Consider the following 211,815-nt stretch of genomic DNA (forward strand, 5'->3'; position numbering starts at 1 on the left):
TCTATATATAAAAGGGTTGGAAGTCAAAATTGGGTAGTAAATTAGCATGCTTTTAATGGAATAACAAAGCCCACTGAATCATCTGTTCTGGTTTGTTTGGTTTTTTTAGCTTCAATATTGTTGGGATGAGTTGGAGTTTGGAGTCATTAAATGGGCAGTTTTTACTTTATTACTTTGGGGGAGAAATATAATTTGGAACTAGAAAAGTCTGTTTCTTCTGCATGTTTCAACTATATAATGAAGGATACTGGCAATTGATAACAGTATAAATAATTTTCCTAAAATGTTTTTTGACCAAATGAGTTTAGAGTATAACGTAAGATGCATATGGCTGTGTTCAATAGGATACGAAACATAGATGGAAAAACAGATATTTTCCAAGCAGGAGGTATGAAGCTGCTAAAATCTACAGCCTCCATCATAGTATTAATTTGTGTGTCTAACTAAGACTTTAAGATTTGTAAATGAAATTCTAGAAGGGGCATCAAGTAAGAACAGGATATGGAAGCCAAATGGAAAACATGAATCAATAAAAATGACCAAACTAGCTAGAAGTGTAAGTTCAGTCTTTGAAGTCAATTCAAGTACTGCATGTTTTAATTCTGGTGTAATCTTATGATGGTGGGTACAAACAAGAACTCAGAAACAGCTTTTGTAACTTTTGAACTAATCGTACATGAATCGGGTTTGTTGATGGTTACAATGGCCACACAGCCATCCAGCGGTCTTTGCTGAATTACATTTGAATTAAAACCTTCATTCTCCAGCTGAAATGTAACAATGAAGACGTCAACAAAATATCCTTCAAAATATGTTTAACAGTTAGAACTTATAGGAGCTTTTGTGCAGCATATTCATTTTTTATTGGTACATCTATGGCAATTTCATTGTCTCAATGGCAATAATGCATAAAATACTGCAACTGGTACATTTCTTTTGCATGATAACATTTGTTCTCTGTTGGCACAATCATTGTTTCATCTCACATTCTTGTTAATAAAATGATTGCTTTTCTGTCTGCAAGGATAACTTTTCTGGGAAGAGATCATTTTCTTATTTAAAAAAACATTTTCTTGCCAAGAAAAGAACTTCAAACACATATGGCACAAAAGGATCTTGCCCATAATAGTTTTAGTGGATAAAAAAAAATTCTCCAATTAAAATCATAAATCCATTAAGTGCATTCTTCTTTTCTGCTGACAGTCTTAAAAATGAATAGTTCACAAAATGAAAAACAAATCATATTTCTTGCTTACAGACACATTTAACAAGATTCATGGATGAAATAATTTTATAAATTGGCATTTGAGACAAATTATTATTTGAAAATCTACTTTTCATATTTTTCTGTTGGCAACAAAAACTAAAGTATCCCCCAGAAAAGATTAATCAAATTCAAAATAACAGATCCTATTAACATATAAATATATATGTATTTATACATACGTACATACATATATATATGTGATAGTACTGTGTTCCTTAGGTAAAATGGTGATAGGTGTCATCAAAATGCACAGGGAGTAGAATTATTTTGGGTAGCCCTATAAAAGAGAACGTGAAAGGAAAAATTAACTGTGTGGACCAAAAAACCCAAGGGATAAACTGTCCAACTAACCTTTTATTTTTTGCTGCATTGACACATCCTAAATGTTTGGAAAGTAAAGATACATGAAAGATTATTTTTGTATGTTTTTTGATTTGCAGTTCATGATATACAACATCTACACACACACACACACACACACACACACACACACACACACACCCATATATGTAATGTTAGATATATATATTAATCACAATATATCAAGCAAATAGAACAAATTCTATGGTTATTTGACTGACAAAATTTTTTTCCAATATTACCATATCAAAAGAATCATATAATTTTAGAAGTAGAAGTAATCACCAATTCTAACCATCTTATTGTATAGAAGAAGGAATAAAAATCCACTCTGGTTGAACAAATTGCTCCAGGTCACAGAATTAGTTAGGCTAGAACTAGATCAGTGTAATTAGAATTTCCTAACACACAGTCTTAGTCTGCTACATTTCAGAAAAGTGTTTTCAAATCAGAAAATTGCCATCATAATAATAAAAATTAAAAATAAATAAAAAGAACATTTTTTACAGATTATGAAAAATTAAAATAATTTTGATAGCAATTTACAGAGATGGTCATATAAAGTTTATACAATTGATTAATTAGCCAAACATGTTATTTGTTTAGAAATCTACCACCTTCAGAATAATATAAAAGATTTTAAAGTCAAGTAGGACAGCAATCCCATCAGACTTTGAATAGATTTGCATACTATTCTTGCAGTTGTGATATGTTTATATAATATTTCTGTCCACATAAAATCCCTCAGAAGTGACAAGAGACTACAGAGTATGTCTAAAAAGCAAAAGTAATAACAGATGCAGAGTGACATGTGCATTTCAAAAGTTATGAAATATTTTAAAAGCCATTTCCTTTATTCATACAGTTTTTATTAAGGCACTATGTTGAAATTATTTTTTAAAAAAAGCAACATGAAAGGAAATGAAATCTGGATTATTATTCATATAGCAAATGATGCACCCATGAATTGGATAGCAACAAATTAGAACTTAAAGGTTCAGTTCTGATATGAGACTTGTTTAAGTAAACAGAAATATGCAAAGATCCAAAGTGACAAAATGATTACTTTTTATACCAAAGTCTTATTCTTGTTGCTAGGCATTATGGATTATTATGGATTAACATGATAATTGTCATGTAAAAAAGACATGATTAGACCCAAATAATACATTTTAGACTTGACAAAAATCACCAATTTATTTTTATTCATAATTACAAAAACAATGCATCTATATCAATAACACTTTCATGTTAATGTTTTCCATAAATTTATTGAGTAGAACATTTTGTATGAACTTTCTCAGACTGAGTAATGAATTAAGTTTCCCGTAATTTTATACATCTTTCAGCTCAGAAACAAGTAACAATACAAGATAGAAGACAAACATATTGTGTGACAGATTTGGTCTGCTGACCACAAGTGTTTGTCCATGTGGGTGAGAGTGAGAGTCTCATAGTGTTACTCTTGAGCTGCTTGCAAACCACACTACTCAAAATCCACACTACTAATTAGGGTCACAATTTTTATTGTTATAGTACTTTTCTTGATTCCTTGGCTTAAAATAATTATGTGACAGGAGAAGGCAGAAGTAATTAAAAAGAAGCAAACTTTTAAGTTTCCAAAATATTCCAAATCCTGTACTGGCCACTAGAGGCCACAGGATACATGAAATGACAAGTGAAATAGAAGCATTCTGTTAGAAGATACTTTTCCAAATTCATTAAAAAAAAATTGCTGTTGAAGGGCCAGGGGGTACTGGGACAAGACCATTCTGTAGTGTGTGATTTTCTGAGAAGAGGTCATAGGTACATGGGAAGGATTTTATTTATTTATCATGTAGAAACAATTGTCAATGGTGCAGACATTATAAATATCAACAAAAAATGACTTTTCTTAATTTTAAGAATACAAACTGATAATATAATTTTAGTGAGATCAAAAGACTTTACAACATGGAAACTGTCTCTTTATAAAAAATGCTATTTGAAACAGACATTTTACAAACTTAGAAACAATCTTAAATTGAAACCCAGTTGATGATGGGGTTTTTATTTTGTCCAAAAGTTTCATAAATGCTATTTTCCAAGATGACCAATAAAGATTTAAAAAGATCTCTTTAAATGAGGTAAATTCATCAGTCTGAATCTTTAAACCCTCCCTACCCTAGCTCTTGCCTAGGGCTGTTGACAAAAAGATACAATATAAACTTAGTAAATATTTGTTGTTTAAAGGTAGTGTCATTTTACTATGTTACTAATAGCAAAATATTTTAATTCTACTAAGCAAATTAGAAGGCTAATCTACAGTCATTTATCTTATGACTCACCTGTAACATTTATGAATACCTATAATTTGAAAAGCATTAAAGTAAAAGAAATCAAATTTTATTTATAATGTTGACTTGTCTTAGATCATTCAAAGTCATTCAGGCTCCTCATTTCATAGACTAGTTGTATTTCAAGTCTCCCTATAAAAAAGAAAATACTTTATTTTACAATATGATAAAGGGTTGGGGGAAAGAGTTAATTCAAATTAAATTCAACTTATAAGGTGGTTTTTTTTTTTTACTTTTAAAAGAAATGAAATTATGTAAGAAAATTATTTTTAAAAAGTCCTAGACTTCCCAAACATATAGAAAGTGATTAGAAAATTATTTACAAAATGATAGCTCACTATACAAATATCTTTTACAATTTTTTAAAATAGTAGAGCTTCTATTGGAGTAAATACTTTGATGGGTTTGTAATTCCATTGCTATGGGCATTCCTTTCAGCAATATAAATTATAATCTTTGCATTTCTTCCCATTCTGGATAATTATTTTTCATTTTTTCCAATAAATTCTCCAAAGAGGATCTCTCTACTGTGATGGAGATTTTCTTCTTGTTGTTTTAACACCTTTTTAAGGTCCACTGTATCATTCAAACAGTCTATCTTTCTGGGGAGAGGGAACTTTTATTTTGTTTTTTCCATTAACAATATTTTCTTTTCTATCCTTTCTTCCCATCATGGAAAAAAAAATCCTCATAGTTAAAAAAAAAATAAGCAGTCAAGCAAAACAAATATATGTGTGGGTATATATACACACGCACATGCATGTGTGTATGTATGGATATATATCTTCCTTGCAAAAGAAAGTGTGTATCTTATTCTGCATCTCTAGTCCATTACCTCTCTGTTAGATGGTGGGCAATATGTTTCATCAATGGTCCTTTGAATTAATGTTGGTAAGTACAATGATCAGAGTTCTTAACTTTTTCAAAGTTGTTTGTTTTTTATAATGTAATTATTATTTTGGATGTTCCTAACTGGATTATCCAGTAGATTTCTTAAAAATATATCTAAAACAGAATTCATTATTTTCACTTCTAAACCATCTCCCCTTCCCATCCCTAATTTATTCAAGCCTTTGCTATTACTGCATAGAGCAATATCATCTTCCCATTCCTCAGGTCCAAAGCCTGGGAGTTTGGATTCCTCATTATATTTCGTTCCTCATTCCCCATATTCAAACTGTTCCCAAGGCCTATTGACTTCACCAATCAAAATGACCAGCATTTGTGAATGAGTCTTCATTGGCAATGTGGTCCATCTTACTCATGCCCAACGATCATTTCCCTGTTATCCATTGAGTGATTTATAATTCTTCGGAGACTGTGGTATTCCATGTTTTTTCAGCTTTATAGTATCACTTGTAGAATATGTTTAGACGATGGGTCTCTATTCCTGGGAGAAACTTGCAAGTCATTAAAATCCCTGTACAATTTTCCAAATACAAGCCCAAACCCAGAAGATGAGGGAAACTCTGTAAGTACAAGTGAAGCTTCCAAAAAAGAATGTATTGGTTACAAGGACTCCAAGAGTACATGGAAGAAATGAAATTATTTTTTAAAATGGTATTAGAACTTTTGAAGGAAAAAAATGGAAGAAAAAATAAAACAGCTTAGAGCAAAAGTAGAAAACTTTAACCAAGGGATGGATAACCTGAAAAATATAACAATGTTTAGAGTAGAGTTCAATGAAACAAGACATATTAGAACAACTCAAAAGACTGAAAAATCAGACAGCAATTAAGATTAGCAATAGTAACTTTGAAGAGAGAAGTTTCAGTTGGGCGATAAGCTAATTGAGACGTGAATAAGAGCAGAAGTGGAAGCGGTAAGTATACACAGCTTTTTCTAGGAGTTTGGTCAGGAAGGGAGATAAGACACAGAATGATAGCTGCTAGGGATGCTAGGATCTGGTGAGAATTTCAGAAAGATGGGGTGGGTGGATTATTTTATAGGCAGTGAGAAAGGAAGAACAGTGGGTGCAGTCTGCTAGAGAAGATGGAATGGGGATCAGAGTGAAAGTACTTATAGAAAGTTGGTCATCTCATTGAGGAAAAATCTATGCATTAGAGGCTAAAGTAAAAGGCAATAGAGGGGACTGATAAGGAGTGGTGAGATAAAGACAAAGGGAGGGGGACAGCTAGGTGGCCCAGTGGATAGAACACCAGCCCTAAAGTCAGGAGGACCTGGGTTAAAATTTGGCCTCAGACACTTATTTCTTCCTAACTACGTGACCCTGGGCAAGTCACTTAATCCCAATTGCCTTAGCAAAAAAAAAAAAAAGGAAGGGAGAAAAAAACTCAACTTTCTCAGTTAATTATGAGACAAGAGTTTTAGCTGAGAAAAAGGCAAATGGAGGTGCTGTTGGTAGAAAAAAGGAATTTTGGAAATACATTGTAAAGAGGTGGATAGAGATTACTGGATAGGAATAAGAATACTGCCTTGCCATAGTGAAGACTTACTATCAAGAGGGCGTTGTGTTTTGGGGGCTTTATGCAGGATATCTTTCCTGACACACTAGTAAACAGCTTTGATGCCCATGTTCAATACCTCATTTGATGCTAAAATTCAGTGGATTATTTAACATGTCCATCATGGCATCTTGTATGATTTTGCTGTCAATTGGGGAAATATTTTGAGCACCTTCAACACTGTATTTTACTGTACTGTCAGGCTCTTTCATAGGCTGCTGAAAGTTCATTTCGATCACCTACAAGCCAAATTGATTCTTTGCTTAAATGGTTCTTAGCAGAGATCTGTCTGTTGCCTTCAGATGAAGCCCATGGCCACTTATTACAACATCAATAAGAGCCCTGAATTGAATCTGAGCAACAACAAAGTATTATCACAGATAATAAGTATAGATATAAAGCATTCAGGACTAACTTGAATAGAATTACCAAGTTTTTACATGAATAATCAAAGAAAACAATACTATTTTTATAATATTACTAATGAAGAGTATAATGAATAATAATAAAATTTATTTTTATTATTAGTGAAGAAGAGAAGTTTTCCTCAACTAGCAAACTATCAATTGGATGCTAAAAATCTGAATCAATTTCTTTTCTTTTTTTCATGTGAAAAACACATTAACCTAATATAGACTTCTTCAGAATAAGGGTATTAAATTATTGACATGAGTATAAAGAAAAGTACCAGTTACATAAAACATGTCTTCTTGATAATGATAAATTTAAGCAATTTAAGTAATTTAGAAGTTCATATCAATCAAGAGGAATAAGAAACTGTGTTTTTCCCCCTTTGATCTGATTTTTCTTGCACCATATGATAATATATGTTTAAAATGATTGTACATGCATAACCTATAGATTGCTTGCTGTCTTGGGTAGAGGGGATATAAGAGAGGGAGAAAGAAAAAAATTGGAACTCAAAATCTTACAAAAATGAATGCTGAAGACTATTTTTTAACACATATATTTGGAAAAATAAAATACTATTGAGAAAAAAAATAGTAAATGAGTAATTCTAAGGAGAATGCCAAAACATAATGAAAACAGAAGAATAAGGGACAAGGTTAGTGTCAAGACACTCACCCTTGCTGGTCTTCTAATACCTTGCATTTCGTTACATTCATATGCAAAGATGAAGAAACAAAAGCCTTATTAGTTGATGAGGGGCCTGAATAAAAATAAGGAAATAGGAAGAAAGCAATAAATGTTATTAAAATATCAAATTATTAATTTCTACTATGCAACTGTATAGAGGTTTTAGCTATAGTAAAAGTTTATGAACAAAAATGACAAAAAGAGACCTGCTGAGTTGTTTGTTGTTATCTTTTTTTCCAGATCTTCTTGAATTTTAAGCAGAGTTCTCTCCTGCTCCAGAGCTTCTATGTATTTTGAGTAGCACCAGGAAGGCTATAAACACAATTTCCAATGTTAAATATTTATTTTTTTAAAAAAGAAAGAAGAAAGCTAAATGTATAGCTATTTACTCCCCCCCATCAATGAAAAAGATGTGCTGTTTTGCTCCTGATGTCAAGATTAACTTATCAGTCTATTTTTGCCTATGTAGGTACGTTTGTGTCAAAATAAAGTAACTATCTTTGGTTTCTGTTTCTGTGCCATTAACTTCAATTCCTTGGTAAAGAATGAGCTAATCAAAATTATCAAGATGGTCATGTTTATATATTTGCTTTGATTTATAATTAATTCAAATGTTTAGGAAAATCCAGATGGCTTAGGTTGATTAAGCACATTTCTTGGAATAATCAGATGTAAATTCAGAATATCCACATTAAAGAAAAAAACAACTCAGAGACTTTTTCCCTTTTGCTCAATTCTTGATGTCTTCCCTATGCATGTGTAAATAAAACTTATCCTCAAATATTTTTAAATTGTTCTATTCTATCCGAAACATGTTGTTGTAAAATGTCAAAACTGATGAACTTGGCTCTGAAATGATCTATAAGACACTGATGATGCTAATGTTTGATTTCCCCACAACCAATAATTTTTTTTTCTCTTGCTAACAATTGATTTCCATATCATTAGTTAAACTGACTAGATAGTTGGAACAAATGGCTTAAGACACTTGGGAATATAAAAAATTGCCTTTTTTAGAGATCTCATAAACTTTATTTGAAGGAAAGAATGAAAAAGTATTTACTAAGCACTTAACTATGTGTCAAGCACAGTTCTAAGGACTCAGAATATAAATACAAAAGTAGATAGTCTCTTTCCTCAAGGAGATTATATTTTGTAATAAGGAGAGAAAACATCAGTGAAAGTTGAAGGCTTGGTTTGAACCAATTGGTTTGAACCAAAGCTGATGAATTTTGATCAGGTTCTACAAAGAGTAAGTCAGTTGAGAACAGTCTCAGAGATGCAAAGACTAACCTGATTAGAAAAAATCTAACTTTAATCAGTTCCAAAATATTTTTCTGTGTATATGCTATAGAGACAAGGCAAGAGACCATCACTGATAATTCAACTTTAAAGACAAAAGTTTATAGAAGAATCTTCCTCTAGGAGTAGCCCCACCTATCTCAGTTCCTCAAAGTCTTAAGTGTAATGGGCTGAGGTTTGAGTTGAGGCACTGAGGTCCCAAGTACGTGAGGCTAAATAGTAATTGGGCTATACTCTATTAATATACATGATTGGATAAAGAATGGTCCCTGCCCACTCTCCATGCAAGTCCTGATGTGTTGTATAGGAAATGACGATCTTGGTGGGTGGAGGCAGAGAGAGGAACAGGAAGAAGCTGGGAGGGTGGGCCTGGGTTCCATTCTCCTAGCTGCTGGTCGTGTGGCTGCTGGTCTAGCTAGCTTCTTGACTCAGCTGCACACATTGCTATCACCGATTCCCTTCCACCTCCGATCCTTCTTCACCGAGAATAAAGACTGACGATTTTCCCCTAACCTGAACTCCTGACTCCTGCTGATTTAAAATACGTGCTCTTCACATTTGGCGCCCAACGGTGGGAACCAAGGACACTTAAAACCTTCTCTAAGTCCTTGGAATTCCCCAGTGTTTGTTGTGAAAAAGAAATCTGGAAAATGGAGGATGTTAACGGATTTAAGAAAAGTGAATGAACAGATGGAAACTATGGGAACTCTTCAGCCTGGACTTCCATCTCCTACTCAGTTGCCTAGAGAATGGCCTCTTTGGGTCATAGATATTAAGGATTGTTTCTATTCTATCCCTCTGGATAAGGAGGATATGAAAAGATTTGCCTTTTCAGTGCCCAGCGTTAACTTAGCTGAGCCTTATAAAAGATATGAATGGACAGTTTGCCACAGGGAATGAAAAACAGCCCTACTATGTGTCAAATGTATGTTGCTGCTGCTCTTGCTCCAGTAAGAAAAGCATTCCCAAAAGTTATGCTATTACATTACATGGATGACATTCTGGGATGTGCACCTGAGGAACAAATGTTAGAAGCATGTCTACAAAAGACCATAGAAACACTAAGGAATTACAAATTATACATAGCACCAGAAAAAATTCAAAGACATGCTCCTTTCAATATTTAGGATATGAAGTATACCTAAAATACTTACAGTACAAAAACTGTCCTTAAGAACAGAAAAGCTAAACACATTGAATGATTTTTCAGAAATTGATAGGAGATATCCAATGGATGTGACCAGTGTTAGGTTTGACTACCTATCAGTTACAACCATTATATGACATTTTAAGGGGAGACAGTGCTTTAATTTCACCACGTCAGCTTACAAAAGAAGCTCTAGAGGCTTTGAGAGAAGTTGAACTGGCTTTATCCAATGTGGTTGAAAGAGTCACTCAAAAACCCTTGGAGATATCAGTTTTTGCCACACAGAGGCACCCACAGCAGTCCTTCATCAAGGGAGACAGTGTGATAGAGTGGGTGAACCTCCCGGCACAACCAGAACAAAGCCTCACACCCTACCCAGTGCTTGTGGCTAGAATTTTATTAAAGGCCACTAAGTGAGCAGTACAATTATCTGGGACAAGACCTAACAAGATATATACCTTTTATACCAATACACAAATTAATGTGTGTTGTGAGACCATCCCAGAGTGGCAAATTTTATTAGCCATGGCTCCAAATTTTATACATGGGTCTCCATTAAAGATAACTAGACTATTACATAATTGGCGATGGATTCTTGAAGAAAAAGTTTCTAAAGTTTCTCTTAAAGGACCAACTATCTTCACGGATGCATCCAAACATAATATTTGTGCTGTGTACTCTCATGATCTAACTATAAAGAGAGTAGTCAGAATTCCTTTTCAGTCCACTCAGCAGAATGAATTGTACATGATCACTCTAGCTCTTACTTATTATCCAGGAAACATAAATATAATATCTGATTCGGCCTATTCAGTAGGTGTGGTACAAAGAATTGCCACAGCCCAAATAAAATTTGTAGCCTCTAATATATATCAGCTCTTTAAGAAACTTGAAGAGCAAGTGAGAAAGCATCCAGGTAAGATCTATATATTACATGTCCATTCTCATAGTGGACTTCCAGGTCCCATATTTGATAGTAATTCAAATGCAGATAGCCTTCTAACTATGTTGGTCAATACCCCTTTATTCCAGGAAGCCCAGGCATCTCATTCTAAATATCATCAGGCTGCTCGAGCTTTACGTTTACAATTTGGAGTAACAAGAGCGGAAGCTAGGAGCATAGTAAAAGCCTGTAAACTTGCCTTCCTTTCCACGCCTACACTGCCTCCAGGGTAGAACCCTGAGTTTGAGACCCAATGAAATCTGGCAAATGGATGTGACCCATTATAAATCTTTTGGTCGTCTTGTCTTTCATCCACGTTGTGGTAGACACCTTTCGGATTCACTTTTGCAATACCAGCAGCAAAGAGAGCAGCCCAGTGGTCACTAATTCTCATACAAGCATTTGCCATTATGGGTTGCCCAAAGCAATAAAAACAGACAATGGTCCTGCTTATACTTCAAAACATTTTACACACTTTTGTGCACAGTATAAGATTTTACACACCACAGGCATACCTTTCAATCCTCAAGGACAGGCAATAGTGGAGAGGAGAAACAGAGATATTAAAACACTCCTCCAAAAACAAAAGAAAGGGGGAGCCACAGGTAACCCTAGAGAACTTCTAAATCTAGCTCTTTGGTGAATGGAAAGGACCAGATAGGCTAACTGCTTTGGGGAGAGGGTTTGCTTGTATCTCTACAGGTGGAGAAGGAATCAGATGGGTCAAGCGAGCCATTTGCCTTGTCCATCGCAGAGAGAAGGAGCAGACCCTTGAAACAAAGGAGACGACCCAAGAAATATCGGGTGGTTCTGTTGCTGATTGTGCTCATCATTGAAAGAGCATGGCAGTTATGGCGTTTGACTCATGGACATCAAAGATTGTTGGACTTCAAAATCCTCAGGAATCATTGGATTCTCTGAGACATGATAAGATTGTTGTAGGACTTGAAAACCCTCAGGAATCATTGGATTCTCTGAGACAGGACAGAAAACCCTCAGGAATCATTGGATTCTCTGAGAAATGATAAAGACTGTTACGGGACTTCAAAATCTGCTGGAATCATTGGATTCCCTAACACATAAAAAGACTTTGCAGGACTTCAAAACTCAGGGATCATTGGATTCCCTGACATGTGAAACAAATGGACAATAGACTGGTTTTGGACTATTCTTGGCTGCTGAAGGAGGTGTATGTGTGACTGTTGTTTACATACCCTCCTTCTAGGACTTCTGGTGATCTTTTCCAACACCATGTTGATTTATATTGTTTGCTATGCCGCTACTTGCATGTACAAGTCATGTTTGTTACACCACATTGAGCCTCCACTGACTGAGGGGAGGGTCATCCCTAATAGCCTCTGCGTTATTGCTATGTGCTTGTGTAATACCTCCCATGCTGATGGTTTGTATATAACCCTTCAGCCCAAAACCCACTAGCAACCCCACTTCCCTTTGGTGCTTTTCATCTCCCCTTCCTGAGATGTCAGGGAGGGCGTGATCATCTCCTTTTAGTGCTTTCACCACCTTTCCTGAGAAGTCAGGGGAGGCTGTGATAACCTCCTTTTGGTGCTTTCACCTCCTTCCCTGAGAAGTTAGGGAGGCTGTGATCACCTCCCTTGGGGCTCTGACCTCCTGAGGGAGTCAGGGATGGCATGATCACCTGTATTCTAAAATAAAAGCGGGAGATGTAATGGGCTGGGGTTTGGAGTTGATGCACTGAGGTCCCAAAATCGTGAGGCTAAATAGTAATTGGGCTATACTCTATTAATATACATGATTGGATAAAGAATGGTCCCTGCCCACTCTCCATGCAAGTCCTGATGTTGTTGTATAGGAAATAACGATTTGGGTGGGTGGAGGCAGAGAGAGAGACAGGAAGAGAAGCTGGGAGAAATTGGGCCTGGGTTCCATTCTCCTAGCTTCTGGTTGTGTGGCTGCTGGTCTAGCTAGCTTCTTGACTCAGCTTCACACATTGCTATCGCCGATTCTCTTCCACCTCCGATCCTTCTTCATTGAGAATAAAGACTGACGATTTTCCCCTAACCTGAACTCCTGACTCCTGCTGATTTAAAATACGTGATCTTCACACTTAAGCATTATGGCCTCATCTCCAAAGCAGGAAAATTTCAACTTTGACTACAAATATCTTTTGAACAAATAGTTGTGTCCTCCCTAGGCCAACACCAACCAGCTAAGTGATACAGTGGATAGAGTACTAGACTTGGAATTAGGAAGACAGTTTCCTGAGTTCAAATCTGGCCTCAGACACTCACCAGCTGTGTGACGTTGGGCAAGTCACTTAACCCTGCTTGCCTCAGTTTCCTCACTTGGAAATTAAATTGGAGAAGGAAATGGCAAATCACTCCAGTATTATTGCCAAGAAAAATCAAATTGGGGTCATAGAGAGTTGGGCATGATTGAAAAACAACCAAATAAATTTTTAAAAATCTAATCCAATTAAACCATATATCCAATTAGGAACTAGAATAGCAATGCCTTCAGCACCACATTAGTCTGGAAAGGAAGAGTACTGGGTGAAACTAGCTTTTGGGAGTAACTCTAGGAATGGGTCATGATTGACCAACCTATTATTAATATTCCCAGTTAAGACCAGGTGGGAATTTGTTTATTTATTCTCTCTATTCTTATAGTTATCTTTTCCATTATAATATAAAAATATATATTTTATAGTTCTTCATTAGAATATAACTTCTTTGCAAGTAGATGTATTTCTTTCTTTGTATTTTTATCCTCAGTGCCTAGAACAGTGTCTGGTACATAGTAGGAACTTAACAAATGCTTCACTGATTGATTGGTAACTGTGTGATTGACAGGTATCTATTAAAAGGACCCAGATATACAGCTATTACATTTAAAATAAAGAAAATACAAGATTGAGAAAATCAAACTATTGTTTGTGAATATTTCATCAAAGTACATGTTTATCAAAAGAGATGGAAACTTTTAAAATATTGAACAAGTCAACAAAAATATTTTTCAATTAAATATAAGGAAATGAATAAAAAAGAACTTATTAATTACTTACTATGCATAACTCTATGTGCCAAGCACTGAGGATACAAATTACAAAAATCAAGAAAGTTTACGCCTCAGAGGAACATCCATTTTAATGAGATAAACATAACACATATCGGAGAATGGTATCCAAGGTAGGAATATTTAGGTTTGGAAAATTAGAAGAAGGGTAAGTGGAGCTATAGGAAAGTAGATTGACAACCCCTTTCCAGGGCCGATGGTAGTATTAATTTGATTATGGGTCCAGAACTGGAAAGGAGGAATGGAGCTAGGGGAACAGAGAAAAAGGTATATAAATGCTGTTGAGATTATCCATCGATCAGTACAGTGAGGAAGAAATAGACTCAAAATAAGTGTTTCAGAACTGAATGGGTTAAGACTTCTGGGACATTACCTCTGATCTGAATGGCAAGATGGTTAGCAAGAAAATGGCTCGGGGAGTAGGAGGTAAAGTGAAGGTGAACCATGTCTGGAGTCTGCCTGAGATAATGGTCAAATAAGTCACTCTGCAATGAGGGTGGGGTAGCAAAAAGGGGATCTTTAGAGTTGGGATGGTTAAAATCTCTAATGTATGGTCTCTGATGAGGGGTTGGCAGAAGGTGACTGGCTAGGTGACTGGACAATAAAATAATATGAATTATTTAACTGAACTGGTGCTGGTGCCGCATGAAATTTTAAGTATGCTGAAGAATAAATCAATCTCCACATGAAACATACTATAGAAAGATGATAATAGCCTCTGCAATACACCTGACTGCTTACCTGGCGGTTATATGCCTGCATATTTAAACCTGTGGTGCTGCTTATTCGCCCTGAACCTGAAACTGAACCACTTGCTGTTCTTGATGCATCCTGTAACTTAAAAGTATAAATGTTATAGCTTACTGGGGACAAAATATGTTTTTCAAGATGACTCCATGTTTCTAAAATATTAAAAAAACATTATTCAAAAACCACTTAATTTTTTAGTAAAGTAACATTATAGTTAATGTTGTAGCAAGTCCTATCAAATGCGGTATAGCCTGTGACAATTTATTTTGAATGATCCTCTCCTGGTTCATTTACATTTTTCTCATTAAATCCACAGTCATTTGATTTTCATGAAACTACCTTCCCTTATTCTTCCTTTTTCTAGATTCCTAGTTCAATTCTGTTTTTGTCAGTACTAGATTTTCACAAGACTGAATTGAGGATAATTAGGTTTGATCTTTGTAGGAGATATGAATACCAGTACCAAAATGTTCAACTTTTTCAGAATATAAATTTCGACTATGTCCAAATTTTAGGTTCCACATACTGGTTATCCTCGTATTTCAATGGTTATCTTAATTTTGACAGTCAAGTGAAGTAGGTGGTATGACAGTGGACAGAATATTGGAGTAAGACTCAAGAAGGCCTAAGTCAAATCCCAGTAGTACCCTTGTGGTACTGGCTGGGAACTCTAGGCAAGTCACTTAAAACTTCCTAGATCCTTACTTTCTCATCTATAAAGTCAGGGAGTTGGACCAGATGGACTCCAAAGTCCTCTATGATTATGGCAAAATATTCTTGAAGCCAGGGTTTTAGCTACATCAGAGAAATCATTTCCTTGTGAACACTATAAGCTTCAAATTAAAATTCAACCAATGTTTGTGGGCAAGGCATTTCCTTCCCCAGCTGCCAAATCTTTTAAATTCTTCCTCTAGGATGTCTCACACCTTCCTCTTCTCTCTGCTCACAGGATGACTCCCCCAGGCTCTGGCCCTGATCACTTCAAATCTGCCCAGATTCTGGACAGAGTAAAAAGCAAAACAGTTGTTGTCCTCAGGGAGTTCCCCCACACAAGCAACATGAGGACAGAAACAAGTCTCCTCCAGGCTAAGGAGGGAAGCTGGCCAACAGTGACAAGAAGAGCAGCAGAGGGGTTAGGAAGGTCAAGGGGGGACTTGGAGAAGAGATGGCACCAGAGCTGAGACTTGAAGGATTCTTGGGCTGTCTCCTCAATTGCCTTTGCTCCATCAGAGAACATGAACACCTTCGGCTCCCATTATTTTCACCTTGACTCCACCCAAAGACACACTAGACAACACTAAGACTTTACTAGTCTTAATCTCATTATCACCCATAATTCATCTGCAGTCTTGCTCTCTTTTGGTCCTCCTCCTGTCTGCGAAATATGCTCCCCCAAATATATGAGTACCCCAATACACTATCCTGGGCCCTTCTTTCTGAGTGATCCCATCAGCTGAGAATATCTGAGAATAATCTGAGAATAAATGTGTGTATACACATATATGTAAACATTTGTACATAAATATACATATGTAAGCACACTTATTTTTTGGGGGGTATATGTGTGTTGTTTATACCTGGTATACCTTATTTACTTTTTTTAAATAAGGAATTTATATTTCTCCCTTTATTTTATTCAATTTAATCCAATATTCTAATTTAATGTAAAGGTTTTTTTTCTTCTTCTTTTTTTTAATCCTGATTCTGTCATCCAAAGTGTTAGTTTTAAGGTCATCTGTCTATTTGATAAGCCTGCCTTTTTTTTGTTTTTATCTAAAGCTTTGAAGAAGATGTTAAATAGCTAAGGTCTAAAACACAAGCCTCAGGCACACCACTGAAGACTTATTTCCTCTAAGCTCAAATGTGGCTATGGGAATCCAGAAAGTTCATTGCTTGTGCTCTCCTTAAGCAGAGAGAAAGACTGCTTGCTGAGCACACAAATTAGAGCCCAAAGCATCCAACTTCTGAACTACGAGCAGACAAATACATTATATCTTTCTGCTTGGTCCTAAAAATAATTTTTTTTTTTTTTTTTTACTTAAACCTTTTCTTTCTTTTTCTTTTCCTACTTCTGGCATTTGTTTACTAAATTTCAGTTTCATTCCATCATTGCCTAATCTCTCAGTTTCTGCCAGTTTCTAACCATGAAGCCTTTCACTTTAGTTCAGCACCTCATTACCTTTCACCTGCACCACTGCAATCTTCTCCCATTGATTTAAGTCTGCCTTAAGTCTTTTCCTACTTTTAACCATCCTTGACACAACCACCAAAGGGACTTGATTAAAATATGGATCTGGTTATGTCATTTTGGCCCCTACTCAACAAGCTCTAATGGTACCTCCAGCATCAATATAGACTTCTTCTGTGAGGGATTTGTCTCACTCTTTTACTGCACTAAACCTTCCCATCTTTACTACTCATCACTTGCATCTACATGATCTGGCCTTCCTGGCCTTCCTTCTGTTCCTTGTACAACTTTCTATCTCTTAACCTTTTCCTTTTGCCTCTTCTTGCCTGGAACGCACTCCCTCCTCACCTCTCTCTCTCTTAGAATTCTTGATTTCCTTTAAGACTGAGCTCAAATACCCCCTTCTAGTTCAAGGTTGGGGAACCTTTTTCCTGACAAGCATCATTTGGATATTTCTAACATCATTCACAGGCCACATAAAATTCTCAACTTATCGAACTCAAGTTTTAGAAGGTTGTACTTTGGGAGCTTTAAACTCATCATTGCCTTCAGTTGCTTCAGTAAATAAGATCTGTGGGCTGGACATAGTGCAGCATTGTTCTAGACTATAAGATTCTTAAGGGGAGGGATTATTTTCTGCTTTATCTTGGTACCCAAAGCATCTAGCAGGACTTGGTTAGTTAAGTGTTTATAGGAATCTTTGTATTCTTTTCTCTCTTTTAACCTCTTACATATGTGTGTGAGAGTATGTAGGTGTAATAATATTTTTTAAAACTTCAAACGCACGCAAAAATGTGCTTCTTACCTTTGTTTTGCTGTCTTCAATGGAAGTGGCCTGTTTTTTCTTAAATTCTTTTCTTCTCTCTAAAGTACTCATAACTTTCTCATCAGTTAAATTGCTTTGAAACTGACAAAACTCTGGCCAGTATTTAAAAAGAACCCCAAAAATTGTCATCTGGACAGAAGCAAAAAGGTACTAAGGTTATAATTTTATACAAATGTCCTGATTTAAAATATAATTCACCATTGTAGTGATATAACTATTCTTTACTAAGTATCCAGCATGTTTCCTGCAATTTATTGTCTCTAGGCAAGCTTCATATAAACTATATACATGCTGATCATCAACTTTTTTTTTTTTATTGCCAATGAGAACTCTTTTGTTTAAAAAAAAAATGTAGTCGAGAATTTGCTTCTTTATGTCTCATACCAATTGACTGAATTAATAAAAACATTCATTAGGTTTTGGGAGGTTTTACTTTTTAACAAGGAATTTATAGTTTCTTTTAAAAATTTCTATACACACTGCTATTTTATCCAAATATTCTAAACATTTAGTTCATCAAAGAAAAGAAACTCACTTTTTTCTTTCAGAGAAAGGAAATACCATTTTGCCTCTGGAAAAACTCTTAAACAACATTGCAGATGTAAGAATAAATCTTGGACAACTTTTAAATGATAGAATCTTTCTTTTTATGTGAAAGCAAGAAAAACAACATTTAAAAAGCAGAATGGTACCCTTAACTAATGCCCTCCAGTAGGATACTCCACATTAAATGATCATGATATTTATATAGATAAGAATTATGCTAAAAAATCTGTACCAAATTCTTTCATTAGTTCTGCAATGCACACGTGCTATTTCTTGCAAAAACTTAGTACTTGCCACATCAGATCAGACTGTCATCCTAAGAAATCCTACATTTTGTTGCTTATTAACTATGGCTTTTACCTAATGCTTAAAAAAAAATTCATTAGTTTTAAGCTGACTATTAGGAAAGGGAATAAGCATTTGTTGAACATATACCATATTCCAGTCACTATGCTAAGCACTTCTCATTTGATAATTATTAGTTTGATAATTATAAGGGAAAAGGAAAAAAAAAAAAAACATTCTCTTATAAATGCTTCAATGATCAGTTTATGACCTAAAGTAAGACATCTGATTTTCCCTCTTTTCCCAATTTTTCTATCCAGACTTGCAATTTTATGTTATTTAATTTTATCTATATGCATCTAAGTGCATCTAAGTATCTTTTATCTAGATCTGTTGGTAGGAGGAGGAAATTCCTGGAGACGAAATAAATACTCTCCAACTATTCCTTCTTATACACTAAATTATCCTTTTTTTTCAGTAAACTCTTCACAGATCCCTGTGCTTCCTAGCACTTAAATGGCATGCATGTGTGTGCGTCTGTGTATGTGAACTTCAGCTGCGTTAATCCAGAAAAACATTATCCAAAAAGTACTCCAGTGGAAAGCATTGTAGTCAAGTATCAGGATGCTATCAAAGGAACAGCAAAGCTGTCATATAAATATTCTGTGGTACTGTTATCTGTTTGAATCTAATTCTCTTCCATTAGACTCAATGGAAATTTTAAGAGATTAGACACTTAAACTCCATGTCTGTCTCCATATCTAACATTTTGCTCTGTAGATTGAAAAAGATTAATTTTTAAAACACCTTTTCAGTGAATCTAATGAAAGGTCAATCAAATCTGGTGCCGCTAGACTTTTCCAGATTTCTCTCGGTACTCCATCCTATCTCTTCTTTTGCTAATTCACACTCTATACAGCTGCCAGAATTAAAATCCCTAAAACACAGGTGTGACATGGCTATGCTCCTGTTCAAGAAGCTTCAGAACTCTTTCTTTGCTTCTGGAGAGGGGAGAAAGTCCCCCGTCTGGCCGGACAGCTCCTTACCATCTAGCCACGGCTTCTCTCTGTATCCTATCCTATCACTCCACATCAGCATTCAGCATTGCAGCCAGCGTCACTGATCTGCTGTTCCCCAGCTCTCCCTATGCCTCTTAGATGACTCTCTTCCTTCAAAAGATTCCAAATGCTACTCGCTATACGAGGACATCTTTCCCAGAACCTCCCAGACATTAGGGTTCTATCCCTTTATGATTTTTTTTGTATGTTTCCCTCCCAGGGAAGTGCCCTTAAGACATTCACATCTAAAGAGGGAGACAAAGAAATAACCATGAACATATTGATGAGGTCCTGAATGGTGGGTGTGGTTGGCAGAAAGAAACTGGAGCACTGATGGGATTGTTCCCTGGGACAGGCAGGGAGAAGGCTCTGATAAGAGATCAGTTTAGCTCCATAGTCCCATCCTCTGTAGTCATTCAGTCAGAAATCCAAGTTATGTCAACTCCCTGAAATCCACTTTCCGTGGGGGCCATGGGCAGCTTTGCCTTGTCATGTCCTGTCAGAAATCCCAGTCATGTTCCTGGGGTTAAACAGGAACAATTCCATATTTCTCTGAGGTTAAATTTTCCCTAAAATATCTGCTTATGGCACATACCATCTTGGCTGCTCCTTTGGATCAGCCTGCCATGACATTGCCCTGTGGTGTTTTTCTCCTTACAGGGGTATGTCTCCTAGCCCCACTCTAGTTGTCTCTCCTCTTAGACCCCACTTTTCCTCATGGAGATTCTTTTAGAGTGCCAAATAAATCCCTTTCAGGACTTACTTTGCCAGTTAAGGGCATACTCCAACTCTGTGGGGTGGTTCCTTTTTCCTGGCTAATTGCAAATTCCACTAGGGAACTTGTCTTTTTCATCATTAATTATTAAAATCTCTCCCACTCTATTTCATATTTACCATTCCTGGTGTCTTTTGTATCCCTTCATTTTGTCTATAACCTCTTCTTCTAAATAAACCTGTCTTTTGCCAAAGAGAAAGGCTACTGTGAATTCTTCACAAGACCGAACCCCAACATTTGGTGCTTCTAAAGTGTATCCCCACATCATTGGCTCTATCAACCACATCAATATGAGGCATATTCAGGATAAACTGATGGAGGATTTTAGAAGGAAGGATGTGTCCTGCCTCTTTTCCTTTCAGTTTTCATGGGTTTGATTATATCTCCTCATCCTGGAGATGATTTCCAGATTTCTAAACTTAGATCTAGTCTGCAGGGGTACAGTCTCACATTGAGAATTATATGGTTGTATATTAGATATTACTAGATATAACTTTGTTGTATATTAGACACTTCAAATTGGATGTCACATAGACATTTCAAACTTAACATGTCCAAAAAAGAATTCATCATCTTTTCCCCCAAACCTTTCCCTTCTTTTAAACCTCCCTATTACTACCAAGGACACAAAAGCATCTGCTCTACCACAAGGGCTTGCAAACTTAAGTGTTGCCTTCAACTTTTCTCGGTCACTCCAACACCCAGAATAGGGTCAAACCCTATAATTTCTGACTTCAAAATAGCTTTTCTAGCCATCTCCTCTCCATTCACACCTGAGGCCATCATCACCTCTCCTGTAGCTCATTACAACATTCTAATTGGTCTTCTTGCCTCAAGACTCTCCCACTTCCAGTCCATTAGCTGCCAGAGTGATTTTCCTAAAGGGTTAGGTATTACCCTACTATCTATCCTCCCACTCAGCAAACTGAAGTGGCTTCTTATTACCTCCAGTATCAAATACAAACTCCTCTGGTATTTGAAATCCTTTGTAAACAAGTGCCTTTCACATTTTTAGTCTTCATACACTTTACTACCCTACCACCCTTCATGTGGCTGCACTAGATGATTTGCTGTTCCTCACACATAGCACTCTATATCTCATTTTCATGCTTTTGCACCGATTAGTCTACATGTCTGGAATTCTCTCCCTCCTCAATTTTCCTCTCTCTCTACTTCTCAATTTCCTTGGCTTCTTTCAAGACTCGGGGCAAATCCTACCTTCTGCAGAAGTTCTGCCACTCCCTAGATGCTAGGTACTTTCCTTTCTGACATTTCATTCTACCAATTCAATGTATTTTGTACATGTGCGTGCATACACACATAGTTTTTAATCTATCTACATATTGTACATTGTACAATGAGTAACATTGAATTGTGTTATGTATTGTATTATACAAAATGTATTGTATAATGTATAATATATAATCTATTGTAAGCTTTTGAAGGCCGGGAGGTTTTGCCTTCCTTTAAATGGCCAGTGTTTACCACAATAAGGGCTTAATGAAGTCTTTCAGACTGACTTTTTCACTATTGATATCTATGCAATTGTTATTTTAATTAAAACTTTTAAGTTTACTTTATTAATATTGTATACCAATATGTATATAAACACATATAAGGTTTTAAGTTTTATCTACAGATCTTTTCTCTGCCATTTGTGTCCTATAAATTACTGTCACTCTTCTATTCCTTTAATGACATGCCTGTTCCAGATTTACAGTAACCAATTTTATAATTTTATCTAAGGATTTATCTTTATCCTCCTCAATTTTCAATCACTTTGTTTCTTGCCAAACACATTCTTTCCAATCCGCCTGAGATGTATTCTCTTCATTATCCAGAGCCTATCATTAGGATATCATAAATTTTCATCCAGAAAATGGGAAGTCTCTTCTTTACTACTATTTGTGTAACCAGCTGTTTTCAATTCCCATATTCTTTCTTTTTTAAAATAAAAACTCTCCAATGGAATAATGAAAATGCCTTTTTTTTTTTTTTTTTTTTTTTGCTCTTAAGTCCCTAAATATCCAAGTTGTGACTTTAAAATCACTAAAACAATGATAGATTTTTTTCTGGAGAACAAGGCAGAGGTTGAGAACTTGATAAAAGATCTCTAACTTGGATATATATCCCAATAAACTAAGACATAGCTACATTAATTCTATAAATTCTATGAATGACCTGGGTAGGCCCAGGTCATTATCAGGTAACAATAATAAATAACAAATAATAATGCTGAATCATAGAGCAATATTCTATTATTTATTCTGTCCCTCCCTATGTTGCTACTCCTGTTTTTTTTTTCTACTGAATATTTTCCTAAGTTCTCCTATACTGAAGAGCTGATGGTGTCTCCCAAAATAGGTATCCTCCAAATTAGGTACACCTGCGCTTCATGCTTGAAGCATTTTAGCTAACAGTGCTGGAAAGGAGTCAGCTAGGTGGCTCAGCGAATAGAGTACTGGGCCTACTCAGGAAGAAATCTAGCCTCAGACATTTATTAGCTGTGTGATCCTGGACAGGTCACTTAACCCTGTTTGCCTTAATTCCACTGGAGAAGGAAATGGTAAACCACTCCAATATCTTTGCCAACAAAAACTCATGGCCAATGTGGTCAATGGAGTCATGAAGAGTTGGGGTGGACTAAATGATGAACACAAACTGGAAAGAATATACTACTCAGGTTCCACAAATAAGGAATGACTTATAACATACCAGATCTTTGGCAAAAAATTCAAGCTATTTAAGACATCTCATGGTATGTTCTTTAAAAGGCAAAGACTAATTATTTTTCTGTATATTTCTAGCTTTTAATGTACTGCTTGACTTTCACTTCCGCTTTGTCTCAGTCCTATATTAGTCTCTCAGATAAGTCATTCTAGACTTCAGTTTCCTAATTTTCTTTTCTAGCCATTTGCATCCAGAGAGAGGACTATGGGACTGAATGTGGATCATAATATAGTATTTTCATTTTTTTGCTGTTGTTTGCTTGCTTGTTTATTTTTTCTCTCATTTGTTTCTTTTTAATCTGATTTATCTTGTGGATATATATGAATAATGTAGAATATGTTTAAAAGAATCGCATATGTTTAACCTATATTGGATTACTTGCTGTCTAGGAGAGTGGGGAGGTAAAGAGGGAGGGAGAAAAATATGGAACATAAGGTTTTTCAAGGATGAATGTTGAAAACTATCTTTGCATGTATTTTGAAAAATAAAAAGCTATTATTAAAAAAAGGAATATCATATTAAAAAAAAGAAAGAAACTAACTGTAACAGGTTAGACAGGAAGAGTTCTCTTTACCATACTTATATACTTTATATAAAGTAAGTATTTGAATTTCATCTCAATTATTTTGTGGACAGGTAAATTTTCCTATCTTTCAAGATATGTATCTTTTCCAAACCACATGTTTTACAAGTCTTTGTGATAGCTGATGTTTTATTTTATTTACATTTTCTGATGTTTTTACTTATTTATTTATATTTATCATATTTCTATTGATGTCTTTTTTTCTTGTAATTATTCAGTCATTTCCTGATCTATACCTGTTCCTTCTTGAACTCTTCCTTTTACAAAGAAGAACTGACTCCAAAGGTGAATGCAACAGTAACAGATATTTGAAAAAAAAAAAAAATGAGAGAAGAGAAGAGGCAAGGAAGAGGAAGTAGAGAAGGGTTTATAAAATAGAAACTAAAATTATAAAAATTCAAATATTAATTTGTTGTTTAAGGATTAATCATACTAATCCTGCATCTCAGTGATATAGAAATATTTTACATTTAAATAAAATGATCCTGGAACTGGGAAAGCAATTTTTTTAAAACTTATCAGATAAATCTATGTTTGTCCATATGAACAATAAAAATGAATAAAAACATCTTGACTTTGGTTGGTTTTAAAAGCTGTTTACCCATAGTTAGTACAGGTTTCTCACCTGAGCCTCTCTAAAGACATAGGGTCCTAATTCTTTCCTGTGCTCTATAATCTTCTGAGCTTGATCAAATGGAAGGTCAATTTGCAGAGCTGGTGGAACACTGGAATTAATAAAGCAGTTGATGATAGTTGTGATCTTATTCTGGATAACAGCATCCTCACAATGAGAATGGCACAAGTCCTACACAATGTGAAAAGAAAGAATAAATAGTCAAATTTTCATTTGATCCCTAATAATTATTGACTAAACCTGCATAAGGTTTTGCAAATCATTCAATTTATCTGGAGCTCAGTTTCCTTATTTTATAAAATTAGGCATTTGGGATAAATAGCTCTAAGCTCTCTAAACTAAATTTCTTTATTTCAAGACCTAATACAAGTTATACCTCTTTTAGTTAGTTAATCAAATAAGCATGTATGAGGCACTTACAATGTGTCAAGCATTATTTAACTATTTAACAACTATTTAACATAGTTGTTAAAAGGTATAATAAATTAAAAAAAAATCCCTTCCTCAAGAAATTTACACTACAGAGAGACAAAGTAAATATAAGATACATAGTTGTAATAATAGTCCTTTAAGACTAAAAAGTACTTTATAAATCTTTCGTAACTCCCAATAATCCAATTCCCAACCTCATCATTGCACTTCTTCAAAAAGTGGAGAAAGAAAAGTAATCTCCCTTAAAAAAAAAAAAAAAGAAAGAAAATGCCAGGGGCCCTATTCTCAGCTCCCTAACTTGTGCACATGGGCTGTGTTCCAAAGGTTCTGAATGCTAAAAGCTCCAAAGGAAAGTATGGAACTAACTGGAGGAACTGTGAAGAAGGAGCTACAATAACCAGTCATAACAACACTTTCTTTTCAAAAACAAACCAGCAGCTAATTGTGAATGTGATGTTAGTGTGTATGAGTGATGAAGGAAAGCAGTAAGCAAGAAAAATCCTAATGTGACCAAATACTATTAAACAAAAGAATCTTGGAAAAAATTTCAAAGGAAGATGAAAATTTTTGAAGTAACTATAAGTAAAATCTCAGAAAAGAGTTCAACTAAGAGTAGTTAAAAAGCCTCATTTAAAAATAAAAACAAGAGGGATAAGGGATGAGACTGACAGCTTATAAATTATGAATTCTTTGCAAAGAAGTATAAGCCCAAAATTTTAGTAGTTAAATTAAAAGTGAAGGGGTCAAGTAGTCATCTCCTCATCCCTAGAAGAGGTTCAGTCAGAGGCCTGACTGTTGAACAAATGTATTGAACTGGTTGGAGATAATTGTGAAGTTTATCCTTGGAATTGTAAAGGTTTTATTCATTCCAATTTAACATCTGAAAATAAAATGACTTTAATCACTCATTCTTTGGAAAGGAGAAAATTAGCAAAGGTCTCAGACTTTGGAAATCTGAATTCAAATTCCAACTCTGCTACTTTCAAAACTGGGTGCAACCATGGAAAAATCTCCTTGGTTGTAAAATACAATAATGTTCATATAACCTATGAGCATTATATAATTACATTTACATAAAAATGCTCAAAATATGATAATGCTCATATTACCTACTTCACAAAACCATTTGAAGAAAATGTATTGTAAACCTCCAAATGCATTTAAATGTTATTTTTTTTCTTTATTGATTTATTTGTAAGCCATGATCTTTGTTATAGCTCCTACAAGTATGACTTGAAGAAACCTTTAATTTTCTTGGCTACAATAACAAAGAAATATGATAGAGAAGGATGTATGTAATATATTTATAAATTATGTGCAGAAATAATATTTCAAGTATTTTAAGTACAATTATAATTAATATAATGGCATATTATTATAGGTCAAATTTTAATTCACCTTATAAGGAATAATTTTCCTTCAGAGTTCACTACTATTTCATACCATGTTTAAGCATAAAGGATCTCAAATATTAACATTTTTGTTAATGTCCAACAGTTGAAAAATATGCATTTTAATTTTTATACATATCAGTAGAGAAAGGAATAATATTTCAAAATTAAATTCATGAAAAACATCTCTATTGTCTTCATATTCTCTACTCAGTTAAAGATCTGAAATTTCAATGCATTTTCCTCCTTAACATAAACAAATGACTTATTTCAGTTTTTACAGTACCTTATATTTTTGAACCTCTTGCCAGAAGAGTACTCCATTCCCCAATAACTCTCCTTTTAGTGATACAAATTGTTGAAACAATTTTGCTAATAGAGGGTTCAATAATGCTTTACGGAAAGCAATAATGTCAGTAGATGAAGATATCCATTTACTCTCCTCAGGCTGTCCATAAGAGAGAATACAACAAATGAGCTTTGTTTTTGTGTCTGTGTGGGTTTTTTTTAAATCTCCCCAAACTTTCCAATAAAAAAAGCATTACTTCAGTTAAATTTTCCAAGTCCTATTTCCTAACCCTTATTTTTTCAAACTTATGCCATAAATACAATAGATTTTGGCATTTCTCTCCCTCAGTTCCACTGTCTAATGTCTTGTCTCTTTTGGACTAAGGAAGCAGAAGAGGCAACATTTTTTTTTTAAGAGGTGGGGTACAGAGAAACTAAATGTGTTATTTAGAATAAAAGACCATGTTGTATAGTAATGAAAACTGTCATAAGTTATAACTGTGATCACAAACTACTTCTTATTGAACAATATGAGTTTTGTGCCAAAAGGGAACATACAAATCATTTAACAAATGCACCAGTTTTTAATTTAAAGATTAATTCATCCAATCTACAGCTTAAACTATGTCCCCATTATGAAGAAACAGAAGTCAATAACCTCTCTTACTCTAGAAAAAGGAACCAGTAGAGATATGCAGTGTGGTATTGTTCACTGTATCACCCTTATATTGCCCTATCCATTAAAGTCTTACTCTGACAGCTTTGATACCTGGATTTGGGAGTTACTCAGAGTTCTTTAAAGGTATTGTCAGTGTAGTGTATATTGTGGCAATCCTATGCCAAGTTAGAAAAGTTTTGAAAATAGGTTTGGTGACACACTATGTTTGCTTATAGAAGTTCAAGAGAATTTCATTATCACATTGGCTGAAGAATAATGAATTTTTTGCTCACAGAAATTCTCAAAAATCATCTGCTAAATTAGAAAGGATTCTTTGAAACAGTGAAATATATTGACAGTAAGAAAATTAAAAAAGGACAAAGTTGAAGAGAGAAATCCACTACAATTCTAATGTAAAATATACTATCATTTAAAAGGGAACTTCATATAAATAGAAATTTCATTATCTTAGAATTAGAAGGGACTCACCTAGGCATGAATTGCCTTTGTAATATTCAGTTGAACAGATTTTATTAAATGCCCAGCTGAGATCTGTATGGCAAAAGAATATTCTAGGTCTTATGCAAGATATATGTTTATTTTTTATTATAGCTTTTTATTTACAAAGTATATGCATGGATAATTTTTTAACACTGACCCTTGCAAAAACTTCTGTTTCATCTTTTCCTCTCCTTTCCTCTCCTAGATGGAAGGTAATCCCATACATGTTAAATATGTTAAAGTATATGTTAAATACAATATATGTATACATATTTATACAGTTATCTTGTTGTACAAGAAAGATCAGATTTAGAAAGAAGGTAAAAATAACCTGAGAAAAAACAAAAATGCAAGCAAACAACAACAGAAAGAGTGGAAATGTTATGTTGTGGTCCATATTCATTTACCATAGTTCTTTCTCTGGGTGTAGAATCAGTTCTGTTCATTACAGATCAATTGGAACTGATTTGGATCCTCTCATTGTCGAAGAGAGCCACAGCCATCAGAACTGATCATCATGGAGTATTGTTGTTGAAATGTATAATGATTTCCTGGTTCTGCTCATTTCACTTAGCAAGATATGTTTAGAAGAGACAGGTTTTCTACCTTCAAGGATCTTATAATCTAATGAAGTTCTTGAGGGAATGGTCAATCTGCCTTTGCTTTTAGATCTTCCATGAGAATAAACTTATTACTTCATCAAGCAAGCAAGCATTTAATAAACTATTTATGTCAGACACCATATTAAGGAACACAAAGATAAAAATAAAAGTTTTTGCTCTCAGGGAGCTTATATTCTAAGGGGAAAGCCACAAATACAAATACATATGTATGTAAAAAATATATATATAAAATAAATACCAAGTGATTTTGGGGGAGACCAGCAGTTAGATGGATCATGAAAGTCTTCTTAGAAGGGGTTGATTTAGCTGAGTCTTAAAGAAGAGAAAGGATATGGAGGAAGCACATTCCAGGATAGAGAGCAGCGCTAGCAAAGGCACAGACAAGGAGCAGAAAGAAGGCTAGGAGGAGTTAGTAATGTGCAGTAAAGCTGGAAAAGTAGGTTGGAGCCACGTTGCTAAGGGCTTTAAGTGGCAGAGTTTATATTTTGTCCTAGAGGAAATATGACACCACAGGAGACTCAGAGCTGTGATTTAAGAAAATTACTTTAATGGCTTTGTAGAGGATGGACTATGGTGGAGAGCAGACTGAAACAAAGGGAGCAATAAGAGACCACCAAAATAATTTCAGTCCAGGCAAGAAAAAGGCAATGAGAGCCTCAACTAAAATGTGAGTGGACAGAAAAGGATAGATGACAGAAAGAAAGAGATGTTAAGGCTACACAACTAATTGGAGAGATAGAACAAGTGAGACTGAAGAGTAAAAGATAACACTGAGATTCTGAGGCTGGGTAACTGGAAGGAGGATGGTGACCTTGATAGTAACAGGGAAGTCTGGATGAACAGTGATTTGGGGGGGGGGGAGAGGAGAGAATAACAAGAAGTTCTGTTTTAAGCAAGATGAGCCTAAGACGTCTATAGAATAATGAGTGGGACACATCCAATGGGTAGTTGTTGATGTGGGACTAGAGCTCAGGAGAGCCATAGGACTGGAAACACTCAATTCAATTAAATTCAATATGCATTAAGTGCCTTCTAGGTGCTAGACATTGTGCCAAGGGCTAGGGATACAATTAAGAAAAGAAAAGTTAATTTCTGCCCTCAAGGACCTTACCTCCCTATGAGGTCATAATGAAGACAATATACAAAAGGAAGAAGAAAAGGGAGAGGACTATCAAGGAATCCCTGGTGTGTGGATGTGATGTTCTTGGAGTCAAATCCAAGCAGAACCATTGATGGAAAATGAAATACATAGAGCAGGGAATCATTTGTGGAGAGAAGATTGAACCCATAGAAACTGATGAGACCACCACTTGAGAGAGTGCAAATAGTGAATAATAGGGAAGTTTAAGACAGGAGTAACATCAAATTTGCCAAGGACACAAAGCTAGGAGGAATCACTAACATGTTCAATGGCAGATTTAAGATCCCAAAAGATCCTGAAAGGCTAGACTATTAGATATATTCAATTAGTTGAAATTTACTAAGGATCAAAGGAAAATCTCATTCAAATCTCACTTTATACATAAATGATTAGACAATCATAGATTTAAAAACAGAAGGGACCTTGGAGCTCATCTTTTCTAACTTCTTAATTTAAGAGATGAAGAAACTGAGTCATGGAAATAAGTGGCTTACTCCAAAACAGGTTTTAAAGTAGAAGAGTCAGATTATTTTGAACCCAGGACACCTGCCTTTTATTTATCACTCTCTTCACTAAAGTAAAAGACAAGAAAGAGCAACAGCAGCTTTTCTGAAAGATATTTGTTATTTTAGGGACAGAATGAAGGGTGTACTATGGTGGTTAACAAAGCTACAGGTCTTCAGAGATGTTGAAAGGCAGTGGAGTCAGTTTTTATTCTGTCCTGATCATACAACATCTGGCTGGCACATTAGGTTCAGGTCCAGAAACTGTTCCTTCCACTTTATTTATGTATTTATTGCTGGGGCAATTGGGGTTAAGCGACTTGCCCAGGATCACACAGTTAGGAAGTGTTAAGTATCTGAGACCAGATTTGAACTCGGGTCCTCCTGACTTCAGGGCTGGTGCTCTATCCATTGCACCACTTAGCTGCCCCTGCTCCTTCCACTTTAGAAGGAAAGTAGGGGCACTAAAGAAAATCTAGGTTTTCAAGTTTTGTGTATTGGGTGTATGATTATGGACAAGTGCCTTCAACTCTAGCATCAAACCACTCTCTAAGGCTATATATTGAAGAGAAGTTGCCAATCTACATCATTAGAGAAAATTCCTCACGTGGCAAGGTTCATCATAAGTCTGGTTAAACAAATAAAATTGAGATAAACTGAAGGATCTCTAGAGGAGAATGACTAGTATGATCACATTAAATTTGGTTGAAAGAAATGAGTTTGATTATTTGAGAGATGATAAAAAAAAATTGGGGCAGGGACATGAAAGCTGCAGGTATTTGAGGGGCTAGCTTGGAGAAGAGGCATTAGATTTGTTCTCTTAGGTTGGAGAGAGAGAAAAATTAGGAAGAAATGGGTGAATAATTTCCAAGAGGAAGATTTGGGCCTGAAACAAGTGAAAAACTTCCCAACAATTAGAGTCACCTAGAAAAAGACTTGCCTGCTGCATGACCAATCTTAGGGGATGTTGTCAAGGGAAACCTTGTTCAGATATAGGCTGGCCTAAAAAGTTCCAACACCTGTCAACTCTGAGACTGTGAATTTCTTCAAGACCAGTTGTAAGGAATTATTGCATAATGCAGGGAACCCATATAAGAAGCATGTTATGTAGTGAGGTGAAATGACCTAGCCACAAGCAAGAATGTCTAAAGCAACACTTTTAAGTTTTTTCTGATGGAAATCAAGTTGATAAAACCCTTTTAATTTGTGGGAAATGACAATAATAAAGAATCTAAGATAATGGAGAGAACTGGTTCTGATCCGCTTGACAAAACATATGAAGTTTGGGAGCAGAGTTAAGGCAGAGTTTAGGGAAGATTGAAATGAAATATAGGAATCAAACATAAGAAAGTACTGGAAACAGAGAATTGCTAAAAGCTGATAGTTTAGATGTTGTTGGACCTTTAGAAATTAGCTGAGGGAATATGCACATGTATAAAGATCAAGACCAGGTAAGTAGTCAAGAGCCAGGAAATACATAGGGTTTAATTAGATCAAAGTACACTAGAAAAAGTTAGAAATCTGGCAAGCAATCAGAATAGCAGAAATGAGGCACCATCCATGAGGAAACCGTGAACTCCTACCTCCGACCGAATGCCTGTTGCAAACTTCTTGCTGGAACGGGAGCCAATCCCAAGAGATGGCCTACGTGAGGCCTGCAAAGGTGGAGCAAGTAAATTGTGTTAGGGATATTGGTTCAAGTGATTGGCCTGTGGGTGGGGATAAAGGCAGATCTTGCACATTAGTACATCCCCTGAAATAAATTCTGCTATGCTCCATTAAAAAAAAAAAGAAAAGAAAAGAAAAAGAAGAAATGGTTAGAAATAGCATACTTGAGTGCAATTATATAATAAAAAAGTGTTACTGCCTTCTCATAACTATTCCAGAAAAAATTGTCAAGTTGTCACTGCTGTTGTCATATTGTCACATAAATTAAATGTATATGAAAGGCAAACACATGCACACATAATGGGGATTAGCTGTTATGACATTAAGGACAGAAGGAAAAAAATATTGCTACAATAGCATGATGGTTAAGAAAGTATTCCTGATGATTAGAATTCATTAATCTTTGATAGATATTACTAGGGGATATTAAGAAACAGCTTTGGTTGGAAACTTTTTTTTTTTAAAGATACTTAGAGGGCCAAGATGGCAGATTACATGTTGGACCCTGATGAACTCTCCTAACAGTTCTTTCTAAACAACTTAAAAACAATGCCTCAAGTCAAATATTGGAGCAGGAGAGCCAACAAAAAGTCAGAGGGAGACATTTTTCTAGCCTACAACAACTTAAGAGGGTCCACAAGAAGGAGTCTGTAACATGGATGGGTACAATCTCTGAACATTGCAAGAACACTAGTGGTGGGCCTTAAAGGCAGTCTTCATAGTACTAGCAGCAGCTTCAGGAGCTCCCATCTCTTGCCAGAGATGTTAAGGGGGATTCAGACAAATTGTCAGAAAGATTATAGAGTACCCTTTGATGACAATTGATGCTAATTGTCAACTCTATTGCCATATAAGCAGTTCCAGGGCAGAGAGAAGAGCCTGTGGTCAGTCAACAAGGGAGCAGAAGTCTTGGTCACACTGCTCCAGAGTCAAAAGTATGAGAGCAAGAGACCTGGTCATAGTTCAGGGGCAAGGAGGAGCAACAGTTTTTGTGGCTCCAGGAGAACAAGGGACATCCCTGGGTAAAAACCCGAGTGCAGACCAAAAGAGCATTTTTTACATCTCTCTTAGAATTATGTTATCTTGGAAGCACCAGAACTAGCTCTGAAAACTGCCACACAAAAATGCCTGATGTTTGGCATGGTGCCTCCCCACCCCCAGCAATCAAAGCCAAATGTTAGCATAAAATTCAAAATCAGGAATTAGGCTGGGAAAATGATAAACAACTCAAAAAGATCTTGACCATAAAAAGCTACTATGCTGGAAGAGAAGACCAAGACACAAATGTAGAAGACAACAATGTGAAATCATTTACAAGCACAGCCTCAGAAAAAAATGCTAATTGGATCCAAGACCAGCAAGAACTCTTAGAAGATAAGAGATAAAAGTGGTAGAGAAAAAATGGGGAAAGAAATGAGAATGATACAAGAAAACAATGAAAAGATAATCAACAACTTGGTAAAAGAGGCACAAAAAATACTGGGAAAGAATTACCTTAAAAACAGAAAAGATAAAATGGTAAGAATTTCAAAAAGTCACTTAATAAAAGAGTGCTTTTTAAAGCAGTCTTGGCCAAATTGAAAAAAAAAAAAGTATAGAATCTCCTCAAAGAAAATAATTCCTTAAAAATTAGAATTGGGTAAGGGGAAGCTAATGATTCCATGAAATTTCAAGAGACAATAAAAGTCAAAAGAATGAAAAAAAAGAAGAAAATATGAAGTATTTCATCAGTAGAAAAAAAAATCTGTCTTGGAGAGGAGATAGTTTAAGAATTATTGAACTGCTTGAAAGCCATGACCAAAAAAGAGCCTAGATATCATATTTTAAAAAATTATAAAGGAAAATTGACTTAACATTTTAGATCTAGGGAATAAAACAATGAAAGAATCCACTAATCAGCCTTCTGAAAGACAGCCCAAAATGAAAACTCTCAGGAATATTATAGCCAAATTCTAGAGCTCTCAGGTCAAGGAGGAAATATTGAAGTCAGAAAGAAACAATTCAAATATCCTGGGGCCACAGTCAAGATTACACAAAATTTAGAAGCTTCCATATTAAAGAAGCATAGAGGCTTGGAATATGATATTCTAGAGGGCAAAGGTGCTCAGATTGCAACCAAGAATAATCTACCCAGTAAAACTGAGTATAATCCTTCATGGGGAAAAATGAATATTTAATGAAATTAAGGATTTCCAAGTATTCTTGATAAAAAGACCAAAGATGCTTCTCAGCAATACAATGATCCAAGACAATTCCCACACATATACACACACACAAAAACAAATAAACAAAAAAACTCAAAATATAAAATGCTATCCACATTCAGAGAAAGAACTAGTGGAGTCTAAATGCAGATTGAATCATGGTATTTTCACTTTACTTTTTTCTGTAGTTTTTTTTTTCCTTTTGTTCTCTTTCTTCTTTTACAACATCACTGATATGGTAATATGTTTTACATGATTACACATATACAACCGATATCAAATTGCTTACTATCTTAAAGAGGAGAGAGTAAAGGAGATAAAAAATTTGGAACTGAAAATTTTGTTTTATAAATTAATGTTAAAAATTGTCTTTATATATAACTGGAAAAAAATAAAATAGTATATTTTTAAAAAGAGTAATAAAGATAGAATAAGCAAGGGAAAAAAAAGCCAGAGCTGACTAGAAAAATTTTACATTTAAACAGAAGCATAATAACTTAAACATGAAAGAGTAAACATAAGGAATTCAATAGCATTTTACTATTTACATTCCTATGTGGTAAAAGGATACATGTAATTTCTAAGAGTTTTATCATTATTGGAGCAATTAGGAGTCTACATACATAGAAGACATGGGTGTGAGTCAATTATGTTGGGATGATCTCCAAGAAAAAGAATGTAAGTAAGAGAAAGAAGAATGCACTAGGGAAAATGGGGGAGGTTAAATGGAACAAATTTTCTTACATACAGGAGAAATGTAAGGAAGAGTTGTTTTTTTATAGTGGAAGGGAAAATGTTAGCAAGAGAGGTGATGGTAGCAAACAATGCTTGAATCTCACTTTCATCCAAATTTGTTCAAAGATCTCTCTCTCTCTCTCTCTCTCTCTCTCTCTCTCTCTCTCTCTCTCTCTCTTTCTTCCCTGTTTCTCTCTCTCTTCCCTCCCTCTCTTTCTCTTCCTGCTTCTTTCACTTTCTGTCTCTCTCTCTTTTTGCCTCTCTCTCTCCTTATTCTCCCTCCCCTACTCTGTCTCTGCATACATACGCGCACACACACACACGCACACACACATATACACTGTCACTTAGGAATAGAAATCTTACTCAAGATGGGATATAGGAGGAGAAGGGGATAAGATGTATTGGAGAAGGGGGAGATGTAGAGTGGGAGGATTTTTAGGGGAGGTAGTGGTAGGAAGCAAAATATTTTGAGGAGGCACAGAACAAAAAGAAAAAGAATAAGCAGAAGAAAGTAATATGGAGAGTGATAGCAATTAGAGTTAGTAATTATAACTATGAATGTGGATGAAATGCACTCATAAAACCAAAGCAGATAGCAGAATGGATTAGAAACCTGAATTTAACAATATGTTATTTACAAGAGATACACTTGAAACAGACAGAATTCAAGTGCAAAGCTTGAGTAGAATCTATTATGATTCAGCTGAACAGGACAGGTATAGCAATCATGATCTCAATCAAAGCAAAAGCAAAAATAAAACCTAACTGAAAAATATAATCAGGAATACTACATGCATTTTGCTAAAAGGTACCATAGACAATGAAGTAATATAAAAAAATTTTACAGCAAGTTTCTCTAATATGTCTTAAATATATAGGGAATTGAATCAAATTCAAGAGCCATTATCCAGTTAATAAATGATCAAAGGATATGAACAAGCAGTTTTCAGAAAAGAAATCAAAGCTATCTATAATTACATGAAAAAATGCTCTAAATCACTCATGATTAGAAAAAACAAAAATAAAACAGTTCTAAAATACCACATCATATCTATCAGAACTGACAAATGTTAGAGGGGATGAGGGAAAATAAGTATATTATATACCTATTACTGAACTGTTGTTGGACCAGTTCACTAGTCCAACCATTCTGGAGAACACCTGGAACTATCCCCAAAGTGCTATAAAACAGTGGTCCAGGTCTTTTTGTGATGACAAAGAATTGGAAACTGAGGGGATGTTCATCAATTGGGGAATGGCTGAATACTGGAGCATATAACTATGGAGTACTATTTTGCTATAAGAAATGATGTTAAGAAGGGTGATTTGAGGGGGAAAAAAAAGAACATGGCAAGATCTATATGAAATGATGCAAAATGAAGTGAGGACTGAGAGAATATTATGCACAGTAGCCATAATGTTGTAATGATGATCAACTGTAAAAGACTTGGTTATTCTGATTAATATAGTGATCCAAGACAATACCAAAGGACTCAATAAAAAAGTGCTATCCACCCCTAGAGAGATAACTGATGAACTTTAAGTGCAAATAAAAGTATAATTTTCTCACTTTTTCCCCTGACTTTTCCTCCCCTACAATATGTCTTTGAATTCAAACTCTATAAATCTGACTAATTTGACTCATTACTAAACAATTAATATCTATACATAGTAAATTAGGCCAAACATGCTAATGCTAATATCACTAATTTGTTGCCTCTACCAATCTCTTAGTTACCCTTCCTTAGTTACCCTTCCTGCGAATAGCAACAACATAGGTTCTTTACACACAATACAGAGGTATGTCTTCTAATTTGTCTATAAGCTTTTGTACTTAAACTAAACTTGAAAAATATTTTCCAGTTTATTTTTTCCCACTAATTTCTTCCCTGCTCATTCTTTCATTGAAATCAAAGATTCAATACACACACACACAGATTTAGCTTGTTATATATTTTTTTCAACCTCTTAATAGATGTCATTTTCTTCATCCTCTAAAACAGATATTAATGCTTCAACTGAATTATTTTCATAATGGTCTTTTTATATATGTTCACCATGAAAACTTCAAGATAAAAATAAGGTTCCTGTGAAATGTTTCCTTTTGTTCCTTGGTGATAGATGAAGCTAACTTCAACAAAGTCTTTATCTCCCTAAGAACCAGCTAACCATTGCTCTAATTTCAATTTCCTTTTGGCCTTTTTCATTTATTGCAAAAATGCCAGAATTCATGTGGTTGCTTTTTCCAATAAAATATCAAGTCCTTGGCCAATAGACAATTTTAATTAACTCATTATTTAAATTAAAAGTCTTTTAAAAAATTTTAAAAGCTATTTTGTTAAAGGAATCTTAAAATTTTAATAGAATATCTACACTGGAGCTTCAGAATGATTCTCTTTTGAAGGTTTATATCACTTTATCATACTATAGAGAGAATCTATTTGAAGTCTTTCTTTTCACCTTTACCTCAATGAATGAAATTACAAGGTGTCAAGAGTGATAATAGTTACACTGTTAGGTTTTAAATGTGTGAACAAGATGGTTTATACCCTGTGATTGCCTTGTGAGATAAACATTTCTTTGATAAGATCAAAAAGATATTAACTACTTGGTAACCAGGTAGAAATGTTCCCGGACCTAAGGGCTTTAAAATAGTGAAGGATTTTTCCATCAGTGAGTCACTTGGTTCTAGTTTGAATTGGTGTAGTGAAACCACTAGAAGTCAGAATGTATTAAAGTCCCATCACTTTTGGCATAAGCACACCTATGTACAAAAAAGGATTCAGAATGTGTTGTCAAGGATGCAGCTACTGCTGACCTTGTGATACAGAGTTATCATAGGGTCTAAGCCTTTCATGTACTTCATACTACCTTGAATCTCAGGTAGCTTGCTGAACAATGTCACATACAATATTTTCCAGGTACAATAATCTCACACACTCTGACACACATAATAGGGGAAAACCGGAAACACAAGAAATGTCACAGTTGTTCAGAATTAAGTGGCTCTACTACAACAAAGTTCCCTCTTACTCTTTTCTTTCAACGTAGAGAGTTCAACAATCACATTGTAAGGTTGCAATATCAACCTAGATACTTGATTTCTCTCTTAGAAGCAGTCTCTCAGTGGCAGAGAAAATAATGTCTTCATATGCCATCTAATAGAGGAAGTTGCTGCTTTTCTTCATGTCCTGTCCTACTATTTTACTTGATTTTAGTAAGAAAATGGATAATTGCATAAATTTACATTCTGGCAAGAAGAATGATTTTTTTCATGCTCTTTAAGATGTAAAATTGGCACATCTCGAATGAAGTATCACATTATGATTTTAATAATTATCATAATGATACTTAACCTCCTCTGATAAAGCTAAAATGTAATCTTAAATCAAAGTGATTTTGTGAGACAATTTAACCTGTTGATTTAATTATATATTCTACTTTCTCTTTTATGTTTGAAAGGAAACAGCTTTTAACAAATCATTATTATAACATATATATATATATATCATATGCTCAATAACAGGCTGGGATGAATAACTTACTATTGTGCCAATGCTCCTTAGATTCCTTTAATGAGTTAAGAATAGATGTTGACAATTTTGGTCTTTGTGGCTAAGAAAGTCATTTTCAGTCACATCTTCAAAGCATGAGGGTACAGAAAAATAATACTGTGACAAAAAGCATGGATCTTCTTCTTCTTTTTTTTTCCCCTGAGGAAATTCGTGTTAAGTGATTTGCCCAAGGTCATATAGCTAAGACATGCTAAGTGTCCAAGACCAGATTTGAATTCAGGTCCTCCTAACTTCAGGGCTGTGCTCTATCCACTACCCCACTTAGCTGCCCCAAAAAGGATAAATTCTAAAAATTTTTTAGATCTTCTTTCTTCTGAGAAAATAAAGTACAATACTTGCCTTCCAGACCCCAATTTTCTCTCCACGTTTCTTGAGTATAAATTCTTCAGCTATATCCTCCATCTGCAACTAAACATAAATTAAACGTAGAATCAATTCATCAATTATGTATATTGGTGTCATGGGATGCAACAGACTTCCTCTGTATCTTATCGCCACATGATTTCTCATTCACCTACCAAGATGTATCTCAGCCTACTGGTACCTCTTCAGATTTCAAGATACTATTGCTTATCTAGATCCTCAAATCCGGGCTCCCTTTAGGGAGAAGACTCAGCAATCTTTTTTTCTATGATCCTTCCTAACCCTGATGGCAAAATATCATCTTTTTAGATATTTAAAAGGGAATTTGCATGAAAATTACAAAGGAACATAAAATAGAGAGTAGAATAATATCAAAGAAACATACAATAATAGCTAACATTTATTTAAATGTTCTTTAAAACATTATCTCATTTGAATCTCCCAACAACCCTAGAAAGAGTGACAAGGCTAATATTTAGTTCAGATAAGAATATTGAGGCTAAGAGAGAGTATGACTACTGACATCTAAACCCAAGTATTTTTGATGAAATCCAGCCCCTTTATCCACACTGCCTATATTAGATCTGTGGTGTGGAAACAGTCTTTCTGTTGAAGATTCTCATCCTATGATTCTTGTCCACAACTTTCCTTCACAGAAAATTTATCAAATGAGCTAGAGATTTTTTTCCATGTTTCACTATTTTGTGGACATCATGCAGCCTTTGTATAGTGGAACCATCATCTCTCACTAATTATATAACCAGAAGCTTCTACTGATATAGTAATTAAAATGCATTGTGATATTTTGATACCATTTCTAACATGCAAATCATAAGATCATCAATTTAGAGTTAGAAAAAATATTAGATGTTATTGAATCCAATCCTCTCATTTTACAAAGAGGAAAACTGAGATACAATTGTCTGAAGTGAGATTTGAGCTAAAGTCTTCCTGAGGCTGTCTCTCATAAGAAACAGAGTGTTTTACTTCTTTCTTACTTATATTTTCATGCATCTTTCCCTTGAATCTCTTGCAGTTTGATCTTCTGAAACTGTCATATTCTATGAGGCAAAACCACACAATATCACCAGGAAGATGTTTTTGTTTTGTTATTTGAATGGAAAATAGTATTAAATGTATGTGCTTTAGCATCAACAAGAAGCTGGATATTAATGAAAACACTGTGTAAATTTACTCAATTTACTATCTGATCTTCTCTTAGTCAATTCTGGGCCTAGTTCACCAACTATCTACAGTGTCTGTCCAAGATAGACATAGAACTGAATCAACTCAAGACTTCCCATTCAAGTACATTCCGTAATCTTTGTAATATGCATTCTTCTTCACAATTTTTTTTTCTGATGTAGTTCTGGATTTTAAAATCATAGGAACATGTAGAGAATCTCATAGTTGACAAGGAATCCCTCTTTGGAATTTTATGCAGCTTATTTTCTAATGATAATTGCAGACACCCATGCTAAACATGAAATTCCCACTTAATACCTCTCTTGATGTTACTACTTAATAGATTATTGAATTTAATCTTCTTTGGGTACAAGTGTCATAGGATCTTGTGTGCATTTAGCATAGTGCCTGGCACACAGTAGTTACTTTAACTTGTAGATTTAACACTTCTTGTGTATTACCAATACCCTGTGTCTATTGAAGCCAATGAAGTCCAAAGTGGTTCTTCCACTAAAAACAGCAGCAGCAGCAGTTAACATTTACATAGTGCTTATTATGTTTTGAAACAGTATCCTAAAAGCTTTATAATTATTATCTCATTTGATCCTCACAATCCTGGGAGATGGGTGTTATCCCTATTTTAGAGATGAGGAAATTGAGGCAAACAGAGGTGAAATGACTTGCCTATAGCTAGGCATGTGATGATGGATTTGAACTTCAGATTTCCTACCTCCAGGCCCAATGCTCTATCCACTGGGATAACCTAGCTGCCTCTTATCATCCCTTATTAAAATGGAGAATCTATTAAAAAATTTTTGCAGACCTGTTTGATTTCATATCAATTTTTTGTACTCCTTTCAGTTAAGGTACAAATGCTCTTGAGAAATTTTGATTTTCAGGTTCTACAAGGTCTCATTTTTTCTCAATTGCTATTTACTTGTAACCCAAAATTGCTTTTGCTCTTTCATTTTCCTCCTCCATAATGTTTTGCAAATGTTTGTATTCTAAATGAATCTTTTCTTGTCTACCATTTCTCTCTTGGAAAGATCATCAAATGTTACCTGGCAGGGATGGTATTGGGTTCTTTACAGATCTTTAATCATGGTGACTGCCTTCTCTAAAAACTGACAAGTATGGTGATTTTATTTTTTATCATTTTTCAATTTAAGGAGTTTGTTAAACAGGTTGGTTGGAATGGCTATAACTGCATATCATTTCTTCTTCTTTTTGTTTTCTTTTTAATTAGTAATGATTGTGACATTTGATCTACCTAGTCAATGATTCAGTCATACACAGACAACTGAATCTGAAGTAATTCAGTAAAGTCATTTTCTATTTTGTAAAGATATTGTCTATTTCATCTCTTGTGATATTCCTTGGTGCTTGCCACATCTAATGCTTTCCTTTCACTTATTTTTTCTTAAAAAGCCTGTATTATGAAGCTTCTTAGTAGTCTACAAGCCTTTGGTCTTTTTTTCATTTCTTGAGTCCAAATCATAATTTTCAGTTTCCTTCCCTATACCCAGATTTTCATTGTCACCAAATGTGAAAGCATTTTTGATGATTTTTATTTAGAGACTCTACTTAACTTACCATTAGAATTTCTCTACTTCTTATATTCTTCAAGATAATAACAACAATCAACATTTATATAATATTTTACTATTTATAAAGAGCTTTACATATATTACTCATTTGATTCTCTCAGACAAGTCTTTGAGGTAGTTGTTACTATTATGTCCATTTCACAGATGAGGAAACTAAGAGGTTAGGTTACTTGCTAAGGTCACACAGATATTAAATGCCTACTACAGGATTTAAACTCAGGTCTTCCTGACTCCATGTTCAGTACCATATCTGCTACTTGAACCCACTGCCTCAAATGTAAGCATTTTGTAAACTATTAAATACTATGTAAATGTGGGTTATCATCATCACTATGTTGCAGTTATTTTTACTTTCATTTCTTTTTTTATACTTCCAAGTGAAAGGGAAAGACAATCAAGTGTTAAAGTTCATTTCTGGGACTAAAAGAATTTCACAGAAAAATTAGATGAGTCAGTCCTCACTGAAAGCAAAAACCTATTTTATTTAGTTTGTTTTAATGAAAGTTACAAAGGAAAGGCATGTAGTTTAACTGGAGACAATCCAAAGGACTAGTGGACAAAGACAATGAGGGAAGGACACCAGGGTGAATCACTAGCCTCATTTTTATACTGGGGCCAGGACCAACATCTCCAAAGAAAGAGAGCCCATTATCATTATATACCTCAACAATGATACTGTATGAGGATGTATTCTGATGGAAGTGGATTTCTTCGACAAAGAGAAGATCTAATTCAGTTTCAATTGATCAAGGATGGACAGAAGCAGCTACACCCAAAGAAAGAACACTGGGAAATGAGTGTAAACTGCATTTTTGTTTTTCCTCCCAGGTTATTTATACCTTCTAAATCCAATTCTCCCTGAGCAACAAGAGAACTGTTTGGTTCTGCACACATATACTGTATCCAAGATCTACTGTAATCTATTTAACATGTATAGGACTGCTTGCCATCTGGGGGAGGGGGTGAAGGGAGTGAGGGGAAAAATCGGAACAGAAGTGAATGCAAGGGATAATGTTGTAAAAAATTACCCTGGCATGGGTTCTGGCAATAAAAAGTTTAAAAAAAAGAAAGAAAGAAAGAAAGAGAGCCCATTGAACTTTCTCACATTGAAGGAATGAAAAAAAAAATTATTGCGTGCTTGCTGAAGGAGAAGGAAAGGGATACAACCAAGGATATCATTAGGGAACAGTGGGCATGGCAGTCTCTAGAACATTGTAGGAAGAGTCTTATGATGATTTAGTCCATGTTTCAGTACATTTCAGATAGCTTCAGGATCAGAGCAACTCTCCTTGATTAGAGATAGACTGATGATTAATCCTGGATAAGAACATTTTGGTGTTTTTATAGGGAGGCTTCCTGCTTTGGGAGGCTGAATTTGGCTGCTCTCCCTGAAGTCACAGGCAATTAACCAACAAACAGAGTTGCATGCCTAGAATCTTCCAAGTCTAGAAGTTTCCAGATTTTGGTATGTGGAGGGGTTAGAGGGTTGTTGTCCCAGAGAAACAGCAGAGAACAGAGGGTACCGGGCAGGCATCGGAGATATTGAGACCAAAACTTTTTTTTACAGCACAACACCAAGTATGCTGTAAAAGTATGTTCTCTGTGGCCTTCGGGCACATGATGAAACTAACTTTATATAGCTTCTTGATGAAGCCATCCTTCTAGTTAGCTATAATTTGTTTATGTCTTTTTTCATTATATTAAGTATGTCAGTATAGATTTAGTTCCAGAGAAACAGCAAAGAATCACAAAGTGGGGTACGAGGGAGGTAGAAGAGATATTGTTAAGGAACAGAAAGCCTGAGAGACCAAGACTTTTCAGCAACATACCACCAACTGGGCCATAAAATGATGTTTCTTGTATTCTTTGGGCACGTGATGATAACCGACTTAATATATCTTTTTGTTTCCTCATTACCTACTCTTAATTCCTTCCATTTCTTTTTCTTCTCTTATTGCTAAAGCTAACATTTCTAACACACTATTGAATAGTAATGATAATAGTAGACAACCTCGTTTCACCCCTGATCTTATTGGAAATACTTCTAGTTTATCCCTATTACATATAATGCTTGCTAATGGTTTTAAATAGATGCTACTTATCATTCTAAGGGAAAATTACATTTATTCCAATGCTTTATAGTGTGTTTAATAGGAATGGATGTTGTATTTTGTCAGATGCTTTTTCTGCACCTATGATATATAATTTTTGTTAGTTTGGTTATTGAGATAGTTAATTATATTAAATGATATTAAAACAGTCCTGTATTCCTAGCATAAATCCTAATTGGCCATAGTGTATTATCCTGATGATAAGTTATTGTGATCTCTTTGCTAATATTTTATTTAAGATTTTTGCATCAATATTCATTAAGAAAATCAGTCTATAATTTTCTTTCTCTGTTTAGGTATCTGCAGGAGAGCCATCTTTCCAGTTTGCTGAAACTTGTTTATATCTTCTTTAATTATGTTGAAAACTGTCAATATGGATACATTTCAGTTCCTTTAATAATTAATTCATTTTGCCTCTATTTCAAAGACAATTCAGTAAGTGTATCAACAATTAATGTTTATAAACAGTTTAAGAAAAACGTGATTCTTATTCATTGTCCATTATTTTCACTATGGAAATAGGTATGTGATTTCATGATCTTTTTGTATTTTGGTCCATTTCATAGGTTGCTGTGGCCAAAAATTCAACATACAGGGATTCTTCTTTCTCCATGCTGAACTGCTCTCTGAATAGTAGTAGGCTCTTTGAACAGTAGCAGGCAAAGTCTGTTACTATGATCATATTTGAAACTTGCTACAACCTATCAGTCTAAATAGCTTTCAAGAATTCAGAGTTTTATTAATGCCAGAATGAGACAGTTGAGAAAAATTTTTATGGAAAACAAAGTAGATCACACAGTAACAGTTGAAGAAAGATTAGACTTACAATTTCCAGTGTTTCTTAGAGTTTAAACATAATTTTTCACTACCACTCAGACATCTGCCCATCTATTTCCTGTTGAAAATTCTTTAGTGTTGTTTAGACCCTGACATTGTATCAGCTAGTTCCATAATTATGGAACTGCTTGTCCAGAGTTGTTTTTATATTCTTTCTGAATCCATATCTAGTTCCTCAGCTGGGAGTCTTGCCAAAGATAGGAACTTCTTTCCCAACTGCCTCCTAACTTGATCATTTTAGGTCATTTCATTCCTTAACCCACTCACTGGTAAAAACTCAGGAAAGCCTATACAGTGTTCTTCCCAAACTGTCTTGTTTGGATCCCAAAGATACTTCTCTCTAGATTTCAGGATTCACCCTATTGAGGAAGTCTGTATGTTCTAGTTGTGGCTACATGATAATAAAGCAAAGAGTCAAAGCATAAGATTGGTCAGTCCTAAAAAAAACCTATTCAAACTGATAATTTGCCATCAGGAATACACACAGAAAGTTGAGAATTTTTCAATCTTCAATTAGTCATTCTGATACAGCTGAGCACTGGTTTAACTAGAATTATCCAGAAGACAGACAGAAGCCTATAATTCAAACTTGATAGATTTCTTCACCATATTTTTGAGCTATGTGTTAATCAAAAGATTCCAATCCTTGTATGTTTTGGCTGATCCAAAAATTATTATTTTTATTTATGTAATAAATGTTATATTAATAAAAATATTTAATGGCTGACATTAATATAGTCAATGCTCTTTGATGTTTATTATTATTAATAATATTATTTATGTCCATTATTTCATTTGATCCTCTCAACAACCTTGTAAGATCGATATGTAATGATATTATTATTTTCATTTTACAATAAGGAAACTGAACCTTAAAGAGGTAAAATTACTCCATAGTAAAATGCCTAATAAGTGGTAAAGCTGGGATTCAAACCCATGTCTTCTGATTGCTACACTGGCAGTTTCCAAATAACTTTCACATAACTAGCAAATCACATCAAATGTGCAAACCGTTTGTCATTAGAGTAAAAACGGAGATTGCTGAAATGGTAAGTCTGTTTCTAGACCATCATTGCTATGTATGTAATAAATCACTACAGTAAAAATTGTGTAGAAATTAAGTAAATTGTATTGGAAATTATTTAAAGCAGTTGTGTCAAAAATCAAATAGAATAAGGACAACTAATCCATACATAAATATGCCTGAGGGCTGCATACTGACATAGTTTTTAAAATATTTTAATATAAATATAAAATATTTAAATATAATTTAATATAATTTGTTTTGTGAAATATTTCCCAATTATATTTTAATCTGGTTCAGTCTGCGTTCAGGAGGGCTGATGGAGGGAGTTGTGCTTAATACCTTTGGCTTAGAGGCATTAAGAAAAGCTAGGTAGGTGGAGGAATAAATCCAAATTTGGATGGTATGAAATGAAACAGTTGGAAAGAGATAACATCCTACCTCAACTGTTCAACACAAATTCCCTTTTTAACATGAGGCAGGTTTATAGCTCCATAATTCCAAATTCTAATTTCCTTTCTCTACCTTAATTGATTTCCTTATTAACTCAGAGGATCAGCAGCATTTTCTGGTGATTTGGCCCAAAATGTTTGGTCACCTCAGTGAAGGGGATGGTACTTTGAAGTTCCTACCAGTTAATTTTGAGAATGAAGTAGCTAAATGGCAAAGTGCATTTTTTGCAGGTCTGGAGTCAGGAAGGCCCGAGTTCTAAAACACCCTCATGCCTATTGTGTGACTCTGGGCAAGTCATTTAACATCGTTTGCCTCTGTTTCCTCATCTGTAAAATGGCAAGCCATTCCAAGAATGGCTGAGAAAACCCAAAATGGAATTATGAAGAGTTGGACATGACCGAACAACCACAATAAAAAAGGTGATATGTACCATCTAAAAATCATCAATGTATCAAAGATCAAAATGACAGGTTTGTGACCCTTCTTGTACCTTTATTTTTTGACGTGCTGCAAACTGTTCACATGATAGGAACAAGGGCAACCACATGTTTTCTAGCCTCCTTTGGACACATTTTTGAATTTCCAGCAGAACAGGTGATGCCAGCTGATCATGAAGAATCATTCCCCAGCCACCACCTAATTGCATTATCTTCAAAAAAAAAAAAAAAAAGGAAATGTCAAAAAGGAAATATTTATGGTAGTTAAAGGGTATTTCTCATAGTCTGTGAATAAAAATTTGTCTCAGAGTTGAAACCTTTTTTTTTTTCTCCTTCATGTAAAATTTAGTGAATGTGAATATATATTCACACTCATCTACTTTTCCAACATTGGATAGAGAAAAGAATTTATTCAGTATGTATATACTGACCTTTTATAGGTACCTCATTAACATTTATGAAATATGACGTATTTGCTAGCTATCTTCAGTATGAGTTTTAAAAAGTCTTTAAAACAATATAGAATAGGACAAACATTACTGGAACATTACAAAACTGTTCCAATGTTACAGCATTAAAAAGGTAGGCATTTCTTTTTTTTTGCAAGGGGTGGGAGAAAGGAGAGAAAGACACAATCTCCTATCACCTGTTAATGTGTACACTTATATTTTTGAAAGTAAATATGGAAGGAAACAAAATAATTGATCTCATTGTTAATTTTCAGGCTCTGTGCCATGATTGTAATCGATTGGTAAATTCATTTTCTTGATTATACCAATATATCAGAACTCTCAATTTGAAGGAGTTTCATTTCCATCTCAAAAAGTAGATCATAATGGCATCTTCTGTCCTGTGGCTAATGAAGGAGGAGATATATTTTAAATAATTAGCAATGGTGCTGAGATAGTTTCAGCAAGGACTAGAACTTGACAACTAATTATCAAATCCAAAGGTGGCTAAAAGCAAACATTTATATTTTTGAAAACTAGGGATTATTGAGGGACAATGTCACATGATCCAATCAGCAGATCTTTTTGGAAAATAAGAAAAGCATACTTTGGAACTTTCCTAACTTTACTCCACATATTACCACCCTAGGTGTGGATGAGAAATAGGAATGGGGAAAAATTGTTACAAAAATTAAAAATGAAATAACTTCATAGTGTCAGTTCCCCCAAAAGCAATTCCCTAAAGAGATATTAATTAAAATAATCCTATAATCATATTTATATAACCTTTATTATTAAGATCTATAATACACTTTCTTGGTTTCACTTCTATCTACCATTCTAAAGAATGGCTACTGTTCCATTATTTCCTATACCTAGCAGTAAAGACTTTTACATTTATGTTTTATTAAGTAATCTGAAAGGATGCTGACAATTTTTCCTTTCTGTACTCTTCAGGTGTAGAATGTTATCTAAGTGATGTTCTTGATTCTTGTAAGATCTTGAAGAAACCGACTCCCTCATTTTAAAAAAAATCCCTTCAGCAATTCAACATTAACGAGGTTAAATAATAATGTGGTTTATTTAATCTTGTTATTGTGAAGTTAACTACATAGGACTTGTAAACATAGCTATAAGATAAGTAGGAAAGTGAAATAAACATTGGGGCAGGAATGTGCTAATAAATATTTAACAGCCATCTCAAAAAAAATTTTTTTTGATACACTTTTAAGCTTAATCTGAATCACTGATATTTTCTTGAGTCTAGATAATCAACAAAACAATAAACTAAGCCCTAATTTGCATCTTGATTATTTCCAAGATGTAAATGCTCACATAAAAATTTAATAAGCAGCAGCTGGTTGGAGCTGGCTCTGGAGCATTCCTATATAGGAGTGACAGCCTCAGAAAGTACTCAGGCATGGAAGGACTAGAGGTTGAAATGAAAAGTATAGAAAAAAATTATCTTTGTCAAAGCAATTGCACAGCAGAAATAGCATGAAAGATGGATTTCTATCACTTTCTCTATTAAATGTTTGGTCCACTGGTATTCACACAGTGTTGGGAGATCTATAAGAAGTGCCTCCTGATGTTGGGAGGACCCCTTATGAAAGATTTATGGGATGCACAGAGCAAAAAAAGAGCACAAGATGAGAAGGCTTAGATGGTTTCAAAGAGCATTGGAACCAGCAGAGGAAAAACCAACAATTTAATCACAGATCTATCACATACAGGTACATCAGATGTACCATTTGATCATTTATCAATTGGGGCATGGCTCTTATTTTTTACAAATTTGATTCACAGTTCCCTCTATGTTTTCTCAATTACATTTTAATCTACTTCAGGCTCCAATTGGGAATTCTGCAGCCAGGGACCATGAGCTGCCAAACTAACACCTCTAATCTAACTTACATGTCTCTTTTCCAATTAAATTCAACAAGCATTCTACTTACTTATCCATTTTTATGTCCAAAAGCAAAGTAAGATATTTTGTTAAATGTTTTGCTGAAATCCAAGTGAATATTAGGTACCCCCAAATGCCCCCAATCATAGTCAATCTTGTATGAAATTTTACTTTGACTATGCTTCTTTGACCAATGCTTCTTTAAACAAGACCTCTAAAAAAAATAAAAAGTAATGGAAGGCACTTATTTTACCAAGATAAATAGCCATAAAAAATAAACTATTTTAGAATGTCTATCATGCAAATGAAATAAGTAAGCAGAAAATCTCAGTCTTTATGTACAAGTGTGAATAAAAATTTAGCTTGGAAGCTTCTATTTTGAAATACTGATACCTCATCTTGTTGCTCTTTTGTAGCTGGGCTGTTGGGTCCGAAAAAGTATTTCTTGTTAAGGTATTTGTTTTTAATCTCTATTGATTTTGCTTCTCTTTGCTTTTTATCTTGATGAAGTATTCTTCTGAACTGCTCAATGTCGGTCCAGCACATGAGATCCATACTATAAAAAGACATATTCCATTTCTGCTAAACAAATCATTATTTTTAAAAGTATTTAGAAGGCACATGTCCAAGACTAATTAACATAATGTATAACAATAACAGGGTTGAAATTGTTGAATCTGATCACTAGCTGGAAGGTAAGCCTTGATAACTATACACTATACTCTAATTTTATACTTTACTTTAAAATAGTTACCTAAGTAACTATTTTGTAAATATATGATAGGACAAAGAGAACTGGAAGCTATAATATCATTATATTCAAAGCACTTCTTCAACAAAGTTCAAGAATTACATCTTCATTTATGATATTATGATTCATTTCAATCCAATATAAAAATAAGTGTTAACTCATTAAGATGTTATTACCTTATTGACATTATATTAATAGTACTACTGATATTATTGATTTAATAATTATATAATAATTAATTTAATATTATATTAATAATGTTATCAATATTAACTTATTAGTAAAAATCCAATTTTCACTAAAAAAAAGGAGAAAACTCTGCTACAACAAAAGAACAGTTTGATCAAGTATATACATGAGAATGAGCTTCAGGAACTGTCACTGACTGCTAGAGTCAAATTCTACACTGAGAAGTCATCTTTTGCTAAACATGAAGGAGCTCCTCAGCAAGAGATGATGGCTGAGTCTATATTAAACAAATATATTGAAAATTCTCAGTTCTTGTGCAAAACTTTTAACATTTGTTTTTGTTTATATTCAGTTGTACACACAAACACTGCATTATCACATATATGAGACATGTCTCATTCTGTGAAATATTAAAATAACTTCAATTCTTTTTTTATTATAGCTTTTTATTTACAAGATATATGGATGAGTAATTTTTCAGCATTGACAATTGTAGAACCTTTTGTTCCAATTTTTCCCCTCCTTCCCCCTACCACCTCCCCCAGATGTCAGGTAGACTAATACATGCTAAATATGTTAAAGTATATGTTAAATACAATATATGTATACATATCCATACAGAATAACTTCAATTCTTTAAGAAAAAAATGTAGTATTATTGAAATGTTATAATAAGTATACTCTTGTGACCAGATTAACTTTATTTTCCCCAAAACATCAATATCATACCTAAACAAAAGATTATAATAGAAGGAAAACACAGAAGACAGTCATTATTTTAAAAGCAGTCAGTGCTAAAATAATTTAATTGTTGTATTTTTACTTAAATTTGAAGATTTTAAACAATTGATCTTCTTTTTAAAAGATGTTAAACCTAAATCTGAAAACAAAAATATATAAAGCCATACCAAATAAATATATTCAGCAATTCTTGGGAATTTAGCATAATACTTTTAGGTTTGGAAAAAAGCAAATTTCAGAATCAAAGGATTATGGAAATATATTCAATTGAAAGCAGATTGGAAAAGAATGCTTAATCATTATGTCTAACAAGTTAAATAAATTTATAAATGGTAAACATTACATACCTAGCAGAATGAGAAGCAAGAAACTGACGAAAATGTTCAAACTCCAGCTTGTTGGTAAGCAGATAATTAAAGTTGAGATGTCTAAATTCCTTAGGAACTTTATTCCAAAGTTGTGTTTCTTTAGGAATATAAGGGAGTGGTAAATCCAATACGGGCTCCTAATGTAATACAAAGAAGTTGTGAACATACATAGGAACATCTACTAAATTGTCAAGCACTTTTACAAATATCTATCTCAGAGCATAGATTTTTCCCATTTTCATTATCAATCAATATGTCAGTTAACAAACAATTATTTATTGCTTATGATGTGTCAGACTTGGTGACAGGAATTATGGATACAACAAATACAAAAAATGAAACAATCTCTATTTTGAAAAATGGGGGACAAGAGTCAAAAGTTAATTATTAGCTCAGAACAAGTCAGTAGAAGAACTGAGCAGTCCATCCAGCTAACTGATTTAACAGCTAGACAAATTATGAGTACTATCTTTTGAGAGTACTTTTTAATTTTGACAAGATTAGAGCAGAGAATTTTGAATAATTTGTAGTTGAATATACAAGAGAATGAGAACAGGTAAGTTTTCTGGAAGTCTGCTATCTCTTGAATTCCTCCCATTACTTCACCTAAAGAAATGTAACACTATGGTTAAAAAAAAAAAAAAAGTCCACAGACTGTTTTAAACCTAGCTTTCCCTTAGTAGAGAGAGTAATTTTGAAATACTTTAAATTTATGTTGTTGATTTGAAGATTGACACATGAATTTATGATGATGTTGTTACATCATATTATATTATCATAATATTATCTAACACATTAATAATAGAGATTATACTTATGTTTCATATAATTACATATTTATTATATATTATATTCTATATAATTATAGAAACAACAAGGTGGAACAATGGATAGAGTACTGGTCTCAAGTTACAAAAACCGATTTCAAATCTTTCTCAGCCTCAGGCTCCTTGTCTCTAAAATGGAGATTATAAAAGCACCTACAACTCACAGGGCTGTTGTGAAGATCAAACAAGATAACCCATGTAAAGCACTTCACCAACCTGAAGTGCTATATGAATGTTGGCTATTATGTAATGTTTTAAATCCAGAGCTTATGTATTAAGATACAATTTTGTAACATACATTAATAAATAAAATACATTAACAAAATACTAAACAAATAAAAATACGCAATCTAATAATTTTTCCTTTAAACAGTCAATTCCTTTTCACTTTTAAATTACTTATTACTTTTGTCAATTAAACACCTCCCTTCCCATATGGGAGAGATCTGTCCTGAATTTATAATAGGTGGAAAAATGTGGCTGCTCTGAAAATTGACCAACAGCATTAAAACAAAACCATTTCTGGTTTTGTTTTAATATAATAATTAAAATATAATAGTTAAAATAAAAATCTTAACTGTCCCACCTGGGGAAGATGAGCTGTGGAGAGAATCTAAAACAAATCATCTATTTAATTTTCCTGCTATGGGGTTAAATAAGTCTACAAGATGTTAATGGCAGTCAATAGTCTTGACTAGTAAATCAAAATCCATTGCTCCAATTTAAGCAAAGCTTGTTTTCATTTTCTATTATTGATAAGTAAAGTACCAATTCTTCAAGAGAAAGTCTTTGTATAAGGATGAATTTTAGTCTTACCTCTTCAGTCTTGGGAGTAGATTCTCTGTGCATAGCCTGCAGCTTTCTTAAATACCAGGAGTCCAGCTGTCGATTTTGTTGCAACAGCTCCACCTAATAAAAATAATGTTGTATCTTAAATCATCAATACATTATCCAGGGTGTTCCAAAAGTCATTATTTCAAAGATCAAAGTAATATCTATGAAATAGCATTATCACTTAAATCAACTTCTGTTTCAAACTCTCACTTCCCAATGACCTATGCCAGCTCCAATAGAACTTTACTCAGTAACAAAGAAATAGAGTTACTAGAAAAAGAAACCAACACATTGATTGATCACTTCTATCAAGTCTCATCCCATTCCTCTGCTCCATCATCTCTTTGTTAAGAGGTGCAGCTATATTTCACCATCAATTGTTTGGAGCCATGATTAGTGACTATATGATCGGAGTTCAGAACTTGTTATTAATCCCTTCAACCCCACTCTTCTTCTGAACTTCTCTGATGCTGTCACAGGTACCATTTGTACAGCTACTTACACGTGCAACCTCAGCATTTGCCTTCAAAACTTGTTCTGACTGTACATTAAACAAGATACCCCCTTTAGATTATGAGCTCCTTGAGGACAGAGACTGTCCTCTACCCTTCTTTGGATCCCCAGTGCTTAATACGTGCTTACTGACTGATTGACAAGTTTATAGCTCCACTCATAGTGCAATAATGTGCCCGTTTGGTTTTTCCTTTTTTTGTCAACTTTTAACAGTCTGATGAGAGGTGGAACCTTTGAGTTGATTTAATATGCATTTCTAAAATTAGAAAGCAACTAGATTATACAGTGGATAAAATGATGGTCCTGGAGTCAGGAAGACATCTTCATGAGTTCAAATCTGGCCTCAGACATTTAATAGCTGTGTGACCCTGGCAAGTCACTTAACCTTGTTTGTCTCAGGTTACTTATTTATAGAATTAGCTGGCAAAGGAAATGGCAAGCCACTGTAGTATCTTGGCCAAGGAAATTCCAAAATGGGGTCATGAAAAATCAGAGATGATTTGAACCATTCAAAACAATAACAAAAGTTAGGAACAATTTCAAGAATTTCTATATGACTTTTGAAGGCTTATATTTCCTCTTTCAAAATTGCCTATTCATATTTTAAAATTACTTATTAACAGGATAATTGCTATTATTCTTATGAATCAATTTCATATATATATATGATCTTTGAGATAAAATCTTTATCAGAAAAACTTCTGTAAAGATTTTCCCCAGTTAACTATCTCCTTCTTAATTTTATCTGCATTGGTTTGGTCTGTGAAAAACCTTTTTATGTAATCAATATTATCCATTTTATCTTCTATGATCTTTATCTATCACCTGGCCATAAACTCTTTATCTATAGACCTGAAACTTCATCTCTGTTCCCTGTTTATGATCTGACCCTTTAACTCCATTTAGAGTTAATTTTGTTATATGGTCTGAGGTATTTGTTTAAATCTAATTCAAGTAAGACTGCCTTCAAATTTTCCCAGAAAAATTTCTCAATTCATGGGTCTTTACATAACAACTAAAGATTTCAGCTTATCAAATAGTATGCTAATGTTTTCATTGCTTTTCTATGTGGTATATCTGATCTTTTCATCAGTAAAAAATTATTTCATGTTGCATTATAGTTTTGAGATCTCCCACTGCTTAACAACTCTCTTCTTTCTTCCTACTTTTTTTTTTCCTTATTTCTCTTAATGCTCTTGATCTTTTTTTCCTGCATCTGAATTTCCTTATTTTTCTAGCTCTTTAAAGTAATCCTTTGGTAGTTTAATTGTTATGATACCGAACAAATAAATCAATTTAGTTAGTATTGTCACTTTTATTATATTGATTCATCCTATTCATGAGCAATTAATATTTCTACAATTATTAAGGTCTGTTTTTATTTCCATAAAATATTTTATAATTATATTAATATAATTTTTGTGTGTGTGTCTTGGCAGGTAGACTGTCAAATACTTTATATATTCTGTTATTTTTAAATGAAATTTCTCTTTTCTCTTGGGTTTTGTTAATAATATGCAGAAATATGGGAGGTTTTAAAAAGATGAATGTTGAAAACTATCTTTGCATGTATTTTGAAAAATAAAAAGCTGTTAGTATAAAAGATGTTGGTTATTTATGTGGATTAAAAAATATATATCTTATTCATTTGCTGAAGCTAATGTTTCAATCAATTTTTTGTTGACTGCTTTGGAGTCTCTAAGTAAACCCAGCATATCATGTACAAAAATTGACTTCTCTTCATTCCTGATATTTCTATTTCTTGTGTTACTGCTATAGTTAGCATTTCTAGCACTGTATCAAATAGTATGGGAAAAAATGGATATTTGGTTTTACTCCTGACATTACTAGAAAGACCTTTAGTTTACCCCTCTTACATATAATGCAGGCTATTAAGTTTTAGATAAATGCTATTTGTCACATTAAGAAAAAAAGTCTACTTACTCCTGTCCTTTAGTGTTTTATTTTGTCAAAAACCTTTTCTCCATTTATTGATATAATGATATGATTTTTGATATTACTGCAATTAACATGGTCTCCTATGTTTACAGTTTTCTTAATCTTGAAACAACCTGAATTTTCAGCATAAATCTAATCTGGTCATAGTATACTGATATTTTTGATATGTTTCTGTAGCCTCCTTTTGCTAATGTTTTATTTTCAAATGTTGCACTGATATTGGTAGGGATTTTGACCTATAGTTGCTTCTATTTTGACTTTCCCTAATTTGGGTATCAAAACCATATTTAATTATAGAAAGAATTCTTTCATAGAATTCCTATTTTTCATTTTTTCCCAAACATTTTTATAATATTAGAATTATTCTTTGAATGTTTGATAGAATCACTTGGCAATATATATGGAGAGTATTTTTATTTTGAGAGTTCATTTCTTTTTTTTCAAGTTGAGTTGTTTGATTTCTCTACTTCTTGTTCCTGAGGCAATTCTTTTTTCATTGTATTATGTACCATGTTCCATGTGCCATTGTACCATGATGCCTCAACAACCCATCACTATATGAGGAATTTCTAAGTATACATGGGGAAAAAATGGAAAAATGAAGCATCCTATCAGATGTAAAATCATGACACTTTCTTTTACCTCCTAAAATAACACAATGTGGATACTAAAAAGTACTGATTCCATCCATCAATAAGAAAAACAAATTTAAATATTGACTCAAAATAACCTTTTTATGATAAAAGAGGTCAGTCAATTAATTAACTAGCATGTATTGAATTCTCAGGCACTGTAGTAAGGACTGGAGATACAAAGAAAAAGAACAGTTCTTGACTCAAGGAGTTCACAGTGTAAGGTGAGAGGCAACATGCAGTCACATACAAAGATCTATGCAAGGTAAACTGGAAATGATCTCAGAAGGACAGCAATATGTTTAAGAGATAAAACTTGCATCAAATAAAACATTCTGACTTAATAAGCATGAAGCTATGCTTTAAATTGATAGTGTGGCAATTATAGGCTCTACTTTATGGGTATAATATCATAATTCATGTAACATTAAAAAAAAAACTTAAATGGGATTAATCAATTAATGCAAACAGAATGTTGCTTTGAAACAGTGAGAAGGGCCAAGTTCAGTATATAACAGCTTATTTCTTTATAGGAAACCAAAACTCAGATCTCTGTCTTCTTATGGTATTTATAAAAAAACCAGAAAATATCCCAGAATTAGATATTTTGTTGTGATATAAGTTATATAATAACAAATGTAGAAACAAAATTTGAGGGGGAGATAATTTGAGAAATATTTTCCTCTGATATCACCAATATTCTTCCCATGCCAATTTTGGTTAATGGCCAAATCTTGATTTGAAGTCACATGTATAAAAGTCACATGTATAAAATGAAGTCACATGTATAAAACAAATGTACTGCTCTAAGAGACATGTTTCTTTTATTTCTCTACTGAGATGCTGACCATATTGAAGAGGTAACCCAAAAACTCTAAAAATCCTTAAAGGAGAAAATCTTCTTCGACTCTGCCTCAGTGAGGGGACTCCACCCCAAGCACAAACAGTTTCATCTTTGTTATCTGGGTGGGGTTGGCTCAGTCCTGAAACCCATTGAATTCAATTCAAATTCTAACTCTAGCTGAAACCTATCGAAGAGCCAACCTGGGACTCTACCCACAAGCCCCCTTCAACTTGCAGCCAAAGCCCCCTATTATAAAAGAGCCAAACTAAAACCCTCTCTTTGCAGAGTTCCAAACATGCCAGCCCTACGCTTGGCACACCAAGGGTCTCTGCCCACTGGAATACTGTTTCCAGTGCCATCTTCTCTTTACCCTCACCTATTTCCTTAACCAGAACCTTACTTCCAATGCCCATAATAAATCTCTTTTATTAATCTAGGTTTTCGGGTCTGTAAATTCCTTTACAGGGGATCTCTGCACCACCAGAAAGGGAATCCTCAGAACTCCCTATCCTTGCGCTGCCATTAGACCTTATTTAACTCCCTGACCACCAATAACCCTAATTTCATTTTGGTTCCCCAAATCTAAACCCCATCAATATTGCTGATTAATTTTGTATTAAACAAGTAAAAAGGAAATCTTTGAGACAGCCCAAACAAAAGTAAAGTATGTCACAATACCTGTCCATAATTAATTTGATCTGATTTCACCATCTCTTTGAAGGGTTCAAGAAGGAGGAGTAGGATGTATTCTTCTGCTGCATCAAAAAGATCTTCAAATGGTGGGTCTATTTTCATATAAATCTCTTTTTTCTTTTTCTTCTCTAATCCAATATCAAGGGTAGCTGAAGGAGCTACATACATAGCATAAAGATACTAAAGCAAGAGAGAAAAAAACCATATTGGTAAACATCAGATGGTAAACATCAGAAAAAATATGTTTTTCTAGACATTCTCCCTTCGAACAAAAAAATTAGTTGGTAAGATCTAGAAATATTTCTTGAAAACAATTTTATAAAACTGTTTCGGAAAATTTTCCCATATATTCATTCATAAATATTTGATTTTATTTCTCTTCTTATTTCTGCCTTTGCTACCAGTCACTAGCCCTTGTACAATTTATTTAGTGCTAGAAAAGATTTGGATATTATTTGATTTAGATACTAAGTTTTCTAAAATTGAAAAATTTTCTCAAAATTTTCTTATGCGGCAAGTTGATTAAGAAGTCTTTTATTTTTACATCTTTGTGTAATTGTTTTAACATGTGTAATATGACCACTGATTTGAAATAATACATTGGAAGTAAAGGAAAGGGATTCATGAAAAGCAAGGTACATTAGAGTAGGCCTTTATTCTTTTAATCCAGAGGGAGGACTTAATAGTTACTTGCTGCCTCACCTGCAAAAGTTCATGCATACTAATGCTCAGTAGAGTTCTTTAAGACTACTACTATAAAATCTCTCTTGGCTTCTGATTTCTGTATCTGATGACCAATGCTATGGAAGGGAACTTCTGTCTTGGTGTATTTGCTTTTAGAATATGATTGTTTCTCTTGATCTATGTTGTTGTTTGTCCTTCATTCTGGAAGAGGACCATGACATGCAAGTGATTGGATGTAAGCAAGGGAGGGCTGTGCAAGATTACCTCTTTCACTTTCCTCTCCAGAGCCACCTGGGTATGGTGGCAAAATACAGATCAGGACAACTTGGATGAAATGGGAGAACTTGGCCTTTTTAAGCTAACGTCTTCATAAGGTCTGTTTGACTAAGGCGGCACCCATTCAGTGAGTAAGACTAGGGAACAATTGCAGCAAAGAATCTCCTTTTTCAACTAGTCCAAAAAAACCTTTTCTTTTGGATCTCTGAACCCTCCCCCAAGATATTTTGGGGTCTACTGGCTAGATGTCTTTCTTAAGAACCAGACCTTAAACCAATCTGATTCTCATTGGCCACCATTAGGCCCTAGGTTAAGTCCCATTTGGTCATTGTTTGGATCCTGATTGACTCAGATTGAATGTAAATAACAATGGTTTCTGCTTTGGCCAGAAATCCCTGAGAGTCTCTCCTTCCTAAATTTATGTTGTAATTAGCAAATATGGTCTTTAAATATGTGGTATAGTACAGTGGCTGTCAAAGTGTGGTCCAGAGAATTGGGGTTCTCTGAAATCCTTTCAGAAGGTCTAAAAATTCAAAGTTAGTTTTCATTTCTAATATCATAAGTATCTATAAATATAATCCATATAAATAAAAATTCTTTGGGCAGATCCTCAATAATTTTTAATAGTAAAAAGATACTGAGAACAAAAGTTTGAGAACCAGTGATATAGTATAGTTCTCATTATCTGAATGTCAAGTTTTAATATATAGTATATTATACTAGTTATTTTTTTAATTTATAGATTTAGAACCTGTTAGTCTCTATTACTAAATCTAATCTAAGTAATATAATTTATGCCAGAAAACGTGCAAATTCAAGAAGTCTGAACGCATATATTTCATTTTATTGGAATTAAAGTATCAATCACTACCAAGAGTTAACTTACTTTTCCATATTGCTAAAAACCTAATATACATCAATTGTTGTTGTTTTTTTCCTAGATACTGGAAAACAATGCATTTTAGTGATAGAAATATGTCAGTTACTCTGAAAAGAAGAAATAATTAATGAAATTTATTTCAAAGGGAATAAAATAGTTCTATTGTGTTCAGTTTTCAAAAGAAGGGAAACTATACAAGCAGCTAAAGATGTGATACAATATTAAAATATGTTAGGGACACCTTAATTCTTAAAGAATCAGGAAAAAAAATCAGCAAAAACATTTTAACAAATCATAATGGGATAATTTCATTCTTTTAAATATATTTTCCAAATATGTGAAATTCTATGATACAGATTTTACTAAAGTAGGCTTCAAGCAATCAAACAAATATTAAGCATCTACTTTGGATCATGCTAGATAATGGGAATGAAATACTCCCTGTAACAAACATCATATATTCTATTAGAGGAAACTATATGTAGAAATATAAAGGAAGCCTATAACAAAGTAAACACAAGGTAATTTGTCTTCCTACCTAACCCTCAACCTTGCTATTACTATCCTGTACCACCATCCTCCCAGTCACTTAGGCTTCCAAACTTGGTATCATCCTTGACTTCTCACTCTTTCTTACTACCCATTTTTCAATCTGTTGCCAAGTCTTGTTATTTTATCTTTGTAACATTTCAAGTATGACCCCTTCTCTCCTCTGATACAGTTATCACCTGTACCTAAGCCTTCATAATCTTCAAAGCCCAGTCTCCCCTGCTCCCATACACCTCTCCAGTCTTCTTATATCTTAGACCCCAACTTGTACTCTTCCATCTAGTGACTCTCCCTTCCTTTACATTTCTCAAACAAGATACTATAGCTCACTTTGGGCATTTTCTCTAGCTGTCCCTCATGACTGAAACATTTTCCCTGCTCATTTCTAGCTTCTGACTTTCTTCAAGTGGCAGTTAAAACTATCACTTTTTATAGGAAGCCATTCATTCCCAATTTCTCTTAATTCCAGTGTGTTCCCTCTGTTGATCATTATTTATTGTCTATAGCTTGTTTGTATATCACTATATGTTGTTTCCCTCATTAGACTGTGAGTTCCCTGAGGGCAGGGACTGACTCTTGCCATTCTCTGCATCCTCCAGGATTAGCAGTGTGCTTAGTACACAGCAGACACATAATATTTGTTGACTGACATCATTCTATTATTTTTCTATCTAAGCCTTGATGCTGGAGTGTGGGCCAAGGGTAACACATAATAAAGCTCTCTAATCCTATCTTATTTCATGCTACACTCTTTCAAAAATTCAGTGTTCTAGGCAAACCCCAAATGCAATACTCCATCTTGCCTCTGAGTATTTTCATAAACGGTTTTCTATGCTTGGAATACAATCCCTCTTTATCTCTACCACTCAGGAATCATATGTTATTTCAAGGTTCAATTGCAAATACTACCTTCTCTATTAAGTCTTCTTTGATATCAATATTAGTGCTTCCTCTTCAATTATCCTTAGCCAACATTTCCTCAGAAACTTTCCCAATCCTGTCAGCTTCTAGGGCCCTTCATTCTAATGCTTCATTCCATTTACTCTGAACTTATCTTGGACATCTTAATTTAGACATATGCATTCTTCTTCATTAGAATGTAAACTCATTTAGTACAGGGACTTTTTCTGTCCTGTATGCTTGCTTGCTTGCTTGATGTTGACTATTCCCCAATAAAATGTAAATTGCTTGATCAAAGATACTTTTTTTTTGCTTTCATTGTTTTTTGCCCCCCGTGGAATGATATACATCCATGGAAATGTGTTTTGCAAGCTACATCAATTTGCTTGCTTTCTCCTTGAGAGGAAGAGGAGAAGGAGGAACAAAGTGAAGGAATTTGGAAGTAAAATTTGAAAAAAAGAATGCTGAAATTATTTTTAGATGTAATTGGGGGAAAGATCAATAAAAAATTACCAAGGATTGTTTCATTGTTGGGTTTTTTTATATATATAGCATAATACCTTATATATTATAAGTGCTTAATACATATTTTTGAATAGAATTCAAATGTAGTAAAACTATTGTATAGTAATTTTGGATAGACCAGATTTATGATTTCTAATTACATTCAGTGAAAAGAAACCTTTTTATACAGATCAATATTTCTCAGTAAATATGCCATCTTTATCCATATAGTTTTAAAAGAAGTGCTTTCATATAAATGATCATTCATTAGAATTATTTTCTTTTTAAAATATTTTATTCTTCTCTCAATTACGTGTTAAAACCAAACTTTTAATAATTTAAAAAAAGTTTTAAGTTCCAAATTCTTTATCTCCTTTCCTTCCTTTATTTCCTTTCCCTCTGCCCTCCTAGATAGTAAGCAATCAGATATAGATTATACATATGCAATCATGTAAAACACTTCCATATTAGTCATTATGCTCAAGACTCAAAAGAAAAAAAAAAGAAAGAAATTAAAAATAGCATTCTTCAGTTTATATTCAAACGATATCAGTTATTTCTCTGAAGATGGATAATATGCTTCATCATTAGTTCTTTGGGATTTTCTTGGATCATTGTATTGCAGAGAATAGCTAAGTTATTCACAGTTCTTCAAGCAATACTGCTGTTACTGTATACAACAATCTCCTGGATCAGTTCACTTTACTTTGCATCAATTCTTATGAGCCTTTTCAAATTTTTCTGAAATCATCCTACTTGTCATTTCTTATAGTATAATAATATTCCATTACAATCATGTACTACAGCTTGTTTAGCCATTCCTTAATTGATAGGCATCCCTTCAATTTCCAATTCTTAGCCACCATAAAAAGAATTGCTATAAATGTTTTTGTACAAATATGTTCTTGCCCCTCCTTTTTGTTAGTGTCTTTGGGATATAAACCTAGCAGTGGTATTGCTGGACCAAAGGATATGTACAATTTTATAGCCCTTTGGGTCTAGTTCCAAATTGTTCTCCAAAATGGTTGATTCAGTTCACAACTCCACCAACACTGCATTCATATCCCAGTTTTCCCACATCCCAACATCTGTAATTTTCCTTTTTTGTCATATTAGCCAATCCGATAGGAGTGAGGTGGAACCTTAAGAGTTGTTTTAATTTGCATCCCTTCACATGACTATAGGTAGCTTTGATTTCTCTGTCTGAATACTGCTTGTTCATATTGAATACTGCTTGTTCATATCTTTTGACCATTTATCAACTGGGAATGAATGACATACAGTTTTATAAATTTGATTCAATTCTCTATATATTTGAGAAATAAGACCTTTATCAGAGATACTTATTACAAGTTTTTCCCATTTTTAATTTTGATTGCATTGGTTTTATTTGTACAGAATCTTTTAAATTTTATTTAATTAAAATTATATATTTTACATTTTGCAATGCTCTAGATCTCTTGTTTGGTCATAAATTTTTTCCTTCTCCATAGATCTGACAGATAAACTATTCTATGCTCGCTTAACTTGCTTATGGTCTCAACCTTTATGTTAAATTATAAACCCATTTTGACCCTGTCTTGGTATATGATGCAAAATGTTGCTTTTTTTTTTTTTATCAAATATTGAGTTTTTGTTCCAAAAGCTTGAATCTTTATATTTATCATATACTGGTTACTATGATTATTTGCTAAGATATAATTTGAAATTAATCTATTCCACTAACCTATCAATCTATTTCCTAGGTAGTACCAAATTGTTTTATAATACTGTTTAAGATCTGGTAGATCACCTTCCTTCACATTTTTTTCATTGATTCCCTTGACATTTTTGACCTTCCAGATGAATTTTGTTATTATTTTTTTCTAGCTTTATGTTGACAGTGAATAAATAGATTAATTTAGATAGAATTGTCACTTTTATTACACTGGCTCAGCAATGAACATTTTCCCAATTGTTTAGATCTGACCTTATTTGTGTGAAAAGATTAAAATTATTTTCAAGTAAATATTAAAGTGTACACATGTGAGTAATGCTATGCAAAGTTAGTGGGAGAATTCTGATCCTCAGGAGTTTAACAGTGTAGGCGTAAACTAAAAATACAGGAAGATTCTAGGATATTAATAAATATATGAAGCAAATACTGTATTCACATTATCTAAAAGCTGTAATAAGAAATTTAGGATGGCTATATATTGTTTGATTACAACAATACTTGTCCTATTCCAATGCTTTTTTTTTCCAATGCTCTTTTATTCAAAGATTTCAAAGTGCTTTATTAAGGAAAATAGCAAAATAGAAGTTTCTTCCAGCTCTTACATTCTGTGGTTGTGTGGCATAAATCTGAAACAACCATTGTTTCTAGTTACTTCATAGAGCTATTTATAAGTAGGATTTGTACAGAAAACAGAATATGGTGGCTATGAGGGGTAACACTACAATTTGGAAAGAATCCAAAAGTAATGGAATAGTGATAAAAAAACAACAACAGATGTTACACAGTATAAATAGAGTAGAAAAAAAAATTATAACTTGACTTGGTCTTGTGCAATGACAAAGGAATCTGCCTAAAAGTGACAAACACTGGTTAGTTGAGTTAATTGCTTTCTAGTTGATTTTTAATTGGGATCTAGGAAATGTTTTCTCTCTTAAGTGACAACAGCTAAAAAATTCTCCACATGGTACCAATCTATCTTTGTGTGGGAGGAAGTTTTATCTACTGGCAAGAGAACTGGGCTTTCAAGCAGGAACATGATGTTCTTGAGCCATCCCTTAAATCACTCTGCAAACTTTGTCAAAGTATTTCATTACTATAAACCTCAGTTTCCTTGACTGCAAAAAAAAAAAAGGCAGTGTTGTTAACTTATTGAGGTTCTATGACTAGTGATGTTGAAGTGTAGGAACTAATAAAGTCCAGTAGCAAATACGGAGTTTTATCTCTCATCTAGCTCCATGTTATCACAGTTTGGCTATAAACAAGACCTAAAAGAGAAAGTCATTGTGAAGCACTATCCCCAACTTGATGGAGAGAAAATTTCTTCCTTTCCTTATGTTCAAAAGGCTCCTATGATTTTACTCCTTGTGACAGAACATAGTGATTGATTTTCTTATGACAGAAGTGTCAATCAAATAGATAAAACTGAAATTAAATTTAAATTCTTGTCAGTCCTTTAAACTTAAATGAAAAAATGCTAACTCTAATAAAGACCATGTTATATTACCAAGTTAAATTTATTTATTATTTATTGTTTTAATATTATATGTTACATTATAGTTATATTTTCATATATTTATTGTTATTACATAAATTATACACTTATTATTTATTATAAAAGTATTATCTATAGAAAAGTTAGGAATGTAAATTAGAAAAAATTAGGTACCCTCTCTTTATTGAGGACTACCCATGTGCTAATTTAATGGAGGAAAATACAGAATTTATTTAAGTCCCAATCTGTACATTTATGAAGTTACATTCTGGAAGGAGAATAATACAGATACTTATACTACACAATATTATATGATGAATTCATAAGCAAGAAGCAAACCAAAATACTACACAAAGTTCAGGGGGAAACTGTTGCCTAGTGGAGATAAAACATCCAAATAGCAGCCCTGAAGTATGATTCTGATCATCTGGTAGGATAAGATACCAGACACTGAAGTCTTTTCTTGAACTAAACTGCCAAGCATTCCAATTCTACTGCAGAGAGAACTTCTCACTTAGGTTGGCCACACTGTTCGAACACCAAAGGTACACTATTTTATGGAGAACTCACACAGGGCAAGCTCTTTAAGGTGGTCAGAAAAAGTGATCCAAGGATACTCTCAAGTATCTCTTAAGATTAATAATTGACTGTATGATCTGGGAGACACTGGCACAACACTGCCCAGAATGTTGTGCCCTCATCAGAGAAAGTGGTTGTGCTTTATGGGCAAAGCAGAATTGAATTAGCAGGAGAAATACAGGATACACAAAGTTAGGGAAATGACCCCAAATGTTCACAGGGACAATTTGTATTTGACTTGTGGCCGAGCATTCCAAGCTCATATTGATCTGATCAGCCACTCATCACTGTAACTAGACTCTGGAATCAAGTGTTAATAGCAATTGTTTCCATAGGCTAAGACATCAAGGAGTTTAATGAAATTACAACCCTATGAATACAAACATACAGCATATAAGGCTGATAACTATTCCTTAATGATTCACTCGGCACTCCTTCCCCACAAGGTTCTCCCCGATCCCCACCAACTCTGACAGGGACCCACATCAGGATTCAGCCTGTGCTCTGAGACCTATTCAACAATTCCCTAGTTGCTATGTCTCTGCCACAATATCTCTGACTGAATATATCAAGACAAGAAAAATAAATCAACACCTGATAAGGCAAAGTATCCTGTGGATTCCCAAGAAAACAAGAAACCAGAGCAGGAAAGTTAGGAATAGTTCAAGAGAAAAATAATAATTAAAAAAGTAGAATTTACAGTTTACATAGGCAGAAATAATTGGTGAAAGAGAAAAACTTGAATCTCTAATGGTGTCTCCCAAGAAACAAAAGACAGAACTGATTGGGAAAATAAATACAGAGATAAAGACAAACTAGAAAAGAAAAGCAAAAAGCAATAGTGTTAAAAGAAAATATGATCTTTACATAAGCAGAACCTATTGTACACAAGATGCAGAAAGGCAATTTAACTTCCACCTCCCAGAAGAAAACACTAAGACAAATAACAACAAAAAAAGTGCCCAGAACTTATGAACACAGAAAATAAAGTGCCAATCGAAATTATCCATATAATACCTCCAGGAAAAAAACTCTGGGCTACAAACTTCAAAACAAAATAGTGGTTAAATTGAACTAATCTAATGATAAATGACAAATTCTGTGACTAGGAAAAAGATAAAACAAAGTGCCATGCCATAGATCATCCTTAGCACTTTGCATTTTTCTTGAATATTTATGATTTTTAAGAAGGTATCAAAGAAACAAGTATACTCCTTTCTATTCCCACTCAGTAGTCACCAGAGGTCAATCATATCCAAATTCTATTTTTTTCTAAAATTCTATTCAGGTCTATGATTCACTGTTTAATTTTTGTTAACTATATTTGACATTTTTTTTTGTCCTGTTTCCCTTTTTATGAGTTTGATCTGCTTTAGACTAGTTGCTCCCTTATTCTATACTCTTTTTATTCTTCCCCTTCCTCATTTCCCTGTTGAATGAAATGTATTTCTATAACCAACATTGTATTTCTATATATATTTTTTCCTCCTTTGATCAGTTCAGATGAGTGTTACCAGCTCTCTTTCAACTTTTCCTCTTTGTAAAGACTTGTGGGTGCATATACCAATTATGAGATAATGTTCTCCCCTCCTTTCTCTCCCATCTCTGCCTCAATATGTTCCTCTTTCCTTCTCTTTCCATTCTTCTTTTAAGATCATCAGAATATAATAGAATATGTTCAGCTAATTTGGGCATTTAAAATTTTTAAAAGTATGCATCCATTTCATTTAGGTTGTCAGTTTTATTGGTTATATAATTGATTAAAACAGTTCTTAAAATTTTCTATAAACAGTTTTTTACAAGTTTCTAAATATTTATTTTATTTCTTCTTTATTGCTTCTGAATCCAGCTTTTCATTATTGATACTGATTATTATAAATTAATGATTCTTTTTAAAAATATTTTTTCAATTACATTCATTTTTAATAAGATTTTGCATTCCAAATTTTCCTCCCTCCCATGTTCCCCTCCCCAGTCCCTAAGTAAGCAATTAGAAACAGTTTATGCATGTGCAATCATGTTAAACATATTTATACATTAGTCATGTTGTGAAAGAAGAAACAGAAAAGGGAAAAACACACCAAACCTTTCCCAAACCTACAGATCCTCCCCAAAGTGAAAATAGTAGGCTCCAATTGAGCATTTAGACTCCATAGTTCTTTCTCTCCATCCTAAATCTTGGAATTATCTTGGATTATTGCATTGCTGAAAAGAGCCAACTTTGTTAATATTTGACCATCATGGAATGTTGCTGTTACTGTTTACAATATTCTCTTGATTCTGCTCACTTCACTCCGCATCAATTCATGTAAGTCTTTCCAGGTTTTTCTGAAATCTGCCTACTCATCATTTCTTATAGAACAATAGTATGCCATTAAATTCTTATGCTACAACTTATTCAGTCATTTCCCAATTGATGGAAATACCCTCAATTTTCATTTCTTTGCCACCACAAAAAGAGCTGCTATAAAGATTTTTGTACAGGTAAGTCCTGCCCTTTCCCCCACCCCCCTTTTTGTAATGATTTCTTTGGGATACAGAATTAATAGTGGTATCGGATCAAAGGGCATACAAAATTTGCCTTTTGGGCATAGTTCCAAATTGCTCTCTGAAGAATGATTTTCTTTTTGAAAAACCAGGTTAGTTCGTGGTTTTATCTATTTTTTAAACACTAGTTTTATTTAATTTTTTGTTTTCAGTTTTCTTAATTTTTTCATTGATTTTCAGAGTTCCTATTTTGTGTTTAACTGGGGGGGGGGTCTTAAAATATGTTTCCTAGTTTGTTTGTTTTTTTAGTTGAACACCTAAATGAATGCTCTGCTTTTTTTTATTGATAAGTGTTTAGAGATATAAAAATTCCTCCTAAAATTTGCTCCTAAAATTTCCTACTGCTTTGATCACATCTCAAAAATGTTGATATGTTGTCTTTTTTGTTGTAATATTTAATGAAATTATGATTATTTCAATGATTTTATTCCTTTGACACACCCATTTGTTAAGATTAAATTATATAGTCTCCAATTAATTTTTTTAAAAAAAAGATAAATATGCTTTATTTGATGAAGAAAAGCACAAAGTATTTCTTAATGGTTCTCCCTTAATTTTGATGCAATCTCAAACTGCTGACTTGTACTATGAAGTTTTTTCTTCAGAAAAGGAACTTTTAATTATGTCATAAAATTCCTAGTACTGAAATGATTATTAATAACCAATTATTCAGATTGGGGGAGGGAGATCCATTTTTTTCCCCCTTTATACTTCCTCATTCTAAACTCAATCTTTGTGAAGGACAGGGCTGATAATGAGACATTCTTCTAAATCTTATGGCAGGATCCTACCTGAGTTTAATCCTGATTAAAGGGTAAAGAGAATCTAATTTAAGTGAATTCTGGTTCATTTTTCTACCCAGTTAAGACTGGGTGAAGATGGATGCCTATGTCTAGAGTGACTGGGCTTGAAATGAATCTCTTTATACATGAGTGATATGATTAGTCATGGTTCTTCAGCTCTTCATTGGAATAAGATCAACTTTCATTATAATATTCATTTTGGTAACCAATTAGTACTGATTTTCACTGTCAAGGACAAATCATTTTCCAAAAGTATTTAACCAAGGTTCATCTTTGGTTTCTGAGAGAACCACTGACCTGAGTTTATTGAATATTTGCTAGTCATAATTAATGTATTATTAATTATCCAGAAACTCTGTCTCTTAGACTTTTCATTCATTTCAGTACTTAGCACAGTTCCTTACACATTATATCTTAATAAATTCTTGTTGATTTGACTGTGTTAAAAAAAATTTGAACAGATTACAAGAAACAAGTTCCCTTCTGGACATGGTTTCTTTCAAAAGTCAGAAAAGATAGCTTTGTGGTTATAGTCTAGATAAATGTGTCAATCATTGGATGTTTGATGAATTCACTTTCTCATTTTCTGGTTTCAATGTAGGAATACCTTCCAAATGATTTTAAATATTTGCTTCAAAAGCCCTTTGTTGAATACTTTTTATTGAATTACAATCTAAGTCTTTCTTCTTTTGTGAGATTTTATGCTTATGTTTTTAAAATGCCATATATATAAAACTGATAACATGTAGATTCCTTTTTACTCCATTCAGTAGTCTCTAATAGCTCTCAAATCTAACTTTTCTAAAATTCTACTTAGGTTCTTCATTTTTTTCTTTTTTCTTTTTTTTTTGGAGGGGAGAATAAATGGAGCCATCCTTCCCTTATTCCCTACTATGAAAGTTTTATTATCTATTTCTCCCTATAGCTCATTTTCTTTGAGAATTTAGATGCTATCCCATTTGGTACATATTTTTTTTATTTATTCATTGTCTCTTGAATTTATTAGCAAAATAGTTTCTCTTTATATTTCTTTTGATTAGATCTATTTTTGATGGAGATCATAATTACTACCCTTGCCTTTTTTTCCCACCTAAAATTTAATAGATACTGCTTCAGTCTCAACTTTTTGTCTATCTTTTTTTGTTTGTTTCAGGTATGTTTCTTATAAACAACAAATTGTTTAAAATGTAGTTTCTAGTTCATTTTGCTACCCTTTTCCATTTTGTGGGTGAGTTTATTTCATTGACATTCACAGCTATGATTAATGTATATTTCCCTCCAACCTATTTTCTATTTTTTTTTAATTTTCAAAAATCATTTTTATTTATGATTCAGATAAAGTAGAGAATTGGATGTTTAAAACTAAACAAACATATGTCCTATCACACCACCACCGTTTTAATGAATGATTTTGATTTTTCCAATGTTAAAAGGTGACTATTATTTTTATCTATAAAACTTATTTGGAGTGGCTACTTAGAGAAAACAAACAAACATTTTTACAGTGATCAAAACTGTAGCATGTTTGAAACATCTTGATAAATTGTGTATTTTAGCAAAAGCTAACAAAGTTTTTTCTTTTTTTTTTACTTCTGGATCCTTCTTTAAGAATTTGTTTTTTTTCTTAAGACTATTCCCCTGTATTAAACTGTTCTCCTTTTTATCTTCCCCTTTCCCTCTTGCCTGTTAAGTGTGTGTGTATGTATGTGTGTGTGTGCATCCTTTCTTTTTAAACTGGTTCAGATGAGAGTAAAATTCAAGTATCACCTGTGCTATATGATTCCTTCTTTTCGTATAGGATTCTGCTTGCACCCTCCAAATAAGACAGAATTTTCCCCATCCTTCCTCTTCCTCTACCATCTCAGAATATTTCTCTTCTCTTCCTTTCTTTTTTAAAAAAATCATTAAAACATAACAGAAGCAGAGTTTATCTATGAAAGAGAGGAAAGATATAGAGTGATAGTAAGGTGGAATGAAGTAAAGTTTTTTTTTTTTTTATGATGGGGAGATATGGCAACAAAGGAAGCAGATATGAAAGAGAGGGAGAAAGAGAAGGAGGAGGAGGGGTGGGGTGTGGAAATCAAGATGGAAAGGGAGAGGAAGAGGGAAAAGGAGAGAGAGAAGGAAAGGAAGAGAAAGAATAGAGGAAAAAGCCAAGACTAAACTGCTTATTCTTTCAATTATTTTCTTTAGCACTCTCATTTCATTTGTAATATCTTTTTTATTTCTTCCAGGAATTATAACAGGCTTTATGGTCAAGAAAGTCTTAAGTGAGGCTCTACCCATAGTTCCTGTTAATCTCTTCCTCTAAACTTTTGTTTTGGACGTCTCTGGACCCATAAAATTTCTTTTTTGTTGATGTCATCTTCTGTTATGCTTATTTCAGACTTTACTTTCTGAATTGTGACTTTTTGTCAAAATCAATTATCAATACTCCTGAACTCTTAGAAAGGATATTAGGCACCTATTTTTTCCCTATCTATTTTAATAGGGTCTTGCCTCTGGCCTTCTTTCTCATTTGTGTCTATCATGTATATAGTGCTGCCAGATGTATCCTTGGTTATAGATTGCTAAGCTACTTAAGGCTTAAGAGGTGGCTAAATGTCTACTTGATGAACTTTCAGGAACTCAAGGGTGTAAAGGCCAATTGTTACCCTCTTGGTTAGATACTTTGATGATTCCAGTTCAGGACTAGAGCTTATAGCAGCTGCTTCTTGACTCCAGAGGGCAAAGCAAAGCAATAGATAAAAATTGCAAAGTAGCAAATCTAGACTTGATATTGGAGGACAGAGAATCTGTTAACAATACATTAGAGCTCTCTTAAAAGGGAATGTTTCTTTTTTTTTTTTTCAAAAAAATTTTTATTCAATATGAGACATATCTCAACAGTTTTTATTAAGGAGATTGATCATGTTTATGATCAAATTCACCTCTGAAATGGAATTTTGTTGCTGATCCACCAGGGTCTTGTCAGCACCAGGGGAGCAGCACTTTGTAAGTGTCTCTGTCAGGTTCACCCTGAGTAAGCCAGGAAGAATGCCCACCCTCCAGGCCAGGACTTTGCTCCCTCCTGTCTCAGGACTTCTGTATAGGGTGGCAAACACAATCTTAGGAGGAGGTGAAGGTAATCCCTGAAGCATGAATAGCTTCATTGGTTAGGTACCAAGAGAAATGCCTCCATGCAAACTGCTCCGTAACATAGCCAGGAGACATTACAAGAATGCCTGGCTTTCATGACATGGAGTCTGGACACATTCTTGTCTGCCAGCTCAGGGCGCTTTGGCACATGGACATCCTTCTTGTCTACCATTACTCTCTCCTTCAAAAGGAGTTCATAGATGACAACTTAGTTCTTCTTGGCATCAGCATCTCGGAAGTAAAGACAGATGCTGCTCTAGATGAAGCCCAGGACAGAAAGCAACATGGCTGTTTCAAGAGCTGTAGGCTCTCCCACTTTGGAGATCCTCAAACCAGATGACCATTTGTCAGATATGAAAATGAGAATTCTTTTGATTGAATGTTGATTGAATTAGACAACTGATCTCAAATTCTGTGACACTTTAGAGGAATGTATTGAAAAATGATGAGGAACTTCAGCAGTTGTCTCTGCTCAATCCACACAAGACTCTTCAGGGCTTCCTAAACCAATGCCTTCCATCATTTCTTAAAGCACAGTAGTATTCCATTACATTCATATACCATAACATATTCATCCATTCTTCAAATGATGGGCTTATCTCCAGTTTTTGTTACTACAAAAATAATTGCTACAAATAATTTCATGCTTGTGAGTCCCTTTCCTCTTTCCCTAATCACTTTTGAGGTTATAGGTGCAGTAGTAGTATTGCTGGTCAAAGAATTTGCACAGTTTAGGGACTCTGGGGAATGGTTTCAAATTGCTTTCCAGAATAGTGGACCAACAGTGCATCAATGTGTCCATTTTCCTGCAGCCCCTCCAACATCTGTCATTACCCTTTTTTCGGTCATATTTCTCCATCCATTTGGCATAAGGTGGAACTTTGAGCATTGTTTTAATTTGCATTTCTGATTATTAGTTAAGTTGAAGCATTTTTTTCATGTTTCTCAAAAACCTGGGTTGCTTCCTTTTAAAACTGCCTTTTCATATCTTTTGACCATTTATCTACTGGGAATGACTCTTGTTCTAATAAATTTGGATGAGTTTCTTATGTATCTTGGCCATGAGCCCTTTAATGGAGAAAGTTACTGCAAAACAGTAACAGTAACCATTTCTCTTCTAAATTTTAAGTACATTAGTTCTGTTTGTGCTAAAAAAAAATTCAAAATTTTCTGTAAGCAAAATTGGTGAATTTGTCATCTCTGATCCTCTCTTATTTCTTGTTTGATCTAGAACTCTTTCCTATCCATAGTTCAAAAGACAAAGTCTTCCTTGCTCCTTTAATTTATCATGTCACCCTTTATTTCTAGGTCATGCATCTATTTGGTGCTAATTACTTAGTATATGATGTGACTATTGATCTTTAAACCTGATTTCTGTCAGGCTAATATACAGGTTTTGTCAAACAGGGAATTCTCATCTTAGTAGCCAGAATATCTCAGTATATCAACAACCTTGCTATTACCATTTGATTCTGATAGTCTTTTTGTGTAATTCTATATTGGAAAGAAGAGATTATAGATAATTCTCTTTGATTTTCTTTGTAATTCTGCCTTTTTATGAATTTTTACCAGGCTACTTATGAGGGATTTGAGCTCCTTTAAACCCTAACCCCACCACCACCTTCCCACACAAACTCAACCATCTTTTTTTTCCATCTATCCTACTGCTATTCCTCTTTCAATTTTTTTATATAAAGATATCTATTTTTTAATTGCACATTATTTTAGTATGTTTGGGACTGTAGAAATAAATTCAAAATGGCAAAGTTTCCAATTATTACCTTTCAAGAAAATCTTCAAGATGCTCTACAAATGACTATTTCTAGGACTTTGGGCATAAAAACGTATTTTTCCCATCACATTTAAAAGTTTTCCCAGTCTATAAGTACAATGTTTCACTTGAGATTTTAGAATGTTATTTGATTTTCTTTTAAAATTTATTTTATATCATATCATTTGTTTATAGTGAAAAAATAGAAATTTTTCAATGTACCTGACAACCACCTTCTTTCGAATGCAATACAATTCATTCTAAGACTAGCTTTTTTCACATTACATATACTGTTATGTGTCCTGGCACATATAAAATTTTTTTTTAGTACATCATAAAATCTATACAAACAAACCAAAGTAGTTAGGAAGATGGGTTACTGAATTTTTTCTTCTTTTTGACAGAAGCAAGGAAAGAAAATAAAGGAAACAGTTTCAACAATTTCCCTTTTGGATTTCTCTCAGTCCTAAAGAGCAAAGGATGACATATATGCCATTAGATTATTTTTATACACTTTTTTATTAGTAGTATTTTTAATTTATTTATGTAACAAATTACTCATTTCCTAATAATTCCTTGCCATTAAATTTTAATTGTCATTGCATTACAAATACTGTATTAAGCCCAATACTTTCATTGTGCCAAAGATAAACATAGAATTAGGAAATGCATCTTTTACATAAGTAAGAGTTCATTTCATTAGATACAGCTTGACACTCAACAGTATTCCAATGAAAACAAGAATAAATTTTTTACAGACTTAAAAGGCAAAACCAAGACCAATAACAAATGTTGCAGCATGCATGTTGATCTGTTATGTTACATTTCAGCTGTTAGTTATGTTAATGGAACAGCTTTACATATTTTTTGATATATTTATTTTAACGATCATGTGTATGTATCTTTTTATGATTGCCAAGTAACACAAATTGTATGATGTTTTGCTGTCACCATCTGGTCAGGGTTGGAAGTGAGAAAATTAAAATTAAAATACTAAATTGTATGACTTAAAGTACATACTTTAAGAAACAAGTGCTGTCAAAACATAATAAATTGTGAGATGTTAACATTAAATTTTCATGTAACAGGCTACAAGAAAAGTATATGACAGAGTTCCATCACCAACTTATTGGTAAAAACTAATCTGCACATGAGCCAGATATGGAGCAAAGGGAATGTGTGATAATTCAAGAACTCAAATAGACACAATGATCAACCATGATTACAGAGGACTGATGATAAAGCACACTACTTACCCTTCTGAAAAAAAAAAAGTAATAATGAACTAAATATACAAACAGATACATTTTGGGACGTGACCAATTTTGCCCGACTATGCTTATTATAAAAATTTCTTTTTCTTTTTTTTCCCCCCCTCATTGTGTGTGTGTGTGTGTGTGTGTGTGTGTGTGTGTGTGTGTGTGTGTAAGTGGGAAGGAAAAGAAAATACTTGATTTTTAAGAAATTACTCTTTTAAAGGTGACTAAGAGACTAAGGTGCTTAGACTTGAGAGAGCTCTAAACAGCACTGTTCTTCCCTTAAAGCAGTGTTTTTTATCTTTTATCAAAAGTTAAAATTCTTATCATTTCCTATCAGAACAACATGATCACTCTAGGGAAAGCTGACAAGGAAAAAGAATAGGTTATAACAATTACAATATGTGATGGAGCAAAGCCATACTCATGGTACACCAATTTTTAATACAAAATTCATGATAAACTTATATGTTCTGGCAATTTGACTTGAAACTCAACTTTTCTGTAGTCTGTGATAAAAATCACTGTTCCGAGAAAAATTACACTATGCAAAAAGGGAAAAGGGATGAAGGAAAGCTGCTTTGAAATGATATAATTTACATTTGGAATAATGTTAAAAATTACATTCTGAAGTGTGAATTTATGAGTTTAATTTTATGTTAAGTTTAAATATAGTACAGTTAAGCAAACAAATCAATTGCACTATTTTAGGGAAAAGAAATTTGCTAATTTGTTTTTCTGGAAAAATGGAAGGAGCAAAAATTACAGAATAATAAACTTTGCTTTGAATACATAAATTAGAATTAATTGATCTAGACTCAGTGGCAGAGGCAAAGTATACCAAAAAATATTTCATAAATAAATTCAAACACTGCAGAAGAAATATCCATAAACTGAATAACATTTATTTTTTTTTATTTTTTTATTTTATTTTATTTTTTATTTAATAGCCTTTTATTTACAGGATATATGCATGGGTAACTTTACAGCATTAAGAATTGCCAAACCTCTTGTTCCAATTTTTCACCTCTTACCCCCCCACCCCCTCCCCTAGATGGCAGGATGACCAGTAGATGTTAAATATATTAAAATATAAATTAGATACACAATAAGTATACATGACCAAAATGTTATTTTGCTGTACTAAAAGAATCAGACTCTGAAATATTGTTCAATTAGCTTGGAAAGGAAATCAAAAATGCAGGTGTGCATAAATATAGGGATTGGGAATTCAATGTAATGGTTTTTAGTCATCTCCCAGAGTTCTTTTTCTGGGCATAGCTGTTTCAGTAACTGAATAACATTTATTGATGAACTTGAAAGAAAGTGAACTGTGATTTTCTTAATTGAGACTGATAACTCTTCTAGATCAGGGGTTATTATACTTTTTTGATGTCACCTTTCAAGCACTGCAGAAGGAATATCCATAAAACTGAATAAAATTTATTGATAAAACTTGAAAGAAAGTGACTTGTGATTTTCTTAACTGAGACTGATAGCTCTCTTCTAGATCAGGAGTTATTATACTTTTTTGGTGTCACTTTTCTCAATCTGTGAAGTCTATGACTCCCCCTCAGAATGAAGTCCTTAAATGCATAAGATAAAGAAACCAATTCTATTGAAATACAGTTGTCAAAATATTTTTTTTTAAAATAAGTTCACGGAGTCTGAATTTAAAACCCCACTTTAAAGGTAAAACTAGGCACAAATTGGTCATCAAAATGGAGAGTATGAGTCTCCAGAAGGAGTGAGATATCCAGAGATGACAAAATATGGAGAAAAAAAGAGAGGAAAAAAAGTCCGTATATATCCAAATTTTATAGGTCCTAACAAAATCACATTATATTAGGGTGCATAAAGCATTAAAAGAAAATAACAAGAATAGTTAAACAATCCAATGTTTTTTTCCCTACAAAAGAGGAAAAAATGATGATTTTTAATGACCTCTCATCTCCCTCTAAGAACTCAAAGACATGACTAAGGAACGATGCCGAAAGGGAATAAATTACAGATGGTTCTTTCCACTTGCAAATTTTCATGAAAAAGTCCTCCAATTTTCCAATTAATAATCTAAAAAATGGAATCTAAGAATTGCAACATCTTGATATGGGGGAGGGGGTGGAGGGAACTACTGCACAGGATCAGTAAAAGAATTGTATTTTTAAAAAAAGGCAAAGTGATGATAATTAAACCAGATGCCTAGGAAAGACAGAACAGAGTACAAAAGAGAATCCAAAAGAACTTCAATAAAATGGAAAGAGAAATTAAACTTGAATCATATTGGAGAGAATTAAATGTAAAACTCAATAAATTCTATGAATATAGAGTTGGGGGATCAGAGGAAAGAGATTACATGAAGTTCAGGCCAAAACAAAAAGAAAATTCAAAAGATAAATTAGACTAAATAGGTAAGGTATATACACACATAGATATACATATACATATATATATATATTTATATTGTTTCTAATTGAAGATAGTAGATAGTAAGTAGCATGAAAGTAGAGAAGGAAAATCAATACAGAATTATTGACAAATTATTTGGCAAAAGCAAATTTATGAAGAATATTTCCATTTTAAGAAAACCTTAAAGGAAAAAGGAAAGATAAACATTTAAATAATTGTGAAATATTGAATGCCAATAGATCAGCACAACTCATTAAAGCAAAGGTTATTAACTATTCATGGTTTTTGGAAAGATTTCGGGGGAAGATGACAGAATAAGAGGAAACATTTTTACCTGGTTCATCTAGCATATTTCCTACACAACAACCTAAAAACGTGCCCAGTCAAATTCTGACCAGGAAAACCAAGAATAAGTCATACTAAGTAATTTTTCTAGCCCAGGGTGGCTTAGAGAGATAGACAAACAAGTGTGCTGGCTAGGAGTTTGTGGGTGGTGATGGCAGCAGCAGCACTGAAGGAAGCATTCTAGCATCCAGGTAGCCAAAGGTAGCCACATCCCAGGCACAAGAGTGGCAACCCTGGGGTATAAATATCTTTCAGGAGATCCCTAAACTAGTTATGTATAAATGGGTGCAAGAATGGGTGCCATCTGGCAGCTCTGTCTTTTAGGATTAAGACAACGAAGAATGTTACAAGCCAGGCTCTAATCGCGCTTAACAAGGAACAAGTTTTAGAAATAGTTGTCTGTATGTCTCGGAGCCCAGGTGCAGAGCAACAATTCTAATTTTCAGCCCCACATACAAGCCCAGAGAGGAACAACTAGGGCAGAAGTCTCAGAACAAAAAAAGCTACTCCCTCAATCACGCTGCGCCTGTAGAACCTCCCAGTGACCAACAGAGACTGAATCTAGCAGTAGTCTATGTAAACTCTATCACACAGAAGCCAATAGACACATATTTGGGTCAGGAACTTGCAGAACTCAAATGAGTTCTCTCCCCAGATCACCACTTTGTTGCCACTAAAACTCATGGGCCCTCAGAATGGATTTTGAAAGCATCAGACTTTAAAATGACAAAAATCATTTCTGTCATCACCCTGAGAAATACTCAAGAGTCTAGCATTTACATGAAACCCATAATCAAGAAGTAGGTGAGAAAAATGAGAAAATAAAATAAGAATCTATAAAGACTTAGTATTTCCATAAAGGAAATACAAGTCACAAACTCAAAAGATGACAATGACTTGAAAACATTCATAAGCAAAATCTCAAAAGAAAAAAAGGCAAATTGGAGACAATCCCAATAAAAATTCCTAAGAAAGTTAAATCATTAAAAAAAAAAAGATTAAAAATGATTTTTAAAAGAGTGTAAAGAGAAAAAATGGAAGGCTATGTAAGAAAGTTATGAAAAGAGAATGATAGCTTGGCAAAAATACAAAACCTTATTAAAAAAATAACTCCTTGAGAATTAGAACTGATCAAATAGAAGCTAATGATTGCATCAGACATTAAGAAATATACATATATTTTTAATTCAAAAAACTAAAAAAAGGAGAAGAAAATATGAACTATCTTACAGGAAAAATAACTGTCCTAGAAAAGAGAGCAAGGTGGGGCAGTTAGATGGGGCAGTAGATAGAGCACCAATCCTGAAGTAAGAAGAACTGAACAACCTTGTGTGTTAAGTGCTGATCTCAGACACTTAACACTTTCTAGCTGTGTGATCCTGGACATGTCACTTAGCCCCAATTGCCTCAGCAAAAAGAAAAAAAAGAAAAAGAAAATAGAGAAAGGAGAGAAAATTTAAGAATCATTGAACTATCTGAAAACCATGTCCAAAAAGAAAAGATATTAGAGATCAAATTTCAAGAAGTCATAAAAAAAAAACTATCAGAATATCTTAAAACTAGAGGGCAAAGTAGAAATTGAAAAAAAAAAATCCATTGGTTACCTCCTGAAACAAAATCCCAAATAAAAATTCCCAGAATATGACAGCAAAAGCATTAAGGTCAAGTAAAAATTATTGTAAACAGCCAGAAAGAAAGAATTCAAGTATTATGGAATCTTGGGCAAGATCACACATGATTTAACAACCATAATTATAAAGGAATTTAGAACTTGGTATGTGATATTCTGGAAAGCAAAGGATCTAGAATCAAAACCAAGAATAACCTAACCCTGCACCACTGAGTACAATCCTATTGGGGGAAAGGGATGGATCTTTAATGAAACAGAAGACTTTCAAGAATTCTTGATGAAAATATCAAACTTTGGCTGTGTGACCCTGAACAAGTCATTTAATTCCAACTGCTTTAGCCAAAAAAAAAAAAAAAAAAAAAAAAAAAAAAAAAAAAAAAAAACAGAAAGAAAGAAAAGAAAAAAAGAAATCACCAAATCTTGGTAGAGAATATGACTTTCAAACATAGACTCAAGAGATTAAAAAAAAAAAATAGCAAATGAGTGAGAAATCATAAAGGACTTTAAAAAATAAATTCAACTATATATGTTATAATACGGAGAGATGATAAATGTAACTTCCCAGAACTTTGACATCACCAGGGGTGTTATAGGGAGTCTAATTAGATAGAAAACCTAGGCATTATTCCATTACATTTGGATGATGCCAAAAGAAGAATGTAAGAAGTGGGGAGCGAAGGAGTGGAGAAAAATGCACTGGAAAAGTGGAGAAGGGAGAGGAAGAACAGGGAGAATTATCTCACACAAATGGAGCACATGAAGAAGAGTTTATAGACCAGATAAAGGAAATGACAGGGAGTTAGTAACACTTGAGAGTTTATAGACCAGATAAAGGAAATGACAGGGAGTTAGTAACACTTGAATCACACATTCAGCTGAAAGGATAAAAGTAGAAAGATATATATGCACTCACTTTGAAACAAAAATTCAAAATTCTTACCCAAAAGAGAACTAGGAAAGCAAGGGGTTAAGAAAAAAAGTGGGAGTGAAGGGGAGTAAGAAAGAAGGTAAATCAAGGGAGACAGTGGTCTGGAGCAAAACAAGTTTTTAAAGACAAGATGGGGAAAAGGAGAAGGAACAATTTAAGAGAATAGGACAGAAGGAAATCAGTTAGAAATCATAATTGTGAATGTGAATGAGATAAACTCACCCAGATAATGGAAGAGGAGAAGAGAGAGCAGAATAGAAAAAATACCAGAATTCAACATTATGTTGTTATAAGAAACAAAACTAAAACAAAATAATACCATTAAAGTAAAGGCCTGGAAAAGAATCTGTAATGCTGTAAAGCTGTAATATACACAAAAGATATGATCTTAGAAAAATGTGTAAAAGCAAAACCAGACTAATTAAAAGAAATAAATGAGGAAACTATATTTTGTTAAAAGGGATTATATAAAATTAATTAATATCAACACCAAACATATACAATAAAGTAGGAGGAAATAGTAAAACTAAAATAGTAGGGGGAGATTTCAATTTACTCTTCTCAGATCTATTATTATCTCATTATAAAATAAACAAATTAAGAAAATGAATAAAATTTTAGAAAAGTTACAAATAACTTCTGGAAAACACTGAATAGAAACAGAAAGAAGCATACTTATTTTCAGCTATTTACAGCACCTTCACAAAAATTGACCATATATTAGGGAATTAAAAAAAAACTTATGAACAAATGCAGGAGAATACATACTTTCCTGACCATAAAACAATATAAATTACATTCAATAAAGGGAGTCTGAACCAATTAATTGGGGGCGGGGGGAGGGAGAAAGGGGAAACAGTCCTAAAGAATGGATGAGTCAAAGAATAAATCATAGAAATAATCAACAATTTCATGAAAAAAAAATGAAAAAAATGAGAAAACATACCAAAATATGTGAAATATAGTCAAAGTAGTATTTAGGGAGAAATCTTTATCTCTAAAAATTTATATAAATAAGAAAAAAGCCAGATTAAGAAATTGTGCATATAACAAAACAATCTAGAAAACCCACAAATTCAAACTCTTGAATCAAACATCAAAATAGTATTTCTAAAAATCAAAGGAGAGATGAACAGTACTGAAAACAAAAACAAAAACAATGAACTAATAAACAAAAGTAAGAGGTGGGATCTTTTTAAATAGCTAAATCAGTGGTTAATTTGATTTTTTTTTAAAGAAAAAAATCAATATTCAAAATGGAAAAGGTGAATTAAAACTAATTAAGAATAAAAGCAACCATTAGAAACTATTTTGCCCAACTATGTGTCAAAAAAAAAAAATGACACTGTGAATGAATTTGATGAATAGTTAACAAAAAATAAGTTGTCTAGATTAATAGAACAGGAAATAAAATACTTTTAAAAAACTACCTTAGAAAAAGAAAATGAATGTCATAAATAAACTCCCAAAGGAAAAAAAGAAACACAGGACCAGTTATAGCAGTAAGACAAGAAAAAGAAATAGAAGAAATAAGCATAGGAAAGAAGAAACAAAACTTTTTGCAAATGAGAGGAGAATTTACTTAGAAAACATTTGACAACTAAAAAAACAACAACAAAATACTAACTAAAACAATGAACAACTTCAGCAAAGCTACAGAATATAAAATGAATCTAAACAAACTCAGTAGAAATAGAAACAGAAATTCCATTTAAAATAACTATAGACCATATAAAATACTTGTAGTCTACCTGACAAACATACTCAGAAGCTATATGAGCACAATTATAAAGCACTTCACACAAATAAAGACAGAAAAATATTAATTGCTCATGAATAAACCATATCAATCAAACTATAAAATAATTATTTTATGCAATAGAAAAGATAATAAAATTTATCTAGAAGAACAAAAGGACAAGAATATTAAGAGAATCCGTAAAAAAAAAAAAATGGGAAGAGAGTTTGCTAGTACCAAATCTCAAACTATATTATAAAACTGTAACCATCAAAACAATCTGGTACTGAATAAGAAATAGAGATGTTGAACAATGAAACAGATTAGATACACGATATACAAAAGAAAATAAGCAATGCATGATAAATTCAAGATCTCAGTTATGGGAGCAAGAACTCACTATCTGACAAGAACTGCTGGGAAACTGGAAAGCAGTTGCAGAAAGGAGCCATAGGAGAAGATTTGGGGAAGATGATGAACTAGGTCAGAAAATTCTAAGCTCTCCAGATTTCTCCCATAAATAAAACAAAATTGTACCTCAGGAGAAACATAGAACTGTTATAAACAAATAAGAGTTCAGGCATTCTGCCTGAACAGTCCTTCTGGGACATTCAGAGACGATCCAAAGAAAGATAGCAGGACAGAGGTTTGACCCTATGAAGTGTAAACACCTCCAGGCTCATTACACTGAAACAGCAAGCAATGAACCCTGGAATTAGCTGGGTTGTAAGGTAGCCTCAGTCTCAATCACAGGATTCTCTATGTGATTTCATTTGGGATTTCTTTGATAAAAATATTAATTTATATAACTTATAACCAAAATTTGGTGGCTATCTACTTTTGAATGGCCCACAAAATAAGACTGGCTTTTATATTTTTTCACAAGCAGTTTCAATGCAGTGAAGATCAGAATAATGATGGTTGACTTGGAAAGCTTCTATGGAAAAGATTAATTTCTAAAATGAAGGAAAAGATTCAAATTTATAAGCTACTCCCAAACAGAAAAATAGTAAAAGACATGAATAGGTAGTTCTCATAGAAAGAATTCAAGCCATCTATAGCCCAATGGAAAAAAAAAAAGTTCCAAATAACTAATTAGAGAAATGGACATTAAAGCAGTTCTGTAGTTCTACCTCTTACTTAACAGATTAGCAAGGTTGCCAAAAAAGAAAATTATGAATTAGTACAGTTCTTCTGGAAAGCAATTTGAAGCTATGCACAAAATATTATTAAATGGATCATTCCCTTTGACCCAGAGATGTTTATACTAGGACTTTGCCTCAAGTAAATTTTTTTAAAAAGTATAAATATGCAAAAAAATCTATATAAATTCTTTTCATAGTTGCAAAAATCTGGAAACTAATGGCGTACCCATCAAGTGGAAAATGGCTGAACAAATTATGGTATATGAATGTAATGGAATAATAGTCTATAAGAAATGATGAAGTGGATGATTTCAGAGAAACTTGGGAAGATTTGTATGAATTTACACAAAGTGAACTAAGCAGAACTATTACAACAATGTTGTAAAAACATACAATTTTGAGAGACTGAAGAATTCTGAATACCACAACAGTCAACTATGATTATTGAGAACCCATGTGAAAAATGGTACCTGCTTCCTCAGAGACAAAGAGCTTAATATACAGATTCAGACATACATTTTTGACATGGACATCATGGGAAATTGTTTGGCTTGATTATGCATATGTTATAAGGATTTTGCTCTTTTTTTTCCTAGCAGGAGTAGGGAAGGTGGGCAATAGAGCAAAAATTCAACTGAAAACCCCCCACAAAATGTTTGCCCTGAGCAAAGGCAAAGGTGAAGGAGAATAAAAATATTTTAGCATGACCAAAAAATGGGGGAAGAGGAATGATGAATGTAAAGTATTATACTTGGGTTTAAAAAAATTAACTTCACAAGTGCAAGAGATGTAGGATATTTAATTAAATAACAGTTCTTAAAAACAAAACAAAACAAAAAACTATATGGATTCAGAAGACTTCTATACCTTTCTAAATGTACATGTTATTTCCTCTTCAATGAATGAGAGTAAGATTTCAACAATATTCCCCAACTCCATCCCCCAACTGCTTCCTCTATATTAGTCTTTCCTTTCATGTTCTATTTTTATAATATAATTGTTTCCTTTATCTTTTCCTACCCAATTTTTTTTTAGAATCACCCTATCATATACAACTCAGCTCCAATCTTTCTTTCAACCAGAGTATTGATGACAGTTTTAAGAATTCTGATAAAATTTTCATATATATATATATATATATATATATATATATATATATGGAGAGAGAGAGAGAGAGAGTTTAACCTTAGTTAAGTGCCTTATAATTAGACTTTAACATTTTCTTTATATTTCTTCTGGATCTCTTATGTTTAATTTTCCATTGAGTTCTGGTCTTTCTGAACAAATACATGAATGTCTTTCAGTTTGTCAAATGTACCATTTTTTTTTCATTTGGAATTATATTCAGCTTTGCTCAGTAAGTTATTTTTGGATGCAACCCCAGCTCTTTTGTTTTTTTTTTTCCTTTTGTTTATTGAAATATAATGTTCCATTGATGCTAAGTGAAGTAAACAGCACCAGGAGAACACTGTACACAGTAACAGCAAGATTATATAATGATTAACTATGACAGACTTAGCTCTTCTCAGCCATATAGTGAACCAAGACAATTCCAATAGACTTGAGATGGAAAATGCCATCAGCATCCAGAAAGAGAATTATGGGGACCGAATACAGATAGAAGCACACTATTTTCACCTTTTCTTTTGTTTGTGTGCTTTTTATTTCTCATGGGTTTTTTCCATTTTGGTCTGAATTTTCTTTCACAACATGACAAATATGGAAAAATGTTCTAAATAATTGTACATGTGTAACCTAACCTATATCAGATTCCTTCTTGTCTTGGGAAGGGGAGAGATAAGGCAAGGAGGGAAAAAAAATTAGAACTCAAAAATCTTACAAAAATGAATGTTGAAAACTATCTTTTACATATAATTGAAAAAATAAAATACTATTGAGGGGGAAAAAAAGAGAGACATAATGCACCAGTCTAAATCTTTTAGACTAGAAGCTGCCGGGATGTGAAATCCTGAGTTTCTATAACATACAGAAAGGTGAGAAAACTGGGGGACAAGAGAGGAGAGGAACTTTTAGAGGGTTTGTGGATTGGGAACTGGGAGGACAGGAGGAGAGAATGAGGGGCTTTTTGAGGGGTGTGAATTGAAATTGGAGGAGTGGAATGAGAGGATGGAGAGATTCTGAAATGTTGGGAAGTGGAAGGAGAAGATAAGGAAACAGAGTTAGGGAAAAGAGAAGCTGAGAAGTAATATAGTGAGTAAAAATAAGATGAAGGGAAATTCACAAATAGTAATTATAACCATGAATGTGAATGGGATGTTTGTAGCAGTTCTCTTTATGGTGGCAAAGGACAGGAAATTGTAGGGATCCCTATCAATTAAGAATGAACAAACAAGTTGTAGTGTATGGTGGTGATAGAACACTAATGTGCTACTTTAGAATGACATGGAATGACTTGCACAAAATAATGAGAGTGAAATCATTAGAAACAAGAAAACATTGTAAACAATAACAGTAATATTATTTTAAGAATGACTTTGAGTCAGGGCAGCAAGGTAGTGCAGTGAATAGAGCACCAGCCCTGAAGTCAGGAGGACCTGAGTTCAAATCTGGTCTCAGACACTTAACACTTCCTAACTATGTGACCCTGGGCAAGTCACTTAACCCCCATTGCCTCAGCCAAAAAAAAAAAAAAAAAGATTTTCAGTGATTATGCCACTCTATTATAAATACCCAAATTAAAAATAAAGGACGTGTGAAAAAAGATTATCTGCATCCAGAGAAAGAATTGATCAATAGAAATATGTATAAAATAATTTTACATACATATATCTATTTGTGTCTAGTGTAGCCATTTCATCTTTTTTTTTTTTAAAAGCATGCTGTGTTATGAAAATGCTTGTTTTGTTCCATCAGATGAAAATAAAATAAAAATTTTTAAAAACTATATGGAGATTTCAGATTTGCAGTAAGCAGTGCAATGTAGTTGTCAAAAAAAGCTTTGAGGAAATATATGTAATAGCTCCATAGTCTTCTGCTCTCCTTAGTTCTCACTTAAGAGTATTGTGTTCAGTCTGGAGCACCACAGTTTAAGAACTATGATGGAAGTGGACATTCATAGCTTGGAAAAGAGAGGACTCAAGGAAATGATCACTGTCTTTTCTTCAAATACTTGAAGCATGTCACATGGAAGAGGAATTAGACTGGTTCTGTTTGGCACTAGGAAACAGAATCCAGAGAAGTGCATAGAAGTGAGAAAGAAACAGAATTAGAGTCTAGAATAGGATCAGGAAAAACTTCCTAAGAATGAGATGATTACAGCTGCATTCCCTCTCCTTGGAGAATTTAAACAGAGGCTGAATATTCATTTGCTTTGTTGTGGTTGTTCAGTTGTGTCTGACTTTTTACAATTCCACTTGGGACTTTTTTGGAAAAGGTATAGAAGTGGTTTGCTATTTCCTTTTTCCAATTCATTTTACAGATGAAGAAACTGAAGTAAACAGGATTAAATGACTTGACCAGGGTCACATAGCTAGGAAGTGTCTAAGGCCAGATTTGAAGTCAGGTATTCCTGTTTACAGACCCAACAATCCATTCACTATACTACCTAGCAGCTTCATTCATTTGCTAGATTTGTTAAAATGGGAATTCCTTTCTAATTCTCAAGTTGTCTAAATTCCTTTCTAATTCTCAAGTTTTATAATTCTATGACCTTTTAAAAAAATTTGGTTTTGAATTTGACCTTTGTTATAAATAATTGGTGGTATGACTGCATACAATTGATTCAGAAATCACTTCTACTTTAAAAGTCAGTCATATCATATCTATTAAAATAGTTTCACTATTTCACTGTATGGACATGCATACATATATTGCATTTAACTTATACCTTAACATATTTAACTTATACCTTAATGTATTTAACATGTATTGGCCAACCTGCTATCTGGGGAAGGGGGTGAGGGGAAGGAGGGGAAAAATCGGAACAAAAGGTTTTGCAATTGTCGATGCTGAAAAATTACCCATGCATATATCTTATAAATAAAAAGCTATAATAAATTTTTTTAAATAGTGTCTATTTCCATTTTTGTATTGTTCAGTGCTCATCATGCACAGTACCTTGAACATTTAATAATACTCAGTACAAATACTATCAACAACAGCCTATGAGGTAGGTAACACAGATATTATACTCTCTGTGTTATAGATGGGAAACCAGGGACACTGAGATAAAATAAATTGTCCAAGTCACACAGGTTGTTAATGCCCAAACTGGGTTTCAAACCAAGCTCTTCTGCCTTAAAATCTAAATTTTAGATTTCTACTACACTTTATCTACATCCAATATATACAAAACAAAAAGTGCATGGTGGATATGTATTGGCTAACTTTTAGGATCCAAAGAAAATTTTAGAATAAGGAATTTCAGCTTTTGTGACTATGAGGGTTAGTTAAAAAGGCATCTCATAATAACAATAGCTAACATTTATTTATGTGTCAGGCACTGTGCTAAGGTTTTTACAATAATTATCTCATTTGATCCTCACAACAAATTTGGGAGGTAGGTGCCAGGAAAACAGAGATGAAATGACTTGTCCAGGCTCCAGAACTAGCAAATGTCTGAGGCTCGATTTGAACTCAGTTTTTCCTGATTTCAGGCCGGTCTCTGTACATTGTATCACCGAGGTATACAGTAGCTCTTAAGCAACAATGACAGATCTTTCTTTCTGATGTTCTTTTCTCAGTCTTCATGCTTCTCAACCTCACTGCGGCATTTGACACTGGTGAACAGCATCTCTTCCTGGATATTTTCTCCACTCTGAGATATAATTCCTTTCCAATTGCACCTTAAGTTTTCTCCATGGTTCTATTCAGAGGATACCTCCCATAAAAATCTTTACATAGTAAACCTGAATTTTGGGGCTCTATTTATCTCCTTAAATTACAGTGTATTTACTTATCTGTTTAAATGTATCTCCGGAAGATTAGTCAAGCTAGCAAGTGCCTACTATGTGAACAATGTGCTAAGTGCTGGGAACTTTGTCTTTATAGTCCTAATTATTAGCACAGTGACATGCAAATTGTTATTGCTTTATAAACTAAAACAAGGTGATGGTTTGAAAAACTGAATTAAATCTGCCATCTAGGGGAGGGGGTGGGAGGAAGGAGGGGAAAAATTGGAACAAAAAGTTTGGCAATTGTCAATGCTGTAAAATTACCCATGCCTATAACTTGTAAATAAAAAGCAATTAAAAATTTTTTTAAAACTGAATTAAATGAACCAGACATAAAAGGCTGCCTTACAAATATAATAAAGTAGGATAGTTAAAAAGGATAGTGTTAATTTTGTGAACACCTGAATAATTAGTAGTGATTGATCATCCAAGGTTGACTATTTCTTAAGCTCCTACATCTGTAGCTCCAAAAAAATAGCTTTACACCAAGTCTAGATAAAAATTGACTAGCCACTTGAGGAATGAGATAATTGTAAAAGTAGACCAAAATGTAATACTTAATCACAATCCTAATTTTACCTACCTCTCACAATCATATTTATTCATCTCTTAGGAAACAGTTTCTTTCTTAAAACTGATGGTCTACTAGACAATTATGAGCTCTGCTTATGCACCTGAACATACAAGGCCAATCCAGTGAAAAACACTTAGCTCACACTACTTGGATAAAAATGTCAGGACCACCCTGGAATATTTAGTTGGTGTGTGTGTGTGTGTGTGTGTGTGTGTGTGGTGTATGAAGTAGAAGTGGCAAACTATAAGAGTAATGTATGATTGTGATAAGCCAAATTGAGAATTAACAAATGAATTTTAACACTAGTCATTATATGCCATGAAAACTTTTCAAGTATAATTAGTGATAAGCTTTAAATAAGTAGTTATTTAAAGACAGCTTAGACCTCATTATGAAGCGCTTTCAGAATAATACATAACTGGTAATGTGTATATGTAGCCTGGTCATTTCATTTTTGATTCCAAAACTTCTGGTTCTCTGAGAAAATACAAAAAGGAATAACCCATCTTTGTTCCCTGAAAGAACAGGTGACAAACCACTAAGTGCTTAAGTCAAAGAAAAAGAATATACTTGATTTCCTGCTACTCCTGATTTCTTTTTTCTATGGTGTTAAATATAAGCAAGAGCTGGAGAAACATAGAAAGACAACTGTTTTGTGCAATTTTATCCTACATTTGCAAAGTTTGTTCCACTAACAGAATAAAACAAAATTGCTCCTGTTGAGCTCAAGTGTTTCTCAAACACACAGATGGATCTGTAATATCAATTCAGGAGTTCCTTCCAATGATGCAGTATTTTGTGATGAGTAAAACTCATCACCACCTGCCTATCTTATCCACATTCTCCTTAAAGTTCATCCATTGTGCTAGAGGCTATTTTTCACTTTCTCTCAACATTATCAACCACCTAATCTCTGTCTGCTTTAAGTTTTCTCATTGTAAAGTGAGGATCATAATAACATAAATAACATACCTCCCAACATTGTTGTAAGGATCAACTGAAATAATATGTATAAAACTTTGCAGATCTTAAAGCATCACACACACACACACAATTATTATTACTGTTCCCACAAACTATCATCTATTCTTTCTTTTTCTCAAACTTCTAGAAAAAGAGAAATGGGAGGGAACAAACATTTAAATATCTATTATATGCTAGGCCCTGTACTAAGTGCTTTACAAATATTACCTCATTTGATCCTCACAATCCTTCCCATTTTACAGATTAAGAAACTGAGGCAATAGGATTAAGTAATTTACCCAGGGTCACAGAGTTAGTGGCTGAGGTCAACTTTGAATTTAAGTCCTCCTGGCTCTAGGTTCAGCACTCTAATCACTGTATCCCCAACAGCTGTCTGTAACCATTGCTCCCACTTCCTCTCCTTTCATTTACTTCTTAACTCATTGAAATCTGATTTTGGACCTCATTATTTAACTGCAGCTATTATTTAAAATTACCAATGATTTGTTCTCCCTGGCTCAAGTGATTCTTCAGTTCAATCCATCTTACCTGTAACTACCAAAGTAGTTTTTCTAAAACTACTAAAACCAAGTCACTCTCCTTCTTAATAATCTCCAGCGACTCCTTAACTGCCATTGGGTTAAAGCATAGTTTGTAAGGAAAATAGAAAGAAAGAGATTCAACAGTATTCTTGTTGCCTACATCACCTTGAGGCTATGGGAGCAACAGAAAAATAAACTGTAATTCTTAAGAATAAGATACTTAAGCCATAATAATCAAACTACCAGAAATTATTTTATAAACTTAAAAAATAATAACAAAATTCATCTGGAAGAATGAAAGGTCAAGGATATCAAGGGAATCAATTAAAAAAAATGTGAAGGAAGGTGGTCTAGCCATACTGGATCTTAAACTGTATTATAAAATAGTAATTATCAAAACAATCTGGTATTGGCTAAGAAATAGAGTGGGGGACTAATGGAATAGATTAATTACACATTACATTAGAATGACCATAGTAATCTAGTATATGACAAAACCAAAGATTCAAGCTTTTGGAACAAAATATTATTTAATTTAAAAAATTCCTGGGAAAACTGGAAAACAGTATGGCAGAAACTAGGTATAGACTAATATTTTACATCATATACCAAGATAAGTTTAAAATGGGTATGTGATTTACATAAAGGGTGATATAATACGCAAGTTCAAAGAGCATGGAATAGTTTATCTGTCAGATCCAAGAAGAAGGGAAAAAATATGACTAAACAAGAGTGAGCATTACAGAATATAAAATCGATCATTTTGATTATATAAGATTTAAAAGTTTTGCACAAAACAAAATTAGAAGGGAAGCAACAAACTGGGAAAACATTTTTACAGTTAAAGGTTCTGATAAAGGCCTCATTTCCAAAATATATAGAGAATTGACTCCAATTTATAAAAATCGTTTTTCCCCAATTGATAAATGGTCAAAGGATTAAAAGGAATTTCAGAGATGAAATTGAAACATTTCCACTGGGATCGAGAAATGCAAATTAAGACAAATTGAGATAAAACACACCTGTCAGAGTGGCTAAGATGACAGGAAAAAATAATGATGAATGTTGAGGGATGGGAAAGCTGGGACATGATGGACATTGTTGGTGGAGTTGTGAAGGAATCCAACCATTCTGAGAGCAATCTGAATTATGCCCAAAAGATAAACTTGATACCCTTTGATCCAAAGAGGCATACTCCTTACTCCCAAAGATATATAAAGAAGGAAAGGGACCTGTATGTCCAAATGTTTGTGGAGCCCTGTTTGTGTGGTTAGAAACTAGAAAATGAATGGAGCCCATCAATTGAGAATGGTTGAGTAAACTGTGGTATAGAATGTTTGGAATATTATTGTTCTGTAAGAAAATAAGCAGGATGAATACAAGAGGATTTGGACTTACATGAACTAGCGAGGAAATGAGAGAACAGAGATTTTATACCCCAACAACATATTGATGAGGATGTTTCTGATGGAAGGGATTTTTTGACAAAGAGAAGACTAATTCAGTTTCAATTGATAAATGGATGGAAGAGTTACACCCAAAGAAAGAACACTGGGAAATTGGGTAAACTGTTTATTTTTTTTTTTCCTTTTTTACCTTCTAACCAATTCTTCCTGTGCAACAAGATAACTGTTCGTTCTACACATATATTGTTTCCCTAGGATATACATTAAATTTAAATGTATAAGACTGCTTCCATCTGGGGAGGATTGAGGGAGGGAAGGGAAAAGTTGGAACAGAAGTGAGTGCAAGGGATAATGTTGTAAAAAAAAAAAATTACCCAGGCATATGTTCTGTTAATAAAAAGTTACAATTTAAAAAAAAAACAAATTCTTTATGACAAATATTCATAGTTTTAAAAAGATACTTAAATATAAAATTAAACCAAAAAAAATTTTAAAAAAAGTTTTGCAGAAATAAAACCAATGCAACCAAAATTAAAAACTGGCAAAAAATTTTTGCAACAAATATCTCTGATAAAGGATTCATTTCTTAAATATATAAAGAACTGAGTCAAATCCACAAAACTACAAGTCATTTCCCAATTGATAAATGGTCAAAGACTTCTTTTCCTCCTTGCCCTTGCTGCTGCACTTTCCAGATCAAAAGCCTGGAGCTCTTAACCCTTTCAGCTCTGGAATCCCTATTTTGAGGTTCTGATTGGTCATTTCATCACTTATCCTATCAAATCTAGATTGGATCCAACCATACCTCACAGTATTCTCTACACTTCATACTTATGTTAGTCTTGTCTTCTTAATGATATCCTGTACTCTTTTTGAAAACAATAAAATCAATAGTACCATCACAAATGGAGTAGATGTATTATTAATCTCTTCTCCCTAGGATGATTTACAATCCCTGTGTCTTTCCAAACTAAAATATCCTCCCTGGACATCATTCTCCTGTATGTGATGGCTTTTCTATTACAATGTTCAGTGACTGTATTGCTTTTATAGTTGTTTCTCTGGTGCTTACACAGTATAGAATGAATATTTTTCACTCATTCAGTTGCTTTCTTGTACTAATGCATTGGGATTAGGAAAAAGAATGAAAACATATCACCCTGATTCTATCCTGTTCAGGACATTTTACTTAAACACACACACACACACACACACACAGCCTATTAGCAACCAAAGATGTGAGCTGGCTCTTGTTCTGCTGACTCAAGATATCTCATCCTTAATCACCATCCTCATTCAAGTTTTCTCACTGCTCTTGAGGTCTTTCCTGGTCCTATCCAAGTAGATGGTGGATCCTGTGCTTTCTGTCATATAAGGGCTAGGCCCCTATCCAGTTCATCTTCTTACCTCATGTTCTAAGAACCTGGAGAGATAATTCTGAGATGTTGTTGCTAGATACTATTAAGTAAAGCTCTGAGAGCTTCAGACAAGTCCAATCTAACTGGTCTTCTTGCTGTTCCTTACATACAGTATTCTCTGTCCTGCCTAGTTGCATTTGTGCTGGCTGCCCCTCATCCCTCAAATGAGCTTTCTTCTTCCCCTCTATTTCTGAGAATCCTGACCTCTCTTCAAGGGTCAGCTCAAGTGCTCCTCTTTTCATGTGGCCTTGACTGATCATCCCAGACTTAATGTTTTGCCCTCTCAAAAAGGGGGAAAAAATATCTTTCTTGAATATTCTATATTATATGATTCTTGAGGGTAGAGGCAGTTTTTGCTTTTTCTGTGTATATCCCCAGTATCTAGAATTACACTTGGGAAAGAATAATTGCTTAATAAATGTTTATTTATTGTGGAATAAAAGAAAGATGGCCCTTCCATATTTTTTCAAACGTGACAAGAATGAGTCCTTTAAACTAGCCTTCAGTTCAGTGTAAAATGAGCAGGTACATCTAACCCTCTTATTGATGTTTCTGCTATTTCCCTGCTCTGCTGGCCACAAAGAAAAAACAAGTCACCTTGCTCTATTTCTGCTGAAGCTAATGACAAATTAGTGAATAATTTGTCCACTGTCAGTTACAGACCTGAACTTACTATATTCTTATTTGTTATTATTGATACCCTACACTATACAGAAGTAGATAATTTTGTTCTGAGCTTACTTGATTTACAGGAATGTTGTCAATCAACTGATCTCTCCCTTCCATTACTTTCATAAGAATAAAAACTTCTACACCTGATCTTTACTCAAATGATATATGAATGGTATGTTTACTTTAACAACCCTGAAGAAAAGATGCTATGGAAATGAAACATAAGGTATATACTATCACACTCAGGAGACAGGTTGGTTAGTTTTACAAAACTAGGTTTTTTCCCTTTATTATTATTATTTTTTTAAACAAAGGAGAGGATAGTGATGGAATATTTAAAAATGAACATGATATAAAAGCAAAAGATATCAATAAAATTTTTAAATCAAAAAAAGAAAAGAGATCAGTAAGTAGCAAATTATACCATGGCAGAAAGGATTACAGGTCTAAGGGATCTATTTTATCAAATGAAAGATTCCATTTTATGATTAAAACTATTGTCCCAGTTCTTAGATATCTAGAAGCTAAGGCCCTTAGTCTCATGATGGAAAATAAAAAAGCTATACCCTGTCAGCTATTTACAAAGTATAGTTATTTAAGGTTAGCATTAAGGTGGTGAAAATATCTGTAAACATTTAGAAAAACCCCAGTAAAATTATGACAAATGCTATCTCTTTCCTTTAGCTCAATTTCCATAGAGACCTTCTTGTGAATGGAGCTCCACAGGCAACCAAATGGTATAATATTTTCTAAGTTTAATCCCCCTCCCCTCGTTCCCCTTTTAAAGAACATAAAACAACATAAAGACAAGGAGATTTTACTCTACTAATATTTTTTTTCCCCTTTCTAGAGAGAGATCTGTTTCTCTATTCTCCTCTTGGTAAGCAGATCTTTTCTTCATCCCATCTCCCTCCATATCTCTGAATTGTCATAACACATTTTCTTTTTTAGAAAAAATCTCTGATACTATAATATATCAACGACAGCTTCACATGATTCAGAACATAAAAGCTAGCTATAGGCAAATTATTAATATATCAGGAATTCATCATTAACTTCCTCTTTAAGGCAAACCAAAATGACCCAGCAATTAGTTTCCTCTATAAGTTCAATAAAGATCATCTCAGATATTATCATTACATACACTTCTAGATACTCTAGCAATTCCTTAAAAGAAGCCTGTTTTGGTCTGCATCCTGGCCACCTAGTTAAAAAAAGGTGTAATTTGGAGAAAAGGGAATGAAGTGGAGGGGGAGAATAAATGGGAGAAGACAAAATATTTGGCATCAGAGAAGAAATATAAAACGTATCAAATAAAAAAAGATAAAATTAAAAAATAACATATCCAATTATAGACTAATAGACTGTTATTTAAGTAATCTCACAGCAATAACTTAACTATTGACTTTATGCCTGCACTCCTAGATTTCCCCTGTAGAGTTGGACAAAGTTTTCCATTTCCTGGACCTGAACAGATAGTATTTTCTACTTACTTGTGCCTGTTTGCATACTTTAAACGGCTGAAGTGTTTCTTGGTAGAATAGTTGATGATAAGCCTGCAGGTCAAACCAAAAATATGCACTGTTCTTCCAAAGCTACAGATGGAAAAAGTATATAAATTATTACCACCCAATTATTAGGTCTCTAAAAAAATTCTAATTTCTAATGCAAATAATTATTTAGTTCCTTGGGGTCATCCTAAATCAGGTTCAATTTAAGATGGTTTTAATCTTCTATCATGTACTGGCAACAGTACAAACTATTTAATGGAAGTGTCACTGGAACGTTATATTCCTAAAATGTATCCTTCTCCTATAATTGGCCATTAAAATAGTAAGAATCCTAATTAACATTTGAAGACTAACCACATTTTTGTGGAATAAAGCCAAAAACTGAATGTATTTTAATACTTTATGTGCAAAGTTGTACCATGTTGAAATCAAATTCTATTCTTAACATTTGAGGCAGTTAAATGCTTTTGATTTTTCACTTAGGCAAAATTATAGTTTATGAAAACACTTACAGCAAAAAATAAACTCGGGGGGAAAACCTTGTAAATTTTTTATTAATTTTGGTTAATATTTAAAAGAATTTATTATAATTATAAAACATGTAAAATTCAACAATTTGAATTTAAATTGTACTACTGATACTACTCACAATCCTGAAAAGATACAACACTGTAAAAAGCCATTGTTTATGGTAAAAACCTGAGAAAATTTAGTGCAATATTCTAAATATTCCAGCTACTAAAAAGCTTCTGTTTGTAATCAGTAACACAATCACAAATCAGTCTTTACCTAATACATTTTAGCTATTCATTATGTCTCTAAAGTAAGAATAGACCATGGAAAATTAATAATATATATATATATATATATATATATATTTGAATTTTAGCCAAGTAACATGACAGAGTATCTGACAATAGGGAGAAGTTTTGACACTAAAGATAACTTTCCTGATAAGGAGATTTCTTTTTTATTTTTCCCTTTCCCTCTAACTTTACATGGAGATGAATTATGATTCAGTCTTCAGAGGTTAAATATATGGTCACTTTCTACCTTGTTCTCTGAACGTTCACAGAACTTAGTGAAGAAGTATCCAGCTCTATTTTCCACAAACAAAGATTGCAGCAAATTTTCCATTTCAGATCCAAATAAGGCAGCATCAGCTGGAGCTTTTTTAACCTAGGCAACAAAGCATAAATCTATCATGCACCTAATAATAATTAGCTACATGGCCATATAAGGTTTGCAAAAAGCTATATGCTACCTCATTTGCTCTTACAATAGCCCTAAGGGTAGGTGCTATTATATCCCTCTTTACAGTTAAATTTCCTCACCTTAGTACAAATGTGAGTTCAGATTCAAACTCAGGTTTTTTTTTTTTTTAACTCCATGTTCAGTACTCTATCCTTTACATAACTTAGACAGATGCCTCTGAAAATATTACTTTCATTTTTCTTAGAAGGAAGGTATAGAGAATGGGATTTCGTCTAATCTACTAAACTGTCATTTTATTTTTGTATCACTTATGTAACTGATGTATCATAGCCATATCTGACAGTCAGAAGTGGTCCATGAAGCTAACAATGGCAGCAGCCTTTGTTCTATATGAAAGAATATGATTTTAAACTTCCTGTTGAATCTCAAATACTAGCATTCAGCTACAATGATGTTATTTTTTTCCCCTAGGAAGTCTTCCAAGTTTCCGTCGGTGGCCTACAGAATTACTATTCTTTTTGCCTTTAGGTGCTGCTATTATAGCCATGAGAAGGTAATAAAGACCCCATGTTCAGAACTATTACTTGGCCTGAGGGAATTCTCTTAAGAGTTCCACACTAAGCTGTGGCCTGAAGCCACATGGTCATGTAAGTCCTCATAAAAACTTTGCTTATGCATTTCTCTGCCAACAAAACTGGCAATCCTTATGTCACCCTAGAAACATGAGGGCTGGCTCTATTTCCTTTCTTCTCTGAGGTGATATGAATGTCCAGCTCTCACAATAAAGGGACCCAAGAATAATATGAACTTCTTTGTTTCATAAAACCTCAAAATCTTCTTTGGCATCAGGGATACAATACATGATTTAAATAAGGCTCTTGTTATCTCACTCTATTTTGGAAAATCCTGACTTTCAGAATTATAAGCCAAACAATAATGGACTCAATAAAAGAAAGCAGGATTATGGTCCTAATGAGAAGAAATGTCCAAAAATAATAAGTGCACAAAATTTTATCTACACTTTTATTCTATACCCAAAGATTGAAGCTTCTATAAAAGAGCATGACATATGGACATAGGGAGTATGAAAATTACTACAGAATGAGGAGATTATATTTCATTAAATTAGATAGTATTAATCTGGAAATAAAGTGTCATTAACTTTTGGAAACTCTAAGTTCTGAAAGGATGTTATCAAGTTTACTCTACTTTTGTAGAGTACTGATACTTTTGTGTCACATTGAAAAATAGAAAACATGGATAATTTTAGAAATAATAACTGTTGATATCCAAAACGATTATCTTTGTTAGTATCTTGGTACTCTATGCTGATTTGGTACTATCATCTTTGGTCCTAATGAACAAAATGTGCTATTTTCATCTCAAAAAGAAAGCAAAGAGAAAACATCTTACAAAAGGAAAAGTATATATTTGTAACACATTCTAAAAAAAAAACAACATAGTTATGTTATTAAACTAAAGAATCACAACATCATAAAATCATATACTAGGTTGGCCACTGTTCAGAATACTTACAGTAGTTTCTTCAGTATAGCTGAATTTTCTATCTAACTGAGGCTTCAGACACTCAGAAATGTCAGTAAAAGATGTTAAACGAATAACTTTGCTGCTTATAGTCATGCACTTAGAACTAGAATAAAAAAGAAATAAGGAACCAACAAGTCAAGTCAAATAAATGTTTTTGATGAAGATATTAAAGATATAATTAGAATTGTAAAGGATATCATGATAGTGCAGTACCACTAATCTAATTGAGGAAAAAACACACACAAGGACAAAAAAAGAAAAACATATGAGTTGAATTGATAAGTGCCTAATAGGTGATAGAAACAATAAATTTATGGCTGTTTTAAAGTGAGAGTCTTTGGGAGCTCAGGACACAGCAATGGAATTTAAGAAGAATTTAGATCAGCAGAAAGGGGAAAACAGTCCAAATCAGGGGCCACAGTAGAATCAAAGTTAAGGATAGTGGGAAATACAAGGTTTATTTTATGGATAATTGTTCAATTTGGCAAAAGTAAAAGAGAATTAATAAATAAAGTTAAAAAGGTTTCTAATTTTCTGGGCTCAGATTATAGAGGCATTAAGCCAGGCTAAGAAATGTGCACTTTATTCTCACTTCTCCCTTTCCATCACTCCCCTGCCACCTCACTCACTCCCAAGACCACAACAGTTACCTTCCCTGCATTGCTAGTCCATGACTTGACCAGTGCACATTACATATTTCTCTTGATTCTCCTCTACTCCTTTCATGCACCCTTCTATTTTGTAATTTAGTCCTACAAAAACCTGGTAAGTAAAGTGTCATGTGGTTCGGTCCATAATTCTACAGGCCCAGCTAACTACGATCAGCTCTACTTGATTTCCACCTTCATCCTTGTCTCCTTTTGTATATTTAGAAACAAGTCTTTTCATGATCTTTCTGTGATGTCACTATTGCTGCTGCTATCTTTGGCTGCTCTATTAATTTACCTCTCTTGAATTTCTGTTGTCAAGGGTAATCTGAAAAGCATATTATTTCTTCAGAATTAGTTTTCTTTCAAAGGATATTTCGAATTCTTTGTTATTACTAAGATGTTCTTTTTTCAATTATGATTATGCTCAGATTTGCAGAGTAGGTTACCTTGAGCTGCATCTTGATTTCCATAGTTTTTCAGAACACATTATCCCATTTTCTCCTGAATTTTCATGAGGATGCAAAATAGTCTTGTAATATTTGAATTTCCTTTCCTTTGAATTTGAAGATCTTTTCCTGATCATTCACAGAATTTGTTGTTTCTCAAAGGAACTGTTAAAATTAAATGCTATGTTTTTGAGTTTGCTGAGGTGTTTGTTCATTGGTTTTCTCTTCTGGAGATGATTGATGGATCTTTTAAATTGGAGTTTTATTTTATGTGTTCAGATGTTCCATACAGTTTTTTCTTATAATATTCCTTAAATTATAGTATTCAGTTTTTTTAGGTTATGTTCTTCTGGGAGACTCATGATTTTTAAATTATCTCTATGCATGTTATTTTTGAGATTGACATGTTTTGTGTATATGGATACCATTCTCTCTTTCCAGACTGTTTTTCAATTCTGTGTATTTGTATTTCCTATTATTTATCCCCTCTTTTATGAGACTTCCCAATGTTTATTAAATCTGTAGCCAATATTTCTTTCTGATGTTAATATCTTCCCTGTTGGTTTATCAGCTTATACTTGAGGGGATCTTTGGATTTTCTTCTTCCTGAAATCTTTGGTAATTTCAATCTTCCCCAACCTCCCTCCTTATTTTCCCTTATTGTTCACTTTCTGATCCTTTCTCAATGCTATAATTCTCTCTTACCCTCCCTAACTACTACCACCCATGATCTGGTCATCTCACAGGTGGACAGACCTCAAAATATCTCGGTCTCCTCCCAAAATGGACAATTCATGATTTACTAGTCTACATATCTGTCCTAAGTGACTTTTGGGGAGGTACAATTGGCCCCAGCTGAATACTAAACTCTTTTTTCAAGGCTTGGTGGAATGTCACAACACCTCCACATACATGGTGTCCTATCCCCTCTGTTCATCAATTCTCTAGCCCAATGGTACAGAACATTGTCATGCTGCTGCTATTACAACTACCATTTGGCATCTGTTAACATTGTGGATCTGAGAGAAAGAGGGTAAGGGGTTGAGGTCTATTTTAAACCCTGAAAGGTATCCTGCCCTATCTCTGCCTCTGCTCTTGGAGTTTGGATTTTTGAGGCACTACTGAAAAGGGATGAGGGATATAGCATCGAGAAATCAGGTACAGTGTGACATTCTTTTGCAAACCTATAGGTTGGATTGGCTAGTGACCATGGTGGATGGTGGGAGAAAAGATGCTGAAAGAGCATGAGTAAGGCTCATGAGGTTTTTACCTTCTTTGCTTCTTGAGAGTCCTAGACCATGGGTACACCTGAAATTGCTTTATCTCTGATGTGTCATTTCTATTTTGGAAGTTTTGAGAGGTCATGAGGATCTGAAAACAGGACTATATGACTTCTTGTTAGTCAGGGACTGATACTGATTTCTGAGTGAACCCTGTCAGGTTCCCAGGCAATTTGTATTCTGCAACACCACCTTTAGGTACAGGTCACCTCATTGGTCTACTCAGGCCCTAAATCCTAAAACTGGGTAGCGAATGACAAAGCTTCCAATGAAATACCTGAATCCTATACATGGACAGGCCTTTCTGTGTGAGTCAATAATCTCTTCTTGTCCTGAGGCATAGTCTTGGATCTCACATCAAAAAACCGTATCAGGCAAGGTTCCATGAAGCTCTTCTAGGATAGATCCAATCTCCAATATCCATGGACATTTCTTGTCTGTTTCCCTATGCTCAGCTGGACTAGAAAAATGGCACTGTAATTTCTTCTTAAATTTCCCAGTCAGGTCTCTATCTAGTATATTTTCTAGATCTTTGTGGAGAAACTGTGGGGGAAAGGGAGGAAATTCAGCTATACTTTTTCCTGCTACCCCACAATTTTGGATTTGTTTTCTATCATAATATTTCATTTAGAAGCAGCAAAAGTAGATAAGACAGTCTTTGAGTACAGAAGCCAACTCTAGTGCTGTCTCTGATACATATTATTAGTTGTATAACCAAGGACAACTCACTAAAAATCTCAGTGACTCTAGCAATTCTATATTACTATAAGTTATTAGCTGTAAATTTCTATCAGTGGAGGGAGTTGTTTGTAATAGTCTAAATGTGAGATGATAAAGGCTTGAACTAAGCTTATGATAACAGAAAAGAAAAAAAAGGCTGGCTTTCATAAAATTTGTGAAAGAAAAATTAGATATATGGAGAGAAGAAATTATTAAAATTTAAAATTTAATTGAAATAAAAAAATCCTAAGGTTTTATACTTTGATGAATAAAAAACAGGAAATTGGGAGGGAAGCTAGTTTTTTGGGAAAAGATGAGTTGCTTTAGATAATGTAACCTATTGGTAATTTTGTGGTTATGAGAACTTCATTCACTTACTCATATCACAAATTATTTACAACTTATATCTTAATAAATTTCCTGAAGATCATGGAAGTTAGGAGGTTACATACCTAGAAGTATAATATAAACCCAAATCTTTCTGGCACCAAGTAAAGCATTATATAACATTTACTATTTAACCATGTCTTTTCTGTAACAGTAAAATTGAAATTAAAACTGTATTTCATTTTTGCAGTAATAGATAAAATCTAAGTCTTAGAAATTATAATTAATAATCAGTTTTGGTCTTAGAGAATAAAAAATACAGTAACTCTTGTTCCCCTCAGCAAAAGTGGAGGGGAAAGGCCTATAAGTACAGGATATTACATAGGTTATCCAAAAAGGATCACTCTATCATTTGGTTTTGTTTAGTTGTTTTTTATTCAAAGTGAAAGTTCTATACTGAAGGGAGAGATTAGACTTGGAAATGACTTCAATATAAAATAAAAAGTCATCAATAAAACTCATTTACTCTATCAATAATATAATTTATCAAGTCTTAATTATCACCAATATAAATTTTTTTCAAGTTAGGTCAATTGTTTTTAAAATTTCTCAATTTAATAAAAACTCTTGCCTATATTGTTACTTATTAGATTATCCATATTAACAAGCACAAAAATTATAAACATAGGAAATTATTCATTTCTAGCAGTTGGAACTGATCTAAGAATCATAAGCTTTGAGTTTCATTCTTTTTCATTTGCCTAGTCATCTTAATTGAAAATAATAATTCTTAGAAATAATATTCATTGATGATGGATAGAGAAAAAGCAAAGTTTTAAAAAAGTTAAATGACAATAAATAAAATGAAATTACATCATTAGTATTTTCTTCTTAATAGCAAGATTTTCTGAGAGTTCTTCGGATTTTAGTATGATATAGAACTCTAGAATTCAAAAAGACTCTACCTTTGACATTAATGATCTTTGGATCTACCCCTCAGTAGTGTACACTTATGTGCAGAAGTAACAATTAGGAATATTTACTCTTGAAATGTAAGAATGCACATCAAATTATCACTCAACTAATTCTCAGTTTCTATTGAACATGAAAATTCTTCAAACAAGTGAGACTTGTGGATAATGGAAACACACCTGTTTCCACTCCAATAGTGTGTTAAAACAGAACAGTAACTTCCTTTGTAACTGTACCCACCTCTTCCCAGTGAGCTCCTGCTCAGCTATTTCATCAGGAGCCTCACTCTTCCCTGATGATTTTCTGAAAGTTGCTGAGCCTGCTCTTTCAGATTTCTTGAGAGATTTCCTGGCAGATTTCAAAGACCGTAGTTGGATGAAGTCCTCTTTCTAAGAAGTGATAGGACAATGGAGAATGTGAAAGAATATATGCAAGAAAATATCTCAACTTTAAGAATCATAATGCTCAGATTTATATTAGATTACTTGAGGATCTGCATATTATTTCCTATTCTACATCTTGTCCCAATATAGTTAAAGGCTTTTCTCTATCCAGAATTACTAGAAATTTAATGCACAAAAACCCATCAGTATTGGAGCTGGGGTAGAGGAAAGTCAAAAAGTGAGTTGTACATTTCTCATACCAAAATATTCAACATTACAGAGAAGTACTCTTCTTCTCTTATTATTATGTAGGCTAAAAAATTGCCTTAGACTTGAGCTGAAAGAGAAAACCTGAATCTCTTCAGGCTACTGTGAAATTGTTTCTTTACTCTTTGGATACCATAACTTCATTACTGTTTTATTAAAAGGTTTATAACATTTATAAGAATGTTAGCTCCTCTTATAATATAAGCAGCTAGAGAACAAAAAAAGTTTCTCTGTGTTTTATAAACAATATGATACACTACATAATAGGCATCCTTAATAACTGCTTACTAATAAGCTTTACTTAATAAGTAATACTTATTAAGTAAATAATAATTTACTTAATTAATAAGTTACTTAATAACTTATTATTAATAATAATACTTAATAATATTTATTTATTAAGTATTAATAACTAACCCTTAATAAGCTACTAGGGCTTAAAATTACATAAAGAAAATATTTATTTAAGGATATTTTAGTGTAAGCTCCTGAAGATCAAAGACTACAAATATTTTAACAACCATAATCATTGTAGTCACTAAGTCACATAAATACTATTTTATGACTATGGAATAAAAAGTTGTATGCATCTAGTACAGTCATATCTTAGTTATCTAGTACTGTTGGAAAATGAACTATCTCACACTGTTAAATTTTTTAGATAACATAAAATTAAAAGAAAAAAATGCAACCCTCAGTTAATGTTGAACTTAATTTGAAAAGTTGAGACTTGAGATTTTGATTCATTCCTAAAAATATAAAGGGAAAACATATTTAACTCTATAATAATAGTAATAATAATAATAATAATAATAATATCATTTATAAAGACATTTAGGTTTATAAAGAGCTTTGTAAATATTATCTCATTTTATCCTCACAATAATCTTGGAAGGTAGGTTCTATCATTATAACCATTTATAAGATGAGCAAATTGAGGCAAACAGAAGTTAAGTGATTCAGATTTTAAGGGTCACAAATTGATAAATGTGATACCAGATATGAACTCAGTTCTTCTTGACTCCAGGCTCAGTAATCAGAATTAGTTTAAGAAACAAGAAGAAATAATAACAACAATAATAATGATAAAAGGAGATAGTACACAATTAAAAAAAGATTTAGCCCTAGATTATTTAAACAAGTTGTTGAACATCAAAAACAGAACACATTCTACAGAAATAACATCTACATCAACTATTAGCTTATCCAAAAGTTAAATAAATACAAATTTATTGCCTTAAAGAAGGAAGCCAAAAGAACCTATGAAACACCTTAATCAGCAAGTTATTTGCCAAATGAGAAGTGATAGTTAACAGAAGTTAGAATATAAACTTAACTGTAAAATCTTTTTCCCCTCAATAGTATTTTATTTTTCCAATTGCATGCAAAGATAATTTTTAACATTCATTTTGTAAGATTTTGAGTTCCAGATTTTTTCTCCTTCTCTCCCTACTCCCTTCCCTCCCCAAGACATCAAGCAATTTGACATAGGTTATGCATGTTTAATCATTTTAAACATATTTCCAAATTAGTCATGTTGTAAAAGAAAAATCAGGACAAAAGGAAAAAAACACGAGAAATAAAAAGTAAACAAACAAACAAAAAAGAGATGGAAATGATATGTTTCAATATGCATTCATTCTCCATAATTCATTCTCTGGATATGGATTGCATTTTTCATCCCAAGTCTATTGGAATTGTCTTGGATCACCATGTTGCTAAGAAGAACTAAGAACTAAGTATTTGGTCAACACATAATTTTGCTGTTACTATGTACAATGTTGTTCTGGTTCTGCTCACTTCTCTCAGCCTCAGTTCATGTAAAGCTTTCCAGGCTTTACTATTCTTATAGAATAATAATATTACATCATGTTCATACATCATAACTTATCCAGTCATTCCCCAATTGATGGGCATCCACTTAATTTCCAATTCTTTGCCACAACAAAAAGATTAGCTGTAAAAGCTTAAGAAGGATGATGATGGATGCAAAAGCATCATCTCATAAAACAGAGAGAAGCAACAGAGGATAAAACCTGCTTAAAGAAACTATAGAAAGATATCCCAAGGACTTTCATTGATGACACTGGAAGTAATACTACAAAAGAGAAGAAAAATGGAAAAGATTAGCAAAAAAATTTCAAAAAACTTTTCACTATCAAAGATAATGGAACAACTATGTTTTGATGCCAGTATTATAGGCTCTGAAGTGCTTAAAGAGGAAACAACACTAAAAAGAAAAAAGACAGTCAGAAGTCTGCGAGCAAGTAGTTGATTGATCTTCAACAAAGCCATCACAGGCCAACAAGTCCAGTCTTCCAGTGCTACTAAAGAGCAGCTACAGATAAGTGTGATCAGTAAGGATCTAGAGATACCAAGAGTGGAGAATCCCCTTGAGAAAGAGTGGCAATAGGCAGAGACAACATGGCATACTCATGCCAGGACACACGAGACCCAGAGGTTTCAAGATCTCTAGCACTCTGTTTTGTGAAGGTCTAGAAGGCCCATAAAGATGTAGTAATTTGAACTTCAAAGTTACAGGAAATAAGATTTAATCCCAGGAGAGCATGGCACTCATGGAGAGACCAAGCAAGAGCTACCACCCTACCTTGGTTCCAAAGCACAGAAGGGTCAAAACCTGGCCAGGGGCCAGGGAATAGGGGGAGTTAGAGTGTCGATTCAGAAACTAAAACTAAAGATAATGAATAAATAAAAGAAAATATTAACCAAGATAAAAATTCTATTCCTAAAGAAACCCCAAAAGAAGATATAAGTAATTCTAACAATTGCAAGAGACACTCTGGAAGAATTTGAAAAATAATAAACAGCTTAGAAGAAAAAATGGTAAACCTTATCCAAGTAAAAAAGTTACTGAGAACTATAAAGAGGAAAACCCCCAAACCAAGAGAAATCAATGACTCCATATTAAAACAAAAAAATGAAAAAAAAAATATAAGTATAAAAAAATTAACATTGAAAATAGCTCAAGGAGAATTTGAATACTACCTAAAATCTATGATTTTTTAAATATGATTGCACACTATAATGAAATATATAAATCATAAACAAAAATTGCTCAGTCTTATTAGAACCAGAGAACAAAGTGAAAATAGAAAGAATCCACTAATCATCTCCCTGAAAGGAACACAAAAGGAAAAATCCTAGCTAAAATCCAGTTATTCCCATATTAGAGAAAGAATATTTAAAACACTGAGAAAGAAGCAATTCAAATACCAAAGAATTACACTTGTAATGTTCTCTTTTCTAAAATATGTTCTGGGAGCAGGTTTCTTGGGGAACTTCTAGAGGCAGCCTTAGTTTCAGTTCAGATCAATAATCACCTCAAATGCAGCCAGCTATTAAAAGTTCAGTCCTTTATTGTCCCTTCCAAAATAGCCCAGTTAGCTTTCTTAGAGGCCTATCTCTCTCCTTGGTTCCAAGAGCTCCTGTTGCTAGTCTTTTGCCTCTGCCAACTTCAGCCCCTCTTCTTCCGAATCCTTCATTCTGCCCAAATGAATCCTGCTTTTTCAGTCTCTCCAAATGACTGACTCCTGAGTGAGGCTCGCCCTTTTGTATGCTCTTTTAGAGTTGTGAACTCAAAAGTTGATTCCTCCTCCAAGAGAGTGGGATTGTGGGTTCCTGACTTGTGACTCTCGAAAGCTAATGTGTGAACTGTTAAAGGTGTGAAAGGTGTGAACTCTGAACTAGAGAACTGCTAAGCATGATGCTAAAATTAGACAACTGACTTATCAATTTGTAAGAATCTTAACAGACACTTAAAGCTTGTATTGAAGTTTGTGCTTTATGGAAGCTTATACTAAAAACCAGATGAGATTTTAGAATATAACATTACACAAGGCAAAAGGGATAAATGGGATTGGTTGAGGAAACAAGAATAAGAGAACAGTCAATGGAGGCTAAGAACAGGATTTGAACAATGACAGCTGGGTGTACAGAATTACAGGGCTGGGGACAGAATGATAGGATGGGAGCATACTAATTATTGGGGAATAAATTCAAGCAGACTATTGTTTTCCATGGACAGTATTTCAGTCCATGAGATAAGAATATCAGGCAACTGCAGAAAGGGGAGGAAAAAGGAATAATCCATAATATCCAAATATCCATAATCCATATAAAAGGCAAGGCATAGCAGCCAGGATAAAATTCAAGGCAGGAGGATATGGATTAACACTGGAAGCAAGTTTCCAAATACATTTGAAATTAAAGAAAAGATAGGGGCCTAATTTTATACTCACAAATAATTGTAAACACATACAAAAAGAGATTCCATTTAAAAACATTGCATTGCATTTCAATTTTTTGTTTGAGTTATTTCAAGCTGCACATTATTTTTTTAAAATAGCTTTTTATTTACAAGTTATATGCATGGGTAATTTTATAGCATTGACAACTGCCAAACCTTTTGTTCCAATTTTTCTGCTCTTTCCCCCCAACCCCTCCCCTAGATGACAGGATGACCAATACATGTTAAATATGCAAGCTGAACATTATTAAAAGATTTTAATGCTTAAACTTAATGAAGGCATATATATAAATCAAATATTGATTTTTATCACAAACTTTACAATAATGAGTTCAACAATCCAACTTACCTTTAATGTAGAAATCTGTGGCATGCAAGATTTAGGTCTTAGTGGTAAAAGCGTCACCATTTGTGGGAAAGGATCGATATCTTTCCTTGGTTGCTCTTGGCGGGAATGCCAGAATTTCAGTTCAGCACTGGCATTTTTTATTTCATATTTATGTGTTACACAGAATCTAGGTCCCCTGTTGGAAGAAATATAACTTTAAGGAGGTTTTGATTAAAAACGATTCCTTATATCTCTGGTCATAAAAACATTTACAATATACCATTTTGGCCCCAACTACCATAATTTCTAACCTATTATTTTCTAAAGGGTAGCATGTAGGATAGTATAGTAGAAAATGCAGAAGATTGGAGCCAGAGGTCCTGAGTGCAGATCCCACCTCTGTCACCTAGGTACCTGTACAGTCTTACAAGTCATTTTTCCTCTTTAGTCCTCAGTTTACTCATCTTTAAAATGAAAGGGAGTGGTGTTTAGAATTGATGACTTCTAAAGTTTTTTTTTTACAGTCCTATGAATCTATGATCCATTTTTAGTCATCCTCATTTTTTTTAATTGTTCACCATTATAAAGAGAATAGAAAATTTGAGAATCTCATAGAGTAGAATTTAATATAAGGCAAATTTGCCTTTATTGTGTAAATAAATCAATGATCATGTGCCACCTGGCTGCTCTCCTGTATTCCATCATTGTCTACAGGAATTCATCTTTCTGCAAAATCCTATCAGCACTGAAATCATGCTTCCTTTGCCTCAGGTGGCGTCCCTCCCTCTCTCTGATCAGAGTAGATAGAGGGTGGACATTAAAGAGCCATTCCCAGATTCCCCATTTAAGGAAAAACCAGAGTAGACATCTCAGAATTTCCCACTGCAAGATTCCAGAATGCCCCATCCATTCAGGGTAAACCACCTGTCAGCTTTTTACATGTGATCTTTCCCTATTAGATTGTGAGCTCCTTGAGAACAAAGACTCTGCTTTTCTTAGCAACTTCAGCACTTAGCACAATGCCTGCCACAGAGTAGGTTCTTAATAAATGTTTGCTGGCTCACGGACTGAAATTAATAAATAAATGAAAAAGCATTTATTAAGTGCTATATGCAAAATTGAAGAGTCCTACCCTGAAGGAACTTACATTCTAACAGAGGAAGTCAAGACACATAGGAGAATAGTAGTCAGGGGAGAGTATTTCAGTTTGTAAAGTTACAAGTCATGAATACTGCCATAAAAGAGATTTATGCAGCTATTCTAATACTGCTTATAACTCAGTTACAGTACTAGAATTTAAAAATACAGTGGGGTGATGGAGCTAGAGAAAAATCAGCAATCTGAATATCTGTAATTAGTATAAACTTATGAGCATCTTATTATAAAAACAGAAGAGGTCAATACTCTGGGATCTTTTGTCACTAAGCCCAAAAGGTGGCAATGCATGTATACTCACATATTTGGGTATATTTAATATATTTGATATAAAATCAGATCATTGTATGTGAGAAGTGAGTTAGTACACAATTCACATAAAGAGTTCAGAGTCTTTAGCCTGCCATTTAAACTGCTCTATAATCTGATATCACATTGTATTTCCAGCCCAACCTTACACTACTGCCTTATGCTTTCCCATCTCAGTCTCTGTTCACATTGTTCCCTATAGTACCTGTTGAATTCACAGAATCAAAGACTTTCAGATTTAGTTAAGTAATATCTCAGAGACCATGAAGTCCAACCTAAGCCTGAATAAGAATCCCCTCAGAACAGATGCTCATTTGATCTTTCCTTAAAGTTTTCAGGTAACTCCTAAAGCAGCCCATTCCACTCTTGAATAGTTCTAATTCTTTGGAAATTTTTTCTTAACAAGTCTAAATTAGCCATTCTGCAGCTTTTATTCACTAGTGCTAGTTTTGCCTTCTGGATTCTGGGAGAATAAGTCCAACCCCTAAGGAGAGTATTTTAAATACTTAAAAGAATATCATCATATCTTTGTATGACAGTCCTATATCATGTACATTCTCCTAATGCTCCTCTTTTTAATTAAACAAGCAAACTAAAGGCCAGGCACTGTGCTAAGAACTGGAGACACAAAAACAAAAACAAAAAATTAAAGGTCTCTTCTCAATGGTTTTATAGTTTATTGGGGAGAGAATACACACACACACACACACACACACACACACACACACACAGTAAGTACAGAATAAAAAGACTTAAGAGAAAGTGTGTTAAATGGTCAAAGATTTATATATATATTTTTTAAATCCCTGTAAAAGATGTAGAAATTAATGTTTGAACTGTTATCTTGAAGGGGGCAAGGACTTTATGAAGTGTAAGTGAAAAAAGAGTGTATTCTAGCCAAAGAAATAGAAAAAGAAGATGGAGTAATAGATAGAAATAGGAATAGAGGAATAAATAGAAAGATGCTGGATCCTAGTGTGTGATTAAAAGAGAAAGAGTGTATAATGATGCTAAAAAAGAAAGATGGGAGCCAAGTTGAACAGCTTTAAAACATAAAACAGAAGAATTTCTATCTTATCTTTAGCAGCAATAGGGAGCATTTTGAACAGGCAAGTGACATGATTAAATCGATACTTAAGGAAATCTATATGGAAGATAGGAGAAGAGAAAGTCTTGTTATGTATGACTTGGTTTGTAAGGAGCTAAAACAATTGAAAGGCTATTTTAGGAGCAGGTTGGGCAGGAAGATATATTGGGATCATAGCAGTTGAAGGGGGTAAGAGAGAGTAAATAGCTAAGATTTGAAGAGAAAAAAATATCTGAGTTAAGGAGGATATTGCATGATTTCTGGTCTACTCTATGATCTCTAGCATTGTAAAAACCCAAGATATCTAAGGAAGCTTCTCAATGGACTTTTAAAAAGTTTTTGAAATTGGAGCCTTTGGGGGAAACTATGGTATTCAGGAAAAAGTCTAAATGATGACTTTGTCATTTCAAATTTCTATTAATTCTTATGTCTGTAAAAAACAACAACAACAACAACAACAAACAATTTTCCTACACAGTCTAAAAAAGAGAAATTAAATAACTATCATTCAAGCTTCAGTTTTTCCTACCAATACTGAAGTAAGGGTTTCACAACGTCAGCCTGAATGCATCTCAAATGTGGCTCATTCCAAAAAGATCCATCTATTAAATTAAGTTTTATTAAGACTTCTGGAGTGAGATAGCACTCTCCAGTACTCACTAGATAGCATTTTCTCATCTTCTCAAGGTGTCTAGAATAAAAGGAAACACAGAACATACTATTAATATCAAGATTAGTGAAAAACCAATAATTTCCAAATCTTCACATAATCTAGAAATAATATAATCAAAATTTTATTTCAGGAACTCCAAACTTTTGGATTTTGGAAATCTTAACATCATAAGATTGAGGAAAGCGCTAACAATCAAGTTCCTAAGCAATTAAGACTGAAAAAACTTTAAAGAGCACTTCTAGAAAAATCTCTTTCATGTCAGAAATGCTTAGAGACCCAGAGTAGTAGCTTTTCATAATTCACAAGTGAGCACTTTGGAATCACTGTTTATTCAGTGTAAAAATTAGCTCTGTAACCTATATACTAAAAATAAAAAAAAATTATGTAGAACATAGTAAATGTTTATGCTCAGGTTAGATAGATATCCTAGTAGGAGTAATAGTCTATCTTCAAACTCTAAAGGGTCTAGCTCAGTTATTAGAAAGCTGGCTAAGACAAGGACTTCTTTAATTAGATGCAATCTACCAAGATGTTTCATATCTCCTAAGTTCTAATTAGTTCAATATCATAGAACTAACTTATTGAAGACTTTAAGTTCATTTAAAACTGGACCAAGATTTATATGGCTCTCTCTCTACTACAAGAATTAGACAAATATATAGGCACTTGTTGAGATATCACAACTTTTATTCCCAGTTACCATAGAAATCTTTGACAGCACATAAAAAATATCATCCTAGAGTGAACAGTAGTATGCTCAAGACTACTATAAAAACTATCAGAGAGAGAAATTCTCATGTTGGCCAAAACAAACTGTCAACTTGAACAAGACATTTACCTCTCTGAATGTGTTTCCTCTCTTATAAAAGAAGAAAAACAAAATCTTGGCCATAGTAGTTTTCAAAGGATAAAAATAATAAATGTGAAAGTATTTTGAACTCTCAAGGGAAAATACTTTATTAAGTGAATCTTTTCGGTTATCTGTTAACTATGAAAATCAGAAGCCTAGAGAAAGTTAGTATTAATAACAATCATGATTTCAATTTTTAATAATAATCATTTCCCTCCAGAGCATTAATTTTTTTAGGGTCAAGAAGATTTATTGAACTAGTAGTAAAACATTCAAATAAATTTTTTTTATTTAAAAATATAATTTAATAAAAGGAAAAATACCTTTGACGTCTTCCAGCATCCCTAAGAACCTTTAATCTTTCAATATCCATCCAGAGCCACCGATATCTCTCCCCTAATGTCCCTTTTATAAACTTCTTAAATCTTTCAAACTCTTTCCTGGTGCCAATGTCATAAGTTTTATGAGAAAGACACCAATCGGCTCTGGCATCTACTCCGATGCTTTCAGTTCTTGAACATAAACTCACGAGCTCTACATTCTCATCAAACTCATTCTTTTTGATGTCAACAGAAAAATGTGAAATTTTCCTTTCAACATTCTCCTTCGGAGCTTGTATCACCACTTGTGAAACATTATTGAAGTTTATAACTTCTTCTTTAAGTGGCCGTTGAACAAGTTTTGCTAGTGCTGATTTCATAATAAAGTTTATATAAGCAGTTATAAATTCTTCAAATGTTGTGAAAAATAATTCCAAATCCTGACTGACCTCTTGTCTTTCTAAATAAATTCTCAAAAGAGCATGAGAAGGAGAGTCTTTAACAGATAGAAAACCTTTTTCATTCAAAGTTTCTGATGATGATCCAGGATCAATGCTTGAATCTTTCTTCATAGGTTCATCAAAAATGTTATCACCTTTTGGATTAAATCATTAATCATTAAAAAGACCATTAAATCAAACTGTGTTTCACTATGTGATTGATATAAAGAGGCTTTATAAAATTCCTTAAGAATTGTTAAATTCATGTAGCATAGGTTGTTGTAGACATGACAGAAATACCATATTAACATGTTAACATATAATATTAATTGTTTATGACAATTATATTAAACAACTATGCTCAATACTTTATTTCATATCCTAATGACAAGTGAAAAGTACCTCACACATAAAACAAAGAAATTGTATCCAATGGTTGTCAGAATTTAAGTCTATATATGACCATTTCTTAATTTGAAGGACAGCATACTATAGTGGGGAAAAGCATTGGCTCTGCATGTAGAAAAATTGGGTTCAAAATCTTCATTTTTTCTTTATTACTTACTACTTATGTGATACTGGACAAGTAACTTAACCTCTCTAGATGTCAATTTGCTCATCTGTAAAATAAGATGAGCTCTATGGTTATTTCCTATGACAAACTAAGAGAAGAAAATTTAACCACCTATACCAGAAAGATGAGATTTCTCTTTATAATCTTTATAATATAAGTTATTAAAGTTAAAAGTTTTTGAATAGTACAAGTCTGTTCACCAAATTCTCTACATAGGTCAACAGATTTGTGAACTCATCAATGTGGGTTCTCCTTTCAAAAATGCAATCACATCTAAATATTTACATCTTGTGCACCAGCTCTTGTCTATATCTTCCAAAATAGTCCACATCAGACTGTGAGAGACCTTCCTTGAGATGTCTTCATGGATACTATGGATACCAATAAAGCAAGCAAGCTATCCATTAGTTATTCCACATTCTCACTTCATGTAGTCCCTCTCTATAGATAGGCCTATAAATATACAAGCATACTATTTTCCATCAAACTCCTTCAAAGTAAACAATCCTATATTTGTGACTAGAAATACCCTTCTATATATCGTTTCTTCATCTCCTGAAGCTATAAAAGATATATTGTTTATATTATTCCATATAATACATTCATCTGGTTTCAAAAGTACCCAAACAAGGTAAGGTATCATTCATGTCCTGATCAGTCATACTTTATCATTCAATACATTTTTGACAAAATGAATTGGAAATTTTTCATTTTTATTTTTACTGAACATCAGTGAGTTTAATCCCCAATCCCATGGTAGAAGAATGATCTCTTATAAACCCAATAAAGGTGTACCTTCCTCATCTTAACAATAAGAGGAGAATATTTTTTCAAGTTCTGTTATTACTATTACTAAACTACTAAAGCCAAGTGCAAACTTTAGAATCATAGCATTGAAGAAAGTTATAGTAAGGAGTAACACTGATATTTCTACTTTCTTTTTACCTTTTCAACAAACATTAAGTGCTTACTTACTACATGCAAGTCCCAGAAATAAATAAGTACACACAGTCCTTGAATGCCACTCATTAGTTTCCCTACCCATCACCTCCTCATATTTCCAAATTAAGGATGTTAAGCAATAGAAAAAGGCCTTGTTTACCTAAGAATCATAGGACTTGGAAGAATCAATTGATAGAATCATATCTCTCATGAGCTGGGAGAATCAATTTTTCCTTAAACTGGGTATAGGTCAGTTGTAGCGCAAAGAATACATAAGAGAATAAATAGTATTGGACAACTGTGGGTACTGAGAACATTTTTTCAAGGGAATCAAGATAAAAATAGTAGGGTCAATGGCTAAGCTCTACCTCTATTCCTATTTCCTTTCTCCATGACACTTGTCTCACTCTCAAGACTAGGGCTCTTAATCTTTTTTTCTTCCATGGATCCCCCCCTTTTGGCAGCCTGATGAAGTCTATGGATTCTTCTTCAGAATGCTTTTTATGTATAAAAACCCAATTATTTTGAAATAATTCTTTTTAAAGTTCATGGGTCCCCGATTAGTGACTTCTTGCTCTAGAAGCTTTCCCCAGTGGCAAATTGTCCTGCTTCCTGAATGTCTCACCTTAAAAGCAGGGGTTGATTGATTTAGAAGATAAAGAAATATGTTATAATGATATGGAGAGAAGGAAAGCTTTCCCTTTTTAGCTCCACCAACAAAATCACAAAATGCCATACTGTAACAATAGAACAAGAAACAGTTAAGACTGAAGAATGGCATAAACTTCAGTATTTTCATTGTTTTAAAATTTGCCCCTTCTGCTTACCCTCAAAGGCTTTCTCTTGAATCCTAGAACTGATAATACTAGTAGGTGATGAGAAGGTTGTCACTGTGGCCTGGCTTTGTTTTGCCATTGTAAACCAATCTTGTGTCTGAGTAAATGTAGCCTAGAAAGTAAAAAGCACACAGGTTTAATATATCATTTTTTTTTTCACATAGAGGCCAGTGTTGCTACCAAAGAAAGAACAATTAAGAGTTGGAAAGGACCTTAAGAGACCCCCACACCCAACCTGGACAAGCAACATCTTACCTTTATTTGAAGGCTGTGTGTGTGTGTGTGTGTGTGTGTGTGTGTGTAAAACAAGTATAAAATGAATAAAAATAAATGTGTACAAAATAATTAAATATAAGTTTTGGGGAGAAGAGTAAGGGAGGATCAGGAAACGCTAAATACAGAAAATAGTGCTCCAGCAGCATCTTCAATGTAGAAACTTGAGGCAGATGGGAGAGCAATAAAAAAGGCATGACACAAATAAGAGATGCAGTGTTTTGGGTGAAGATCAGAAAGGATGCCAGTTTAGCCAAAATATAGTGAGTATTATCCAAAAAGAGAGTAATATACAATAAGGCAGAAAAAAATAGATTGAGGAGATATTGTATAAGACTTTAAAAGTTAAGCAAAAAAGTTGTATGCTAGCTTAAAGACAATAGAAAGTCATTATAGATGATTGAGTAGGGAAGGCACATAGTCAATACTGGGTTTAAAGGAAAGTATTTAGGTAGTAAAAAGATTTAAGGGGAAAAGACTAGAGACAGGGAAATCAATGAGGAGGCTGTTACAATATGTGAAAGATGATGAGGCCCTCAACTGAAGACAGCTGTGTGAGTGAGAGCATCAGGTGTCAAGACCATTCCTCCCTTTTCTTATATTAGGAGACATTTTGTTTTCCAGAACTAAGGCCCAGCAAGGAGGTTGTACTCTGAACTTGACATACAACAGTCCTTTGTGCTTATCCTCTGGATGAACTTTGTTGCAATTAAATCACTGAATTGGCTCAAAGCAGCCCTAGGTGATCCCTGAGCCTGGACAAGCACTCATAGGAACCACATTGCCATCATGAGGTCTTGCTATGAGTCACTAGACACACTTATTTCCTGGTTGCTGTTACACCTCACTGCTTGGTTTAGCCATAATTATATATATATATTAAGGTTTGCTCATGCTGCCTTGAGTCCCTTTGGTCGTAGAGAAGACCTTGATATGCATGTCTAGTTTCCTTCCTCCAACAAAATCAAGATGGCTTTTGTCTATAATCTCTGTGAGCAATTTGACATTTTATTTAATTTTATTTTTCAGAGTTGACTGTAGGCATAAAGCTTTTGCTATGACATCTGTGCTTCTTTGGCCAGTTATCAGTTGGTGTAATAACCTCTGTGGCTCTCTTGGTTTATTTTATTTTTCAGAGTGACAGTTGGTATATAACCTCTGTGAATTCTTTGGTATTTTTAAGGTTAATAGAGAGATGTTGTTGAAGTTAAAAATGGAAATATTCAGCAACTGAACAGATATTGGAGGTGAAGAAGAATGATGAATCCAGAGAAATGTTGAGATTACTAACCTAGGAGATTAGAAGGATGATGAGATTTTTATAAGTTAATTTTGGACATGTCAGTCCCACTTGAAATATTCAACAGACAATTTGTATTGTAGGATTAAGGTTGAAGAGGTTCTAGGGATGGATCTGGGAGTCATCTGCCCCAAAATATTTAAATCCATGGGAGCTGAAAAAGAACAGCTGAAAGGGTTACCTGTAGAATCAAACTAGGGGAAGTATGTGAAGTCAGAGCAGGGATGATGGAATGGCCTGAGTCCTGAGTAGTGGGGAGGGATATGAGTCATGGTGAAGATGAATAGGTTTAGGGTGGAGAAAGGCAAGAGTAAAATGGAATTATTGCTTTTGATAAGGTTAAAGGATTTCTAAGTTTTTAGTGAAGGAAGCAGAAGACTTGCAAATAATGAGATCAAGAGTACAACCTTCTCCATAAGTGACTAAGATAGAGGTCATGGGATTTGAGGAGACTGCTGAAGAACCAGGATATCAGCATATTTGAGAAAACATCAACACACATGTTGAAGACCCTAAACAACAGTTGTGGAGGAAAGAAAGACTGAATCTTTCTTTAAAAATGACCTGTGCACTTTGTAGAAGTCACCATTATCTTTAATGAGTAATTACTTTATACGCAGCTGGGACAGTACAGTGGATAGAGCGTTGGGCCTGGAGTCAGGAAAGTCTGAGTTCAAATGCAACCTCAGCAGTGTGAACCAGCTAACTTCACTTCGGCTTAGTTCCTGGGGCTTTTGTGAGGATCAGCTGAGATAATACTAATAACAATAATACTGAGATAATTCTGTGTCCCAGCACAGTGCCTGGCACATAGCAGGTGTTACAGAAATATTACCTAGTATTGTTATTAACTATTATGAACAGAGTGAACCTCAAAAAAAGGGAGATTACTGAGTGGAGGCAACAAAGGAATAGACTATAAATTTAAGTGGGAAATAGGAATATTCTTATTCTCTGAAGCTCCTCCTCCCAAACCAGTGTGAGAGGACATGATATTAAAGGAAGTGCATCTAGTAATAAATATTGAATAATAGGGAAGCAGTGTTACTTTGGTTAATAAAAAATCAATAAACATTTATTAAATGCCTACTTATTGCCAAACACTATGCTAAGTGAGAATACAAAGAATGGCAAAAGATGGTCTTTTGCCTTCAAGGAGTTCACAATCTAAAGGGGGAAACAACATGTAAACAACACTATGCAAACAAGCTATATGCAAGATAAATAGATTATAATCAGCAGAGGGAAGGTCCCAAGCATTAAGGGGTAATGGAAAAGGATTCCTGTATGAGGTGGGACTTGAAGAAGCCAGGGAAGCCAGAAGACTGAGATGAGGAAGGAGAGTATTTCAACCTGGAGCCAAAAAAGAAGTGTCTTCCCTAATTCAGTTTCAATTGATCAATGATGGACAGAAGCTGCTACACCCAAAGAAAGAACACTGGGAAATGAATGTAAACTGTTTGCATTTTTGTTTTTCTTTCCGGGTTATTTATACCTTCTGAATCCAATTCTCCCTGTGCAACAAGAGAACTGTTCGGTTCTGCACACATATATTGTATCTAGGATATACTGCGACATATTCAACATATATAGGACTGCTTGTTATCTGGGGGAGGGTGGAAGGAGAGGGGGGAAAAATTGGAACAGAAGTGAGTGCAAGGGATAATGTTGTAAAAAAAAAATTACCCTGGCATGGGTTCTGTCAATAAAAAGTTATTATAATAAATAAAAATAAAATAAAATAAAAAAACATTAAAAAAAAAAAAAAGAAGTGTCTTCTATAAGAAACAGCAAGGGAGACAGTGTCATTGGACCATGGAGTAAGGAGGATTGAGAGTAGGGATGGGGAATGTAAACTGAGAAGAGAATGGAGAAGTATGGAGGAATGTAAGTTATGAAGGACTTTAAACACCAAAGTATTTATATTTAATCCAAGAAGTAATGGGAAGCCAATGTAGTTTATTGAGAAGGGAGATGATATGGTCAGATCTGTGCTTTAAGAAAATATATTTAATGGCTAAATAGAGGGTGGACTGAATTGGGGAAGGAACTTGTGTTAGGCAAACCAACTTCTAGGCTATTAAAAATCTCTATGTGAGGTGATGAAGACTCGAACCAGAGTAGATTTGAGAAATATACAAAGATAGAATTGACAGGCATTGATAACAGTGGTAATAGGAGAAATAGGGAGAAAGAGTGAGGAGTTGACAATGATATACAACTTATAGGCATATGAAACTGGGAGGATAGTAGTGCCTTCAACAGCAATATAAAAAAAAAGTTTCAAAGAAGGGAAGAATTGAGGAAAAAATAATGAATTTGTTTTGGACGTGTTGAGATGTCTCCTGGACATCCAGATCAAGATGAATAATAGGCAATTGTTTTTGTGAGACTAGATATCAGCAGGGAAGTTAGGGGGTACATAAGATGATTTGAAAATCATCAGCATAGAGATGATAATGGAATCCAGGAAGGTGATGAAATCACTAAGTGAAATAATATATAGAAGAAATAGAAGAGAGTCCAAAACAGAGCCCTATGTGACCCCCCTATTTATTGAGCATGATCTGGATGAAAATTTGGTAAAAGGAGACTGAGAAGTAGCAGTCAGAGAGAAGGGTCAGGAGAGGAGAGTAGATAGAAGAGAGTATCAAAGAAAGGGAGGTGATTTACAGGGTTTAAGGCTGAAAAGAGGTCAAGAAGGATAAGAGTGAGAAAAGGCCATTAGATGAGCAATTAAGATATGCTGGTAATTTTGGAGAAAGCAATTTTAGCTGAATGATGCTATCAGAAGCCAGACTGTAGAGAGTTAGGAATAGAGTTGAAACAGAGGAAGTGGTGGGCACCTATTGTAGACAACCCTTCCAAGGAGTTTGACTCCAAAAGAGAGGAAAGCTATAGAAGGGTAACGAGTGGGGATGGATAGATCAAATAGAGGATTCTGAGGATAGGACTGCATCAGCATATTTGTAAGAAGTAGGGAAGCAGTCAATAAAGGGAGAGATTGAAGATAAGTGAGAGAGGGGGAGTGACAGAAGGGACAATCTGCTAGAGAAGATGGCAGAACAGGATTCACTTTTGCAGATAAAAGGATTGGCTGTCACACATATGTTTGATGTAAGATAAGGAGAAGAGGGAATTGGTGAATTCTCTTTTTTTCTGTAAAATATGAGGCAATGTTCTCAGCTAAGAGGGTGGGGAGGCAAAGAAGATTAGAGAAAGAATGGAAAAATTTAGAAGAACTGCTGTGATAAGTGGGATAGTGAGTTAAATAGAAAGGTTTAAAAGGATTGCCAGTTGAGGTAATGTAACAAATTTGTGATGGACCCAGCATGGCTGGCAGTAAGATTTGCATGCTTTTCTCCACCTTCTTTTGGCAGCACATACACAGGAGCAAGTGGATGGTAAAAGTGAGCCAAGTATGAGGCTTGGCAGAATATAATAAGGAACATGATGAAGAAGCAAGGGACAGTGTAGAATTCAACTAGTTCACCAAAGGTTCAAAATAGGGAAAGGATGGCAGTGTAGCTAGGGCAGGGGTGGTGGCCTGGGAGAGAACTGAGGGGTCAAGGTGGTTATGGTGTAGATGAAGAACAGAGACTGAAGCTGTAAGACAGAGGAAAAGGTGGAATAACAGATGACTCTGATCCAAAAAGGGAATTTCAGAGTTCGCAAACATGGAAGTAAAGTATTTGTGGATGGCGGCAAGATCAAGGATTGACTGTCTCTAGTATATAACTGAGATGGGGTAGAGGAGTATATGATGGGAAGTAAGTAAATGGTGGAACTGGGAGGTTCAGCTATTTGAGGGAGAGTCTATATGTATGTTAAAGTCCCCTAGCATGAGGACTTGGGAAGGAAAGATTGTGCTCTTGCTTTACAACTCTTCATGGCTTTGTTATTTCCTGGTGGGCCTAATACACTTTTAATAACAGAGATTATACATGTTTTATATCTGTGTCTTATTAATTTAATCTGATTTGTGACACCAGTTTGGCTGCATTTTAAAAATCATGGCTATTAGAGATGAGAGACAGTATTTTAGAAAATAAAAATTTATATGTGTGAAAGATTTGTGAATTCATCATTATATGTGACCCACTATACAAATTTCAACTCTTTTAGAGCTTAATAAATCATTTTATTACATTGCCATGAATTTCATTATTTTCTGGAGCCGCAAGAACTGATAACCTGGTGATTAGTCATCTAGAACTTCTCATCTCAGAGAGGTTTTATCCTTCTGCAATAAGCACAAAAATCTATCAATGGATCCAAAAGAGCTAACAGATAAATGGCATTGTTAAGGTTTTTCAATTGTTTTATGTACATTTTCTCATTTGATCCTCACAAAAATGCTGAGAAATTGATGTTCTTATCTCCATATTTAACAGATGAGGAAAACTGCAGCTCAGAGAGGGTGACTTCTTCAGCATCACACAGTTAATAAGTCTCTGAAGCAAGATTTGAAACCAATTTTTGTGACTCCAAACCTAGCCTGATATCTGCTTTTGTGCTATGCTGCCATCTGCTTAAAGAAAACCCCATATATCCTTTATATGTACAATGGGAATAAAATAATTAGCCATGCTTTACATAAAAGACAAAAAAGCGATATCTGAGAATAAACTCAAAAGTATTAAGAATGTAGTATTATATATTATGTAGATATTATATATTGTACATATATTATTCTATGTTATAAACATATTACTTTTAGAAGTTTTATATCTACTTTTCCTGGTCAATAATAGAATGTAAGCTATAAATAAATCTCAATAAATGAAAAGCATGCTTTTTCTTTTTTTACCTCGCCAAGCGAAATGTAGTATTTTTTCATAAGTAGCTCATTTTCATCTTCAGCAATCGAAGGGGGTGGAGCTTCTAGCTTTTTAGTAACCCAGGGCCTATAAAGAGAATCTATGTGCATTTTCATGCCTGATCTGCTCCATCTCACTTGTGATATGAGTTTAGCTAACCTGCATTTTAGAAATAAGAGCTATTAGAAGTGAGACACAAAATATGTCTTAGGAAAAGATCAAGAATTCAATTTTATATAAACAAATCCATTATCCCATCTATAGAATACCCTGATCTTGATGTAGCTAGAACTTTGGCCAAAGCTGGAAGCCAGCCTTCCCTGATGGTTCTGATACATTCTTTTCAGTATCTAGTAAGACAAGAATTTTTAATTTTCTTTTTTTATTATTGTTATTTAATAAGACTTTGTAAACACACACAACACACCTACGTGGTTACATATTCAAAAATGGCCAAATGCTCAATAAGTTTATTGCTAACTCATCTCAAAAATCACATTTATATATGCAAATTTCAAAATTTCAGAGATATTTGCTTAATTAGTACCCAAATTAAAACTATTTCCCCAGTATTTCTAATGATCTTTTGGTTTTTGATTCTCTAAGAAAAATCCAAAGTTTCCAACATAAAGAATCTCATTCTTTGTGACATGTTAGAACTGAGAGAAAGCAAAATTCCAGAATAATTCAACCCCATCAGAGTCATTTTGTGGCTTTGATAGGTATTTCATGTACTTTTTTTATTAGTGGGGAAAAAAAGCTTATTCAGAGCAGAGGTCAATATTAAGTAGCACAAAAAAAATTCTGAACATATTAAGATAAAAATATCTTGATGCATTTTTAAGGCCAAGGTAAAAAGAAGTATGTGATGTTCTAATATGGCTTGGTATCCTTTTTCTTCCACCTTAATCCATACACATAATCATTAATCTGATAAACCATTCCAACTTTCTTAATTATATGAAATTCAGTTTATTTCTGTGAGTTTCACAGAAAATAGTATTCAGAATTATAATAAGAAGCATATTTCTTAGACTTGGCTTACTTAAGATCTTTTTTTTGGAAAGAGTAAAGACTCTCAAGAATAAATAAAAACATAATGTTGATGTTCTAATGAGAAAATAGCTAACAAAGCTTATCTATAGAATCACTAAAATGTATATGGGTTAAAGAAGAGTTCCAATCTATGAGCCTTTTATTGGAATAATGTTTTTAAATGAATAAAATACAAAGCATTACAAAGGAAACCAATCATACTGAAAAAATTATCTAAATTGTTTTTTCAAAAATTACTTCACATATGATTAAAGGTTGGACACATAAGTATCTTGAAAAAGTAGGGCAAAAATTAAGTTAAAAAAAATTTTAGATTTATTTTAAGCATTTATTAAGCATAATAATACCTGTATTCAAAGTAACAATCACTTTCCAGAAATGCTGGAAGTCTCTCTTTCTTAATCCACTGGATACTTTGTTCACGGTTGAGAGACTATTAAAGAGATAGAAACAGAGAGAATAAAAGTAATTAAAAAAAAATTTACTATGGGTCTTGACACTAACAAGTTACTGATTGACTATATCAATTTACTAACCATTACTGTTTGGGCAGGAGTAGACATGAATTGGGTCATCCATTTAAGCCCGTTGGTACGATTAGGAGTCTTGATACCCTGGAGCCTATATATATTAGTTAAATTTCTAAATCTTATTCTTCCACATTCAATTCAACTCAGTAAACATATATTAACTAGCTACTAGTGGTATATAACATATTAGATGCATAGTATACAAAGACAAAAACAAAATAGTCTGAACTCAAGAAGAACATCAAGAAGATTAACTACTTGTAGTAGTTAAGACAGTCATCTCTCCTCAAGATCTTCTAGGCAGAATAATAAGTGTTTCTAGAATTCTTCCTCCTACCACCAATTCATCACAATCCACACAGATGCCAAAGTAATTATTTTTGAGCCCATACATTAGGCTATCTAGTGGAGCAGTAGATGGTATATTGGATAGATTACTCAGAAAGACCTGAGTTCAAATTCAGCCTCAGACACTTACAAATTATATGACCCCAGGCATGTCACTTAGCCTGTTTACCTCAGTTTCCTCACCAGTAAAATGGGGATAATAACATCACTTCCTGGGTTGTTGTAAGGATCAAGTGAATAAAAACTGTAAGGTCTTCAGTACAGTGCCTGGCACATTGTAAGCATTATATAAAAGTTAGCTATTATTTAGCTACCAAACTGGATCCATACCACTTAAGAGACATAGGTCTAGAGCCTCTTTTCATCCTCAACACCATCTCTAGGAGAAAAAATCAGACCTTTGCTCAGGCCTTGACCAGTCTACAATGCTATATGGTTAGCAAAGAGATTATTAATTCCTCCTCTCTGAATCCCTGTAATTCAAGAGTTGTAGACTTCCTTTCCCTACTGCCATCCTGGCTTACTACTTCTTGTTTTAAATTAAAGCTTTTTATTTTCAAAACATAGGCAGAGATAATTTCCAATATTCACCCTTGCAAAACCTTGTGTGTAATGGGCTAGAACGCTGGAGAAATATACTCAAGGCTCAGTATGATTGATTTAATCCTACAACAAGGTGTTAACTCAGTGGAATCGATGAGACAATGGTTCTCTAATTTACATATACTTAGTACTTAGCATGGTGATGTAATAGTTCTACAATTGATGTAATTGTAATAGGGTATTTAAACTGAGGACAAAATCAGCCACAGACATTCCATCTTTGATCAGCTTCCTAGTGATTTGAGCCTGCCTCCTGCACTTTGAGAGAGAAGACTTGACCACCATCCTGGTGGCTCTCTTGACTCCTGCATTCCTCCACTGAAACCAAGACCCATTTTGGAGGGCCTTCGACCAGCCTTGGTTTCAGAAGAATAATCACCATAAGAATAGTCAGGAATAAAGTCCAAAGTCTTTGTTTTCACCTTCCTGCCTTCACAGTCTGTCTTCTTCACCTGGGGTTGGGCTAGTTTTCTGGAGGAATGGATCTTGGTTTCAGTAGACGAATGCAGGAGGCAGGAGAGCCACCAGGATAGTGGTCAAGTCTTCTCTGTGTCTGGCTGAGTTTGTCCTCAGTTTATATATTCTATTATATCATTATAGTATACTGAGTATAAATCAATCATTATATCACTAGGGAACCATTATTTGTTGTAAGATTAAGTCAATTATACTGAACTAAAGAACTATTAATCACCATACTAAACTAGATAACCATTGTCTTATCAATTCTACTGAACTAACACCTTTCTCCAGAGTTCTGGCCCATTGTACTTATGCTCCAATTTTTTTTTCTCCTTCCTTTTCTCCCAACCCCTTCCCCAGACAGGAAGTAACATTCTCCTTTCAGGAGATAGGCAGCATGATTTATCATCAATCTTCTGCAATTCTAATAGAGAAGAAAGGAAACAGAAGGACCTATGGGAAGTCTTCTCAGGGATGTTAGTCAGAAAAAGGGGGAGAAATATAGGAAAATAGTGAGAATAAATGAATCAAGTGAGATTGTTGTTGTTTTTGAAGAGAGAGACATGAGCACTTTGTAGGCAGTAAGCAGTAATGGAAAAGGACCCCTCAAGATCTATAACTTAATTCCAATTAATGCTTTATTTAGGTAATTTTAATTTAAATGTAGTTTCTTACCATAATATTATAGTTGATCTTTACAGTGCTTTGTTTAGTAGGGCTAATTGGTTTATTAGGTATTATATCACATTTTTCTTTCCTTATAACATCATAAATGGGATTTCGAGGTTTTTGTTCACGTAGAATTCTTTTCAGTTGCTTTTCTAGAATATTTGGGGCATCATTAAGTACTTCAAAAACTCCATAGTCCACATTGAATCTAATTGCTTCTGAAAAAGTCTGAAAAAGAAATGTTTTAAAAATTATATTTTTAAAAAATAATACATATACATATGAAAAGAAATTTAAAAGGATTTAAAAAATTTTCCAGCACATCAAATTCCTATTTAGAAAGCATGTAAAAAGATTAGAAAGTTATTGGCCTGAGACTAGGGTACCACTTTAGTTTCATAAATTCAATTAAGCCATTGGATAGAATTAGGGAATACCATAACAGTAATTTTCCCATCTGGCCACCTCACCTAAGCTATCTGCATCTCATAAACTTGCAGAATTTGGTTTCAATGATACAGTCTTGTTGGAAGGATGAATCACTAGGAAAGAATGAGAGAGGAAAGAAGACTTTTACACCATTACATTCTCCTCTTATCCAAAAGGAAATCTAGATTTACTAGTACAATATCTGATTTATTTAGAATCATAACTTTTGTTGAAAGAATTTCATCTTCTAAGTCATCTGATAACTTCCTTGCATGTACACTTAAATTACATGAACATAATGTTCAATATGAAAATCAGACATAAATTGAAAGATCTCAGGGTTGATGGTCAAGTTCAACAAATAATAGATAACAGCTTCACAAATATAATTAATAATAAATATAAACAAAAATTAGCCTAAAGAAAATAAACTGAGTAATTTCATAATAGTGAAGACCTAAGTTCAAATCTAGCTTCAGCCACTTGATAACTATGTGGTTTCAGGTTAACCCTTTGTCTGCTCTGGTTTCCTCAGCGGTAAAATAGAGATAATAATAGCACCTCCTAGGATTGTTATGAGGATCAAATGATGTTAAAGTTGTAAAATGCTTAGTACAATGTCTTGATTAGTTAGCATTTTATAAATGTTAATTATCATCATCAACACATTTCATTAGTTTCCTTCTTCACTTTTGAGAGTAGGGGTTGTTTTATTCTTTGTATATTTATCATAACTGTTTAGCATGGTGACTATTACACAGTAGTTACTTGAATGTTTGTTGATTAACTTCTGCTTTTAAACTTTACATTCAAATAGTTATCTTTATCTCAGGTACTTCTAAGATACCTAATAGCATAAACTTTTGTCAATAAATTGTATTAATACTGTCCTAAAACCCCCAAACTTCACTGAGTTTGATCATTAAGTCAAAAACACGTATTAAGTGTTTCCTATGTGCCAGATAGGAGGCTAAGAGCTGGAAATGCAATGACAGGCAGAACCATGGTCTTAGCCCTCAAGGAGCTTCACATTCTAATGAAAGTGAAATAAGGAGGCCAGTATAACTGCATAGTAGAGTATATAAAGGGTGATATGTGAAAAGATTAGAAACGTAGGAGAGGGCCACTCTTTAATGGGCTTGAAATGCCAATAGAGCTTTTGATTGAGTTTACTGAGTAGAGGAGTGATATGATCAGACTTGCACTTTAGGATGGTCACTTTCCCATGGAATCAAGGATGATTTGGAAGAGATACTTGGGGCAGAGAGACCAATCTGCAGTCTGTTACAATAGATCAGATATCATGAAGTAGAGACCCTACCCTGCAGTGGCAGTTGTGTGAGCAGAAAGAAGAATGGGAGAAATGTTATAAAGGTCAACAGGAGGTGAATGTGAGCAAGGAGTTGAAGATGACATTAAGATTACACTTGGATGACCAGAAGTGTTGATGGTACACTCAATATCAGTAGTAGTGATAAGATCAAACGAATTAATACTTGTAAAAATACCTAGGACAAAGTGTAGAGAGCGGAGAACTCCGGACAAGTAAACTTGAAACAAGGTGTTAACTCAGTGGAACTGATGAGATCATGGTTCTCTAGTTCACACATATACTTAGTACTTAGTATGATGATGTAATGGTTCTCTAGTTCACACATACTCAGTATACTGTAATGATGTAATTGTAATAGGATATTTAAACTGGGGACAAAGACAGACTCAGACTGAGACTGGTTGAGACTGACAGACTGCTGGAAGAGACTGGGTCAGACTGAGATGGATCAGACTATGAGAGACACAGACTGCGTAAGAGACAATAAAGACTTTGGATTCTATCCTTGTCCATTCTTGCGGTGTCTATCCTGCTGAGACCAAGGCCCTTCTGGGGGACTTTCAGAAGGCTAGCCCGAACATTACAACAGAGTCCAGCATATACTTGATGTTTAATATATGCTTCTTTGATTTCGTTCCATGCAAGGGAGAGGGGATTTGAAGGCACAGACAATGTGTTCTGTTTGGAGCATGTTGAGTTTGAGAAGTCTATTTGACAACCAAGCCAAAAGGCAATTTAATTAGTCATACATAAAAATGTTAAACAGAACAGAGCAGTATCCTAAGATGCATTAACCACAGACCTTTCAAACTGACCTCAACCCACTCTAATAGCATGTTATAGCATACAGAATAATGACAATTATATCAATATTACTTTTTTCCCACAATTATAACTAAAATCCAGATTTCTTGACTCAAGTTCAATGCTTTCTCTTCGATATTCCATTTCCCTGCAACCCCCACAGTACTGACATCTAAAACTCAATATGGCTGGGTCAAATTTCATGTTGTTGCTTCTCTCTGTCATCAATGTTTTGTATGTGTCCATGAGTAAACATCAAATATTGAGTCAGAGGCATGAAAAACAGTACAGTAAAACATAGCAAGGTAGGAATGAAAGAAATTATTTTTTTATCTATACACCAAAGGAGGATCTCATATTCCTGCATATTCAAGAAGAAATTATTTCTATAAGCATACCTTTTATTTTTGCCTTTCTTTTCCATTTCTCATTTCTTTCTCAAGGTTTTGTAAGGGTGAATGTTAATTATCCATGTTTTGAAAATGAAAAGCTTTAATAAAAAAAATTTTCAAAAAAAAGAAAAAGGAAAAAAAGAAATATTCCAGGAATCTGTTCAGTACTATTCTACATTTCCTCCCTTGTGGACACAGTCATAAATAGCATGCTTATTACATATGCAAATGACACAAAGCAGTAAGAAATAGTTATTATATTGTCTAGATCTAAAGAAGATTTCAATAGGCTGGAATGTCAAGCCAAATGTACTAAAATGAAATATAATAAGGATGAATGTAGTCTTATATTTGGTTCAAAAAATCAATTATCACAAGTAACAAAATGAAGGAAATATGGCTAAATAACTGTTCACCTTGGAGAAATCTGTGAATTTCTTAGAATGCAAGCTTGATGTGAATCATCAGTGCCATCTGGCAGCCCAAGGGGATCAAAGGCTACCTTGAGAATCATAATATCTAGGACAAACAAGGTAATAACCCGTCTATCCATATTGATCCAGTCAGACCATTTGTGAAGTGCTTGCTGTGTTCAATATCTGGCACCCATTTTTGGAAGGATAATTATAAAATGGAGATCTTAGTGAGGAGAGATGGCCAAGTTCCTTAAGATCATGCCATATGAAAATCACTTGAGGTCACTAAAGAAAACTTAGGAGGTTCATGTTTACATTTAAGAACTTGAAAGCACATCAGATGGATAATAGCTTTGTTCTAGGTGATATTAAAAGCAATGGAAGGTGTAAAGTCTGGGCTAGCTTCCTGGAGGCCTCAGGAACAGCTGGAGTCAGGATAAGCAAAAGTCCTTGGTTTTTAGGGGGAGAAGTGAAGAAGACAGATAAACTGCCATGAGGCTATCACCAACCTCCCTTCTCCTGGTCCTGCTGCAAAGTGAAGTTCTCTCAACTCTCTCACCCCACCCCTTAATCCTTACCTACAATTCTCTGTACCCACCAAACATGGAGCCAGGGCAACAGTGAGAAGGGACATTTTTCCAAACATATGCTAATAGTCATTGTCTCATATCAAATAGGTAATTAGCTTTAAGTACTCAGTTGTCTGATTCAAGCACACCTTTTAAGAGTTTCAGCTCTTTACAGAGGGAAATTGAAGGCAGATTTTGACTCAACATTAGAAAACTTCAAAAAAAATTCCATAGCCAAGTAAACAAGTAAAGCCCAAGATACTCCCAAGTGTACAGGGATCCTTATACATGGATTAGTGCTTCTGATTTCTGAGTTTAATATCTCTGAAATAACCTGATGACTTGGCAAATTATTAATGTTGAAAAGGCACTAATATCTCCATATCATAAAACTATTATTTAATATTCACCTGAAGAATAAATGATAAATCACAATTCCAAAGGAACAATGATAAAGCATGTTACTTGGCCTCCTGATAGGTAATAGCCTCAAGATAAAGAATGAGACATACATGTCTTGGACATGGTCAACGAAGGAATATGCTTTTGCTTGGTCAGTGGCAATCAGTGGAACACAAGATCTATCAGATTTTATCCAAGTGATAAAGGTTTTGACTATTATGGACAGGCTGTGTATATTAAACTCAATTTAATAAACATTTATAAAGTATCATATATATACAAATGGCAGGCACTCAGGATTAAAACAAAAATAAAACAAAACAAACTTAACAACCATTCCCTGTTTTCAAGGAAATTACATTCTATCATACAAGGATTATACTGGCAAAACAGTTTTATCACTGTTTATTATTGTCAGTAACCCATGAAAAAGATTAAAATACAAAATGGGCTTCAGTTTTGTGTTACGCCATCATCATCATCATCATCATCATCAAGCATTTATAAGTCCTTGCTAATGCACTCACTGTGTTCAATATTAGAAATACAAAGAAGGGGAAAAAACCTTGGTTCTCAGCCTCAAGTAGTTTACATTCTAATAGGAAAGTAAACACACAAACAACTGCTGAATACAAACTATCAAGCATAAGTGTAAGGTAATCTCAGAGTACACTGAATAGTGTGCTATTTAGTAGAGGGGATCAGGAGAGGCTTTTTGGAGAAGGGGGATTTGAGGAGAGTTTTGAAGGATGCCAGGGAAGGCAGGAGGTGGGTTTGAGGAGGGAAACAATTCCAGGCATTGAGGACAACTAGGGAAAAAGCATAGGATAGTGTTCTATGTACCAGAAACCAATGAAGTTTATCATATAGTTCATGGAAGGTAATAAAGTATAGGAAGACGAGCAAAGGTAAAAAGGGGACAGATTGTGAAAGATTTACTTTAAAAGCCAAATAGAGTATTTACTATTTGATTCTGGATTAAATACAATATAATAATGATGCAATATAATGTAATAGAGAGCCAATGGATTTAATGAGCTGGGGTTAGACTGGAATGGGAGGGGGTAACATGGTCAGATCAGCACTTAAAGATCACTGTCAGGTGGAGTGGTGGGTGAAGGAGAGACACAATGCAGGAATATCAACATGTGGTTGCTTCTGCAGTGACTATATCAGAATTATGAAAAGAAGATAGAAAATTGTATGAATTGAATTATTATTAGACTATCTACAAACATCTTGGCTGCTGGTACTCTAAATATTTGATCTTTGAATGATACTGACCAACAAGTTAAAAAAAAAACCAAAACTATTCTCTCAGAGAAACTAAATTACAATGATGTTGAAATTTTTGCTATGAATGAAATTAAAAGATACAGAGTGGTAGCCAAATGGAAGAACAATTCAGAGGTTCTCCTTAGGGAGATGAGTAAAGGAGCTGGAGTCATTGGCTTCAATATGCATCCAAGAGCAACAAGAAAAATCATTTCATAGGATACTCTTGTCACTTCACCTGTTCCTGGCTCATAACTTATCATAAGCCAACAGACCAGCATAAAGCTTTAGCGTATATACTCAACATGTGTTACAAAATTGATGAGAGGAAATAGAAGAAATGAAAAATTATGAAAAACCTGAAAGATATCCCAAACTAAATCAGCACATATGTAGAAATAAATGTGTATGAATACACACACACACACACACACACACACACACACACACACATACAAATATACAGATATTTAATGACTTCAAGGTGAAGGGAACAAAGTGAGAAGCAAAAAGTATAGTGGAAAATTCAGCATCAAAATTATGAAAGAGGTCAATTGTTTGAGAAGAGTCCAAAAAAAAATGGTAGATATAGCAATCATCAAATATCATAACAAAAAATAAGAGAGACCCTATCTTAACAACAATAAATGACTGATTACTAATGTGAAACTCATTTCAGAATTAGATGCCAGAACACCTTAGTTGGGACCTAAAATGTGTGAAGAACATTAGGTTATAAAAAAAGATTGGACCTCTTCCTTTGAGTCATCCTAGGTAATCATTTAAAATAGTGAGGGATTCATTATATACTTCAACAACAATATTATATGATGATCAATTCTGATGGACCTGACCATCTTCAGCAATGAGATGAATCAAATCAGTTCCAATGGAGCAGTAATGAACTGAACCAGCTACTCCCAATGAAAGAACTCTGGGAGAAGACTAAGAACCATTACATTGAATTTCCAATCCCTATATTTTGTTGCCAGAATGTTGAATGGCTGAAGCAAAGGTAAAAAAAAATCAACACCAAAACTATTTTAAAAGATTAAAGATGAAAAACTGACATTGAATACAATTATAACATGTTCATCTAGACCTATATTGTATATGTTCTTTTACATTTTATTCATAGGAATAGAGTATGACCCAGTGGAAAGAAAAACAGATTAGGTCATCACTTGAGTTCAAATTTCAGCTCTGTCCCCATGCTCCTTCTGGGACCAAGCCAATTACTTTTCTGGGTATCATTTTCCTCATCTGTGAAATGAGGGTATTGGGATGTACAATCCCTTTCTTTTTAAAATCTATGCTTTTATGCAACTATCTATATCCACTTAATTGCTTTAAAAAAATTGGAGATACTCTAGCTCAGTGGTGCCAAATTCAAATTCCTACATGGCTATATATAATCTTAGAAAATTACAGATTAGAGACAGTTAGATGGTACAGTGAATAAAGCACCAGCCCTGAAGTCAGGAGGACCCAAGTTCAAATCTGGCCTCAGACACTTAATACTTCTGGCTGTGTGACCGTGGGCAAGTCACTTAACCTCAATTGCCTCAGTGAAAGAAAGAAAAAGAAAACTACAGATTATCCATATCTATGTCCTACTGTATTTCTATTTGTTACTTGTTTTATTTGTTAAAAATAATGTCCCCTTATACTGTAATCTGGTTCTAATCATACTTGGGAGTTTTGCAAACAAGTTTGATACCTCTGTTCTAGATTATCATTATTACTTAGAGAAGTTTATTGATGTGAAGTCACCACAATGAGACCAAAAATAGAACCAGCAAATATTTGAACTTATTGACAAGTAGTGAGACATGGAAGCCAAGGGCAATACCATTTTGTATTACAATTTCATTTGCAAAACACTATGGAGGAGGATGGCAGATTAAAAATGAACTTAATCATGTTGACTGGATATTGCCATTACTGCTTTGACTTTCCTCTACCAACTTAAAATAGAATATATAAGTAATAAAAATTCCTCACAAAGATGAGTGCCATAAAGAATCTATATTATCGGTGTCATGACACTAGAATGAGAAAATCACCTAAATGACTCAAACCCTTTACAAAGGCACAAGTGCACAGGATCATGTTTCTTTTACATTGGGCTACAGTGATGACCGTGTATTTTAAAATCAGTCGGAGTCAGGAATTCAGGTTAAGGGAAAATCTTCAGTCTTTATTCTCAGTAGAGGTAAAGAAAGATTGGAGGTGAAGGGGGGATCACGCAATGTATGCAGCTGCAACAGGAAGCCAGGCAGACAAGAAGCCAGGTAGCCGTCTCTCCCACCTCTCCCTGCCTCTCTTCCTGCCCCTCTGCCTCCACCCACCAAAATCGTCATTTCCTATAAAACACATCAGGCCTTGCACAAAGAGTGGGTGGGGGCCATTCTTTTTCCAAGCATATATATTAATAGAGTATGGTCCAATTACTATTTAGCCTCACATGCTTGGGACCTCAGTACATCAACTCGAGCTTTAGCCCATTACAGGCTACTATGAAATAAGCCAAAAAAAAAAAAAAAAAAGACAGACAGGCTATATTAAAATAGGTAAAATATGAAAAAGCTGAAGGCTATACTTTCTATTATAGTCTGAATTAATCAGATCTTTATTAGAGAATCCTCTATAATCTTGGTCACAAACTCAAAAAGAATGTGGAGAGACTTGATTCATAGAAAATAAAGAAAAGTGATCAAAGGGTTGAAGTTATTCGGGGACATTTTTAACTTAGGGAAGAACTAGCTAAGAGATCAAAGTTAATAATCAATAAGTATTAATTAATTACCCGCTCTATATCAGGAACTATACTGAATGCTAGAATAAAAAACACAAATAAATGTTAAGTCTCTGCCTTCAAAGAGCTTACATTTAATAGAGATAGACAGCATATATATAATATAATGTTATGTAGAAGTTGATATTGAACTGTGTTTTGAAACAAGTAAGGGATTTTGTGAAGCAGGAGAATAAAGAAGTTTATTCTAGGCAGTGGAGGTGGGAAGAGCAAAGGAAGAGAGAAGAGAAAGGGAGATGGGAAAGGCCAGAAGAGGGGGGAGAGAGAGAGAAAGAGAGAGAGAGAGAAGTCCATTTTGGCTGGATTACAAAGTGCAGCACACTAAAATGAGGAATAAGTTAAGAGTTTGAAAAGATAAATTGGGGCCAAGTTGGGAAGGGCTTTAAAAAAGAAAAAAAAACAGCTTTTTGTTTTTCAAAATACATGCAAAGATAGTTTTCAGCATTCACCCTTGCAAAATCTTGTATTCCATATTTTTCTCCTTCCCTCCTTACCTCTCCCATACCCTAGAAAGCAAGCAATCCAATATAAGTTAAACATATGTAATTCATGAAGGGTTTTTTAAAAAGCTTTCAAATAGAGTTTATAGTTTATTCTAAAGACAATAAGGAACTACTGTAGTTTATTGATTGAGAGAATGACATGGTTAAATTCTCATGTAAGAAAAATTATTTTGATAGCTATATGGGGGGACTAAAGAAAGACCTGAACCAGGGAGAACAATCAAGAGGCTATTGTACTAGTCTAAATCAATGGTTCTCAAACTTTTGGGCCTCAGAATCCCTTTACATTCTTAAAAATCATTGAGGATCCAAAAAGCTTTTATTTATTTATGTGGGTCATATGTATCAATACTTACCATATTAGAAATTCAAACTGATAAATTTAATATTTATTCATTTAAAAATAATAAACTCATTACATATTAATATAACATTTTTTGAAAAACATTTTCTAAAACAAGAAAAATTTAGTGAGAACAGTGGCATTGTTCTACATATTTTTGCAAATCTCTTTTATATCATGCTTAATAGAAGACAGATGGATTCTCATATCTGATTTCTGCATTTAATCTGTTGTGATGTTGTATATGAAAACAATCTGGCCTCACACAGATATGTAGTTGGAAAAATTATGTCGTGGTATTATTATGAGACTAGGTTTGACCTTGTGGACCCAATGAAAAAGTCCTGAAGACCCCAGGAGTCTGCCAAATACTATTTGAAAACCACTAGTTTAGGTAATAGATAACAAGGAGAAAGGGCTAAATGTAAGAGCTATTATAGAAGTAGACATGACGAGAATTGGTAAGATTAGGGATGTGGCATGAAGAGTCAAAGTTTATACCAAGGCCATGAACACAGTTGTTTAGAAGAATGGTGATGACTTCAACCAAAAAAACTAACTTCAGAAGCAGGGGGGAAGGTTTAGAGAGAGAGAGGGGAAAGGTGATGAAGTTTCCTGAACTAATGTAGTTTTGTCAGTAAAGAAGTAAAATACAAGGAACATAAAGACAAAAACAGTATGACTTGGCAACAGATTGTATATGTGAGTTGGGGAAGAATGAGGAATCATGAAACTATATAGCAGGAAACCTGATCTGGATATGGAGATCTCTGAGTCAGGCATAGAGAGGATAATTAAACCCATAAGAAATGATGAGGTTAATACAAATTTAAGTACATAGAGAGAAGTGGCCCCAAGGAATAGCCCTGCTACATCCACAGTTAGATAACATCATATGGATGATTAGCCAGCAAAGGAGACAGAAAAAGCAGGTAGGCAGCAGAAAAAAATAAGAGAAAGAAATAATCACTAGTTCCTAGAGAGAAAAAGAGAAGGTCCAATAAGAATGGGTGTTTACCAGTGTCCAATACAGAAATGGTATCAAAAATGTTAAGAATTGGGAGGGAAAAAACTGAAAACATTACTTGGTAATTAAGATATCATTGGCAGTTTTCGAAAGAATTTTCAGTTGATTGATGATCAACTCCAAGTCAAAACCAAACTGCCTAAGATGGAAGAGTGAGAAGAGAGGAAAAGAAGACAATATATTTATATTGTCCAGGCCAGGAAAAAGGAGGGCCAGAGGACAATAGCTTGAGAACAATAGCTTGGTCTAGTCATAGGTTTATTTTTTTTTTTTTTAATGGAAGAGATGAGCAAGTTTGAAATTACTAGATAAGGAATTCTGTAGATAGACTCTAGTTAAAGGTTAGAGGAGGAAAGAAATTAGGATGCAATTTGTTGATAGCCTTGGAAGAAGGACCAAACTCCTAATTAAATGCTGGAGAAAATGAAAAGTGGGGCAGAAATAGTGCCAAACATTTTGAAATAGAGAGAAATATAAAATAAGGAGCTCAAAGTGAACATTCTCAGGAATTATTCAAGAATATGAAATATTTAAAAATATTTTTATTTTACCTAGTTACATGCAAATAAATTTTTTACATTTAAAAAAGAAAAATTGAGTATCAAATTCTCCCCCCTTCTTCTCCACATCACTCTCTTCCACTGAGAAGGCCCATGTGAAATTGTGCAAAACATTTCTATACAAGGCATGTTGCAAAAGAAAACATCTCCCCCAAAAAACCCTCAAGAAAAAAAAAAGTTAGTTTAAAAAAAGTATGTTTCAGTCTATATTCAGACACAATCAGTTCTTTCTCTGGATATAGATAGCATTTTTCATAAGAAGTTTTTCAGAGTAGTCCTGATCATTGTATTGCTGAGAATAGCAGTTATTCACAGCTAATCAATCAATCCCATAAAACTGCTATTACTTTGTACACTTTGAATTCATTTCACTTTGAGTTCACAGAAGACTTCCCAAGTTTTTTTGATGGCATCCTGCTCATCATTTCCATAAAACAATAATACTCCTTCATAATCCCATACCACAATTTATTCAGTCATTCCCCAATTAATTGATGGCCATCTCCTCAATAATATGAAGTATTTTAAGAAAGTATGATGAAGAGTTGGTCTCCATTTCTATAGATAATTAAACAGAAAGATGAGTTTAAATTAAAACTAGTGATAATCAGCCATTCCTACTGGACTTTTTGGTAGCCATCAAAAGACACTGTAGCATCTCTAATCCTAAGGGTCTTCAAGAAGAAAACAAGCATGCATATCTGTCCTGAATTACTTAAGACATTCATCTATCTTAAAAGCTGAAAGCTAGAACAAGTGATTCTTGAAATATTTTTTTATCTAATTTTCTAAGATTTACTAACCTTCAATTCATATCATTTCTAGAATTTAAGAGGTAAAGATCAAAAAAAGGATTGAGGTTTAGAGATCATGTTGAATACTATCAGAGGCTACACAGCATACATATACAGGGCTTTTTAATCTTTTTGATGTCATGAACTCCTTTGATAATCTGGTGAAACCTATGGATTCCTTTTCAGAATGTTTTTAAATACATAAAATAAAATACATAGAATTACAAGGAAAACCAATTATGTTGAAACACTTATGAAATTTTAAATATAAATTTTACAAATCATAGATTCAGACTTCTTAACATAAAAGATCTGGCTGGGGGACTTGGGCAAGTCCTCTCAATTCTCAGTCTGTTTCCATCTTTGGAAAATAAGAGTGTAAGACTACAGAGCCACAGAAATCCCTTTTCAGTTCTAAATCAGTGATACCTCCCACTCCCACTTTATTTTACAAAGAAACTAAGGAATAAAAAGGTAAAGTAATTTACCTTAATTCACACAGTTATACAATCTATAGTCCAACCTGCCACAAAGTAAATATCTCTCTTATAGCCTTATTGATGGTGGATCTTCCAGCCTCTTCTTTAAATACCTTCAGTGAAAAGGACCTTATTATCTATTCTTCTAAGTATGAGTAGCCATTTAGAAGACAGGCCTGTGCCTTAGAAAATCCCTCCGATGGGTCCTGATTAGCTAGATGGGTATCAATAGAAAGAGCCTGAATTATAAAATACAATCTGGAAGCCTAGCTATTCCTTGAGGAAAACAATGAGAGCACTGATAGGATCATCTGAACCTTAAGAGAGCCTTTTGTTTTTAAGTAAGCCTTTTGTTCCTTGTATAGACAAAATCATGATAACCCCACAGTTGCTGTATCCCAATCAGAAAGTCAAGCTGTGATGTCAACCCCCAAGATAATCATTCCCCCTATAATAGAACCTACTTGTACCTCAAGAACTCCGCTAAACAAATGGCTGGGTCCTATTATGACCTTAACTCTTTTATCCCACCTGCCATACCTTAATGACATCTTACTCCTTAATGGAATTTTAGGCCCCTTTTTAATTGCTAAAGCCCCTTTCAGTGTTTAAAAACAACAACAACCACAACAATTTATTTAAAGATTTAGCCCAGCATAATAAAACCTTTGTGCCTGGATTTAGAGAAGGTCTAATCTTACAAATTCTTTTGAAACAACACACAACACCAGAAGTAACCCCAATATATTTTTGAAGTCACACCTCTTCTCCCCATTACTTCCTTATTTTGAGTCTAAATCTGCCTCTATAAATTTCACTCACTGGTTCCACTTGGACTTTTTAAGGAACACTGAAAAACATGTTATTTTTCTACATGACAGTCCCGCAAATGTTTATAGACAGATAACCTATTTGTTCTTGCTCTTTTCTCCTTCAGGTTAAACAAATCTAGGTCAGTCCTCCAAAACTTTCCAATCTACCTTTTGGGCACCCTCATGTAACTGACCTGCTAGGATCTTTGCAAATACATACACTTCCCAAGGTTCCTTCCCAGAAACCTTGCCATAGGGCTTAAAACACATAACATACATACTCAACTAAATCTTACAATGCAGGAGAGGCAGAAGAATTATTATCCTTTGTCTTTACCCTAAATTTCAACCCTCCCTTCTCTTTAGCCAGGCTTGTCTCTTACTTTGACAAATCTCCTTTCCATATGTCTTTATCCCTCTATCTATTGATCTGGGAGCCTTCTAAATTTTTTGAGAATTATTATTCCCAAAGTCAGCGTAGGGCTGTGAGAAAGAATAAAACTTGACATATCAGGAAACTTCATCAAAAAACTGAGTAGATGAGATTCTTGATTAACCAACAGCAAAATCTTCAATTTAGTATTGATTTCATTCCAAATGTTCTAAAAATGAACTGACCTGAAGGTGATGAAAGTTAACTTTGTCGTACTAGTCATCCATGTGTGAAAAATATTTTCACAAAAAAATCAAGTGCATAAAAATATATTTGTCATAAATTGCTGTTTCCAAATTTCTTTTTAAAAGGAGGCAAAATAACAATAAAACCTGGGAGTAATTACTGATGTGCTTAAAACAGCTAACCAGTGAAAATTTCTGGATGCCAAATTATTAAGCTGAACAGTGTTTAAATTAAAAACTAATGACTAGATTAATTTAGTACATATTCATCTCTGTTCCAATACTATCTCCAGAGCTCCAGGACTGTACTTTTTAAATGTACACAAATCAGTGAATAAAAAACAGCTGACTAAATGTGACAAGCTAATTGCAAATGACAATTTCTTTTCATTTAAATTTAAATTTTATCATAGAGAATGCCTAATCATAACCTATTAAGCCAATTGAATAAAGAAATGTACTTAATCACCATTTTATCTTTTAGCCCAGCCAGAGCTATTTAAACAAAGCTCTTAGTGTCCTACTTCCAAAGGTAATGAAAACTGGTAAAAGAACACGCTGGTTTGCCACAAACCTAAATAGTTCTATATCTAGAATGCTGCCAATATCTGAAGAAGTTAAGTTAACCTTAGAACCTTTAAATTTTGGTAAGTAAAAAACACACTACTATGGATACTTATACCCTTATCCTCCTACTCTTTTTCTTCATCTTAACTCCCTTAACAAAAATGAAAAAATTACCAAAATCATTCTTCCTGTTCCCAAACAATCCACATAACTCTTTAGAAAAGCTGTAATAAATTATAATAGTTTATAGCTCAAAAATATGCTTAAGATCAGTCAAAAAAAAGTTATGGTAAAATTCCAAAGGCGCATAGCTGAGCATGGTCTGGCAGACATATGACATACCTATCCTTGAAGGGGTATAGAGCAGGCCACCCCTCCAGCTTCTGCAAACCATAAGTGTCACAAACATTCAAAACCACCCACAAAGGACCAACCTAAATCTCCATGTGGGCCCACCTACTCAACTCCACAACACTCACTACACATAAAATACACAAAACAAAAAGAAATGTTTCGCACTCCAATATAGAAGAAATCTTAATAAGCAAACACTTGTACATAAAGAGTTGACAGCAAAGAAACCTCCCAGACACCAAATGAAAACAATATCTGAATGTAAGCTTGGAATATGAACAAAAAGAATGAAGTTATGAAAGCTAGAATTTGCAAAGTGCCATAATCATTTATAATAGTGGCAACTGTCCTTGATTCCCCTCATCAAAAAATAACTTGGGGGTGGTTACTAGCCATCAATTCTTAGATCATACAACTTATCCCAAGGGAAGCAATACAGTGGAAATGATGGAAAAAACACTTAACTGGGAATTGGAAGATCTGAGTCCTAGTTCCAAACTCTGCCATTAACAGCTATATAAATTTGAGCAAGTAGCTTAATTTTTCTGAGACCAAATTTCCTTGTCAGTAAAATGAGAAAATAATGTGAATTCTAAAGTCCTTTTTTCCCCCAGCTTATTTTATGGCTTGTCTTCCTCCATTAGAATATAAACTTCTTGAAAGCAGGGACTATCTTTCTGCTTCCATTTGTAACCCCAGTACTTAGCTCAGTGCCTGGTACAAAGAATCCTAGAGATGGAAGAGCCCTCAGAGCTGAGGTTCTTAACCAAAATTACAGAATCCTTTGAGAGGCCGATAAAGCCTGTGGGCCTTTTCTCAGAATCATTCATGTATTTATTTATTTTTACTGAGGCAATAGGGTTAAGTGACTTGCCCAGGGTCACCTAGCTAGGATGTGTTAAGTGTCTGAGGCCAGATTTGAACTCAGGTCAGAGTTGGTGCTCTCTCCACTGTGCCACCTAGCTGTCCCTACAATACCCCCAAGCCTAGCTCCTTCCCTTCTCCCCCTTCCCTTCCCTCAGAACGTGTGAGCCATTATTTTTATGCAAGTGACTCAGATCTATAATAACCTAACTAGTTTTTCTCTTGAGCTCTATTTCTACATCAGTAACTGTGTTTTGGACATTTCAAATTTGATGTCCCATAGGCATCACAAACAATATGTCCAAAATGGAATTTTCCCTTCAAAACCACTCCTTCCTCTTCTGAAGTCGCTAATTCGTGCAATCGCTCAGGTTTGCAAGTTATTCTTAGTGTTATTCTTGACTCCTGATGTCACGCACCCAATCAATGACCAAATCTTGTTATTTCTTCCTTTGCAGCATTTCTCGCATCAAATTCTTCTCTCTGCTCACACAGTCATCACCGTGGTTCAGGCCCTCATCAGGTTTCACCGGAGCTTCCTAACTGATCCTGACTCTTGTGTTTTTCCTCTCCAATCCCTCTTCTGGGCCAGTGATTTTCCTAGAGGACAGGTCATGCCACAGTCCCATTCAGTAAGCCCCAATGGTTCTCTACGGACCATAGGACCAAATACGGTCCCAACATTAGCTCATACTTTAAATTTTCTCATTTGTGTCTGCTTTCTAATTATTAGAGTAGTTGAAGTTATGAGCTGATCCGACCGTCCTGAAGAACTTTCTGGACTACGCCCAAAGGGCTATAAACCTATGCAGACCTTTGGAGCCAATAAATGCATAGCTAAATCTAAGACCCAAAGAGACCATAAAAAAGAGGAAAGCACGTTTGCTTAGACATATTCACAAGCGGCTCTTTTTGTAGCGGCTCCGAGCTGGAGATCCGGGAACGGCTGAATAAGCTGCCATAGGTGATTGTGAGCAAACCCTATTGGGCTCCGTATAATAAGGCAGGACAATTTCATGGAGGACTAGGACAGACTTACATGAACTGACACAAAGCAAGCAGAACTCAGAGTGTGGTACCAGTGAGTGGGACTGATGGGTTGAAGTTTTCTCAGTCTATGAGACTAGGCCTAAATCCCATGATCCCCGTCCCAGAGCCAGAGCATCATCAGCCTTGGACCTCAGGCTGCAGGAAGTCACATGATCTCTGGGCCTAGAGGTCTCTAAAAGATTAAGCCCTTAGGTCAGTTACGGGAAGTGACCCACAGGAAGCAGACAACCTTGGTGACCATTGGCCAAGGACGGTTACTTCCTGTTAGTCTATCCGATGACAAGGCTGGGGTCTTTTGCTATTTAACGCCCCCCACCCTCCAGGTGGGGCACATGTTGGGAGCTGAGCTGTCTCCCCCTTGTGCCTGGGCCTCTCCCTGCAGGGACTGAATAAGTGCTTTCTCTCTGTACCTGGAGATGTCTCTGATTAGCTAATTTGGGGAAGGGGCTCTAGCCCCCGTCCCACACAACAGCCAACAGCGATACTGTGCAATAAAGAACCGTGAATGACTTGGCTATTCTTAGCAATACAATGAATCAAGACAGGGCCAAAGAACTCATGATGAAAGATGCGTGTACCTCCAGAGAAAGAACTAAAGCATCTCTGAATATGGCCTGAAGCGCACTGTTTTTCACTTTTTCTTTTTTTTTATTCTCGTCTTCTTGTACTAGATGAATAATGATGCCACATGTATAACCTATATTGAATTGCTTACCATCTCAGGGAGGGGGGAGCACAAGGAATGGGAGAGGGCAGGAACAAAGAGATGGGATTTGGAACTCAAAATATTAGAAAAATCCCAAATGTTAAAAAATGTTTTTCATATACATTGGAAAATATATGAAAGTATAATATATGAAAATATAATTGGGAAAAATGAAACTATTATTTAAAATGATTAGTAGAGTCGTATATACATATAATTTGCAAATGTATATACATTTACCTAATTAGGGCATTAATGCTCAAATACTTTTTACTGATAAAGAATATGATCAGAAAAGTTGAGAACACTGATCCTGACAAATTCCCACTCAAAGTGGTAATCACCTCTACAACAGCCCTGACATAGTATTATAGATTGTATACTTCTAAATGTAAGGAGCTTACTAGCTTATAAGCAGTTCTTTCTATTGTTAGCTCTAATTACTAGTAGGTGGTTCAAAATCTTGCTGTCCAGTCATTTGCAGTCATGTCCAACTCTTTGTCATCCCATTTGAGACTTTCTTGGCAGGAATACTAGAGCAGTTTGCCATTTCTTTCTCTAGTTCACTTTACTGATGAGGAATTGAGATAAATAAGTGAGTTGTCACCTAATAATACTAATAAGTATTTGAGGTCGGATTAGAACATATGATGCTATATTTCTACCATATTTAACGTATTAGATTATTTGCTGTCTAGGAAAGGGGATAAGAGAAGGGGAGGGAAAATTGGAACATAAGGTTTTGCAAGGGATAATGTTGAAAAATTATCCATCCATATGTTTTGAAAATAAAAAGCTTTAAAAAAAAAAAAAAAAAAAGAAGCATATGATGAGTCTTTCTGATTCCAAGCCCAGTGTGCATCTGGCAACCCCCAGTCAAAATAGGTCTCCTATAATAATTTCCATACCTTTTGGTCCTTATTTTTTCCTCTTCATTTATACAAGTCAACTAACACTTTGACATAACACATCTCAAAGTACTTAAGAGTACTATTAGATTTCACTTAACCTTTTTTAGGTTTAAATGTTCCAAATTCTTTCAAACATTTTTCATATGGCAAGGTTTCAAAGACCTCTTACTATCCCAATTATCCTCTTCTGCATATTTTAGTTTCATTCATTCATTCATCATTCGTGCATTCCAATAATAAACATTTGTAAATAGCTAGGGGCATATGCCTAGAACTATGCTAGTATTTATTAAGAATATTTAACTTTGAGAAGGACTTTACAATCCATCTAGTCTAACCTTTTTCATTTGACAGATTAGGAAATCAAGATATAAAAAATGGACACAAATCATATGGTAGTTATTTATGGGCTATGTCATGACTAGGAATCCAGTCTCTTGGTTTCCTGTCTAATACGTTATCTGCACTAAAATATCAGAGTTCCTTGTAAGGTATAGTGTACAAAATTGAAAATAATACCCAAGACAGAATATGAATGGCACAGAATACAACAGGACCACTATTAGTCCTATTGTCCTGCAGCATAATGTTGTATACATTTTTTTTTACCAGTTATATTACATTGCTGGCTCATAATAAGCCTATGATCCACTAAGAATTACCACTTCTTTATTAAGTTAACCTCCATTAAACAAACTGCCATCCTCATTTTGTACTTATAGAAGCTTCATGTTTGCTTTTACCCTAAGTGCAGGACTTTAGATTTTTTCCCATTAAACTTTATCTTTTTGTCTTCAATTCATCACTTCAGGCCTGTTGTAATCATCTGAATCCTGATTCTGCCCTTAAATTCTGCCACAAATTTCATAATTATGCCTAGTAAGTCTTTATCCTAATAGCCAATTTGACAAGTTGTACAGAAGAGGACCAAAGACAGAACTCTATGGCATATCACTCCAAGGTTACTTTAGGTTGCCAGCAATCAGTTGAGATTCTGGATATAGTTGTTCAACAATCTTTTAAGACATCTCATTACTAATATCCAATTTCCATTTGTTCATATTTTCTAGAAGAATACTATGAGGAGTTGTCAAATGCCTATATGAACTCTACATACAAAATGTCTATGTTTTTCCTCTGGTCTACTAGTTCTCTCCAAAAAAAAAAAAAAAAAGGAAATAGTTGGTTTGACATTTATAATTACTTCATAAAGAACTAATTCATTCTTTCTATTATAAGTGAATGACTACCTTTGTCTAAGTGACAATCCAAACAATCAAAATTTGCAGAGAAACATAAGAATGTGTTTTCAAATATTAGGAACACAATGATAACTTTCTAAGACAAGATGATGTATTTTTGAAAGTAAGGGCTAAAGGGGCAGCTAGATGGCACAGTGTATCCAGATGGCACTGGCCTTCAAGTCAAGAGGACCTGAATTCAAATCCGGCTTCAGACACTTAACACTTCCTAGCTGTGTGACCCTGGGCAAGTCACTTAACCTCAATTGCCTCAGCAAAAATAATAATAATAATAATAATGGCTAAAAAGACAAGACAGACAGGGTAAAATCAACTATTCAATAATTATTTTTAAAAATCTCCTAAATACCAGGCACTTTTTTTTAGGTACTGAAAATAAAAGTACAAAGAATCAACAACTCTATTTACCAAAAAACATATTCTTACAATGTACAGTGGGGGAGACAAATATATTGTGTATATGTTTGTGTGTGTGTAGGCAAGTAGGTAAATGTGTGTGTGTGTGTATATACATATATATACAGAGAGAGAGAGAGAGAGAGAGAGAGGAAGAGGGATATATATATATATATATATATATATTTATGTTACTCAAATAGAAAATGAAAGGATATAAATATACCATACACTAGAATTCACTAGAAGGTAGTCTGAGAGGAAGGACAATAGCAGCTGGGGGACAGAATGGACTTCATGCAGAAGATGGTGCATGAGCTGTATCTTAAAGAAGGAGAAAGGCTGATGAGACAGAAGAATGGCATGGAGGTATGCATGGAAAAGGGAGATGGAGTATCATCAGGAAGGAACAATGTCCGATTTGCCTGTAATGCAGAATGAGAAAGAGCAGTGTCCAAAGAATGAGACTAGAAAGGTAGGTTAAGGCTTGGTGACTATGAGCTTTAAAAGCCAAAGAGAGGCTTCCTGCCAAGGTGGTTGCCTGAAGCAGTTGGAGAAGCAGGAAAAGGTTCATGCAGAAGATGATAATGGAGCTACTATTATAATAATAGAGGGATGCTATCAAGTAGGGATAAGGAGGAACTTCAGAGATCCAGAGATGAGGGAGAAAGAGACCATGAATAAAAATGGAAGGCCAAAAAAGAAAAAAAAAATACTTAAGAGTGCAGGAGTGAAAGGGTATACAATGAGGCTGAAAAGAAAAGTTGGAATCAGATTGTAAAGTTTTAAAAGTGGGAGCCAAGATGGAAGAGAGAGAGGACATTGCCCGAGATGTTCCTGGCTTCCTTCAGAATCAATACTAGATCATGAACAAATTTAGAAGTTTCAGAACCCATAAACATTTGGAGTGTAATAATGTTCCAACTTAAGATATCTTAGGATGACTTCAGGAAAGGTCTGTCTCAATTGGACAGGGAGGAACCCAGCCCAGAACAGGCAAGCCTGATACAGAGGGGCCCAGTGCAGGCAAACCTGATACAGAGGGGCCCAGCGCAGAGAATCTAGCAGGAAGTTCTTAGCCCAAATATAGCAGCATTGGTTATTCTGTCCTGTTCAGAAGCCCAGATCAGCTGTGAGACCCCCAACACAACTACAGAAGGCAAATTGTGAGCTCCTGAACCCCAGCATAACAGGTGGAACTTAGCCAGGCCATTCAGCACAGTGAGGAAAGCCTGCAGCCCCAGTCCCTGCACAGTCAGTGAGGAACTCCTGTTGCCCTGCAGAAAAGGTTCAGGACAGTCTCCTCTGTGCTCTAAGAATGGGTCTCAACCTTTAAAAATGAGCAAAAAAACCGAAAAGAGTTCTCATCATAGAGTTACTATGGAGACAGGGAAGACTAGACCATAAACCCAGAAAAGGAAAGAGCATATTGAAGGAGAGTAATTGGTAGCAAAACACTTTTTAAGGAGAGACTGGATGAAAGGAGAAAAAAAAAATAAATAGGGAGATATAATTAGCAATAGTAATTGTAAAAAGAATTTTGAAGCAATTTTCTCTGATAAGGTTTCATTTTGCAAACATAGGTGGAACTGAGTCAAATTTATAAAAAAAATAAGATCCATTCACTAATTGATAAATGATCAAAAGATATGATCTATGCCTAAAAGGCTATAAATTCATGCATATCCTTTGACCTAACACCACCACCAGTAGGCATGAATACCAAAAGAGATTAAAAAAAAGAAAAAAGAAAAATTACCTATACGTACAAAAAATATTCATAGCAGCTCTCTTCTTAGGGAAGAAAAAAAATGAAATTTAGGGGATGCCCATCCATTGGGAGATGGCTCAATAAAGTATATGTGTTTGTGATGGCATATTATTGTTCTGTGCGAAATGATGAACAGGATGCTCTCAGAAAAAAACAAACAAACAAACTGGAAAGTCCTCTAAGAACTCAAGCAAAGTGAAATGTGCTGTATACAAACTAATAGCAATGTTCTGAGATGATCAGCTATAAATAACTTTGCTATTCTTGGCAGTACAATGATCCACAACTACTCTGAAGGATTTATGATGAAAAATCCTATCCACACCCACAGAAGGAATTGTGTTTGAATACAGACTGAAGCATTCTCTCTTTTTAAAAAATTTTACTTATCTTGAGGGGTTTTATTTATATTAGAGTAGGAGATCTAGCTTTTCTTTCATATGACTTTTATGAAAATTGAAAAATTTCATATGTGATTTCTTAACTGTGGGTGGAAATAAGGGAGAGAACCTAGAACTCTAAAATTTTAGAAACAAATGTAAAAAAAAATTGTTTTAAATGTAACGGGGGGAAATATTAAATAAAGTAAAAATAAAAAAATTAGAATTGGGGAAATGGGAAAAAAAAGTCCACTGAATAAAATAACTCCTTCAAGAAAGAGCAATTGGCCAAATACAAAAGGAAGTAAAAAAAAAACTAACTGAAGAAAATAATTCACTAAAAATTTGAATTGGACAAATGGAAGTGAATGACTCAATGAAAAATCAAGAATCCATCAAACAAAATTTTAAAATAATTTTAAAAACAGAAGAAAATTTAACATACCTCATTAGAAAAACAACTGACCTGGAAAACAGATACAGGAAAAAGAATCTAAGAATCATTGGGCTACCTGAAATCCATGATGGAAAAAAAAAAAAAGAGCCTAAACAACATTTTTCAAAAAATCATCAAGGAAAATCATCAAGAACCAGAGAGTAAAATAGTCATTGAAAGAATCCACTAATTAGCTCCTGAAAGAGATACCAAAATGAAAATTCCAAGGAATATTGTAGCAAAATCCCAGAATTATCAGATCAAGGAGAAAATACTCCAAGAAGCCATAAAGAAACAATTCAAATATCAAGGACTCACAATAAGAATTACCCAAGACCCAGCAGCTTCCACATTAATGGATTAGAAGGCCTAGAATATGATATTCCAGGAGGTAGAGGAGTTTGGACTACAAGAATCAACTACCCAGCAAAATTAAACATTTTCTTTCAAAGAAAAAGATGGACATTCAATGAAATAGGGAATTTTCAATAATTTCTAATGAAAAGGCAAGAGCGAAACAGAAAATATGGTCACTTAATATAAAACTGAAATGAAGTATAAAAAGGTAAATGGAAGAAAAAACAATCTGTTTTTTAAAGGTTAAAATGTTTACATCCCTATATGGGAAGAAGATTATGTATAACTCTTGAGAACTGTATCTTTGTCAAGGCAGTTAGAAGGAGTACACTTAAGAGTGTATTGTTATAAATTGACTTTAATATGATAATATAAAAAAGAAATTAGAAGTAGAAAAGGGATTATACTAAGAGAAAAGGAAAGGGGAGGTAAAATGAGGTAAATTATGCCACATGACAAGGCACAAAAGACTTGTTATGGTTGAGGAAAAGCAGCATGGGATGAGCAGTATTTGAAACTCATTATCAGATTTGGCTCAAAAAGAGTATAACACATGCATTTAGTTTGGTATAGAAATCTGTCGTCTCACCCTACAAGGTAGTAGGAGGAGAAAGGGGAAAGGAAATGAGGAGGCTAATAGAAGGGAGGTCAGAAATAAAAGGAGAAAAGTATTAGAAAGGGGCAGGGACTGAAAAAAAAGTAAAACATTGAGGGAGGAGGTGGCACTACACTGGTGAGGAGAAAAAGGGTAAAAGGAGGGGAAAAAAAAGTATAACATGGGGAAAGTAGGATAGCAGGAAATACAGAATTAATAATTTTAATTGTGAATATCAATAGGATGAACTCTTCCATAAAAAGGAAGCACATAGCAGACTGGATTAAAAGCCAGAATCCTGAATTATGTTTTTTTATAATTAACACATCTGAAGTAGAGAGACACATACAGAGTAAAGGTAAAAGGCTGGAGCACTATCTATTATGCTTCAGCTGAAGTAAAAAAAAGCAAGGATAGCAATCCTGATCTCAGATCAAGCAAAAGCAAAAATAGATCTAAAAGAGATAAAGAAGAAAACTACATCTTGCTAAAGGATACCATAGATAATAAAGTAATATTAATACTAAACATATATGCACCAAGTGATATAGTATCCAGATTCTTAAAGGAGAAGTTAAGTGAGTTGCAAGAAGAAATAGACAGCAAATCTATACTAGTGGGGGAATCTCAGCCTCCTCCTTTTGTTAATAATTTCATCCAAGAGAATGACAATAATGAGGCAATATACCAAAACTTAGGGGAAGCAGCCAAAGCAGCTCTTAGAGAAAATTTTATGTTACTAGATGCTTAAATGAATAAAACAGATAAAGAGAAAAGCAATGAATTGGGAATGCAACTAAAAAAAGAACAAATTAACTCCCCCATTAAATACCAAATTTGAAATCTGAAAATCAAAGAATTAACAAAATTGTAAGTAATAAAACAATTGAACTAATAAACAAAACTAAGAATTGATTTTGTAAAAAAAAAAAAAAAAATCAACAAAACAGATAAACCTTTGGTTAATTTGATTTAAAAAAGGAAAGAAGAAATCCAAATTACCAATATCAAAAATGAAAATGGTAAACATCACCAATAAAGAGGAAATTAAAGCAATAATTAGGAGCTCTTTTGACAAACTGTATGTCAATAAATCTGATAATCTAAGTGAAATGGATACAAATTTAGAAGAATATAGATTACCCAGATTAATAGATGAGGAAATAAATTACTTAAATAATCCCATTTTAGAAAAATTAATTGAACAAGCCATTAATGAATTCCCTAAAAAAAAAAAAAAAATCTCCAGAGCCAGATGGATTTTCAAATGAATTCTATCAAATATTTAAAGAATAATTAATTCCAATAGTGTAAAAAATATTCAGAAAAATAGGGGGAGAGGCAGTTAGGTGGTATAGTGGGGCAGCTAGGTGATGCAGTGGATAGAGCACCAGCCCTGAAGTCAAGAGGACCTGAGTTCAAATCTGGTTTCAGACACTTAACACTTCCTAGCTGTGTGACCCTGGGCAAGATACTTAAAACCAACTGCAGAAAGAAAGAGAGAAAGAAAGAGAAAAAGAAAGGAAGGAAGGAAGGAAGGAAGGAAGGAAGGAAGGAAGGAAGGAAGGAAGGAAGGAAGGAAGGGAGGGAGAAAGAAAGAAAGAAAGAAAGAAAGAAAGAAAGAAAGAAAGAAAGAAAGAAAGAAAGAAAGAAAGAAAGAAGAAAGAAAGAGAGAGAGAGAGAGAGAGAGAAAGAAAGAGAGAGAGAGAAAGAAAGAAAGAGAAAAAGGGAGGAAAAATAGGGGAAGGAGTTCTATCAAATTCCTTTTATAACAAGTTATGGTGATGATAACTAAACCAGGAAGAGCCAAAACAGAAAAAGAAAATTATAACCCAATTTCCCTAATGAATATTGACACAAAAATCCTAAATAAAATATTAGCAAAGAAATTACAGCAACTTCTCTCCAAGATAACACTATGACCAAGTAAGATTTATCCCAGGAATGCAGGGCTAGTTCAGTTTCTGGAAAACTATCAGCATAATTGACCATATCAATAACCAAAATAACAGGAATCATGATTATCTGAACTGATATAGAAAAAGCATGTGACAAAATACAACACCCATTCCTATTAAAAATATTGGAGAGCACAGGAATAAATGGAGTTTTCCTTAAAATGACAAGTAGCACTATCTAAAACCATGAGCAAGTGCTATATGTAACAGGGATAAACTAGAAGCATTTCTGTAATAAGATCGGGTGAAAACAAGGTTGCCCATTATCACCACTACTATTCAATTTTGTACTAGAAAGGTTAGCTTTAGCAAAAAGAGAAGAAAAAGAAATAGAAGGAATTAAGGTAGATAACAAGGAAACAAAATTATCACTTTTTTTCAGATGATATGACAGTATTAGAGAATCAGAGAATCAATTGAAAAACTATTGGAAACAATTAACTTTAACAAGTTGCAGAATATAAAATAAACCAACATAAATTGTTGGCATTTCTATGTTACCAACAAAATCCAGCAGCAAGAGATAAAAAGAAAAATCCCACTGAATACACTATTTCTGTAGATAATAATAAAATATCTGGGAGCATACTTTCCAAGAGAAAGTGAGGAACTAAACAAATACAATTACAAAACACTTTTCACACAAATAAAGTTAGATCTAAACAACTAGAAGAATAGCAAATGCTCATGGATAGGCCAAGCTAATGTAATAAAAATGACAATTCTACTTAAATTAGTCTACTTAATCAGTGCCAAGACAATTAAGCAGCCAAGAAATTACTTTTGTAGAGTTACAAAAAATAACAACAAAATTCATCTGGAAGAACAAAAAGTCAAGAATTTAAGGGAAAGTAATGAAAAAAAAATGCAAAGGAAAGTGGCCTAGTTGTACTAGATCTAAAACTATATTATAAAGTGGGGGTCATCAAAACCATTTGGTACTGGCTAAGAAATAGAATAGTAGATCAGTGAAATAGATTAAGTTCACAAGACAATAATCAATGACTATAGTAACCTAGTGTTTCATAACCTCAAAGATTCCAGCTTCTGGGATGACAACTCACTATTTGACAAACATTTCTGGGAAAATTAGAATGATAGAAACTAGGCATTGACCAACATCTAACACCCTATACCAAGATAAGGTCAAAATGGGTTCATGATTTAGACATAAAGGGTGATACTAGAAGCAAACTAGAAGAACAAGGGATAGTTTACCTTTCAGATCTATGGAGAAGGAAGAAATTTATGGTCAGAGAACTAGAGAATATTATGAAATGCAAAATGGATAATTCTGATTACATTAAATTAAAAAGGTTTTATACAAACAAAACCTATGCAGCCAAGATTAGAAGGAATGGTATATGAATACAATGGAATATTATTGTTCTATAAGAAATGATGTACAGGCTGATTTTAGAAAAACCTGGAAAGACTTGCATGAATTGATGAGATGCTAAATGAAGTAGAACCAAGAGAACATTGTACACAGTAATAATAAGATTATGTGATGGTCAAATGTTTTCAACAATGAGGTGATTCAAGGCAATTCCAATAGACTTGGAATGGAAAGTGGCATCCACATCCAGTGAGAGAACTATGGAGACTGAATGTGGATCAAAGAATAGTATTTTCACTTTCTATTGTTGTTTTTGTTTGCTAGATTTTTTTCTTTCATCTTTTGATCTGATTTTTCTTGTGCAGCAGGACAAAAATGGAAATATGTTTATAAGAAGTGTACATGTTTTAATTTATATTGGATTGCTTGCTGTCTATGGGAAGGGGTGGTAGGAAAGGGGGGAGAAAAAAGTTGGAACACAAAGTTTTGCAAAGGTGAATGTAGAAAACTATCTTTGCATGTATTAGGAAAAATAAAAAAGTCATTTTTAAGAGTTTTAAAAGCTAAACAAAAAAGTTTTTATTCTGAAGGTGATGGGAAGCCCCTAGAGTTGGTTCAGTAAGAAAGGCATATGGTTAGATTTATGTTTAAGGGAAATTCTTTTGGCAGCAGCATGGAGGATGGACTAGAATAGAGAGAGACTAGGGACAAGGAGCCCACTTAGGTGGTCAGAGGGATAACGTTCAAAAGAGATGATAAGGACCTGAACTAAGTAAGATAGTAGCTCTGTATGTAAAAAGCTCAGCAGTGAAAGACCTTGTGAAGTCAGAGAGCATAATGATCAGACATCCAGAATGAGAGAAAACAGGAATTCAAAGATAAAGCCAAGATTACAAATCTGAGACTCTGGAAAGATGGTGATATTTGAAAGAAACTGGTAGTTTAAAAGTTAGAGATTATATTCTTAACAATTCAACAAGAATTTCATACTATTAAACACCTACTATGTACCAGGCATTGTGTTAGATATTGGAATTCAAAAACAAAAATTAAGCAATTCCTATTGCACAGTTTACAATTTTGTTAACCAGTATAATGAGCAATAAATACAAAGCATATATAAAATAAATACTATTTCATCATCAGAAGAAAAACACAAATAACTATGGGATCTAGGAAAGGCTATTAAGGAAGCTTGGGATTCTAAGAGGTGGGACTAAGGTACAGGAGAATTCGAGGCATGGGAAAACAGCCTATGCAAAGACATGGGTGATGGAGTCTTGTGCAGGAGATGCTTGGTAGGCTTATGTGACAAGAACACAGTGTACAAAGGGGAGTAATATGACAGGCTGAAATGACAAACTGGAGAACAATTAAGAACGATTTTTTTTCTTCTTTTTTTTTTAATTATAGTAACTTTTTATTGACAGAATCCATGCCAGGGTAATTTTTTTACATTATCCCTTGCACTCACTTCTGTTCCAATTTTTCCCTTCCACCCTCCACCCCCTCCCCTAGATGACAAGCAAAGTACGATTTTCAATGCCAAACAAAAGTTTGCATTTTCTCCTAAATTTTAATTCTAAAAGTAACCAGGAAACATTAAGCTTCTTGAGGAAGGGAAAAGCATGGTCAAATGCACAGATAAATTTGGCTTCTTTGTGAAAGAGGGACTAGAGAAGAGAGGATGCAAGGTAATGAGGGTAGTACCACGATCATTTGAAAGCAAAGAAAGGGCTGGATGCAAAAGATGCTTTGGAAGTAGAATCCATAAAACCTGGCAACTGTTTAGAGAAAGGGAATGATGCGAATAGGAGGCAAACTGCTTTGTACTAACATACCCACTCCAGTAAAAAGCTGACATTCATACCATATTATATAATGATCAAGAAATATAATAAGAAACCATTATTAAGTGACTTGTTCTATCCCACAAACATATAAGAGGTCAGCTATAAGCCTGAGCAGGCAATAGAAAAGAGGATACTAATAAAATCAGCTCTAGCACAGGGCAACCTCCCAGTGTGAGCAGACACAGCCTGTGAAGCTCTCTGTCCAGAAGCAGCAAGAGCAAAGGGCTCCGAGAAAAACCCAGGATTGTCAGAATGCTCCATGGTCATCAAAAAGTCTCAAGGGATATGGAAGTTAGACACCCCAAGGAGAAGTAATAGATAATAGCCAGCATGGTACACTTGGACCAGAATCCAAAGCCCTGGGAATCTTAAGTCCTAACACAATGATATAAAATGCCAGAGAAGGCCCTGAAATCTAGTATCCTAAAGCTCTAAGATCCAGGGGACTCTAAGCCTGAGGTAGAGGTCAGCATAGGAATTCAGGGGTTTCAGGAGACACCAAGCTGGATTGGCCACCCCTCTCAAAATATAGCAGGGGATGGATCCTGGCTCTGGAACAAAATTTGGCAACTAAAGCCAGAGAGATGAGTAATTAAAACACTACATTCAAAATTATTATGCATCTAGAGATCTCTATAGAGAAGGCAGAAATAATTCTGTAACAACTACTTGTTGAGACTTAAAAGAAAAAGTGAATTTCTCCATAAAACTACATGAATGACTAGAAGAGATTTAAAAGGAACTAAAAGCTTTGTAGTTAAGAAATGGAAAGTAAACAGGTAAGAATAAAAATTGGCAGAACTTACCCAAGTAATAGACACCTTGAAAACCAGAATAAGCCAAGCAGAAATAAATTATTTTATGAGGCAGCAAAAAAATATTAGGACAAAATCACAAAGTGCAAAAAAGAAAAAAAAAGATATTAAAAACTGTCTTGGAAAACAGGCTAAGGAGAAATAATTTAATAAGCTTTGGAATTCTTGAAATATATGATATAAAAAAACCAACAACAACCTAGGATTCTTGCTGAGGTAAAACCAAGATGACAGACTACAGGTTGGGACACAGCTGAACTCGCTCAATACTTTAAAATAACTCCTGAAATCAAATTCTGGAGGAACAGAGTCAACAAAAGGTCAGAGCTTTCTCTGACAACTTAGGATATCCATAGGAGAAGTCTATAACAATGAGACTCAGAGCAAGGCAGGAGTAGCAGTGATAGGTCTAAGGAGTGGCTTATCAAGCTAGCAATAATTCCTGGAAAAATTTAAAGGAAAGAATCGTAGAGGAAAAACTAGGAAAAGAAATGAAAGTGATGTAAGAAACTTTTGAGAAGAGAATCAACAGCTTGGTAAGAAAGGTGTGCGCACACACATGCACGCACGCACACACACACACACACACACACACACACAAATACCAACTTAAAAAACAGAATCGACCCAATGATTTAAAAAAAAAAAAGGCAAAAAAGTTCACTGAAGAAAAGAACTCCTTAAAAAACAGAACTGGTCAAATGAGAAAAAATACAAAAGCTTACTGAAGAAAATAATTCCTTCAAAATCAGAAATACGCAAAGGGAAGTCAAAGACTTCATGAGACTTCAAGAAACAATAAAAAAAGTCAAAAGAATAAAAAAAATTTTAAGTCTGGAAACTATGCTTTTAGAAGTCATAAATGAAAACTGACTGAATCTAACAGAACCAGATAACAAACAGAAGGTGAAATCAACCCAATACTTTTTGAAAGGAATTCCAAAAGAAAAAATCCAAGGAATATCATAGCCAAAATCCAGAGCCCCCAAATGTCAAAGAAAAATCCTGTAAGCACATAGAAAAAAGTGTAAATATTAAGGAATCACTCAGTCAAAATTACATAAGACCTAATAGCTTCTATTATAAGTAAGAGGAGATTTTAAAATACAATATTCCACCAGGCAAAGATAAAAAGCTTACACCCAAAATATAAGGATAGGGGAGTTGATGGAAAATGAAGAATCAAATATGACTCATAATTTGCAAATCTAAATGACTAGAAGTGTGGGGTCCTTGAAAGAAAGGAAAAGTCTGAAACAAGGAAAAGCTTGAGTATATGGAGAAAAGTGATGACATCTATTTTGGATATGTTAATGCCTTTGAGACATCAAGATAAAAATATATAGGAAATTGTTATGTAAAATTGGAATTCAAAAGAATCCTGAAGGACAGATGTCTACAGACTTGGTTGTCATCTGGCCACCAATGAAAGTTTAGCATATAAGAGCTAAAGAGATAACAAGAGGAAAAATGTAAGAGCAAGAAAGACCTTCAATTCAAAGCCTGTTTTATATTAATACTGTGGAATGTATATGATGATCCTACAAAGGAGACTAAGAAGGAGTAGTCACTGAGGTAGGAGAACCAAGAGACAGAGACTTTGGGGATTCATGATAGTCAAATGCTGCTGGACTCAAGAATTATAGATTTAGAATTAGAAGTTAAATTTAAAGTCATCTGGTCCAATCCCTTTATTGTATAGATAAGGAAAAATTGAGGCCCTGAGAAAAGTAACTTGCCCTAGAATATTACTCTGCTGTTAGAAATGATAACTTCAATGATTTAGAAAATCATGGAGAGATGTCCCCGAAATAATGAAGAGCAAAATGAGCAGAACCAAGAGAACATTGTATACAGTAACAGCAGTATTGTTTTAAAAATTGTTTTCACCATCCAAGTCATTTTGACCATTAGAAATACTCAAATTAATCTCAAAGATTCTATGAAGATAAATATCATTTGAATCCAGAAAGGAATGTTGCTCTGGTGTAGGAAAAGATGAGCAGGTTGATTAAGAAAAATAAGGTAAGACTTGGACTTGGGAAGACACTATTCACTTATAGCAAAAACAGATGATAGGAGGCCATAAGTATAGTATGGTTTTATATGTGTGTTTATGAATGTATATGTATCTATTTATAGATATCTATATCTATATATATATACACATATCCACACTTAATTATAGCCTTCTACAAGGAGGGAAGGAGAAAGAAAAAAATAAAGTAAAAAGTACACAGCAAAGAACAAAAGAAAATCAACAAGGAAGCAAAGAAAAGCTAGTAAGCTTTGAAAAATGTGTAGTGTTTATAATAGATTTTCTTGAAATGAAAATGTATTGTTATAAGTTGAATCCTCTCATATGATCTGCTGAGGCAATTGGGGTTAAGTGACTTGCCCAAGGTCACACAGCTAGGAAGTATTAAGTGTCTGAGACCACATTTGAACTCAGGTCCTCCTGACTTCCCTCCTGACTTCAGGGCTCTCTACTTTTTTCTGCCTTACTTTTTTTCTGCCTCACTCAGGACCTGCCTCACTTTTTTCTTTTCTCATTTTGTATTTAATATAGGGGTTGAATGTATTTAAGTGTATTTTGTATATTGAAGTGTAATTTTTTTTAATAACTAAAAAAAAAAGAAAAAAAAGAAAGAAGGAAGGAAAGATAAAAGAAGAAAGGAAGGAAAGGAGGAAGAAGAGGAAGGGAGGAAGGGAGAAAAGAAGGGAGGAAGGGAGGGAAGGAAAGAAGAAAAGAAAGAAGGAATGAGAAAAATCCTTGAATCCCAGGTTCTCTAAATCCAGCACTATTCCACCACACCATGGAATTTCCCTCCTCTCCTACATAAGGGTTGAGAAAAAGCTCTTGACTTTATCTATAAGAGAGGATGTGAGTAGAAATTGAGAAAGTAATGATAATTATTGTCTTTTTCTACAATTTTGAAGAGCATGAAATATATAGAATAAAAACTTTATGGTTGAAATTTGAACTCAAGAAAATGTATCTTTTGCCTTCATATTGGAGGCATTATGGAGCTCTAACTTCAGCCAACTGCATTTCTTGGTCAACTTCCCTTTGAGTGACCAAACATTTAACAGTTAATAGGTTCTCCCTAAGTGCCAGATACCCAAAACATACAGACAAAATGCCCTTCACTCACTTATCTTTCCAAGTTGACTTATTTGTCCTCAGAACTGGGGGATGTTTATAGGAAGTAAAGAAAGAACCAGTAGGTAAGAAAAGATGGAAAATTAGGGGAAAAGAAGGCATGATAGCAAAGGGTAAATATGAAGAAATGGAAGTAAAAGCACAAATATAGGGATTGATTTGGGCACAGAGAAGGGAAATCTCTTCTTCTGAAACTAGAACAAAGGAAGAGAGAATGGAGCATGATGTTGAAAGAATGTGAAGGATAAGATGGAAAGAAAAGGGTTTCCATACAACAATGAGATAAAAATTCTATCAAAGATTTTAAAGGCATTGAAATGAAAGGCGTTTAAATCCAAGAACTTATTCAATATTGTGACACAAAGAACAACATATCTTCTTCATTCATTAGAATACTTAAGAATATGATATTATGATCTTTTCTATATGTTTTTTATGCTACTCTCCTTGTACTTTTAGAAATAGTTCACCAATTCAAAAAAGTTTCATCCACCTTATCCACATTAATCACTGCTATTTCTCATATATTCTTGGATACATCTTTTCCTATTACTGTTCTGCTTATCACTAAAACTAAATTAAAAACACTAGTTTATAAATAAAATACAAATGTACTCTTTAAAAGGCTCTTATCAACCCCCCCCCCCCACACACACACACACACAAGTTTAAGGGGAAAATCTAAGAGAGAGAATGAGAACTTAAAAACAAAAAAATATAGCATTATAGCATTTGGCATTCTAATTTAAACTCTTATTTTCATTGAGTACACATTTATATTTTCACAAGGAACAAAAATCACAAGAGTTTTACATTTTATATTTTCTGTATGAAGCTTAACATAATGGATATCAAATTCAAAACAAACATTGAACATATACTTTTTTTAAAGACTGATTAAGGAAAAAATGGGGAGGGGGAAAATTCTAAAAACTTCACTAAAAACCATATGAAAGTAAAATTCAAATTAATGATTAACTCTGTGAAGACATAAAAATTTTATCTAAACACCCTAAATTCCTTTCTTTTGATTACTATTTCAAACATTATCCCTAAATATATTTATTTTACATCAGAATTTAGTCATCATTGCTTTGCTTTGATGGGTAAAGATAACCATAATATAGTACTTACTGGAAGACTTAAAAATTCATTGAAGTAGTCTACAAGCAAACCATCAGTTGCTAAAGAATTTTCCTGTAATGAAAAAACAAAGATTTATACTATTAAGTAGGGAAAACTGTGACTTTATCATTGTCTATGTTGCCTAGGATATAAATCTACAAATCCTTTTCAGTCATTAAGTAATTATTAAGTTAATGTCTGAAAGGAAGAAACAAGGAAACCAAGAGTTTCTCTTAAAGAACTTAAAATTTAATTAGGAAGAATGCAAGTGAAAAAACTCAACTTTCTTTTTATAACTTTTGTTCTGTTGTCAAATAATATCACCTCTACTATGAAGGTGCTGAAGTATTCTATACTGATTTCTTGGAGTATATATCAGATTATTTAGAAAGAAATCTTATTACAGAAGAAAAAAAGAGGGAAAAGTTTTAAAGAAGGTGGTATAACAAGAGACTCAATGAAAGGGAGAGGAGGAGGAGAGAAATTGCTTTTTTTTCTCTCCAGAGAAGATGCATTTAGGGGATCCGATTCCCATTTTGCTTTAATGTTTCAGTACATATAGAAACTAGATGCAAAGAAAATTTTGTGCATTTGCCATGCACATTTTGTTTACCAATATAGCCAATTCTCTTTTTTAAACTGAAAAAAAAAATTGAAAAACAATTGGCAAGAACATAGTATCTTATGTAAATAATAAAATAACTTATTTCATTAGTAACTGTTTCTAATATATCAAAAAAAAAGAATTATGGGTATGCTATGTATGTAGTTAGTATTATTTTATAAATGAAAATTGTATTTCAATCTCATAAACACCAATTCAATTATTTCTACATTGCAGATTACTTTTTCTTGTGTTGGCCAATTTTTTAAACTATAAAAAGCATAATTTGTATTCATATTTTAAGAAAATGCAAAATTAATAAGCATAAGTAAAGAATCAAACATCAATTTTGTGTTGCCCATTTTTTTTAAATATAGAAAGAATATAATCTGTGTTTATACTTTAAATAAATGCAGAATTAATATGCATCTATAGCTAAAGAAGCATGCTTTATGACAGAAAGACTACAAAAACTTTGAGTGATTACCAAAAAATAAAAACTTTCAGTGGGCTTGCTTAAATTAATAATATTCAAATGGGCAAAGAACTAGAAAATTGCATTAACCTTTTAAGGAAAATTAATTTGGTAAAATTGTGTTTTAATGCATTGCAGGGAGAAGAGGATTAATAATATAAAACATGCTTCCTAAACTGGAAGAACAAACAATCCAGTTAGGGTAACAAAACATACATAAATGATAATACAAAAATAACCATAATACAATAATAAATGACAATAAAAGACTTTATAAACCCAAGTATTAACCATAACCTACAATGATATGGCTTGAGGAGAGAGAATGAGTTCAGTTTTATATATGCTGAACTTAAGGTATCAGGATAAATAAAAAAATCAAATTAAAAATGTTCTGTAGACAACTGGAGAGGCTTGAGATATAGTCATTCTCAAAAAGCTAATAATAATGGAAGATACATATGTGAGGGTCGATGAGATCCCAAAGAAGAGAACATAGAGAAGCATAAAAAGTTAGAGACTGAATTTTAGTCAAGATATCAGTTAGAGGACAGATGGAGAAAGAAAAGACAGTGACTGAGATAGAAAAGAAATATATCAGAGAGAAAACAGGAAAGCAAAAATATTTTAGTATCATAGAACCCAAAGAAGAATAGGGCTTCAAGAAATGATTAGCTAATAGTGTGTCAATATTATAGAGATATCAAAGAAAAAAAGGACTAGAAATTTTGTATTTAAATGTAAACTTAAGAGTATATAAACATTTCCACCCACAAAAATTTATTTTGGTCAACTCTCAAACCAGCTACTCAAACAAGAAAGCATCAATTTCTATTATTAGGTGAAATGGAAAAAAGTGAAAAATTAGTTAATAAGTGTTAAAAGGTTAGAAACAAATAAGAGTCCTCTGTTTTTTAATTAGAAGTTCAAATTGTGAAGAAAAATAAAACGAAAATAAAATATAAATTAACAAATATTTCCTAAATTAGTGCTTTATCTAATTAATATTTCCAACATTCATATAATATAGAAGGCACTCTACAATAGTAAAATACTCCTTTTTGAAAACTTACATTAACCATTCCATTTTACTTTTGCAAGCCTCAATCAAAAACAGCAGCAAAAAAATGTAAATCACAAGTACTATACCCAATTGTAGCCATTATTAACTGAAGAGAACATACTTAGGAAAACATAGTATCTTTTTTTCTATGTCTCATACTATTTCACACCAAAAACAAACCAAAAGGAACATTTCAATTCCTTTAATATATACTTACAAATCCTTCTGCTGTTATAACTGGTGGCTCTGAAATGAAATGAAAAAATGAATTTCATCACTCAATCAGATTCATCTTTATAACTATCAAATGTTGCCATAAGAAACAGTGTTCTACCAAGGATAAAAAGAGAGAAGTTAATTCACTTGACTGGGCAGGAATTCTGGTTTTGTCATAATGTATAAGTAATTATAATCTCCATATATAAGGAAAGAGGCTGGGCATTTCATTAGTATAGGAAACTTTCAGGTAAGCACAGGCTGGCCTCTTACTGTAATTTAAAGTCTCTGGGGCCTATTTAGAGCTCTGAGAATCGCAGTGAATGAACTGACTTGGTCAGGATCACATGAAGATTGTATCATATTAGGGATCTGAATTCATGTTCTTGACTATATGGCTGGTTCTCCACTCCACCAAGTTTTCCTTTCTCATTAACCCATATCCATAATGGCCTTTAAAGTTGACAAAGAGGCTTTTATAAGTATCATCTATTTATTATCTTTACAGTCACTTTGGATTTAACCTTCATATTTCTGGGTTTCAATTGCTCTATACAAGTAGTCACCAAGATAAAAGGAATATATATGCATGACTAATAGATTGGACAGGTCCATGTTACACATATGAACTTATAATGTAAAATGTCAGCAAGAGATTTCTATAAAATCTAGCTTGGTTAATTAAAGAGGAAGGGGTTTCCCTTAGGAAAAACAGTGAATAGAGTAGTTTGGTTAGAAGTGAGGAAGACTTTTGTATCTGTTACAATAATAACTAGTTATATATATATATATATATATGTATCTCTAAACAAATGGTGCATATATAAACATATACAGAGTATATGTATGTATGTTTTAAGGTTTGCAGGAGGCTTTACAAATATCTCACTTGATTTGTATATGCAAAATATATACATATATGTGTATATATATATACACATATAGTGAGTGAGGAAGACCTTGAGTCTTCAAATTATGTGTGAATGTATGTGTGTGACAAAATATTTGTAAAGTACATTTGCAAACCCTAAAGCACTAAATATATGCATATATACACTATATGTGTATTGTGCATATAAGCTATCTTGCTTTAAGATTTGCAAAATAGTTTACAAATATCTCATTTGATTCATATAAGCATAGAGTTAGTGAGGAAGACATTGGTCTTCGAAATGGTTAGCTAATATAGCTCTAGAGACATAAACATATAAATCAAGTGATATTTGCAAAGTAATTTACAAACCTTAAAGCACTGTAATGTATCTATATACAGATATGCTACATATGTACACTATGTGTGTGAAGACACACATTTTGCTTTGAGGTTTGCAAAATGTTTCACAAATATTATGCCGATGCTCATTAAATTTGCAGGTGTCACCCAGCTGGGCGGAACAACTACGGCACTGGGTAACAGTCTCCCGGCCTCAGAAATGACTTTGCAAAAGTTCTCAGAGTTGTGAGCTCCTTTTCCCCTCCCACCGGCTTCAGTCTCCCCATTTTTAAAACAGGGAGGGATAACTATAAGCATTATAGCCGCTGTCTCACCGGGTTACCGGGAGGGCAATGAAACACATCCCTGCTTTATGGGCGGGCACACCCCTACTTTGTGCGCAGCCTTATATCCGGTGGAAGGGGAGGGGCACAGGGCGGGGCTCGCAGGTTTGCAAAAGTTCCAGGTTTCCTTCCGCCAAGGGAGGGAAGGAAAAAGGTTTAGGACTTGGTACAGAAGCCCTCGAAACGGTGCGGAGCCTATGGGGGCGGGTCATGGGCGGGGCCTTTAAGAGCTAACCAATGGCGGCGAAGCCGACGGCTCCTCCCCCTCGTCTTCTAGCGCTCCCCTGCCCCCTCTACCTACCGGTGGTGAGCCGTTTCTCCCGCATAGCCGTGTTGCGGACTCTTCCCCTCCTCCTTGGGGGAGGCTCCTTCCTCCCTCCCGGCTGCGGTGGTTAGTGCTCTATTAGCCCGAGGCACGTTGGTTTGCTGCTGCTGTTGGTGGGGCGGGGGACAGGACAGGGAGAGGGGGAGGGGGGGAAGGGGAAAGGGAAAAGGGAACGGGGGGAGGGACTTGTGGTGAGAGCTTCCAGGGACCTTGTCGCGAGCCCGCCCGGGGTGGGTTGAGCGCGCGTTGCGGGGCCGGCCTCGCCCTCAGGCACCGGGGTCCGGTGGAGGTGCGGTTGCTGCTGCTGCTGACACACTTCCCACGCCGGGGAAGCCACCAGCCTCTCTGATCAGATGGAGTGGTCACCACCCTGGGAGGGAGCCAGGGGTCTCCGGCCTCTGCAGATCCTTCCTTTGCAGCCTCCAAGCTTTCCGGCTTGTGTCGAGCCCGGCTCCTGGATTCCCTAACCCAGCTTAGCAACCTCGATTCAAATGCAAAGCGTGAAAAAGACGCTGTAGCTCCTTGGGAACGAACGCCCTAGCCAAAGGGGAAGCGGGGTGGAGAGTTTGCGGATTAGGAAAATTTGAGAGCCTTCCAGAGCCCTGAAGTTGCCCGGCTTCAGGAATTCTGACCTCGTCACTGTCCTTCACACTTCCATGCTACTGTTACTCAAGTCTCCCGTTAGCTGGAGAAGGAAAGGGGTCTTGTCCACCTCCCCCCAACGATCACCAGGTACTAGACCTGGCTGGGGAGCAGATAGGGCCAAAGGTAAAGGTTCACCCTGTTCCAATGGCACCTAAAGGTTGGCTGGACATGTTCCACCAAAGTGCTCAATTGTGACGAGACTGAGGATGCTGAAGCTTCTTGTGACGGCTTGAGTTTTCATCAATTACTCACATCCCTGGAATGCTCTCAGAATCACATAATTCAGGAGTTGGGGCTCTCGAGCTGTAGATACTAATTCATCCATGAAAGGAGTCCCCGCTATAACAAAGACAAGTACTCATCTAGCCTCTATTTAAAGACCAGTAGGAGTGGTGAACGTTGCAACTCCTTCTCAGGAAGAACCTGTTCCACTTTTGGATAACTCTTAACTTTTTATTTTTATTTCTAATCTATGGAGTAAAACAAGCATTTCCATAACATGGTACAATAAAAAGATAATTGTACATGAAATTACAAACCTACTATACACAACTTGCTATTCCTTTCAAATATGCAACAAAATTATCATATAAATTTTTTTCCCTTTTCTCCCCACTTCCCTGTCCTAGGGATGGCTACTACTAGACACAGATAGACCACACACACACATACATATATGGTAAATTATTCTATACATCTAATTTTTTGATACATATGGCATCTTCATATGTTCTTTATAGTTATGGATATTTATAATAGACAAAATATATTTACTCGAAGTTCTTCAAACAATAATCCTGCTAATATATACAACATATAACTTTTTCAGCCATTCCCCAATTAATGGACATCCTTGCAATTTCAGTTCTTTGCCACCAGAAAAAGAGCTGCTTTATTTTTCCTTTTCGGCTAATCATCTTTGGAAACAGACCAAGCAGTGGTATTGCTGAGTCAAAGTGTATAGGTAGTTTAATAACTCTTTGGGCATAATTCCAGATTGTTCTCCAAAATTCTTATGTGACATGGGACTCAAAGCTTTTTTACCATACTGGTTTTCCTCTTCTTGACACTTTTCATGATGTCCTTTTTAAACCATGGCACCCAAAATTCAATATAAAGCTCCAGGTGAGGATTAGCCAAGTCTCAGTATAATGAGACTATCAATAATCTTTCCTATTTCTTGGAAGACATATTAATGCAGCACAATGTTTTATTAGCCTCTTCCCACATTCCACTACTGACTCAAGACATATTGAACTTACAGTCCATTAAACAACCAGATCTTTTTCAGAACAGCTGCTGTTTAACCATACCTCCCCATATTGATTTTGGGGATTCCCAAGTGTAAAACTTCATATTTTTTTCCTATTAAATTTCATCTTATTACATTCAACTCAAAGCTCTAGCCTGTTAAGCTTTATTTGGATCTTAACTCTTGTTTTCCAGTATTAGTTACTCTTTTCCACTTTTGTGTCATCTACAAGCTTAATGAGCATGTCATTCACCATTAAAAAGTCACACAGCAAAGAACTGAGAACCATTGGAGACTCCCACACAAGCGTTGAACCATTAATGACTACATCATGAGCCCAGTTACCCAACCTGTCCTGAATCTATGTAATTGTATTCTTGTCTATTTCACAATTCCTTCTACACAAGATTATTAAAGACTATTAAAAAGCTTTGCCAATAAAATGATAGGAAAAATATAAAGTCTGGGCTTGCTCACTGAAGGGCCTCAGGATCAAAGTCCTTGGTCTTTAGGAGAAGTGAAGGAAGCAGGCAAGCTGCAGCTCAGTTTATTAAAGATGAATCCTGGACTCTCAAATTTAGAGCCTGATGTCTTATCTCCTCAGCGTGCAGCAGCAGAAAGACTCTGATCTCTTTCCCTCAGCCCTCTAATCCTTGCCTATGATTATCTCACCACCATATATTCAGCAAGGGCCAATCGTGAGGAGAGCCATTATATTACCATATCATCTAAGTATATAGATGCTTATAGAAAGTATATAGAAGCTTTTAGAATCATTATCTCACACTGAGTAGGTACTTAGCCTTAAATGCTCTGCTGTCTTAGATTCAAGTGCACCTTTTCAGAGTTCCAGCCCTTTACAGAAAAGATAAGTTATGATGTTATAGAATATTATTGCTCTATAAGAAAGGATCAGCAGGATGATTTCAGAAAGATCTGGAGGGACTTGCATGACCTTATGCTAAGTGAAGTGAGTAGAACAAGAGAACATTGTACATAAGATTATATGATGATCAATTCTGATGGATGTGGCTCTTTTCAACAGTGAGGTGATTCAAGCCAATTCCAATAGACTTGAGATGCAGAGAGCCATCTGTAGCCAGAGAGAGGACTGTGGGGAGTGAATATGAATCACAAGATAGCATTTTCACCTTTTTTGTTTACTTGTCTTTTGTTTTTCTCATTCTTTTTTGATCTGATTTTTCTTGTGCAGCATGATAATTGTGGAAATATAGAAGAATTGCACATGTTTAACATATATTGAATTACTTGTCTAAGGGAGGGAGAAAAAATTTGGAACACAAGGTTTTGCAAAGATGTTGAAAACTATCTTTGCATAAATTTTGAAAATAAGCTATTTTTAAAAAAAGCTTTGCCAAAATCCAAGTTAAGTAGCATTCCCCTCATCCCCTCCAACATTTAGCTTTTCTATCATCTTATTGGCAAAGCTTTTTAATAGTCTTTCAAATAGTCTTGTGTAGAAGATGGAGTTGTGAAATAGACAAGAATTACATAGATTCATTACTGGTTGGGTAACTGGGCTCATGTTGTAGTCATTAATGGTTCAATGTTTAATAATCCTGTCCAAAAAAATAAAATGAGGTTAGTCTGGCATGACTTCTTGTTCCTGTGGAAGCCATTCTGGCTCTTTGTAATCATGGTTTCCTCTTGTGATTTTCACCAATCATGTCTTTAATGATCCATTTTAGATTTCCCTAGAAACTGAAGTCATGCACATTTGACTGCCTATATTTTGCAGATAATTCTCCACCCAACCCCCTCTTTGTGTGTGTGTGTGTGTGTGTGTGTTTTGTTTTTTTTGTTTTTTGTTTTTTTTGAGAAACAGGACATTTGAGTGCTTTAACTTTATGATTGTGGATTATTTCCATGATCTTTATATCACTGGTTTCAGTAATCGCATCTGCCAGTTTCTGCAGTATCTAAGGATATAATGCATTTGGGTCAGTTAGTTTGAATTCCTCAAGGGCAACTAAGTACTCTCTTACTTTCCTCTTCTTTATCTTAGGTATCAATTCCTCTTAGCCATTCCTGTTTTGTCATTTCTAGTGCAAAGTTAATTCTTGACAGAGGAAAAAAAAACTTTGATCAGCTTGGTCTCTTATTGTGAGTTACCACCCCACTACCCCAATTAAAAGTCTTGTTACTAATTTGTCTTTCCTTCATCCTCTTAATATAACTAAAAACCAAACCTCTTTTGTCTTTAGCTTCCTTGGCCATCATCAGCTTATTCTCACCTAAAGCTTTCCCAGCTCTATTTGTCTTTTTCCTAGGCTTTCTTATATATCTTGAGTACATTAAAAAAAAAAAAAAAAAATCTAAATTGATCACCAAGTTCTTTTCATTGGAATAATTTTTTCCCTACCTCTTTATCTCAGAAATCCCTGTCAATATGCTTGGCTCCTGTATTATGGCTTATCTGAAGCATTTCCCAATCCCCCACAGTTCTCTTTTCTCCACCCTCTCCAAGGATTTTGTATTTTTTGTGTGTGTTTTGCTGAGGCAATCGGGGGTTAAGTGACTTGCCCAAGGTCATAACAGCTAGAAAGTAGTTAAGTGTCTGAGGTCATATTTGAACTCAGGTCCTTCTGACTTCAGGGCTGGTGCGACACCTAGCTGCCCCTTTGTATTTTGAATATGTCTTAGATTTACTCAGGAAAAATGCATGTTTCATGGAGCAAGGAATGTCTTTTATCTATTGTAACTCCAGCTTCTGGTATAGATGCTTAATACCTGTTGAATTACACTCCTTGAAGAGTGAAGATAGGAAATGATCTCTTCAGGTTATCCCTTTCTTGAGTCAGCTCATCTCTTACAAATGTGTTCTCTCTCATACCAAGCTTTTCAAATAGGATTCAGTCCTTACTTGCAGTCCTTACTTCCTATCTCTCAAAAGCAGCAGCAGAACTTGGAAGCCTTAAGAAGACACTGAAGACTTTGTTTTACGTTTGAAACTCCCTCACCTGCAAATGAAGCAGTTATCAACAGTGGACAAAGCACTGGGCTCGGGGCTAGCTGTGTGACACCGGACAAGTAATTTCACCTTTGGCCTCACTTTTCTCAGCTGTGAAATAAGGACTGTGATAGCCCCGCCCTCAAAGGGTCGCTAAGGATCAAATGGGATCACATAGGGCCATTAGAACAGTACTTGGCACACAGGAGGTGCTTAACAGATGCCTCTTCCCTTCCCTTCCTTCATAGATAACAGAGGAATGTGGAGCAAATACAGGAGTCATTTTTCTCCGCTCCTTAGTTCTTTTTATTAAACTAAAAACAATCTAGGGTCAAAACCTGCCTCTCACTCCCTGTGTGACCTCGAGTAGGCTACTTGATTTCCCTGGATGTATTTCTTCATATGTAAAAAGAGACTGTATTCCTTCACTTCTGACATACTTTCCAATTTGAGTTCTGTAAATCTGGATATATTTGTAAGGAGTTTAGCATCTATTGTCTACCAGTAAACTACAGGTTTAGATAGAATGGCCTACCTGTAAATTACTTGTCACAAAAGACATGTAATGTCCATTTGTTGAGAATGTTGTGGGGATTCATGAAGCAGTGAAAAATACTGGACATCTAAGGAGGTCAGCAGGTTTGCAAATTACCCATTCTCAACTCTAGAATCAGTCATAGGCTTGTAGATAGCTCAAGTTATGTAGTCAAACCCCTTTATTTTGTTTGAGGGACTGGGGACCAAAGAGATTTACCAAGGTTACAGAGATAAGCAGCACAGAAACAATTTGAACCCAGAATCTCAATTCCAGACTCAGTGAGCTTTCTGCTATTCCATAAAAGTAATGTGGGTAGCACAAAAAATGCCCAACCAGGATTCAGGAGAACTGGAATCAAATTCCAACCATTAATTAGCTAAATGACCTTGTCACTTCTTTTTGGAAGCTGATTTTCCTCATGTCTAAAATTGAAGGACAACGAATTAAGACTAGATAAGCTCTAAGATCCTTAATTCAATTTTAGAATTTTCTAATTCTGAAACTAATTTGGGCTATTCTCAAAGTGGTAAGGATTAGTGCATTCTAGATATGGGGTAGAGCTAGGGCAAAAGCATGGAGTTAGAGTACTATGTGTAAAGAATGGAGAAGTCAATTTGGCTAGGCCATGAAGTATATAGGAAAAGCAATAATATACTAAGGTTATAAAGACTGGATCCAAGTGGTGAAGGATTGATAGCATCTACCTCTCCTAAACTAAGAACATTTTTCTTTATGCAGTAGTATGTCCAGAAAGAATTTAAGCTCAGCACATGGATTTTTAGATTACCAAACCCCTGGTTTTTTTCTGGCTGGTTGTGACTGACCTAGGACTTCAGCATTTCCATGCCCTTTATTGTCCATTGGGCAAAAGAAGTTGACTCAGTTAATCTTTAAAGGGAATGACTTGTCCAACGCTGTGTTCTTCACATCTGTAGACTGATTCAGGATTATATGAGTCATATGATGACCAGTTCTGATGGACCTGGCCATCCTCAGCAACGAGATCAACCAAATCATTTCCAATGGAGCAGTAATGAACTGAACCAACTACGCCCAGAGAAAGAACTTTGGGAGATGACTAAAAACCATTACATTGAATTCCCAATCCCTATATTTATGCCCACCTGCATTTTTTATTTCCTTCACAAGCTAATTGTACAATATTTCAGAGTCTGATTCTTTTTATACAGCAAAATAATGTTTTGGTCATGTATACTTATTGTGTATCTAATTTATATTTTAATGTATTTAACATCTACTGGTCATCCTGCCATCTAGGGAGGGGTGGGGGTAAGAGGTGAAAATTGGAAACAAGAGGTTTGGCAATTGTTAACGCTGTAAAGTTATCCATGCATATAACCTGTAAATAAAAGGCTATTAAAAAAAAAAAAAAAAAAACAATTAAATTCCCTCACTGGTCAAACCAAAAAAAAAAAAAAAAAAAAAAAAAGGATTATATGAGTCTATCTCCGGAGGGTAGGGGAAGAAAGCTTGCTATATTATTCTCCCCTCTCCCACCCTACTGCTATAGCATGGGAAGTGCTCCCACATGGCAACTACCTGTGGAAAGCAGGAAGGATTCAAATATGCACACTTAACTAGGCCTTCCTGGGGCCTCTTCAGGATGAGGATAGTGTCACCTGATGCCTGAACAATAACCTATGTCCTTAGATGGACAACCAGCAACCTTAGACAACCATTTGTAAATTACAACATCTTTAGATGGTCACATCTAGTCTTAGTTGTCATAATTCAAAAGGTGGTCCTAGGACTATTAATCAGAGGTCCCTGACCTCCACGGGAGTGATAGCAAGGACCTCCTGCTGGGAGAAGACAGTGTTCCCATGTTATTTGTCCTATGTTTTGGAAGAGGACCAATGACACAAGGTGACTGGCGCATAAATTGGATTTAAAGGAAGCAAAGCTACACAAAGTTGTTAGCCTCATTCTCTTTTCCAGAGTCATCAAAGTCTAATGGCAAGACAAAGTCCGAATGACCAGTAATGCTATAAATAACTGACCCGGCTCCAACCACTCTAGCACATCTTCATGGCTATTAGAATGAATTGTTCTCATCTTCCCATTCTGCAAGAGAATAGTCTTTACATGCTTGGGGTAAATACCCTTCCAACTCAGGGATGGGCTTCTGGTCTATCAGTTATTCTCCATCTGGTTTAGGCTGACTGCCAAGACTACTGGAATGTGGTCACTGCACATGCAATAGTTTCTTGGAGCCACAGGTGAGCGCTGACTGCTAGCCAAGTAGACACCAAAAATAGGTGAACATCCCTGACAAGGCCTTGGCAAGCCTTTATACCACAAGTGATAATTCTCCCTGAAGACCCCATATACTCGAAACTACTCCACCTATTTAGGTGGAAGCCTCCTCTTTTCACTGATTCCAAAGTTGAACAGATTACCTTTAAAACTACTAGACTGGGTCAAGTTCTCTGTGTGCCTGTCTCTGTCTCTCCAGTTGCATCTAAGAGGTGAAGTGGCCATCATAAAAAATAAACTGAGTTGGGAGGAAAGGTTTACTTTCCACCTTTTCACTTTAGGTCTTATGGCCTAAAAAATGAGTTTGGGATTTGATGGTATAAGAAATGAATTTGGTGGAAACTGAGTGGATGCCCATCAGATGGAGAATGGCTAAGTTATGGTATATGAATGTAATGGAATATTATTGTTCTATAAGAAACTATCAGCAGGATAATTTCACAGAGGCCTGAAGAGACTTAAATGAACCAATGCTAAATGAAATGAGTACCAAGAGAACATTGAACACAGCAACATGATTATGTGATGATCAACTGTAATGGTTGTGTCTTTTTTTAAACAATGAGGTGGTTCAGGCCAATTCTAGTAGATTTGTGATGGAGAGTGCATCTGCATCCAAAGAGAGGACTATGGGGAGTGAAATGTGGATCACCACATAGTATTTTCACCTTTGTTGCTTTTTTTTTTCTCATTTTCCTTTTTGATCTGATTTTTCTTGTGCAGAATGATAAATATGAAAATATGTTTAGAAGAATTGCATATGGTTAGCCTATATTGGGTCATTTGCTGTCTAGGGAAGGGGGGTGGAGAGAAAGAAAAATTTTGAACACAAAGTTTTGCAAGGTTGAATGTTGAAAATTATCTTTGCATATCTTTGCATTTTTTTTTAAATAAAAAGCTATTTTTAAAAAAGATTTTTAAAAAGTTTGGGATTTGACTAATTTTTTCTTTTCAGTTCTAAGCATGAGCAAAGGAGTCCTGGAAAAGGAAGCTGGAGCTCCTTAGAGCTCAAAGAATCCTGAATCAAGGAATCTTGGAGCCAAGATTCTAGGCCAAATGTTTTTTTCCTAGCCCAGCAGGGAAGTCTTTTAAGAAGCCAGTGTGCTGGCATGTGAGCCCAAGAGACTTTAGACTCAGAATTTGGTGCGGCTATGGTATAATTGAACTTTGATCCATCATACCTCCCCATATATAGTCAGGGAAGGGATTATACTTTACTCCTGTAAGATATATTTAGAGTGAATATAGTGTAAAAACTAATCAGGCTAAGTGCTTAAATGGTGCTGGGGATCCCTTAAAAGTGAGAGAACATAATCAGTGGACAGTTGAGCCAGTGAACATTGGGGTTAGGGTGAAATGTAACATGGCTTTTAGGCCATGGGGGCCAGAGTAGTCAACTCAGTATTAAAATGCAGTTATCCCTTATTCCTACCATTTCCATCCCTGAAACTAATTATTCCTCACTGATAAGAATTGGATCTGGAATAGAAGCTCCTTTTCATCAGTTTATCTACTTTTTGAAGGATGAAATTACCATTAAAAGCAAATCAAGAAGTTAGCTTCTGTGTTTTGCTTGAGGGAACAATTTGTTGGTAAATATTGAGGAAATAGAATAGTTCTTCTATTGACACTTCATCATGCCTTTCTAAAATAAGCTTGTTCAATTTCTTGAACTCCTTATTTTCCTCTTTCTGACTAGATGGACAGTAGTGCACTGTAATGGCAGTATTTCTTCCATTTTTGCCTCCCATCGATTTTTATCCAAATGCTTCCCCAACCCCAACTGTATTTCCTCATAAAACTTATCTTCCTCACAAGCAAAGCTCCATCTTCTACCTGGACTCTTTGTTCTTGTGTCTAACCTGTTCTTTTCAAATAAAGTATAAGCTATTTTCTAGAACCAAAGCTGAAATCATGGAACTTATCAAGTCTCAGGGATACCTAAAAGGCCAAATTTGCCTTTTAGGATTTGTAGTTTTATTACCTATACCTTGTACATTTGTATATGGGTATGAACCATGCGGGCAGCTGGTGGTGCTGAGGATAAAGTGCTAGGCCTGGAATCAGAAAGATCTAAATTCAGATCTGGCTTCAGCCACTGGTTGTGTGACCCCAGGGAACATTACTTAACCTGTTTGCCTCAGTTTTCCCAGTTGTAAAATGGGAATATTAATAGCATTTAACCTTGTGAGGAAGTTGTAAGGATCAAATAAGATATTTGTAAAAATCACTTGGCACAGTAACCTGCCATGCGGTATATTATATAAATGCTTTTTCCCTTCCTGTGGTTATACTGCTGTGTCATTTCTTGGATTTTTCTCTTGTGAATTTCTGGACATCTTCTGTTCTTCCTATTTACTAGCTCCTCTTTTGGGTTTTTAGTTTGGTGGATATCCATGAATAGATTTTACTTCTTTTCCATTTAAGGCTTTTTTGTTTGTTTCCAAGACTCAAAGCAAATAAACTCCTAACATTTATCAGACATACTTCTTCCCCAGCTAGAAGTTTATCATTCCTATATTTTAAACCAAGGTCCAAAAATCCACAACTCATTCTCAGATAACATGTTCTAGCCCATTTCCAAAATAGATGACTTGGGAGCAGCTAGTTGGTACAATAGATAGAACACAGGCCCTGGAACCAGGAAGACCTGAGTTCAGATTTCACCTCAGAAGCTTAACTAGCTGTGATGCTTCTGGAAAAGTCAATTAACCCTGATTATCTCCAAAAAAAAAAAAAAAAAAAAAATTCTTTCATTCAGGAGCCAGGTGAGACAATGTGGTACCACTAGTAATAGGTCATGAAGGAAACTAGGCAAATTTTTTTGTTGTTCTTTTTTTTTGCATTAAGTCATATGACTCAATAGAAGGGAAATCTAGCCAAAATTAGAATAGGTTGTTTTGTGAAGTAATCAAAGGGAAGAGATGTCTTCAAGCTGGGCTGCTGAGATTTCTCCAGGGCACCTTCTGAGCTATCTTGAATTAAAGTACTGCAGGTCAGGGATCAGTCAACCAATGGCAACTCATGAGGAAGAGTATTATAAAAGGGATTCTTTTTTCAGGTATGGATTTACCTCTGGTGAGTCCCTTCTGACTTTTGAGGTTCTGTGATTATTTCAGAGAAAAGTGATAAATTATATTTCAACTGGCTTTTGATTTCATCAATGTATTATACTTAACTGTTCCATGTCTTAGTAGAATATTGTAAAAACAAATGAAAATAGCTGAATAGATAATTAAACTGAGAAGCAGATAAACAAATGAACCAACATATGGATGACTAGATACATGATACATTTCCAAATTCTACTTCTCTCATCAGACTTAATACTCAAAAACCTTTTTTTTTTAATTTTTTGTTTAGTATGACCTGCAAGACTTTCTTGAGTAATGCAGTAGCCTCTAAGAATTCCCCACCACAATGAGATGATGGAGTAGGTCCTTGGACAAGTCACTAGCTATTAGAGGGCTTTAATTTATTTGCTCTTTTCCTGTAAATGACAGGACTAGTGTATTGATTTATTTCTCTAAAAATGATGATTCTTCTATCACATGACATAAGACACTGGAGAATTGTTATGAAATTCAATATGAGCCCTGTGGGACAAACATCAACACTTCATCAACCCTAGAACAAGAGGCTTGTAATAAGATGGCATCACCCAACTTTCAATGAAGGATTTTAGTGTTCCTAGGGGGGCACAAATCTTGTCCAGCATTTTTCATTCTCAACTAAAAGTTACAGAACCATCTGATGTGGATTTGCCTGCACCCAATTAGGTTTACTCTAAACTAAAAGAAACCAATACCTCCAATACCTAAGCCAGACTTAGGACCACCCCCGGGGATGTGACTTTGGCAATGACTAATAGTAATAATATTACTGATCCTCTCTTTAATATATGCTTTAAGGTTTGCTGAGCACTTTATGAACATTTATCTCACTTGATCATCAGGAGAGCCCACAGAGTTGGGTATTGTTATTACCCACATTTTCCCCTATGAGAAATAACACTTAAAAAGATTAAGTGACTCACCTTTATGTGGTTTTGTGTTGTAAAGACCACTTCTGTGTCATAGCATGCCTATAAATCTTATAACACAAAGAAGACAAGGAGGCAATATACACAAAGCAAACTGTGTAAGGGATAAATAGGAAAAAAAAAAAAGAGAGAGCCCTTGTGGACATGAGATGAACTAGCCACACCCCTTTTCATCAACAAACATATATTAAGCATCTTATCACATGCCAAGCACTCTGCTCAGTGTTAGAGAAACAACCAAAAAATAGTCCCTGCCTTCAAAGAATTTGGAATTTTGGAATTGGAGGGGAGCAACATGCAAACAAAAATGTATACAAAGCAATCTATATACAAGATAAGTAGGCAATAACAGAGGGAAAGCACTGGAATTAAGAAGGGTTAAGGAAAGAAAGCTTCCTGTATAAGTAGGATTTTTGCTAAAATTTTAAAAAGTCAAGGAGGTCAAGTCACAATACAGGAAGTAAGGAGAGGGTTCTAGGAATGAGGGACAGCCAGAGAAAAGACCCAGAGCTAAGATATGGTGTATTTCATCTGTGGAACAGCCACAAGGCCAGTGTCACTATATTGAAGAGTCCATATTGGGAGTAAGGAGTAAAAACCTAATAAGGCAGGAGAGACTAGGGTTACCTTTTTTAGGGCTTAAAGAAGCATTTATATCTTTAAGGAACATTAGCTAGCTTTTAAGTAGATGTCTTGTTGCAGAATTTTATCACTGTCAAGGATTGTTATATTATCCTAATAGCAAGGACAAGAATGGAAAGGATACATGGGGAGATTTCTCATGTTGGAAGAAATGGAAGATAGTTTCCTTGATAACTTTTCATGTTACTCATGACAAAAGTCAAATACAAGGCCCTTCTATTTCCACAGGTAAAAGGTCCCAAAATTGAATTCAAACTCAGGTTTTCCATACTCCAAGGCCAGCACTTTATCTACTATGTTTTTGTGGAGTAATACCATTTTATTCTAAGTTCATATCATAGGCTATAGTCTATGATACTAATTTAGATTACCATCCAAGGACAAATTAAATGTAATGGGGAAAACATGAATGGGTCTTACATTCTCAAATCTCCCATTTTACAAATAAACAAAGATGACAAAAGACCTATGGGACTTTAATCATATTTATATAGTGCTTTACAGCAAGTTATCTTATTTGATCCTCACAATACTGTCAATTAGGTGCTATTCCTATTTTAGGCAAACAGAGGTTAAATGACTTGCCAAAGTACACACAGCTAGTAAATGTTTGAACTTTTATGCAAGTCCAGCATTCTATTTACTACCCTATCCACGTACAAGTATGTATTTATTAAGAGCAAAGAAAAATTTTCTGTAACAAGTGAATTTTTTTTTGTCTTTGGATTCTATTCTAGTGAGGTATATGAAAAAAAAGGATGGAAAAATGCCTTTAGAGGGATTAAAGGAAATAAAATGTTAGGAGACAGAAGGCAATTCTTGTGTCAAAAAAAGTCAACAGATGATATCCAGAAAACATTTTAGAGAGTGATAAAGGACTTCAACTATCCAGACCATTTGCTGGCATACTCTATTGATAGCAGAAAAGTTGCTAAATCTACAAGTTGCTTTGATGATTATTTTATCTTTCAAGTTAGAAGTTAGAAAGGGAACTGTTCTTGAACCTGATTCTGACCAGCAACAGAAATTGGGCTACCTAAGTAGATGTGATGGGAACCTTGGAGACAAGTGACCATGATAGAGTTCAAGATAAATGAAAAGAAATATATAATGTGTATACTAGAAGGGAAGAGCAGATTACAAAGGGTAGAAAGAAGGCATACAGAATGAATGGTTGGATAATACTGTTCTTTGTTGGGCAAAGATACTGGAGTGATTTGCCATTTCCTTCTAAAAGTAATTAAGTAGAATAGAAGTTAATTAACTTGTTCAGGATCACAAGGGTATTTGAACTCAAGTCCTCCTGGTTCCACACCCAGCACTCTAAGATATCTAGCTGTCCCAATCTAAAAAGTAGTAGTCCAATTACATATAGAATGTAATGATCTAATGTTTTGTTGGGAAGGTTGACCCAATAAGGATAGAAAACTCTCAAGAGAGAAATTCTGAAGACACAAACGTTAGTGATTCCAGTGAGGAAAAAAATGGGGTAAGAACCTAAACTTAAGAGGTAATCTTTATCTCTTTGGTTCCATGAACTCACACCTTTGGCAATACAGTAACATCTATAAATTTCCTTCTGAGAATAATGTTTTTAAATGCACACACAAAAAAAAAAGAAGAAAAGAAAGAAAGAGAAGGAAAGAAAGAAGGAAAGGAAGGAAGGAAGGAAGGAAGGAAGGAAGGAAGGAAGGAAGGAAGGAAGGAAGGAAGGAAGGAAGGAAGGAAGGAGAAAGGAAGGAAGGAGAAAGGAAGGAAGGAAGGAAGGAAGGAAGGAAGGAAGGAAAGAAACAGAAAAACAACCATTCTAAAATATAGTTGGGAAATTTTTTCAAAAAATTCCTAGATCCTAAATTAACAATACTTGGCATAAATGTTATTTAAAACATATAAGTTTGTCTCTTTAAAGAAACTGATTGATGTGGCCAAAAAGAGATCTCAATGACAGATTTTTTAAAAAATAGAATATGGAGAGGGAAGGAGAGTAAGCCTATATTAAGAGCCTATTCTGTGCTAAGCACTTCACAAATATCTCATTTGAACCTCATGATAGTCCTGAGAGGAAGGTACTATTATAATTCCATTTTATAATTAAGGGAATTCTTGGTCAGGTTTGATTAGACTACAAAGCTTCTGAGGTCCGTTTTAACTCTTAAGGTTCTGTTAAGAGAATCAGTTCTCTATGTTATGTGTTAATGAGAATGATTTAAAAATAATTTTTAGAATTATATAGATCATGCTATTTATTATTATTCATTGTCATCTTGGTATTTTCTTCCTTAATGTTTGCTGAATTATCAATATTACTTAGACTACGATGTTCAATAGCTTTCTATAATCTCCATTATATCTTCAACTGGAAAAAAAATACAACCCTTTTTTCTGTTAACATAGCCAGCTCATTTTAAAAAAATAATTGCTTCATTATATTCATTAGACAATTTCTCTTAAAACACTCAAGAAAACCACCATCTGGACCTGCTGGTTTAAATTTATTCAAACTGTCAATTTATTCCATTACAGTACTTCTTGCACAAACTGATGAGATAATTCTTTTAAAAAAAAATTCCTGCTGCAGTTTTTTTTTTTTTTTGCTTTTTTCTCCCAAATGGATAATTCAGATTAAGAAAGCTGTATCTTATAGAAAATTTCAATTTTATACAACTCAAATAAGGGTAATATTTCAACTTCAAATAAAAGAAAATATTTCCATATAAAAGGTATTATTCAAAACAAACAGCTTCCTAAGATACTTTTTCAGGCATTAGCAGAGAGCAGGGAAGAAAAAAACCTTGAATTTGAATTTTCTTTCTTTACCCTTTTGAATCAAACTAAGAGAGCAGCAAAAGAAGTTAAAACCATTACAAATTAATAGGTAAAAAGCAAAGAGTTGCTAGGTCAAAGGTTTAATTGATATAGTTAGGCAGAAACAAGACAAACTTCATAAGAGAAATCAGCATCTCCAGGTATTCACCCTGTTAATCAACAATTTTTATTGTATCTTTTTAGGCATAAAATTCTATAGACCCTGGAGGAAAATACAAATTTCAGTTCCTTCAAAAAGTTCATTTAGTTGGGGAACAAAACAAAAATGGCAAATAGTACATTAAGTAAAGAAAGTACAAAGTATCTAAGTATAGCAGCTGTGACTGGTTCTGCTAGATATCCTGCACTTGCTTGTAAGGTGGATGAGGATGGGAAAACAAGATGAAAAAAATTGTGTGGTTCTAGCATCCATTACAAATATCTGATTTTTAGTGATAGAAGTGGAGAGTAGATAGATGTCAAGAACAACAACAACAACAACAAAAACAAAACAAAACAAAACAAAAACTTCTCCCTCTCCAAAAGCTAGCTACTTGTGAATGGCCTCAAATCTTGGTCCAGCCTTAAAGTCAGGCAAAGCAGGAATGGTGTCAAGGTTGCTGAGAGAGGTCAATTTCCATTCTTTACTACTATTGCCTGCTTTATAGAATCAACGAGTAGATGGTATTTGGTCCTGGAATAAGGAAATCTTGAATTCAAACATGATCTTAGACATTTACTAAGTGTGCTGACCTGGGCAAGTCACAATTTTTGCCTTGGTTTTCCTCATCTGTAAAATGTTGATATATTTTCCAGGGTTATTTTGAGGATAAAATGAGAAAATTGTAAAGTGCTTTGCAAATTTTAAAGCACTATATAAATGCTAGCTATTATTATTTATGCATGTATCTTATTCTGTAATTATTCCTGATTATTATCAATACAATTTTTTAGGGAACAGTACTGGGAAATTTAACAAAACAGAATTTTATCACTGGTTACTGATAAGTTTATAGACAATCTAGTGATGAAAAAAATTTTTTTCAAATTGAACCAGATATGAATATTGATATATCAATAATTAAATTATTATCGTAATTTAATCACTATTTACTGCGATAGCCCATCTTTCAAATAGCTACTGACCCAATTAATATTCACAAGTTGATCATAATAGAAAGGGTCTTTAAATATAGTATAAAATTCTTTTTACTTGAAAACTAGTACAGATTCATCGATGAAACAGTTTTAGATTGGATCTCCCATGCATACACTAGCTATTTTACTCCATATTAGAATGAAATTATGATTTCATCAGTGCGGCTATTTCTTCAGTCGAAACCTATCCTGGGTGACTTCTAATTCCTCTCATAAATTTGACCATGAAGTTCCACTTAACATAGCCTTTCTCAAATCTTTTTTACATTGCATGGATACTGATGAAATATAAGAGCTAATGAGTTATTTCTGAATGTTATTTTTTTCTGATCATTAAACCATCATATTGGCAATAATGTTTTTTTTTCCCTGAGAAATTAGCAATGAGAGGAAGCATAGTATGCTGAATAAAGAACTGACCTTTGAGTTAATTTAAAATCCTTCCTCTGATAGCTCATATTGCCTGTATGAAACTGAATACATCCTCTAACTTCTCTTTAAGCCTCTCTTAAAGATCATAGAAGATACCAATTTGCATTGGTAAAGAGCATTCCCTCATTTCGGAGTTCTTATAAGGATGAAATAGTACTCTGATTCTGTTAGTCCTCTCTCCAAGTTAACTATGCATAAAACCATAAATGTATGACATTAATAAATAGCAGGTCATTCCCAAAATGTACATTCCTCAAGGGAATTCTTTATATATCATTCTTTATATTTTTATCCTAAGCATCTAGCTTAATAGGTACTTAATACTTGACTGTCTTATCACAAGATTTAATGATTTCATGTCCAAATTATAATTTGCCATCTCCTGTCCTTTAGTCTGAAATATCTACTAAATATTATCTTAATATATAATTCATTCTTCTTGACATTGCTATGTAAAAATTTAATTGGTTATATATTTTGCTTTTTGTACTGACAGAAAAAAATTCAATGTTGATATTGACAAATAGTTCACTCTGAACATACTAACATACTACTCAATCACCAATTAAATGATTAATATTTCACCTTAAAAGCTATTGTATTTTGCTTTTCAATCATAAATTCTTGAGGATCAAGGCTAAGAAAGAGAAGTTGGAGAGATAACGATATGAAAAATAATTCACAGTTGGCTTTTGAGTATTTTTCACCACTTCACAGTGAAACACTAGCAATTATTCCTCTGAGTTTGGACTAGATTTACTTCCAGTTGGTGATGTGGCTCTGCAAGGGGGGGAGGGAGGGAAAAAGGCTTCCAATTGCTGTGGATAATTAGAATTTATTGTAATCCTTAACACAAATCTATGACAATGCCATTTTGGCTAAAGCAAAATAGAGTAACTAATTTGAACAATCGGTTTTTTTTCCCTTGGAGAATTAAATTAATTGCTGCCACACAAATACTTTAAATAGTGTATTTAAATAAGTCACAAATTTCAGAGATATTAACAATATTTCACTATATTTGAAACTTCCTGGCTTCTGCTGTAAAACAGAAATAATAAAAAATAAGAAAAATGAATTTGCTGTTCTATTGCAGGAATCAAGGACTCCTGAATACTGACTGAGCTGAATTTCAGAGTATACTTATAAACACAATAAAATGTTCTTAGATGTTTATTGCAGTAACTAACTGTTCCATTTCACTCAATTAGGGATCAACAAATTATTTTAAATGGTATTTTCCTTGAGCTTTGTAACTAGTCATTTTTATAATTTAACTAAAGTTTTAAACTATTTAGGAAAAACAGAGCTTGAATGATGACTAAACATTATCACCAAGGCTACTGCTGGGTAGGAAGGTCAGAAGGAAACAAGTGGCGAGTCCCCTCTCTTACTTCCCCAGTCTCCCAGGAACCCTTTTCACCAGTCACATTGCTGTTGCTATTGCCATAATCTTTGCTCTTAGAAACCAGGATCTAGGAGACCAAAACCCATGCTATGCGGGCACATAACTACCACCAAAACAGCAAACTAGGACCCGGTGCTCACTTAATAACTCAGTCTAGTTCACTTTTTTCTCATCAACCAAAAATATGGTGATCACCCTACTGATAACACCCACTGATAATCCAGCTTGCTTTAAAAAAAAAAAAAAAAAATTCAGCTTTAAAATTCACTCAACAAATTTATTCCATTTTCCATGCCAAATAAACAATTCAATATACAAGTCAAATCTTTTGAAATAAACAGATTAGACTGCCATACAAGTATAATTCTATCATCTATGAATCTCTACTACCCCCTTGTGGTATCATTAGTAATAATTTAAATGTTCAAAAGAAATGAGACATTTCTCATGTTCCATATATTTTAACATGTTTTCAAGAGAAATTTTAAAATCACAGAATTAATTATTTCTCTTCCTAACTTAAATTCTATGATAAAGAATGCATTGTATAGAGATTTGAGGAAAAGTTAAAATTTTTATGACAAGAAGAATGTATTTTCAACAAGATATTTTCTAAACTGCTGAAGTCAGATACCAATTTTATGTTTTCAAATAACTTCAAATACCTTTAAAAATATTCCCTAAAGATCCTATTTAAATTAATTTCAAAGTGCAAATAATTGAGAATAGGACAAAATTTTAAAACTTCTTTGCTCAAAAGTACTAAACCCTAATTCCAAGAATTCTCATCGTTTGCTGTTTTTCTTTTTAATTTTTTTTTTACATTGCTCTGGCAATTCCTTCAGATTCTCCAAATTCACATTTTTCCAACTGTGGAAGTCACAGTCAGGGGTCAGCGAGATGCAAAATCTATGCTCTCCTGGGATCCAAAGGAGCTGAAGGAGGAAGAATATTCTTTGCCTATTAGAGTGTAGTATTGTTAATGTGAGGAGAGGCAAAGTTTGTTTTAAAGAATATAGTACTCATCATTGGGGAGAAGATGAAAAATTCATTGACTTTCTCTAGATCTAAGACTTGTTCTTTTTCTTATGTCTTTTTTTTTCTTTTGTCGAACTGTGATGTCACTGGTATAACCAAGTGTGACAATTCCCTCCATCAATGCAAAAGTGCAAATGGACAATATTTGCTGATAGTCTTAGTTGCCTGGGGCACTGAAAATAAATCAGTGTTTACATAGTTAATATGCTCTAAAAGACCAGACTGAACCCAGCTCCTCTTGGTTTCAAGGCCAGACTCTGTTTCCTTTTATGTTCCCCCTTTGAAGTAAACAAAAAAAAAAAGCTTACTTTTAATCATGTTTTTACAATTCCATCCTTCTTCCTTTCACTTTTAAGTAATAACCAAAAATTAATGTAGGAGAGAAAATAGCAAAAATAAAGGATTTTTATCATTATTATTATTTTAAACATTTGACAAAATGTTCAATGTTCCCTTGTTTGTCTACCCTATCAATGAGATTGTATAGTCCTCAAGGACAGGAACAATTAGTTAATCATCATGTCCAAATTTTAGTACTCATTTACTTTTTTTTAAACTGTACCTTTTGTATACTTTACCTCAAGAGATAAATTGATATTTTATTGTGATTATCTTATAATTTCCCCTTTGCCAAATGTACTAAGAATTTTTTCTTCTAAAATAGCAGCATGTTCTTTTATTTTTGAAATGTGGTCACATTGTACAAAACTAGTGTCCAACAGACCCAGGTCAAGGCATATGTGTGCCCTATGCAAGATTTAAAAGTTATATCTCCTTTGTATTAATAACTATCAAATAGGCTTTGAATTTTCACTGCAATCTGTATGACTTGGTTTATTACAAAGCAAACCTTTCTGGAGAGTAGAATGAATTTGTAAGCATTAAAAATGTGTGCACTTAAGAAATAGTGTCCCCTCTAGATCTTGTATCAACCTTGCCTTAACTTAAATCCCAGATTTTTTCTGACACAAATATATTGTGCAAAGTTTTTGATCATATAAGGAATACCTTAAGAATATACAATTATTGGAAGGAGGTATTTGAAGAAGGGAGAATTTTTTTTTTAAGTTCAATTGTTTAAGTCTGTTGTGTTAATGAGTCATCCTCATATATTTTACTTTGCTTCATTTTGTTACAAGGTATATGTCTTATTTCCCAAATGTACAATTAGTTCCATGGTTCCAAACTCACAAACTCAAAAGTACTTTCTGGTCCTCTTCACACTATTCTGCTCCAATTTGAACCACCATATCTACCTCCTATTCCCCTGTAACCTGGACTGTGTCCATGGGTACCTGGCTTTTATGGGTTAGTGCTAGCCTTATATTTTAGGGGCAAAGCCCAACCATTTTGCTCTTGCTTTCTAGTTTCCCTTTATGTGTCTTTACATATCCTTGAAAGGCAGACACTGTGTTCCTTGCTAAAATATGTTTCCCCAGTATTTAGATCAGTGCCTGGAACATAGTAAGCACTTAATAAATGCTTATATTTCTTTTAATAAATTTCTTATCTGTCTGTCTCTATTTGTCAGTAACATTCTTTTTTGTTTGCGAATGGCAGTACAATCATATGGTAACTATTCAACTTATTATATAGCATACTTGAGTGCTATTTAAGGTAAATTTTCATATAACATTTAGTTCCATAATTTGGGAAATTATCATAATTGAATAGGAAACTAGATTAATAGATATGGGTAAAATTTCACTAAATATACTGGGGTTTTAGTTTTTAAACTCATTTGAATGAACCTTTTGGGGTGTGTGTGTGTGTTATGTGTGTGTGTAAAAATTACTAATACACAGAGCTGCTTTTGTTTGGCAATGCTGCAACAGCCATCAATTATCTGCTTAATTCTGACTGGTGTGGTTACAGCCCTATGTTAATTAACATAACTAACGAACATTTCTTTGTTAAACACACCCTTTCAATCACATATTCCAACATCAAACTCTTAAAACATAAATAAGGACAATTATCTTTTGAATCCCTACTTAGAACTTGATTGCTCCATTAATTTTAGTATTTAAAGTAGGGTTTTGTTTTTGGTTTCTTTGGATTGATGAAATTTTAGTGAACCTCTGAGTAGAGTTCTGAGCCTGGAGTCAGGAAGACCTAAATTCAAGTTCAGTCCTGGACACTAGCTATCTAATGCTGGGTGAGTCACTTAACCTTTCTCTGCTTTCAGTTTTATTATCTATAAAGTGGTAATGATAGCACCTACCTAGCAGCACAGTTGTGAGGATCAAATAAGATAACATTAAAAAAAAAAAAAAAAAAAACTTAGCAAAGTGCCTGGCATATAGTAGATATTTTATAATTGCTTATTATTCCTTCTCCTTTTCTCTTCCCCTAATGATTACCTTTAAAAGATGGTTATTTGTTGTTTCTTTTGTGATCCAAAAAACTGTTTTACTTATTCTCGGTAGATATTCCCATCCTTGATCTCAATTTTGGCAGGAAGGGGAGAGGAAGGACAAGTAACAGCATGATTCTGTGATTTCATAGGTCTATAAAATTTCTGGCATGGAAATTCCCTTCAACAATGTACATCAGCAAATTGCCTATAACTTAAAAAGTCTTGAGAAGGTGCCTGAGCAGCCCAGAGGCGAGTCCAGGTCTTGCCTCTAAGAGTTTCTCGCTATTACCCTGTGCTGAGTTAATGATGCATCATGATATCATTAAATCTGAAATTTAAAGCCAAAGCTTTTGAAGAAAATCAACTCACTCTCTTCTGGGGAAGCAGTGTGACGTCTTGGAGAAGATACTGCAATGAGAATAACCTCAGCTTCCTTATTAGCTGTGGGATCCTGGACAACCATTTTACTTTTCTGTGTCTCTCTGCTTCCCCTTTAGTAAAAGAATAGGGGTTGGAATAAAGGATCTTTAACGCCCCTTCCAAATCTAAAGCTATGATGCTGTGGTCTTACTGTAGTTCACCTACTCTTCCACTGGTTTCAGGCCTCTGACAAATGCTGACTGGAAGACTCTGAGCAAGTCAGAATGTCTCAAGGTTCTAGGCAACTCTCTCAAATTAGAAATTGCTGAAAAAGTACTAATCTGCTGTGATAGGAAGTTTGATTCAAAGTTCCTAACCAGGAATTCATTCCCTAAAAAATTACAGGCCCATCCACATCTTACTGTTCTACCATTCCTTCTAGATGACAAGGAGAAATTCACAACACATAATATATAGTAGGAGAAAAGCAAGCATCAGACAAAAACAAGTAACTTATTGCTAGAATAAACTAAGATATGACATATTGATGAAACTAAATACATTATTTTTAGCCACCAGATGGCAATTGTGACAGTGCTACCTTGAAAGAGTACTAGGTAGTAGCAGAAAACAGAACTTCTCAATAAACTAGAAAGAAAATTCCACATTAACTCTATTGTACCCATTTGGATTTCCAGAAAACTTCCTATAGAAAAAAAAAAAAGGAAATTAATAAAGCTTATTTGCCTATTCACAATTCTACAACTAAGTAACCTTTATCAAATAATAAAATACTATAGAAAAATAATTTAGGAATGTAGCTATGTTTTTAAACAAGACAGTGATATACAATCTTTGATAGTGTATTTTTTAAAAAAGATAATGTAGCAATGTGATACATTTATATTGAATCACTTGTGGGAAAAACCTAATGTCTGCTGCATTAGACAAGAGACTTAAAAAGAGATAAAAGATTTGATGGGAAGGGTGAAAATTTAAAAAAGCAATTAACTTGGCTTTATAAATTAAGGGAATCAAGTTTGGGAATGTTTTCCATGAATAAATAAATTATTTATTAAGAAACAACAGAATTTGATGAACAAAGGTAAATTGACTGGAACCTTGAAGTATGATTTAAAACATAATATAGAGCATTTTAAGCTACATTTAAATTTTTAACTACTAAATATGAATATAAAGTTGATCAAAATTTCATAGGAATTTCTTAATGCTACAAGTTAAAATGTAAAGGACAAAATGTATTCCATAATTTATACAACTTTTGTTTCACACTATAAATCTATTTTCGTTTACTAGTCAGTCAACTAATATTTATTAAGCATCTATTATGTGCCTGGCACTATGCTAAACACAAACTGCTACATTTTGAATTGTTGAAGATAAAAATCAGCATGTTTTTAAAAAATTCATTGTAGTTGGTTGTTTCAATTATCAAAAAATTCTAAAATTACATTCAGAGTATTTTCCTACTTTTTAATTATTTTTGCTCTGGAATAAAATGTAACATTCCTGACAGAAGTTTTATACATGAAACCCTTCATATTTTTCAAACCAATAAGGGTATTCGGGCTATTAATCAAATCATATCATACAGGTAAGATTTCTAATAATGTGTTTTTTTCCTCAAACATTTAAAATTCACAACATATGAGATTTTTTTTTGTTAAAATAAGATTTCTCCCCAACTACCATTCCAGATAAAATTGGTTGATTAAAAAAAAACTAAATCACTAAATAGCATCAATAATAATACAAATTTTTCTTCAATAAAAATTAAAGATTAAAGTTATAATATGCAGAAAATTCAAAATATCTTAAAACATTTTATTAATACTTCATTTTATTTACAGGTTCACTACCCAAATTTATAGAGCTAATCCTTGCAAGATCAAAATTCAATTATCATTTGGGAAAAAGTTTTTAAAATATGATTTTAAGAAGCCTTTTAATGTATAAGATTTCATTTTCAACATTAAAATACATATATATGAAAGACAGCATTAAAATGCTTTATTATTAAAAACACTGAGTTGTTAACACAAATGGATAAAAGATGTACAAATAAAATATTCTTTCATAGTATTTACAATTGTACTAAAATCATATAAAGACAAAAAATGAGATTATGTGTACATAATAGGGAAATCACTAACTGTCATCAAGGGAAGATCTGGGTACTTCCAAAAAGTTCATAATTAAAAATTGGACAAAGCAATAAATACCAAAATGGGGTTTGGGGACCAAAGGAAAGGGAAGAGTACTTCTTTTAAAGTCTTTTTAAGTTGCGCTTGCTCTGAGCACTTCCTGGAAGAGCATCTTTTTTATTTCGTGGCTTTGCAGATCTACTACTACATTCTTCTGCCCCATGGTATGTACACAGACACAACACACAAAAGTCAAAACCACAGGCTTCTCGACTGCACAGTCCCCGTTTCTTAATTGGTTGATACTTAGCAGGGGACTGGCACCTTGGACAAGGTTTTAATGCTTCATCAATAAAAAGTGTTTTGGCCACCTGTGGTAGAAGCAAACACACTGAATCCTACAGTTCTGAGTCAAAAATCACTATCTCCAGTTCTATAAGTATTTCCTTTTAATAATGGGTTATAGATACTCACCTTAACATACTCTTCCTGTTTGCTAGGTAACTGAGTAACAGAGCAGCATTCTTTGGGCGTTAAAATTTGTCCCCAAGGAGATGGTGTTGAAATCTCTTCTTTTTGAGAACCAGGTGTTCTAGCTTGAGCTTGCACAGATCTCAGAGCTGATCTGTTTAAAAGATTGAGCCTTGTTGCAGCATCCTCGACACATAATATATTCCCCTGTTGGAAGAGGATAAGATGGGCTCTTACAACAGTTAATACCTAGGGAGGCCCAGGAGAGTAGCTCTTTGCTACAAAGCATATTTGTCTTGTTTCAGTGTTATTTTCTTGGCATTAAGTGTTTCCTTTGTATGCCTACCCCCAAGCTAATGCTTTTGTAAGTTGTATATTTTTGCAACTAACATTTTAGTTTTTAAAACTAAGGCACAAATAATTTTTTTCTAAATTTTAAACCCAAAATATTGTTAAATGAGAACTCTAAAGTTAGCATAATTTGCAATCTTCTATTGAACTGAGAGCCTAAGAACTAATAAATCTTCAGGAAGCTTGCTACCAAATACTTTGGAATTCTTTGAAGACATCTCATTTAGCAACAAGTCATGAGAATAATAGGCCTAGTGAGACCATAAAACTCAATAGCTTAGATTGGCCTTTGCCAATACCTGGTGCTAGTTCATTTTTATAGTTCCTGTCAAGTTTTTAAAAGCTTTGATAAAGTAAAAGAAAAAAAAACCAACTTCCATTTGAGCTGAAAATCCTTTCATGAGTTAAATATACTGATGAAAAAAACTCTGAAGGAGTAATTTTTATGAACCTAAAGAACTATCAATTGTACTGGGGAAATGTTAGCAAAACTTTTTACAAATTAATCCATCCTTTTAACAAACTGATCTATCAATTATCTTAAAAAATTAATAGCCAACCTAAATAAATTTTATCTACTTCATTGCCAAGAATGTAATGGAAAAACCATGTGAGACAGCAACATGTGTGTGTACATGCATGTATGTGTGCACACACAAACAAAACCCATGATTTAACACATCATGCCATTACACAAATATTATTTAGTGAATCATGAAAGGAGAAACTTTTTTTTTTATTTAATAGCCTTTTATTTACAGGTTATACATATGGATAACTTTACAGCATTGACAATTGCCAAACCTCTTGTTTCAATTTTTCCCTTCTTTCCCCCCACCCCCTGCCCCAGATGGCAGGATGATCAGCAGATGTTAAATATATTAAAATATAAATTAGATACACAATAAGTATACATGACCAAACCGTTATTTTGCTGTACAAAAAAGAATCAGACTCTGAAATATTGTACAATTTAGCCTGTGAAGGAAATCAAAAATGCAGGTGGGCAAAAATATAGGGATTGGGAATTCAATGTAATGATTTTTAGTTATCTCCCAGAGTTCTTTCGCTAATTTGGTTGATCTCATTGCTGAGGATGGCCAGGTCCATCAGAACTGGTCATCATATAGTATTGTTGCTGAAGTATATAATGATCTCTTGGCCCTGCTCGTTTCACTCAGCATCAGTTCGTGTAAGTCTCTCCAGGCCTTTCTGAAATCATCCTGTTGGTCATTTCTTACCAAACAATAATATTCCATAATATTCATATACCACAATTTATTCAGCCATTCTCCAACTGATGGGTCCACTCAAGTTTCCAGTTTCTAGCCACTACAAAGAGGACTGCCACAAATATTCGTGCACATACAGGTCCCTTTCCGAAAGGAGAAACTTTTAATTTTAATTCATAGTCTATATTTCTAAGAATCACACAAGTTTTTAGGCAATAAACTGTTTAGACAGTAACAACTGTTAAAACTCCAAGTATCACATCTTTAACCAAGGACTGAGTAAGCATACTATTAGATCTGAATCTCAGAAAAAAATTAAATTCTAACTATAAATAAAACCTAAATCCCAAAGGGTAGTAATTGGAAGGATAAATGACAAGTTCTCCTTGGAGTGACAGGGGAGTTGGTCTCATTATATAGAGAGAAGAAAGAAGAAAATATCATTAGATACTAGATCGTCTTATATTGAAGTACTTTCAAAAATCTTTGAAAAAAAAATATCTCTGTAGTGGCTAGAAACTGGAAATTAAAGGAATGCCCACCAATTGGAGAATGGCTGAATAAATTGTGGTATATGAATGTCATGGAATATTATTATTCTATAAGAAATGACCAGCAAGATGAATACAGAGAGGCTTGGAGAGACATACATGAACTGATGCTAAGTGAAATGAGCAGAACCAAGAGATCATTACACAAATACTACATGATGATCAGTTCTGATGGATGTGGCCCTCTTCAACAATGAGAGGATCCAAATCAGTTCCAATTAATCTGTAATGAAGAGAACCAGCTATACCCAGAGAAAGAACACTAGGAAATTAATATGGACCACAACATAAAATTTCTACTCTTTCTGTTACTGTTTGCTTGCATTTTTGTTTTTTTCTTCTGTTTTTACCTTCTTTCTAAATCCAATCTTTCCTGTGCAACAAGATAACTGTATAAATATGTATACATATATTGTATTTAACATATTTAACATGTATGGGACTACCTGCCATCTAGGGGAGGAGGTGGGAGGAAGGAGGGGAAAAGTTGGAACAAAAGGTTTTGCAAGGGTCAATGTTGAAAAATTACCCATGCATATGTTTTGTATATAAAAAGCCATAATAAAAAAGAAAATTAAAAAAAAGAAAAAAAAAGATCCTTGTGAAGATAATTTCAGCTCACCAACATCTGTTGCAGTTGATGAGGGGATGGAGATTTTCAATGAAGAATTTAGTAAGACCCTTCAAATTAAATAAAAATGCCAATATTCAGTGACTCTAAGGTACTTGATAACCATGGAGAGAAGACAAGGCAATGAAAACACATTTTGGAAAATACAACTAAGAATGAAACTAGAAGGAAGGCAACGGAAGGAAAATGGAATAGTACATGAAGGAAGAATAAGGAAGTAGAAATTGCACTTTAAAAAAAAGAATATCTGAACTATGGGGTCACTAAATAGTGTAGTAAATAAATAAGTTCTGGGCCTAGAGTAAGGAAAACATGAGTTCAAATCTTGCCTCAGACTAGCTTGCTAGCTGTGTGACACTGGGCAAGTCACTTAACCCTGTTTGCCCCATTTTTCTTATCTGCAAAATAACCTGCAGAAGGAAGTGGCAAAATCACTCCAGTATCTTTGCCAAGAAAACCCCAAGTGAGGTTATAAAGAGTTAAGCATGACTCAAATGACTAACAACATCTGGACTATGAATGAAATCCATGTGGATCCTGATAAAATTTTGAGGGCATTTAAGGATCTGTTCTGAAGGATCTGAAAGAAAAAAATTAAGAACAACAAATGTTTGGAAAAAATCACAAATTTTCTAACTACCCTTCCCCAAAAGAGAGCGAATTGAGAAAATAATCACTGATACAAATGTTTATGTTTTGTTTAACATGTATTGAGTACCTGCCATCTAGAGGAGGGGTGGGGGGAAGAAGGGAAAAAGTTGGAACAGAAGATTTTGCAAGGATCAATGTTGAAAAATTACCCATGCATATGTTTTGTAAATAAAAAGCTATAATAATAAAAAACCAAATTATTTGTTTTCATCTCTATAAAATATTTTTGAGCTCAATTATACATATATTGAAGTTATTCTTCATATTATATTCTCCATATAAGAAGAGAACAAGCAGACTTTTACAAATAATCTTCTATCCAGACCACATCTTTACACATCCAATTGACCAGGAGCCAAAGAAAATGTCAAAATGCCATTGTATTTTGTCTGTTGATTCAATGGAGTAAATACATCCTTAAAAGGCCCTTCTTCCAAAAAGGTATCTCCCTTGCTTATGCTAATATATAAGATTCCTTCAAATATCTAACAGTTAACATAATGTTCAATAATTCTAACAAATGAGATAAACATTTTCTCATCAAAGGTGTTTTCTAGTGTTTTCAAGGATGTCTAGTACTAAGTTCAAGTGAAAGAAGGCTTCTCTATATAAAGTCATCTATCTACTCCTGCTTGGGAATGAAATTATGTTCTGATTGCACAGAGACCCGGAAAATTACAGTCTCTTAAAATGAAATCCACAATTACTCAAAAGCATTTGGCCTAATTGTAGTTGTTATTCAATTTGTTTCCATGGTGTCTGACTCTTAGCAATCCCATTTGGAGTTTTCTTGGTAAAGATACTGCAATGATTTTGTCATTTCCTTCTTCAGTTCATTTTACATATGTGAAAACTGAGGCAAAGTAGAATAAAGTAACTTGCCCAGGGTCACACATTTGAGCTCAGATTTGAACTCAGAACGGTGAGTCTTCCTGATTCAGGCACAGACACTTTATCCATTACCACCTAGCTGCCCTTGGTCTAATTATCCACACAGGGAAAAAAAGTGGATGACATGTCTAGACTATAATATGCAATTAGAGACAACCCATAAACCTGGGCCATCAGTACATAGATCTTAAAACAGACACTGTAGAAGTACAATCAACAAAGTCTGGAATTAAATAGGAGGAAGAAAGCTGGCCAGATTTTATTTGAAAATATGCAAAGTGCTTTTAATAATCCCCAACTTCTGTTTGAAATAAAGGTCCACTTTTTTAATCCCAATACTTTCACAGGATTCCATGACCTCCACAGAAAAACAAATCTAAATGTCATCAAGAATTATAAGATAGAAAAAAAGATGCACTAATAATATAGTGAAAGCTAGGGATGACAGGTGGATGATCAGAATGTTCCACTGGTAGCTTCATTATATTGGGAGAGATTGAGATTCATTATATTGGGAGGGATTGAGAAAGTTCCTTTGGGGCAAAATTTTGGAAGAACTTGGCTGAAAGCTGCACAGGACAGGTAGGCACAAATGAGTTTCAATCTGTGCCATTAAAGGGAACTTCCAAATCAGTGAAATCATAGATCTACTTGAGTGATTTCGTAAGGCCCTCACTTAAGCAGGAAAATCTTTTTAATTTTTCCTAATTATTTATCTAGTCTACCATTTACAATGCTCTCCCAAATTTTCGTCTTCTCAGGACACCCATATCACCCCTGCTCTTATCCTCAGAGCTGGGCACTTCACTTCATACTTTATGAAAATAAAAGTCATCTACTTTGAGTTCTCTCTTTGCAACTCCACCATATCTCACAACCCCTTGATACCCTTTTCCCAATTTTCTTCTCTAGTCCCTGAAGAACAGGTGGCTCTTCTCATCACTAAATTCAACTCCTTTACTTTTAACCTCTGATTCCATACCCTTTTATCCTCTTTAACAGATTGTTTCCAATATCATCTCTCCTTTCTTCCTGTAGTTCAATTAACTTTTCCTTTAAGTACTTGTTCTAATTGGCAAATCACTCCAGTATCTTTGCCATTTAATGTGAGAGCATGTATATTTAATACTAATATAATTTCATTACTTGCTATACATTTAAGCATAACATGATTTCATTGCTTTTATATTTTTAAACAATATCTGTTTTTACCATTTTCTTGTCTGTAATAAAAAAATTAATATCTGGCTTTTTTTTATTCACCTAATACAGAATAGATTTAACTCCAGTACCATTTTCCATTCTGTGCAAATCTACATTCACAGTTTCAGTATGGTTTTGTATGTGACTTCTTGTTACTTGAATGCTTATTGGTCATTTTAATACATTTTTTTCTTTGACATGGCAGTTCTGGACTTTGGGTATGACATTTCATATCCAAAATATTTTCAATCAAGTGTTTCTTTCTAGAATTGGCCTCTGTATTTTTTTAAAACTTCATTATGTCAACTGCTTCTAAAAAAAACTCCTTGATGATATATCCTGAATCTTGCCTTCTGACCTGTGACTGCTCTCTAAAGTCCAATGAGTCTTTCCATTCATTTGATAGCCAGACTTTTTGGTATGCATTGTCTCCCCTTTTTAAATATGAGTTCCTTGAGAGCAGGGATTGCCTCCCTTTTCTACTTGTATTCTGAGTTTTTGTAACAATGCTGATCACATAATAAAGACTTATATGTCTTCTAAACTCTAGTTGCCCATCTCCAATTGTCTATTGGATATTTTGAACTTGACATTAGTATCTCAAGACAATTGTGTCTTAGAGCTCTTTACCTCCCTTCCCTCCCCCAAGTTCATCTGCATTCCAAACTTCCCTATTTATCTCTAGTTTTCCAGTCACTCTGGCTCACAATCTTGGTGTCCTACTCAATGCTTCACTTTTCCTTAACTCACATATTCAATGAACTTGTCTTGTCATTTCCACCTTTACAACATCTGGCTTTCTCATCATTGCTTATCATAGAGCACTCCATCTGTCATTTCCATAGCTTTCAGTGGTTGTTCTCTAAAACTGCAATGCACTATTTCCTCACCTCTGCCTCTCAAAATCTGTACCCTCTTCAAGACTCATCTCTAATGCCACTTTCTACATGATTCCTGATATCCCTAGTTGGTAGTGCCTCTGTTCCAAAATTATCTTGCATCAATTACATATGTTTGTGTTTTTTCTCCCAAGTAGATTGCTAACTCCTTTAGATCAGGGACTACTTATTTATTTTTGTTTTCTATAAATGCATGTTGATGGATTCATTGTTTGGTTCACTCAATGGAAAAACATCCAACTAGCATTTCATAGGTACAAAATGCTAATAATTATAAAAGTATACACAAATGCTTTTTTGGAAACAAAAATATTTATTGGGTAGCTAGATGGTGCAGTGGATAGAGGGCCAAGCCTGGAATCAGGAAGGCTTGAGTTCAAATCTCACTTCAGACTTAATTAGCTATGTGTCCCTGGGCAAATCATTTATTCCTGTTTGCCTCATTTTCCTCATCTACAAAATGAGCTGGAGAAGGAAATATGGGGTCATGAAAAGTTGAACATGATTGAAGCAACTGTACAAAAATTAATATTATACTCTTGGGGGCAGGTAGGTAGTGTAGCGGATAGGGCACCAGCCCTAAAGTCAGGAGGACCTGGGTTCAAATCTGGGCTCAGACACTTAACACTTAACATTTCCTATCTCTGTGTGATCCTGGGCAAGTCACTTAACCTCAACTGCCTCAGCAAAAAATAAATTTATATATATATATATATATCTCTATATATATATATATATATATATATATATATTATACTAGTGTCTTTTTGTGGATCTGGTAGAAGTACTGTTAGGCAAAATAAATATAAAAGGCAATCCTGGATATATTACAAAGATTAAAGTTATCAAGGAAAAAACTGATATATATTATTGTAAAACCTGCATGCTGTATATAATTTAAAAATTGATGGGCTAAATTATTTAAAAGCCACTTTAAAAAAAGCAAAAAAAAAAAAAAAATTCCATTACCTTGGAATCTGTCTTCAATCGTTGCATATAAACTTTCCTCCTTTGATTTGCTTTTTTATCTTGCATAACAATTTCACGCCAATTTTTGCTTACTTTCCAAACACTGTAACAAAAAGAGAAATCCTTAAATTTTAAGAAATTCACAGGATTAAAATTATTAAAGTATTCTAGAATAAATATTTTAGCCATTTGTAGTCTCCTACAGTACATATTATAAATTTTGTATGAAAAAAAGAAAATATTCTTTCATAACCACCATAACCAACAGCAATTTTATGTAACTTTTATGGTTTGCAAAGTTCTTTCTAATAAGTACTATATTATTTGATCCTCCCAATCCTATGAAGTAATTGAAATTTTTATATCCATTTTACAAAGGAAAAAATTGACTCGCAGAGAAGCTAAGTGACGGACTTGCCCAGGGTTACCCAATGAGTGTCAGGGTTGGGACTTGAACCCAAGTTTCTCATCAAATGTCCTCACTCTTTTTCACTATGTCATTGCTATATGAAGGCCTGTCTACTGGGGAAAAAAGCATAGCAATACCATATATACAAGACAGTATAATTCATGGTTACTATTTATAATCTTGACACTTTATTTAAAATGATTATTAACAATGGTATAGCATTGTTATTAGCTATTATATGCTCCAAGAAGAGGTACTTTTTTGCTCTCTTGATTGTATCTGCACTGCTTAGTGCTTCATAAAAGCATTTTCATTCATTCATCCATTCTGTGAGGAGCTAATGAAGCTTATTGTTTGGACAATGAAAAGGTGCTAATATTTAGCTGGCTGGTATGGTCTTCTTAGTTGGACCTCAAAGGTATATTTGCTTTAATGATGGCAATCGCCAGGGACCAAGATTGCAAGCTCTGAAATCCTTTATAAAATTTACCCTGGTATTAGTTATCATGATCTAGAAATTTAGTTCATATTGGCCTAACTACCAAAAGAATGATTGACAAAAGAGAATTTCAATTTATTAAATGACTTTAATAAATCTGCCAAGTAGAAAACACTGATGCCTGGTCAATAAATTTTCTTCCTTATAATAAATAGCATTCATATAACTATTTACATACATTATTTCATTGGATCTTCACAATGGCAATGGAAGGTGGATGTTATTATGATTCCTGTTTTATAAATGAGGTAACAGATTGGCTAAGTTTAAGTAACTTGTCTAGTTTCATACAGCTAATAAGTACTAAGTAGGATTTGAACAATGATCCTCCTCCTGATGTTAAACCCAGACTTCTATTCTTTCTGTTGCCTAATTTTAAAAAAATGCTGTTCTTCAGTTGGAAATTCTCCAATTGGCAGAGCTATTTATCAAGGCAAACTAATAAATTCTGTTTTATAAATTAGTCTCTTGGGAGTTTGGATAGTATAAAAAGAAACAACATAGCACAGTCAGGAAGGCCTGGGTTTAAGGTCTCTGATGCAAACTAGTTGTAGAACTATGGAAAAATCACTTAACATAAAAGCACTTTTTAGTGTTCCAGGTACCTTTCTAAAATGATAAAATTATGCCACTAATCAAGAGTTTTCATAAAGGGAGTTTTTTCACCAATGAAATCACCGGTCCAGACCAAAAGAAAAAAAAAGAAAGAAATCTACTTGGAAACTTTCATGATCATCAAATATCACCAAAGTAACACCACAAAGTTTTCAGAATATCTGATGCTGATTTTTTTCAAAGATTTAAATTTATCCATTTTAAACATTTAAACACACATTCACTTTTTAGAAAGCAAAGTTGTTAATGATGCCTATGTTTCATAAAAATGAATATGAAACATCTTTTGCTTACTTTCCAAAGATTAGGAGAAGGGGTCACAATTTATTGATTATATATATATATATATATATATATATATATATATATATATATATATATATTTATTCATCCTCTCTCTCTCTCTCTCTCTCTCTCTATATATATATATATATATATATATATAAAATTCTCTTCATTATATATATATATATATATATAATGAAGAGAATTTTAAGTTCACATAAGTAACAAATTAATGAGCACACATTTGTATACTCAAAAGAAAATGAGACATAGCTTGTAAATTCAGTAAGCTGAGAATATCATGAACCAAAACATCTGGTATACCAGTATTAGTTTTACAAAAAATCTATAAGGACTAAATATTAAGGGGAAAAAATTTTAGAATAGTAATTGCTTTCTTATTAATAATTTAGATTGTTACTTGTCAGAGAGAAAATCAGAATCATACCAATAATTGTGACATTAGTCCACACTGGAAGCACTCTGATCTTTGGCTCTTTTTTCTCCTTCCAAATTGAGAGATCATTTTCTACTTAAGAAGGAATGAGGAATACAGGAAAGAGTTGACCAATGAAAGCCTTTTCTGTTTGCATGGTCTCCTTGTGATATTTGAATTGGCAGTATTACTTAAATTTTAGTTGCTGTATTTTTTCAGTTATTGTAATAAGAGGTGATTTATGTTCAAATCTCAACTCTTCTACTTACTATCTGTATGACCTTGGAAAAGTCACTTAACCACTCTGTAATTCAGTTTTCTTAGTTGTAAAATGAAAGGGTTGAAGTATATGATTTTTAAGACCCATTCCAACTCTGTGTCTATGAATCTAACATTATATATTATACTTCAGCAGAGAAAATAAATACTTCATAATGAACAGAAGTGGTCTCTCTGAAGAAAGTAGCCCATTAATAGGTAAGGGTCAAAATGAGTGTCACCACTGATATTGCAATTGTATCAACTCTTTTATTTTAGCACACCAAATTCTTTTTTTTCTCAATAGTGTTTTATTTTTCCAAATATATGTAAAGAAAGGTTTCAACATTCATTTTGTAAGACTTTGTGTTCCAATTTTTTTCTCCCTTCCTTACTTCTAACCCTCCCCAAGAAAGCAAGCAATCATAAGTTGTTAAATATGTAGCATGCCAAGTTCTAAGTATCAGAGGAACATATTTCCAAATCATGTTCCAGAGTGAAGACAATACATCTATGTCACAGACTGAGAATCACATCATTAGAAAAGGAATGAATAGAAACTGGTCAGAAAAGTAGATACCAGACTCCTTTCTAGCTCTTACCTAAATATCTTGGCATAGAAAAATAGGAATTTTTTCTTCAATCACTCCATTAATTATCGTTATAAGTAGTTTAGTTTCTCCATGTTTTCTGGTTTAAAAAAAAATAGGCAACTAAGGTAGGGTGGTGCTTAATTTTACAATGTTGTTCAGTTGTGTCTTGACTCTTTGAAATGCCATTTGGGAGTTTTCTGGGCAAAGATATTGGAATGGTTTGCCATTTCCTTCTCTAGGTCATATTACTAGGTCATATTACACATGAGGAAACTGAGGCAAATAGGATTATTAGTATTATTAGTCTCATTTTATAGATGAACCGAAAGCTGAGGGAGGGGAGGTAATAATTGCATAGATGCTCAGTGTTAGTGGGAAGATTTGAAATCTTCCTGAAGATAGTTTAACCCTGGTTAAGGTTAACCATACAGTACTATGTACATGATCTATTATGCATATGCAAATGTCCATTCTATTTAGAATGTGTTAAATTCATTAAAAAAAGTCAATGAGACTGAAAAGAAAGTATAAGAGAAAGAACACTAGTCTAGGAATTATAAGGAGGTCTATATTCTAGCAGAAGTTAAAGTCAAGTCATCATTTAACTTCTCTGATCTCACTGGTAAAATACAGATAATCCATTCATGAGCTACCATGCTGACTGTTGTGAAACTCAAATAAGAAAGCACTATATAATTGTCAACTACTGTTGCTATTTCACTATAAAAATAAATGAGTATCATCTTTGCCTAGGAATCCTCTGGTCAAGGTTAAGTAGGAGAAACCCAAGGTTGTAGGGAAGCAAAATATGACATAGTTTACTCTTTAGTGGCAATTCTTTGAGAAATGAGGGGATGGTAATAATGACTATTTGAAAAACAGACTCAACCTCTGAGAATGAGGTTGGAGAATTACCCTAGAAGTTTTGTAAGGCAGAAATTAGGAGACATAAGTCATTGAGCCCTCTTATTTATCAAGAAAAAAATTCAAAAAAATTTCCCCAGAAATATTACTTTTGTTTCTATAGTCCTTCTCCATGACAGAAATGATAATATGCAATGATAGGAGGAAATCCAGAGTTCCTCCCTTTTATAAAGTCCTCATTTCAATGCTCTGGCTCTGAAGTAAAGGACAGATGATAGTAGAGAGGATAACATTCTCTTCAATCTAGGTTTTGTTATTCCACGCCTTACAAAAAATCCAAACTTAAGTGAATTCTCTCTCCATTATGTTCTACTCAGACAAGTGGGGAGTTTTTCTCTAGATTTCCCCAAGTCTGCGGGTGATGTGGAAATAAATGATGTGATCAAAGTCATATCCTTTAACCCCTTATTAGAATAAGTCTACTTGTCCTAATATTCATTATCTTACTATTTAATAGAATTGATTGCCACCCTCAAGAACTCCTACTCTTCTAAGGGCATGTAAACTGAATTCACCACCATGGTTCATTTTTGATCCAAGAGAACTGGCCAAATGACCATTTCCTTTATTAATAATATGCTAGCATTGTTAATAAATTATTCAGAAAACTATGTCTCTCAAACTTTTAAACATCACATCCCACTATCCTTTAATTTTTTGAGATTCTAAGGTGCTGATTAAATAACACTATTACTAAGTGAACAGCAGAAAAAAATTCTTTTTACTGTTAGTGAATATTTAATTTAAAAAACACTTTTTCTTAAATACAAAAATAAGGTAATCCTAAGACAACAAATTCAAAATTGAAAGGGACCTTAAAAAATCATACCAGTTCAACCTCTATATTTCATCAATAAGTTTTTAGATAACCTATTTTCTATCACATCCTTCACATGTTATCTTTTCTATATGATCATAACCCTGACTTGCAGTATTTGATAGTGATCAAATATGATCATATTTGTTGGATGTTGGAAAAAGACAATTTGATAATAGTACATGCATTGTAAAGGATGATAAATCAATAGCTTTGTTAGAACAAAATTTACTAGTTGGAAATCCCAAATTTAAATTCTAGGAACTCTCTTTCTACCTGATGATACTAGTGAAATTGATATACTTACCATATCTGGATAAAATCTCTTTTGTTCTTCTTCAAAAGTAGGAAATCTCAAAAGTTGAGATGATACAAAATATCTAAACAGAAACTCTCTTCTCATCTATCCAAATATACTAATTACAAATAACAATGAAAGAGCAGTTTTATGTTATAATTTATTTCATTTCTTACCTGCATAGATTTTCCACTGTCAAGGCATCTAATACCATGGCAAGAATGTGTTTTAAATTTCTAAATTTTAATTCTGTTAAGATGTCCAGTTTTTCCAGGCCCATCTTCTTGCCAATAAGTCCTGCAAGCACATAATTCAATAAAGATGATTCTTCCCCATCATTCTCTTTTAGACGGCTCCGTATTCCTGTTTGCTGAAACCTTTTCCTTTTGCTTTTCATGATAATCTCATGGACAAGTTGTAAAGCGGGTGTCTTTGATAAATCCTTAAGACCTAAAATTGAATCTCCACTATTATCAATCTGTTCATTTGGAGAAATGCCAGAAGCTATTTTTGCTTTAAAGCCAGAATTCACAAAAGGCTTATCTTCTTCTGTTTCAGATTGTGAACTACGCTCCCGAAGCGTGGATAGTCTTCTCACTCTTCCGACATTTCTTGGTTTTCTCTTTGCACCCAAAGTCCTCCCAGTCTCCAGGGGTTTCTGAAATAATTCTTGAAAAGAACCCTCATGGTCAGAGAAGGAATCTTGTGACTTATCCAGACCCAGTGAATTAAAACCACTGTCTTTGGGTGTGGAAATATTGTCTATCACCTCAGCTGGGCTATAACCACAAAACTTAATATTTGCTACCAAGTTACTAATTGGGGTTATGTATAGGTCATCATTCGTTTCACAGAGCACTTCACAAGATGATCCCAGCAGCTCAGGACCTGTAGTCTCTCCATTAATACTTAAAATACTATCCCCAAAGTCATTGGTGAGAGCATCTGTACTGTTGCTTCCCTGAATTGGAGAAATACACTCAACTTCAAATAGGCTACAGTCACTTTTGGAATCATCAATGGTGGATGTTTTATGCTGAGAAAAAGAAAGTCTCAATTTTTGACTGTTGGAAGTAGCTTCATCTGCTTTTAAAGTACTAGTGGCTACAGGAGTGAAAATGGTTTGCCTTGGAGACTCTTTCAAAGCCTTTTTTGAAACTCTTTCTTCAAAACAGAGGAATTGGCTCATGGGTAGTGTTTCTGCACAGCTTCCTAAAGAATAGTTTTGCTTGTCAAAATGTTCTGGGTCCCCTCTTGAAACAATATTTGTTATATTCAACCGTCTACGGAAAAAGGTTTTCTTCTTAGTTACTTTTGGAGTTTCACAAAGCTCTGGGAAATCATTTGCCTCTTTCCTGAAAAAAGAGCTAGAGATTTTATTTTCAGTCTGAGAATCCACACAACAGTTCAAACCCAGACTAGAATTTTCAGAGTATTCCCGTGTGGATGGTAATCCTTTTGTAATTTTTTCTATGTTTTCCATATCAGTATAGTCAAAGCTGGAAGCCTTCATAGAGTCACTGTAGCCACTATCTTGAAATGATGATGTGGATGAGAAGCCTCCAAAGCTGGAGAACTTAAAACTGACATTAGGAGATTCTGCCCCATTTCTTAAAGTCACACTAGCTTCAACTGAGGGACTGTTTGCCATCTTCAGAGTCTGGATTTCTGTAAATTCAAGATAAATTTTACCTCCAAAATGACTGGCCAAATGCTTCCTATAGCATGTGGATACTAATTCAAAGTCATGTAAGATTACTCCAAAATTATGATAAAGCAACCACATTAAATGTAATTAACACATATGATAAAATACACATAGTGGTGGAATAAAGTTTTCAGTAGCAACAGCAAGTATTTATATAATGCTCTAAAGTTTATAAAGCACTTTATATAAATATGATCTCATTTTATCCCCACAACAACCCTGAAAGATAAGATAAATGCTATTATCCTCATTTTGTAAACAAGGAAACTTATAGATGAGGAAATTGAGACAAGAGTGACTTGCCCAGGCACACATAGTAAGCATCTGATAGAAATCTTCCTGACTCCAAGTCCAGAGCTCTATTCACTGTACCTCCTATCTACCACACCTAATCACAAAATATACATGTTAACCAACAACAGCATCAAGCATTACTTTCAAAATGTCAATGACAGCCTAAGGACTAATATTTCTAAGGACTATACTCCTATAATCGGGCTGAAAAAACTAATCTAATATTTTTTTGAAAATATTTGTACAATGAAAATAAAATTTGATAGTATTTTTAAACAAAAGGGTAAAGTTGATTTTCTTTTCTTACGATAATGATACTGAAATATCCTTCTGATTTACCACTGTCTCATTTGTCCTGGAGCAACTAGTGATTTCTACCCATTGAATTCTTTACTTAACACTTTTGGAGTGTAAGAGACATTGCTTTTGGAGTGTAAGAGAAATTGCTTTTGGACAAAATGCTACTCTATACCTATAAGATGAGTCTTGTTTTTTAGGAAAATTGCAAAAGAATCAAGCTGTCATTGGGATGATAATTTTTGGTGACTTCATAAATAGGGTGTCCCCAGAATCTTAGTGCAGTCTGAAGTTTTGATGATGTTGTTGCTAAATGATGTTGAATAAACAAATTAAGTCCAGGAAGACTTATGTTGTAGACATCCTGAGCTTTCTTACCTTTGTGCCTTTACTCCTTTCCACATTTGACTTTTTGAAGCTGTACACAATTTTCATGATATTTTTATGTGTCATATCCTCCACAAAGTCTTGTGATTTCCTTCCATTTCTTGTTTCTTCTCACCCCACTCACCTGACTTCCCCTTCAGTTCATCATTTCCTGATCCACTTATGTAACTTACATAGTTATCAGTATTTAAATCTCTTTTCCCTACTAGAGTGCAACTTCCAGAGTGCAAAGATATCTTAAACTTCAGCACCTAATACAGAACCCTATACACAGTATCTGTTGTTTTTCTAGAGGACCACCAAAGGTATTATAGGGATGATGCCTTGACTTGCTCATGAATTAGATTTGAGTGAGGCAATCTGCAGTCATCCCAACTCTCTCCTCCAGAGTCAATGATGTCCACTGGCAAGAAAAAGTCAAGCCCAGGATCACATGGCATCTAAGAAATAAAGGAAACCTTTTCCCAACCTTTTTAAACTCTAGTGCCTTCTCTCTTTCAATTACTTTCTATTCATCCTGTATATAGTTTGTGCATATGTATTTATTTTCTTCCCATTATATTGGGAGCTTCTTGTTTTCTTTTTTTGTATCCCTAGCATTTAGCAGAGTGCCTGGAACATAGTAAACACAATGTTTATTGATTGATAAATGTTTGTTGAAAGACTGAGTTTTACACCCTAAGTTTCTAACTTTTAAAATGTAAGGATACATTTTTGGCAACAAAAAATTCCAAGTACCTCCACAAAATACTTGTCTTAGTAGTATTTGTTGATTGATAGCATACACAACATGAATTTGTGAATCTCCTGCAATAGTTAATATGGTCCTCCTCAAGTCTTTTGCTCATGAGTTGGGAAACACTATTTTCTATATTTAGCATGATATGTTCACTTTCTTTATACATCTTTTCACAAATTGCTTCAATACAAAGGCACTAAATTTATAATTAGGAGAGTTTAAATGCTATCTCTGCTTGCTAAGGAATGTAAAGGTTTAAACAAGAAACAGGAGATCAAAATGCACAGGCAATGTTTTCATCATTGGCAATCAAAAGCATGGTCTTCAGAAGAAAAAGGACAGATCTGGGAAATGAACAACTGATGAAGTCTTAGAATTGGATTTGATTTCTGGAACACACTTTAAATTATAGGAATGTCAAGGTCCTGGCCAGGGATAAAGTATATCTGATCAAGAATGTTAAGAATTTGTCTGTGGAGTCTTGTGCTAATCAAAAGGGACTTAAGTCAAAAAGAAAGTAGAGTGAAAGGGAGGTGAGGAAGGTAGGGAGAAATAATGGGCAGTGTTGACATATATCCAGCAAAGAGATAAAGAGAATATTTAAAATGTAGGAAGAATGACAAGTACAAGTGGCCAGAGCTTTACATTAATAAAACTTCGATTGTTTTTACAAATGCACAAAGGAGAAATAACAAACAATGTAAATTAGAGATTATAACCCAAGGAGAAAAATTCCATGACTTCATAGGTATAACTGAGGCTTGGAGGAATAGGGCCTATAAATGGAAAATGATTAAAAATATATACCTTATCCAAGCAAAACAAAATAGGCTAAAAAGTTGGGGTAGAGGGAGGCAGTATGATGTGGCTAAGAAAATATGCTCAACAATTTGGAACTATGCTCAAAAAATTATCAAATTGTCCATACCTTTTCATCCAGCAGTGTTATTACTGGGCTTTATATCCTAAAGTGATTTTAAAGAAGGGAAAGAGACCTGTATGTGCAAGAATGTTTGTGGCAGCCCTCTTTGTAGTGGCCAGAAACTGGAAACGGAGTGGATGCCCATCAGTTGGAGAATGGCTGAATAAATTGTGGTATATGAATGTTATGGAATATTATTGTTCTGTAAGAAATGGCCAACAGGATGATTTCAGAAAGGCCTGGAGAGACTTACACGAACTGATGCTGAGTGAAATAAGCAGGACCAGGAGATCATTATATACTTCAAACAATAATACTATATGATGATCAATTCTTATGGACTTGGCCAGCTTCAACAATGAGATGAACCAAATCAGTTCCAATAGAGCTGTAATGAATTGAACCAGCTACATCCAGTGAAAGAACTCTGGGAGATGACTATGAACCACTACATAGAATTCCCAATCCCTCTATTTTTGTCTGCCTGAATTTTTGATTTCCTTCACAGGCTAATTGTACACTATTTCAAAGTCCAATTCTTTTTGTACAGCAAAATAACTGTTAGGACATGTATACTTATATTGTATTTAATTTATACTTTAACATATTTAACATGTATTGGTCAACCTGCCATCTGGGGAAAGGGGTGAGAGGAAGGAGGGGAAAAATTGGAACAAAAGGTTTGGCAATTGTCAATGCTGTAAAATCACCCATGCATATAACTTGTAAATAAAAAGCTATAATAAAAAAAGAAAGAAAGAAAATATGCTCAAAGGAGGAAATCCAAAAAACAGGAGTGGGAAGGAATATTTAGCTGAAGCATCAAAGCATCAAATACTCTTTTGTCAGATTATGCTACAGATAACTTAGGAAAAAATGGAGAATAGAGAAGTTTGGAAAATGGAATCCAAGATTAATAAGAATTAAAATAATTACAGCAGGGAATGAAATTTCAGTCATCTTTCCCGTCCTCCTTCCCTCCTCAGTCAGACTACATCTGCAACATTGTGTTCTGTTCTAGATGCCACATTTTAGGAAAAACATTGATAATCTAGAACATATGGGCAACCAATAGGGTTAAAAGAAAAAAAAAAAAGCTTGAAAATATACCATGTGAAAATTGTTTGAAGGAATCAAAGGTGAAAGAGAAGAGAACAATAGCTGTTCCCAAGTATTTGAAGGGCTGTCAAATGAAAGCAATATTAGCCTGGTTCTGCCTGGCCCAAGAAGGAAGAAATAGATAAAATGGTAGAGGCAGAGATGTAGGCATGAGGAGGAGGAGGAAATTTTCTTAACAATTAAGAACCATGGAAAAATGGAATAGGCCACTTCAGAGATGCTTCCAGCTTGGAGATCCTGGGATACTCACTACCTGTATGATCTTGGGCAAATCACTTCTTTTCTTGGGGCTTCAGTTTTTGCACCTGTGAAATGAGAGGGATCAGAATTCTTAACAAGTCTATTTTTTTTCATATTTTGGTTACTGGATTTCAAAATATTTTATTTCTTTCATAACCTGATAGGTTTTATTTTATGTATTTGAATATATTATTCTGAGGAGTACATTGATCTCATCAAGACTACCAAAAGGGTTAGACACACACCCAAGACATTAAGAATCCCTAGGCTAGAAATCTCTAAGATCTAAACTTATGATTTAGTGAACAATATTATTTAACAGATGATATATAAATATTTGCTAATGACATGCTCTTATTTTCTTTTACTAATTTTTAAAAGTAAATTCAACAAAGTATTTTTAAAAAGAAATTGAATGTAATATTCAATGAAACCGAAAAGAAACTATTGTTTCTAATTTTCAACCAGCTTTCTGACACTATTCATCTCATTCAATGACACATATATTAGATAATTTTTCCCCATTCTTTTGCATTTGTATTCATTTAGAGTATAGACTATAGAAGCCAGAATAATTGAGGAGGGACAGCTAAACTACAGCACTTGATTTGGAATCAGGAACATTAGCCTTAGTACTCTACCTCATCTCTACTTTCTGCCTCTTTTGAATAGGAGCATGAAGTGATTTCCAAACCTCTATTGAAGGAGAGAGCTCAAGTCAGATATCTCCTCATTTCTCAGGTGTCAGCACTACTCTGGAATTTCTCTTACTTCAGTGTGCTGTCAAGTGGAGTAACTTCTCCTTCCCACCACCCCTTCCCATTTTTCAACCTTTTTTTTGTGCTGTCTTCTCCCAATAGATTGAAAACTCCTCAAGGGCAGGTGTTTTCTTTTTTCATATTTGTGTCCCTAGTGATTAGCACAGTGGCTGATACATAGAAAATGTTTAATAAATGCTTATTGGTGGCTATATAGACAGTAAGAAGGAAAACAAAGGTTTGAACCCTGGTTGTCTGATTCCAAACTCATTCCACTATATAATTCTTTTACATGGAAAGGGACATTGGCTTAAATGCTCTCTGAAATCTCTCCCTAAGTAAGTATATAAAGAAGTTTATGAATGAGAAAGCTAATTGAGTCATTTCCACAGCAATCTTTTATTACTTCTGTTTCATTAGTAATTTTGAAGATTACAAACTCCTTCAGGGCAGGGACTGTCTTCTGACTCTTCTTATCCCTAGGATTTAACAGAGTATCTGTGTAGGATAAGCATTTCATGAGACTGACTAGTCAAGGAATATCATATATGTAAATATTATATATCTTAATAACCAATTGGGCTAATGGAAACAATAAATTCACAAAAAGTTTAAATATCATAATATATCTCATTAGGACATAGTATTTCTGAGACCTATTTTTAAAGTTTTCATTAAATTACCAGTTTTATTAAAGTCATGTGGTTATTATCATAAAGTTGTATAAATTAAAATGGAACTAGGAAACAACTATTCAACTATTTCACCACTAGATGTCTCAGAAGCTTTTCTGAGACCAGAATTGAACATCAATGAGACAAAAGATAGATAGATAGATATACACACACACAGATTATATATATAAAGACGCACACACATATATAGTTGGTTTTAGAGAGGAAATGCAGAAACTAAAACAAGGAGAAAAGATTAACAAAATATTGAGAGGAGAATGGAATTTCTGGAAAGCCTGAAAATTACCTAAATTCAAGGATTTCTAAACTTTTCTTTTTATCCTGAGGAGTTCATAGCCTTCACCAGACTGTCAAGAGGGGTTGATGAACCAAAAAAAGTGAAGGGTCCTCCCTCTTCTAGTTTACACTTTTGTCTAGAACTTTCTTTTTACTCCTTGATTTGATTTTCGGGTATTAATTTCAGCCCTCTGAAACACAATTTGAAAATATAATTTTCTTGGAATAATCACGTTGATATTATTTGGAGATAATCTTAAAAGCCGTCCCCTGCTATAAACTAATGAAATTAAATTATTCATTTAGGTCTCAACAGGTTCCTGATGAATCAATTGATATTACAATAATTATCCAGACCCCTCAGTAAAGGAAAAAACAAAAACCAAACTCTCTTCTCTAAAGAGATGTTTAATTCAACTTTAGTTGAAATGAAAAACAGCTTAACTATACTGAAAATAAATTTCCTGTTTATAAAACCAAGATACTTATCACATAAATTTTGAATTCCTTAGACTACATTAATTTTTCAAAAGCAGAAATAACCTAAACCATAAACAAATATCTTGTTCTATGAACAACCAACCAGGTTGGGGTGGGCAGAGAAAACCTCAACATCACAGTATAGATCAAATTAGAAGGGGAAAAAATCCCACAAAACTTTGAGATGAACTGCAAAACAGTTGGTAATTAAGTTTACTACGAGCCAGATACTGTGCTTGGTATAGTCATAAGCCCCTCAAGTGCTAAAATCTGAAGTTGTGGAATATAGATGCAGCAGGACAACTCAAATTTATGAGTATATGATCATTACCTTTAAAACCAAAATATTTTGGAACCTTCTTCACCCTTTTAAGCAACAGTAATTTTAATCTTCTTTTCCCTCGTTTATAATGCTAAATGTTATTAATAAACTAATTGGGTTTCTCAAGAAGAGTGCTGCTAGAGTTCTATAAATTCCTTGCCCCTGCAAGCAGGTATGTGTTGATGGGGATAGTTGACAATAGAGCTTCTACTAAATCATCACTAGTTTTTTTTCATTTTAATTCATTTTCCTTCTCTTATTCCCTGCAGTCCTTTCCCACCCAGTTTGGAAAGTTAAGGTTGAATTTCCAGCCACTAAAGTGAAGAAGATTTTGTTTTTTGTTTTTTTTCCCTCTTCAGGACCCTGAAAGACTGAGAGGCACAGGGAGGGAGAGAAACATACGCAATTATGAGGGTATAGTCACCTGCAGCGGAGGCTAGATTAGAGGAGGCAGGAGGCAGCAGGTAACTTCAACGCATTTCACCCTTTTCCAGCACCTGGAAAACAAATTGGGGGTGGGGAAGGGGGACTCCCAGGAATTTTGCTTCCCTGCAGCAGCAGCAGCCCCAACAACCTGGGGTCCCCCACCCCCGTTCAACTAGAGACCACAAAGCCCAGAGCAGACTCCTCCTGCCTCCTCTGGGATGTATGAATGGCAGCAGCTGAAGCTGCTGAGCTGGGGAAGGAGGCAAGAGGGAAAAGAAAAAAGGGGCGGGGAGAGGGGAGTGGTAGGGAAGGGTGTGGAAGGGGCAAAGCCACCGCTTTGGCCCCGGGGATGCTCTGGCTATGGCAACCCCCAATCTCAGGTAGCGTGGGGCCGCCACTGCTTTCCCTCTCTTAGGTTTGAACTACCCGCCCTGAATAACCGCTAGCTGCGACCCCTCCCCCTCTCCCTTTCCTCTCTGGTCCCTTCCCTTCTCCTCTCTTTCCCTCTTTTTTCCCCTTCCCTGCGTGGCCCTGCCTTGGCCCAGTCCAGTCCCACTCTCCCCTTCTGCGCTGGCCCTCCGGCTGTCCCAGGAACCTGCCCCGCTCTAGACGTTAGGGACCGTTTTGGGGAGGAACATGGAATGGAAAAAACACCCCTCCCACGTCCCTGCCCCCACCCCGGTCATTGTCCTTCCCCATCCCAGTCTTGTGAATTGTGGGCACAAATCAAGAAGCTAGGAGCAAGCTAATTTGGAGGAGTTTCTTATTCCTCTTCCAGTTTCCTCCACCTTCGTTTAAAGAATACGTTCAGAGAGATAATTTTGTGCATTTATTTTCACTAGATATTAATTTTTAATGTATCTATCCCTGCTGTTTTTCACGCCTATCATTATACTCTCATCCACATAGTGCCTGCCTTTCCTACTTTTTCTCATGTGGGATCTCCCATAGCATGTTTTGTCTATTCATTATTTAGTACTCATTATATGATACTTATATTTATCTTTTTGCATATGTATTATGTATGTCTCCTCAACTGGAATTTACTGCCTCATCTGCCCATGCACAGTTCCTTGCACACCAGAGATGCTCAGTAACTGTTTGCAGTATGCTGTGGATTGAGACAGCAATAGAAAGCATGGAAAAGTATGGAAAGGACAGAAGTCCTGGGTTCGAGGCCTAATTCTGCCCATTATTAGGGCCAGTGAGAAGTAAGGAAAGTCACTTTTCTTTATCTTTGCTTCAAAACCTTGTGTTCCAAATTTTTCTCCCGCCCCCAAGATAGCAAGCCATTCCATATAGATTAAATATATCCAATTCTTCTAAACATATTTCCATATTTGTCATGCTGCATAAGAAAAATCACATCAAAAGGGGGGGAAAAGCACAAGAAAGAAAAAAAAAAAAAAGAACAAGCAAGCAAACAAGAGCAACAACAATAAAAGTGAAAATACTATGCTTTGATCCATAGTTTCCATAGTTCTCTCTTTGGATGTGGATGGCTCTTTCTATCACAAATCTATTGGAATTATCTGGCCATATTCTTTTGTGGGTTTTTAAGACATCTCTATTCTGGTTTTCATCCTGATAAACTTCTCTTCAGTCTCCTTTGTTGAGTCTTCATCTATATCTTTTCCACATTCATTTCATCTCCCTCAAGACTCTGTCCTAAGCCCTCTTTTCCCTCTAAACAATTTCAATTAATAATGTTATCAGCTCTCTTAGATTCAATTATATCTCTATGTAGATGATTCTCAGATTTATCTTTCTTGTTTCCTAACTTGTCTCCTGATCCCTTCTCCAAATGCCTATTTGACATCTTAAATTGAATATTCTGTAGACTACTTAAATTTAACATATCTTAAACATATCTATTATCTCTGCTCCTCCCCCCATAAAAAAAACAGAGCAAAAGAAAAAATAGAAACCTAAGTATTCCTTCTTCCTAACTTGTTGATCATTGATGTTTGGCCTTTGTTTTCAAAGAGAACCAAAGATATCACCAATATGTTGACTTGAACTTGAATTGGATTTAGGTAAAGCAGGGTCATCCTCACACTCTTTTCCAGATTCATCAAAGTCAAATGGCAGGACAAAAGTCGACATGACTGGCAATGGTCCAGGATGCAGTGGATGCCCTTGGCATCTTCAATGCCTGACCAAACTCTCAAGTGCTCTGCAATGCCTGCAGTGCCACAGTTTCTGCAAGTCAGTCTATCCTCCACTCAGATCTCAAAGTCATGTTTCTGAAGCACAGATCACCCTTCTATTCACTAACTCTACTGAATCCCTAGTATCTCCAGGATAAAATATAAAATCCTTTGTTTAACTTTTAAAGCACTTCCTACTTTCCAGTCTTCTTATGCCTTATTCTCCTCTGAGTACTCTGAAATCTCTGACACTGGCCTCCTGGTGGTTATAGGTGATGACACTCCATTCCCTGACTGAGAATTTTCATATGACTCCACCTGGCACTTCATCTTCATCCCTTCTCATCTCCACTTCCTAGCTTAAGTCTTTGCTGAAGTCCCATCTGCCAAAGAAAGCCTTTCCCAGTTCTCTCTTAGCACCCTGCCTCTAAAATTATCTCCAATATATCCTCTTTATATTTTGTTTGTATATGGGCCCAGATGGCCCTGGAAGAAAGAGTGAGGCTGGTGACTTTGCACCCCTCATTTCACTGAATCCAATTTATTTGCATTTCATTACATCACCTCCCTGATATCACAGTCCTCATCTAGAATGAGGGAAAACAATCTCAACTAAACTTTGTATAGCTGTTTTCATAATATCTCCTTTATTAGATTGTGAACCCCCGATTTTGTTTTGTTTTATCTTTCTTTGTAACCCCAGAGTTTAGCACAGCACCTGGCGCATTATCATAGCCCTTAATAATACCTCCATTTTGAATTAGAAAATTTATTTTATGAATTTATCTGAAATAAAACCAGATGCTTTTAGAGCACCAGAACATATGTGAAAGTTTAGGGTTGTTCTTTTTTTTTTTTTTATATTAATCAAGTTCTAAATTTAAGACCCAATCAGTAAGAGAGGGAAGCTTAACAAGAACAATTTTGATTTAGATTGAGGGCATAGTAGGAGTAGGTTACTTGGAGTTCTCATCTCCCATCTCCCAGAACTAATACAACCCAGTAGATTAAAGTTTTCTTTCTCTTCCCTCCCACTCCTATTCCTCTAAGGGAAGCCTAGGAATCAAAAGAGTAAGACATCATCTACCTCTAAAACTTGAGTTTTTGGAATAACTAGTGCCCTCTTCCCAGAATGAATCCTTTTTACTATCAAACACCTACCTTTTCTTGGCTGCTTAGGTGTAAGTCACAATCTTCCTTGATACCCCTTTCAAATGCTCTCATCTTCATGCACTTTTATCTTACCCCATCTTTTCAGGGCTGCTATCCACTTTTGGTGTCTGCCACACACCACTCACACGTGTGGCTCCAAAAAGCTGAATCATGCTTACTGGCCATGATTCTGCTAAACTCTGCTAAAACCGTATTGATTGAGGGAAACCAACAGACCTCAAATCCATTGGTGGGTTAGAACGACATCAACCTCAAGCATGTAAGGACTTCCCTTGGCAGAATAGGTAGATGACAATAATTTGTTCCAAAGACTATGAAGCTGGCACTGTGGAAGATTTAGAGTTTGATCAAGCAGTGAAGGTGCCAAAATCACCCACTGCATCCTGGCCATTGTCAGTCATCCTGACTTTTATCCTGCCATGGATTCTGATAAATCCAGAAGAGAGAGTGAGACAGACTTTGCTTCACTTAACTCCAATTCAAGCTCAAGTCAAGATATCAGTCTCTGATGTCATTGGTCCTCTTCAGTAAAGAAAAAAAAACCCACAAAGGACAAACAACATATCTTACGCTGAACTTTCTCTCATTTATTAGACATATTAGTCCTCAAAGAGGAGTCAGGATATTTTTTGTTCCCCATTTCCACTTTCACACATTCCCTTTGTCTCCTTTCAGCAACTTCTCCAAACCTGAGATTCTATCACCCATTACTAATCCTAGTATTAGTTAGACATTGGTTCTCAGAACATTCTTCTTCCTTTCTCAAAGAATTCAATATTAGGTCATAGTATTTCTTTGTTCCTCAGTGCCTGACCTTATACATACACACACCATCTTCTCAAATACCCTAAACTTCCAATTTCTCAATACCCTCAATTTCCATGAGGATCTGGAAACCTGAAAACCCTAAACATTAACTAGCTAGGTTACCCTGAAGCAAGTAAAATACTGTTTTTCCCTTTTTGCTAGAATTTTATTTAAAAATTTTATATCAGTATTCATTATAATATTAGTATTTTGTTCTTTTTTTTTTTTTTTTTGCTTTAGCCCATTCTGATTTAGGTATTAGGACAATTTTTTTTCTCATGAAAAGAGAAAGGGAGAGGGTTTTTTTTTTTCATTTGTTGAGGATAATTTGGGTGGTGTAGATATTAATTGCTCTTTAAATGTTTATTGAAATTTACCTATAAATCAATCTGGTCTGGAGTTTTTTTCTCCCATTGGGAGAGTCCTTTATAACTTATTCAATTTAACTTTCTGGGATGAAGCTAAAACAATCCTCATTAGACAGAGATATATAAAACCA

The 211,815-nt window shown here is 34.2% G+C and overlaps 2 protein-coding genes and 1 pseudogene across 11 annotated transcripts; all 3 read right to left on the reverse strand.

Annotated features, from left to right (window-relative positions):
- Positions 1 to 491: 491 nt before the first annotated feature.
- Positions 492 to 162,557, reverse strand: RGS22 (regulator of G protein signaling 22). Of its 5 annotated transcripts, none has more exons than XM_031947040.1 (29): positions 161,425 to 162,556; positions 159,568 to 159,596; positions 157,218 to 157,280; positions 123,739 to 123,960; positions 121,468 to 121,553; positions 120,055 to 120,223; positions 113,663 to 113,783; positions 110,883 to 111,474; positions 109,566 to 109,727; positions 106,507 to 106,681; positions 101,481 to 101,629; positions 96,834 to 96,948; positions 95,136 to 95,261; positions 94,065 to 94,166; positions 56,781 to 56,975; positions 52,137 to 52,229; positions 50,473 to 50,630; positions 48,838 to 49,000; positions 46,143 to 46,301; positions 38,412 to 38,480; positions 26,460 to 26,621; positions 24,342 to 24,521; positions 17,719 to 17,868; positions 14,717 to 14,812; positions 7,733 to 7,838; positions 7,515 to 7,599; positions 3,955 to 4,095; positions 1,619 to 1,646; positions 493 to 767 (listed from the first exon to the last, which is right to left on the reverse strand). In XM_031947040.1, the coding sequence occupies exons 1-27, from the start codon at positions 161,447 to 161,449 to the stop codon at positions 4,086 to 4,088; spliced, it is 3,762 nt and encodes a 1,253-aa protein (XP_031802900.1). In that variant the 5' UTR covers positions 161,450 to 162,556; the 3' UTR covers positions 493 to 767; positions 1,619 to 1,646; positions 3,955 to 4,085. The 5 variants fall into 5 exon arrangements, with proteins under 5 accessions (XP_031802903.1, XP_031802900.1, XP_031802902.1 ...); XM_031947042.1 differs by having other exon boundaries at positions 494 to 767; positions 14,717 to 14,806; positions 161,425 to 162,553; XM_031947043.1 differs by lacking the exon at positions 14,717 to 14,812 and having other exon boundaries at positions 492 to 767; positions 161,425 to 162,557.
- Positions 66,841 to 71,713, reverse strand: LOC111719119 (annotated as a pseudogene).
- Positions 162,558 to 180,309: 17,752 nt separating the features above from the next.
- FBXO43 (F-box protein 43) lies at positions 180,310 to 207,763 on the reverse strand. Of its 6 annotated transcripts, none has more exons than XM_031947046.1 (6): positions 207,185 to 207,760; positions 204,240 to 204,294; positions 198,700 to 200,191; positions 193,390 to 193,492; positions 186,015 to 186,218; positions 180,310 to 180,934 (listed from the first exon to the last, which is right to left on the reverse strand). In XM_031947046.1, exons 3-6 carry the CDS (start codon positions 200,172 to 200,174, stop codon positions 180,866 to 180,868), a joined length of 1,851 nt encoding a protein of 616 aa, XP_031802906.1. In that variant the 5' UTR covers positions 200,175 to 200,191; positions 204,240 to 204,294; positions 207,185 to 207,760; the 3' UTR covers positions 180,310 to 180,865. The 6 variants fall into 6 exon arrangements, with proteins under 6 accessions (XP_031802906.1, XP_031802909.1, XP_031802908.1 ...); XM_031947049.1 differs by lacking the exon at positions 180,310 to 180,934 and adding an exon at positions 183,410 to 183,506 and having other exon boundaries at positions 207,185 to 207,759; XM_031947048.1 differs by lacking the exon at positions 180,310 to 180,934 and adding an exon at positions 183,957 to 184,081 and having other exon boundaries at positions 207,185 to 207,759.
- Positions 207,764 to 211,815: the final 4,052 nt, after the last annotated feature.

The sequence above is a fragment of the Sarcophilus harrisii genome, chromosome 1 (genome assembly GCF_902635505.1).
Source record: "Sarcophilus harrisii chromosome 1, mSarHar1.11, whole genome shotgun sequence".
Classification (NCBI taxonomy): Eukaryota; Metazoa; Chordata; class Mammalia; order Dasyuromorphia; family Dasyuridae; genus Sarcophilus; species Sarcophilus harrisii.

What these genes read in the sequence shown, in the direction of transcription:
- RGS22 (XM_031947040.1), bottom strand. Translation starts at nt 161,449, where the DNA reads ATGCGGGAGAAACGGCTCACCACCG. An exon ending in TCAAGAGAAAGCCTTTGAGG is followed by an intron (nt 111,475 to 113,662) that starts GTAAGCAGAAGG and finishes TTAATCCAAAAG; the next exon opens with GTGATAACATTTTTGATGAA. An exon ending in GATGCTGGAAGACGTCAAAG is followed by an intron (nt 109,728 to 110,882) that starts GTATTTTTCCTT and finishes CTTTTATTCTAG; the next exon opens with ACACCTTGAGAAGATGAGAA.
- FBXO43 (XM_031947045.1), bottom strand. Translation starts at nt 200,174, where the DNA reads ATGGCAAACAGTCCCTCAGTTGAAGCTAGTGTGACTTTAAGAAATGGG. An exon ending in ACAGTGGAAAATCTATGCAG is followed by an intron (nt 193,493 to 198,699) that starts GTAAGAAATGAA and finishes TTTTTGTTACAG; the next exon opens with TGTTTGGAAAGTAAGCAAAA. An exon ending in AACAGGAAGAGTATGTTAAG is followed by an intron (nt 185,912 to 186,014) that starts GTGAGTATCTAT and finishes CTTCTACCACAG; the next exon opens with GTGGCCAAAACACTTTTTAT.